This window comes from Polypterus senegalus, chromosome 3 (assembly GCF_016835505.1).
Source record: "Polypterus senegalus isolate Bchr_013 chromosome 3, ASM1683550v1, whole genome shotgun sequence".
NCBI lineage: Eukaryota > Metazoa > Chordata > Cladistia > Polypteriformes > Polypteridae > Polypterus > Polypterus senegalus.
Window position 1 is genome coordinate 232,723,733 of NC_053156.1, and position 212,419 is coordinate 232,936,151.

The 212,419-nt window shown below is 37.1% G+C and overlaps 1 protein-coding gene across 2 annotated transcripts; it reads right to left on the reverse strand.

Annotated features, from left to right (window-relative positions):
- Window positions 1-9,841: 9,841 nt before the first annotated feature.
- Window positions 9,842-178,153, reverse strand: tead3a (TEA domain family member 3 a). Of its 2 annotated transcripts, XM_039748751.1 has the most exons (15): window positions 178,077-178,153; window positions 138,623-138,749; window positions 100,640-100,886; window positions 60,172-60,236; window positions 55,742-55,804; window positions 55,562-55,624; window positions 52,062-52,073; window positions 46,529-46,663; window positions 29,234-29,277; window positions 23,728-23,789; window positions 22,813-22,949; window positions 18,798-18,971; window positions 17,691-17,831; window positions 16,552-16,704; window positions 9,842-12,920 (listed from the first exon to the last, which is right to left on the reverse strand). In XM_039748751.1, the coding sequence occupies exons 3-15, from the start codon at window positions 100,644-100,646 to the stop codon at window positions 12,807-12,809; spliced, it is 1,170 nt and encodes a 389-aa protein (XP_039604685.1). In that variant the 5' UTR covers window positions 100,647-100,886; window positions 138,623-138,749; window positions 178,077-178,153; the 3' UTR covers window positions 9,842-12,806. The 2 variants fall into 2 exon arrangements, with proteins under 2 accessions (XP_039604685.1, XP_039604684.1); XM_039748750.1 differs by lacking the exons at window positions 55,562-55,624; window positions 55,742-55,804; window positions 60,172-60,236; ... (1 more) ...; window positions 138,623-138,749; window positions 178,077-178,153 and having other exon boundaries at window positions 29,234-29,280; window positions 52,062-52,262.
- Window positions 178,154-212,419: the final 34,266 nt, after the last annotated feature.

The window sequence follows — 212,419 nt, forward strand, 5'->3', positions numbered from 1 at the left end:
GAAATTCAAGACCATTGTTACCCTCCCCAGGAATGGTCGACCAACAAAGATCACTCCAAGAGCAACGTGTGTAATAGTCGGCGAGGTCACAAAGGACCCCAGGGTAACTTCTAAGCAACTGAAGGCCTCTCTCACATTGGCTAATGTTCATGTTCATGAGTCCACCATCAGGAGAACACTGAACAACAATGGCAGGGCTGCAAGGAGAAAGCCACTGCTCTCCAAAAAAAAACACATTGCTGTTCGTCTGCAGTTTGCTAAAGATCACGTGGACAAACCAGAAGGCTATTGGAAGAATGTTTTGTGGATGGATGAGACCAGAATATAACTTTTTGGTTTAAATGAAAAGTGTTATGTTTGGAGAAAGGAAAACACTGCACTCCAGCATAAGAACCTTATCCCATCTGTGAAACATGGTGGTGGTAGTATCATGGTTTGGGCCTGTTTTGCTGCATCTGGGCCAGGACGGCTTGCCTTCATTGATGGAACAATGAATTCTGAATTATATCAGAGAATTAATTCTAAAGGAAAATTTCAGGACATCTGTCCATGAACTGAATCTCAAGAGAAGGTGGGTAATGCACCAAGACAATAACCCTAAGCACACAAGTCGTTCTACCAAAGAATGGTTAATGAAGAATAAAGTTAATGTTTTGGAATGGCCAAAGTCCTGACCTTAATCCAATCGAAATGTTGTGGAAAGACCTGAAGTGAGCAGTTCATGTGAGGAAACCCACCAACATCCCAGAGTTGAAGCTGTTCTGTATGGAGGAATGGGCTAAAATTCCTCCAAGCCGGTGTGCAGGAATGAGCAAAAGTTACCGGAAACGTTTAGTTGCAGTTATTGCTGCAAAGGGGGGTCACACCAGATACTGAAAGCAAAGGTTCACATACTTTTGCCACTGACAAATATGTAATATTCAATCATTTTCCTTAATAAGTAAATGACCAAGTATAATATTTTTGTCTCATTTGTTTAACTAGTTTCTCTTTAGCTACTTTTAGGACTTGAGTGAAAATCTGATGATGTTTTAGGTCACATTTATGCACAAATATAGAAAATTCTAAAGGGCTCACAATCTTTCAGTACAACTGTGTATTGCAAATCCATATTTATCATTGCTATATATTAAATCTATTGGATGTATTCCATAGGATCTCTAGGTTTAAAATTAGTTTGAATAAGAGCATAATTTTCTCAGTGGAATATTCTAGCAAGTCAGACTAAAGCAGATCAATTTTTGCAGATTGCCTCAAATGTCACAAATAAATTTAGAGAGATCCTCAAATTTAATTTCTGCAATATGTTGGAAAGCATCAACCAATTGTCAATAGTTGACCATCTCTTTGTCTTGGGAGAATTCCTATAAAGTGTATATCCTTCCAAAGCTCTTTTATGTTTTCCATAGTATTCTTATATACAGTGGATACAGACACTATTCAGATCCCTTCACTTTTTTCACATTTTATGTTGCAGCTTTATGATAAAATCATTTTTTTTTTTTCTCTCATCAAGCAACACTCAGATGTGCAGAATGACAGAACAAAAACAGGAGTTTAGAATTTTGGGTCATTAATTAAAAATAAAAAAAACTGACACAGGTATTCAAGACCGTGACTCAGTGCTCAGTCAAGGAACCTTTGGCAGCGATTACAACCTGAAGGGTTCTGGAGTATGTTGTGAGAAGCTTTGATAACTAGGTTTGGTGATTTTTTTGCCATTCTTCTCTGCAGAGCCTCTCAATCTCCGTGAGGTTGGATGGAGACCATCAGTGGATAACTATTTTCAGGTCCCTCTGGAGATGTCTGATTAGGTTCAAGTCCAAACTGTAGCTGGGCATCTCAAAGACACTCCTTTATGGTCTTTGCATGTGCTTAGGGTCATTGTCAGAAGTTCTGAGGTCCATAGCACTCTAGAGTGGGTTTTCATTAAGGGTTTCTCTGTACTTTGTTCTGCTCAGTTTTTCTCCAACCCTGTCTGGTCTTCCAATCACTGCCACTGAAAAACAACCCCACACCATGCTGCTGCCACCACCATCCTTCACCACTGGTGTTAAGTGGTGCTTGGCTTCCTCCAGACATGATGTTGATCTTGGTTTTCATCAGAACAGAGAATCTGGTTTCTTACAGTCCGAAAGTCCTTTAGGGTCTTTTATACAAAATCTGAGCAGGCTTCCATGTGACCTTTACTAAGAGGAGGCTTCTATCTGGCCACTCAATCATTAACGCACGAGGAGTGGAGTGCTGGTTGTCTTTCTGAAAGTTTCTCTCATCTCCATACAGGTTCTCAATGACCACTGAGTTCTTGGTCACCTCTCTTACCATGGAAATTCTCCCAAAATTGTTCAGTTTGGCCAGGCAGGCAGTTTTAGGAAGAATTTAGGTTATTCCAGACTTCTTCCATTTAAAAATTAAGGAGGCCACTATGCTCTTGGAAACCAGGAATGTTTTGTAGCCTTCCCTGTATCAGTCCTGCCTGTAAGCTATGTAGACAACTCCTACAACCTCATGGCTTGGTTTTTGCTTTGAAACGCATTGTCAGCTATAGGACCTTATAAAGATAGGGGTGTACCTTTCCTAACCTTCCATGTCCAGTCAATTGAACTGAGCCGAGGTGAACTACAAGCAAGGTCTAAAAACATGTCAGTGGTAATCAAAAGAAATGAATGCACCTGAGCCAGATTTCAAGTGTCATAGCAAAGGGTCTGAATACTTGTGTCAATGTGATAGTTCACTTTTTTATTTTAATAAATTCATCAAAAATTTTAAAATCCTGTTTTTGCTTTGTTGTTCTGGGGTCTTGAGTGTTACTTGATGTGGTGAAAATAAACTGATAATTTTAGCTTAAAAATATTTTTAAAAAGTGAAGGGTTCTGAATCCACTGAATATATTAACAAATTATTTAAAAAACTAGGGGGCTTTGCCCCTTGCTTGCTTCGCTTGCCAACTCCCGGGCGGGCGCTCTGCCACTCACGTATGGGGAAGCAGATCTACAATTTAATCAGATTGTTATTTACATGGGAATTGTTACATATGCATAATAGAACTATTTTACATTACAGTGAGTAATTAACCATAGTAAAAAATAATAAATTGAAAGAAAATTATGGTTCATGTTACATTAGAGGTATTTGTTGCGTTATACGTTTTTGTTCTGTTTGGCTTTGAAATTAACACGCAAATACTTTTTAAACTTACACTCTTACTGTAAAATTTCAGAAAAAACAATTTTTTTAATTAACTTTTCATCAATATCACATTGAATTTTGATTTTGTGTTTGGACTTACATCGTAACAACGCAACATATAACTGTCCGTGAGTGAATATCATTTCTTTCGCTGTAATAAATAAACCTACTCTTTCGAATGTTTGTTCCTGTGATTTGTTAATTGTCACAGCAAAAGCTATTCTCACGGGAAACTAACGTTTTAATATGAATGGCATATCAAGATCTCCTTTGGTGTCTAATGTTATCCGCAGAAGATGTACAACATTACCTTTCTTGTCGTCTGTTAAAATTTTACATGTCAGAATTATTCGACAGCATAGTCCATTGATATGCATTTAACCAATTTGCCGTGTAACTTATCGACAATTTTCGCGTTAATTCATTTGACTTCATTATTCCTCAGTGCTAGAAATGCCCATGTTCTCATTTTTTCTGTTGATAACCCGTCGGGATGAAATTCATCAATAAGATTTGGACATAATAAGTCTTCTTTTATTGGGGACTTAAAGTGAGGAAAATGTAAAAATTTATAGGAGCTAAAAGCGCAGGAACTGTGTCTGACAAAAGCATTCACACGAAGGAGAAGTAAATGGACTGTAGCCGTGGTTGAAAATGGTTGAGAGGAGGGCGGGACTTGAAAATATCTCTTGGCAATAGTCTCATCTCAAGATTTTCTTTTATAATAGAGAGATAAGAATTAAAGCAATTTTTAGGTTTCAGTTTTGGAACACAAAAATCCCACTTGTTAGGACAAGTCTGTAAAGATCTAAAGGGACACTACCTAAGGCCCCATGCACACTACTACTTTTCATTCAAATATACAAACATTAAGACTACATTTTTGCCCACATTGCCCTGGTGTTATCAACCCCCATAAACATCAACTTTTGGAAACGCTCCGCAGAGCCATACAGTTTTAAGAACGCATCAGGGATGGACGAAAATGCGGACTCTAATTTGCTTATGCTTATTACGTGGCCCATCCCTGACTGGATCCTGCTCATTACAGAATCTCATTCTCTGATCGGACACAAAGGAGCCACGGCACTTGTCCAGTTACTTACCTGTATGTATGTGAATGCCATTTTGAACAGCGTGAATGCAGTATACATGTGCAAAAGGTAAATAATTTACTGGTCGCTACAGTATTGAGATAAATCCCATGGGCTGGCGGCCATATCTTAGAGTCCAAACACAAAATTTATGTATGTTTCATATGCACCTTATACAGTAAACATAGCATGTAGGTAATTTTATACAATATTTGCAATATTTTTTTTCTGTTGCTGTTTTGATAAACAGGTTACTGTGAATAAGCTAAAAACAATGGTAGCAAGGCATGCAGATCTGGCAGTGACGATGGTCGATAAACTGCCGCCAACAGACCATCAGAGCCCATGTTCCTTCTAAGCTATATGTGTGTGTGATTGCACACCTCATTTGAACTGCTGCACAGGTGGTATTGTGCAGCTCACTCCCCCCTCATCCTAGACGGTGGTTTGGAGATGATGCAAAACTGAAATCTCAGATAACTAAAAGAGGGCTGCCATCAACAAGATAAAGTCTTCTTCAATCTCTGAAAAGCATGGTGGAATTTAGGTGAAAATTAAACAAAAAATAAAAATCCACCTAAAACAAGATCCAAACCATGAAAAACATCAAACCTCACTGGTGAAATGTTTTCGGAATGATACAAGAATTGCATCATTTTGCTGCTCTGTATGTTGGATTTACAATCATTGCCAACCTTTCATAAGAGCACAAAATTCCTTGGTGTACATCTGGCAGCTGACTTTAGTTGGTCAATTAATGGCATCTGCATAGTCAAGAAGGCACAGCAGAGTCTCCACTTTCATCGATGACTGAAGAATGCATGTCTACCTCCGCCTGTTCTTACCACATCCTACAGGAGCACCATTGAAAGTGTTCTGACCAGCTGCATCTCAGTCTGGTTTGGGAAGTGCAGTGTCTCTGACTGTAAGGTCCTACAACAGATGGTGCACACCACAGAAAAGATCATTGGGACCTCACTGCCCTTCAATACAGACAACTTTATAAAGTTTTGCATTCACAAAGTCTATAGCATTGTGAAGGTGGGCGCTCATGGTCTCTTGTATCTGTCAGAAGATACTGTAGCATCTGAATGAGTTCTGCCCCTTAGCTGCCCATACTCTGAAGTCTGTGCCGCTCCCCTCACCCACTGGTTTGCTCCTAATAAATTATTTATATGCAGTATATGTGTTACACTTATTACTACTGTTGTTTTTTTATTAGTTGTTATTTATATATTTATTACTATATGTTTCAAAATATTAGTATATATTCACCTATTAATTATTTATACAAAAGTATAGCTTTTCACCTGTCTTGCACTTGTCCCATGTTTATGTACATGTTGCACCTCCGTCCTGGAGATCACTATTTTGTGCCACTGCATGCTGCGATATTGTGTATGGATGGTAAGACAATAAAGCCACTTGACTTCATAACATTATTATATATAACCAGATGGAATAATGTTATGCAATGAAATCTCTATTGCAATATCAACACTACATTGCTCCTGTGTTGACTTATTTAACTCAAAAATCCAGACCCAACATATCAAAATTATAAAGAACACAAACAAACAAATAAATAAAATTAGAGCTACTTCAAGATGAACAGCCTGAAGCATTTGCGGAATTGGGAAAGGATCCATTTATGCCGTGGCGCTGCTCCAGGTTGTTAAAGTCTCCATATACATGAGGATCACCTCGTATTGGGCAGTCTATTCCTGCAGCTCTCTGAATTGAGTGAGTCAAAGTTTGAATTCATCTAACAACAAACACAAGGGTCTGGAATGTGGTGTTGACTGTATTCTGACTGGACTGTTTTTTAAATAGAGTAATGTTTAACACGGTTTACATAAAGGTAATCCACCTTTTAGTCCCATTCATTTCCTGAATTCAGCTCTTCCCATCTAGCTGGAGGTGTAGGCCAAATTCTGGCCAAGCACTAAACAGGAAGCAGCTGCAAATGAGACAGATGGACGGCACAAGACCACCCTCCCTCATATAAGCCTATCTCAGAGTTACAGATTAACTTAACCTTCACTTCGGTGGGCTGTGGGGGAGTGACAAGTATGGGGAGAATGTGTACACGAACACAGAGTGTGACCAGGCTCAAAGCTGCACTTGGGCTCCTAGTCAGATACCAACGTTAAACAATCCACCCAAGTGTCACTATTACAGAACTTGGTGGCTCGAACTATGCAGCTCTTCCTATTGAGAGTATACAAGATTGCTTTCTCTACCATGAACGTTGGGATATTGCTCATTAATAAAGCAAACACAATAAATGATTATGGCTGTCACATATTTGCAGCTATTAAAATTATATTTTTAAGACTACAAACAAAACGTTCTCCAGTGCTTCTTGTCTATACTTCTTTAGTATCAGCAGCTGCTCTAACCTCCAACTACATTGTCCTCTTGAGATCAATAAATCCCCCATCCACCCATCTTTGGTCTCTATGTATATTCAGTAAGCAATGTTACTTAATATGGATGCCAATCCAGTTTGTGACTCTGGTTAAAGAGAGGGTGAAATATTTGAAATCTTTGCATTATCTTCTTCACTTATGTTCAGCACATGAATATTTGCCATGAGAAGCAGTAAAACCTTCATGGATTCATTTAAAAAAGGGAGAACAACTAAAAGGAAACTCAAATATCCGTGAGCACCAACAGCTCATTTATTCTCCAATGATAATAATGTGGTACTGCCAAGACATCAAGTCCAGGCCATCCATCTAAAATTGAACCGCTGGGGGTCACCAAAACTAAGTACAGAGGAAAGTTGGACTGTTGAACAATTTTAATTTTACTCAGCAAACATGACCTGTATTTTGAGGGATGGAGGAGGAACATGAGGGAAGTCCTTGCTGAAGAAACAGCATGCACTGTGACACGCACAGAAGTTTGCAGTAAGTCTACACGAGAATGTTACAGGGGTGACCGTGCAAATGCCTTTTTAACGTAGAATTTGTGTGGACATGGACCCTTACGGCCAATGACAAATGGTCTCAGTATGTCTCATGCACTTGACTTTGCTCCCATGTAGCATGCTGTCAGCTTCTGAGATGAGGATTAAGTTTAGTGGAAGATTAAACTGTCCATTAATTATGGATTTAATCAAATATGTTTTTTGAAATGTGACAAAAATAGTTTCAAATGGTCTATTTTTGTTTAAAAAAATTAAATTTCATGAGAGAGGGCAAAAGGTAGTATGGGACTAAATGGAGGCTTAAATGAAGCCAACACATTAGTTAAGACAGCAGATTCTTAGCAGCCGTCCTCTGCCATGATCTGAATAAATACCAGTCGAACATCTCAGGGTATCAACATTGGCTTTTGTTCAGTTGCATGACATTTAATTTGATGAAATTCATACAAGCATAAAAACAATGGTAATCACTGGCCAACATACAGGACCACTTCTTAGTCTTTTGTACTAAAGAATATTAACACATGAGATGAAAGCTCATTATCAGCTATAAAAATACCCGAGGTTGACATTTCTCTGAAAATTAGCTAATTTGGCCTTTAGTTTTTGGTTTTCATTTTGAGCTTATCTTGCTTGTGTTACGAGGCATTTGGTTTCAATAAAAATGTGTTGGCCTTGCTTATATTTGTTGGTAACGTGTTTGTTTAGCCGACAGCCTACGAAGTTCTTGTTAATTTAGTGACCCTTAAAGGAAGGCAACCATCAGAGACGATGATGGCAAATAAAAACACACAAAACAAAAACAGTACGAGTACTATACATATTTGTCTGGGCTCTACACATACGGACAAAGTAATTGGCACTTGGATTAAAAGGCATATTGGTTGTTTCATTTTAGAAATCAAAGTCAGAATTTCTAGTTCTTTTATTAAACCACAGTATCTGCTACAGCAACAGGTAAAATAACCACAAGACCTTATGAGGACTTGCATGTTTTAGATACGAGTTCTGTTTGGCTGGCAACAGTTCAAAATAAAACTTAAGTGTAATCTCAGTTTGCATTTGGTGTAATATTAAAATTGGGCCATTTCTCCACATATGCACTCACTACTTTATATTATACTGTAATGAACTTTGAGTGTCTCATATCAGTATAGTGAACAGACTTTCACTTTTAAATGTGTTTTTAACACAAATACAATTGTAGTTCATTGTAGGCGGACCATTATTTTTTGTATAAAACTCAAAGAGCTTACAGAAATTTAGTAACAAATCTATAGAACCATGCAGCCTTTACATGTGCATGTTTGCTTAAATGTACATTTATAGAGTAACTAAAAGTCTATATGCCTTATTTCAACTTTCCATAACATCAATTTAGTAAATGAAACAAAGCGTTTCATTAAAGATAAAACCATAATGGCAGAAGATCCATTTCAGAGTACTCCGATTTCCTCCTAAATATGAACAATGCAAATGCCCGACTGATCACCATTTATCAGGCTCTGTCCTGACCTGAAGAGAAGCCTTCCTTCCCAGAGCATGATGGTGCCACCACCTCTGTTACCCTGCTTGACAATAGACACTGTTATGCCAGGGCAGTTGTTCCAAAATCTGTCCTTGGGACCAAATGTGGCTGCAGGTTTTTATTTCAACCAACTGTTGGTTTTTGGGCTACATGTCTTATTTTTCTGAGAAATTGTATCTGTCTTCACAGCTTTGGCTCCTGGTGAATATGTAATTATGTAGCCAGCTATTGCCATACATTTTTAACTCTAAACTATGTCAAATTTGCTGTCTGAAGCCTCCTGATGAGCTTTCTCCTCGTACTACCATCATTTCTAAAAGGGTCCTTTCTTACTTGCACATGGTGATGTGTAGCTTGTTGTTTAGCAAATACAAATAAGAATTTAACTGTACTCTGTACATGTGACAATAATGACCCTAAAATGCCACGAAATACATCGCCCTTCTCCAGCGCCATGATTAGTGACGATGACCACCTTACCTCAAAACTTCAGCCTCCCTTTTCTGAAAAATCTCAAAGAACATTTATCATTAACAAACATTAACAAATAAAAACTTGCTAATTATACTATTCAACTTTACAATGATTGTGTGCTTCAAAATCCACAATGCATTTTGAAAATCAAACTGATGTTTAATCTATAAAAATTAAAATACAGAAATATCTAGTTGTAATCTTCTAACTGTGCCATACTGTATTCAGTTTTCAATGATAATCTTTAAAATATTCCAAGATTTATATGACTTGGAAGTTGTTTTATGTCTCTGACCTGATCGGCTCATCTTAACACTAATATCTCCCAGTTCCTTGTGGAGCTCAGCTATCTCTGTATATGCAGCCTAGAAGTCTTCAGGCCATTTGTTTCTACTCAGACACTTTTAATACTCACGGTCATTCCGAACAATGGCTGTTCTGCCAACCTCTCACTGGTCCCCACTTCATGGCAGAAGGAAACCTCATCTCCCTCTTGATGAATTGCTGTCCTCTAATTTGGCTTACCTGAATTAAGTGCGCCATGTTGGAATCCTTCAGTATTCTTTTCAAAACTGCACACAACTAACAAATATAATTTAATAATCACTGGGCACACTTGAGTTTGAGAAACAAATGGCTCCATAAGCACCATGCTTTTTATTTGAAGGTTATACACAATACATCGATTATATGATACAACCCCTCACATCTTAGACAACACAATATACAAGAATTCAATGCAAATGTAGGAACCACAGCCAGATAATACCAGCCAACAGAACGCCCACCCTCCCCTCCCACTTCAAACAAAACACACCTTACCTTGCAAACAAAATGGGTATAAACTGTGGCAGACTGAATCTCACACTCAAAAAAATTTAAAGTTAATGATTCTTGTCTGGGTGACAAGCGGCTGCCTACAGCAAGAACAAAAAAACAAAACAAAAAAAAAAACACAAAGCAAAAGAGCCGGGGGCAACAGCTCTTTTTAGTCACTTGCAGTGCTGTCCATAATCTGATCCAGCATTTTCATTCTTGCAGATACCTGCTGGTTAGAATTGCCCATTTCGATGCCCTCACAACTAACAGTACACAGCAGGGGAACACAATTTAATGCTAGATCAAGGTCGAGGCCAGGTAACAAGGCGGCAAAAGAGTTTAACGAGCATTAATGTTTCTACAAAAAGCAAAACTTTGGCCTTTTCACTAAATGTTGAGGACAGTGATTGTTTTCCCTCCAGCTTAATGTACCTCCATGCATCCTGTTTAATAAAAACATCTTAAAACATTAATTTTGTTTAAACAAGACTGGCATACTAAAAAGAAAAGAATGGGAAACAAGTGGTGGAGTGAATCAGGAGTATTTCTGGAGTTCCCTGTATACATTTTCACTTGTGGAAAAACACTTCTGAAATATTCAACTTTTCTATACTTGAGTTAGAACATCATTTCCAACATATGCATACATTAATTCACAACCAGTATTTTCTCACTTTACCAAGTATCTAATACCATTCAGTGATAGTGCTTTAGGAGAGGAGCAACCAGAAGGTTTAACGAAATAATAAAAATCAAACATGATCTGAACCGCTGTATCTAGATAGCAGATTTATCCCTTCTTTCCAAGAGGAAGCAGGGGCCACCATTAGAGGTTTCCACATAAAACACCCCAGTCAATAGCAATGCAAAACAGTAAAGGCAGCAACAGGGAAATGCAAGGCCATGATAGAAATATCAATAGGGACCAGTCGTCTACTGTTGGGCCACTGAACTAAACAAAAATCAAAGCTTTCAAGAGACTGCATCTCCTGTCATGTGTGAGGCCATCAGACAGCTGGCCAGAACAGAGTAAGCAACACCACATACCAGCCTGACAAGTATCAACCACTAGGGAGCACTGCAGCACAAGTGATACAAACCACTGAGCTGAGCCGGAGGCTCTCCAAGACTAGCAGTGATGTTTATCAGCATCCGCCTTTCAAATAGAAAAACTCCAAACAGCTTTATTAAACATACCAATATTTAATTCACGTTTTAGGAGGAAAATCGTGACCCAAGTGCGGAACAAAATTGTTTTCTGTTCTGACAGACTGGTGCCCTGTTTAAGATGACTTCCTACTCTTCACACACTACTGCTGCTCCTCTGTAACTCTTGACTGCGGTAAAGCTGGGTCAGAAATTTGATTGCAGTGGCTGTGAAAAAAAATGTAAATCTGAGGAATGACGTCTGGACTACACAATTTATATCCCAATTACTATTGCTAAAATCCTTTGATAAAAGCTATCCTCAAATAATTAAAAAATATATATATATATATTTAAAAACCATCCACAGTATGTTCTAAATTGAATAATTTAACATGGCTGCATTGCTGCCTTTCCTTCTTTAGGTCAAAGTTCAAGTTAATGTAGGAAGTATGTACTCAAAATGCCACTGGCACACCATGACGACACACTGCCACAGACTGACTTTTTTTTTTTAAACTGCATCTGTTTATTAAAAAAACAAAAACAAAAAACAACTGGTCGACTGCAATAAAGACTTAGTCAACTGTCAAATACGTTGAATATATTGGCCCACTAAGGGCTTTGGAGGTAAGATTACATCATTAGATCACAGCAGTCTGGAGCTCTGTGCAAAAGGAAAGCCAAGACCTAGAAGTGGAGTTTTGTATTTCAGTTTAAAAGAGATTTGAGTCATTTTTTTATCAGGTTTTAGCCTGCCAATGATTTACAGTCGAAGAGTATTCTAGAGATCAAGTTTTACAAATTTGCAAAGTGAGGAGAACTTATGAGCAAGTAAGTATATCATCATCATCATCATTTTCAATAAGTTAAGTAACAGAATATCCTGCCTGGTGTTGTTAAAAAATAAAACACTGAATGTCTTTGGGGACACCTGATAAAACTCCCCCTCAAAAAGTTTCAAAATCATATAAGCTGCAAGTTGGAAAACATAATTATGTGAACAAAATTTAAAATGTGGGGGAAACATGAATTTACTGCTTTGTGACACGATCTCTGCTACTAGATACACCACTGCTTTTGCTGAACACCACACGTAAAATGGGGTATCAACATCTTACGCTGCCTCGTTAGAAATCCTCCCTGCAGCTTCCTTCCAGTTCAATAAAAGCTGCCCAGCCAGTCACACACTTTTGAGCCGGCCTGTGAAATGAGGAGCACAGACACACGTCTAATAGCTTCACTCTTTCACTTTCCATTTCTCTCTCTCTTTTTTTTTTTTTTTTACATTTCCTAAACTTTCTTCCACACATTCAATTTTCCTCAATACAAAAACAAAAGTTATCCCTGAAAAAATGAAATAACAAAAGAAAAAACATTGCAAGGAACATTACCAAGACAGCCTATTTTATCATTCTTTTAACATTTAAATACAAAAAGACTTGTTCTTACACAAAATAGTGCATAGTTTTTAAACTTCATACATTTCCTATTTTACAAAACTGTAACTGAAGTAGAAAATACCCACTGTCCTATAAAACCTCTTTGTTTGGCTTTTTTTTTTTTTGGTTTTAGAAATTGTCAGGCAGCATTTTAAGGCAGGTTGTCTTCCAGGACTCTCCTAGTCCTTGACAAGCCGGTAGACATGATACTGGGCACCGTGTTCACTCGTTGAAACTTCAAACACAAAAGCTATGCATAGTAGAGTCTCCTGGGTATCACGGTTTGTCACCACCTGAGGAAAAGAACACAAAATAAATAAAGAAAGAAAATGACAAGTAAAGCAGCCACTTTGGGAAAGGGAGTCAAGGAATGGAGGAGCACCCCTTGATGTTTCTAGTAGCACTTTGGAAAAACATCTTCCTTCGACAACACGTGTCTTACAGAAGAGCTGACTCTGCAGCAACTGGGACTCCCCATTATGTCTGATATCAGTACCACTAATTTGGTTAATATGAAGAAAACGTTCAAGATACACAAGGAATTTTACCATATGCAATAGTTACTAAACTTCACATTAATGAGCAATTATGTTTTCACTCAATATACTTATTTAATGTTTGAATATAACAAAAAAAGTTAAGTTAATCTAATTTTCAGTTTTTAGAAGATTTAATATATTTTGCATGGCTGTAAAATAGAGCCCACTGACAACTACCCAAGAGAAGATATTTCAAGTGTTAATAATAATAATAATAATAATACATTTTATTTATGCAAAGTGCCTTTCTAAGCACTCAAGTGACACCAAACAAACAATAAATAAAAAACACTTTATAAGCAAAACACAGAAAATATAAAAATGTAAAAAGTGTTTAATAAAATCAAAAAGAAATTCCACAAAAAATTTGAATTACTATGTGATACACATTAACATTATTTATATTTATAAACTTTGAAGGTGAACTTTAACTGAGCAGTTAGAAGTAGAAAAAATATCAGCTGAAGAAGAAACTTTTTAGTAAAATAAATTAATGTGTTCATAATACAGTATATCTTCTTGTTGAGCTACTGTACTTATTAACTATTAAACAGCCTAATTAATGAAGGTGTTTTAATTCTCCACTACAGGTTTCAATACCAATTGCTAAAATGAAATATATAATACAAGGGGCGATAAGGGGGCTCATTAATCACGTAGTAAACACTTGTCAGGACACTGTCTGCTTTTACAGATTTCTGATCAACCCCAATGATTTTGCTTACGACTTTAAATATGCATTCCAATTTAACTATAGTAAGCAGGCATGTTTCTAAAACACATTCTATCAACGTATAAAACAACACAAAACAGATGCTTAGGCTATTTGCAAAGCATAATTAAATGTAGGAAATAGAAGCTTGATTGACATTTCTTAACTCTAAATGATCATTCTCAGTCATTTGTAGGATAGGACTTATGGAGGTGGGACCGCTGTGTTTTTTTCTTCTAAAGTTTAAGAGCATCCCTTTCATTTATTTGACATTTCTCTTAAAAAAAAGTTATCAGTGCACATTAAGTAAGATTCTGCAAAAAGAACGGCATGCACCTTGAGCTTACAAGCAGTACTTGTTTGAATTCCCTGTAAAGAATTATTATTATTATGAAATTTTAACCCGTCTTTGTATAACCTTAACATTTCACTTTAACATAAAAGAAAAAGCTGCTTACCTTGTAATTGTATATAATGTATATTTCTGAAAAGTCAAATTCTTTAAAAGTAGTCTAATTTAAGATCAGTCAATGATGTTGAAAATTATTCATATTTTATTCTATAAAAATGTCTGCTGAAGCACCATCTTAAAAAAATGACTGTGTGATTTATGGGATTAAATATAGAAAAGACAGAATTCTACCCGCTATTAACTGTAAATCATGATGGTGGTAATGTCATGGTATGCATCAGAGCCTGAACAGCTCACCATCACAGAATTCACTACGAATTCCTCACTGTACCAGAGACTACTTGAGGGTAATGTCAGTTTGTCTATCAGTAGATAAAAGCCTTGCACAGGATAATCCACCAAGGAATGGCTGGAAAGGAAGAAATAAAGGCCTCTGGAATACAGAAGTCAAAGCCCAGATCTGAATCCAATCGAGCTGCTGCGGGGAAGAGTTGAAATGTACTGCGCATGAAAGACACCACTCAGACATCACACAGATGAAGGACATCTGCTTGGAGGAGTAGGAAAAGCCTTCTCCCAGTCAAAGCCAGAGACAGCTAGTCAGTTATAGGAAGCCACTACCCCAGTTGTCATTACCATCTATTATTGTATTTATTATATATCTATTAACAAATATGCCATTCCATCAGTGGAAAAATTAGTTTCTGTTGAATAAATTTATGTAAAGTCATTTTTAAGTATATCACCATTATTTATAGATACTTTTTAAGTGAAGATCAAATCTTGGTATGTCTACCTGTGTTACAAATGATAGTATCATTTCATTGGTTGTATTTGCTTTTTTCATGACTGTATGTTTGGGTGAAATTTCAAATGAAATCAGCAATATGATAAAATGAAGCATCAGAGATTTGATTAACAAAAGTACATTACTGAAAGCCTAAGAATGCAAGCTAGAGTAATTCTTTTCAGGTATGTCAAACACAAGTGACAAAACATAGTCTTGATAAACAAATGAAATGTGTATTTTGGAGAGTCTTAGAACAGGCCAACTACCATGTAAACACACACACACACACACACACACACACACACACACACACACACTAACTGCGTGAGACACCATTTAATGTGCTCTACTCACGTCAACTTAGGGACACTATTGCATCCGCATTAAATTTTTAACCACATAAACAAGAAGAATACAAAGTAAAGAGTAAGAAGCTTCATTTAGCCAAACTATGGACGTACATATTCAACTAATGTTTTGCTTGGAGATATGCAAGTGGAAATAAAAAAAAAACAATATTAATTGCGGTAATGTTTAAAATTTATTGCAGGCAGGAGTTTTTTGACTAATGGGAACAAGAGTACAATTTCTCAAATGGGAACTTTTCAAGACTGATTTTATCTTTTGCCACAGTTACTACATATAAAAGTTTTTATCAATAGTGAAATTGGCGTGCTATGGTGTAGAGCCTCAAATACTAGGAGAGTTTTGTTCTATACTCCTGAATATGCATGTTATGTAAAAATAATGAATACTTTTTAAGCATGAGTGGTAAACAGAAATATAAAATGACACTTTCTTATATTTAATATCATTAACACCAGACAAGCTTAGTTTGTGATGTATAAGCTAAGAGAAGGCAATGATGTGAGTAAAATTATTTAAATTACTTTCAAATGATACTAAGTTGCTTAGTTAGTAAACTAAATTTCTATTTACTCCACTCCACCCTTTTTAAATAGCACTATGCTTAGCAAATTTGTAAAAATAATTTGGGAGCTTTTTTGGAGAATAGTGCTTCTGCAGTCAATGGCTATAAACAGCAGGTAAGGAAAACTTTGAACTAGTTTCTCTTTTATACTTAATCATAACACAGAAAAAGGAGAAAAAATCAAGGAGACTGGGAACTAAGGAAATGAATTGATGGGGCTCGAGTTGCTAAATTGTACTATACAGCTAGAATTGTGTAGAGAAACAGAGAACTGCACATAAAAGCACTCCAGAGCATTTATCAGATGTAATATACATTTTTTGTTATTAAGAAGGCAGACTAGAAACACTTAATTTTTTTTTTATTTGAACTATTTTTACTTGTTTTTAAAGTACTACAGTTTTAGTTGGTACTCTTAAGTGGAGCACTTTATTTTTTTTACAACTTGATTTTTTTGCATGTACTTAAATCAAATACTGCAATGCAAATCTACTCATTCTGTACTATTTTAACTGGAGATCACATAACCTCGAGAGTCACCTGTAAAATGGTGAAGTTTTCAAGCACACTGTTCATCATATACTTCTCTGGCAGATGTTTGAGTTTGTGGATAAAGTTGATCATGTATTCACACATGGGTGAACGATGAATTCTGTACACAAAGCGACCACCTTCCATCCGGGCATATTCTGTCTGTGAAGAAACATTGAAGTTATGGAGTCAGAATACATGCGGCATTCAGGGACTTATCATAGCAGAGGATAGCTGCATCAAGTCTGATGTGAAGTAATCTAATGAATTTAGGATACTGAACCAACAGACACGTTTAAATTGCCTACAAGAGACTTGCACAGTTAAAATAATTTTGTTCCTTGACACTTTAAAACCTATGGGTTGATTTTTTTTTTCAACAAATTATTCCAATCTTAGCAGCTGTGGGTGTAAACAGAGTCCTTACCCTGCATAAGAGTACACATGCAGGCATAACCTTATCCTGACAGTATTGGGTATAAAAATGAAATTTAGAGGAGGAAGGGAAAAACAAAACAAAAAAAAAAACACATGCATCCCTGGATTTATCCCATAAAGCTGTACCAAACACTACATTAATGAGTTATTAATGACTAACTTCCAAATTCTAATCTGTAATCACAGCTCTAGTTGGTTTAGAAGTCTGCTACAAGAGTTCTTACACAAACCAACAGAAGTGAGCAAATAACACCCATCCATCTCATCCTTTACTGGTTTCCCTGCATCTTAATATTCTATTTTGGCCCAAAACGACCTGCGCTCCATAGCGCCTGACTGTGGCACAACCTCCCTAAATTAATGAGATTAGCTGACTCAATAAATTCTTTCGAAAAAACAACTTAAAGCTCATTTGTTCAAGAAGGCTTTTTAATTTGCCCTCACTTTCTGAACTTTCTTTCAGATTTCCATCTCTGTTCGGATTTCCAGGAAGATATACAGTATGTTAGTATCATAAATGATCTTGTTTGTTTGTTAGGATATTCTTTTCTTGTAGTATTCCTATTTTGGATTAATATTGGTTTTTTTTTGGCTTTTATGCTATTTCAATGCTTTTTACATCCTTATTATTTTTATTTATTTATTATTGTTAAAAATGTAAAAGTGTTTCCAAGCTAAAGTAGGCCTCTAATTAAATGTAAATCTCTTACCTCGACTTTCTCAACAACCTGCTTCCCAAATGAGCAGACCTTTGTGGACACTGTAATTGTCATGTTTTCACTGCTGCTGTACTGACTGCTCACTCCGTAGAAGGAACCAGGTCCATCCTGCACACTGCTATTAAGATCCGCCTGCATGTTGAGGACAAACGTTAGTGATACTCTTAACATGTCAAACAAGACAGTAAACAAAAAAAAAATGCGTGGATTGACAGAACTCTTTTGCTGGAATCTGCCTGTTTTCCCAGCAACAAATACTGAAGCAGAAATTCATAAATAATACAGGTGATGTACAAAAATTCCCATTCTCCTCCCCCTCCTAAATTATTACTATAGTTGAATTAACTTAGCTGGAATGTACTTGCCAATAAATACATAAATTTAAACCCCAATCACATTACATAATTTTTCAAAAGATTTTCAGTCATATCCTACACATACATAACCTTAGTGAGGACAGTCACTTGACAGCAGTTTGACATCTCCAGTAACTCTGTCAAACTGGTCTGTACCTTGCCCTGACAAAATTGGACTTTACCTTAAGTTATAGGGAGAGGGTCTTCTTATACGTGAGAGCATTCAAGTACAGAACATACAAGTATTGTCCCACAAGGGAAGAGGTATAGTGGGCATTTTTGGCTGTGTACACAGAACAGAAGCCCCTCTCTCACATTTGTAGTACCACAAAAAATAAACATACAAGGGCTGAGACTTTGGCCAACTTGTCATACTTGGAAAGCCATTGTATGGATGCCAGTTGTTGCTAGGCCACACATTATTGGATGCTGAAAAATGTGCATGGAGTCATGTAATTTGGTATCCCCTTAGATTCCTAGCTGTGTAATCGGACATTCTCAAGGTAAAGAGATCCAACAACTGCTGTTGTTAAGTTTGACATCCCCTACAACTAGAAGCTGTGTAATGTGCTGCAAGGTTTTAGGTAAAAGCTATCTAATGGACTCCAAGAACTGTTAAAGCATACTTGATTGAAGGCATAACCCTGCTGAGTAGCAGAAACATCAAAGCTTTAATTCCATAGTACAAGTGCTTCTGTTAGGATTATATTACCATTTGTTAATCAAACTAAAACTAACTTACCCAAAACTTGACTAGAAAGAAGGCATTTTGAGGGCCTTTTTCATATAACTCCTTCAGCCCTCCTTTCTTCTCAGGGAACTTGTCATAGATCTGCCTGATATCCACTGCTTCCAGCAAGGGGTCACTATATGAGGGGTTTGTCTGTCCAATGTGGACAAACAAGTGTTTGCTGAACTGTAAAAAAAAAGCACAAACGCAGATGTGGTAAGAATACATTTGGCTAATGAGCAAGAAGTTCATAGAATATGTAAGCACAAGTATGTAGCTCACTAAGACACTTTTAACTGAATATCATGTCAGCAAATTTTGTTTTACATGGAGATCTGTTTTTTGAACAACTCATCAAGTATGGACATATTCTTCTATTTGTGTGTCAGGGTCACCAAACAGCAGGGTTGGGATTTAATCTGGTATCCTTTAAACAAAAAATGCTGAAAAGAGAATTCGCATATCTGACTTTAGATAACAGTGTGTTTATGCTCCAACAAGTTTCGTTTGTAAGCAGTGCTACAGATAAATATATTGTGTATACTTTACTGCAAAAAAAAAAAACCCACAATGCCTTTTTGAAAATTAAATGAGATGCATTCATTCATAACCATTTTGCAAACAAAGCCACTTAGGAATTGCAGCTTAAGGTTTTATGTAAAAATTCAGGATTGGATGATCTTTAAAAAAAATTCTAGGGAATTTGATACAATGTCTATAGCAGTGAGTGTGGCAAATTAAGATCAGTAAAGATCAGGGTAACTTTGAATGGAGGGGATGTGCTAAGATTTATTATCTTCAAGGTTTCTGCGATACTTAATAGTCAGTCCTATGAAACAAGACCACGAATTCTGACCACGAATCAACAACAGTGTGCATACATACAGTTTGACAAAACTTGTTCTGCTATTGCAAACTACATATTATTATTAAGACCTCTGGATCAAACATTTGCTGAATCAAAAAATGCTCATGTACAGGCAGACAGAGGGTGTCTGATTGATTCATATTTCAGATGACTTCACCACAATGTATTTTATAATACACTAGCCAACCCGCGTACCATACGCTGCATAATCAGGCCGGTTTTTTAATGATTTTTAAGCACAGGGAGAAAATTAACATTTGAAAAATTGGTAATAAATCAGCAAGAAAAGCAACATTGCAACAATGCACGGAACGAACCAACACACAATCGTCCGTGACTGAAAACTGGCGGACCGCCATCGCTCATGTGCCCACCTCCAACTTGTCACTTGAGTCGTTGTCGTCTTTGCACAGTCCAGATGCACCTGTGACTCACGTAGACTTTTCGTGTTCCTGCTGGAGAATCTAAGACGACGCATGTTTGTTGTGGATGCGAATTGCTGTATGTAGCGTGTAAAACAGTTTGTTATGGTGCACGCGGTCGTGCATCGTAACCGAAAACTCGGTTTTTAAAGACTGCTTACTTCATTCTGTTTTAACCTCAGTTGTAAAGGATTGTTTTAAGGATCCCATGGGATACCCCTCGCAAACCGTTTTACACACCGCATATGACGATTCATCTCCGGCGTGGCTCATTCCTGCGTGCGCCATAGGTGTCTTACTTGTCAGCGGCTTAGTGAATTCACACCCCCTTCCGGCGTGCTTTCCATGGTTGTCTTGCTTTAGTGAATTATATATATAGATTTGCAAAATTCACCACACAAAATTCCCACTGTTTAATATAAAGCTGATGTTAACAACATAAGAGGGCAATATGTTAATTAAAATTCAAAATTATTTAGCACATTGAACAGTCTTCACAGCTTTTTTTTATGCTACTTTATGTTTCATCTACTGTACATACACTCACCTAAAGGATTATTAGGAACACCTGTTCAATTTCTCATTAATGCAATTATCTAATCAACCAATCACATGGCAGTTGCTTCAATGCATTTAAGGGTGTGGTCCTGGTCAAGACAATCTCCTGAACTCCAAACTGAATGTCAGAATGGGAAAGAAAGGTGATTTAAGCAATTTTGAGCGTGGCATGGTTGTTGGTGCCAGACGGGCCGGTCTGAGTATTTCACAATCTGCTCAGTTACTAGGATTTTCACGCACAACCATTTCTAGGGTTTACAAAGAATGGTGTGAAAAGGGAAAAACATCCAGTATGCGGCAGTCTTGTGGGCGAAAATGCCTTGTTGATTCTAGAGGTCAGAGGAGAATGGGCCGACTGATTCAAGCTGATAGAAGAGCAACTTTGACTGAAATGACCACTCGTTACAACCGAGGTATGCAGCAAAGCATTTGTGAAACCACAACACGCACAACCATGAGGCTACAACATGGGCTACAACAGCAGAAGACCCCACCAGGTACCACTCATCTCCACTACAAATAGGAAAAAGAGGCTACAATTTGCACGAGCTCACCAAAATTGGACAGTTGAGGACTGGAAAAATGCTGCCTGGTCTGATGAGTCTCAATTTCTGTTGAGACATTCAAATGGTAGAGTCAGAATTTGGCGTAAACAGAATGAGAACATGGATCCATTATGTCTTGTTACCACTGTGCAGGCTGGTGGTGGTGGTGTAATGGTGTGGGGGATGTTTTCTTGGCACACTTTAGGCCCCTTAGTGCCAATTGGGCATCGTTTAAATGCCACGGGTTACCTGAGCATTGTTTCTGACCATGTCCATCCCTTCATGACCACCATGTACCCATCCTCTGATGGCTACTTCCAGCAGGATAATGCACCATGTCACAAAGCTCGAATCATTTCAAATTGGTTTCTTGAACATGACAGTGAGTTCACTGTACTAAAATGGCCCCCACAGTCACCAGATCTCAACCCAATAGAGCATCTTTGGGATGTGGTGGAACGGGAGCTTCGTGCCCTGGATGTGCATCCCAAAAATCTCCATCAACTGCAAGATGCTATCCTATCAATATGGGCCAACATTTCTAAAGAATGCTTTCAGCACCTTGTTGAATCAATGCCACGAAGAATTAAGGCAGTTCTGAAGGCGAAAGGGGGTCAAACACCGTATTAGTATGGTGTTCCTAATAATCCTTTAGGTGAGTGTATCTCTTGAACAGTTGCAAGTTACATCTTTAACTCACTGAAATTAAAAATAAAATATTTTTTATAAATGCAAAACTTTGTAAAAATAACCCTAAGGGCAGCAACATTTTGAATGCTTATACTATTAAAGATATCGGATGGCATTTGTTGCTACTCTTATGAAACCAGTTAACTTTCAAGCTCCAATAAGAAAGAAAAAAAAAAAACTGTACATTTTCTTTACATTTCTTAACCCACCTTTCCATTTCTCAGTCGTAATACATTTTGAATTTAACACAAGACAGGAAACAGTGTTAGACACGATGCAATTTCTAACAGGGCAAACCCACATAAACATGACTGTTCGCTCACTTGGCCAAGTTAAAAAATGTACAGTTAAATGACACTCTTAAACTGGCTTAATTCAATTCAAGGTTGCCGGATCCAACCTTACTGAAGGGTGCCGGTTCACTGTAGGGAAGGCCGACTCGCATTCAAAAGAGACAGATTTAGATTTACCAATTAACATTGTATGCATGTTTATGGCATGTGGGTGGAAAACTTGTTTGTGAAAAATTCCCACTTGCTTTCATGCAGTTTTTGAAAGAGCACTGTATACAACGAAAGGCAGTAGAGCGACTTTAAGTCAGAATTATGATGTGTATACAATTATAAAAAATCATTTCCTTTTTTAATAAAATGAAACAGATTTGCTTACAAGGTGGTATTTTAAAGATGGTTTGAGTCCTATGGGCTGAGGTATCATATCTCTACTGAAAACAAATAACAGAAAACTTTCCATATTCGCAATTTAACAATACTTACTTTAAAAGTAAGAGAGAAAATTATAGCTTAGATAGCAAGACAGACTGAGTGTCGTATAAGATCTGTATAGTTTACAAATACGTGCAGTTGATTTGATCAGTTGTTTATAACTAATATCTGTACAACAGCAAGGAGTAGACTAATTACTTACTAAGACTTCTTACTTACTGTGTCAGGATCCCGCTGAACTTCCATAAAGGCAGAGTACTCAAGCATTCGTAGCTTAGAGGAGGCAATGGTACGATCCTGCCACACTGGCACAGCAGTAGCTACAGGCGGAAGAGGGGCAGCAAGAGGCTCATAACCTATAAGATGCACATAAGGTATCAGTAAACTGAGGATTAGTGAAATTATCATTGTGATGATCATAACATCTGAAAACCTGTCACAGATGCTGTTTCTAATAAGCAAGCAGATACTATATGGCTAAGACAGAACCAAGATAGAAATGTTGTCTTTGATAGCATTTGCTTTAAAGTCTCAGACAGACTAGAGAAATAATAAATGCTAAGCTAATATTGGTTTCATGCTTTGTCTAACTTTGACAGCATCTGCTCCACTATTTTTTAGGTAGACTTATTTATATTTTTCTAGCTGTAAAACTGGAAATAACTGTAAATCTGGCACAAAGCAACAAATACACCATTCAGAAATTAGTGGGTCCCGGTGGTCCAAGTTAAAAAATAATTTTTTATCTGAAACTTACTCATTCTTGTTTATAATGATGTCCACGAAAAAAAATGAATTTCATGTTTTTTTGGATACCAGAGATCACAAAATGTATGAAACAACTGGCTTTGATGAGGACCAGCAGTGGTCCAATAATGAACAACAGCACACAATAGTGAAACATCCATTAAATAGAACAACTTTGGGTGGAGTATTCCTTTAAACTTTTTTTCTATAATTTTCCTTGGGCAAAATTCTGCTATATGGTAACGTTTTACAAGTGGTGTTATGAAGTGTGGCAAACATAAAACTAAAACAAAATAATCAAGAATGATGGCACCACATGTCACAAATTCTAAATAAGAAACAAAACTCAAGTGGAGCACCAAGTGGGTACGCCAGTTATGTCCTTACCAGGTATCTGAGGCGGAACTGGGCCTTGCATGGCATAGCCTTGTTGTGCAAATGGCTTGATGCTGTAAAATATACAAACAAACAAATAAATACATAAATATGGAGTCCAAAAAAAAAAAAAAAAACAAATAAATACAAGCATTAATGGAGAGTCCAAAAACATTTAGCTTATATAATAATAGCTCACAAGTCTTGTTAAGGGATACTATAACATTACTCAATCTTGTATGTTATCCATCAGGGTTGAAAAATTAGAAGGGTAGACAAAAGTGTTGAAAAAGTTAGGTAACATAACAATGCATATCACACACTGAAAGAAATTATTAGCATTGTAAATAGAATGTAATAGTTCTTTATTAAACACTGCTGATTTTTGGAAATTAACACAAACAGGAGGATTTGACTAATGAGCACTAACTGAGCAGTCAAAACACACACTACTTTCATATTTTAGCTAATTTATAAAGTGACCACTGTTGTATTGTATCTAATATTCAATTAACAAATATTTTCAGATTTGAATGTAATAATGCATCTTTCATTTTAAACCATCAATAATGAAGAACTAAAACAAGAAAAGGGTGATGAACTAAAGTGCCAATTGCATTTTATTCCACACACCATCTTAACAGGACAAATTTTACATGATAAATTGTCATCTGTAATCACTGTTAAAATTACGCAGGTACAGTGAGAGACAAGATACAGTGGAACCTCGGTTCACGAACGTCTCGGAACACGTACAAATCGGTTTACGACCAAAAAGTTCGCCAAACTTTTGCATCTGTTCATGACCACAGACTCGGTATACGAACAAGCCAGTTTCCCTTTCGGTTTGTGTGCGCTGATGATTTCCGCACGTGTTCAGTCTCTCCCTGTGCAGAGAGAGAGAGAGAGACACAGACGCACGCGCACAAGAAAGACACACACAGACGCACGTGCGCGAGAAAGACACAAAGACACACACACACAGACGTGCGCAAGAGACACACACAGACGCACGCGCACGAGAGAGACACGCACACACAGACGCGTGCGAGATGAGAGAGAAACGGATGGATGCATAAGGCCGAGAAGGTAGTTAAAGAATGCACCAGGGCTTGTTTTTAAAGAGACAGATTAGAGCATTGTTTTAGCCTCGCTGTATTTAATGAATTACAGTGATCGGTTCATAGTGTGCATTGTTGCAATGTTACTTTTCTTGGTGTTTTATTAAATTACGAATTTTTCAAATGATCATTTGTTTCCCTGTACCTAAAACTCATTTAAAAAAAAAGTGTTTTTAGTGAGCGGTTCATAATGCTATAGCGCAAACTCTTAGTGTTAGTTTTCTCTGTTATTCAATGTTTTTACATTTAGTTTACTATTACGCTGTGCATTCTATGGTATAGTTAACTATATTTGTGCTTACAAATCTTTTAAAAAATATATTTACATACAGTTCGGACGGTCTGCAACGGATTAATTGTATTTACATACAATCCTATGGGGGAAATTACTTTGGTTCAAGACCAAATTATGGAACAAATTATGGTCGTGAACCGAGGTTCCACTGTATATGCATTATAGGAGCACACAAACTGTACTAGTGTTTTGTTTTCCTGATTGTCGTAAAACGTATACATGCAAGTTATTTATGAATTACGTTGTATTCAGATATCTAAACTTGGCACTTCAAGGTTACCTGAATAGTTAAAAACTTTATAAGATGATTTTAAAATTTGCTGAAAGGTTGAGGCCTACTGCTTTTCTAACTAGTGGCAGAGGACTAATCATGCTAATTCACAAAACAAAGCCAGTGCACACTGCTCAAATCATAGCTGTTTCCAAGTCACTTAGATGTTAGTAAGAACTGTCTAATTGCGACTTTTGGACAAGAAGAGACAGGAATATCCCTCAGTGGATTATCCAATAGAATTATGTGACAGCTAAACCACCTGCATGACTATCCAAATGTTTATTTATTGTACTGGTTTTTGTAAGACCACACAAAAGCAAAATATATGGGAGCATGTCAGAGTAAAAGCATTGTCAACGTAGTAGTGAGTTTTGCAATGCTATTTACAGGGACATTCCTGCTTATATTACTGCGAAGCAGAAAAGATCACAGCTTTTTAAAGTGATTTTCTTGTGCTGTGTTTCCCCGAAAATAAGAGCAGGTCTTATATTAATTTTTGCTCCAAAATATGCACTAGGGCTCATTTTCACGGGATGTCTTATATTTATTCATGTACAACAATATACATTTATCCAAATACAGTCATGTCATCTCTTCTGGAATATCGTCATAACTCTCCACGTTCAAACCCTGAATTTCTTGCTGCTCCAGCCGCTTTTAGGATCCTCCAGGATCGTTGTGCATTTGATAAATGGTTCGATGTGGTGAAGCAAAATGCTGACATACAAATGCATTCATGGTGCTTTTATATTCAAGAGTCGCATATTCCCCAAAGTCTGCGGTGGGTTGGCACCCTGCCCAGGATTGGTTCCTGCCTTGTGCCCTGTGCTGGCTGGGATTGGCTCCAACAGACCCCCATGACCCTGTATTCGGATTCAGCGGGTTAGCAAATGGATGGATGGATATTCCCCAAAGTAATGACACATTGATGCATTTTTAAAAGTCTCACATACCATCTTCTGTGCCATCTTTTTTTTTTTTTGCGCCTTTACAATATAGCATCAGAATGTACGGCGGCTTATTTGAGCCACAGAGAAAAAAAAATAAGGACATAATGAAAATGTCTATTTTGTGATTAAAGTGAAAATTTTGGCTTTAACCTTGTGGTTTACTTTATCATTAAAGCAGACTGTCGTAAATGTCATCTTAAAACCGACCCAGTTGTTAAATCGCTATGTGCTTCTAAGGATTCCTCCTGAACTGACAGCAGCATCGCCCCACAGAACACATTACATTTATGATATTCCAGCTCTCTAAACATTTAGAATTCTTAGATTTATACTTGATATCGCTTTCATGATGAAATGCATTAAAATATTTGTTATATTTTACAGATAAATTGTTAACTTTGTTTAAATAATGAATACTGCTAATAGTTACATATATGGGGTGGCAAGGTTGCAGAGTGGTAGCACTGCTGTCTCGCAGGGAGTCACGTCACTTGTGTTCCCTGCCTGGAGTTTGGAGGTTTCCACCGTGTGCTCAGTTTTCCATCCAAAGACATGAAGGTATAGGGATTTGGTGAAGCTACAATGATGGCAAGTGTATGAGTGTGCTTGTGTTCACCTTCCAATGAGTTGAAGCCACATCCAGGGATTTTATTTCTGTGTTGCGCCGATGCTGCTGGAATGGGCGCATCCCCGATTTGATGGGTGTAATCATTAAACATCTTTTTCAGAGATATTTTGGCAAGGTGTCCTCGGAATTTAACGGAATTTAACCCGGCCTTAGACGCCTTACTTTTCAGCTGATGATCTTGACTAGGGCTTATTTTCGGGGAAACAAGGTATGTATAAAAGACTGGCTGCTTTCACATTTTGTTATTGCAAATCATTACAAACGATCACATAAAAAAAGTCTTCTTTAGAATTAACTTGTTATAATTTGACTACAGTTACTTTCATACTTTCTATTTTTTACATATGCATTTTTCAATGAGATTGTAAAGTAATGAAATGGAAAGAAAATTTCCACCTTCTGTCGTTACCTTACAGTCATAATATCTGCACTTGCCAGAAAGAGACTTACTGAGCATTAACCTATTTGGTAGTAAACCAAATGCATCAGGTGTGTGTACCATTTCCCATTTCTAATTCAGGCCAATCATTTTTAACTTTGTAAAATTGTTTCTATGCTGTCAAACACTTTTGAACTAAAGACAAAAAATAAGAGAAATCTCTCATAAATCTTTGTGTAAACATTAACCTACTTTAACCACTAAAACCATAAAAAATCCACAACCGTATTGTTTCATTTACCTACTTGACAGATAACAAAAATCACATTTGATTAAAATATCCACATTACGTGAAAGTTTTAATGTTTATTAATGTAGGACTGGGAAAGTTACACTAATTTTTGTGATTAATGTGGCCAGTTTAATGCATTAAAAAATGTTGTCACATCTAGATCAGGCAACAATGAGCTTGCCTCATACATACTGGTGTTCATTTTCTTGATTTATACATACCGATATAAATGCAGGGGAGTGGGAGGAAAGGGGGTTGGGGATTATGGCAGTCCTGGTGCAATTGCAAAGAGAAAAATTGCACACTTTTTTTTTTTTGTCATTTTACGTTTCTGTAAGAAGATTGAATCAATATCATACCACCTAAGTGCAAAATAAGTTATCTTTGTGTGGCACTAAAACCAAAATAAGTCTCCAGTATCTTTAAATTTAACTCACATGTCTGTCAGGTTGCTTGCAGTGCTGACTGCCCTAATACAATGACAAAATTCTACAATGATTATCCCTACCCATTATTCCAGTCACAGCTAATGGGCTACAGCAGCAGGAGACCACACCAGGTGCCACTCCTGTCAGCTAAGAATAGGCAACTCAGGCTACAATTCACATGGGCTCAATAAAACTGGACAATAGAAGATTGGAAAAACATTGTCTAGTATGATGAGTTTCGATTTCTGCTGTGACATTTGAATGATAGGGTCAGAATTTGGCATCGACAACATGAAAGCATGGATCCATCCTGCCTTGTATCAACGGTTCAGGCTGGTGGAGTACTGGTAAAGGGGATATTTTCTTGGCACACTTTGGGCCCCTCAGTACCAACTGAACATTGTTTAAACGCCACATTCTTTTATGACCACAGTGATGGCTATTTCCAGTGGGGTAATGCGCAATGTAATAAAGCTAAAATCATCTCACATTGGTTTCTTGAACATGACAATGAGTTCACTGTACTGAAATGGCCTCCACAGTCACCAGATCTCAATCCAATGGAACACTTTTGGAATGTTGTGGAATGGGAGATTTGCATCATGGATATGCTGCCGACAAATCTGCAGCAACTGCATAATGCTATCATGTCAATATGGACCAAAATCCCTGAAGAATGTTTCCAGCACTTTGTTGAATCTATGCCACGAAGAATTACAGCAGTTCTGAATGCAAAAGGGGGTCCAACCTGGTACCATCAAAGTGTACTAATAAAGTGGCTGGAGAGTGTATATTTCTATCTTAATGTGCATAAAGAAGAGTTTTCATTAACCATTTTTATATGCTTGTGTTTTACCTCAAATTAAACTGAACTATTCAGGAAATCAAATGGAAGTGGTCTCAGCTCTGCGAACTGACATTATGGAAAACTTGACTGGATATCAGAAAAAATTCTAGCGTAAAAGTACTCCATTTTGCTCTGATCATTGAGGGGAAGGTGTTGAACAGTCATTTATTTAGCTAATACATCAAAACAATATTTGTTTTTCACTTCAAGTTAAAAAGTCTAAAAGGCTTTTACAAAAGCATCAAAGACAGTAAAACACTGAACACTTCCAAATCTTGCAATATTCATTTCTGACATTACTTACTCCTGAGATGTTCCAGGTTGTCCTGGGATGGGGCCAGTCCAGAACTGCTGGGGAAGCAAAACACATATGTAAACAAAACTGAAACATAAGAAGGAACCTAATATAATACAAAAAGTTTAGTCTGCAACATCAGATGTTGCAAAGATCAGTCATAAAACTGTGTAACCTCTCCTCAATTTCTGAGCAAAAGGTGGTCCCTGGCAAATTAATGAGATTTAGCAGCTCATATAATACTAGATTTTTTTTTTACTCCAAGCCCAAGGTGCTCAAATTCAGGAGAACTCATCACATACTTTGATTAAATGTTGCAAATCAGCACCTTTACTAGTCTTGGAGGGAACACCTGTAGAACATTTCTGGACATAAACTCTTTTTGGCTCTGTGCCATTCTATATCAGTCACTGACTACTTGTATGGGCCACAGGACACTATTTAGTGAATGTATTTATCCATGTCATGATGCATGCGTTGCCAACAATGTAGGTTCTGCATAATACTGTATGTAACTCTATACTTTTTTTCTGGTTTTAGAACACTCTGATATGTTTATCCAAGGGTTATTTTTCCCAGATCTCCTCGGTTTCACATAGAGAACTACAAGTAGGTACAGAACTGGCATCATAAGGGTGTCTTAGTCCAGTGTCTTAACCAATACACCACACTAAGCGCTATGGATTGTCTTGCTACTCAGTCACTACCCTTTAAATAGCTTGCTTATGCAAACAATGCATTAGTGGTATTCCATGTCGTCGTTTAAATTGAGGCCCTGGGCTTAACCGAGTCAGTTTTGGCTTCACCAAAAAGAGGATTAGGGCAGGTCATGCTTGGTCATTAAGGCAACTAGGTGCTAGCTCTTAGCCTGTCTTGTACCAGGCTTCGGATGAAGCTTAGACTAATGTTAAGAATTGAGAGTTCATGAAATTCCCACCCAATAAGAAACAAAACCTTGGAGAAAGTTTCCGGGTTTTTATTTTTTTTTTTTAGCTCATCTAATGTTGCCTAATTCTCATTTAAATTAATCTCATTACAAAATGGTTAAACATTAAACTAAACAATCTATTGAAAATAAACCACACTTATTATTATGCATTTCATTATCCCCTTTTAGCATACCTAATTTTGCTGCATTCTTAGTTACATTATCATTTAAATTAATCTGATATTCCATAAAAAGTGGTAAAACATGAAACTACTTTCTATTTAAAAATATGATACATTATTTATTGTTGTCATTTAATTTACTACACTATTCATTCCCATTGCTCTTTTTGTCAAAAGGAAAATAGTAATAAAAAATAAGCTAAAAAAGACATGTTGCATAATGTTAAAATCATCAGTGATAAAAAATACCAATTTCAAATCAGCAAACCTCTAACATTAAGTTGTACAGAGATGTTCATGGTAAGAAAAAACGCAGCACTTTAAGACCGTCTAGGATCAACCATGGTGTGCGACTGTATTTCTGTCCTATGTAGAGCTTCTAAACTACCAACACAAATAATACATACTGTATGTTATGACAATATTTGTATGTATCAAGGTTATTATAGTTTTGCCTTTATTTCTATATTTTTTCTGACCTTACTTGGAAATTCAGTTTAGTTTTAGTTTTCCTTCATCGTGCATTTTTAGTTTTAGTTTGGTTTTTATATTACAAAGACATTTCTATTTTATATATATATACTAGCAAAATACCCGCACTTCGCAGCGGGGAAGTAGTGTGTTAAAGAAGGTATGAAAAAGAAAAGGAAAATTTTTAAAAATAAACATGATTGTTAATGTAATTGTTTTGTCATTGATATGAGTGTTGTTCTCATATCTATTTCTATATATATATATATATATCTATATCTATAGATATCTATCTATATAGATATCTATAGATATCTATAGATATCTATCTATATCTATATATATCTATATATATATATATAGATATCTATATCTATATATAGATATCTATATATATATATATATATATATATATATATATATATATATATATATATATATATATCTATATATATATATATACACTCACCTAAAGGATTATTAGGAACACCTGTTTAATTTCTCATTAATGCAATTATCTAATCAACCAATCGCATGGCAGTTGCTTCAATGCATTTAAGGGTGTGGTCCTGGTCAAGAGAATCTCCTGAACTCCAAACTGAATGTCAGAATGGGAAAGAAAGGTGATTTAAGCAATTTTGAGCGTGGCATGGTTGCTGGTGCCAGACGGGCCGGTCTGAGTATTTCATAATCTGCTCAGTTACTGGGATTTTCACGCACAACCATTTCTACGGTTTACAAAGAATGGTGTGAAAAGGGAAAAACATCCAGTATGCGGCAGTCCTGTGGGCGAAAATGCCTTGTTGATGCTAGAGGTCAGAGGAGAATGGGCCGACTGATTCAAGCTGATTGAAGAGCAACTTTGACTGAAATAACCACTCGTTACAACCGAGGTATGCAGCAAAGCATTTGTGAAGCCACTACACGCACAACCTTGAGGCTACAACATGGGCTACAACAGCAGAAGACCCCACCAGGTACCACTCATCTCCACTACAAATAGGAAAAAGAGGCTACAATTTGCACGAGCTCACCAAAATTGGACAGTTGAGGACTGGAAAAATGCTGCCTGGTCTGATGAGTCTCAATTTCTGTTGAGACATTCAAATGGTAGAGTCAGAATTTGGCGTAAACAGAATGAGAACATGGATCCATTATGTCTTGTTACCACTGTGCAGGCTGGTGGTGGTGGTGTAATGGTGTGGGGGATGTTTTCTTGGCACACTTTAGGCCCCTTAGTGCCAATTGGGCATCGTTTAAATGCCACGGGTTACCTGAGCATTGTTTCTGACCATGTCCATCCCTTCATGACCACCATGTACCCATCCTCTGATGGCTACTTCCAGCAGGATAATGCACCATGTCACAAAGCTCGAATCTTTTGAAATTGGTTTCTTGAGCATGACAATGAGTTCACTGTACTAAAATGACCCCCACAGTCACCAGTTCCCAACCCAATAGAGCATCTTTGGGATGTGGTGGAACGGGAGCTTCGTGCCCTGGATGTGCATACCACAAATCTCCATCAACTGCAAGATGCTATCCTATCAATATGGGCCAACATTTCTAAAGAATGCTTTCAGCACCTTGTTGAATCAATGCCACGTAGAATTAAGGCAGTTCTGCAGCCGAAAGGGGGTCAAACACCATATTAGTATGGTGTTCCTAATAATCCTTTAGGTGAGTGTATATATATATATATATATATATATATATATATATATATATATATATATAGCAAAATACCTGTGCTTGGCAGCGGAGAAGTAGTGTGTTAAAGAAGGAAAGAGAAACAAAAGGAAACATTTTGAAAATAACGTAACATGATTGTCAATGTAATTGTTTTGTCACTGTTATGAGTGTCACTGTGATATATATATATATAGCAAAATACCCGTGCTTCGCAGCGATGTCATGTGCTAAAGAAGTTTTGAAAAAGAAAAGGAAACATTTTAAAAATAATGTAACATGATTGTCAAAGTAATTGTTTTGTGTATTTGGCAGCAGCGTCACAAAGTTGTTTTCGTCTAGCTGCATCAGAAAATGTACCACGACGTCTGATACGCCTCCTTTTTACTGTTTTCTCATAGCTTGGATTGCTGCTGTCATAATGGGTTTGAGTCTACATATACATATATATATACACATACATATCTTCATATCTATATACATATATATATACAGTAATCCCTCGCTATATCGCGCTTCGACTTTCGCGGTTTCACTCTAACGCGGATTTTAAATGTAAGTACATCTAAATATATATCACAGATTTTTCGCTGGTTCGCGGATTTCTACAGACAATGGGTCTTTTAATGTATGCTACACGCTTCCTCAGTTTGTTTGCCCTGTTGATTTCATACAAGGGACGCTATTGGCGGATGGCTTAGAAGCTACCCAATCAGAGCATGTATTACATATTAGCATCCCGCGTGGAGCTTGATTGTTTGCTTGTCTCTGCCTCTCTCTAACCCTCTCCGACTTTCTCTGCGCCTGACGGAGGGGCTGTTTGCTTAAAAGATACTGACGCTCCTCTAAAAAAATGCCGCTTTATTGCAGTGCTCGGCATATTTAAAAGCACACATATTGATTTTTTGATTGTTGCTTTAATCTCGCTCTCTCTCTCTGACGTTCTCTGCACCTGACGGAGGAGATGTGAGCAGAGGGGCAGTTTGCACAGAGGCTGTTTGCTTAGAAGATACTAACTCTCCTCTAAAAAATGCCGCGGCAAACTTAAAAGCACAAGTATTGATTTTTTGATTGTTTGCTTTTCTTTGCAGCTCTCTCTCTCTCTCCCTCTGAAATTCTCTGCTCCTGAAGAGAAGAAGATCTATTTGCATTCTTTTAATTGTGAGAAAGAACTGTCATCTCTATCTTGTCATGGAGGACAGTTTAAACTTTTGACTAAAGGGTGTTATTTCATGTCTAGAGGGCTCTAATAATCTTAACAGTGTGGGAGAGTTTATAAGGGCTTAAAATATATAAAAATAACTACACAAACATATGGTTTCTACTTCACGGATTTTCGTCTATCGCGGGGGGTTCTGGAACGAGGGGGGATTACTGTATATACACATACCTATCTACATCATATATACACAAACATACATACATACACACACAAATTAAATATATATATATGTGTGTGTGTGTGTGTGTGTATATATATATATATATATATATATATATATATATATATATACATATATATAAACTGCTCAAAAGAATTAAAGGAACACTTTGAAAACACATCAGAGTATAGCATAAAGTCAATGAAACTTATGGGATATTAATCTGGTCAGTTAAGTAGCAGAGGGGTTGTTAATCAGTTTCAGCTGCTGTGGTGTTAATGAAATTAACAACAGATGCACTAGAGGGGCAACAATGAGATGACCCCAAAACAGGAATGGTTTAACAGGTGGAGGCCACTGACATTTTCCCTCCTCATCTTTTCTGACTGTTTCTTCACTAGTTTTGCATTTGGCTACAGTCAGTGTCACTACTGGTAGCATGAGGCGATACCTGGACCCTACAGAGGTTGCACAGGTAGTCCAACTTCTCCAGGATGGCACATCAATACGTGTCATTGCCAGAAGGTTTGCTGTGTCTCCCTGCACAGTCTCAAGGGCATGGAGGAGATTCTAGGAGACAAGCAGTTACTCTAGGAGAGCTGGAGAGGGCCATAGAAGGTCCATAACCCATCAGCAGGACCAGTATCTGCTCCTTTGGGCAAGGAGGAACAGGATGAGCACTGCCAGAGCCCTACAAAATGACCTCCAGCAGGCCACTGGTGTGAATGTCTCTGACCAAACAACCAGAAAGACTTCATGAGGGTGACCCAAGGGCCCCATGTCCTCTAATGGGCCCTGAGCTCACTGCCCAGCAGCATGCAGCTCGATTGGCATTCGCCATAGAATACCAGAATTGGCAGATGCACCACTGGTGCCCTGTGCTTTTACAGATGAGAGCAGGTTCACCCTGAGCACGTGACAGAAGTGAAAGGGTCTGGAGAAGCCATGGAGAACATTATGCTGCCTGTAACATCATTCAGCATGAGCAGTTTGGTGGTGGGTTAATGATTGTCTGGGGAGGCATATCCATGGAGGGTCACACAGACCGCTACAGGCTTGACAAAGGCACCTTGGCTGCCATTAGGTATCAGGATGAAATCCTTGGACCCATTGTCAGACCCTATGCTGGTACAGTGGCTCCTGGAGCACGACAATTCCTGGCCTCGTGGTGAGAGTATGCAGGCAGTTCCTGGAGGATGAAGGAATTGATACCATTGACTGGCCACCACACTTTCCTGACCTAAATCCAATAGAACACCTCTGGGACATTATGTTTTGGTCCATCCAATGCCACTAGGTTGCACCTCAGACTGTCCAGGAGCTCAGTGATGCCCTGGTCCAGATCTGGGAGGAGATCCCCCACAACACCATCTGTCATCTCATTAGAAGCATGCACCGATGTTGTCAGGCATGTATACAAGAACACAGGGACCATACAAAGTGCTGCGTACAATTTTGAGTTGCTGCAATTAAATTTTGGCAAAATGGACTAGCCTGCCACATAATTTTTCACTCTGATTTTTGGGGCGTCTTTGAATTCAGGGCTCTGTAGGTTGATCATTTTCATTTCCATCAAACGATGTGGCATCCTTTCGTTCCTAACACATTACCCAGTCTATATCAGTATAGATATCCAGGAGGATTTCTTTTCCCATTGAGATCTGATGTGTTTTCAAAGTGTTCCTTTAATTTTTTTGAGCAGTTTATATATATATATACACACATACATACAAACATACACACAGGTATATATATGTATGTGTCTAAATGTGTGTGTATAGCTTTGGTCACTGAGTGCAAGTGAAAAATAATAAAATATAGTCTATAAGTTATTAAACAGTAAAACATTAACGTTTTAAGAAGTACAGGAACATTGAGCACTACTGGAGTGTTTGCGGGTAAACTACATTTTAAAGACTGTGTAACACAACAGGTAAGTAACTAACATCAGCTAAAATGTATATGGATCATCTCTCGGTAGTAGATCCCTTTTGAAAGGCGCTACACGACGGCTGTGGTATAGAAATTACATTTTCTATGTGAACGTTCAAATTTCTGCCTCTAGTAATGTGCCTTATCGGCATTTAAAGAAAATTAGTTTTTTGTCCTCTGCAGTGTTAAGAGAGAAAGGCTTTGGTTTGGGATAAAAGGAAAAAAGGTGTAAAGAAAGGAAAGTTGCCTTTTCTTTTATATAGTATAGAGATGTGTTCGCTGACGTTATGATCGACTTTTGGGGACAGTCGCGGTGGGTCTTGTGTAGACTGGTGAGACGTCCCCGCCATTAATCGGCTGTGATGGCACTGTGAGTCCTCCACTCCTGTGCGTGTGTTCATAATCCGAGCTGAGGACCTCATAATCGTATACGTGCAAAAGAAAGTGTGAATCGCCTTAATATTATTTTGCCGTGGTGTAGAAAAGGGGTTCCGTGTTTGCACTTGTCTGGGCTATAGCTCAGGGGGAGGATGAAAAAAAATGAAAAGTGCTCACTTTGACTTAAGGCAGAAGCGCAGTCAGCGTCTCAAAGGCCGGCACAGCTATGCGCTACATGCGCCGGCTGCTCGACTTTTGCTGGGCAGGAGACACCAGTTTTGCAGACACGTTCACGATATCAAAAGTCTCAGCTCTTTGGAGGTCATTCATATATATATATATAGCAAAATACCCGCGCCTCACAGCGGAGAAGTAGCGTGTTAAAGAAGTAATGAAAAAAAAAAAGGAAACATTTTAATAACAACGTAACATAATTGACATTGTCATGAGTGTTGCTGTCAAATATATGCCTGCCTAAGTAAATCACCCTCGCTTCGCTCTTACTTTTTTACCGTTCATTTATTCATGGTTAGTGGCGGAAAAATTATAAAATGGAAGGAGGATTACACTGAGTATGGCTTTACCAAAACAATTATTGATGGCGAATCGATTATTCATAAAGCTTGAATTGGTGATCTGTTAGCCGCGGAGCTCAGAGCGAAATGAGGTAAATGGGAGGGGAGATGATGACGTGACTCCACCACCCGCCTTAACTGTCAATCCCCCACAAACACAGTCTCTCGGAATTTGCATAAGCACACCCCTTCACCTGCAATTTTAACTGAGTTACAAAGTGATCAAAACTCTCGTTTATATCCTGCGCCCTCTCATTAAACTTGTATCCCGCATTACCCATGGGCATGAGAAACGCCAGCGGCAGCCTGTCTATAAACTTAATTTAAAGTTTAGGTTTACACCTTGCCTTCTTTCCAAAGTAGCAGCACTCATGAATGTGGTTGTATATGTCACTCGCTCACTTCTTATTATTTCGCTGCCTTCTCAATTATATAATGCATGTTTTCTTCAGCGCTTTTTGGAGGTCTTCCTGGTTTTCTACGCACTGCATTGACAGTCAGTTCACGTGATTACGTGGGAGGCGTGATGATGTCACACGAAACTCCGCACCCACGGCTTTCGAGCTCAACTCCATTACAGTAAATGGAGAAAAATACCTTCCAGTTATGACCATTACACGTAGAATTTCGAAATGAAAACTGCCCAACTTTTGTAAATAAGCTGTAAGGAATGAGCCTGCCAAATTTCAGCCTTCTACCTACACGGGAACTTGGAGAATTAGTGATGAGTGAGTGAGTGAGTGAGTCAGTGAGTGAGTGAATGAGTGAGTGAGTGAGTGAGTGAGTGAGTGAGGGCTTTGCCTTTTATTAGTATAGTTTCAGTTTTAGTTTTAGTAATTATATTATGGTTAAAGTGCTACTATGGAGTTTAGTTTTTGTGTCACAATGAGACAGAACTGTAGACTTAACGGGTTTGGATATAATATGAGTTTAATGTTAGTGGAAGCTTACTACACTACGCAACACAGTTTACTATTTGGTTTTGTTTTTGTCTGATAAAACAAAAAATCAAAACCAGATACTGAATATGAACAATTTCACACAATTTTATAATTTTTTAAATATTTTCTATGTCATTTGTGCTGAACAAATTTGCGCTGATTGTTGGCACTTTTTTCTTTTCCTTTTATTGCCCAGAATGGGCCAATCTGTAATGAAATGTAGGTGAATTTTAAGGAGTGAGGGTTTTTTATTCTAAATGTCTACAGCACACAACATATCCTGCTCCAGCAACAAAGTGCTTATAATGAATGCCTTCAGTATTGCATTCAAAATAACTCAGATACTGGGCTTTGTTGTTTTCTATCAGCCATATTGATCTCTGATTCCATCTCAGGCACAAACAATTCACAGACAGAATTTTGCCACCTGCAGGCCTGAAAAATATGAAAAATCAGAAAACAGAATCTACTGTGTTCTGACAGGTGTGATCATGAAAATCACAGGGGCTTAGGAAGAACAAGGCTCTTAGGCTTGAATCAGTGTGCAGACCCCGCCTAGCTGTATTGAGGGAAACAAAGAAAAACAAACATGTAGTGTCAAGGTTAGGGGCCATGAGACTTGAATAGCCCATCATAAGAACAGTAAACCCTTAATAAGCAGAGCAAGAGCAGGTAATAAGAGTATGGACGAGCACAAAATGACAGAGACAGCATCTGAGATTATGAACAATATATATATTATCTAAATCTGTTTATTCAGAGCAGGATCACAGGAACCTGGAGCCTACCCAAGCAGGTTTGGATGCAAAGCAGGAAAAATGCCTGGTATGCAATATCTATACTAATAACAGGCAAAACCCTCACTAACTCACTGATCACTAATTCTCCAACTTCCCGTGTAGGTAGAAGGCTCATTCCTTACAGGTTACTTACAAAAGTTAAGCAGTTTTCATTTCGAAACTCTACGCAAAACGGTCATAACTGAATCCTACTTACATACATATATACGTCCATAGCCTGCAGCTCGGTCACCGTGTGAGGTGGAGTTGCATCCCCCATCCCCACGCCTCCCACGTAATTGGCTGCCTGCCCATATAAGGCTGTCCGTTGTTCCGGTCTCTTCATTCCCTTCCTTGTTTTGCCACGGTATTCATGTCTCCTTGCTGATAACTGCAGCCTTTTTATTTAATCCACGGCTTCTCCGCTGTTTTATTGTAAGTTTATTACACTTATTACACAGTTATTGTGTAGGTATTTTAGATTTAGTTTACATTGTTCAGGTACCCATTTCACTGTTCCAACCGTACCCCCATTAACATGTCTAACGAGGTGATCACCATCGATTAAAGAACTGTCACTTACCGAGTGGTTTCCATGCCTGGAGATGGCGCCTGCCTTTTCCATTCTCTGTCTTACATATTGCACGGCCATATCAGGCTCACTCTTGATATCCGTATGAACATTGTGTCTTATGTATTGAATGACTGGGACAGGTTCAAGGTGTGGACTGATGACGGTACAGGAGATACAGTAATTATACTACACAGGGGCACTATAAGAATGAAATGCTTAAGCCCTTCACCTATGCTTCTGCATGCTAGTTGATGGCTATAGCTGAATTTCTTGGTTGTCGCTTTCAAGTGTACCGAAATGGCCAAATATTTTACACCTTTGGAGAACCGCCAATGCCTTTTACACATCTTAGATTCACAGGTGACGATTTGAGTAGTGGACACTTTGATGGTTATGAATGCTTCAACTCTCAAAAGCTGGATGCGAAGTTATCGATGAAGCCAGTTGTATGCTTACAACGCTTGACAGATGCCGAATGTCACTTCAGCACAAGTCCTGCAAATACTGTCGTAATTGAAACAAACCATGAAACTCAAACCAAATTCAAATTATGACAGCAGCAATCCAAGCTGTGAGAAAACAGTAAAAAGGAGGCGTGTCAGACGTCGTGGTACATTTTCTGATGCAGCTAGACGTAAACAACTTTGTGACGCTGCCACCAAATACTTGCAGAAAAATCCACAAGTTCATAGATACGCTGTCACTAAATTACTCGCAGGCAAATCCACAAGTTCATAGACACGCTGTCGCTAAATACTCGCAGGCAAATCCACAAGTTCATAGAGACGCTTTCACTAAATATTCGCAGGCAAATCCCCAACTTAATACCAGGAATGCCTGTTAAACATCTTAGATTCACGAGTACCGATTTAGGTAGTGAACACTTCGATGAATGAAACCTGTTATCTTTACAACGGTTGAGAAACACAAAATGTAACTTGAGCACAACACGTCCTCCAAATACAAACCTGATTGAGAGAAATAATGATAATCAAATCCTTGATGACAGAAACACTCATAACAGTCACAAAACAATTACATTGACAATCATGTTACGTTATTTTTAAAATGTTTCCTTTTCTTTTTCATAACTTCTTTAACACACTACTTCTCCGCTGCGAAGTGCTGGTATTTTGCTAGTGTATGATATGGCTGATGTTAAGAACAAAAAGAATATGATTTTTCAACTATCTATTTTGAGAAAGAGAGAAACATTGAAAAAATGGGGACAAATATTTACAAACATAATTCTGCTATTGGATTCTTTTCACAATATCTGCTATTAATAATGAATATTAACTAAAAAATAAATTAATAAATATAGCATAAATACAAAAACACATTACTATGTTTAGCTTTTCATCACTTGGCAGACTCTCTTTGCCTACCTACCTAGTTCAGTAGAGACATTGCCAACTCAGGAATTTTACAAGATTTGCATCTCTTTGTTGTTAAATGACATTTTTAAAGCTAAAGTGATTGGTTAGCAACAGCCTGCTGATCATGCATTACGACCTAGTCAGTCTCTAGATCAGTGATGTTTTATTTTCAAAAACCGAGAGGGGTCTCCCCTTGACTTTTAGTGCACTCAGATATGAGGATGGATATTTGAGGAGTAAACTGCAAGACAATGATTATATTATGTAAATTAAAGAACCATCAACAACAAATCAAATTAATAATATATTGAATAATTATTATAAAAGTATTGTTGATTAAATTGGACTCTGCAGCTGTATGAATAATAAAGAAAAAAATCGAGTATGTGTTCAGGTAAAGTACCACTTCCAGTTGATGGATTTGGCCCAAAAGTTAATAGAGATCTACAATTTTGGTGTAACGGCCACATGCCAAATTTCATCCATCTATCTAGTTGCGTTTTTGAGTTACCGTGTTTACACACAGACATAATTCCGAAAAAGTGTATTTTCGGACCTGGGGAGGTCTAAAACATCAAGATTCATCAAAATCTCAAGGTCGAATTTTATGATTATACTTTCTCTATACTTCATATGCAAAGAGGCAGGTGAATTACTGTCAACAAAAAGCAGGCACCTGACAAATAAACTGAAATGTTACTCACTCATGATTTTTCTGTTCATATGGTAAAGTTTTTGTTGACCAGCACATTCCAGTTTCAGGCGTTTGAATTACATCTTGATATACAACAAGTGCAAAGAAAGGCAGTACGTACTGTAAATCACTTTCTATTAGACACACTTTACCCGCATATTCAGTTGCTCAGTCACCGGAAATGCTGTGTGAACAGCCGCCCTCCTTCACCAGCCGCCGTTCACTGGATGAATATATGCGGGTGGCTTATGGTGGATGACTTTCAGTTTTAGAGTTTAAAAGTTATAAGGGTTAAAAACTAACAGTAAGAATATTCATTCAAAAACAAAAACTAAAATTATTATAGTAAATTATTTTATTTCATTTAGTCTTTCCAGCTACTTTAATAGTTTTGTTTAGTTTTAGTTTTTAATTTTGGTTTTGTTAATTATTTTATTTCAGTTTACTAAAATGTTTTTTTAATAATAGTTTCAGTTTTGATTTTAGTTTTCGTTAACTATAATAACCTTGGCATGTACATTGTAAAATAATTAAGAGCAACATACAGTACGTTAAGCTGATTCAGTTGCACACGTCAATAATTCAATTCATTTGACCTATTTATTATTTAATAGCCACCTTGGTATTTGAGTAAATTTAAAAATATCTGATATCCCTTATTCTATATGTACCTTCAGCGCCTTTCCTCCCAATCTCATGCATGTCTGAACCTTTCTTGACTGTCGTTCCCTCTACTGAGTGTGGTAAAGCATGCAATGTAATAATTAAAAAATAAAGTACAGTATTTTCATTTCAGGGGTACATTAGATGACCATAATGAGATTATCATCAGTACTGCTACTGGACATGTAACACTGATCCCCGCAGTGCAGCATGGCTAATTAGCATGCATAATTAGCCATGTGCTCAGCTGCAATATCAAAACAAGCCTTAAAGGAGCAATCTCTTTATCTCCCTGAAAAAGAAAAAACCATGTGAAACAATAATAACAAATTTGTAACTGTTTACATGGTGTTTCTACCGTCTTCATGGAAGAAAAAAGGGCCTGAGCAAAGCATCCACATAAATGGCTTGGGCAAAACATCCACATAGAGATCAGAAACAAAAAAAAAAGACTTGTAGCTGCATCTGGTGCTGCTAATGTGTGGCCCAAGAGTGCAATGATCACTTCCTACTTCTTCATTTAATTTAAAGCATTTTGTGGTTTCAAGCAAAGTTCACAAACATTTCCATGATAATTTTCCATGATAACTCGTGACAAAGTAAACTCTGCAGGGTTTGTTCATTGTTGTATTAAAGCATGATTGTATAGTAATATACCCCAGTTTATACTCCATGTTTGATATATTTTTTTACCTCTTGTACCTGGTAATTTGCCTATGCTGTAGACTGAAAGTGTGCCACCCCATGATATTCAATGGTCCCGTTTGTTCACACCACTAAAAATCTTTTGGAGTTGCTCCTGATCAGAGCACAGGTCAGTTGTTTTATATGATACTGATGTGTATGACCAATCACATTGTGCAATTAGACAAATAGATGAGGTGAACCTCCTGCAGCAGGAGTCACATCGGGGTATCACACCAGTGACAGAAACTGAAACAAAAACTCATCTCAATTTCTGGAAGCATTTTTTCAGGTGACAGTTTCAGCTTTTTTGAATGCTAAAAGTGCATTAAATATCCTAGTATTCTAGTAATTCTGAAGTATGTTTTTATATATTATTTTCTATTGCTCCTAAATGTGCTGTGCATATTGTTACTGAATACTTACTTGTCTTAAACAGTAATTTTAGTATTTAGTAAGTCATCAGTTATTTCTTTACAATTACGGTATACATTAAAATGCCACATAAAACTGCAAAGCAAAGCTTTTTTTAGAATAAATGTAAAAAACTGTATCTGTTCTAGCACCTTACAATGAAGCTCTATAAATTCCCAATTTTAAAGTCTAATGACTTAAACACCCACTTTGAAGCAGCAAAGGTTTCCATTTAAGAAAACATGCCTTCCGCATTAATGAGGCATTCTTGCGACAACAGGAGGAAACTAGAAAGTTTACTTAGACCATGGCAAGTGGTAGCATTGTGAAAAGAGCACGCGAGTTTCATTCTACTTTGTACACGTAACAATATATCTGAAGAGCAAATTGACACACCACAAACCCATTATCAACACTGTTTTAAATGCATGATGAGCCACAATGGCTGATGATATAGTAATAAGGGAACTTGGCACAATGTTATTGAGTGAATAAATTCATTGACCCTGAAGCTAATCAATCTGTAAATGCATGCAGACTTATGATAAAGCAGGTCCAAGGCTCCAAACAAATGGCCAGTTTTTAATCAATAATCTGTTTGGCTGTGTCTGTCTCCGTGGGCATGCTCGCAAAACCGGGTGGGGAGTTAAAGAGATAGTTGGGGTGAGACGGCCCTGAATGTAAAGGTGCGATCATTTTCAATTGCGCCCACTGAGCCATATAAGTACGGGCTGGCACAAGAGATCAGGAAGGAAGAAACAATGACGGAGGGAGGAGAGCCCTGGAAGAGTGTGTGACCGACACTTGGAGTGGATAGAATGGTTCGCTCCAGCTGAGCATTTCAGAGGAGCAGGAGTGACTGGGATTATGGACGGCTCTCCGTGGAAGGCAGCGGTGGTCAAGGAGGGCTGGGAGGAAGCGCTCCAGCTTGAGTGCCCTGGCCAATGGGGACCCAATTTTCAGTTCGGCGAGGGAGCCTGTATGTAGCCAGGGGTCGGAAGGCTGCCGGACCAGTTGTAGGTCAGCTGCACCTGCGGATAGGGTGAATCCCCTGTTGCAAGGCCCGTATGGGATAAACAGGGGAGCCGCCAGTTAAAAGGGTAAAAGGGAGAAGGCAACTTTTTTTTTTTTTTTTTAAAAGGACAATTTCAAGCCAGTATTTTATCCTTGTTTTACAGGATTTACTAGGGATTTTAACCTACATTTGTCACTTGTTTTTTAAGGATTATTTATTTATGAACTGTTTTTTTCTACACTGCACTTTATTGGGGAACATTTGTTTTGATTTTTTTATTAATAAAAGCATGGGGCACTTTTACACCATCCCCTTGCTACAAGTATGATTTGTCCTTATTTGTCAGCTCATTCAATTACGTCATCAACGGTGACAGGTTCAAGTGGCTCTCAAATCTGGAAGCTGGAGCAGGACCTGCACTGTCAAAAGACTCCAAGCACAACCAGCTTCTGAAAGGCAGGAATGACAGCCCACTCTGCCTATGTTAAAACATCTTTATGCTGAGCTTACCAAAACTTCAACGTGATTAAACTTACTTGAATTGACATTGCTAAGCTGGCCCTAAATTGTGTGTGGGGATTCGCTCTACGATAGACTGGCACCCTTTCTGTGGATTGTTTCTACCTTTTGTCCAATGCTTTCTGGGAGAGGGTCAGGCTGGACCAGCACCCTATCCTGGGTAAGCAGATTACAAAGATGGATGGATATACATAGGGCTTGAACTGGGACAGTATGTACCAATACGACATACCGACTTTCTCACGTTCAAACACTGGATGATTGCATGTAATGTCTGCTCAGTTCTCCTCACTTCATTGCCTGCCATGCAATCTCAATTTTCTCTCACTGAAGCACACATCTGCTTTATCAATCTAGCCTGGGCAGGCAGTATCTTTCCTATAATGAAAGAATCTATGCAATCATAAATGTGATTATTTTACATTATTATGTCTAGCTGTCCACAGAGCAGATTCATTAAGGATAATCCAAAGTAAGACAAACAAGGAAGTTGGCGAAGATGAGAGGCTCACAGACAGCCTTCTTTTAAAATGGCAGAATCTCACAACAATGGCTTTCTTTTTGCCCTTTTCATTCAATAAATGACATAGATACCCTGTTTTGCAACATGCGTGAAATCTCAAGACACAATCAATACTTGCTAACATTTTTGACTTGTAAAACTACAAGAAAACAACATTTTTAAAATGGTCTAAAAAACACAACTTTAGAACACAGTTTTATGTGACACATTAATATATCCCATGATCACTTCAAAAATACCAAACTTATTTAAGTGTTTCAAGTATAAGGTTCACCAACTAATATGTTTACATCCAAACTGGGCAATTTATAGGAAACTTTTTAAAATTTGAACAGTGTCATTAATATTTTATCATGCAATGCACACATTCATAACCATAATGTATTTAGGCATCAGTCTACTATGGATTGTCACGCAGCCTCTCTGTTTCTTAAAAGTGGACGGTATTTCCTTTTTCATGTTATTAAAAATTAGATCCGAGTATTACTTTTTGATCAATAGCTGAAAAGACCTACACTTCCTCTGTTACATGTTATTCTATTTTATGACAATTAAATAATAATATGCCAAAATACATCATACATTGCATCTGTTTCACGCTCAAAGACATAGTTACTTAATCAGTAGATATTCCACTCTCCTTTTTCTGCTTTTTGAGATCTTGATAGACTATATTGGTGATTGGTTCTTGGAGCTGTCTAAATATCACAAGTGCACACATAATCGCGGATTGCCTAAGCCTGTCTTGAGTTAACAAGTAGTAAGGCTTACTCAGCTATGTCTCGATTTCATAAGTGCTCTTTGCGGAATGCCATACAGGTTTCCTTATGAAATAATTGGATAAACTGTTATTGTTGCTCCAAGCTATAAGCTAAAATGATAACATTTAGTGGAATCCCCAAACGGCACCTAATTTGCTATCTGCATTTCACTGTTAAACTACACTAAGTTTATAGTAAATGATTTAAAGGTTAATACTGGCAAAAAGAGCTCATTCTATCTGGTGTCTGTGAGTGCTCCCGATTTCCTAGATCCTATTTACAAATAAAGGTATTGGTATCCTGCCCTTTACAGTTCATTGCAAGCTGACACCGGATTCACCGAGGACACCCTTGTGTAAAAGTTTAAGGAAGATTCTGTCACTTTCTGCCACTTTAGTACCTGGCTTTTAGAGAAACCAACAAAATGAAAAATACCAGTTTACTTGTGCAACTTCATTGACTAGTATACATTTCTCCTTTAAAGGAAAGATCCTGCCAGGCCCTTCAATTTGTGGATTAGATATGTGGTCTGTTGGCTCTCATTAACTCCTTACCAACCAAAAAAACAGGTTAAAAAACACAATGTGAAGAATTACCCAAATTAACAATGTGTAAAGTAAAACAACTTGATACGCTTTTCTCAGATTCTTCTGGAAGGAAGAAAGAAACTAAAACCAATGCTTCTATAGACAACAAAACATACAAGAAAAGATGTGTAATGCGAATATTGATGCCAAAAACTTAAAAACATTTAATCCAAACCGACCCACAACCTGACTCCCACTTTCAGGTACATGGGCCTCCAAACCCAATGTGCTCACCCTGGCTGGCGGAGCGTATGGAGGTTGGGCAAGCGAAGGGATCCCTAGTTTGGTTTGTACCACACTGGCAGAGACGATCTGTGCCGATGACAGAGCAGCCATGTTCTGGAGGGCCTTGTCTTTTGAAGCTTGATCCTTAAAAAGAGAAAAGGAATAATGCTTCCATCTTTGCACAAAAGTTCACAATCTGCACCCACCATTTTTCACTAGGAATTTAATTAATGCAGCTAAGTAAGTCACTCTGTATGGTTTTAATACTTAGTGTAATTCAGTCCAACTCACTGCAGGATACTGTAAAGAACTGCAGTAACCAATCCTACAAAGCAGCTGTCTTCAATGAGGAAAAATTGACTGACGAATACAGAAAATAAATGTGTTTAGGCTGCAACTTACCTAGGCTTGCTTTGACAAATGATTAGATGAGGTGGTGTACTGTAACTGTGTGTGTGTATCTGTGGTAATGGACAATGTATTTTTATCTGGGGTACAGAATACTTTTATTTCAGTGAGGAAGTGCTTGTACCTGGATTTATTTGACTATCTAGTTTAGCAGGGTCTGGAGGACTGAAGTTCTAGCAAATGTCTCATAGTAAATAACTGCAGTGTGTGTTGTGCTGCATCCCTATTGTAAATATCTTGCTCTGCCAAAGGCAAGGCCCACCCACAGTCAGTAATCTAATTTCAAATTTCACATTTAGAAATTCAACTTAACATTAACGGAATATGTATTACTTTTACTTTACTTTTTAGTATTTAGCAGCACCAGCCACCTGCAGATAAAGCAAAGAAAAGACAATGCCATAGACAAGAGAGTGAATAGCACAGGAAAAAAGAAAGAGGGGCAAAAGCTGCAGACAGAGAAGTGAGGGGCTATAGTCTTGTAAAGCTTCATTTGTGCTTGGGCTTCGATTCTCAAAGGTTTTTAAGAAAAGTAAAGGTTAAAATCTTAGCATCTGCCTACAATTTTGAACACTTCTCTCTTATTGACAGCATTAAGGTTTCAGTCTTAATCAGCATGAATGCCCTTTTGGGCTGTACAAGAGTCTCCTGTCCACAACCAATACTTATTAGGCTCCAGTATGCAGTTCATAGTAAGTACTGCACTTTACACATGGAAAGAATTTTGAGAATAGCTGCCCACCACTGGCACAGATAATCAATCACTCATAGGCTTATTTAATTCAGAAAATGACAAGAAAAGAAAACCGACTCTAACATCAAGGGCCATTCTCCTGCAGCCACCAAAGGTTTGCTTCATAGCTGCCTAATACAAGATTTGAGATATTGAAACTCTCAGCAGCATGCAAACAGAATTGTGATAGGAAGGTGGAAGAGGCGCCTATCAAGTGCTGCTCAGTTGCATCTTCTACCATTTTATTCAACAACTGGGCTTTTTGGAAAAATACAGCAAGATGGTGAAGCCCATCTAACAGGGAGCATAACCAGCTATTACAATAATTGTAAATTTAATTAGAAACTCAGTCCTTTATAAGACCTCACCTAATGACAACTAAGCTGAATCACCTGTTTGCCACATCACTAAGAGTATTTTTTCCTTGGGGGGAAAAAAACTATTGCAGCAAGAACCAAGTATTTTCACCCGTCAAAGCCCTACTTAATGCAAAAAGCTTTGCAGCAAAGACTTGTAAATGTTCTTTATGAAACTGCTCCCATAATCTGGGCCAAAATGAAATGATAAGTACACATCATTCCTGCTTAAGCCAAGACTGAGTCTTTATCAATTTTCTAATGATATATTTAGTATTTCAGTAATCAGCAACCCATATATATTCTGAAGTTCTTTTCAGAATGTTCAATTTCCAAACAGTATGTTTTTACCAATAAAGTTGTATTCTTGCACGGTTTTGCAGGTATGGTTTTTGTCACACTGTGTAAGTTTTAATACTAAAAATTTTAGCTATTACAAAGTGTGAACAAAATATGTATTCATTCATTATCAAAGCAAAGTTATCTAAATTTGAGTAAGGAAAAGCCACAGCACGTGACAGAAGTAATAAGTACAAGACACAAACTTACCATAAACTAAACGTCAATTGCTAGGGAAAAAACACATTTAAAAAACTCAAAGTAGGATCATTTAAAAGTGCCAATCAGTCTAATAAAAAGAAAACTCACAAGGCCACAAACAGAATGTGCATGCTCCTCACCAGGAAAGTCAAATCGGACATTAAGCACCGGAAAGTTTTCAACATTTTTTCTCAAAACCATATTCTCAGTATCTTCAAATGCATCAAGAAGTTCATTTCTACTGTTGAAAAGCCTTCCAAACTTCTAAAATGCAACAGTCATCAACCCAAAATTCACCTAAAAGATAAAGAGTGCCGAGCCCACTATGCTTCAGCTGTTCTGGACTTAATGTAATCTCATATAATTAACCAGTGTGGTTTTACATCTCAATATTGTTCAACTAGTAAAACGTTACAAAACGGGACAATATTTGTTCATAAACCACCATACCCAAGATTTAAAGCTCTCTCAAGGCTGGAATTTCCCGTCACTGGCTGATTTCTGTGGAAGCAACTGTCCACTAAACATAAAACATTTTTGCTTTCAATAAAAGGTCAAAGGTCATGACAGTAGAGACAACTTCCAAGTATGAAACATTGAAATTAAAATCATATCTGGTATACAGTTGCAAAAAATGTTTGCAAACTCTTTGTAATTGCCTCAAATTCTCCATTGTTGCTATAAAAATGACTTAATTTTCAACTAAATCACAATAACAGACAAACACAATCTGCTTAAACAAGCAAAATACAAACAAGTGTACTTCTTCATGTCAATACTGAATACACTGTTTAAACATTCACAGTCCAGGCTGGAAACACCTCTGGGCTAATGCCTTCTTCAAAAGCTTAGCAGTTTATGAGATGAAACTGAGGTGTGTGTAGCTTAAAGAAAAAAAAAGAAAAAAAAAAAGCTAACAAAATTTAGAGATTCTGCTGTTCTTAAGAAAGAAGCTTTCATGTGAAACATGTGCTGGTCAACATAAATATCAAAGACACTTAGAGAGACGTGTAAACTTGGAAGAAGCTATAAAAGCACTTCTAAAAGCTTTATTGTTCACCAACCCCATTAAGATGAATTATATACAAATGGAGGTGAACAGATAAAATTAACATTAAAGATGACAGATAACATTAAAGAAGCTGCAGAAATTTCTAAAACAGAGACTTTGACAAGTTCATGTGTCCAATATGAGAAGAATACTGAAAAAGCATGGTGTTCATGGTAGGATATCATAAGGAAAATCAATTCTCTCAAAAACTAACACAGTTGCACGTTTAAGTCTGTAGAACTCCATCTGGATGATCCAAAATGAAAGTCGTAAATTCTCCAAACCATTGTGCAACTCTGATCTCCACCCACAGGAAACATTCAGTAGAGGATATTGCTGCTAAAGGGGGTTGTACCAACTAATTTTTATATATATATATATATATATATATATATATACACACACACACACAAATAGTCCCCAGGTTACGGACATCCAACCTACGACTTACGAATGGGGCAGCAGGTGCGACGCATGCGCCTCAGTAACTGCCGCTCCGTCATCTTCGGCCTGGGGACGCTGCAAGCGGTGGCTGGACGGAGGCTGGAGGGGGGCGATTTTGCTGCTCATGCAGTGTAGTGTCCCTCGGGCGGCAAGCGGTTTCACTGCCCACCCACCACACACGGCTGCCCCGTTTGTTCTCATTGGGCGGCTGGTAATGCTGCAAGCAGTGACCCAGTTGTGGCTGAACGGAGGAGGCGGGGGGTAGCATTGTGGTGTGCATTGGATGGCTGCCTATTGAATGGTGGAGATTCACTACCCGCATTTGTTCGTTCTCAGTGAGCGGACGCTGCAGGCAGCATACTGTAGTGGAGGTGACTGTGAGGTGGGCTGGTGATGAACCGCCCCTCAATGCCCCCATTCATTCTCAATAGCAAACCTGCTTGTACTGTTCTGCACAGAGCAAGAAGTTGTCTCTTGTCAGTACATCAGACGTGTTGACGACTGGTGCCTTCCTGCTGTGATAGCGTGTACAGTGCTGTACAGAAGATCTCATCTTAATCTTTTGTCTTCACCCTTCAAGAACGTCTCTGAAACACAAATCTGATGCAAGTGCTGGTGATACAGTAAAGAAGAGAAAAACCACTACCACTGAAAATAAAGTAGAAATAATAAAAAAGTCAGAGAGAGGTGAAACTCCATCATTCATTGGCAGAGCACTTTGTTACAGTCGGTCAACAACTGCATTTATTAAATTTCTGCACCTTTTCCGACTTACATACAAATTCAACTTAAGTACAAACCTACAGTCCCTATCTCGTATGTAACCCGGGGACTGCTTGTATATACTGTATATAAAAGTTCATATACTTTGTCCAGCCTGGATTGTGAATGTTTAAATAATACAGTATATTCCTTACCAATACAGACCACAATTGTTTTTGAGTTATTAGTTTAAGGAGATTATGACTTAGTTGAAGATCAGGCCAAATTCTTAGGTGTAATCAAAGCTGAAATCCTTGTAATCCCAAAGTGTTCACAGCTATTGAAATTTATACAAGGCTCAAGGACAGGCAAAGTCTAATTGAAAACAATGTTTATTTTGGGGAAAAATAACTGCATGGTTATTTGTTTTGTTCCTGCCTTGCACCTTTGTTGGCTGGGATTGGCTCCAGCAGACCCCCGTGACCCTGTGTTAGGATATAGCAGGTTGGAGACTGACTGACTGACTGAATAACTGCATGCTAATGGGGGATCTTGTCAGGTTCCTTTTCTCATGGTGGAAAGACTACTGTATTTTCTGGCACTCGCTCTCTTTTCCTGTAACTACATAAGGCGAATTCAAATCTGCTGCTTCTACTGTCCCAACAGTTAACTCTAATGGCCAAAAAAAGTGGAATGCAGGAGTCATTCATTTGCAAGATGACTTACCAACAAACACAAGAAATGATAAATGACTCTCTTCCCACAAATTACTATTGCACATCACAGATGGTTCATATAAAAAGGTGTAAGACTTTTGTGAATCGAGCCCTTAAATAGCAAAAGTGGCATTATTAGCAGAATGGAGGCGGGGACAATTTGCAGTAGCATGCTGCAGTAAGGCAGGTCTCAGTATAGAGTGCCATATTAAAGAAAGCTTTGCTGGTTCATCTCAGCTAAATGGCAGGCTGTTGGGTAAGCTCTCAGAAATTATTATAGGCAGTGACAGCAGCCTTACTGTCCTGCATGGCATGCCTTATCTATGAGCGATTACTAAAAATGCTTGCTCTTGCCGTCTTGCTTTGCAGCCCTGGAAACCCCCCATAGTCCCACTCCATATTTGCCTAGTGGACCCACGCATGCAAAGTGAGAAATGTCTTTCAGCACTGCTCCATTCCAAGCATGAGCAGCTTTTGGATGCTTGTGGAGAAGTTAGAAGGGCGTTTAATTGCACTGAGGTTGTGCCAATGCAGTTTAAGCAGCTGAGCGGGACATGGATATGTGCGGTAGAAAGGCAAAGAAAACACTTACCAAATTCATGGCCTGGATCAAGAAAAAGAGAAACGGTTAGTGTACTGGACAGAAGAAGAGTGGAATATGAAATCCACCCCACTGGATGCCACATCACAGATGAGGCGTGAATGAAATGTGCAGGGCAGCCCCCTTCCACTGGCACACCTGAGAAAAGCCCTTGTTGTGCTAGCAAGTCAATTACAGGAATTTCTTTTTTTTTTTTTTATAAACTCACAATAGCTGCCACAAGTCACATATGATGTGGCATGGTGCAGCAGGCCCTCACAACTATACGTTGTTCTTCCTGCAGATTGTAGTTCTGAATTCAATTATGCAATGGCTTACTAAGCTGTGGAAGTAGCTGCTTGTACTCCCTTGCCAAGTAATCCCCCCTGTAAAACTGTATGTCATGTAGCATGGGCCTGTCTAGGAAAGACAGTGCAAAGCAGGCCTTTTGCTGTTGCCTGAAAATGGCTTTGAGGTATTAACAAAAAAAAAAGTGTGTTTCTTTGTTTGGCTCAGGTCTGCCACTGGAGAAGTGCCACTCAAGCACAGGAACTGCTCTGTATTTACATTGTGCAGGTGGCACTATCCAAAACCACCCTATTTCTAATTTTTTGTTCTGACAAGATGGGATTGGTAGAAATACTGATTTTTGGACACAACACAATGTAAACGCAGTGCACGTGGACCTTTTCCTCACAATCAACTTAATGTTTCATTTAGCATTTTGTTTACCCAGTCTAAAAGGCAGGACTCTCAGCCTGTGAAACTGGTGACTGAAACATATGGGTATAATTTAAAAAGCAGATAAGAGTGGGCAACAGGAAAAAATAATCAAAAATATAAAGAGAGAGTAAGAGGAAAAGGGCATTTCAGACTGGCACAAATGCTCCATGAGTTAGTGTGTGAGACTACATTACATTCTAAAATTGTACTTTCTACACAATGCATACCTGAATGTCAAATGTGCCAAAATGTCTTGCTTGCATATGGCTAAAATGCGGATTTATTTGCAAACAAAACACCACAAGAACATGTAAACAATGAGCTACATGATTACTGACTGTGTTCTACCCTTGCTGCCAATTTGATCCACAATTGTGAATTTTAGGGACAGCAATACGTGCTTAATAATTCAGTGCCAGCATTCAATGACTCAGTTTCACTGCAGTGGCAATGCCAGTGTTTTTCCTCCCTGTTAGAAGGTATATGAAGGAGTGTACTCCACACTCATATATTGGTGGTTGTGGAATATTTTAAATTACTGGACACTGATTACACACGGTAACTAACAGTAGAAAGGACATAAAGATGTTTCCTATAATTATATTTAGTGGAACCTAATGTTAATCTGTGCTTCTTATTTTACTCTAAAACGTGTGACTTCCTGAAAGTGGCAACAAAGAGGTCAGAAATTGCAAGAGTTGACATGTTCATACATACAGTAACATGACAAGTGGGATGAAATAGCAACAGATGAAAAGTAATTTTATGTATCCAGCAGTATTTCTAGCAAAGTCTAGGCCATGCAGATGGAAAGTTAAAAGTATATTTTGCACAAATGTTAGAAAAATTTTCCTTACAAAGAACTACAGACACTACAGGCACATGGAATATATTACCAAGTACTGTGGTGGACAGTAGTACTCTGGGGACCTTCACACCTTAAACTGATGTTATTTTAAAGAAATTAGGTGAATAGGATTGATGCATTTTTTTGGGTTGAATGCCCTTATCTCATGAAAATTGCTCCAATGTTCTCATGCTGCTCTCTAATGATATTTCACATCTACACATTCTATAATGTAACGAGTTAAGGCAGAGGCAAACATTTCATAAACACTAGAGGTTTTACTGAAGCAACATCTACAGGTTATTTTGTGATGATGTTCTCATCAACACAAGTATGCAAAGTCACATCATTTGAACCTTACTCAACAGAGGTATGAAAACAAGGCTGTGCAATTTGTGGAGGAAAACATTAATCTCTCCAAAACATACTGACAACACAATATTACCTGTAAAACTGTAAAAAAAACACTTTGCTATCAAGACTGTTCATCAGACAAAAATATCTCAGATATCTTGTGGATACAAAAATTTGAACAGTATGCAATAATACTTTGCAGAAAAAGTCAGATTGTAAGAGAATGAATGAATCAATAATAGGCAAAGAGATGAAGAAATGATACACACATCAGCATAAAGAAGGAAACCAAATACATACAAGATGCAGTCTAACAAATTATTTTTCTCAAGTGATTCCCAACTCCAAAGTCGATGGGCATTTATCTAGTAGCATGTCAGTGTTTCCGCTTTTGTGTAAAGCACACAAATGTAATGCTTAGACTTCTTTTTCTGGATTAGTACACCACACTCAACACTCCTAGGCATTTTCTTTCATTAACAGAAACAACCAGCACTGGCTGCGAAAATGAACATTGTGGAGCATGTTATTTAGTGTCAATGTTATTATACTGTACAGTGCAGAAGAGTGGCAAGAATGTCCAAAAATATACTGCTATATTATACCAAACCTACTAAATAGTTCCATTAAACAGATCACCAAGGTTGTAGGTTCTACTTTTTGTGTGTACCCATCCCATTTCAGTCACCAGTTTGAATGGACAGAGCAAAAATTCATCAACAACCCACCAGAGAAAAAGAAGGAAAGTTAAGGGCAGAACGCAGAAAAGAGTTGGCAATGAAGCACCAGAATGTTAGCAATGGAAACAGCTGCAGCGTGCTCAAATAAAGCAAAAGCAAACACAGCCTCTAACCTCGCTCAACCCTCCTATTTGTTTCTGTGCTGACTGTAAATTCTGAACAAATTTACATCACTGGCAACTATAAACATGAAGAACGGCAGACTGCAACAATTAATGCTTCTGAAACAGAATATTCCTTTCCTGTTCACTAACAGATAATGCTGACTATGCTAGAAAAAAACAGATGTGTTACAATGCCGAATTCTAAGATCAAAAAACTGTTCCAAAAAGTAAAAATTCCAAAGGAATTATGTATATTACATATACATAATGTACTATTTATCCTGAATTCTGTAAGTCCTTTTCCTTCAGTAGAAAGAGCAAACGGGGACAATGAAAAACAAAATATCTCTAGAAGCTTACCACTTTTTGTTCTCAAATTCTGCAAATGTTTATGTATATACTGTAATACAAAATGATGCAAGAAGAAAAATGCAATTTCTTAAGTGTATAAATCATAGAGTAGTTTAAAGCTACACAGGTTCTCTTGTATGTCTTGATCAGACAATAATGGAGAAGCTGCTACAGGTATGCAGATGCCTTATTTTTGCCACTCCAAGTACAACAAAAAATAAGCTTAACATTCTAAATTGTGATCTACCACAGTTAAAGGTTTCTGCTGCTACAGCAAAAAAAAAAAAGCTGTCTTCACCAAATTCTATTGGATGGGATAGATTTGCTGCTAATACTGTGCAAGCCCCACCTCCTCCCATTTCCCACCATTAGGCCCTGCAGAGAAGCGCATACCTTCAGCTTTGACTGTATCTCGCGAGATTTTCTCCGGGCAAGAACCTGCAAATGGCTAGAAACCTGCAGAAAGAACAGCAGAAGGGAAGAAAAAGAAGAGAGGAAAAAAAAGAAAAGCCGTAACCAAGGAGGAAGAAGACGCCCAAACAAGAGGCCTCTGTTTCCAGAGGCAGCACCTACCTTGATTCCGGCCTGGTATTCCCGTACTTTCTTCCGTGCTAACACCTGTATGTGACTAGATACCTAAAGGGTGCGAAACAGTTTTAAAGAAACACTCTCACACAGGAAAACACAGTGCTTCCAGTACCAGTTCTTACGATAGAAAAAATGACCACTAATTTAAAATTTCAAAAGACTTGAAATAAGAAGTCATTTATTTGTAAACAAATTGAAAAGTAGATGTTTATTCTTATTGAATTATCTAAAGTTTTACACATTTCATATAACACAAGTTCAAGATACCATAAAATATGACACAGCTGTGTTTGTGCTGCTATGTCTGAGTTAAACTAAAACAGACTAAGACAGCGGTCTCTCTGCAAGACAGGGATTTTTAGGAAGGGATTGCAGTATTCAGCCATTCAGAAAAGAGACTCCAACCTGTGTCCATGTATAACTGGAAAGAATAAATCTTTTCCAGTTGTGCATTTAAAAACAATTCTCTCTCAAAACTCTCTCTTGAAACTTGTTTGTATATTAGCTGGCCACAGATATAATACTGTATTTTCCCTGCCATCTCAGTCATACTACATATGAACTAAAAAGAAATTTAAATACACAGCTACTCCTGTTAAGAGTACAGTGGATTGTAAGTGTGAGCTAATAGCAGAAAATAAAAAAAACCTTAAAAACTTAGCATGGCCCATCATTTCCATCACCTTCTGGCCCGGTCCCAATACCTTAATTACTGTGTGTAATATGAGGAAACCCCTAAAACAACAAGCAAAAATAAGATACTGCCTATGAGCCACTGTACTTTTGTATTCATACAAGACAATGACTATTGAAAACTCCCCAGTAAATACCTCAGGTTTTTGTTTTTTAACATTACTATTACAAAGCGGAGATGCACAAATTAGAAATTTCATGGCAACAGTCAACCTATATTTACTTTGCTTCTCATATGTAATGCTGTCATTCATTGGGGATGGTAAACTTCAATATTTTATGCAAAGGTTTACCACTTTACATTTGAAATTGCACTGTATTTAAAATAAAAATACACCTGGTACAGTATATTGGTTCAAGTGGTGGAATAAAAAAAACTATTGTCTTTTTCTAGAGTAATTCTTTTCTGCATTTCCATGTATGGGATAATAAGTGGGCATAAAAATCCCCAAAGGTTTTTCACTGTCAAATTTCTACATGCCACTGACACATATGAGATAACTTAACATGCATTAGTAATCCTGACTCCCACCTTTTAAAACGTAAGAAAAGCTTACTGTTACCACAGACATGTTTCATTCTTGGCAGCAGCCAAATCACAACTGTGAGATAAGAATTGGCTCTAAAGGCTGAATTAGGTAGGCAGGTTTATTAATATAGTCAGCATTGTGAACAATTATGCATATTACTGACTGCAGCAACAGAAGCGAGTGCAGTAAGGCTGAGAGGCTGCTACATAAAAGGCATCCTTGTAGTTAGAAGCCCCCATCCAGTCACCTAAAGTTGTCTGCGGTTAGTTTTGCTGGCAGAAGGAGCTATTCTGTAACCCAAACGTCCATCTGTTTGAGTCACCCCACTGCTGTGTCAGAGAGGACAACTAGAGGAGAGACCAATGTTGTTTTGAAGAAATTCCTCAGCAGACACATGTCACACTGCAATAACTTGACTTACTTATGCAGGCGGTTTCACATCAATGGCTCAGGTTAAAGTGTAGTTTCTTTAAGACACCTTTCTATTAAATATTCTTGAATACTGATCACAGCACATTAATATATTCCTATTTCATTTAAAAAGCAAGTGATATTTACACATATTATATTTCCATAGTTGGCACAATGAATGCTAGTTAAGTACTGTATGTTTAAGTTTCGACCACTAATGACAAATAAATGTACATATCTTTATTTGGGTTTAGTACAGAAAAAGTCTACCAGCTTTATTAACATTACATATACAACTTCTGTATACTAGTAAATCTTAATTTAACTTGTTTTCTTCTTCAGTTGCTTGAAAATGTTACACACTCTCACATTCTGTTTAAACACTAATACTGCTATAAATGTGATATAAGTGCAGATTATCATTAATACTTCTGACTACTGGAACAGCATTAATGCAACTCTATTTTACTGTACTTTTGGACAATCTATAGACCTTAAAGCTGGACTTAAGCCTAACGTGCTCATGTTATTATGTTAGTAATGCAGCCCACTGCTTTAGGTTTTGGCGTTTGATATCCTACAGTAATGCGACTGTGCATAGGCATAAACTTTACATCATATAATCTATATTGAATCACAAATAAGTGAACAAGTCAACCTGACTACAAGGTTTATTATGGTGTTTAATTATTTAAAGACAAGATGAAAAACAGATATCAAGTAAAAGTATGTTGGCATACAGTCAACATCTGCTGGCAGAGTCAGCGATTATGCTAGAATTTTGTAAGTATGTAAAGAAAAGCCAAGCAAAATGACACCTTTTATTGGCTAACTAAAAAGATTACAATATGCAAGCTTTCGAGGCAACTCAGGCCCCTTCTTCAGGCAAGATGTAACAAAATCAGATTATGAAGAAGCAATCTATATTATTTACCTTGATTTTGAACAAACTACTGACAAGGTACCCCAGTGAAGACTCATCATCATACCACAAGATGGAAGGTTTCTGAAGGTAGAATGCAGATGTGTGTAGACAAGTCAAGAACTCAGGACAAGGATTTTTTTTTTTTCCAGAATTGAAAGTGTGTGTGTTTTTTTTTTAATTTGTGGCGGACGGCCAGGGTCAGTATATGTTCAGGGGGAGCAGCCATGGACTTTGCAATACCTCCCCCTGGATGCTAGATGGCCACCCCACCTGGGTTGGGGCAGTGCCTCAGTTTCCCGCATGGCTCCATGGGAATTGGAGTTGGGTGCAGCCCTGTTGGGTCCTGCAGGCACCACCAGGGGGTGCTGCAGCTGGAACTCCTGAGCCCTTATGGGCAGTGCATTCGCCTCACCCTGAAGTGCAGCCGGAACTTGGCAGTCAACCACCTGCAGCACCATGAAAGGGGCCAGCAGCCACCACTCAAGAGGCCAGCGTCGGGAGGCTTGACAGAGAGGAGTGGTGGTTAAGAGTGTGCTGCTTTGGGACTGTGTTGTGCCTGTGGGACATGGAAAAGACGTGCCCCACAGGTGAAGAAAAATAAAAATGTACCTGTTTTTATATGTGCCTCTGGTGTAAGCCAATATACCGCCTTTGTTACAAATTATAGAAATAATTTAGATACCATCTAAAAGGGTTAATTTGTGTACAAGAATGCATTAAGTGATTAGTGGTATCTTTGACTTGGCAAAAAAATAACCCTGTGAACTGATCTGGAAAAAAAATCAAATATAAGCAGTTATGTGGCAAATGAGGTCCAAATCAAAAATTGTGAATTTTTAGGAATAGTAAAATATTCTATATAACTGCTCAATGGAAATACAATTGAGGACAATTTAATGGGGTATTGGATGTATAAATACCTATATAAAATATAAATCAGGAAACAGTATGCTTAGACTGTATTATGCACTTGTAAGGCCAAAGCTACAATACTGTAAGCAATCTTTTTTTTCCCCCATATTATATGAGTAATATAAGCATGCAAGAAGTCATGGGAAGAGCTATTAGATTACATTAATTCCAGGATTCTGGTATATAAACTGAAGCACTGTAATTTAGGTGGGTTAAAATTGTTAATTTAAATTCAACAATACCCTTTCACATCTTTTTAAAACTATGGCCTTGTGGTGACTCCACAAGGATAAGGATAAATGCACAAAATGTTACTGAACTCTAATTTTTAAAAAGATAAACTATACAGTTGTAAGACCCCTTGATCAGCATATGCAATAATTGAAAGCAATATTAATAAGTTGCATATTGTATTATTTAGGGGTGATCACACTTTAGCATATTCAGTTACTTTACAGTTTTCAAAATGATCATCCTTTTTTTCCAACATTTTAGTTATGTGGAGGCTATTAGCGTACAGCTGATTACAAGCCAACGTCTATCAGTGTACAGTAATGGTTTTCATTCCTCCTGAGATCATCTCTGATTATTATTATTTTTTTTTTTTTTACAAATAACTAAACACGACAGGCTTCTGTGATATTTTCTCAGTATGACTTACTGTAAGACAACATATCAGAGGCCATGTCAATGTGGACCAGAGATACAGTTTTAAATGTCAGGATAAGATTCTCAGAAGTACTCATTTATACTAAATGGTTACAAAGATGAACAAGCTGCTTTTTTAAAACTTCTGATGTACAAATCTTAATGAAATGAAAGCTTTTACTGTGTTATTACTATAGATGTGCCCAAATAACAGCTACTTTAAGTTTATGTAGACATTCACTACTAAAACTGCCGGCGATAAGTCCATATGAATAAAAGCTTTAATTTATATTTACCTGTTTCCTTGTCCGGGTTTTCCCTGTGCGCAACTTTATGTATCGGGCTATCAACTCATTGCGGCCTGAAAAAAAGGAGGAGGAAAAAAAAAAGAAAATCACATGCTAGTTTACAGTTTTGAGAAAATCCTGCAATATATTGTCTTGTAAAAATTCAAACTGAGCAATAATTCACTTGAAATATCAAGCTGAGGATGAAGACGCTAGAGCTGGGATTTGATACAGTACTGAAACAGCTTTTTGAATCAATATATCATCAGTATAGACATCTTCATTCTCACCAAACCAGGTTCAATTTTTGGTGGCGTTGGAATAAAATTTAAGAGGGATGGAGAGAATGCGGACTAGTAGACTTTATTGCTGTGGTTGTGAGCGGGAGGTTACTATTATAATTTATCACTGATGTTGTAATCAATACGGTTGCACTATAGACTGTAAAAGAGTAAGAGTAAAAAATGTGGAGGTGTCTTTTGTCTTTTTTTTCGACACTGGGTAAGACAGATACGCAATATTATTACTGGTTGGGGTACTGTAAAGCCCTTTGTACAGTATATGCATCGACTTACCTTTAAATGGACTGGTTCAACAGCATGTTTGGTTGCGATGCAGTTGATTTGTATCTTACCTGGTGCTTTTTTGAATAGCACATTTTTAATTTTTGTCCAAGCAGCACAGAGGCCAAAGAAGGCTTATCTACCTATTTATTAGTGTGATCAGATTTTGTTTTTCAAACAACACAATCAGGGGTAGGGATATAAACAAAACTTGACACTAACCTTCATATTCATTGGTTCTTTGATTAGAAAAATTAATAAATCATTTTAAATGTGTTAGTTTACTTTTTATTCAGCTCCTTAGTAACTTTTTAAGGACTTTCAGGGTTACTTCTCTTGCATAACAGCAAGAATGGATAAACACAAAAACATGCTACTTTAATATTAATGTTTTTAGTATATCAGACATGTTAACATCTGAAGTAGAAGTGAAGGCAGCTATATCTATAACTTATGAGAAGTTCTCAATAACTTTAGAAATGATCAGTTTTAATGGAACATTTTAAAATAATGAAACTAGCCTCCAAATAGTCTAACACTTCTGCTAATGAGGTCTCTCCCGTATCAAAGGTTTGGTGATTTTTCAGAGTGAAGATTAGGTTTAAATTGCACATGCCAGCGGTACTGATCATACATTTGCCTTCCCATTCACTATGTCCTGCTTGAAAACACAGGTATCAATTATTTATTTATTTTACTTGTCTGTACATGTACTTTTTTGGGCAATTTTGTACTTATAAGTAGATGCTGAATAGCAATTTAGCTCTACCCAATCCTCCTAGGCTGTCAACTGACTCATGTCATGTGTGCTTTTCTTTGAACAAACCCTATGTTGCATGCGAGTTCAAAACATATACGGGGTGCACATGGACGGTACAAAATATGCACGTTTGCTGTTTGTTTACACAGTCTAAGTAGCTATCAAGACTACATATTAGATAATTTTAGGAAATTTATAAATAAAGTCACAAAAAAGAGGATGCCTGGTCTCCCTTTAGCTAATCAGCTATTATTTTTTGAAAAGGATATCAACAGACTAACTCTGATTCTATTGTGAAAACAAATTTACTCAGATCTGTTATTTACACAGTTCAAGTATTGACTTCAATATTATTTAAATTCTTACCTGAAAAAAATATACCTTCAAAGTTTCAAAATGAGTAGATGACAAAACAGCCAGCATCAACAAATGCCAATAATAAAAATGTGTGTGCAGTGATCTTATTTCTCATAATGGGAATCTCAAAAAGAAAAATGAAAGAGTTTTTGAAATTAAATGAACATTTCCTTAAACTTTTGCGAATTGCAAGTTAAATTAACAATTGAGTAAATGGAGTAGCTATGGCGAAATAAAAGGGAGTTGTAAAACTGATGAAAGATACAAGTGACTGACTTATGGTCAACTGTCATTGTGTAAACCTATCGACGGGCTCTCGCCTAAACAACTGCTGAAAGTACTTATTCAGTGAAGTGTAATGAGATTTTAAGACAATTGTTTTCTTCTTGCAAAATACCACTACAATATGACTGGTTTAACACAAACACACAAAATATACAGAATATTCCTCATATTAAACTTAAAGTAGCTAATGAGACTAAGTTGTTTTCTTATAACTTTGCATTGTAGTAAAAGTGTTTTGCCTGCACTCAAAAAGGAGGCCACAAAACAAAACGATAGAACAGATGAAGGTTTGCTTAGATATACTAAAACACATAATTTTGTTTCATCATTGATGCTTTTAGATGTGTTGCCCTTATTGTCCAATGTGGTTTTGGGCATGGGCTAAGGGAAGGCAGTAAGTTAAGCCACCACACTATTCATCTTAAAATGGAAAAATAATCCCAGCAGACATTTTCAAAATATTTATCAGCCTCTTGCTGGTGAAAGGTCAAACCTTCAAATGAATTATTTCACATAATAATATTACATATTCAGGATTCGAATATATGATAAAAACTTAGGCACAATTGTTAACCACCTAAAAATAAAATTTACTGATGGGTCAACTTTTCAGTACAGAAAGTTATAACCAAAATGAGTCTGCGGAGACTAATTTGATTATTATTTTGAAAACAGAAGTTGTGTAGCTTAAATCTATGACTGTATTAAACGAGGAAGGACAGCTGCTAAATGATGAAAGGACAGTTGAATAATATAAATTAAAAAAATACTGTACTAATATCTCAACTTAAGAAATATTTTCCACATTTAGCAAAACTAGCTGTACACAGCAAAATAGAAGAGGGGATTTCTTGCTCCAAAACGAATAAAAAACCTGTCTGAAAAATCACACAAATTAAATTATAACACTCTAAACAATGTGATGCTTGCTTCTTGCAAGGGACCACATCCCATCATGTTCAATTATTAAAAAGGCATAGACAATCTGACTGTAAGAAAAAGATAATAATTAACCTATAAAATTGTGTCTTTAATCACTATGAATACTTAAAGGTTTTATTTTATTAATGACTTTATAATACTGCACAGTTACCTTTTATTTGTTTCTAAAAACTATCTTGTACCTCCTTCACCATTCCAGCTGAAAAAAAAAGTCTTGGGAAAACCCTAGATATCTACTTTTTAGAGGGTATCATATTTTGACACAATGGTTGACAAAATGCAGTGGCCTCACAGTTCCAGCTCCCTGATTTTAAATTCCACACCTAGAATATTGTCCATGTGCAGTTTGCACTTTCTCCCTGTGTCCTGTGGCAACTGAAGTTTTCCTCCCCCATTTCAAAAGACATTCATGTTAGGTTAACAGATGATTTCAATTTGGACCCTGTGTCCTGCAATGAACTGTCCAGAGCTGTTTCCTGCCTTGGACCTGATGTTGCTGAGCACAGGTACCACCTTACTTTGAGCCTCAAATGGATTAAGTGAGACGTTTTCTGCAGCAGTCTGACAATATGGCAATTTAGTGGTGCAATAACCGCCATTACATTAAAAAAACATTTTATCTTACTGCAAATTGACTCAGACATTAAAAGAAGAAACACAACTGCTTGAACAAGAGATTAATTTTACAAAGAATAACTTCCTCTCAAATGGACACAGAGCAGTATTTCTGATTACACTGTACATACTGGGGAGACTTCAGTGCACATTATTGTGCAGAGATCATGTTTGCTAAAGACGCTAGATGGCGTCTTCCGTGCAGCATGGAGGTGCCCTGGATTCCTGCAGGGCACAATGGGAGATGGAGTTCGGCTTCACAGCCCTGCTGGGTACCGTGGGTGCCATCGTGGGACAATGCAGGGATTTTTATTTTCCCTGTAGCCTGGAAGTACTCCCAAATCACGGGGACAGAAGAACAGAAGTACTTCCGGGCTGAAGAAAAAATATAAGTCTTCATCTGACCCGGAAGTGCTATGGAATCACATGAACAGAAGGTCAGGAACACTTCCGGATCAAGGACTATAGGAAACCCAGCAAGCTGAGCTGGAGTTGGGAGGTAATGTGATGATGGAGCTCCTGGGAGTGGAGGATTGATTTATTGTATTGTTATTGATTATTGTATGTATTATGTATTGTGGTGGTGGAGGTGCTTGAAAAGCACATTATATTCAAAGAGAAGAAATTAAAATATTTCCAGTATCAGAACGTTTTGTCTGTGGGTTTGAGGAGTGACAGCACCCTCTAGTGTCACTATATATATATATATATATATATATATATATATATATATATATATATATATATATATATATATATATATATATATATATATATATATATATATATATATATATATATATATATATATATATATACACACACACACACACACAAGGTAAATAATTCTCAGCTTAACAGATCTGTCTCAATATAATCTGTGTGCTTGGGTAAAAAAATGTGCGTGTGATGTCATGCAAAAGCTGCAAACCCAATCATCAGCACTTCAACCACACAGAGCTAACAAAAAGAAAAGGTAAAATCAAACAGAAATTAAACCTCTGTATTGTTGTAAGAGAAACTAAAAGCCTCTGAACAAACCTAGAACAACCAAGTCTGTGTTAGGCTTGTTTGTTTAGCTGTCCTTGTATTGATTAATGAATTACTTACTATACTCTGCCATATGCCACATGTTTCACTCCAGTTTTCCTGATGATTACGAAACCTGCTACCAGAGCACTACATACATAAATAAGTATGAACAAAAATATTAAACAGGACCATGATACTTTAGTAAGATGGCATGCAACAACTTTCCTATTTAAAAAAGGTCAGTGTAAAGTTAACAATTTGGTACATGGTATACCTTGCTACAGTAGCTGTAGGTCTGATTTTAATGTGTTGTATATCAAGAGCTATTAGCCATACAGTAGGTTGATAGCCAAAGCTTTAACAGACCATGAAATTAAATGCAATCAATCAAGTTGATTCACATTTTACATAGAGCTAGAGATTACTTAAGTATGTAATTATGTTGTAAACACTGAAACAACAACAAAGAAAAAATGTTAATTTTTTTGGGTGCAGCTTATATAGCAAGAGCTAGGCCAAGGAATGAAAAAGACAGACCATCAGAAAAATCTGGCATATGACCAATTTACAGGAAATGTAATAATTATGTTGATCTCAAATTGGTAAAATGTGGACGTTTTCTCTTCTTGATTGACAAGACTAGCACACTGTCAACTGTGGACTCATCCAGCAGAAACCCTTTCAATATAACAGCATATTCCTTACTGTAAGTGATACTACTTTACATTTCATACAAATTAAAAAAGATAATATTGAATCAGAGAAGCCAACAACCACCACCACACATCTACTACAAATCAAGCAACACTATTAAAAACAGTCACAATTCATTTTTATTATGAAATAAAAATAAATTCAACTTAAACTACAAAGCTAATCAGATACCATGAAAAATTCTGACAATAAATCAAAGCAGATACTTTTAGTGGACAGAAAAAAAAACATGACACACAAAGAAAAAAAATTCTTCAATAAAAGTGTGCACTTAAGAAGTTTTAGTAAATGTATTAAGATTTTTAAATAAATGTAATATTATACTACAAATGGCGGCTTAACCAGCTCTATGGAAAACAGAATTTGTATTGAGACACATGTCCAAATTAATTTTAAGATCAGAAATGTGAATGATCCCCTCTTCAGCTCAAGATATCTGAAAAGAATTTCAAGATGTTTTAAAATAACTTCCTGTGCATTTTGAAATATCTAATTGGCTCTCAGGAAAACTTCCTGAGTTTTCAATAGCTTCCTGCTGTCACTTTAAGGATACCTTGAAATGTATTTTAAGATATGTTGCAATCCACAGAAACTTATTTTAAGATATCACAGAATGCATGGTTAAAATAATTTTAAAGGATTCAATGAATGAGGGAGAAAGGTGGATCTTCAATGCAAATATACAGTTTTGTGGGAATGATGTCTTTTCAGATGATCTTCAGTTTTCAGGTAGTAACAGTAACACATTAACAAAAATGCACACATTTTGACTATACGAATGGGTAATGGATATACGACACGACTTTACATGACATTTTTTCTTTCTTTTATCTATGGCTGTTGTTCACATTGCTTGCCACTGGACAGTTTTTTGTGTTTTCTGTCCTCCCGGCCATCTGACCTTACCTTTTTCTTTGTTACTTACACTTTAATATTATTGCCTAATCTTGTTTTTCTTTTCTTGTAACTTTCTCTTTGACATCTTGTAAGCCACTTTGGGCTACATTGTTTTTTTTATGAAAATGTGCTATATAAATTAATATTGTTGATTGTCCAGAACTGGTCACCACAGGGTTCCATTAAATAGGAATAAATAAGTAAATTTTCCATGGAAACATGAGATTAACATTGTTACGTGTTATAGTGCTAATGTTATAGTCAAACTATCTTTGAGGCAATGCTGGATTTTGTTGCTAATTTGATAAATGTTTACTGATAATAGGCAATTTGACAATGTGTATAATACTGAGTAGTCACATCTCATATCTTTATAGTCTTATCTTTTCTTCCAGACAAGAGAGACACCGGTGACATTTAGGCATATGTTAGATTTCAAGGTTTTAATTTTTTTTTGTTTGTTTGAGCATAAATTCCCATCAGTAGCAGCCCTTCTAAATCTCAACACTTTATACTGGTTACTTTATACAGATTCAGTAACATCACATGCAATTCCCTAGGTGAATATAAGTAATAACAGTTTACAAACAATGACAATTATAAGCCAACATTGTATGTTTACTGTATATTTCATACAGGCATTTAATTTATACTTGGGTTAGGCAGACTATTATTTATTTGTTTGCAACTGAAGAGTACAAAAACATAAGACATTGTTACACAAACACAAGAAAATAAGCAAGAACACAACAGTTAACAACCAGTGTTATCATAAGCACATATACTCAAGATTAGTATAAACATTAGTAAATAAAGTAAAACCATGAATATCCATTCCTCGATTAATCGTCAGTCTTAATTAACCGTTAGGGCAAAAAAAAAAAAAAACAGCACTACAGTTTCAGTTACATACCTTCGGTTTTAATAGCGTTTTATAACTTTTCTCTTTTGTTATAATTAATCTACTATACATTGTTATGGCTGATAAACATATGCGTGTGGTGTTGGAATTGTCACAAAAATTGAAATTTTTAAACATTTATGAAACTGTGAGAGTGTTTCAAGTATTGCTTCAATTTACTGAGTAGGAAGAACAGTGAACGATATAAAGCATGAAGCTGACAAAACGGAAAAAATGTGTTGAAAATGGAAACCAATGATGGTTATGTTATTCTGTTTAATGCTAATGTTCTTCTGTAATGTAATTTTCTTTTTAAATTCTGTTTTGTTAATGTATTGTGATGTGCAGGCAGCTTCTGATGTACTGTAAAGAAGCAGAAAGTTTGGAATGAATACTGCAAGTGATGGGACTGGCTGAAGGGCTTCTGTTCTGTAAGGGGCTGACACGCCTCTTAGGAGGTGCAGTGTAAGGAAGTTTTGAGTAGGGAGTCAGGAGACAATAAGCAGGAGTGTTTGCTATATAGAGAAAAAAAGAATGTAAGTGGAAGAAGATAAACTGACTGGTAGGAAAAGCTTTCTTTTATTGTTTTGTAGGTGTGCGCTGTAACCCAGATAATGGTGCATAAGACAGGGCACCATTTGTTATGGAACTCCAAAGAGTTTTTATTTGGAAGACTCCAAATAAAACAGAAAACTCCAGTACCTCTGAGCTCAATTTGTTTATTATGCCGGTTGTTACAATATTATATGAAGTAATTAATTCTGTTTAAACTATATTATATTTTGTTAACATAGTTTTGTTTTGTAAATAAATACGACTATTCAATAAACTAATCTGTTGTATATCATTTTTAAAATAGCTGTTCTGTTATTTGTCTTTTCTCTTATTCATCATAGCCACGGTCCCGACTCCTGAAGAATAATTGAGGCTTTACTGTACTTTTAACATTACACTAAAAAATAATTCAGAATTTAGCATCATCCCCACAAGTAACAAAATTAGAAATGCTCATAACTCTGGGAACAAAACAGCTCTTAAATATTTTGCCCTTTACCATTAGAAACTTAAATCTGAAGCTTCATGGCCAAAAGCTAAAATTTACACATTATAGAGGATTGCTATTGTCTGACATAACTGAGTCAGCCTTTTTGTAACCGGTTTCTAAAACAGCTCAGCGAGAGAGGTCTGCTGCAAACCAATAATTTTATTGTTAGTTTTTACAATGTTATTAAGATGGTTTATATTCTTACTTCTGAGGTTGCCAAATAAACAAATAAAAACAAATGTGACAACAGTTTCAATAAAAGACCACTTGAAAGTGTCATTATGGTTTTGTCCACTTTAAAACAATTGAGTTTTCTAAGAAAGAAAAGCAGCATCTGCCCCTTCTTAGAAATGTGTTGTGTTAAGATTCAAATTTGTGGTTAAATGTTTTTAAAAAATAAGAATAATTAGCATATAGGTTGATAAATATTTTGTACATCTTTATTTGTAAAATTAGCTTTATACATGTACAGTATAATGTTTTAAGAGTAAGGAAGCCGGACAAACCAGTTTTTTCTACCCCCAGGGCTTTGTTGATAATAATTGACCAGAGAGGGACAGTTTTATGGCTCAAATGCATCCTTTCTTCATTTTTGCTGGAAGCAAGTATAAATATAGGCTTGAGGTGGGGGACCGTACCCAAGCTGTTTTACTGGTGAATGACCCAGGAGATAGGTGTTTGTATGAGTGTCAGGACCTGTAGAGAGACAATAAAGAGAGAGGCTTGCTAAGGCATGTTCACTCTCTGCCATTTTCCATCATGATGAGAGCAGACCAAATTGATGATCTGAAGAAAGCGGACAAGAAAGAAGTTTAGGTGACACCTGAAACTAAACATCTAGCAATATCAGGTTGCATTAGTTTGGTTTATAAAGCCACAATCTGTTTGCTTGATACGGCACTAGTTACAATAAAACATTATCTATAATACATAATTAAATGTGAAGCTCTTTCTCCTGTCTGCCCTTTCACTCTGTGAAGTTGCCTGGGGTTATATATATAACTGGGATGCTGTAGTACTGAACTACAGTACCTGACATTATGGTAAGAGTATGGGATTTAAGACATTTTGTTAAGGTCTACGGTCCTCCCTGCGTGGAGTTTGCATGTTCTCCCAGTGTCTGCATGGGTTTCCTCCCACAGTCCAAAGACGTGCAGGTTAGATGCATTGGCGTTTCTAAATTGTCCCTAGTGTGTGTGTGCACCCTGCCCGGGGTTTGTTTCCTGCCTTGCGCCCTGTGTTGGCTGAGAGTGGCTCCAGCAGACCCCCGTGACCCTGTAGTAAGGATATGGTGGGCTGCATAATGGAGAGGTGAAGGTCTACACAAAAAAAAAAAAGGGGGATAAGACAAAACACTACTACATATAGAATTACCTAGTTAATTCAATTTTCATTGCAAGCACACAGTAATGAGAAAAAATATGCAGCATAAAAGCAATTTATAGCGTACTGTACATCAAAATGTTTGATCGACAGAAGTGTCTGATTATTGAAAGTATTTTTGCTATAAAATTACTTTAAGTAAAAAAATGCAGGTCCTTCAAGCAATAATTGTTTGCAGTAATAGGTGTAACTGTATTGTAAGCGTAAAAATTGGAAGAAACCAAACAATACATATATAAAAAAAAACTTAAACTTAGGTGAGCACACTAGTGGAATTCTTTAGAAAAATGTCAACTGATTATCTACAGAACCAAAAAAGCTTCCACAAAATTTCAAAACGAGAAAAATACTAAAAATTACAAAAGTAACAAAAAAATTTAATCCAAGACACCTAGCTTTGTGAAGAGACACTCATAAAGATGACTGGCTGAGTGCCCATTCCTAGAAAAAAACAATTGTAGAGATCTTATAGTTAAGGAGACAGAAATGTAGGGTTTACACAAGTGACACACTGTCTTGTAGGGCATGCTGACTGCCCTGGATAGGTTGATAAGCTCTTGGACAAAAGCTAAGGTTGATCTAGTTATTATGTATCTCAAAACAATAACACAAGTAATATTGTGCTACCTGTTCTGTAAAAACATTTTAAAGAGCTAGATGGAAAAACAATATTGGACCAGAAAAAGTGATACTTTTTGTAGCTATGTTTGTGCCACTTGTTAGTTCTTTTAAGGCTGAGATGATGATAAGGTTTAATGCACAGTTCCTAAAGTATGCTGATAAATAATAGATGAGCAAAGGATAATGGGATATTGGGAAGCAATTTTAAACAAATGGCATCTGGATCACCCTGAGTGGTGTGTATTTTAACTAGGGAGACACTGATGTCAGTAAAGAAGGTATTTAGGTAGAGACGAATACCTATAAGGCAGTTAGCCTTAGTTTTCATAGTGTTTTCGCAAAAAAGATAACATGGTTCAACAATACAGGCATTTTATAACGATGCAAGTATTTCATTATAAAGGACCATGTCAATATTATTCCAATTTATCATTTTCATCCTCCTCCTCTACCCACTTATGCTGACAAGGGTTGCGATGGCAACAAGACATGCTGGGACATCTGAGCCATACCCTGTACCTAGGAACTTACTCCAGCTCCTTCTGGTGAATTCCAAGATGCTTCTAGGCCAGCCATGAATTATAATCCCTCCAGCCCATGGGTCTTTTCTTAGTGCACCATGCCTTATACACCGGATGCACCCGTAATACAAGCCAAAACCACCTCATCTGATCCCTTTGATCAAGAGAAGCTGTAATTTTATTCCAAGGTTAAACTGCACAGCTATGCTCATCACCCTATCAAGGAGAGCAAGTCTCCCGGTCCTTCACTGGAGCCTCACTTTGGTCACTTGTACTTGCATTTTCATTCGGTCACTACTCAGGTCTCATGAGCAGATGTTAGGATATATGATCCTTCTTCACTGTCACTATCAGGTACAGTAGTACTCTAAATGCTAGCAATTACACCAACAGCAGAACACTGGACAATTGTCAAGGTGCATACAGCATCATGCTCTGGCCCATGTTTTATATGAAACAGCAACTATATTAATGTAAGGTTCATTGAGATTAAATTAGAAGATGGCAAAGTCCATGTTAGACTAATGAATGCACAATGATGCTTAACCTGTCAAAGTTGTGTAGCACCTTTATGCTCATTTGTTGGTCTCACTGAATTTCAGGTTTGCTACTTACCACTCCTGCGACCCTTTTCATTCTTGAAATTCCACAGAGCTGCAGTAACGTGTGGCAGCAGCTGCTACATAACTCTGCACACAAAGCTCTCACTATCCCTTCATCACTGTTTTAAGTAAAGCAGAGCTGCTCTCCACACCTGTTATAAGCCAAGCAAATGCTCCCAAATGAGCGGGAAACAGCCAGCCAGCTGTAAATGTGGGTTCCACATAGGTCTCATCTGTAAAATGTAATTGTGTTTTTTAAACCATACAAAAAATGAGCTGTGAAAAAAGAGGTCCTGTATTGAGAGAATTGAAATAAAATTCTATGTGATAATACAATTTGCATAAAACATTTATGAAAGCTACACTTGAGGAAGTTCATTTAGAACTTTTTCAAAGAGAAGGAAGGAAAAGGTGGATTCTATATAATCAACACTTCAGTTCTGAGACCTTCAATGGGATTTTGAAGTCTCTTGATGGGGAGAATGTTGTTCAGATGGTTTCACTAATGATGAAAAATGTTAAAATTAACTGACCAGAAATTTTTTTAACAACAACTGGATTTATTAACAAAAGGTGAAAGGAACAATTGGATGAAAGGTCCGTTTTGTAGCAAAGATCACCCACAAGATTAAGACTTTAGCCTTAGCTCCTTCCCCTTCTTATATCCTCTCCCAAATCAAACAAACCAAGATTTCAATATACCTTCCTTGTCAAAATGTATGTAGCAATATGTATATGCATGTGATCCTGCATTGGCACCAATTACAACACAGGCTTTGAAGCAACAGTGAGGTTATAGTCGAGCAGCAAGGAATCAAAGTAGACTGAATGTGTATTTAGTGAGAATGGGATGTTGTAGTGCGTAAAAGGAGTGTCCAAACCTGCTTAGATTTAAGTCCCAATATGGAAAGTACAATAAATAATGTTTATCATAAATAACAGTTTATGATGTGAGTGAGCTCTTGCTGCTTTAACCATTATAAGCATTGATGTTGTTACTTGCAGCTTGGCTGTCTTTTCTGCTTACAAGTACACTGGTAGGCTTGTAGTGTAATCTTTTAGTTTTTGTAAAAGAAAATTATGCAATTAATTGGTGTACTCTTACACTTTTCTCTTTCATTGATTCTGCCAGAGCTGTAATGGGGTTATATCTCTCTAACTGTAAGCGTCCAGGAGCCCCCGCAAGTTCTTTTTGTAAAGTATTAGTACTTTAAGTTCTTTGAACAGAACAATATCAATGTGCACCTTCATACTCTCTTTAATGTGACTACAATCAAGATCTCTGCATTCTTTTCTAGGTACTAAGATTCTTGTGGTTTTAAAGCCTTTATGTAGCATTTATCAGTGTAATTTCATTTCAGAGTATGCTCTGCAGTATGCAGCATTCCTCAACAAAAAAAAAAAAAAGTACCAAGAGCTCTTACCAAAAATGTAATTTCTCTTCTTTTTTCAAAAATTTTGTGTAGGGTCAAAGAGGGAATCTGTGTTATCCTCTTTAAACAAAACTTTAGGACACTAAAGAGGAGAAGGAAATTATCTTACTAAAGAAAAAGGCTTTGCTCATGTTTTGCCACATGGTGCCCCTTTATTTACGGTTTTCTGACTTTTGTGTATTTACTTTTAATGAGTGTGTTTGTTCAAATATTAAATAAGCATATCTCGCTTTTGGGAACTGGGTTTTCCTCCTCCTCTCCTGATTACAGATCACTCATAGTTGAAATTCCTTTTAACTTTATTGTCTTTTACAAACCTGAAATGAGTCTGAAGGGCTAAAACCCAAACACCCAGAGAGAAACAACAACATATACCAAGTAGCTTTACAGCCCCCTTTGAGTTTGTCATGTGAGAGTGTATGGCTAGAATAAAAATATGAAAAGGGTATCCTAACAGCAAACAGAAAAACACATACTAAATATCTGAAGCCAAACCTCCCAATGTTTAGGCAGCAAACAACTACATTATATAAGCAAAAGCATGGAATAATCAACTTCCCTAGCAGACTGTTTGCTAGCAGACATTACAAAGACACAGAGTGGTTCATAACACCTTCCAGAGCTCAGCAGAATATGAACAAATATTCTAAAAACTAAATCTGACATCAGGTTAAACTTACAGAAATGGGCGGCTATTGTTGGGGTGTTTTTTGTAAACAAATACCACCAATATTTTTTGAAAGGTGCCTGAAGACTGTTGGACTGCGGAGGTGGCCTGTTATTTAACAAAGGGAGAAGGAAGTGTATCCCATTTAATAGCCATGGAACAAATCGACCAACACTTTGTACTTGCACAGACGTTTGAGGGGAAATGGGAATTTGTCAACACAGTCTGCTCATAATTGTAGTCTATGCTGTTGGGTTGCCAAGAGTCACCTAAGAGTCTATATATAATTACAAACATATTTAAGTTTTCCTTTATTTGGGATGAGTATGTGACATACTTAGTTCAATACAGTGACTCAAGCTTTATATTCTAAAATGTTTTGCCATTGGTATGTGCATACAAAATACACTATAGTTTAAAACAAAAGAATGCTTATGTGCTAATATGGTAAAATTATAGTCCAATTCACCTGCAGAATATTCACATTATGGCAGAAGATACCGAACCAAGAATGTTATGAATTAACACTTGTTCCATTAACATATTTTTAACAAGCATTCTTACTGATAAAATTATTTAATTTCTTCCCCAGAAGAAAGGAATAGATGCCTTCTTTAAAAAGGAAAATGGTAAAAATGGCAGTGTTTCAAGTGAAGTGGTGACAAAATGTACAATACAGATAAATCTCACTTTCCGAGCACCTGAATTCACGAAATTCTTTACAAGAATTTTTTGTGGCAAAACTAAAAATTCAATATTTCTTAATTTTTCATAGACTTGCACATAATTCAACACAAGTGGCCCAAAACCATTGTCCAAATGAGCCGAGCTAAAGGCTAAGTTACACTGGTGAGAGGTGGCAGTTCCCACCGCTCCCTCACCTGGTACACCACGGCCGCACTTGCTGCAGTTCAATGTTCTGCGCGCCATCTCACTATCAGAAAGAAAACATTAAAAGCTATTTTTGACTACTTTCCATCTCTGTTCATTTGTCTTTTCTTTTGAAATTTTTACACAATTTTTTCAACATACCAAAAAGACACAAAGATACACTGACTGAGACTTCAAACAAGAAACAACAGAGAGCCAAAAGTATAAAAGTATAAAATCAGACAATTATAACATCAAGCTAGAAATACTGTTAAAGACATTTGTGATAGATATTCTTTGAGCTTTTCAACCGTCTGTACAATTTTACGAGAAACAGAAATAAATGACTGGAGCTAAGAATGCACACTCCATGCAATCTACATGGCTATAAACAAAAGAGCATAGCATAATTCCCCAAATGGAGAAGATTTTAACAACATGGGTCAGTGATCAGACACAGATTAAACGTGCCCGTTATCCATGCCACGATTTGCACATAAGCACTGTCCATTTTTGCAATGCTCAAGGTCAAAAAGAAGACTGCAAAGAAACTTTTGCTGCAAGCTGTGGATGGCTTAAGCGCTACACAAAGAGAGAAGGCTGGCACAATGTTAACCTATTGTGTTACAAGGTGAAGCAGCTAGTGCAGATAAATAATGAAGCAGAAAAATCTTTTCCACAAAAATTAGAACTGATAATTGAAGAAGAAATTACATGTCCTCTCAAATTTTCAATGTGGGTGAGATGGGATTAGTTTGGAAAAAAAATGCCATCAAGGAACTATATTGCAAGAGAAGAATCATCAATGTCTGGATTTAAAGCTGCAAAAAATTCAATGTTTGGTGGCAAGTGGTGACTGCAAATTCATGCCACTGCTCACTTATAGGTCAGAAAACCCAAAAGTACAAAAAAAAAAAAAACGTAATCTTCAAGTCATATGGAAATCAAATAAAAAGGCTTGGGCCACTGCCTCACTTTTTGAAGACTGATTTTCCTCATCATTTCATCCCTGAGGTAAAACAATATTGCAAGATCAAAAAAAAATTCCCTTCCATGTCTGTCAAATTTTGGATAATGCCCCTGGGCAGAACCACCATCCAAATGTTCAGCCTATGGACCAAGGTTTTCTTGTAACTTTTAAAGCATATTAATTGCACAAAACGTTTGAAACTCTCTTTAAAGCCATGGATACATAAGAAGGTCCTACTCTTAAAGAATTTTGTAAAAACTTTAATGTTTTAGATGCAATCAACATAATGAAGCAAGCTTGGAGCAGAATTTCAGAGAAAACTATTAGCAGTGCTTGGCAAAAACTTTGCCCCAGCTTAACTGCTGATTTTAAAAGATTTGAAGAATCTGAGGATGTCATACAGCATGAAAATGAGGAAATTGTCCAAATTGTTGAAAAGTGTTGGAGCTTTTACACGCGACATAACAGATCTGATTGAAGCACACTATCACCAGCTAACTAATGAAGAGTTAGCTAGTGAAAATTTAAAGTAAGAGGAAGAAGAAGAAATTCCCGCACCCAACTTTACACTCAAAGGACTCAAAGAAGCTTTTGAAGACATTGTAAAAAGGCATTAAACCTTTTGCCTCACAAAATCCAAATGATGAGCGAAACAGAAAAGTAACAGCAAATTTTAAAAATTCTTTTGCTTGTTATTGGCAAATTTACAAAGAAAAAAAAGCAGTGTGGCATATAGACAATTCTGGAAGCATTCCTGAAGAAATAAAAACACCCCATGTGCTGAAAATCAAAGTGACTCAAAATTAAATGTTACAATTTTAGCAAAGAAATGTTCATTTACCTTCAGGATTATTTTTTGTTTAAATGTGCATTTAGATTTGATGAAATGTTAATTCTACATTTGTTTTTCCTTTGTTTATTAGGCAAAAAGTTATGATAAAATATTTTGGCTGGGACCAAAGTCATCATTTTTGTAACATTTCTTTGCAAAAATAACTCCTGCTTTATATGTTCTCAATTAACTCAAGTCAAGAACTACCTGTATATTCTGTTGAAATACAAAAGTTGTACATCTACAATGTAATATACAAATCAATTAGCAAAGTCTATTTTCATTACTATAGTATCTTCTACCCAGAACTTTAAAGATTAGGCTAAATTTCCAGCCTCTTTGTTGCACATAAACCTGCTATTTTTACATTTCACATGACCCTGTGGTTAGGATATAGCGAGTTGGATAATGGATGGACCGATGGATGACATTTTACTTTGAACCTGCTCTCTTCTTTTCTGATAATCAGCCCTGCTGGCTTGGCCTCTCTATTCTTCAGAACAGATGTTATCCCTTTTTTAAGCACGTTGTGAACCGAAAATGTTTCTATATCAAAAAATACTCACTGGGCCCTTATCTTCAAAAAGTAAAGACAACTGAATGTAGAAACTACAAAACCATTCCAGTCAACATAAGATAAACAGCAGAAGCAGTAGACCATTGACAATAAAAGCATACATATGCTGTTAAGACAAGCTAGGCAAACCTTGTTTAAAAATTAAGAAAGCGCCAGTACCGTTTTTAAATCTACCAATCATGTACTGTATGCCAGTGAAATAAAGAAGCTGCAATAATGTCAGATATTCTTGAATTCAACTAAATGTTTGCCTTGTTTTACATAAAGTCTGTGTTGCTGATTTGAAGTATAAACCTGTGTAATGACAGGCATGGGCTTGCCTCGCCTGTAACCTGTCAAACAAGAATGACTTTTATTTCCTATACATGTTCTAGATGTATGTCACATTAACCAAGATGAAATTACAAGCATCAGGTGAATGAGTAAGTCAGGTATGAATTCAGAAAGCAATTTGACAGGCACATGAAGGTAACAAAAGAGCAGAATCTTTTTTTTTTTTAGGTTATGAGCACAGGTTCCACATGATGGAAAAGAAAGACAAGGGTGAAGTTTGCTTCCGAAGGGTGCCAAATGGAGTGAAAGGCTACTTAATTCAGTTATAGATAGATATTAAAAGTGAACCTAAACACAAGGAACTGCACATAAACATGAACTTCACAGCTAGCAAACTGATCCTGCTACTGTGCTATGCACATCCTCACCCAGTATGACTTTGCTGGCCATTGTTTGGACACTCCCCATCAGTTAGAACAAGAAGATATTTTTCACTCTACTACTAGGGCTAAACATCTTAATTCACACAGGTGATAAGGTCTTTGTTTCTCAAGGGAAAAGGCAATACTTCACCCACAATGTTGATGACTTGCAGTCTGACATGGCTACCATTTGCCCTATTCTGAAACCACTATAGACGAGCACAAAGATCAACTATACCAGCTATTAAATGTGAAACATCATTGGGGTTTTCTCCAGTGTTTTCATGATTAAATCAATTCTTTGGCAAGGCTGGATTTTTCTGTGCCTTAAGGCCATGTGATCAATTCATTACTGAAAAAAGTTTTTCCTTAGGTTGTTTGAAAATAGGCAAGCATTTCTTGTCATTCAGTCGATCAAATAGGGAAATGTAATTTTATACAGTATATGAGCACGTTCAGGTACCTGTCCACTTGAGTACTGGGGCAATCTTTGTCCCACATCCTTACATGGAATAGTCACCAGTTATTAATGGATACTAGAGAATGCAAATTTACAATAAATTATTTTTAGGCATTTCACTTGTACTATAGTTTTCATAATATTTTTTATTAAGTATTAAATATAATTTGCTCAGCATGTCATCAAACAAAAAGTTACATCTTCAGAAACTGAAGTAAGATTATACAGTGGGTAATGCTGAATAAAATTATTGGAGTTAAGACCTGGCAATAAAAAGAGCAGGTGTTTGGTTATCTGCAAACAACAGGAGCATCTCTTCTACTAAAATGCAATGGCCTGAGGCAACTCTGATTGAGGTGTGATGTTGTGTGAACACGCAGGTACTGAAGGAGGCAGATGAGAATGTGTGGAACTGCATAAGGGCTATGGAATATCAGGACAGTGGCAGTGGTGTTGGAAGGCAGCAGGGAAAGGAAAAGGCAGATTGGACCACGTCCATTTTTACATACATATATACACACACACACACACACACACACACATAGTGTATATACATATATAGACATACACACACACACAGAGCATTATGCGCCAATTTATATTTGACCGAGTTGAAGTCATTCATACTTATGGCCAAGACCCTTAGGAAAACAATTGGGTAATAATTGCTAAAACCAGCTGTTACAGGCCACAAAGGCTGTACGTCTTTTATTTATCACGTACTTGTGGCCGCATTGCCAGCCAAAGCAGTAAGAGAAGCGGTGCTACAGCTACACAGGCAGCACTGTTTTGGCCGTCATCCGGCCTGTACCAATGCTGCAACCAACAAAATCCCACAAACTAGCAATAAGTAAAAACGGGGGAAAAAAATCATTGTGCTCACAGAGCTGCAACATTTGAAGTTGCACTACATGCAGCTGGCACATCTATTTTTTCCCAATCTGTGCAGATGGTTCACATTTTTTTCCCCCCATGAAGAAGATTGAAACATTTATTACTATTTACAAGGTGTTTCTTTGATATTATAATAACAGGATCTAACTAAGTTTTGGTTTGATCGGCACTGCTCCATGTACCTAATTCTTATGCATTACTAAATTTGATATGATGAGTAAATATGAGACTAAACAAAGTATACCATCTCATTTGACTGCGTGAAAAGGCTATTTCAGTCCACTTTGAAGTTCACTCATTTGTAATCAGCTCTAAATTATCAGAAATGTTATCTCAGAATTAACACCTTGGGTAGAATAATGTGACAGGTAAATGAAGATATACATCTAGTTATCCACTGATGCCTTACTTCAAGGAGAACACATTTAATTACAGTCTTTAAAACTTATTTTAAACTTGTGTTTTGCCAGTACAGATTCCAAGTATACTGTGGTCGCAACCCGATTTGGTCGTGACTCAAAGTAATTTCCCCCATAGTATTGTATGTAAATACAATTAATCCGTTCCAGACCGTACGAGCTGTATGTAAATATATATTTTTTTAAAAAAGATTTTTAAGCACAAAAATAGTTAACTACAGTATACCATAGAATGCACAGTGTAATAGTAAACTGAAGTGAATAGTCCGAGAAATTCGTGACCCGAGGTTCCACTGACTGACTGTCTGTCTGTATATATATATATATATATATATATATATATATATATATATAGGCAGGTAAATGTTAGAAGGACCGAGATCTGTGCATCATGTCTGTCATATTTTGGTTTTCTTGCTACTACAGCAAAATGTGATAGAGAAGCAAAAAAATGGCAGAACACATGCAAAGCAAAACAACTTGCAAACATGCTTTCTCAGTGTATGTGTAAATGGAATGCAACTGAATTACTGGCAAGTCATTTAACTAATCACTGGTATCTTCTTCAAACATAAAATAAAAAATTGAAAAGATCCCTTTAGATAGTGTACACTTTGGTCGCTTAAAGAAGCTGCCTGTGTGCCTGACAAAATCATTCCCAATTCTGACATATTCAAAAACATATTAGCAAAGTCACAGGAAATCTCTCTAAATGATCTGCCCAAATAACATCTGTATGTTGTATTCCTCTAGGACAAAGCTCAAAAAACAAAAATAATAAGGAACAACTTAAATACATTTATGCTAGGTACAATATCCAATGGGGATTGGGCAGTCTTTTGGCCTTGGAACCTCTGGATTTTGTTATTTAATCCACCTTATCCTGAGCTTTTTTTGTTTTTTATGTCCCCCAACCATTTGACCTTATCATTGTATTCATCTTTAGAAACTTAACGATACCACTGTATATACAAGGACACTACTTTTCTAATATTTATCTCAACCATTCAAATATCTTTACACCACAAGACGTTAAACAGCCCCATACAACAGTAATTCAACTGGTCATACTGTGAGACCGGCATGGTGCGTTATTTAAAATGGATGGCCTCTTTTTGATCACTGGCAGGTAGATGAGGGCTTACTGCCCACACTTTCTTCAGTTCTGAGATTCTAGCAATGAACAAAAAAACAATTTGTAATATTTGAATGGAAGAAGTAATGTTTTACTTATTGATTTACTACCTATTGACAGTATCAGCAAAATATGGCGAACATAGCTCCATGTACATACAATCACACTTTCCCAATAGGGGGCTATACTAAAAGTATGTGTGGGAAGTTTGGCTGTATTAGGAAAAAAAAGTAAAAAATCTGCATTCAACAGTTGCTAGAATTCATGTTCTCCACCATTCATCAATTTAATGAGCACATCTAATTGTGAACTATTATAAAAAGGTTTTTAAGTGAAGTGAGCAATGTAGTCAAGTAGATTATATGACTTATCTGCAGTCCCTCAAGGAGCAAGCTGTGCCATTTTATCTAGGCAAATTCCATTTTTGTTAATCCACCTCTTTTGCTTCTTGTATCAAATGTGGTAAAAAGATAAATAACCAAATTCATTCCAAGCATTGTTGCCTGAATGACAAAGTATGACTTCAACTACCCTTATTTTAGTTTGAGCCTTGCCAGAAAATTATATTTTATTAAAGGCCGTTAGGATAAGCAGGTCATCCAGCACCACTTGTGGCTGTGCTAATTGTTAAAACACACAAGACTTCTGCCAAGTTTGGCAGTTCAAGGTCTGCCAAAAGCCAATAATACAGATGCAGAACTCTATGGTGGGAATAAATGTTTCTGTCAATATCTAGAATATTTAAGTACATTCTTCACCCTCTAGAAGATCTTATTCAACTAATAAAAAAGAAAAAAAAATTATTTTTCTTTCATATAATGTATACAGTGAACTATACTGAGAATTCAACATAATATACATTAATGGGCCACTGCAGATGCCCATTATTAAGAAAGGGAAAGGCTATCAGGAAGACACTGTACTTCTCTGACATCTCCAAAAATTTGCATTCATCGCAGCTATACTTTAACAACAGACTTTTTTCACTTTGCACTGTAAAAGGGCTGGCAATAAAAAAAACAAACAAAAAAAAAAAACAAAAACATAATACCATTAAGGATTGTGGTATTAAGTGACTCCAAGGAATGTTCATTCAATTGCGACTTATTCAGAAAGACACGAAAATCCCTCATGTATAACAACTGCTCACTTTAAACACTAAGCAAAAGGTAGGAGGAATATGCTTCCAAAAGGCTGATTATGTATAATTGTTCTGGAGCATATTTATAGTTTTTACTAACTCTACTAATTCCTGCAATCACACTTCTTGCAATAATTAAAAAAAGGGAAATGTACTGCTATAGAGCAGTGTGGTAATCCATATACAGTACATACACATTTCCCCTTACAGTACCTATCAATAAGCTGCTCATCAGATGGGTCCTTATACATTGTTTTTTTTTTCCAGTGTTTCACCCTGTTCCGTCAAGCTAAGTAATATGTAAGCAAGTTGCAATAATAAGCGAGTAGGGATGGGAAAAAATGCTTGAGTATCCTAAAGTGCACTTGCATACTAAAAAGTGTACCCAAGTACTCCGTGGTGAAAGCGGAGTTATATTAGAATATTTGTACACTGAAATTGAACCTCCTATTAATACATGCCAGATGACCATGTTGCACACAGCAACACAGCACAATACATTTTTAATTTGGCAAATCACAATTCAGTAAAATTTGGGCAAGGTTCTATGTAGTTATTTTTCTTATTTGTTAGGAAGTCAGGAGGACAGTAGTATATTTTAACTTCCCAAACCAGCTGCACCACAATCAGATGCACATTAGCTTTTTAAGTGGAGACAATGAACTCGAAAAGACGTGAATAATGCAGACACTTTGAACAGCTTGACCAAAGCACTGTTTAGTAGAGGCTGTGTCAACTAAAAAACTTTGATATTATAATGTGACAAGCACAATAAACCACCTTACTTTTAGATATAAAATGTCAATGGATGCTGATATGTCTAAGCCTACGACTAGCCAAAGCAGCATTACTTCAATCACTAATATTAAACAAAAGTGTGACACTAGTAGAGCAGTAGAGTGTTGTACCTGTTAGCCACAGATTGATACAGGAGAAAGTAGGGTGAAATGACACCTTTTATTGGCTAACTAAATAGATTACAAATGCAAGCTTTTGAGGCAGCTAAGGCGCCTTCATCAGGCAAGGTGTAGAGCAGAAAGAATTATGTAGCTAATAGCTCAAATGGTTGCTAAAGAAATTCTATCACTTAGCTTTTTAGATTGAATTGGCTTTAAGGAACTCATGCATCACACTGAACCCCAATACCGTGTATCATGCGAAAGACTATAGCTGCCAGAATAGATGAGCTTTATGAAAAGATCATACCCTGCCTTAAAGCTAGACTTTCAAAGACTCACTGACTCGTAAGTTACAATGAAATAGTCATTTTATCAATGATGCACGGTCCATTCAGAATACAGTACTAGAAAAATACAACTTTGAAGAAAGACACACAGCAAAGAACACTGCTAATTACCTGAAAGAGGCATGAGAAAACCATTTGTCACCATCTGAGAATATGGTAGCTTGTGTTAATGGTAATGTGAGTAACATGGTTTGAGCAAACCAAGGTCTGTGAGAGTAGGTACCAATGCTTAGCCTTTATACTCCAGCTTATCATTAAAGATAGCTTCAAATTTTCTACTGTGAACAGTGTGGCAGTTGCCTTCCCCACAGTGCAAACAAGACAAACAAGTACAGTACAAGAAAATGTACTTATTCAGTATCATCACATGCGCCGGAACTCTATTTTGGTGTCAAATGTTATTTTAAATGAGAATGTCACTAATTTATCAGATGCAAGAACTCTGGAACCCTAAACACTGAGATCATTATGCTTTACATTATAATTTAAATCATTAAAAAAGAACGAGAGTTGCAGCAATGCATTCGTTTTCGGACACTTGGGGATCACTTCTACCTAAAGGCAGGGTCAGGTTTACGGCACATCTCAAAACAAGTGAACATGCATTGAAGGCATGTCGCAGTAATATACTGCAGGCGCGAAGATCTCCTCACTCTTCAGTCAATGCAATGGTAAATAAAAGTGAGTTATAATGCGTGGTTAATTAAATGATCATTTCAGAGTTTTTACAATGATTCCAAAAACATACATCTCATTATTCTCATGGTGCAAAGTAGATTTGATTTTGGCAGCCATTCAACATATAGATCATCAGAATATGAACAGGAACACTGTCCAAAAGTACACAAGAAACACAGACAACTCGTTCACACTACATTCCTTTCAAAACTCACAACAACTTAATGAGGCAAAATGAACTAACTTTAGATTGGATGCTGCAATGTATTCACCCCAAGAGTTGTGAGGGTAGCATATATATTGGGTAACCTACCTATTAACATAAATGGTAGTGGAAACCATGATACTATGGAATTTTAATCTATGAATGATAAAATCCAGGCCTAAATGGAAACTTCTCTCTACTTATTTCCATTTTATTTTCACCTATGATCAGTAGAAAAAAACTTTACACAGCTCAACACATTATGTATGTAACTGGGTCTCATACTAAACTAAATTGTTAGGACTTCCAAAATAGAAATAACAGTATGTTCTATCAGCAACTTCCAAAATTTTGATATACTTTGATATGCAAAGACACACCTCTTCAGAAGCTACAATGAACAGGCAAGGCAACAGAACACATTCTCCACTGTTGCTCTCAGATTGTTGAAAAACTGGTTCTTTGGCAATGAAGCAATGTTTCATCAGCAATAAAGTCTTCTTTTATATTTTCAGCTAACTGAAGTTGGAAGTAATGAAAGAACTAACCCCAGCAGCCATTGCTATCGCATTATATAATCTAAAGCACTGTATAAGGAACAAGCTACAATGCCCACAAAGCCCCAGTAAAGAACAGACACCAAGTTATTAGACGATCTACTTTGACAGTATTTAACAGAAAACACAAACTTTTAAGACAGGGCATACTGAACATGAAATAAACTTGTGTGTGTCATCACCACAACTTATTGGCTAAACTGAGAAGTTTGGTGGCCAGCTTTTTAGTGAGTGATATAATCTGTTCTTGTATTTTTCCTTGTAATTTGTACCATTGTACTGTATTCCTGAAGTGGCAATGAGACGTTTGGCCATCTTGCTCTGTGAAGAAGAGGATTACTTGTGTTCTGTTTTATATATGGTATTTACCCCATTTTTGACACCTACTGCACACCCACTCTGCTTGGAAAAAGGTCTCTCTCTGAATTGCCTTTCCCAAGATTTTTCCATTGTTTTCCTTACAAGTTTTCCTTTTTCTTATTAAAAACAGGGCCTGTTAAAGCCCATTGCAGCATTCATTATGTGATTTTGGGCTACACAAGAAATAAATTGTTGTTGCTGATGTTGTTGACAGTGCAAAAACAGGATTCTGGCATAATAGTTTTTATTACTCAAATGTATGATGGTAATGGAGTGCAAGAGATATGCCATCCTTTGTGAACTGGTTTAAACAATATGCAAACAGGAGCAATGATGACTACTTGGAATAATCTGTTTAAAGTGTCTCAGGGCTAGTCTATCAAAGCACTCCATCACAATTGGAATGAGGGCCACTGGGCTGTAGTCATTCAGATAGTTCACTTTTGTTTTCTTAGACATAAAGATAACTGTTGCACCTTTAAAGCAAGCATTGATGACAGATTCCATCCATCCATCCATCCATTTTCCAACCCGCTGAATCCGAACACTGGGTCACGGGGGTCTGCTGGAGACAATCCCAGCCAACACAGGGCACAAGGCAGGAACCAATCATGGGCAGGGTGCCAACCCACCACAGGACACACACAAACACACCAAGCAGACACTAGGGCCAATTTAGAATCGCCAATCCACCTAACCTGCATGTCTTTGGACTGTGGGAGGAAACCGGAGCGCCCGGAGGAAACCCACGCAGACACGGGGAGAACATGCAAACTCCACGCAGGGAGGACCTGGGAAGCGAACCCAGGTCTCCTAACTGCGAGGCAGCAGCACTACCACTGCGCCACCATGCTGCCCCCATGACATATTCTCTTAGCAAAATATTAGTTAAAGAGATCATCAAATTAGTCATTACAGGTTTTTAAAACAAGCCCTGCAATTCTGTCCTAATCTAATGCCTTATAGACATCAACTTGTTTAAAAATTCTCTTTACATAATGTAAACACAAAGAAATATGGATAAATCAAGTGGTGCTGCTAGCATCTGAAGGGTGGGCTGTGTGTTACTGGGATCAAAATGGGCATATAAAGCAATAGGTTCATCAGGATGGAAAAATGCAGGTTTAATTTCTACTTCTTCTTCTTATTATTATTAAACACCAGTTCACCATTCTGCTTCAGGGGAATATATATATCATCTCAATATACTTGATGTGTGCACATTGGCTTACCCATTTCAAAACCCTGACTTCTATTTTTCTTTCCCAATTCAATGTCACTACATTTAATGTTGTGTCAAAGATCACTACCATTCTGTATGAAACAATTTTGGAGAACCTTTGGTTGTAAGACAAAGTGAATTTTTTTTTTCCTATAGAATAATCTGGTATAAAAAAAAGTTCATGAATTCAGACAGTGCATGGCATCCAAGTCAAAGCCCTCTGGTTGCAAATTAACTTCAAATCATCATCTATCCGTTTGTATTTGGCAGTCGGTGTTAGGTTCTTGTTGTGATAATGGTGTGTTTGCTTTTCATGAAACATAGCATTGTATATAATAACCAAATAATTCCATATTGGCCTGCTCTCGAAACAGTATTGTTTTGTACATATAGGATTGCAAATGATACAAAGCTGCACACCTAAGCTGAGCTAACAATTTATTTCTAGATAGAAATTACACTCTCTTGGCTAGCCTGTAATAAAAGCCATACTTGTTCATTCTCTGATGGCAGAGTCATTATCTCCAACATTTATTATACTGAAAGATACTTGTGGATATCTGAAGGTAACTTCTGAGTTCTTTGCAATTTTGCAGTCCATCATTTGGTCTGATCATTGGGTAAATTTACTGGGATTCACTCTTGGGAAAACTGGCAACTGTCTTGAAGGGTTACCATTTATCAAAACATCCTGTCTTTCGAATGAAGGAGTTCAAATTTCTTGGAAAAAGCATACAACTCCTTCCAGATTGATAAGCAGTAACAGTTGCTTCACTAAGATCTCCAATTCTCTGAGATGTGTCTCATCTTTGGAATAGTGTTACCACAAATCTGAGCATACAAGCTAAACTATCGAAGAGTCTGCTTTTATGTAGAAGTGACTTGATTTTACTTCAGCTAATAAAGTGTTCTTAAATTGCTGCACCATCCTACAATTATCATATTAATTAATATATAAGCAATTACGATGTACTTATTTTTCACATACTGTTGCTACACACGTATGCTTATTTTTTGTTAAATAAGGACAAAATGAAACTAGGCATGTTTTGTTTGTCTTCTGAAGTTAGATTTACTAGGTGATGATCAATAGTTATCAAAGGATATGCAATACCATACAATTCAAAGAGGAAGTACTAATTTTTCACATCACTGTATATGTACAGTAATTATATAAGATCCCTTAGTGTACTTTGAGGGCAGGACCATAAATGTTTCAAGGAGATGGAGGAAAAGGAGCTGGTTAAACCTGCAACAAGGGAGGTGTTCTGCGGCTGTGCACATATCTGCAAATTTGTATGCTTCTTTGCTGATCGCTGTAGGGCTCAACATGGGGGAAACTAACGGGGACAGTCCCTAGGAAAAGCATGCTGTTCTCTACTTCCACAAAAGGAGAAAATGCCTGGCTGTTGAAACAAACCTTCTCTTTCTGTCACACCAGGATTATATTTCCTGTCACAGAGCTGTAAGCTGGGCCAAAGCCGCTAAGGAATGCCTGTCCCTCAGAGGCAGGAGAAAAATGATTGGAATGCAGGCTTCTTTCCAGGCAAATTCTACAGGATCAGGCAAGGGTCATAATTCCCTCCACCCCCAAGCACTCCAGCAGTGGCATTTTCAATCCCACAACTCCAGAAGAGTAGAGACGCATCCCAATTAGGAATTCGCAGTCTCTTCCCAGCGTCACTGGCTAATCAAGGGCTTTCTTTGTTGAAACTTAATGGAAGCATTTAGGAGTCTCTCTATGCTCTCTCTAGGGGTTTCTGAGAATGCCAAAACAAAAAGCCTTTGCTCCAAATGGAAATAAGCCACAGAAGCATTACAGATGTAAAAGATTTGAACACCACAGACCAATATGAGAAAGAGGCTGCTTACTAATGCAGAAGAGCAAATAATTACAAAAGGGAAGACTATTACACATTTATGTTACAAAATATCTGTAACAGTCTGAGAATGTTCAATTACATTGCTGCTCTAAGGTATACAAGTTTCTCGGAATGGGCACCATCCATATTTGTTCCATGCTTTGTGCTTCAAGAAGTGGGGGAGACGAAAAACACAGACTCCCTGACTGAGCATGGCTTGTAGCAAACGCCAGCAGAAAGCATCTGGCAGACCAGTTCTATGAGACACACTTATGTGAAAATGTGATGCCCTGCCAAAGGATCAGAAGGTTTTCTGATACAATTCTAATTTCACAAGAAAGGCTGTGCTTATCTTTGATTGCTCAATATAAAACAGTGAAAAATGCAGCATGTGTTTTTGAACAAAAGCATTACTACAGTAATAGAGACAATAACCATAAACATGTTTTTGAACATAAGCTTAATACCACAACTATATAGAAACATATATCCAAACAGAAGTTGTATAAAAACTATATCAATAGTAAAATACTATTATTTCCAAAAAAACAAATAATGCTTTTTGCTTTAACATCTGAGTAGGGGATACCAAAGAAACATTAAAGCCTACTTCACACCTTTAATGTCAGAAATAACATTTCACTGAAATTCAGGCACTGCTTTGATAACACCATTTCACTCTACCAATGAGTTGCAAATACTTATATTTGATAAAAGGCTATATAAAAAAAAGATAACATGCTTTTCTTATCACAGACATGGTAACAACCGTTTAAATTGCAGAAATATGTTGGAGTTTACAATAAAGTAAAATATTAATGTTAATTTTATGATATCGAATTCTAAAATACAAAATACTGTCAATATGAAATTCGGCCTTATTCGGCATATTTTATGACATTACCATTTTACTGAAATTACACACAAAGGCAAGCAAAATCATCTTCCCTCAAAAGCAGGAAATTTTAAAATCAGACTGCAAAACAAGAAAACATGTATAAAGTAGCAGTAAAGTTATTCACTATGTGCAATGATGTGCACGCAACAGAGTGCTTACTTTAAAAGAAAGTGGGCTGGATGGATGGGCTGGGACTGCATCCATATTTCTATATACACTTACTTTAGTGACACAAATCATCGGACAATAAACATACAACTATATGCACAAGACTGTTTTCAAACTGAACTCTACTGAGACCAGCGAAACACAAAGTTATTATAAAACTGGAACAGTTTTCATGACATATTCAAATGGAAGTGGTTGTGAAAACAAGAGCTTGCAATATCAACACACCTTACACTGACACTGGTCAGAAATAATTGCAGAATAAAACAAGGAGGTATTATACAGTAGCAAATCTTGCATTGTTCCCAACAGAAGTGCTTTAGCATAGTTGAAGGAGAAAACAGACACATTTCCCATGCTTGGTTTTCTGGTCAACTCACACTTTACTCACCCAGTGAAGTGAGTGTTTTCAACAGCAGGGGTTACTGTCATAGCAGAAACGTCTCAGCTTCAAGCTGAGAGTGGACATTCTCATTTTTCTTAAAAGTAAATAACACATCATAAGTCATTCATAGATCTAGACCGTACACACAACTAATGGGTTAATAAGGTATTGAAGCAGGAAACAAAAGGACAGCACCTGTAATCAAAATTCAGCTTTGTACCAAAATGCAACTCGCTACAGTATGTTCTAATGAGTAACCTACAGGAAACCTGTTATCCAGGGTTGATCCGATTTATTTATTTATTTACAGACAGTAGGGTTTGTGCATTCCCATGTAATTTAAAATGGATGGTTTTACAGAGATTCTGTATGTTTTTGTTGCATTACATCTACTTGCAGTCATGCAATGGTGTGACCCTGAGGCAGGCAGGTTTGCATATTTGACAGTCACAGTTTCTGTTATTCACAAGTTGGCCGTGAAGAATTAAATGGGAATATTTTTTGAGCTTGCTGAAATATCGCAGAAACCTGGACAAGATATTTAAGCCAAAAATATATAAACAAGACAGAAATGAATGTGTTACATAAAAATCATAAAGTACACTAACATATTAAGCAACACAAATATTTATATAAGTGCATAGCATATTGCAATTATTAACCACTGTGGCAGATTGCCAGGGTCATTACCTGGCCGGGATGCCTGGAGGGACCAGAAAAGGACATTAATAGCTTCCGGGTCACGAGGGGGCAACCGACCTGGACAAAAAGAGGACCGCGGGAAAGGGACAAAGAGGATCTGGCCTGTTGGGAACTGTGGCCACCGACGGGGGCACCTTAAGCCTCGTTGGACCCGGGAACTGTCACTTCAAAGGAGAATAGAGGCGGCTAAGAACTGAGAGAAAGAACAGTTCATTGTGGGAGATTATTGCTGTGTGCTTTGATGCAGTGTTTGGGACTTAAACCTGTGCTTATCAGTGCTAAATAAACGTGTGCTTTTGATAAAAGATGTGGTTTCCGACTAGTGATGTCCGGGTGAGTCTCACACCACAAAAATATCACCACACCACATTTAGACACAGCTAAAGTATTATTTACAAATTTTCACATTCTTGGAGGTCTTCAGCTACTAACCCTGAAAATAATTTTATACGAGTATTTTGGAAAATCACACCATCCATCCATTTTCCAACCCGCTGAATCCGAACTCAGGGTCACGGGGGTCTGCTGGAGCCAATCCCAGCCAACACAGGGCACAAGGCAGGAACCAATCCCAGGCAGGGTGCCAACCCATCGCAGGACACACACAAACACACACTAGGGCCAATTTAGAATCGCCAATCCACCTAACCGGCATGTCCTTGGACTGTGGGAGGAAACCGGAGTGCCCGGAGGAAACCCACGCAGACACGGGGAGAACATGCAAACTCCATGTTTGAATAATATATAACAGCGGAGCAACAAGAAAGGGTCAGAAATCAATGTAGTGTACAGTATTTCAATCAACCAACATGTGTATGTTTGTCTCTTTATAAAACCTGTCACAAAAATATGTTAACTCTTACCTAGTTATGACTTTAACCAGTTTTGAAATGACAGCATGTTCAACAAAATAACTGTTGCGGGGATCTAGAATATAGATTTAATTTCTTTGATGTTTGTAAAGATTTCATATAACAAACATTTTTAAACATAATCTCATCTGGTATAGTACTATAAAGGTTTAACAGCATCAATTTTAAAGAACAATAATTCTTTAATTTTAGCATTTATAATTATTTTCTTTTTCACATATAAATCCTGCTCTGTTGGTCTGGTATTTAAATGTTGCTGTATGCTGTCACTAGTTTGTGATGTTTCTACTAGAAGACAGTATAAATGAAAGACTGTGTGTTCCACCATAGTTAAACCTCTTAGTCAAGCATTTCTCATCAAAAAATCATGTGACTTTCTTCTTGGGGTTCCAATTTTGTCCCATTGTTAAGAATGAGAACCCGATTGATGGGTGTCTATCAAGTTCATGTCACAGTTGACAATTTATCCAGCTATTTTCAGTTGTATCCTTCATTTACATAATCTTAAGCGAGTCAGAGGAAGTCAGCTGCATGCTCATGTGAAGACCAGCTACATACTGTGACATGCCCAGCAACTCACTCTAATAAGGCCATGCTATACCCCGACAAAATCAAACAGGTATGAATTTGTCTTTAGTTGTAGGGGCGGGTGCTGTGTGCATGAGAACTGACAAGCAATGAATACTCATCCAGAAGTACAGTGAATATAATGCAGTGACAAGGAATACTAAACACAGGTATTTTGGACCTTGCAAACAGATGAGTTGCTTATCTGTATGATGCCTTATATTTTACATACCACTACAGAAAAAAAGCAATGATTGAGGCTGAACTTGCCATAGCTCTTCTCCCTTTGCACACGACCAGCTCTGTCAGACATCGTATTGTTGGCTATCAAAATAAGGTCACAAAAATGGACATGCCCTGCAATTTTGAGTTGTGTACACTGGCATAGTGTGATGACAAGATTAACAAGTGAAGTCCACAAGACTGACATGCCCAATGACTAGAGGTTGCATAATGTGACATTGGCTTATGTTGTCCCAATGTAAATACATTTGTCCTAAAAGAGAACTGCAAACCATCCACAGTTGATTCATGCCTTACAACAGATGGTCCATGTCCCTGAAACAATGTATTAATAAAGCAGATAAAAAAAAAGATACTTTGAAGGTTAACAGTGATAAAAGTACATTTTCAAGAAATTATTGAAGCACAAGCAACAAAGCTGCATAGGATTACTTTGCTTTTGAAATTAGGTTCAGGTTATTTGGGTTCACCAATTCTTTTTAAAAGCACAATGAAATGCATTAGGCATATCATTTGAATGTGACACTAACAGCAATTTACTACAGATAATGTGATATTTGCAGATGAACGAAGTTCAAGTTTTATATCACTACTAAGGTAAATATAAACATAAAATGACACTGCACTTCTAGCTTTAGCGTAATGCAGACAGATGTAGCATTGAAGGAAGAACACTGCAATTTTTTTTCCTCCACACTGCAATATTCATTTTAAAAGGCTTTAATTTCTAACAGGATACTTCACTCTAAAATATTTTTGTGCTACATACCTACTGGATGATCAGTGTTCATGTGTTCAGAAAAACCTGTCATCTCTCTTCACAAGTATAGTTGATATGCTATCAGCTCACTGACAAAATATAAAACTACCTACAGTATGCAGAATGTGCTTCATGCAACTGGACTCAAGGACAATGCAAGTAGTAATGTGATCCAGATCTTTATGGGTATGCTGGTGTCTGCTCTAGAGGTTTCTTTTTTGCTGTGCATTTCCATTCAGCACTTATGGCCACTGTAGCCCTAAGATTTATTTATTTTTGCAAATATCCTTATGCACATACATAGTGTTAAAAAGAAAATCTGTATTTTGCAAAACAGTGCAATTTCTCTGTATTACGTGGCTGAGTACCACTGTGTTTGAATCATAAACATATCTTAAAGGGTTAAATGCGTGATCATAAACCGGGGTGAAATTCAGGCTGCAATTATGAGAGGAAGTTAGTTTTAGACAGTTAATGGTTTCCATTAAAGAGTAAAGGTTTTTTTTTTAAATATCTGTATCAAATACTGAAATTGCAGTATTATATTTCACAGGTAATTATTTCAATTTCAATTCTTTATTGTTATGTGTACAAGTACCATGTACAATGAGATGCTTGCTTGCATGTGCTCCTGCAGACAGTGAACATAGATGAAAAAAAAGGAAAAGAAACACAATAAATTAATATAAATAAATAAATAAATAAAACCAGAATCCTAGGAATAAATGCAGTGGCAAAAGTATATGTGCAGGTAGCAGTGGAGGTGACACAAGGTTACTGATTGTTCATGAGTCTGATTGCAGTTGGGTACAAACTGTTCCTGAACCTGGAGGTGCGCATCCGAATGGACTTTAGTCGCTTCCAAGATGGGAGGTGGGTGAAAAGTGACGGTGTTGGGTGGCTGGGGTCCTGCCTGATGCTTGTTTTCCCTTACATATTTCTGACAACAGTTAAAGTGTCCTGCATTTTCTGTGTCTCCCATAGGCAAGTCATGTGGGGGAACACATATAACAAAGCTATATATAAAAAAAAAATCCATCCTCCTCAGATTTTAGCTGGGCTATGGATTTTTGGAATTTAGGAAGGTAATTTAACAAGATGAAGTCAAAGCTTTGCACTTGGTTTAAATCAAAATATAACAGATAGGGCATATTAACCCCAAATATACCAATGAAAAAACAACATATGAACAACATGGTTTAGTCAAAGTCATACAGTAAAAAACGTAGGTAAAAAAGTGGGCCATTAAAATAAAAGGAAAAGAAAAATCAACAAAACAAGCAAACATCTTTCTGTTCAGTGATTAAATGGAAGTTACAGTAAGAGATTTATTGAATAAGCTGCTAAACTGAATTCATGTTTTACTCATGAAAACTGCCAGAGCATGAGTAAAGTACTATTATAATAGTAAAGAGGCATTAGTTCTACCAGGTATTTCTCTCCTTGAGTAATAGTACTTTTAAAAATAATCTTTCATCTTTTAACGCTGAAACCACCTTCCTGGCATCTTTTGCACACTCAGAATTTCAATGAGTCTAAAAGGTAATGCTTTTCTGTTTTCTCAGTCCTAGAAATCAAACCAAAATACTTTTTAACAAAATGTAAACCATCTTTCAAAACTTTAGCACCAAGCAATCCGAATAACCAGATGAGATGTCCTTAAGAATGCAAGGGCAACATTCAAAGATATCCAGAATCCATCGGGATAGTAGATAAGAGAAACATTAATCTAATCATTTGTTGATAGCTCAGATGGATTGTAGACTTCAAAAATGAAAAAGTGGGGACACATTGTAAAACTCAGCTATTCAAATGCAGTGGCACCGATGCTGAAACCAAACAATTTTTTCATTCTTTTTTGTCATTAAGGTCTGTGGGAGGGGATAAAATAGTGAGATAATGGTTACATTTTGCATTGGTATTCACTAGGAATTTTGAATTAATTATACATAAAATGCTGCTTGGAAAAGAATGTACACAGTGACATCATCTCATGCCTGTAATTCACTCTTTTTTCTTGCTAAAACATCAGGTGTAATGGGGTCACTGGTGCTAAGGCTTTCAATATTTCTTGTACGAGTTTTTGTAGCACCTGTGACATTGAACAATGGAAAACAAACATTATATGATTCAAGCCTCCTGGTTTTCTCTGTGATCAGATTTAACACAACACTCATTCCATATTATTTCTGATGTGGGACTGAGGTTGTAGAATTCTCAACTCTGATGGAGGCAACTAAAGTAACAACCATTAACAACTTTGGGTATGACAATGCATATGTTGCTTTTGCTGACCAGTCATATTTGTTTTGATCAACATTAGCACGGTGTCATTTTTAATTTCACGGTTTAGCATCTTTGAGTGGAAGGTCTTTTAGAGGACAAAAAATTCTAGGATATCAGATGTGAATTCATATGTTAAAGAGGTGCCATGCTCTTTGTTGGAGGTTTACACGTTTAGGATTTTATTTGTCCCAGGAAAGGTTGTATTGATTGAGTGGTATTCAACATGGCTATACTGCTACCATCTCTGTAATTTATAGAGATTAGAACTGTTTGATCCAATCCATGCAATTGTCATTTGCACATGTCTATCTTGTTGCTTTTCATCGTGTGATGGGTGCGGCAATGTGTTGTATCAGTGCATACTCCCAATCCTCTTCCTCCTGTCTTGTTACACCTTAATTCTAATTTTAAAAATGTCTTAAAAATTTTTTATTTTGTATTTTGTTTTTATGTAGCAGTAAATTTATGCCAGTTTATTTAGTATTCCTGATACATATGTGAGGGAAACATTTTGCATTAGGCACTATTGCCATTTATGTTTCAGATGAAGGCATAGAGCCCAAGATAGCATGCATGTTTGGTGGTTGAATTCTTTTACAATGCTATGGTGTTGTTTGTCTCCATCTGGGGAGGTTTCTGTCTCACTACTTCATAAGAAAGATGTATGTTTGCTGAAGACTGTCTAAACTTACAGTATGAAACCACTTGATGGATGTATGTATGTATACTTAATGTATGGGGTCATCTGTAATTTATTGTCATATGAAAAATTAACCAAATTGTTTGTTTTTAATATCTTAATCTAAATCATTGATAAAAATTTGAAAAATAAGTGTCCCAAACAGTAATCAATAAAAGACTCCAAAGTAACATTACAATTTGTTGCTTCTACCTACATACCATGCCTTGAAAACCATCTGCTTGTATCCTTAATATCTTTTCAATTATGAGAAATCTTATTAAAAGATTTTTATGTTGAGATATATGATACACTCCCTAAATCCTCCATCATATCTCCTCTGCCTAAACCTTTTGAAAACGAATGTTTTGTAATGAATTTTGAAATATGGTTGTTAATAGTTGTTTAACGTTTGTACATATTTGGATGTATATCAAATTGCTAACATTTGGTGTTTGGACAATTAATTTAGTATTAGCTACCTACATTTCTGTAGTACTTCACTTTCTGTAGTCTCTCAGCAGCTCAATGGTACTTTTCCTACCTTTTTAACTAGCACAGCTTTTATGTTTATTCTGCTCACAGTAACTAAGTAAACAAAAAAAATTTGAAAAAAAATTGTTTCATGGAAGCACACAATGCAGATTTACGGGTGTTACATGATTTTAAAGCATGGACCAACCTCTCTAAAAGCTTTATACTCACACTGATCTATAAACTGTAGCACATGTGCTAAGCAATGGTGTTTCCTGTTTTTTCAGGGACAGATGAGAAAAAAATTACTACAGCACTATTGACAAACCATATTATATAGCTAAATATAAGTCACTTTTATGAGTAAGTGAGGATAAAGAAAGCTGGACTAATCAGGAAAAAACGAAATTTAAATTTTAATTCAGTTTGATAAACAAAATAATAGGGTTGCAACAACTAATTGACAAAAACTGTTAAGTTCAATTTTTAAATTTGTTGCCAACAATATTCAAAGTTGAACAGTTGGATTGGTGATGTCAAATGCATAACATTATGTCACGTTTGGCAGCACTGCATTTTAACATGGCGGAGACGGAGGGAGACAGAATTCCAAAACTGTGACTTAAAATGTGTAAAGTATGGGGAACACCTTGTGTTAAGGTCTTCCAAAAAAACGGCTGCTTGTAAACTATACAATGCAGAATTGTCATGGCATGGAAGTATGACTGTCATGCATGAGCACATCCAGAGGAAACACATGGGAATGAGTGAAGATGTGCCTTTAGCATGATAACCAAACATCCCACTGTATTAGGGCTGGCTTAAAATGTTCATTCATTGAGCCGATGAACTGATGAAGCCACGCAATGTGTGCACTCTAAAGCAGGCATGTCAAACTCACTACCATTGGTGGGCCGCTTCAACTGCCATATGTGCGTCATCGGGCCGCACTGTAACAAATACTATTATTCTATTATACAAAGGAGATTTCTTTCCAATACTAAAAACTTTAAAAAAAATGTAACACTTAAAGTTTAAAGAAAAGCAATTTATTTCCATACACTCTCCATACAACAGCGTACAATTAGAGTCTTAGCCTCTTAGCTAGGTCCTAATATTATTATATTATATTCATTGCTTATATAGGAGTCTTACAGTGTGAGATCTATTTCTTTTGTCCCGATACTTGGCATCTCTTGTTCGTCAATATCAGGCTTGAAATCTTGCGCAGTTGCAACTTTTATGAAGGATGAAAGCTGCTCGGCAGTAAGTCTTGAGTGATGTGGGGTTTTGGTAGCTTTCATTAACGAAAACAATTGCTCACAAAGGTAAGTGCTCCCGAACATAGACAGTACTCTTGATGCCAACTTACAGATCTGCAAATACGAGGGTGGCAGGTAAGCATATAAGCCTGGCACACCAACTTCATTGTATTTTGCCTTCAGAATAGAATCTGACTGCAGTTCAATCAATTCCACTTGGATATTCTCAGGCGCATTCTCAACATTGGAACAGAACAGCCAAACTGCTGTTCGTTTGAACTGAAATCACGAAAATGCTCACTGAATTCATTGCTCAGTAATTCAAGTTGGAAACCAAATCCTCTAAAAATCTAATTTTACTTTACTAAATTTACTTCAAAGTTTATATTGCAAAATAAGTCGATACGCAAAAAGCATTTTACAAAGTCAAAATCACAAAAATATGTTAATAAACAACTCACCAACTTCTCGCGTCCACTTCAGATCTTCAGCTGTAGTCTGCACTAACTGTTCGTTACAATACTAGCACAAAATTACATAAAACTAGAGCAAAAAAAACATGAAAATATGCGGGCTATTACTACTCGTGATGGTCAGTCTCAGCAGCCCAGCCAGTAGTATAGCCTAGCAGGGGCAGCTCTGGGCAGAGAAAGAATCGGTGGCCCCTTCGTCCGCCAATGTCAATATGGTATCTTATGCACGGTGGATGGCCACGTCCGTTGCGGAAACTGCATAGCCGCCTCGTGCTCATGACACGCTTCTATATGCACGTGTCCATAATTTGAAAACCAAGTGGTGGCCCATGATATTCTCATTACGGCAGAACGTTATTGCTTACTGCTCCGACTCTAGCGACACTGGTAAATACAGCGTACTAATTAACAAGAAACACAATGTTTTTCGGCCACATTGCCATCAGCTGTATTGTTATTTTCTCTTTCTGTTTTATATTCAATATATATTGGCGTGGCGGCCCCTGGATTTGGCGGCCCTGTGCAGGTGCACAGTTTGCACATGCCTAAGCCCGCCTCTGCTGCCCACTGCTGCATTCTAGCACTTCAGTTGTGACATTGCGGCTCATTAACTTTGGTCAAGGCTCGTGGCTATACTAGCAGATGACGTTTCCGGTACCGTAATGCCATGGGAAAACGCGCTTTTGTCAGAAGGCAGAAGTAAGAAAAGTCAATACGTAATGCCGAAGATGCAGAATGATTCAATCACAACCGATAGTAATCATTTTGTAAAAGTTCAGTGCTAACTAGGATCTGTCATGCGGGCCGCGTGTTTGACATGCCTGCTCTAAAGTGTACATGACATAAATTTGTCATCAGTTCCTTCTTGCGGACCCTCATGTCAGCGACCACCCTGCCTCCAGAACTAAGTAACCATGCTGCCCTGTGAGCATCAACTGAACACGTGCTAGATATGAAACCATTCAATCTTTGAAGGAGCATTTCTCTGATGTGTCGCCCTTTGCACCTACATAATTCAACATTTAAAAACACACAATGGTAGCGACTTGTGCACAAATTCATAGTAAATAAATGGACAAGTGTGGCAACTGCTTTGGTGTAACAAGTTATTTTATTGGAGAAGACTGAAACATGAAGTCAATCTGCCTTACTACCATGCCACTGGAGCAGAGACATACAGCATCTAACAAAATTGACTGGAGGAGGCTGTATGCAGATTTAAAATTCCTCCTAGCAAAACTGTTCCTATTGTGAATGATAACGGTTCCAATATTGTGGCTGCAGCAAACATCTTAAAAGAGAAACATGGATGGTCTTCTAACTGCTGCACTGGGCACACCTTGCAGTTTTGAATTAATTCTGGATTAAAAAATCCTGGCCTTTCAAAAGCTACTGGACCAGCACACTGCCTTGTGAAGCATTTTAAAAAAAGTGAGTCAGCCTTCACCAAGCTGAAAGAAAAATAGGTACAGACAGGAATACATAAGTACAAACTTGTAAAGGATGTAAGCACAAGATGAAGCAGTACATTCTACATGACTAGTTAATTGGTTGAACAAAGGTGGCCCATAACTGCATACTGTCTGACCCTACTATCACACAAAGAGACAAGATGCATCTTGTCACTGAACAATGGAGCCTGCTTGAAGAGCTTTCCACTGCTCTTAAACCTTTTGAATGTCCAACTGTGTTTCTAAGTAGGGAGAAATATCCTTTTTTCAATAATCCTACTTCGAACATAGCTCATGAAATCCACAACGAATAAGGAGTCAAGTGCAGTGCAGGGTTTCCAAATAACTGTTATGCAGCCGCTTCAGCAATGATGGAGGAAGGAGGCCAAACGCAGCAGTTCATGTTAATGCACTAGACCCAAGATTTAGAAAACTCAAGTTTCTGACACCTGAGCTAGTGTTCCTTGTGCATACTAAAGTACAAACACAGACACTTGAAGTGAATAAGGAAATGGATCACCAGCAACGTCAAGAAGTCAAATTCTGTGCTGCCAGTACCTCCACCAGTAATACTGCTGCTGGATCTACAAGTGTTGTCGCTGTCACTTTATTTGACTCACTCCTTGGCTTGGGATACAGCAGAAGATAACAGAGATGTGAAAGCTGACGACATCTATGACCAGATTTTAAGGAATAAGATCCTGACATACTTTAGAGAGAAACAAGCTGCCAAGGAAGAAAATCCATTACATTGGTGGATGACTAAAGAGGCTAGATAACCCACCCTGGCCAGGCTTGCACAAACCTAACTATGTATCCCTGCTACCTCAACACCATATGAGCATCTCTTTTCGATTACAGACAACATTAACTTCCAAGAAAAGAGCCAGCCGTAGCCAAGAGCATGTCAACATGCTAACATTTTTGCTTTGCAACTCAAAACTCCTGTAGAACCATTTTACATCCCTGGTGACACTGGTGAAGCAATTTAGGAGTTTATTTTAAAAGCTACTGATGTAGCAGTTTCAGCTATAGTTTGATTTTTAAACCACTGTTGGGGCAATTTAAGTAACATAACTAAGTTGGATATGTTTCACTGCAAAAACAATTAAGTTTACTGCCCTTTAAAGTGTTTTTTTCACACTTTGCATATTTTTACTCTTTTGTTATACAGTGTATTGTAATTAGAAGAATTATACTATTAACTCTCAAATTACAGGAAAATATTAAAACATTTAAATAGAATTTTGTTAATAAAATTAATTTTTTTATTCCGATTAATCAAAAAAATAAAAAAAACTTAAAATTGTTAGTTACAGCCCAATAAAATAATGACAATAACCGTTTTCCATCAAATATAATGGAGTACAGTTGAGTTGATCAAAAGTTATACAGTACTTTGCAATTCCCTGATACTGTCTTTAATCAAAAAATATGAACCTGTGCCACTGAATTGAAAAGACTATTTCCACCAAGTGCTCTGATTCAACAGCTGTGAGAGATCTTAAAATTAAAAGAATGCTTTGTCCATCAGTGCTTCCAAGACTGATTTACTAAATGTGGACAAAATCCCCAAAAACTCTACTAGCATTTACAAAGTATTCCACTTCTAAATGTTTGCACACACTGCTCATATTGGCATCTATTTTCCAATCATATTTACTATTATTTTATGTAAGCCTTAATGCTGATTATTAGATATAGTAAGGGCTACCAATAAAGTGGTATTTTTCAGATAGCAGTTTAAAAGTATAATCAGAAAATACATACGTTTGTAAGACCCAGCATATACTCACCATACATTTTGCCCTCATCTGATAATATAATTTTGCGCCGGCCACATGGTGGGTAGATGGCCAAAGCCTCCTGGAAGCTCTGTTCAATGTCCGGACTCCACACCCCTTCTGCATCACCATCCACAGTTTTGTCCAGCCCCTCAGCACCATCGTCCCGCCCCTCCTCTGGGCTGCCGTTCGCGCTCCACTCGTTTGACGCAATTGTGGCGGCTCCTCTAGGGCTCTTTGGGGAGCCCTGACTTGAGGACTGTAATAGAAAAAAAATAGGAAATTAGTGAAGCAGACAGGGATAAATACACCAAGATTCTGAGCAACACATTGTAGGTAAAGATGACAGAGAGAAAGCTCCGTTTAGCATAATACGAAGAGCTACACGAGGGGTCCTCAAGTTTAATCTTGGAGAGCTCTAGGTTTTTTCCAACTCGGTTATTTATTTGGAATCCAATCCTTGTTAATAACAGAACTTCCTATTTAATATTACGGCTCATTAGTTTGTTCATTCTTCAAAGTCATTCTTATATTATTGATTTTCCTTTTCAATGACTATCATTCAAATTATTTAAAATAATCTAATCTGCTCCAGTCCATAGTTCTTAATTTTTTTCTTCCTTATATCTCTTCCTTTACTTTTGATATATTTTATTAAAAAATATACATCATGACAAACACAGGTGTGCTGTAAGTGGGAGCAAGTTAAATGGTGAGCTCTGGTTCCTTTGTCATTTATATCTTATTAACTGGCAACTGGTTAAGAAAATAAGAGGCAACCAAAACAATGAAAGTAGTTGTTCAAGACTAAAAAAAAAAAAAATAAGGCTTCAGAATCTTAACAAGTGAGATAACTAATATCAGGCCCAAACACAATGCTTTAACAATATTTCCATCCATCCATTTTCCAACCCGCTGAATCCGAACACAGGGTCACGGTGGTCTGCTGGAGCCAATCCCAGCCAACACAAGGCACAAGGCAGGAACCAATCCCGGGCAGGGTGCCAACCCACCACAGGACACACACAAACACACCAAGCACACACTAGGGCCAATTTAGAATCTGCATGTCTTTGGACAGTGGGAGGAAACCGGAGTGTCCAGAGGAAACCCACGCAGACACGGGGAGAATATGCAAACTCCATGCAAGGAGGACCCGGGAAGCGAACCCGGGTCTCCGAACTGCGAGGCGGCAGCGCTACCACTGCGCCACCGTGCCGCCCGCTTTAACAATATTTGACTTATAAATAAGAACTAACGTTGGAACAAAAACATATATATCCACTTTCAGCCCTGCACGACTGAACCTGAGGACCCCTCTGTTATTCTTCCTGTTATTTTGAAAGCATATGGATTATGGGTTGGTGTATAAATGTATACAGTCACCATTGTTTAAATTTCCACAATTTCATGCTTCATGCAATCACATAATATGAACTTTAAACTTTATATTATATTACAGTTTAGTTATCATTAGATAATAATCTGGATTTGTTTGGCTTATAACACTTACAAAATGGAGTAGTATGTGCACCCAACACCAAATGCACGATCTGAACGAAGGCAAACAATACCGACACTGGCTTACAGTATGTGAGAACATGCACATATTCATTTTATGAACCCACTTATTTCAACAGAGGGTAATATGGGACTCGACACTATTATATCCAAAACTTGCAAAAATCCACACTGGGCCAAAGCAAGGAACATAACCTCATGTGTTAGATAAAATCTGTACTTAAATAAGACATTTTAATACCAGGATTACAAAAATGTAAAAAGCAGTTAGAAAGATGAAGCCAACAGTTTCTGGGACCATAATGTTTAAAAATAATAAAAGAAATATAGTATATTCAACAGAAACAAAAAAGCCACCATAAAATCTTTTACTTTCAACCTTACCGCTGTGTTCATTATTGTTTTATATTCTCCATATTGATATTGAAAGAATAAAATGTCCATGAAAATAGTAAACTAAACTAACTGAAAACACAATTATAAAAATACAAGTCCTTGAATAATATTTCAAATTTGAATAATAGATTTAAAAAACATTTTAGCTTTGGGTTGACATTTCTTCTGAAATGCTTTCAATAAATTGAAAATGCTGTTGCAAGAATCATTGTAAGGACTAGAAAATATAACCACATAACTCCAGTTCTTAAATCTTTACACTAGTTTCCAGTTAAGTTTAGAGCCTATTACAAAATCCTCCTCTTAATAAATTAAGCTTTAAATGGCCAAATCCCTGCTTACCTCTTTGAAATTATAATTACTTACTGACCAGAGTGTGCATTAAGATCTCAAGATACCAGCCTACTAAAGTTACCATGGATAAATAAAACAGCAGTAGGAGGTCATGCTTTAAGCCACAGGGACACAAAGCTGAAGAGTGATCTGTTTGCATATATAAGAGATGCCCCTTCAACCTCCGCTTCTTTTAAATCCAGGATGAAGACATTGCTTTAGGCTAGCATACTCTGATTAGGGCTGCTGATTAGCTGTATATATTGAATCTCTGTCTGTTAATCGTTTGTACTAAAATATAATACCAATAATTATGAGCCGATGCTAATCCTTTTCTGTTATGTTTCTCTTCTCAGTATCATGCTGTGGCACGTGTTGCCACTGCTCTATGTTCCAGCTGTTTTCTTACCCTGAAAGTAATCTTAGATACTGGGATCATTGGAATTAACAGATTCTGTTGTCAAATTAGATGGCTCAGCACAGGCTCTACTTTAGAATGCCCAGGAGGTGGTAGGTGAGAAGCTGGCCTAGGTCTACAGGACTTTGACTGTGTCTGGCGAATTTGATTTGTCTTTTATAATTGACAGTTGTCCCTGCAGAGGTTTATTTTTCTTTAGGGTTGCTGCTGACTGGAATTTTTGTTTTCATCTCCTCTGGTGTCAACTTGTTATATCTTAAGCATTAATTAATGGACCAATTTTTCTGGACAATGATACATTTTGATCATTTTTGAACTTCTTTGTTTTAATCTCTGTTTAAACAAACCTGCATCTTTATGTGTACTTTTTATAGAATTGATTTAATTTGTAAAGTTTGCATTTGCATTTACCTGTGAAATTGTCACAGCACTCTGGGCCTGCACAAGTGAAAAATGCTACACAAAAATAAACTAAATTAAAATGCTTGCGTGACCCAAAATAGGACCAATGCTGTTGCAAAGAGCAAAATAGCTTACAAATGTCAATCTGATTGAGTTTTCTTTTCAGAATTCACTGTCAAGTATTGTGAAACCAAAGAGGTTCATCAATATGAAATATTTTTGGTTGCTTAGGGCACTGATGATTTAACTCGGTTAATAGTAGATCAATATGCACATTTTTTCAGAGAAACAGCTGTCATCACAAAAGGTAGTTTAGGAAAATATTAAGGATACCCAATCAAGCATGTTACAGAAGGGCTTAGTTTCCCTCAACTATTCACACTAGAATTACCAGAGCCTACAAAAAAACTTGTAGATCCGGCCCACCTTCAATCCGTTCGCTCCTATCTGTCAGCGTCTTTTGTCCTTGCCGATAAAGACAAGCAGAAAGCAGCCTGCTGTCCCATCCCCCCACCGCCGCAGAACATGCACAAAGTTTTCCCAGCTTATGCTTTGATTGATTATCTTAGAGTTAGCGGCTGTCTTGATGCTGTTCGTTTTCAAATAATATTGCATTAGTACGATGATGTTTTCTGATTGGTACTATTCAGGTCATAAAATGATTTCTTCAAAATGTCACATATATTGTCTCTTTCTTTCAGGCAGTCGGGATCGAACCGGGGACTCTTGATTACAAGTCAGCAAATCTTACCGCTATGCCACGGAAGCTGTTGTATCGTCCTTGAACCTTTTGTGAAAGTGTTTATTTGATCTTTGGACTTCAAGCTTCACACATTATATAGTTTATGCCAACATTTTGTCATTTACTACTAAAATATGAGAAACATTTCTGTTTTAACAATGTGTTGACACGGATTATTGTATGAAATGGAACACACATGAAATGCATGTGCTCCAAATAACAATCTATTATTTCCACTCTAAAACTCCAGCACTTCACTCCAGATAATCAATCAAGGCATGTTCTGCGGCTGTGGGGGGATGGAATAGTAGGCTGCTTGTCTTTATCAGCACAATTACATGACAAAAGACGCTGACGGAAAGGTGCGATGGGATTTAAGGCGGGCTGGATCTACAAGTTTTTTTGTAGGCTCTGGTAATTCTAGTGTTAAACAGCATGTGGTTATTCTTGAACTAGGTGTTCATTTTTTTTTATATAGGTTTAAATTTAAACAGCGTCTTCAATTTGATGAACCATACACACTTTTTGCTGTTCTTTACTGTAAAGAAACTACATTTTTTCTGAAATGTTAAACAACAATTTTAAATACCACATCATTTTCAAACCCACTTAATTCAAATTTGGGTAACTGGATCAGTGGGTATCCAAGCAGCAATGGCAGCAAAGGAGGCATAGCCCTGAACAGAGTACCAGTCCTTTGCTGAGCCCAATTACACACACTGGAGCCATTAAGTATCTTTAACTTAATTTGCATGTCTATGGGGAGGTAAACAACAGTATCAGAAGAAAACCATTAGAGACATTTGGAGAACCTTTTGATATGACAGTCATGCCTATCTCAAGATTCAGCCAGGTTCCATTTATATGTCGCTACATATACCACTAGTGGATTTTTGTTTTGGTACATTCAAATGTGTTTAAATATAGAACTATCATCAATTCTATTTATATAAATTACATTTACACTGATCAGCCAAAACATTAAAATCACTTGCCTAATATTGTTTATGTTCCCCTTAGGCCACCAATAACAGCTCTAACTCCTCGAGGCATGAACTCCATAAGACTTCTGAAGGTGTCCTGTACTATCTGGCACTAATGCTTTAGTAGCAGATCCTTTAAGTCCTAGTTCTTAGGTGGAGCCTCCATGCATTGGATTTGTTTTTGCAGCACATCCCACAGACACTTGATGGGATTGAGATCTGAGGGAATTCGGAAGTCGAGTCAACACCTTGGACTCTTTTGTCATGTTCTTGAAACCATTCTTGAACTATTTTTGCAGTGTGGCAGGGCACATTATCTTGTTGAAAGAGACTACGATCATCAGGAACCAATATTGTGGCAAAGAGGTGAACATGGTAGGCAAAAATAAGTGGTGATAAGTGGTACGTGTCAAAATAGCATTCACATGAATGCCAAGTCCCAAGGTTTTCTAGAGCCTCACACTGCCTCTGCCAGCTTCAAATAGTGCATTAACTGCTGCCATCTCTTCCCCAGGTAAATGACATATGTGCACCCAACCATCCATATGAACTAAAAGAAAAAATGCTTAATGGTCCAGTTCGGACACTCATGTGCCCACAGTGGACAGAGACAGCATGGACACTCTTACTGGTCTGCGTCTATGCAGCAGTGTTCTGACACCTTTCTCTCATGGACAGTATCAAGTTTTTCAGCAATCTGTGCTACAGTAGCTCTTCTGTGAGACTGGACCACATGGGCTAGTTATCGCTCCCCACACGTGCATCAATCAGCTTTGATTGCTTATAAACCTGTGGCCGGTTTACCAGTTGTCCTTATTTAAGGCACTTTTGGTAGGTACTAACCAGTGTACACAAAGAACACCCCATAAGACCTGCCATTTTAGAGATGTATTGACCCAGTCATCTAGCCATCACAATTTGGGCCTTGTTAAAAAGTTGCTCAGATTCATACGCTTGCCCATTTTTTCTGCTTCTAACAAATCACCTTCAAGATCTGACTGTTCACTTGCTGCCTAATATATGCCACCCCTAGAAAGATTACACTGTAATAACAAAATCAATGTTATTCACTTCAATTGTCAGTGATTTTAATATTGTAGCTTATCTGTGTATATGAATAATACATCCCATTTTTAACTTGTAATACTTACTAGCCAACCCGCGGCGTACCATACGCCGCATAATCAGGCCGGTTTTTTAATGATTTTTAAGCACAGGGAGAAAATTAACATTTGAAAAATCGGTAATGTAATAAAGGAGCAAAAAAAGAAACATTGTAACAATGCACGGAACGAACCAACACACAATTGTCCGTGACTGAAAACTGGCGCAACATCCTCGAGCCTTCTCCTGCCAGACGGAGGGATGTGGGTGCACGGCGCGGCGTGTGGAACGGGAGGAGAGAAGGACATTCATTCAGCTCCGTCCGTCATGCTAAGTCTGCTGATTTCTCGTTCAGTATGCACTGCCCACTCATGTGCACACCTCCAACTTGTCCAACAGTAGTAGCGAGGTGGGAGGGGGGTGTGTACAAAGTGCAGGAGCATCTAAGACGACGCATGTTTGTCGCGACGCAACCAGTGGGAGCGTATGAGTCGCACTTAGTGGGAATTCCACGGTTTGCAGTCCGAATGGGGTTCAACGGCTTACCCACGCAGGAAAGACACATGCTCAATGTCATGCATAATTATTTATTGAATGCTAAACACTTCTGGAAAGACACGGTTGTCTAAAACAGGTTGGTGTGAGAATACAACAGTAAGCGAATGAAAAGATGGAACTCTGGAGAGAGCAAAATACAACACAATAGTGAACCCGGGGCATAACAAATGCCGCATAATTATTTATTGATGGTTGAACACTTCTGGAAAGACACAGTTGTCTAAAAAGGGAGGGTTTGAGGATACAACAGAAAGTGAATGAAAAGATGGAACTCTAGACTTTTCATTGCTCTGTGCGGTTTTGGCTGCCTCTCTATATCCACCAAGACACCTGACCACAGTAGTAGCGAGGTGGGAGGGGGGTGTGAACAAAGTGCAGGAGCATCTAAGAAGACGCATGTTTGTTGTGGATGCAAATTGCTGTATGTAGCGTGTAAAACAGTTTGCTATGTTGCACGCGGTCGTGCATCATACCCGAAAACTCGGTTTTTAAAGACTGCCTACTTCATTGTGCTTTAACTTCAGTTGTAAAGGATTGTTTTAAGGATTCCATGGGATACCCCTCGCAAACCGTTTCCCACGCTGCATATGGCGATTTACCTCCGCGAGAAACATGCCTCTATGAACAGTCAACGTAGCTCGGAGGTACATGACATTAACCTGACCTGCACTGCATGTGGCCTCTATGATCGACGAATATAAATGACGCCATTTTTTCTGTGTCCGAGTTGGTGGGCGTGGCCCTGCGAGTTGTCGTCGTATCCAATGGTCTTGGAGATGGTGGGCGTGGCTCCTTCCGACGTGCGCCATAGGTGTCTCACTTGTCGGTGGCTTAGTGAATCCACGCCCCTTCCGACGTGCTTTTCATGGTTGTCTTGTCTTAGTGAATTATATATATATATATATATATATATATATATATATATATATATATATATATATATATATATATATAGATAGTTGGTGGCACAGTGGTAGCACTACTGCCTCACACTAAGGTAACCGGGGTTCAAGTCCCAGGTGCTTCCTGCATGGAGTTTTGATGTTCTTCAAGTGTCTGTGTGGGTTTCCTCCTATAGTCTAAAAACAGGTTAGATGGACTGACTAAATTGGCCCTAATGTGTGTTTGAGTGTGTTCACCCTATGATGGGCTATCGCACTGTGTAGGTGTTGTTCCTGCTTTGCATCCAATGTTGGATACCCTACCTTGGATAAGTGGGTTAAGAAGATGGATGGATTGATGCTGTATACTTATGGTCCCTAGAGCGTAGTAATACAAAAACTTCTATTAAGCAAATACTAAAAGAATGTTGCAGCACTTTCAGGAAATGGACCTGACACAACATGTCTTTCAACTAAACAAATAAGAGTGTTGTTCATTTTTTGTGCAAACAATGTATGGCTATGTACGAGCAACCTTAGACAACCATTTCCAAAATCTTTATATTTAAAGAAAAAGAAGAGCTACTCTGACAATCCGCAAAAACACACAAACACATGTTGCCAATTTTTAAAACTTTGTTACCTTTTCTCCTATAGTAATGTAGGATGTGTGTGATTTTGTTAATTTGGAGACAGCAATAAAACAGAGGTGTTTCTCATGCCTGATCAATAGAAAGGACATACGGAATAATGGCCATCCATTATTTTAAAAAATTTCATATGCCATTGCAACAATGCCACAAGTACACAAATTTGTAATTATAGCAAATGCTTTAATTTATAATTATTCCATCTATTATAGTTCCAGTTATTAACCTTGCACTTATTTTGAAGATGATTTGTTTATTGAAGAAAAACTGCCAGCTAACTAAAAATAAAGAAAGGCACCTAGCAGAATTTCATAGATGTGACATGGGGTAAGGTAAGATTTTGAAACCATTTTGACAACATTCAAAAGAGATTAAAATTGGATAAGATGCTTTACTGGAATACCTTTTCATTCTAAACTTTTCCAAATCAGTTATAGTATGTTCACTGCTTTCCCTGGCTAAGCATTCTAAGCACAAAATATTAATTTAACTTAAACTACTACATTCATTCAATATCTTGCCAGCTGTGTCCTACAGTAGTCATGGTGTTGGACTGTAACGAAGAAGTATGCCCCCAATTTACTATTAATGCTTTGGCATTCAGATAATTTCCTAGGTTTTGGATATTTGGTGGGGGGGGGGCAGCTTCAGAGAGGAGTTCATGTTATGCAATACTCATCCCACTAAATATATATGCAATAGTAAGGAATCTGGTGCGTCAGTGACTTTTATAATTAAATGCGCAACTAGTAGTCATTAGGATCTAATCAAGCAGGGCACCTATAAAAGGGCCTCATATTAGTTATATCAAATATTTTGGAAGGGTTGGAGTGGAAAAAAAAAAGTTTTATTTATAGCGTGCACATGATACAGATCATTTACATACACCTTTTATGATTCAGTAGTACTTATAGTCAACTGGATTTTCTCCTCCTCATTTCTCCAACAATATTCCTGTTCTCCAACTGTATAAAATAAATATAAACATATAAAAATTGTCCTGATTTTATAAGGAACTTTAGGCAAAGGTGTCAACCAAATGTAAAGTAAAAGTAACAGTCATCTGCAGTACTTGACTTATGGTGTCCTGCATGTTGGAAATAGGTGGGAATGGTATTGAGATTTTTTTTTTTTTTTTTAATTTGGATCACTTATATACTTCTGCCAAGTCTGTGGCTCATGGGCATAGTACTTACATTCATTTCTAAAAGTTTTTACTTCAGTTTACTTATGGTAACAGCAATGTGTGTCAGAATCAAGGATACTGAATTTCAGAAACAAAGTGTTAACTGGTAATCTGTTTTTAAAAGAACAGATAATCAGTGCACTGCTGCGTTTTTTTCAGCCTACCATTCCTCTGTAAAATCTATTTAAAAATCCAGCTAAAAAGAATTGCAAATATGACAAGCAAAACAGAACATATTTAAGGAGGGAATACATAAAGGTACCTATTAGGTATAGAAAAGATAAAAGCTAACAGAACAGTATGCACAAATGAAGCTTGTTTGGAGAACACTAAGTTCCTCCCCCTCAAAAAAAAAAAAAAAAATCACTTTTATCTAGGGTTAACAGTGTATCACCCTAATCTGAAATACGTGACAATGGCTTTAGACAAAAAAAGGATTTACTTTGGCATGGCTGAAAAACATATGGCTAGGACATCACTATTATGAAGGCTGAAGCATCATGCAGAGACCATAAAAGTGGATTTAATGAGATAGCAAAACAGAGGATTAGATGTCTACCTTTACTACAGCAGAACAGTAGTAACAGATGCAGTGGGGTTGCGGATGGACAAACAAATGTAACATTTTATAGCTATATTACTGCTTCTCTGCATCTTGCCTGAACTGAAAACATGTAATTTCACCTCCAAATTTCCCTTTCATATAAGGTGTAGTAATCTGTGTGTGTTACACAAATGGAGCAATTAAAAGTACTAAGTTAACTAGACATGCATCCTACAAGCAACACTGCACTGAATACTACTTGCATATATTAGGGTTTGACCGGACATGGCAGCAATTTTCTCTGTTTGAAGGAACATGTTCATGAGCCTAGAAATGATACATTTTTTAAAAATTTCTAAATTTTACCAGATAATAAATAGCCTTTTCTAATATGCAATTATGCATCCCACCATTTTCATCCAATCAGAAAAAAATCTTGCCTGGTGTTTGTCTGCAACAATGTATTATGTCTTTGTTTTAACAGTAGATAGGAGCTGTCAGCTTTCTGGTAATGCTTGAAAATACAGGTAGTCCCCAACTTACGGACATCTGACCTACGACTTACGAATCGGGCTGCAGCTGCGACTCATGCGCCTCAGTAACTGCCGCTCCGTCATCTTCGGTCTGGGGACACTGCAAGTGTTGGCTGGACAGAGGCTGGAGGGGGGCAATTTCACTGCTCACGCAGTGTAGTGTCCCTCGGGAGGCTCCCAGCGGTGACCTGTGGTCCATAGTCACCGGGGCCACGGCTATCCCTCGTGTGCAGGACGGTGGCTTGATGGGGTGGGTCGCTGCCTGCCCACCACGCCGCCGCAGGTACTGCTCCTGACTGGATGAAGGCTAGATGGAGCGGACAGGGGCATTTCACTAGCTAGTGATACAGTAAAGAAAAGAAAAACCATAACCACTGAAAATAAGTACAAATAATTAAAAGGGGACTGCCTATACTCTTGCCTATAAAAAATACTACCAGACATGCTCTTCAGTGTGATATATGTACTATTAAGGAATTTGGATATTTTGTTTTACTATTTTGCTCTAGGTATTGAGCTTTTAACATATATTAATACAAGCAGTTATATTAAAGCTAGTGTTTACATCACTTAGATCAAAGGTGATCAACATCAGTCCTAGAGGTCTACAGTGGCTGCAGGGTTTTGTTCTAACCCACTTACCTAATTAAAAAAAAAAATCCTTGTCCATAAAAGATCTTATTTAGTATCATGACTTGTTAGTGTTTTAACTCTTCATTGTCAGGTCATTCTTAAATCATAGATCTATTTGAAGCCTAAATAGGTTCATGGAGGAGCAATTCTCAATTCTTCACTTTTTCTTCAGTTTCATTCTGAGTACTTTATTAAACCAAATAGTGCATCATGAATACAAACAGGTGTAAATGAACTTTAGCTATAAAGGAGAACTGCTGGCTCCTTTGTCTTAAAGGGCAATTAAAACAGTGACTTCAGCTGTTTAAGACTAAAATAAGCAACAAAGTGTTCTAAATCCTAACAAGCGAGACAACTAAAATGAAGCAGAAAATGTCATTTGAGCAATTAGGGTTTTATTATTAATAAATGACTTCTCATGAAGCAACTGGGTTGGAACAAAAGCCTGCAGACACTACAGCCCTCCAAGACTGGCACTGCTCACCCCTGATTTAAAGGGGCTGAGGACTCCTATAGAAAATCAACTAAATGAAGTTAATTAGCAACAAAAACTGGTCACTGATTAAGAAAATGGTTAGAATGAAATCCGATAGCCCTCAAAGATTGGAGTTGGGCACTCCGGATTTAGATGAACATTTTTGGCTCAACAAATAAATTTAGATCTTTACATGTTAGTTAAAATCAGATGGTGTTTAGTTGTCCTGTTAATTCTAATTAATCGTTCAGGTTATTTCTGAAATACAGATAAATGTGTCATTTGCCATTGTGATTGTTTTAACTTCTGTCTAAAAATCAATGCATAGTGTTTAAATTTCGTAAAGTGAAATACGTTTTGCTTTAAATGACCCGAATAGTCTAAAAGGGTTAAAATATAGAACAATTTCAGAGGTCAGTGACTCATCGTCCAACCTGCTATATCTTAACGCAGGGTCATGGGGGTCTGCCGGAGCCAATCCCAGCCAGCACTGGGCGCAAGGCAGGAACAAATCCCGGGTAGGGTGCCAGCCCACTGCAGAATTTCAGAGGTTGGGTTCTTAAATCTAAATATGATACTGTTAGTAGTTGCACTTCTATACATAAAACAAACAAAGTTTATGTTCTGCTGCTCACATAAATACATAAAACTAATCTATATCATCATAATTGCAAATTTAATTGTGTCCCTGCTATAACTCAAAGTATCTCTCTGATCTTCAAGCTTCTCTATATTAAAACAGATAACTTTTACAAATAATTACTTTCATCAAATACAGACAGGAAAGCTGTAAAACATTTACACTGTTTTGCCAAATCACTGAGCCTTATTTCATAGCTGTAAATACGTTTTCTCTTGCTTAAGGCTGACTGCACATACAGCAGATTACCTCAAGCAAGTCAATAACTTGCTTGAGCAGTGAGGGTCACTTTGGACTCCAAGGAAAGTAAGTCAAAATAAAGTGTGATGAGCTACTTGAAAATACCAACATAAACTGAGTTATAAAAGCAAAAACATAAGCATGCAAACTTCATACTGACCTACATATATATCTTGTACAAAGAAATCTTTTTCCAGGAATGTAACAACAGTAACCATGCAGGAGAAAAACTGAACCAAATTAAAATTTATAACACCAATGTATCTATTTATCTTTACTTTATGTAATACCATGAATAAGAGGACTGTTTGCATCTAGTGACAGAGCTCTGCCACAGTGGATATCATGTGGTTATCAAGGTATGTTGTACATGGTATCCAATTACCTTTTAAACTGGAATAATCTATATCATCTTAAACTATTGAAAACTGACAGTGGTTACAAGTCTTGATACATCTGCATTGGTGAACTTCTATTATCTGCGCAATACATTATCACAGACACATATTAAGCCCCAAGGCTAACACTCATCGTGATACCTGATTTTCAGCTAAGGTGGTTCTTTAGATGTTAACAGTAAAAACTGCAAAAAACAATTTTGAAATAATAATTGCAGAAAATGCATCATCTGAAATATCACCTGGAGAAAGATTTTTGGAGTGAAGCAACTTCTGAAAAAACCGGCACAACCAGTTTGTCTGAAGCAAACTACATTTAGAAACACTAATTTCCTCATTCCACTGTTCTCTTAAATAATTTATCACTCTCTAGTTTCCCTAAGAATATATAGTCATCCTCCTTCTCCTTCACTCCAACAACAATAAAGAGGGTAGACTTTGAGTAAAGTAAAAGAAGAAGAAAATGAGAAAAATTGAAAGGTAAACTGATGACAAAACTGTACACAAATTACAGTCAAGTATGGCATCATCCATAAAGCCATTCAGTTCCATTCTTTAATTTACCTAATCCATTCTTAACACAAATAATCACACCTTCCATCTTAAAAGGCAGATTTCAAGTACTGCTAATGACTGCTCCAAACCGATGATTGACAACATGGAATTTATGAGGCTGGCTCTGTCATGCAATTTCATCATCATCATGGTACTTGTAGAACACAACCTTTTAAGTTTGCATTATCATTTTAAATTTGAACAGAAATGTCAGAGAAAGAAACTATGAACATATATTCTTGGTACAAGCTGCACCTTGATGCGGGACTTCTGCCAACAGGAAGCAATTTTAAAAAGAAGCCTTGTTTAACACTTCTTCCTCATGAGACATTGCACCTCATAGTCCTCAGAAAGCCTCACCATACCAGACTGACTGCACCAGCAAGTGCCAGCGGGTTTTCAAGCTTACATCAGTCAACATTCATAGGTGTGGTTGCAACACTGATGCAAATGTCAGAGAATCCACCTGTGACCAACTTAAATAGGTTGAAAGTGGACTAGCTATGAAAAATTGAGCATTCAACAAAGAGGTACTCTTCAACAGTAATAAATATAAATTCAGACATACATCCTTCAATTAGCTGACTCTTCTGATAGCACTGCCAGGTATTGTTAACACTTAGCTCATGATTCTCTTCTTCTGATCACCTCATCTTGCCAAACAACTGCACCCAACAATGTAAGTTACAGACTAGATCAAATGTGTTTCTGAATATTTTTCAACCAAAACATGTAAACATCTGTTTAAGGTGAGTAAGAATAGGTGAGTATAATATTCTCATAAGTGAGTAGCCTACATGATGAACAGATGCACTATAAATATTTCTGCATGTCTTCCATGTGCCATGACCCGTTCATTCATATTCAGCCCTTAGTTCATCTTTCTGGCGCCCATATGTCCAGCTTTTCCTTGAAATTCATCACAGCGTGCAGTGATACCCCACTAAGCGGCTCTCGTATCCAGCAATGACTGGTCAAGTACTAACCAGTCTTACCACACACACCCACTAGTGAGCAATACAGCGAAATTGTGAAATAACTCTGTAAAGCAAGCAAGAGAAACAATAAGGTTACCTGTTAAGCAACTAGGGGAGAAGTTAACTGTATCTTCTCGTGGTTTAACGCTTTATAAACAAGGTAATAACTCATACTTTGTTATTAGTTTATAGAAGAAAAAAGAGAGAGAAAGAGTGTGAGAGAGAGGACAAGATCAACTGTTACATTACCCTTTAAAAGCAGTTACACATAAAGGAATCATAATTACATGCAGGCATGATGACAACAATAAGTGGAAAATAACTTTTCAAATACTGGAAGAGCTTTTTCAGCTGATTAAATACCGAAGACATTCTGCAATCCAACGACGAATGCTGTACTGTGCAGAGAACATCAGGAAACCACATATAAAAGTGATCCTTTGTTTTCAGGGAAAACTAACTTTCTGATTGAAAAGGTGAGAAAAAACAATAACATTAAGACTGCTTGCTACACTAGTCAGACTGCAACATCTAGAAAATGCTGATGAAACATAAATGTACACTGATGCTGCAAATAACTCTTTTCAACTAACAGGGCTTGCCACCTCTGAGAAAATGACCTTAAATATTCAGGTTAGCATGTGATAACCTGAATGTCCATACAAAGATCCTGTCACTGATTTTCAATGTTTAGCCTTAAACCTTGGACATTAACCTTTCGAAATCGGAGGGCCATACTCCATTAAAAACAAATTTTGCCTGATGAAGTCACACAAAGGGCACAAAAGGAATATCATAAGTAATAAGATACTCATCACTAACAGCTATGTATGTTGGACTTTCCATTAGAATAAAACTGCAGGGTGAACATTCTTTTTCAGGCCTAAACCTTATCTTTACTAATATAAGGACCAGCTTAATGGTCCAAATGTGACCAAATTTCATGCAGCTATACACGCAGAAAACTGACTGCACTCAACTAAACGTGTATGACTCTGTAAAAATATATAACACTTCAGAACAACCCTGAAGGTCAAATTGATGATGATTTTGACAGTGATCAGAGAAACAACGTGACAATTTTTAAAAAAATAGTCTCTTCTATGATGTTGATTGTGTTTATATTCTGGTAGAAGAGCTCTATGCACTCAATTACAGCAAAACTTTACAAAAAAACATTGTTGTAAGAAGTTGCAGGAAAAGATACCCTAAATATTAAGCTTAGCTGCTACAAAATGTACCTGGACTACCAAGTTTGCAAAGCTGGTTGCCTAGCAGACTATCAAATCCATTTACAATGTGTCCACCCCTGATCTGGCATCTTTTGATTTTTTTCGTCTTACCTAGAATCACTTAGTAAAAAATCCTTAACAAAGCCAGCAGCAGAAAAATAATGAACAAAGTTGCAGAGGTACAAAAATTTAATTTAAGGATAAATAATAAAGTGGGGAAGTGATTGTGAATGAAGACACTGAACCTCAGGCCAACAGTTTCAGAAACACTCTCTTTAAAACCTAGTTATCTTATCCCTGAAAGACAGAACACAGAAATGAAAAAATAAATAAAGACTACAAAATAAGTAAAAAAATGTACGCATGGCATAACATTCAGGTGCGTTTGCAGATTTAGTTAATGGATTGGAAACATTTTACATTTTTTCAGTTACTTCAAAGAGTTAGCTATCACATTTTTTATTAAATATTTTGTAACAATGAGATTTACTAAAAAAAGAAAAACACAGAAAATAGAATGCAATTACATGCATTGGTAGACTGCATTAACTACACACTCTTTAACAGCACTTTACAAACTTGTGTAATTAAAAACACGGCTCAAAAGGCTTGTGGTGATTTAATAGCTTTCACAGACAGAGCATTTCAATTTAAGTGATGTAAAAATGGCATTGATTGATGTCACGTTAGTTGTTAGTTGCATTGAACGGTTATGGAGACCAGGTCTAGAGCTCTAAATTAGTGTCAATGATGAATCATTATAATATTTAGATAATGCAGCCATGAGGCTGCCTTTTTGTGTACAGTAAATAGAGTACTGTTGGATTGATACTAAAATGAAGACTTCCAATACCAATACCAACTTTCACACCACATACAGAAGCAAATAAAGAATAGCTCAAACCCAAAATGGTGTGTTAAGGCAGTGAGGAGTGTATTTTTCTTTTTAAGTTGCTTCACAGCCACCCTGTACAATCTGTCTCATCAATGTCAAAGCCCAGAAACTGCAGCTCCTTTCCTCTCTTTTTCTTCTTTTGAAATCCACACGTGCTGCCACCACACACCGCACTGTTCTGCTCCTGTTGCACCTATATTGCAGTCCAGCTCATTCTTAATCTCTCTGTCAATAGCCTTCCTACTACTCTTACCCTTCATTCACCTTCTACCAATGGCCCACAGGCTCTCAAGTAAAATATTAGTAATAATAAAATAATACGTCCTAGTCAAAAACATGGGTAACTAGTAGGAAGCCTAACATGTGATCAGGAGAGCTGGTATGTTTGACTTAAAGTTCACGTTCACTATGAAAAGCACAAAACTGATTTAACAAATAGAGCTCATCACAAAAAGTGACAGGCTACTTGGTGAGACTTGCTTCATTAGACTTTAAAACGTTCCTAAATAAATAAATTAAAAAATGAAGATAATTTTTAAAATCAATGAAGACTTCTAGAAGTCAGTCAGTATGAGGGAAAAAAAGTGTGTTTTGGTGTTTTTTTTTTGTTATTCTGTAAAGGAAATAGCAAATGCAAGTCCTTAAAACATTTACTAAGTCGCTCAACATAAACTGACATCTAAAATGATCAACTAGTTTGATTACAAAACTTAATTAAGACACATTTAATACAAAGGTGAATATCACGCTTCAAGTATGTCACTGCCCTGGTACTCTTTGAAAAATAAAATCTAGTCACCCCAATAGATACAAATATACAGATAGATACATCTGCCCGCTTAGCTGTACATGCCACAAGACACGCACTTAGAATACTTGCTATTTGCACACACACACACACACCAGGAAAAAGGTGAAGCAACCACAACATAGCAGAAATGCCTTAAAATATGCTATGCATAAGCACCACAATGCCTTGAATGATTCATTTGAAAACTCAGGATTCTGGCTCTATAGGCTTTTACCCTGATGCCATACTGACTATATCTTTGATGGGTTGGGTATCCCTAATCTGAAATTCCAAAATTTTCAAGTTTTATAAAATTTCGCTTAAATTTGAGCATGAAAATATGTACATCAAAAAATGTAATTTATAAACCTGGTGTGCATACATTTCCATATATTTTACCTTTATAAATCTCCCTTATCATGTAAATGTGTTCCCTGCGAATTTAGACACGTGATTGATAATCCAGGAGTTGAGGTATCCCGTGAAGCATTGAGCATTTTAAGTAAACAGCACACGATCAACATTAGGGGGGTTTGGGGACCCTCGTGAAGCATATGGTGCCATTATGTAATGAAACACAGTTAACGAGGTTTGTCACCCATGAACTGTCACGATAAAACCTGCACGGGAAATTTCTGCGCTTGCATGCAAATGAACAGTTTAGAGGGAACATATATTGTAGCTCCTCTTCTCTGTATTCTGGGGATTAACAGAATGTCTCTGTTTACGGTTAACAAAAACAGCTTCACAGTTTGCCCTTAAAACAGACTTTTTATGTTGGCACAAAACAATGTCATGTTTTATGTATGTACACCCACACCAGAAGAAAAGTGAATGTAGTGATTTGGTCTATTGGTTAATGGCTTCTAGCACAGTGGGCTTATTCGAGTGAAGGGATAGTGACCACCTGGGTGAACATCATGACTAAGACCAGACAGAGAAAGAGTCTCAGTTCTAGTTCACCATCTATAAATGGTTCTTCCAACAAACACAAGCCAATTCAGCTTGGTAAAGGCATTCCCCATAATCAGAGCAGCTTAGTTCACGGTTTCTTCAGAACCAATTCTATTTCTCACCATCCTTTCCTCCCTCTTGAACCACGCACCCTAAGATAATGATCTTTCATTATTATTTTTTTTTAAACTGCATTTTCAGGATCCTTTCTTCCTTGCTAGTAACGGCTTGGTGATATGAATTATAATACGCATGAGTCGCCGTTGGTTTGGCTGCATTTCCAAATCTGATCAACGGTGTTCCCACAATATTTAATTATATACAAGCAAATATTTCAATTTCTGAAAATATGGGAAATCTGAAATTATTTCTGATCCCTGTCATTTCAGATTAGGGATGCTCAACCTGTAGTAAAATAGCTTTTTTTATATTTTATATACATTTTTTTCAAGAATTTTCTCAGACATTCATCAATACTCGGACTAAATAATGTCTACTTGTCCGCATCTGCTTATTACTATTAAATTGCAGTCTCGCACCACAAATACTTGAGTCAGGTCCCACAGGATTCCCAAACAGGTAATGTAATATAAATAGGTTTAGTTTTTTTATTTGCCTTACAATCAAACTATTGCCAAATCTCTTTTACTATTAAGTAATATGATTCCATGGAATAAAAAGCTTTGCTACTCATCCAAAAAAACACCTAAACTCAAGCTTTCCAACTTTCATGATTTGATAATTTCCTTATATCAACAATTATAAGGAAAAAAGTCCATTGACCATAAGGGATGCTCCGATCAAGTTTTTTAAAAGTCAATACAAATTACCGATTTCATATTACTCGATCAGCCAATTACAATACCAATTTTGTATCCTTTTTATCCTTTTAGAAATTTTACACTAAGCTCCTGCATAACCAGACACATAGAAGCCTTATGTCCTATATTATAGTCTATTTTTGTAATTAAACTATAGATCACAGAGAAAGAAGAAAATGATATTCTGTAGGCTTATTTTTTAGTGACCATAAAAATACATACTTTAACAAAATATGTACAAAAATATATATCCATAATACATATGTCAAAGTAAAATGCTTCTCATAATTACAAGCTGTCGTATTGTTAATTTTCTTCTGTAATGTACCTATCTGAAACAAGGCATAATTGAAAAAGTACTTTTCACCATTCCTCAAAAAAAAAAAAAAAAAACCACACACATTATATATACACACCCATATACATACATATATATCCATATTCACATACACACTGCTTAAATGTAAAAATACATGCACTTATAGGTTTTAATCATTTTAAATCATTAAGTGCACCACAGCTTTTTTGCTGTTAAAATATACATTTACTATATTTATCTCCCACTATACCAGCTAGAGATTCGTAATTCTCAAGGTGTAATTATAAATACAGATTACACCATTTTAATTATGTAGTAATTGTTTCTTATCAAAACTAATGCTGTATGAAACATAGCAACAAATAATAAACATGGTACAAATCTTTAAAAAAACAGCTATTGTTTACTAAGCAGCTATGTCAAATTTGTCTTTCTTTTCTTTCTCCAATTAAAAACATAAGCCGCTGCATGTAAAACAAGTTTGCTGTCAAATTCAAACGGTCAAAGTTTTAATTAAAAGACAAAAATAAAAAGGTCAGAATTCATTAAAGCAGCTTTTCTTGTCATTTGTCTAATTGCGCAACAAGATTCCCTTTCCTGTTTATTACTCCACTTTCTTTAACATAAAGGCTAATATTCCAATTGCCTCTGACTTTCTGTTGAAACAAGCCTTGACTTGCAGCTCTCCGTATCACTGCAGGAGGTTTGCTGCAAACAAAAAAGAGATGTGCATAAAGGAGCAATGCAATTAAATTACCATAAAGCTTAGAAAAGCAGGGGCTGAAAAGAACTGCTTTTGTGATCTGCCAATTTGCTGATATTTTTCGGCAAACCACTAGTGCGGTGATGTCACCAAAACTAAGCTGCACCATGTACACTTAAGATTGGTATCACAAATCAGTTCAGTGACTTGTCCTGATTAACATCTTTATGCTTACTGGATTCATCTTACATCAATTGTACCCTCAAAACGCAGCTTTTAACAAGATATGGTGTATCTGTATTGTATGTCTATACTAGTGATTAATAAGTCTGAAAGATGCAAAAGACAACTAATATGATAGGAATCATATTAATGATTACTGACAAAAGATACAAAAAACTAATTTAGACTTAGGATATCTGTTTAATATAACAACACACACACTACAGCTACTCTCATATTACTTTCACAAATAAATAATTAAGTACATTGTGAAAAAGTCCAACAACCGTATCAATCTGCAATATCCTGTTTTAAGAACTTAATACCTACTTACGTCAATTACTTTTTTCTGCTTTTAAGGAGTGTGGTGGTATTCTCTGTGCTCTTTACTCTGCAGACCCACGACTGTGTACCAATCTACAGCTCCAATCACATTGTCAGGTTTACGGACAATACAACTGCGGTTGGCCTCATCACCAATAATGACGAAGCCAACTATAGAAACGAGGTGAGCCAGTTGGTCCAGTGGTGTGAAGACAACAATCATCTTTTTCTGAACATGGGTAATACCAAAGAGATTGTGGTCAATTTCAGCAGAGGTTATCCACAGCACCCCTCACTGACCATCGATGGTGTAGCTGTGGAAAGGGTGAGTAGCACAGAGTTCCTGGGGACGTACATCTCCGAGGACCTCTCCTAGTCAGATAACACCACATCACTGGCCAAGAATGCTCAAACCTCACCCCATCATGTGCTCTTTCTACCGGGGCACAATCAAGAGCATCCTCACTAGCTGCATCCCTGTATGGTATGGAGGCTGCACTGCCTCCTGTAGGAAGTCCCTGCAACGCATGGTGGATGCGGCCAGTAAGATCACTGGTGCCCCACTGCCCTGCCCTCCCCTCAAGGACATTTTCCACACCCACCTCACCCGTAGAGCCATTAGCATTGCTGGTGACTCTTCCCACCCCTTACATTCCCTTTTCAGCCTCATCCCCTCAGGGAAAAGGTACCGGAGCCTCCAGGCCCGCTCCACAAGATTGTCAAATAGCTTCATCCACCAAGCTGTCAGGATGTTGAACTGATCTGGCATTATATAAAGACTCAATATTACATCTGTTGCTAACTGTCTGTCTTTTTGTACATCTCATAAGCTACCCCATAATGCACCTTCTCACTTTTTACTGTAAGTGGCTTTTGCACTACTGATTATTGGTCATTGTACTTAGGTTTACTTTACAAGTTCTAATTTTATTTCTTATATGTTATACTTATATACTTTTTTTTTATATATTTTATATTTTATTGTACTACGAAGATGAGAGAAACAGTATTTTGATTCTTCTGTATGTTCTGTACATATAGTGAATTTGTTAAAGGTGCCGTACACAATAAAGAGCAATGCAATAACCTATTAAAATCTCTTACAAAGATTTTATATTGTAAGACCTGTTCAAACCCAGCTTACAGAGGAATCAAAGTATTATGCACATCCAAATCTGTTCCTTGCAGTCAGGGAAAGTAATTGAACGGTTCTTAGGATGACAAGGCAGTTGGGCTGGCTACTTTGAGCAGCTGTTTAAAGCTGATCCTCTGGTTAGGACGTTGGAAATCTCTGGATCCACAGTTCTTGACGCTGATCCTCCAATTAGCTGGTCTCACTGAGATTGCATGGGTGGTGAACCAGCTGAGGGTTAGGGAAGGCTGCAGGGATCTGTAGCATCTGGGATGAACTCCAGGCTGGTGGTAAGGCCTGTCCTAGCTGCATTGCAAGCAATCTTTGGTTCCATTTGGGAGACGGGCTCATCTTAACTGACTGGAAAGCGGAACATGTCGTCCCTATCTGGAAAGGGAAGTGCGATTGCCTGTAGTGGGGAAACTACAGGGGGATAAAACTGCTCTCAGTGCCAGGTAAGGTCCTTGCTAGGGTCATCCTCCATAGGATCTGTGATCACTTGCTAACCTAACAGTGACCGGAACAGTCTGGTTTTATGCCTAAGAAGTCTACCATTGACCGCATCCTGGCACGGAGGGTGCTCATCGAGTGGAAATGCGAATATTGGCAGTTTCTTTGTAGCCTTTGTCGATTCTCGTAAAGCGTTCAACTAAGTCGATCAAGCTGTCCTGTGGGACATTCTGAGACTTTGCAGGATCCCCCCTAAAGTTTCTGAATATCATATCCGGTCTGTTCACTGGTACTGTGAGTACTGTGCAGAGTGGAGGCAGAATCTCTGTGTTTTTCCCAGTTGATTCTGGGGTTCGTCAGGGGTATGTTCTTGCTTCAATCAATGAAGGCTCTGATCAGGGCTCTCGAGAGAGACGGAGTTGAGGAGTCTGAATGTCTGGGCTTGCGAATGTCCTGGATAAAAACCAAGATCCAGGTCTTTATTGACGTTTTGGGCACTAGCCATCAGCAATATGTCAGTCTGCAGAGAGAGTGTCGACCTTATTGTGAGGTTTACTTCCCTTGGCAGTGACATTCATGTCTCTGGTGGCTCTTCCTATGATGTCAGTAGACGGACTGGGAAAGCATGGGGGCCATGAGGTTGGTGAAAAGGGATGTGTGGTGCTCCCAATATCTTTGCAGAAGGATGAAGGTCCAAGTCTTTAGAGCCCTGGTGCTTCCTGTTTTGCTATATGGTTGCAAGACATGGACGCTATCCAGTGACCTGAGACAAAGACTGGACTCCTTCGGTACTGTATCTCTTTGGAGAATCCTTGGGGTACTGCTGGCTTTACTTTTGTGTCCCGAATAAGGCATTGTGAGGGAGTGTCAGTTGCGGCACTATGGCCATGTGGTATGATTCCCCAAGGCTGATCTGACTCACAGGATCCTCATTGTTGGAGGGCCTGAGCGCCTGGACCAGGCCAAGGGGACACCAATGTAACAGTTTAGTTTAAGTAAAGTTTTGACAGAGATAAACATATAAACCTTGCATAAATAATAGCATATGTTCCTTTGACAATACTTTTAAATTCTTATAAATGCTTTTTATTTTAATCATCAAAAATTATGTATTGTACAGTAACTTGTTTAATATTAAACTGATTTATACCTCTTACAATGCATAGTCCCAAATCAACATTTAACTTTTCTATATCGTTGTCTTTTTCTACATTGGGAGAGTTGATATTGAATAAATACAAAACAAGTTGACATTTATCAAACAAATACTGAACTAATAAGGCCAGACTGAGGAAAAAAAAAAGAAAAGCAGAAAAGAATGTGCATCTCAGAAGCAGAACAGCAAGATTAAAAAGTGTGTCACTAATGCCAAATGTCAACATACTGTGAAAAGCAACTCAAATAAATGAGTATGGCCAGTACACTGTTACTCTAAAGCTCTTTCTTCAGAATGATGCCTACCCACTCAATGCCCATTATTTTACAATGTCATTGAAAAACGGAGATACCTAAAATTTACTTACTCCACCACTCAGAAATGTGACAAAGAACATCTCTTATGTGAACAATCCAATAAAATTAAGCCTGCTGACTGATTAATGTTGGTTTTATCCTAGCACCGGGAACTAAGTAGAGCAATCCTAAACCTGATTTTTATTTTTTTTTTCTATTGTTTATTGTCATGAAACCAACCAACTTAGGACAGTTTGTGAGTAATGTAGTTTATGCTCTGTATGCTGAACTCTGCCTGCCTGTAAATGTTTAATTGAGGCCATTATGTTGTTGTCACAGACTAGCTTTTGTTGTCTGACAAAATCTAGGACCTGTACTTATCCAAAGTAAAAATAAATGCAAAGCTTTACAATTGTAATATTACATATCTTCATATTATATGATTTAGGAACATAATTAATGTAATACTCTAAACCAATGAAACTGTCAAGTTGGTTATTGTCTACTGAGGATGCTACAACGTAGAACATTTTAGAGATCATTAATGGGCTGTGGACAACATTTACTACTAGTTAACAGTAACAGACTCTTAATGTTCTCCCATTAATACATTCTACAGACTACTCAAGTGCAGTCAGGAGTACTAGTCAAATGACAAGCTAATTTTGTACCCAGATTTCTGGTATCTTTGGTACTCTGTCATTCTCATCCTTACTTGGGACCCTGAAAGTAATTCCAGTGAGAAATCCAGAAGAATGGTGTATTAGTTAAAAGGCAAACCTTTTGCTAGTTCAGTTTGTTGGAAGATGATTGTTGACAAGGGATCAAATTGCAGGGAGGAAGGAGAAAAAGCCACAGTACTGAAGAGTGGTGGTTTGTGATACAGGAAGTAAAGAGGATTATTTATATATGAGTAGTCAGGGACTACGTGTGCTTAGGTAGTCGCTGAGGACATAGTTGCTATAAGTTGGCATCCCATGCTGTAATTATAACTTTTGTTTGTTATCCATAATAATAAAAAGTATTATTATTACTACTACTACTTGGGGCATACGAGTTCAATTTTTGGGTTCAAGGTCTCTCTTGAGCTCCCCCTCAGTCCACAACATTCAAGTACGATTTTCAATGTACTTTGTGTATTAAACAATGAACAAAACCCCCTAAGATACAGAAGAACCTCCTCTGGAAATGAGAACTAGATTCTGTTTACTCAAGGACCCAGAGATCTGAGCTAACTTACAAACAACTTGTGGTGCTTAGATGAGATCTCAGCATCTCTCTTTTCCTCAATGTCCACAGCATACACCTCAGTGTATTGAGATTTTTCAGAGAAGTAAGACAGAAGCTTTGAGGTAATGTAGTTATAGCTAATAATCATGGTGACATGTTACATGTTGATAAGAGCAGTCAAGTATGAATTTCACTGTAGTCTGTAGACATGAAAACAATGATCCAATAAACCTTTTAAAATGACAATAAATATTGTGTTAACTTAAACTGGGGGTTAATGTTAGAATTTATTTATTACCTTTAGTGTCTTTTCCCATGATGCAGGATTTAAGTATTTTTTTGATACAAGTTAAACTAGGTCTGTCCTAAAAACCTTAGCACACAGACTCTGAAGAGAAGCACTGAAACAATCCATCCAAAAGAATGTGGACAGACAGAACGATGATGGTTGTATATTTAAACAACAAAAGGAACTTGACACCCACCACTGCTCATGATCCCAAACAAGCTACCAAGCTGTAATTACAATAGTTCTCAAATTGTGGTCCATAGACAACCTGTAGTCTCTGTAAGCAAGTGGTCTGAAAGATGACAGTCCTTGAATCATACGAATGTGACACTTAAATCACTTAGATCCGTTAGCTAGTTAAGTATTTATTCAATTTTAAACTTACACATGCCTACCACACTACTAACTTACAGTAGCTAATTTACATGAGCTACTGTTTGCTTAAATATCATTTCACAACAACTTTAAAAGGAAGCACAATTATTTTGGTTCTGTTTTTATATATAATATTTGTTTTGAATTCTACTTAAATCTCTGTAAAACAGGTTAATGGGTACCAACATAAAAGTAGAGACAGCACATTGATATTTTAAGCCTTTCCATTTCTGAATGCGTTTTCTGTTTAATTAAAATCACAATGTTCCCCAGCCTCCAAATTCCTATTTAAACTTGCCCACTGTTATAGCTACAGAGTATTTTTCTAAAACAAATATACAAACAGGTTTCTATAGTTTTTCTGGATAAAGATATCTTCTGACAGTCACTACAGAAGCAAGGTCACAATCAATGCCATTCCTCATGAAGATTCTGCATTGTATGTAATCCAAATTTTAGGATTAATGAAAGAAACTGATTTGTTTAGTGTATTTTACAGTAAACTGTCTGACCAAGCAAAATTTATCAAGATGGGTGGCCAAAACTTTGACACTGAAAAAAATGGTTTATAATTATGTACTATCCAAAAATAAGTCAATGTCTTATATTATAAAATGATTACACAACATCACATACTACTGCTTGAGTTCTCAGCACCACAGCAAAACTGGTAAAAAGGGATTGTTAAATAGAATACTTTCTTTTACTCTTATTAAAACCGTTTTATTAACATTCTTAGACAAAATACTTTCATGAACCATAAGGTAAATTTCTCTTGGGACAAAAAGTATTATCTACCTATCCATCGATAGTTACTAGTTTTCCCAGACTTCACTCAATCAACTGGTTAGAAAGAATATATATATCCACTGCAAATAAAGGGAAGCTTTTTTACATGCTACATGACCAAAGCTAACTCCAACAGGGGAGAGGATTTGCCTTTTTTTAATATATAAATAATTGCTACATTTTGGAAAGAACAAGATGGCAAACTAGAAACATCTTTTGTGTGCTATATATTCTAAAACAGGTCTGAGCCATGGCAGTGCTAGATTAGGCACTGCTAGCAGCTGCCCCTGTAATTAATGCCTCTGAGTGTAGCCTGCTCTTGGCTAATAACTGTTTTGTTTAAGATCATTACACAAATGCTGCCACTTGCTTCTGTTACAACTTTTGAGTATTATTAAACCTGTATAAAATCCTTTTAATGCAGCTTATCTGGAGACAGGAGGTTTCCTTTCATCCACTCGTGTCCTCCTGCACAGATCATATGCTGGAAGATGAGAAGTGATCTGTTCAAAGTATGTATAATACACACTGTAATAAAGGGGGTTTCCTATTTTTTTAAATATCTGAAACATGTATTATTATAGTGATAGTTCAAATGGAATACCATTACAGGTGACAAAAATCAGAAGAAAACATCAACACAACACAAATATATTTTTCAAGTTTAACTAACTAAGCTCAATTTCTCACATACGCACAGAAGTACAGAATCAATCAGTTATACCTTGGCACTAGAACCTTCAAAACTGTAAATCTCCTTTTAGATTATTCAAATATTTCATGTGCATCTTTTAGGGTTGTTTCTGATACAGTTTTACAATTGGGTACATGATTCCAGTACAGTTTTCAAACAAGTACACATCGTGAAAGGAAGTCTATTCTAACCATATAGACTATAACATAGATCAAAATATTTTGTTAGCTACAATTTGTTCACAAATTAATACTGACTTTCATGCTTCTTATTTTGAACCCATTAGTTGCTGCCTTCTTTATATCTTGTTTGAACCTGCACCATCAGTAGAAGACATATGTACTGGAAACTTCATTTACTGCTCAAAAACTCTAAGACTAAGGACTAGATGATAAAAAGGCAAAACTCTAGCTCTCAAGAGCGCACTCTATAAACTACAAATTCTACTTTGGTAAACCATTAATGTCAAACATACAATTCCCCTGCAAATTTACAAGTAAGTGCACTCTGTTCAATACACCCAGTATGTCTTCTGAAAATGGGTGGAAACGGGAATACGCCAGGGAAAACTCACAAGAATAGAGCGAGAATGTAAAATCTCCACACACAAGCTGGAATTTGAACCAAGGACTCTCATTGTGTGGTGTGTGCGGCAACGCTAGCACTCTGAATGTATGAAAAAACAGCAATAATAACTATGAGAGCAATCCATTTATATACAGTATTTGCAGTATTACTGAATTTTCATCTGTCTGTTTTTTAGAAGCATTTCATCCAGTTCATGGTGTGGAAGAGCCAGTGCCAATGGCCACTCTTGAGAGGTGTAAGGGTCTCACTCCCAGTGCAGACAGAATGCAAGTTCATTACTGAACACAACCACACACATACTTACTCAAAAGCAATTACAGAGTTGCCTACATTCATGAAGGAATACAATGAACTAGCAAAGAAAATAAAATATTTTTGTCAGGACAAAACATTGAAGCATAGCAACTTACAAACCCCACACAAAATGCATCCTTGGCCCATAACCAAGCATGTGAATATGGTTATGGAGCTCACAGTGGGTACATTTTGAAACAATCAATTACAATTGTAGGCAAGGTCAACTCTTATCTCAACTACACCATGCAATGCAATCCATTAATGCAGTTACTTAATACAGTAACTATAAATCTAAATGGTTTTATATTTGATATATATTAATTCACTGATAATTGACCCTTTTAAAGAGAGCAATAGAGATACACAGCCCCATCAACAATGGTTCTTTATGAAGAATATGGCAGTAAATAAGATAAAAACGTTCAGCACAGGGCTGGCATGTTTACTTACTTTACTTGAAAAATATAGAACTTATCCTTAAATGAGTTCTTACCAAGTTCTAAAAAAAATTTCTGACCTGATTTTTCTAAACAGAATTAGACTTTTTCAATTTGAGATAATATTGCCCTGGGTAGATTTTAAACAATTTTAGATGAGATATACGTGAAAGACGAAGTCTGGTATTTTGCTTTAATAAATCTGCTGAGTTGGATATTTTAAAACGTAGCATTTTGATGGAAGACTTTATTTAGAACATAATAGTTCAAAAGATGCAAGTACATTATTATTATAAAAATCTCTAAATGTCACGAAACTTCTCTTAAATCCCAAATAAAACATTTCTTAGCCAGGTTTACCAGACTGGATTTTACTGATGAGAGAAAGTGGCGCCAAAGCACCCGAGATGCTACCCTTGATGTTTAATTGATGCCAAAGTAGGGTTGGGCAATAAGGACTTGAACTGATATTGCAATTATTTTGAACACAACTGCGATAATCAATATATTCTCAAAACACTTTAAAGATTAAAAATAAGCATTGTATATACCATAAGCCTGGTTATGCTGTGTATATTGGGAGAAGGATGTTAAGGATGGAGCTGGTGAGAGACTTGACTTGCTTTTGTATTACTAAAAAATGGACACAATGCTTCAAAAGAGGGGGACAAACAGTATAACTTTGCAATGATATGGGATTTGACATTCAAACTGGTAAAATGACAGCTTACAGATTAGGGCACAAAAGAAAACGGATTTTAGGGTTATGCATAAAGGTTCTTGATTATGTATTGTAAAATTCAGTTTTTTGGAGAGAAATTCCTAAAGCATCAAATATTTGTGTTTTATTTAGTTTATATTTTTGTAAACTAAGTTTTTTAATAATAAAAATTTATTTTAAAACTTTGAAGTGTTGTACTCTTCCAAAATTTGCATCGTGTTTTATAACATAAACTAGAGTAATAGCTGTTTATTATTTGGGTATGTAATTTAGGAACAAGTATGCTAAAAACCCCTTACTGCCTAAGGATTTAAAGTGAAATGCTGCTCAATTATGATTGCGAGTTATCTGATCAATGCACCATATCTATAAAAAATTGCAATGTAGAAGTTCCACTGTTTTAGGATTGTGCAGTATACCGGTACAATGTGATGCGGGAAGAAATTTGTCAGCCGGCAGTAATTTTCTTGTAGTATTTGTATTTTTTTTATTATTATGGTTTATTGTCTGTTATTCTATCACAAAGCTTTGTGTTTCCTGTATTTATTATTAGTGTTTTATGATGATAATATTTTATATCCAATATTGTATAAATTAACTTTTTCCTGCTTTTTCCCAGTTAATTTTGAAATTCTGTGAAGCTCTTTAAGAACTGTAAAAGCACTATATAAATAAAATATATAGTTCTTGTTACTTCTAGAACTAATTAAAATGGTCCTTGTGAAAAGAAATATCACAGTATAACTATTTTTCTCTATTGTACTCTCTTTATTTCTCTTGTTGCACTGAACATGCCAATGACATAAGAATTTCCCTCGGGATGAATAAAGTTCTTATCTTATTTTATAACTATCCACTGAAATTGGGCCAACAGAGAAAATGCTAAACTGGATTCATTCTGAAAAGTATATGCACATAGATTGTAATATGATACACACAACACAACATATAGTAACATACTCACACTCAATCCACTCCCAAGTTGCTCTCCAAGCAGTGCCTGGTGCATGACAGGAACCAGACAGGGCTTATCACAGAGTTGGCTCAAAGACAACAATTAAAACCCAGGACACTGGATCTACACGGGAGCAGCACTAACCACTGAAATGCCTTTCGGGCCATTTACTATTAAAATTTCTTATGCTTGATATTTTGCTATTTTATTGTCATTCTGATAATTATTTGAAAAAAGTGTAGCATTACAATTGTAACAGAAATGAAGATTATCTATGAAGTTTAATCTACAGCAATATGCAGTACTATTACCTGGACAACCAATGTAATTCAGATTACAGTCACCATTAGGAATTGAAGCTACTAGATTTATTAGCATTTTAAAATGGTTTCATAATTTAAGCATGGTATACTCCATACAGTTTCCCTCCTAGCGTACTGCTCATTTTTCAAAACATGTGGCTCGCATTGCAGACAGTAAATAAAATTATAATGTATATAAACAGAACAATGGAAGACACATTTTCAACTTTTTTGGTAGGATATTAAAAAACAAACATTTTTAAAAGTTTTAAGGAAAAAGACATACTTTATTACAGCTGTCCAAACTCATTAGGTAATATTACATGCCAAAAAGGATTTAATTGGAGAAAAAAAAAAAAAAGAGATTATAAAAGACAAAAATACAAGGGATAAAAGAAAAAAAAAGGACAACAGACAAATGACCTTCATAGAGCTAACACTGCACTGCCAAAACAGCACATCTGAAGTGAACTGGATAAACTCTTACTTCCTCTGGTCATCAAATGACTAAAACACAAAAACACTGAAATAACTGAATGAAAGTATAGATTACTTTGCAATGCTGACTTTTTATAAAGTTAAACAATGCCAGACCTATGAGAAGAAATCTGCCTTGAATGACACTTATAAAACAGACTGCCAACCAAATGGCAACACTTAGTACTCAGAAATGATCTACAAGCAAAGAGCACCAAGCATTTCTCTTGAAGCTTCTAACAGGAAATTGAGAGAAAAAAAAAAAAAGAAAAGGACACAAAAACAGGCTTTTTTGAGAAAGCCTTGGCGCAAGCGTACACACATGCATAAGCTGGTCATTCAAATCAGCAGAGCTTCCAATGAGGCTCAAATTCCAGACATGTCCTTATTAAGAAGCTGTAAAGTGAGCTGGGCTTTCGGAAGAGGCTGCCTAAGAGCAGTATAATGTCACTCAGACAAAACTCAGTCTCTGCCCAAATATGGGCAATACAGCCTTGACAGAGGATAGAACAGGAAAGATAGAGGAGAGAAGCACCTCTGGACTCAATTAAGAAAACACAGAGAGACAGAGAGAGAAACATGTATTTGTCGAGCGTGACATTAAGCGCATTCAAAGAAAACGTCTGCACCAATGAAGGCGGCTTAAAATATTGAAAATGCTCATTCACACGTCTGCGTTTAATAGGAATAAGGAGTGTGTTCTACTTAGCCAGGAAGCCAGAAACAAAATGTAACAGAAAAGCAAATAGCAAAATCAGTCTTGATCATTATACAGGTGCTACAGATTCAACTTCAGTAATGCTTTAAATTAAGCATTTTTTTTACCTGCTACTGCATCTCACTTGGAAAAGGGAGAATCTAGAGCACAATTATATATTATTATCATGCTTTTGAATGCTGTAACACACAAGCAAAGCATTTCTCAGAGATGACTGACAAATTGTGACCAAAACCAAACTGCACAAGGAGAAATGCAGGAGACAAAAAATAGATGCACTGTCTGCTTTCTGCCAAAATTCAACAGAATGAGGGCGAATTACTCTCAAAATTCACAACGAAGGATAGGCTGTCACTCTTTCTTATGAGGTCAATACATGGGCAAAGTATGTTAAAACATGAGCAACCTAAAGGACAGAAGAGAGTGACAATTGAAAAGAATAAAAGAAACAAGAAAAGGGATCATATGGATACGTTTGTGTACATTGTTAATACCAAATGTGAAGCATTTTGTATTATTTTTACATTACCTACACAGATAAAAACACACGCGTGTCACATTGTAGGTAATTTAATGCTAATAAAACATCTATAAAAAAGACCATCTGAACTTCATTGGATCAAAAGATACTTTGGCTTAAGATGTGCCACATTCATAAAAGTTTGGGAATATTACTGGCAAGGTGAAATTATTTGTATTTTTCAAAATTAAAACATTTTCTTTGTACACTATGGTAGGTAAATTAGGATTACTTCATTTGCTCCAGTTGGACAAGATGAGAAGGCATGTTATGGTATCACAATGTAAGATTCATTAAGCAGTAACAATTCTTTAAAAAAGCTCCAAATAAAACTGTTAAAAGTACTGAGGGATTATTGTGATCCCAAAGTTGTCTACTGGAATAAAATCTTGAACCATATATTAAAGTTTAAGCAGAACAGTCATTATAATACAGTATCTGACCCAATAAACAAGTGCTTGAGTATTTCTCACAAATAGCATCTCCTCCTATGAACATACTGTGACACTCTAAGTGTGCAATGTACAGTTTTGAACTTAGTTTCTCAACAGTTAACACAAACTTCAGAAAAAATGTACGGTAATTACATTCCCATACTTTGACCACAATTCTAACTGAAGGTCATATACGCAATGGTTTCTCATGTCTAACACTACTTTGCTTTGAAAACACTGGTGTAGACATACAGGTTAGTATGACTGGCATTACTAAACTGGCATACGTGCAAGTGTGTGCTCATCATGCATTGTATACTTAAATAATGGAGGAAATAGGATTACCTTGTAAGTTTACAAATGACAGTAACAACTAAGCTTTATGCGTCTCTTAAACTATTACCATATTCAAAGAGTGTGTTGAACTACCAGTTTATTACTGCTTAAACTACTATAAAAGTTGCTCTGACTTAATCTGCAGAAAGACAGACATGACAGCTTTGCTTCTTTACATTAAAATGTTTCAAAATGTTTAAAAATATACCATGGCTACTCATATTTTTATTAGGCTCTGAAGCTACTGAGAGTCTCAAATGTTTGTTTTGGAACAAATTTTTGCTTTTCTTGATAATTATTGGTTGTTACAACATACTGTATGATGGCACTAATGGTAACATTTTCTTCTGAAACAGGCCGTATCTGCTTGATCAACAAATTGGCAGCATTTTCATTCTTCTTGTGTTCTCCATGTAAGGGTGAGCCCAATGAAATTCAATTGGCTTAAAGTGTTTGCTCGTTTTGCTTTAGTGCTTGCCAAGGAACAGCTTTCCAGGGTGATTCTCGAGCCTTTTCTACTGCTGCTCTTTAGATGCTTGGCGCCTTCATCTTTAAATTGATACATGTTTCTTTGATAGTCTTTTCATGCACTCCTGTAGATTATAGGCTTACACTGCAATTTATTTTGGAGTAATGTTTACTTTTTCTCCCATTCCCTGTCATTCACTTTACTGAGATTTTTAAAATACTTTATTTAATATTTTCTTAATGCAAATAGTTTCATCTTTGAAATCTGTAGTGTATGCATTTGGCTTTGGGCAAGGATTATAACACCAAACGTTTTCTCCTCTTGACTAATAGATTCTGTTCTACTGTTATGTGCATTCAATTGTGGTTTGAAAAATATGCTCATCTTATATTGTTTTATAAAGCAGTTTATAATGCTCATCATTAGGAAAGGTAGGATATAAAAAATAAATGAAATCTCTCCTTAACTGAACTGATTTAAAAGACACTATTAAAAACCCTTCAAAGGATTTTTTTTCTTATTGCGCAATGAAAGACTGCATTAGATAAACCAGCCTGTTATAGATGTACATTTGTGCATTACACCAATAAAGTAGGTCTTCATCAGGTACCACAAATCTCATACAGGGAAGATTTTTCCCTTCATTGAGGACATTGAGAGAAAAAATGTCACCAGTCATAGCAAATTTTAATTCCAAGTTCACTGTCTGAGAAAGAAACATATGACATTACTTTCTGTCATAAACAGTAACAATTAATAATAATAATACAGAATAAGTTTCATATGACCACAGGATAGATGACTGCATTATGAAATGGGCAGATAAAAATGTTCAGTTTCCTTAAAGAACTAATCATGATGTGTAATTCTGAACAAACACAAACAAAACAATAGATATAAACAATATGAATTCCAAAATAAAAATAAAGACATTGTATTTTTCTAACCTGTCTAAACGTACTCGGGGTACACATTATTTACAGCTTTTGATTGAAGATGTGAGAGGTACTGCTTTGACTTAATAAAACATATCTATGTAAATATCCTAAATAATGAACTGTCCATTGTCACTACTAGACAACTGCCCTTACAATTAAAAATAGAAACAATTTTAATAATCATAGTAGAGTTCAAAAAAATGTGTAAATAATTGAATGCCATGTGTTATTTCATGTGTTACTTCATTTAATGCACTGGTTTGATTTTTAAATCCAGTGTATAATGAATAAATGCTCCAAATGAATTGAAAAACAGTAGTGTACTTTTTTTTTTTTTTTTTTAAATAAAAATCACACCCAGCTCCTTAATCTAAGAAAAGCTACAATACATAAACTAATGGTGTCAAATTAACATTTACAATATGCATATAGCATGTTTAAACACATGTACAATTAAAGTGTAACTTAAACCAGCAACTTTAATGTGTACCAAGACCAAGGAGGCCAATCACCTTTAATCTGAATTTATAAAACTCTCAATTAGAAAAACTCTAACCATATCCTAAATAAGTGATTGTGATGGTGTGCCGTTTGCATTGGTCAGTGTAAAGATATTCTAGTCTATTTCTTTTTAAGCCATCCACTGTATATAAATAATAAAAAAGATAATTATGTATCAGTTTTAAAACCATTATTACATTTCACTCTTAGTATTCAAAATATGGAGTTCTAAGTGTTAATAATAAATGGACAATGGGATGCTACCATCAGCAGTGTGATCCTGATGAACCTTTGGGCAATTCAAGTCTGTTTGTAAGCATATGGGCAAATGACATTGTTAAAATAAATATGCCCTTTCAATGTCTTCATAATGAAATGTAAAACAAGAAAATAAAATCTGCAGCAAGTTTAAAAAAAAAAAGTAGGCAGTGGATCAAATTAGAAAAGGCATGAAAAATGATGTTATAATAATGAGAGTATCTCAAAAATGAAAGCCAGATGAAAATCATTCATTCCAAATGACTTCAAAGCTTTGCACATTAGGATTTAAGGAACTTAAGCGAACCCGGGTCTCCTAACTGTGAGGCAGCAGCACTACCCACTGCGCCACCGTGCCGCCTGTGCAGGTTGTAATTTAGCATATCATTTTCATGCAAGTAGTCTTTTATTTTATTTCTTACTGTATTTATAAAATTGATAGAAGAAAGTTCTACAGGTTTATACATCCTAGAATCTTTTGTGTCTCATTCTGGTAGTTTTCATCACAATGGCAATTTTGTAGTCATCAGATACTTATCCCATGTGAAGAAATTGCCAGAAAAGTCTTTTAACATATTATAAATAATAACATTTATTTCTTTCAATACTAAAATTCCATCAGGCCTGGAGATTTATTCCTCAATGCAGCAAGAGTCTGATGCACATCTGACTCTCCTCTTTTAAAATCTGTAAACTCTGAGCTTATTTCTTCTTCTGCCCGAGGTATTCCATTAATTTTGTATACAATACTAAATTGTTTTTTGTTCGTCTAATTTTTTATAGTACTTCTTTATTTCTGTGTCTTTATTAAGCTTTAAATAGACTTTCTTGTATTCCTCCACTTCTGAATTTTTTGTTTTTTTCATGTTTTTAACAATATCTTTATTAATGTATTCAGGTTACTTTTATTGTTTCTTTTTATGCAACAACTAATCATGCATGCTGCATGTATATACTGTAAGATCAGTTGTTTAATATAAATATACAGTGGAACCTCGGGTCAGGGCCGTAATTCATTCCAAAACTCTGGTCGCAACCCGATTTGGTCGTGACCCGAAGTAATTTCCCCCATAGGATTGTATGTAAATACAATTCATCCGTTCCGGACTGTACAAGCTGTATGTAAATATATATTTTTTAAAGATTTCTAAGCACAAAAATAGTTAATTATACCATAGCATGCACTGTGTAATAGTAAACTAAATGTAAAAACATTGACTAACACAGGGTGGCATGGTGCCGCAGTGGTAGCGCTGCTGCCTTGCAGTTAGGAGACTCGGGTTCACTTCCCAGGTCCTCCCTGCGTGGAGTTTGCATGTTCTCCCCGTGTCTGTGTGGCTTCCTTCTGGGTGCTCCGGTTTCCTCCCACAATTCAAAGACATGCAGGTTAGGTGCATTGATGATTCTAAATCATGTACTCTTCCAGCTACATTATACAAAGTTAAGGTTTATTGTTATTCATGTCATATTTCATTTATGATTTACCTTATACTTTCATACAAAACTTATTAGTACCAAAACTTTTGATTGTTTTTTTTTTTTTATATCTCCTGTTTGTGGAAGTGTAACCGCATAGCTCTTACCAGCATCAGAAGGTAAAGCAAATCATTCTCTCTGTGCTCTTAGGAATGTAAACTGAAAAATATCTTTGTTTGGGAATCACTGTTTCTAGGAAATACCTTAAGATAACCTTTTTCCTCCTCTAAGATTTACCTGTATTAGCATTAATATGATTCATCTTGTAAAAAACAAAATGTAAGGAAAAGTTTCAGAAAAGTAACATAACAATTTAGATTTTCAGCAAGTTGCAGCAATCACTTCTGCCAATACTACAAGTGCAGGTGTCCATAAAAGCGCTAAAAATAAAAAGATGAAATCCTTGCAGTTTCCAAAATGAAAAATCACTCCAAAACCTTCTGTATGTACTGAAGTGCACATTTTGTATTAGAAATAGATGACATTATACTACTGCAAACACAGCCAGCAAGCATGATGAAGTTACAAAGAGGTACATAAGCCTTCAGTCTTGTGTGTTCCAGCTATGCGCCTCACCCACTTAGCTACTCTGCAAAAGCACATAAAAATAGAAATGCACTTGCAAGACTAGACACGACAGTCAGATATGCCATTTGTTTCTGTGTGTGTGTGTGTAAGAGATGGTGTGATATATCCCTGAAGGCTTGGAAATGATTAAATAATTTCATAATTAGCTGTAATTATTTTTTCAAACTTAAAATGTTTAAAAGGACTTTGAACATTTCCATAATATTCAGCATCTGTGTTATTGCTGTCTACATTTACTTTCCTCCCTGCGATTTTTTTCATTTGCTTTTTTTTTTTTTTTTTGGCCAATTCAAAAATAAAAATGAACACTAATATCCCAATAGCTAACTGTGCTCTAACAAAACACCAATGTTTCTCAGCAGTGATTTCTTGAAATTCTAGACTGAGGATTTATGTTTACTCTAACCTACCATACACAAGTACTTTGGTTTCATAGTATGAAAGCAAACTATGAAACAAGATAATCACTCGAAAGTTGTTATCATTATTAGAAACTGTTTTGATGAGAAGCGGATTAGAAGTGCTTTCCATGGTAAGCATTTAGCATAAAAGAAACTTTAGACTTCATTTATGTAACTTCATCCAAATAGATAAAAAAAGTGCTTGCATATGCTGCCATACTGCAAGTCAGTATGTCTTTTGATCGATAGTATATAAATCACACACACTGAGCTGTATGTGATGTCTCTGCACTTCATTTTTCTTTCAGCCTAAGAATAATTAATTGTAAGAAAATAGATTATGCTACCAAAAAATGAATAACTAAAGCTGTTGTGAATCGGCACTTAAAGGTCTGGGTATTGCAGAGCTAACGTCAAAGCTAGACTAAGCAAAAATCTACAAGATCCAGCCAACATTGTTTAAATTAGCCTGCATCAGACTCCTTAACTCCGAGCAGCCTGAACTTGGCTCTAATAAATTTTCTCGAACTCTCCCAATAACTTCCTCCAACTTCCGCTCTGGCATGGCTCTCAGGAAACAATCAAAGTTTGAGAACTGCCTGCCAGGCAGCTGCAGAGCAGTCTCTGACTGAAACAGGAAAACATGTTTCACACTAACACAAAGAAGAAAGGCCCAGAGAGACATAAAAAAAGATCTGTCTATAGTGACATTTATTTAATATTCCTCTAAGCATCTTACCGGTATAAATATGTAGAAATAACAATGGTGCAGAAAAATGAAGAAGCATGGAGGTGCTGGTTTCAAAGACTGGATGTGTTGCTTTCTCAGTAAGGCCACAACATTTCGGAAATCTGACTGCAACAAACTGCAAAAAACAGAGATGTGAGGTATTAAAACTTCACACACAGTAACTTGCAGTTTGCAGATGTTAAATGTGCTCCTTCACAATGACTTTTAACCATCTCCATAACCATAGCTGACTTTTAACCATCTCCTTTGGCACATAATAATATTTAGAACAGTTGGAATTACAAAGTCAGAAACAGATACTAAATTGTTCAAAACACACACAATCACATATAAAGTAGTGAATCGCTATGCAGCTTATGTATGTGTGTGTGTATATATATATATATATATATATATATATATATATACACACACACACACATACATACACACACACACACACACACACATACATACATGAAACTATATACTATTTGAAAAAGAAAACCATATAAATAAAAATAAAGTATGCTACAGTATACTAATAATATTTAATAACTGTATTAAAACATGTACTGTTGAAATAGTCAATATAATAACAAAAATAACAATTCCGTGAAAGCCAGAAAACACTAGTATCTAAGCTCATAGGAATTGGCTTCTTATAAATTTTGCTTTGTTAAATATTTTCATGCACATTACATTTGCAAATAAGACAAATTAATCAAATATTCTTGGAATGTAGCAATGATATATTGTATAATCTTCAAAAATAAACACGTGAAGTACAAACTACAAAAGTTCCACAAGGGAATAAGTACAGCATATCAAAGGGAGGTTTATGAACAAAAGTTCACTGATTCACTGAAAAGCTGAAGTTCAACAATTTGCTGAAGAGTTTCAAAACTACTGGGTTTTCAGGTGAAAGGGCCCCCTGGGTGTGCGCATTAGTTCCTGGACAGAGCTTGGTTGGATGCAGTGGCCACTGTTCATGTCAACAACTAAGGATAGTCTGCCAGTTCTGAAGAATTAATTTAAAAAGCTACTAGTGGAAGCTAAGAGTTGGGGCTCACAGAGTAGTCAGATCAAAAATGTTAAAAATTCATATGATAAGTAAGTCTTAAGAAGTGTGAAGAGTCAACAAGAGGCTGAAATCTTAATGCTGGAAAGAGGGGAAAAAGTTGAAATAGTGACTGCAGCCCCCTCTGGAAAAAGCAGGACCTACACCTGAAGGGTTACATTTAAACCAAGGTGTACTGTATTATTAAGGTGAACAGTGTATGTGTTTAGTAAAGGACTGTTAAAATAGATAACTAAGGAAGGCAGTTTAGGAGTGCGCCTTTTAAAAATGTGCATGATGAACTGTATCATGTAATGGACTGTAACACTGATAAAAACAGAACTTTCAAATTACTTACATTAAAAAGGAAGAAAAAAGCATTAGGCAATACCCAGAAGTAAAATATATAATAAAATAATAATTACTAACCTTAATGCTACAGAGTGTAGGAAACTTCCCTGGACAACAATATCATGAAGCTGGTGTCACAATGTGCAGTATGTGGTGAAAGTCAATAGATTATAACTTAATATTCCCCTTTTATTAGGGTGAAAAAAAGTTGCAATGCTATCCCAAGTGGCAATAATGCTCCATGGGTGATTACTATGCAATATTTTATATACAGGCAGGACTTGGGTTTTTGCAGCCTCAACTTGCTTCCTTTCAACTTAATTCATTTTTATTTATTGATTTCCACTTTTTTACCCAAGAATGAAGCAGTAAACTAGTTTGGATACAAACAATTACGGTACAATACAGTACATATTTTGTCAAAATTATCAATAATTTTCTGCTTTCATACGGACAGACATGTCATCAAATATAACTGGGCACAATAATCAATTTCTCAGCAGCACAGAGTCATCAGTTAGTGGTGGGCTGTTGTGCCACCCTTAGGTTTTTCACAAATACATGAGATGCTGATATACTGTATATCATCATTTAAAAACTACAGAATGTTTAAACAATGTCAACAAGTGGAACGTGCTATGGGTTAAATGTTAAACTTTAAATGCTTTGTGATTTAAAGGTACAGTAATATTGTTCTTTGACATTTTATTAATAGGGTTTAACATTTTTCTGTAAATAAGTAATGCACTATTATGCATTTTTGCCAATATCCCATTAATTAACATACTTCAGTATAAGTTCTAACTTGCATACAAAGTTTAAGACATGAATAAAAAGTAACATTATTCATTGCATATATAGGATAACCCATTATAAATATATACCGTAATTACTTTTTGCTTCTTGTCTGCTTAAATAGCAGAGAGGAACCATCTATGGACCAAAAGTGAATTCATTGTTCTTAAAGCTTTTTAATTGTGAAATACAATTCAGATTTATCGACTCTCTCTACAATAAGACTGACAATACTCAATTACTGTTAACAACACACAAAACTAGGCTTTGTTGTGAGATTAACTTTTGTTTAAAGTACTCCCTAAATATTTGATTGTCACTATGACAATGGGTCCTAATTTTAAACTACATAGCAAGCTCTTTCTTTGGTCAAACATTAAGAAATGTTACCCAAACATTAGACTTGAAAGTTGTCAAACTTTTACTTTTTTAAATTCATTGTATACATTATTTTACCAAGGAATAATTGCATTTTTCAGTGATGTATAAAAAAAGGCCAGTACTTTTGGTTTAAAATCTCATCTGCTGGGTGTCAGTCTAAGAAAGCACAATAAATACAGCATCATACCAATAACAGCAACAGATTAATAACAACTATTAGTGTTAGGTCGGATGTCAGGCCTGTTTCCAAAAAATAAAAATGAATCAAGCAGCTCAGTAAACATCAGCTCTGTGGTAATTGTACTACAAAAACATGTAAAACAACTTCTGTCTTAGTTCTGATATAGATACATGCGTGATACATAATGATTTGTAATACTGTTTTTCTGCAGGGCTCCTGTGTCTTCAGCTTACTTTATAAATGAAACTATTTTCTATTCATTATAGTAAAAAATGCATTAAATGAAGTAGTAATAAAACATGAAAAAAATCTCAAATAAAAATCAAATTATGTTTGCATTCAATTTGCAATTTGTATATGCTCAGTATTATATAAAATCTCATTCCGCATCTAATTACTATAAAACCCATGCTTGTATTTTCAAAGGTACAGATGTCACAAAAGATCAGGTAAAAGGTAAACATATAAAAGGTCTTCAAAAATCATTCGCATTTATATTTTTTTTCAAATGTGTGCCGTTACAAGACAATGTAACTAAAAATAGATAAAACGATTGCAATATTTAACTATTGCATACTGTATGAATTCATCAACATCTGATGTTAAGAAGTAGGTTTTGATTAAACGGCTAAATTAAAATGAATCTTTTGAAGCAATACTCCAATCTGGAAACTGAATTTTTTTTTAACCAAACGGTACAGTTAAACAGTCAAATAAACACCTTAGTTTAATTAGCTTATCATGTGTGTATAGTAAAAAGATATAATGATCCGGCCAAAAATCTCCAAACAGCAGGGTGCATGAAGAGCCAAGACCTTAAAGGAGGCATGCAAACAAGGCTGCTTAGATCACCACAAATTGGGGACATGTACAGAAGACCTGCATCAGCCTGCTCACAATGCAAAACAGCAACTGAGATGCTGAGGAGTGGGGAATGGGGATGAAAACAGGGCATCAAGGGAAACTGTTTGGATGATGATGGTGCCATAAGCTAGGTTGTGTGCAGAACAGTGAATCTGTCTGCCCTGGTGAAACTGAACAGAGCGCGGGGGATAGTGACACATCAAGCTCCCCAAAGACTGCCAAAACTTCGAAACAGGAGGCTGCAATTGCTAGTCGCTTAAAAATGAATAAATAAATAAAAAGGAGAAAAAGGACCCAAGTGATGGTGTTCTCATGGCCTTAACAACAGGAGATTTGTAAATATTTACTGATTTAATTGTTTCTTTGAATGTTTTTGTTGATAGAAATAAACATGCTTGATTTCTGCACAGCAAACTGTCAGTACGGTTTTGTTCCTCAAGTCCAGGAATAGGCATTACAATATTAATACAATGAATATGATGAGCAGAACTTCTCTTATGAATGCTCTAGTTCCAAAGAAAGGCTGTAATGTTAAGTCAGTTGTCTGGAATTGGTTCAGATATGAAAGGTCAAATGTTGAACAAACTAAAGTAAAATGCAAATTTTGCAAAAAAAAAAAAAAAAAGCAATAGCAGTAAAAAGTGGCAGTACATCCAGGTTACTTCAGCACTTAAAAACAGAAACAGCAGAATGAAACCGGTGTGAGAAAGAACAGAACAAAGTTAAAGCCCTTCCCCAAACCACCTCTTCTGAGTATTCTTCACTCTGCTTCAGCATGGAATGCACAAGATGCGTTCCTTGTTACAAATCCCACAAGAAAGCATTATTATGATGTTAGAAGTACAGCGTGCCTTGTCTGGGGCCAGGGGAAAAAAAACACAGCTCTGGAGCTGTCTATAATACCTTCTTACCCTGCAACAGTGGCTAGGGTACGAGAGGGTGAAGAACAAGCAGGCTGTCTGTAATGGGTGGTCATTGGGTTAGCAGGAAGGAAGAGATTTCTCTATAGATGGCTCACGCTGAAGACTGGTAGTTATAGTAGAAGGAAGAAGCTGATTGTTGTGCTCTACAAGCTAAACTGCTTAAAAAAAGTCATCTTTGGTAAGTATTAGATACAGGGAAGAGCAGTGATTGCTGCTGCAAAAAAAAGTTGCATAGAACACTGCAGAAAATTAAAGGAAATGCTCTTGCATGATGTGAAAGAATGAGGGCTGCAAATATAAAACAAATTACAAAAAAAATACTGAAAAGTATGCAGAAATCGACTTTTTTTTTTTTTTTTTTTGGCAACTTTTCTCACTGACAAAAAGAAAAAAGTTTTTGTATTTACAGGAATGATGCAGTAGGGGTGATGCGGCACACCCAGTGGTTACAATGGACATTGGTGATGGATTTTGATGACAGATGTAAATGTAATCTTTCTAAACTATACACAGATACAACATATGAAACACACTTTAAAGAGACTTTTGAGAAAACTAACATGTATGTATGTATGTAGCATGAAGTGAATATTGATGAAGAGGCCACTTTAAAAAAAAATCCCAGGGCAGGATCTGGCCTATGGACCTTAAGTTTGACACCTGTGTTGTAGCTTGATTTTTAGAGATTTAAGTACTTTTGTATTATTTTACAATTATTTTCTGTCATCTTGCAGTGAGATTTTAATCTACCTAAAGACACCTACTCTATCTGTTAAAATTAGCCCGTGAACAAAATTTACCTACTATTCAAACTGATTATTGCTTTAGTTGCTTAATTGCAACAAAATACATTTTAAAGATTAAAAAAAAGAAAAAAATAATGCTTTAAAGTTACAAATATGAAAACTTTAAAGACACAGGGGATGACTGCAATTTTCTAGGGTCTAATTCACAAACATTTTAGAAGCACTTTTTATCCTCCAGGCTCAATCCAAATTGAGAAGGTCCACATACTGCTGCACTGTAGAGCAAAGAGAACACAGTCTTCAAACGAGATGTCTCTAAAAATACTAAAATGAGACCAATACTATACTTTATTCTAAGTGCTTTATAGAAAAACTGTAGATGACTTTCAATGGCATTCTCTAAGTGTCTCATGAAATGACTCAAACCAAGGGCACTACTTTAACACCTATGTGCTGTGTTGACACCAGAGCAGAATGAGTTAGACTCACTGACTGTAAGAATTTAACACAACAGAGAAAAAAACACCAGAAACCAATAAAGGGAATTCTGCCTTTGCAAAACTGATGCTCAGTAGTACAGATAGACAACTTGCAAACTATCTTATCTGGTGACAAATGTGAAGAAACAAGACAAAAAATGTTATGAATTTTAAATAGATTTTTTTTTTTTTTTTAATGGAACATTCAACATCAACTCTTTGATGCTGATGAAACATGTCTACATATCTGGCAAATCCACATGCTCCCCATTTAAATAAAATTGCCACTATCCTGTTTTGATACCACACTTCTCTACAATAGAAGATGTCCAAACCTACTTGACTTGACAGTTAACATTTTTTTCGCCTTGGGTTAAAAAAGCAATAGCTACATTTATATTTTATATGCACAAATTATCCTATAACTTTGCAAAAAAAAAGAAAAAAGCCTAATCTTAATCATGAAGGAAAAAGTATGCAAGTTTAGAATATGAAGCAGAAAGACACTGCTCATGTCTGTTTCAACTCATGTTTAAATTATGACCATGTATTTGAATAGTCTTAGTATCCAACATTGAACTAATAATATTGAATGTCTCCAGTCACTGTAGCATTAAATCAAATTAAACTACAACATTGTGTTTTTTAAACAGTGCCTCGAAAAAAAAAAATAATCCACCACCTTAACTAGTTTTACATTTTATGGTTGGTGCTTAAACAAGACTATATTAATGCATTAAGTTTTCCAGCTGATATATTGTACAAAACAGCATATACTATGAAAAAATCTAAAGAAACAAACTGAAAATGTTTCAACAATTTACTAAAAAGAAATGTCAAATAGTGAGATTTAAAAGGTATTTATAACCTTTCTAAATATAAAAAAGCTAACTGCTCAGAAGTGGTATTTTTCCTTACCAACTTAATTTCTTAAGGGTCTCCATCTTGTAGATTACCTGTCCTCCATTACTTTAGGAGGACAAATACACCCTCTCTTACTAAGATCTAACAATATGCCAGAGATTTTCCACAAAGCAAACCAAACTACAGAGAAAAATAAAGCATTCAAAAGTCTGGGATATAAATATAGGCAAGCACAGTTCTAGGGGAAGGTTACAAGACCATCTCAAAGGCAATAAAGACACCAACATATGAAAATGGAAACATTATAAAACTAGAGCCACATTGCCACGTTAGGCTGCCCCTCTAAACTTAGTTATCAAACAAGAACAGCACTGATCAGAGAGGGTACTGTGACTCCGATTGAATGCGATGTGACTCTGGATGAATTGCAGAAGTCAGTGATTGTGACTGGAGAGGATGTTCACAGCCTAAGACATTGCACAAAATAGAATCTTTAATAGAAAACACACATCGTCAATAAAGAATCTGTAAAACATTACTTCTAAGATACTGCAAAAATGTTGCAGAAAGTCTTGTGATCTGATGAGACTAAAGTGTATTTTTTTGGTTTAAAGACTAAACAGCACGTGTGGTGTAAATACATCCAGGTAACACTATCCTCAAAGTAAAATGTGGTGGTATCAGCATCATGTTGTGGGGATGCTTTTCAGCAGCAGAGGCTGACAGTCTAACCAGGACTGATGAGAAGAAGAATCCTGCACAATGCAGAGCCTGCTTCCTTCTGCCTGAACCCTTTAACTGGGGAGAAAGATTGTCTTTTAACAGGACAAATCACAATACCAGAAGAACAACAGTGCCTCTTAAAATTAAGAATACCAAACTCCTTGAGAGGTTCAGTCAGAGTCATAATCTTAAACATCTCCTGTGGGACCTAATAATTGCTGTCCAACTTGGCAATAGTACTAACTTGCAAGATCTTGTTTTACAAGGAGCAATGGGTAAATCACGCTCTACCATATTGTGCAAAATTAACAAAGACTTATTAAATAAAAAAAAAAACAACTTGCTATAATAGCAGTAAGAAGTGGTTCAACCAAGAGTACTGAACATGGGGATAAGCGGACACTTCAGTTTTAGAATTTATTTTTTATAGGTTTATAATTATATTTTTTGGGCAAGACTATAAAAAATGTGTGCCTGATTTACAAGTAACCAGTCTAATTGGTCAAATCAAAGGTTGTAATATTTATTTATGTGAAAAAGAGGGTTGAGAGTTTGAATACTTTTTCAAGCCACTGTACATCAATCTACATAAAATAATTTTGTGAAAAAGTCAACGAATATAAGGAACAAAATTATAAAGCAAATCATAAGCCTGAATGAAAACTAGTGGGTAAATAAATATAAAAGTGGAGAACCACCATGGAAACCATAAGGTATTTGGTGAAGAAGTGTTTGCAAGATGCACTAGAAATAATTGTCTGTGAGCTGCCCTGTTCACACAATTCTTTCAAGCAATGTCACGCAAACCACAAGCATTTCACACTTCATGAGTAGAGTGGTCAGCAGTGCACAGACTATTTAGTCTCAGCTGAAAGAGCTGTCTACAACCCAAAACATGTTACAAATAAAAGTTGTAAAAATGGGAGAAGGAATTTTTTTAAGTGAATTTGCACATTTTACTTGTTTAACACTACAATAATTTTGCCATTTTCCTCATTTCTTTTACCTGGCAAAGCCAGGGTTTCATTTCAGGTAAAGATGGCAAGCTGAAATTTGTGCTTTTCATGTACCACTAACCCCTTTCCTTAAGGAAGGAAAAATATTTCTTTATGGACAGCCAAGATAATTGACCTCTTGTTTTATACGAACAGATGTCAACACCTACTGTTGCTTTATCAGGAATGAGAAAGTACCAAGATAAGTTGACACTCTTGCTTGGATCCCACAAACTGTTCCTAGCCTTGCCATGAGGAAGAATAGGCATAGCCTCACCTTTCAAGTCCTAATGGTCACACATGTGTGCCAGTTATCATCTGTGCATACGACGACTAAATAAGAAATGTTATGTCCTCTATTTATAAAGGACTACAATCCCAACTACCCCATCCCCAGTTGCCTTGCTCTCTAGCTGGAACTGAGGCTTACCTTATCAATAACCCCCTTCATATGTATTTTAATTTATCTAAAGGAGGGTCACTGTGTGAAACATCAAGAGATTGTAACTGAAGCACAGGCAAACAATATATATTGCAACAACAAATACAGAGTTGAACAACTGAACAAAATGTACACTTTCTTCAAAGTTTACCAGTGAAATTCCTCTTTAGGACCTGTTAAGGACAAAGTATCAACCGTAGCACTTGAAAAGGTTGAAGAAGACAAACCATCATTTTGCTTTGTACTACTGTTTCAAAGTCTAATACTGACTTTAGCTGCACATTTAGAATAAAAGCAAGCAAATACGTTAACATGTTTTTCCCTAGTAGTTTGTTACTTAAGGTTAAAGCAGTAACCTACATGTGTCAGGTAGCTTTTCAGTTTTTAATCCCCATATTTTAAAATTAAAACTTCTCCTTTAATTACAATGGATGGTGCCATACAGCATTTTGAACTGCCTCAATCTGAAAATATACAACAGCACTAACTCAAGAGTCAGAAAGATGGCCACTGAATATATCCCAAAAAAAAAAAAAAATACTAGCTAACAGACAAAAGATCTCACAAGATTGAGTCTTTTTTACTGTGTATAAAAGAAATAGAGAAAGACATTCAGGTCACCCAGATTTTATGTTGGGGTGATTTGCTTATTGTTCATTGCATTTTTACAAATGCATATTCTGGTCTTCTGTAATTTTGTGTTTTCCCAGAATTACATGGGACAGACAGAATAGAAGAAACTCCACAGAAAAATGAAGTTCCCTTATGAAGCAACTAAAGCACAATTGCAAATGAAGGTGCAAACCCCAGTCACATCAGGCTTATTATCAAGTAACAGTATATGGTAGCTATAAAAGAGATCTAGCAGTCTGCAATTTGCTGTGTAAGTTTTCAAATGTATACAAGGAAACTGACAGAATAGTCGGTGCCTTACTACTGGTGCACTGTTCACAACAAATAAATTGTGTGTGTCAAGGGGAACAGTTTCAAAAATAATGTCAGTATATGTGAAATATGGAAAACAACATCTGTAATCACAAGTGTCACTTAATCTTAAAAAGAAGCATAAATTCAGACATTGGAATTACCAATCCATATTAAAATGCATTTAAATGAGTACATATTTTCAATATTAAACACTAATATCAATTATTACCATAAAATGTATTTGAAATGTTAAATATGAATCTCTTGAGCAGACAGGAACAGATACTGGTGATCTGAATACTGCACCTAAATACTGTACCTTAGAATGTGATCAGGCATAGGGCAGCACCCTGTTTACTGCTCATACTTAAAAAAAGGAAACGTAAAAGACAGACACCCTAAATCAGGTCACTGGTGCACTTTCATTATTATAATTCAGTTTTACCAAATAATCAGTTGCAACCATACACTCAGAATATCTACTCTAGAATGAGCATGACCAGCTTTGTCAGCTTGAAGAATCTCTCCCTTTATCACATCTGACAGTGATGAAAAAGTGATTTTTCCAGTTTAACAACGTTAGTAAAATCATTTTAATATGTGGTAAAATTTAAATAAATGACTATGTGAAATTCAGTCATGCACCACAAAAAAGCATTACCCCATATGATAATCTGATCCTCACTCCCATCACACTTCAGATATTTTCTTTATTTATTGCTTAATGCTTACGGCTTTCCTCCAAGAAAGTCAAACTTGACTTAACAGTGCATAAACCTCCTTTGTTTTTCTCTCTCTCTTTTTTTTGATGTGCTTAATTAGAGACTACTGTTTGGATTTAACATGAAACATTCTTGGGGGTGCCCGATCCCCACTGCTGAGAAAATTATAAAGTCTGTCCAGAAAATGCCTTTCTTTTGTCTTCGACTCCACTGATGATATGTTCTCTATTTAATTGCCTTGTGATTGGCCAGCTTCCCAACTTAAAATAACATAGCTTTGTGACCAGCTGTTCGCTAGAAAAAACAACCAATACACATTGTATATAGTGCCTTTCATGGTGAGCATCAATACGGACTATTGAACATAGCCAATAGCAGAAACAGTTTCTGAGGTACAGGCAAACATGGTCGAAGCATGCAGCTAAAATTGCTAAGGATGGTAGACCTTGAAAGACAGAAGGCTCAACTTTCCATCCAAAATAATTTTAGCACCTTTTAGAAGTTGCTCCACTTATTTCCTTATGATTGCAATACAGAAATATGTAGTTCTACACATTACAAAACATTTTAAATTATTTGGGGATGGGGCTCACAACAGAATGCATAACACAAAAATGTTGTTTTGTTGTATTATGATAACCAACACATCATAAATAAGTTCCTTTGCACAGATGTGGCCAACTGACATAAGAGGAATATTTAAATAAAATAACTTGACTTTCTATCAATTATTCATCTTTTTTAACTTAAGTGAAAAAGCTAGATATAATTTTTGCCCCTTCTGTTTAAAAGGTTACTGAATATCTTAGCATTAATTTCCCAGATGAAATGCTATTAATGTGGTTATTATTCCACTGTTTTCTTTTCAATGGAACTTGCAATTAAGAATTATAATGCTCCTGTGGTCTTTCAGAATAAGCTTAACTTAAACTTCTTTTTAGCTTGACTCAGTTTCTGCATTTTTTTAAATCATCAAAATAAAACGCATCTTACATATATGCTGCCAAGCTTGAATATCAACATATTCTTAAAAACAAGCCAGTAACAACTTTCAGTTTAAAAAAAAACTCATCTGGCAGCAACAGAAGCCAGACTTGTAGCTATTGTGAAATCTTGCTGCACTGTCTATAAAGCTCACCATTTGCAATTTTCAGCTTTACCACCCCACATACATTTACTACATTTCTGTTTATGTGGAAAGCTTCACTTTATTCCACATTATTGTAATAGTAGTAATATTGCACTGTTGATCTTGAATGCTATTTTCAATATAAATAAATGTATTCTTTACTGTAAGTTCACCTGCCTTTTTTGACATTAACTTTTTTGGTACTCGCCATATTTGATTTTTACAGCTTTAGTTAAAAAAAAAAAAACCTTATTGTTAAAATGTCCTCCTGGCATCATTGACCATTTGAGTATTTGGTCGTTTTGCCTTTGATCAATATAATAAAAATAATCCATTCTACTTTGTAATCTTGTTTGCTTAAATTAAAAAGCAGATAAGTGAATGAAAAAAATTGCAAATACAGTAAATGGAAAGGGTTTAAGCATGAAAGGTGCACTAGAGCCTCAGCGCCATCAGTTTTAAAAGTTTATGCATTGTGGTATAGCATATCTGAAATTGAGGAAACTTATCTAAGTTAACTACTGCAACAATTTTAGGATTGTGAGTTAAGTGCCTTTCTTTAAATTGTCAGATTTTTACTTTCTCATATACAAATTATAGGGAAAGTATTGGAATCGTCCAAAGGTTCAATGTCGGGTTTTATGATGAGTCTCAACATTTTAGACCTCCCTGACTTTCTTGTATACATAGTATAAGGAAAGTATTGGAATCGTCTAAAAATTCCATTTTGAGATTTTGATGAATCGACGTTTTAGACCTCCCTGAGTCCGAAAATACTATTTTAATGTGTGTGTGTGTGTGTGTGTGTATAAAACACAATAAGCTGAGTACGCTTTCACTTAGGTCAACCAAATTTTGCTACAAGTATTTGGTATAAAACATAGATTTCTACCAACTTTTTGGCCATTTCCATTAACTGGAAGTGGTACTTTACCCGTTATTCATGCAGCTGCAGAGTCTGAGTTATTCAACTTTACTTTTATAATAATTGTTCAATATATTATTAATTTGATTTGATTTTTGTTAATGGTTCTTTAATGTACAGAATATAAAAATATAATCATTGTCTTGCGGTTTACTCCTCAAATATCCATCCCCATATCTGAGTGTACGAGAAAAGTCTAGGGGAGACCACTCCCGATTTTTTCCAGTAGAGATGCTCCAATCAGTTTTTTTGAGGCCAATAAAAGTCACTGATTTCATGTTACTTGATCGGCCAATTCCAATACCAATTCTGTTTTGTTTTTTTTTCCCTTTATCCCCTTTAAAAACTTTTTATACTAAGCTCCTGCATAACCAGATGTGTAGAAGCCTTATGTCCTATATTAAAGTGTATTTTTATAATTACACTTTAAACCACAGGTGTTAACTGTCATTTTTTATTAAGAAAATTAAATTCTGTAAATTCTTATTGTTCAGTGACCATAAAAGTACTGAAATAAAATGTCCCTAAATTACATACTTTAATAAAATATACACAAAACTATGTATCAATAACATATAGGGCCTACAAGAAAATAAAACACTTCTCTAGATTACAAGCTGTTATATTGCTTAATTGCTTTCTGTAATGTTATCCGATACAATTTAATTTAAAAAAGGTCATTTTCACCGTTTCTCTCACAAAAAAATATAAAAATATATATATATATATATACACACACAGACACACACACACATACATACATACACACCAATCAAGCCTTTTCTTTATTTTAAAAATGAAAATCGACTGATGTCAATCGGTGGCCGATTGACTTGGGCATACCTACATTTAACTAATAAAACATGTATACAAAAAATGTATATATGAACATAAAAGAAAATAAATGTTTGTCATAACTGCAACAGAGAACTGTAATAAAATAAAATGTTCTTAAAGATGCTTGTCAATAAAGTACAAAGACTAACATGATTAAAAGATAACTTAGATATTTTGCAAGTCAATGTATGTATTCCAAAAAACTATGTATTATTTACTTTGTACCAGTGCATGCTCCCCAGCCTGACCTGCTACAATTCCAGGTACCTCACACCCAGATAAACAGACAAGCCGGGAAAACTTCAGCTGTGTCAGTGGAAAGGATGGGAAAGCAGGCTGCTTGCTGCTTGTGCTGATTGACACATTTGCAAAACAAAGACGCTGATGTGGAGGTGTGAATGAATTTAAGGTGGCCCGGCATTACAACTTTTTTCATAGGCTCCTGGGATTCAAGTGTTAAACCGATATGGTGCACTGCTGCAGGCTTTTTGACAAAATGATTTTACGAATGAATGTATTAAAATGATTTATTTGCATTTTTTCACTTGCATAACAAAATGCATTACTTTTAAACTATCTTGGACAACGCACTGAACTTTTTTCTGCCACCTTTTAGGAATTAAACTAGTCTATGAACAATATTTTCATTACCAGGTATGGCTGCAGAGATTCTCATACAAAATACTCTATCCAAGTTTATGCTGTATATTTGGGTTCCTTTTGGTTTTTACAGTATTACAGTAAATAAACAACAACATGATATTAAAAAAGTAATTTGCTTATATTTTACATGAAAAATCAGGCACAGTGGTTGGTACACCACAACCTAGGGCTGCATTTCAGTTTTTAAGTTTAATTTTAAATGTTTCCAATCAAAATCATTTATTTATGGCTCAGCCACGTATAGTGCCCTGGCTGAAGTTTATTTTTAATTTGTTTGATATTTGTGTTGTTTGTAACCTATTTGTCATGTTATTATTTAATTGTTGTTAATATTGGGTTATTTAAATATTACTGAATTATGGCTTGTGCATTTCATTTTAAATGTGTCTATGTTTGTTACATTCTGCGGGTGGAACCCCAAGAGATGGGGACACCATAAAATCACTTTAAGGGACCACTGTTCACTTTCATATTATTTTGGAGGCAACGGATTCCCTGGGAATATTACTGAACGTTTGATTTTAAAAGTATTTTTTGTTTGCTTTCCTGATTTATTGTAGATTTTTTTGCTTCTGTTCTTGGATGTACTGTAGCATTGGGACATGTTTGCTCTGGATTGCATTTTTCAGGCAAATCTCTTTTGCCTCCTTTTTATCTATTTCAAACAAATTTCAGCACTTATAAATATTCTTATTTGAACTGTCTGTCAAGCCAGAGGTTTTAAAGGTTCCTCCCCTTTTTGTGAAACGTAAAGGAAGAATGTGCTTGATAGGTGAACAGCGTTGGACAGTGGCAAACATTGTGAAAAACATCCACACAAAAAAACAAAAAGTCTCATATTAGCATAATCCACGTCTTTTTTTTTTTTTTTACAGGAGTGAAGTTTTAATTTGAAGATCCTTTTCCATCATTAATTAGTCAATAATGTTGTCTTCAATTCAAAATGGCACACCTGCTAGTCTTTGAGTTTATGGTTAACATATGTATTAAGAATTCATGAAGTACCTATTTAGTAAAATTTTTGCAAAAATTACTAGTTTTGTGCCAGCATCTGTGTAAAATTATTCAACTGTATAAGATTATGCAACATTATTATTTGTTTTTTACATGGCTGTCTTTCACAGTGCCTGCCACTATTTAGTGTTGGTCACCACCTATTGATCCCATTCTATGAGAATCCCCCTTGTACTTTCTTAAAGAAAACACAAGATTAAATTTTTCTCCTCAGCTACTACTACAAAGTACCTAAGTTAAGGAACATATTTATATAAAAAAAAAAAAACAACACACAACATCATTTTTAGGTGGAGTATTTGGGGTTCAGGCTAATTGGGGTGAAGCTTACCCTAGAATTAAGATAGTGACAGATGGCGGATGGGTGCTTTCAAAACCTGAAAAGGTTATTTTTGGACATAATAGACATAATCCAGTCAGAAAACTGACACAAACTACTTTAGCTTTTTTGTCCCTAAGCCTAAATTTGCAACACAGGAGTCACTCTCCACCTGTTTTGCGGATAAAGACTATTATGAGAATTGATTAAAACTTCCTGGCTATTCAAAACATGTAAAGTATCTACAGTATTGAAGCTATGACTGTACATATCAGAAACACATATGCTGAATATCACTGAACTCTAATTCTACTCCGCCTCTACCAAAAATGAGTATCATTGCCAAACAAACTGCAAATTAAATAATATTACAAATATACTTAATAAGGATAATAAAAAGAGAGGGAAAAATTGATGTGTGTTGTGTGAACTAGGAATCCAGCACTACAGGCAAATCCACCTTTATTCATTAAAAAAAAAAAAAAAACACCGGTACTGAGTCATACAGCAGTTAAGGTACTTCAGAACAAACAAAAGGAGGGAAGTAGCTATTCTGCCCAAGCAGGTTCTCCCACACAGATTCAAGTGAAAGAGGCAGCGGGAAAGGCTTTTTTGAAATAATGGGTGAGCCATCAAGAAAATTCCATTAAAACACAGAAAAAGTAAGCACGAAAGAGCTATACATTTGAACTTAACATTATTACTTTATACTAATTCAGCATCAAAAGTATACCAATGAATATAGAAAGGATTTGCCTCAGCCTGTTCATTCTGTTGTGCAATATCAATATTAATCATCAATGTAACATACAATATATTCTGTAAATAATAACAACAAAAATAAACAAATTCTCAAACACTCATGCTTAATCAAAAAAGTTTATTAATATAGTAGTATATTAATATATAATAAATCAAATGGTGCTTTTCATTAAAACACGTTTTGATATATAAATGTTGTGTTAGATTCTGGCTATTTCTATAAATTATTAAACCTTAAAGAAATGCAAAGGCAATAATGCTCCAAGGGTTTTCTGAATGTGTTAATATTTTAGCAAAAAAAAAAAAAAAGCATACATTTGCCATGTTGTGAGCATACTAAAGAATAACACATGAGGATTTTCTTCTTTTGACCACTTTGTTTGCCATTGTCCTAGGTAGGTCACTTTTGGGTTTCATTATATTAGAATCTTCTATTTTATATTTTCTACGAAAACATGAAATTAAACCACTACTACAAATATGTGGGATTAATAACATATTTAAAAAAATACACATACATACATACAGTGGTGTGAAAAACTATTTGCCCCCTTCCTGATTTCTTATTCTTTTGCATGTTTGTCACACAACATGTTTCTGATCATCAAACACATTTAACCATTAGTCAAATATAAACACAAGTAAACACAAAATGCAGTTTTTAAATGATGGGTTTTTATTATTTAGGGAGAAAAAACCTACATGGCCCTGTGTGAAAAAGTAATTGCCCCCTTGTTAAAAAATCACCTAACTGTGGTGTATCACACCTGCGTTCAATTTCCGTAGCCACCCTCAGGCCTGATTACTGCCACACCTGTTTCAATCAAGAAATCACTTAAATAGGAGCTGCCTGACACAGAGAAGTAGACCCAAAAGCACCTCAAAAGCTAGACATCATGCCAAGATCCAAAGAAATTCAAGAACAAATGAGAACAGAAGTAATTGAGATCTATCAGTCTGGTAAAGGTTATAAAGCCATTTCTAAAGCTTTGGGACTCCAGCGAACCACAGTGAGAGCCATTATCCACAAATGGCAAAAACATGGAACAATGGTGAACCTTCCCAGGAGTGGCCGGCCGACCAAAATTACCCCAAGAGCACAGAGACGACTCATCCGAGAGGTCACAAAAGACCCCAGGACAGCGTCTAAAGAAATGCAGGCCTCACTTGCCTCAATTAAGGTCAGTGTTCACGACTCCACCATAAGAAAGAGACTGGGCAAAAACGGCCTGCATGGCAGATTTCCAAGACGAAAACCACTGATAAGCAAAAGAACATTAGGGCTTGTCTCAATTTTGCTAAGAAACATCTCAATGATTGCCAAGACTTTTGGGAAAAGACCTTGTGGACTGATGAGACAAAAGTTGAACTTTTTGGAAGGCAAATGTCCCGTTACATCTGGCGTAAAAGGAACACAGCATTTCAGAAAAAGAACATCATACCAACGGTAAAATATGGTGGTGGTAGTGTGATGGTCTGGGGTTGTTTTGCTGCTTCAAGACCTGGAAGGCTTGCTGTGATAGATGGAACCATGAATTCTACTGTCTACCAAAAAATCCTGAAGGAGAATGTCCGCCATCTGTTCGTCAACTCAAGCTGAAGCGATCTTGGGTGCTGCAACAGGACAATGACCCAAAACACACCAGCAAATCCACCTCTGAATGGCTGAAGAAAAACAAAATGAAGACTTTGGAGTGGTCTAGTCAGTCCTGACCTGAATCCAATTGAGATGCTATGGCATGACCTTAAAAAGGCGGTTCATGCTAGAAAACCCTCAAATAAAGCTGAATTACAACAATTCTGCAAAGATGAGTGGGCCAAAATTCCTCCAGAGCGCTGTAAAATACTCATTGCAAGTTATCGCAAACGCTTGATTGCAGTTATTGCTGCTAAGGGTGGCCCAACCAGGGTTAGGTTCAGGGGCAATTACTTTTCACACGGGCCATGTAGGTTTGGATTTTTTTCTCCTAAATAATAAAACCACCATTTAAAAACTGCATTTTGTGTTTACTTGTGTTATATTTGACTAATGGTTAAATGTGTTTGATGATCAGAAACATTTTGTGTGACAAACATGCAAAAGAATAAGAAATCAGGAAGGGGGCAAATAGTTTTTCACACCACTGTACGTACATACATACATACATACATACACACATACATATATATATATATATATATATATATATATATATACACACATATACATACTGTATACATATATATATATATATATATAACACTAGCAAAATACCCGCGCTTCGCAGCGACGAAGTACTGCCTTAATTTTTATTAAGAAGAAAATTGAACCTTTTTAAACTGAGGGAAAATATACCAATAATTATTTGTTAAGGATCTCTTTGTATACCACATTGTGAGTTCGGCCCCTCCGGTTGTAATATGACCAAGCTGTGCACTGAGCTTACTCTTAAGCATGCAACGTACAGTTGGCCATGTGAACAGTAATCTTGTTTCAAATCTCACATCTTGGATTGCTGCTGTCATAATCGGTTTGAGTTTCATGGTTTGTTTCAATTACGACAGTATTTGCAGGACTTGTGCTGAAGTGACATTCGGCATCTGTCAAGCGTTGTAAGTATACAACTGGTTTCATCGATAACTTCACATCCAGCTTTTGAGAGTTTAAACATTTATAAACATCAAAGTGTCCACTACTGAAATCGTCACCTGTCAATCTAAGATGTTTCAGAGGCATTGGCGGTTGTCGAAAGGTGTAAAATATTTGGCCATTTCGGTACACTTGAAAGCGACAACCGAACAATTCAGCGGCAGCTATCAACTCACATGCAGATGCATAGGTGAAGGGCTTAAGCATTTCACTCTTCTAGTGCTCCTGTGTAGTATAATTATCTCCTGTACCGTCATCAGTCCACACCTTGAACCTGTCCCAGTCATTCAATACATAAGACACAATGTTCCTCCGGATATCAAGAGTGAGCCTGATATGGCCGTGCAATATGTAACAAAGAGAATGGAAAAGGTAGGTGCCATCTCCGGGCATGGAAACCACTCGGTAATGACAGTTTTTTGATCGATGGTGATCACCTCGATAGACATGTTAATGGGGCTACGGTTGGAATGATAAAGGAAATGGGTACCTGAACAATGTAAAGTATGTCTAAAATACCTACACAATAACTATAATCGTAATAAATGAACAATAAAACAGCGGAGAAGCCGTGGATTAAATAAAAAGGCTGCAGTTATCAGCAGGGAGATGTGAATCCCGTGGCGAAGCAAGGAAGGGAATGTAGAGACTGGAGCGACGGACGGCCTTATATAGGCAGGCAGCCAACAACGTGGAAGGCGTTGGGATGGGGGATCCAACGCCGCCTCACACGGTGACTGAGCTGCAGGCTATGAAAGTATATATGTACGTAAGTAGGATTCAGTTAGCGTTGGGAACCCGCGTACCAAATTTCTTGAAGATGGGCCCATAAGTAACAAAGACAGATGGCATCATACCACCAAAACAGTACCAAATTTCAGCCTTCTACCTACACGGGACGTTGGAGAATTAGTGACGTTGGAAAGTTCAATATGGCGGCTGACAGTGGCGTCATACCACCAAAATAAGTACGTACATTGGTTTCGGTTAGCGCAGGGAAGCCGCCTACCAAATTTCGTGAAGATGGGGCCATGAATAAGAAAGTTCAACATGGCGGACGTTGTTGACCGTTATGACCGTTACACGTAGAATTTCGAAATGAAACCTGCTTAACTTTTGTAAGTAAGCTGTAAGGAATGAGCCTGCCAAATTTCAGCCTTCTACCTACACGGGAACTTGGAGAATTAGTGATGAGTCAGTGAGGGCTTTGCCTTTTATTAGTATAGATATATATATACATACTGTATATATATACACACACACACATATACTTTTTTTGGTGGAGTATTTCTTTAATATGCAATGGCTATTAACTAGAGACCATCTTAAAATTAATTTCCATTTAATGCACAAAAATACTTTAGATTTTTATTTTTGATCATGTTTTAGAGAAATAACCATTGAAAACCTTTGTTTCTTTTCACCTCATAGCCAAAATATAACAGAGAGATGCTGAACATAATTTAATACGCTACCCAATGCACCAGCAACCTCAATATTATATAAAAGCAATGAATACTTATATGCTAAGCTAATTTCCTCAGTCTGGACCTTGCCGTGCTGCTGCAACTACCTTAGTAACTCAGTAAAATAGAAGTCTATCTTCACTTAATCCCATTTCATTTTCACAAACTTCTGCACAGTAATGGAAAGTTACAGAAATGTGAACCCTAAATATGCTGTAAAACCAAACATTTTCAGACAGACTTTAAAATTCAGCCTTAGGTTGAGATGCAATGTATTCATTTATGTTGTGGTTACTGATAATTCTTAAATCACCTATATTACCCAGAAAAACAGAACTACATTTAACAACATTTAAAAATTAATTATATTGGACACATTTATTCTTTATTTGTTTAATATATACAATGTGTTTACACCAGGTGTCAGTCTTTCCAGATACATGAACACCTCTAATCTTTTTATTAGTCTGTCATTGATTACTTAAACACTGTATTGGATAGGACAGACTCAGAAAATAATTTTGTGTTGTTTACAGATTATGGTCATCGTTCGGAACGTGGCATAGCGGGAAACTGTTTAAGGGGGGACCTTTTTCACTGCTGCACCACTAAAACACACATACAACGGAGCACATGCATTAGTGGAGGTATTGAACAGTGAAAATAGACAGAACATTCCGGAACTGAAGCTGTAGCAGACAATAAAGTTGAACATGATGACACAGAAGAACTTTTGCTGAAAAAAGGAGCCGTGTCTGTTGTCTGGAGATACTTTGGTTTTAAAGGGTCAGATGTGGACCATTATGTTCAAATGTGTGAATACTGTTTCTATACTACAGGTTAATACTGCAAGCCAAGTTGTACTTGTTTTATTTTTTTTTTTTCCAACACTCTGTAATGTACCTGGGTACTGTGTAATAGTATGACATTTCCACTTTAATCTCGATGCTTGTGATGAGAATAAAGTCGACATGTTGACTTTATTCTCAACATTTCTACTTCATTCTCGCCATTTATGTTGAGACTAAAGTCGACACGTTGACTTTATTCTTGTAATTTGTCATTAGTAGAACATCGTAAACTAAACTTCATCTTAAAATGAATATTTAATTTACTAGATTTTCTCAAACTCTGTCACAAGTTATGTACCACATTAAATGCTTTGTGTTAAGTGTTCCCCGAGCCATATTAATTGCCACGTGCTTCTTAAACTGACTTTCTATTGCACTAAAAGAAGGTGCAGGCAGCAATCACCACACATTAATTTCATGGTATTTCTGCTCCCTGATCATTTAGAATGCTAAGATAAATATTTGATATCATTTTCATGGTGAAATGTATTAAAGCATGTATTAATCATGTGGGGGCACGGTGGCATGGAGGTTGCACTGCTGCCTTGCAGCACGGGGGTTCCAGGTGTTCCCTGCCTTGAATTTGCATGTTTTTCTGGTGGGCTTACTCTGCGTGCTTCAGTTTCCTTGCAATGTCATGTAGGAGGTGGGGTTTTGTTATGCTATATTGACCTTGCTAGTGTATGTATTGCTCGTCTTCACCCTATGATGAGCTGGCACCCCTTCCTGCCTCGCACACAATGATTGCTGGGATGGGTGCAACCCTGAATGGATGGTATGTAATTAAATATGTATAATGCAGATTTTTTTTTAAAGTTCTGAACACTCTGTGGTCTAAGTTTATAACTAGTTTTAATTTCACAAAGACTTTAATCGTGTGGTGATTGGTTATGTGGAGAAAGAAAAAGGAAGGATAGGAACTGGGGGTTTGGTACATCAGACAGAGATAGCACGCATGCAATAAAGAAAGCCCGCTCAAAAGAACATCCACTGAATTCTGTGTTCGTGCCTCCAACCACCAGATCACTAACCCAACATTTACACAATACTGTATTTACTGTAAGTTTAATCTGTGCGATACCCATTCATACATCCAGTTTTTGGAGCCTCGTCACACCTGCCATAACGTACACCTGGGGACCCCTCACCGCGAGGGAGCAGCACTACTGCCACTCTGCCGTACCCCCCCTCTTCATGTCTGTGTGGCACAGTTTCTACTAAACATGATGCTAACGGAGATAAAATGAATATGAACATGTAATACTCACAGATCTTTGTTGCATTTATACAAAATAACTCATTTTCAATAAATTGGAGCACTTTTCATATCTTTATGGCAAAAACATTGCAAAGGGTTAAAGACATTGTGACATCCAATCCTGAATGTGATCTGAATTAATTTGACTGTGAATTTTTTAAGGGGGCACACTGTAACAGAGCAGTATATGGTTTTTATTTACTTTCACACAATACCAATGTTTTTATTTTGACATTCTTCATATCAACTCTTCGCCAAAACGCCCCTAACCTTGCAGTACACAAGCAATGCAATATGAGGCATGGAATCAATATGAAAATTTGAAAGCAGCTCATTTAAAATAATAGCCCCAGCAACACTGTAGTGAGGAGATTTCAGCAACTACAGTCCTTACATATAACATGCCTTCCATATAAAACTCATTGCGAGTTGTTTCAAGACATAACTCTGACACTGAATTTAAGCAAAAACATGATCTTTACCCTGCGGTGGGTTGGCACCCTGCCCAGGATTGGTTCCTGCCTTGTGCCCTGTGTTGGCTGGGATTGGCTCCAGCAGACCCCCGTGACCCTGTATTCGGATTCAGCGGGTTAGAAAATGGATGGATGGATGGATGATCTTTACCTCGTCCTGAAAGCAAACGTGTTCCTACAGTTCTTATTCACTAATAAAACTGTTTAAACAGATGGTTAATATCAATTATTTGAAATCACTGTGTGCCATAGGGTTTCTTTTAAAAAAAGTCTAATAGGTACAGGTCTTATATTTTAGTTGGGGAAATCACATAAGAACACATTTCACTTAACGTAAACTGGGTCAACTCTGCTGTTCTTTTAAACTTTATATAATAAAAAAAAAAAAAAACACTAGATGAACGGCTAATGTGAGAATTATATCCATGTGATAATACTAGATTAGAAGTACAGACATGTTTCACATGTTGTTTAAGAGAACGTTCATATAACCAAAAATCAGCTGCAAATGGTAACCATTTTATCTTTCTCCTTAATAATGGTTTAGAAATTTGAGATGTCAAGCTCTATCACTGGCTGGGAAACACAATAAAAGAGATCACATAAGGAAATAGATTTTATGATCAGCCACTAAATACAGTGATTATATCATTCTGGCAAGTACAAAATTGAGACAAATTTCCAGCCAAAAGGTTGTGTTTGTATCTATGTATAACTTACAATGGTAATGAAATAAGATGTAAAGTTCATTTCAAAATAAATTCTGGAAGTCAGGGCCTCAGAACTTCCTTACTGTCAAGAAAGCTGTCCGTCTCAGCTCATGACACTGTTTACAAACAGAACTACAAAAAAAGGTCTGGTCTAATAATGCCGTTACATACTAACGAGCCACATATGGAGTTACGAGAAGAACATGACTTAAGGGTGAAACTGATATAAAGACTTTTATTGCAAGCTGGATAATATTTCATAACCAATAGTAGCGATGGGTATTGAAAATCTGTGTTAATTTGGTACCGGTTATGGACTGGTCGGTACCAAAATATCAGTAAGATGGAAAAATGGTGCTGCTAATGGTACTTTTGTAATATTTATTCATTCTAACATTAGCAGCATTTTTAAATTCCTAACTCTCCCCTAATGATGACAACACTGCATGTATCAGGTAGTCACGTTTTATTCGAGTAACTGAGTGTTTACATTCGGTCCTGCCCAATCATGTTCAATAATGTGGGCTCATTTTAGTATATGTAATGATAATGCAACTAAATGCATGTGTTAGACAGATGCATGCAAAGGAATAACACTGGCAACCTCATGAAACACCTACAAGTACAAGATTATACAAATGAGAAGCAGTGCAGCATGTTTGACTGCTTCAAGAAAGCAGATGCTGAAACATACTCTGTTCAGCCTCTCAGCTCCAATGCTGCTGAAATCAGCCAAACTGAAAATGCAACTGTCTTGTCATCGTCAAGTCAAGGTAACACTCATTATCGCTATAAAAGGAAGTCTGCAGTTATTCACTCAGGTCATACAAAGTAAGCATCAAATTTAATTTGCGCTCAAACAATGTCAGTCATGCAGCAGCTGCAGCTTCATCAGTGGATATTAGAATTCAGACACCCAAGTACACCCCATTCTCCATCGCTCAACGAGGAAAAATGACGAAGGAAAAACAGTAGAATGTCACAGGTCTGTTGCGAAGTTTATGGTCAAAGATTTACAGCCCTTCGTCACAGTAGAGTCAAGTTGGTTTAGGTATGCTTAGCATAGCACAATGGTTCCCAAATGCAGTCCTGCGGATCCCCTGAGGATGCTGGTTTCTGCTTCAACAAACCTCTGATTTTAATTGGACTCCTAGCCTAATTAAGGGAGCTGTTATTTCCCAGTTTCCATGTTTTGGGGTCAATGAAGAAATTAAAAAAGTGTGTTAATACATAAAAATTAACCATTTATACGTGGATTTTTTTTTTTTTTAACTTTATGTTCATCCTGATTTCCATTCTACCTTTCCACTATTGACTAATTAGTGGGTCGGATGCTGAAGCAGTTGCAGCCTTTCATCATTTAGTGTTGTTTGCCCGGGTGTCTGTTTTGCTTGTTTTTAAATTGTCATTCTTAGGATAAAATGAAGGAGAATATACAGAATAACGGAAAACTGATAGGGAAAAAAAGAATGACACATTTAAAGCTATAGCAAAGAATACCTAAATACCTAGATATCTTATAATGTAAAAGTCACACTGCTGTGCTTTTCTGAATGCATAATAAGAGGGGAAAAAAAACAACCACCTAACTAAATGAGATCATTTATTATGAATTATTATCACTTATTATGAATCTGGTTATAAGAAAAAAGAACCTGCAGGCACTGGGGGTCTCCAGGACTGAGTCTGGGAACTACAGGCATAGAATAAGTAATTAACTGCTAAGTACTTACCTTAAGTTTGAACTGAACTCTCCTGACAACCAGGGATAAGTTAATTTACAAAAATATTAAGCAATGTAAAAAATTGACATAATTAGTTATCTCAATTGTCAAAAAGTTTTAATTTTTTTCAACTGTAGGGAGATGATGACAGCCCTTAACCTCAGTTTCCACGCCCCGTTAAGAGATACATTCTCGAACACCTTCATACCCACTTGCTATGAGGTTGAGAAGAGAAAACATCATCAATGAGCTTGCCAGTATGTTAAAAGTTGCCATAACCACTGAAGAGAATCACCTCACATCATGTCTTTATTTTTTGCACCACATTATGGAGAGTATTATCGATAAGAGTATCAGTATAGATAAAATCCTAATCATACCTATAAGAGCCATTTGCTAGTTATTAGTGCATAGTCTATGGGAGATTCTTACAACCCCCACAAGTTGATTTGAATTGGTATATTCTAACTGTTTCTTGCCTCTATGATTATAGATTGCCAAGTCTAAGTAATGGAGGGCACACGGTTTTAAACCGTGCCTTATGTGTCCAGCAGTATGAAGGACTACGTGTTCTATTAAATGTGCAGTGCCACACATTTAGAGTATACTGAAGATGAAGTAAAGCATCGTTAAGTATAGAAACAACTAAAGTTTGACAAGAAAAGCTAAATTTAGAGAGGATACATTTTTTCCAATATTTTTTGCCTTTTAATCTACATGTGTAACTACCTTTTTTCATGCTTTTGTGGACTATTTGCTTTGAATTTTCACTAAATCTTTTAAAACGAACTTTTGGATTGAGAGATTTCTTTTGGCACACGTTTGACTTGTGCTTGATCCTGCCTTCCACACCAGCAGCTACAATACCCATCCCTAATCAATGGTCAACTCCCTTGGACCATTACATAAATGTTAATTGGAAAGAGATGCATTATTTAATGACAAGGAAAATAACTATGTATTATTTTATGTATCATTTTAATATTGTAGAAGATGTCTATTCTGCACATAGTCTTATCTGATGTTTATGCTTTAATACAGCCATCATTCTATATTAGATATCAATGCAATGTATCAAGGCAATTGGGGTCTGTAAAGCAAACTTAAATGAAACCTATCATCAATCGAATTTTAAACTGCTTAATCATAACAGGAGATAGCTGAAAAAAAACATCCCCTGGTCATGTAATAAAAGCGGCTTTATAGAGCTGTTGTAAATGAGAATATCCTAAATATTCTCAGTGCTTACTAGTTTGTGAAGCATTGACATTGATTATTAGGCATTATTTAAATCTACTATGTGCACATGTTAAGATACATTTAGCATTGTATTATGACTATATACTATTGTAAACTCCTCACTGTAATACGCTCATTGTCTCTAAAATCTTGTCCATTTGCTGTTTAATTTCATAGTTGAGAGGTCTAGTCCTCCTCCACAGTGAAATTCAGGTCCTATAGTACATCTAGTTTAGGTATTGGACGGTGTCCATCTTTCTAGAAAAAAATAATGCAGTACAAATAATCAGTCTCCCTCCACTCTGATAATTTCCTAACATTTACTAGGAAATAAAAAAGGAGCAGATTAGGTTTCAAAATCTGACTGACAAATGTTCCCCAGTCTACGCAGATAATATGCAGTACAACTCATCAACTCACACATAAAACTGTATTTCCTTCTGTTAAGTACATGCCTACACAAAGAATGTGACCTGACAGGACAATCTTGTGACAGTTTGTGTTTCACTATTACCAGTGCAGAAAATAAAACACACATAAAAGTGACCTTGAGCAAGAAGTGGCATAAATGCATTTGAAATGCATTTAATTCATATTTTAATTATATTCTATTACTTTAATACTTAAAATGCATTCAGCATACTGTATTTTTCAAAAGTAATAATATATGATGTGTCAAATGTTATTGAGCAAATCAAGCTCACCTAAAGAATTCTAATGACAAACCTGTAACCATATTAGCAAACTCTCACCAAAACTCTCAATGCTCTTATCTGTAAACTAAATGCAGGTAATACTATCCTGAAGTATAGGTTTCCTTTTTTAAAGGACTACAAACAAATACAAGTTGAGGGGAAAATAAAGCTAAGTTTTTCTTGGTATAAACAGTACCACAAACTACCGTAAAAGCACAAAACTTGCTGGCAAATCACTACATTCAGAGATGAATCCCAATGGAAGCAAACCTGTAATCTACACCAGCTACTGAATTCTCACTTTGGAGGAACACTTTGCAGAGAACAATGATTAACAAAAAAAGAAGATTCTAATTGCTGATTTTGTTTTCATATTTGTACCTCCACGTTATTACATAAAAAGTCAGAATGCAGAGAACAAAAACCAAAATTCTAAAATCTAAAAAAATCCAATTAAGCATTTCCCCAAATTTTAAATAGTTTAGTATTTTAACAGTTGAGTAAAACTAGATTCACTGCTGAAGGAGGGAGTGCCATCCAAGATAAACACTAACATAGTAATAAACGGAAGAAAATCTGAGAAACCAAGGGCAAAACAAAAAGTACACAGATTAGCATATGAATTGTAAAAAAAGAATGTGGCCAAAGGAGGCTGCATCTATCATTATGGTACAGCCTATAATACTCATGGGCTTAGTTTAGATATTCGAAAAATATCTTATTAGAAAAAAACATTTAATTTTAAAAATGAATCAATGTATAGTGCAGATTAATCAAATGTGAAGGTAAATTCAAAATCCCTCTCCAAATATTTATGGGCAAGATGCATTGCAAGCACAGGTTCTAATTCAAGATTACTATTTTAAAAGAGTTCTGTTACAAGATTAAATTAGATAAACTTTATTAATCCCACGGGGAAATTCAGGTGCATACAGCAGCAGAATCATTAAAGAAAAAGAAGAAGAAGAAAAAAAAAACACATAAGGGTACAGACTGACAGGACAGATAACACAACAAATCAATCAATCAATAAAATAAACAAACCTAACAGTTACATTGGGTGGAAGCATTGAATTAGCTGATAGCAGTGGACAGAAAGGACAGAAAATACCGAGGTAGTTATCAGCACATCATGGTAGAAGGAGTCTGTAGCTAAAATTGCTAAGACAGCATCTCCTGGAGTGGATAAAGGGGATTTTTCATGATGGCAACCAATTTTGCCATCATCCTGTTTTCCACAACAGCATCCAGTGTGTCCAGGGTTGACCCGGTGATAGAGCAGGCTTTTCTAATAAGTTTGATCAGGCATTGTGCTTCTTTTCAGCTCAGGTTGCTTTCCCAGACAACTGCAGCATATAACACCCACTGGCTACTACAGACTCGTAGACCATTTCCAGCAGCTTGTCTCCATAACAGACAAAGGGGATAGCTTTATAAATGGAGGTTACATTACATTTACAAACAGTAGTGTTTACAATATAATTATGCAGCAGATACCTCACTTCAAAATTGGACGTAATTAGCTTTGCTTCCATACTGTTAAATGTATATATTTCACACACCACTAATGTCTACCTCTTCCTTTTTACAATGAGAGAAGAGTTCTACGGTTTTGAAGCTAAATTTTAAAATAAAAAAACCCACAAACTTGTTTTACTGGGACTTTTTTAAATCTGGAAAAAGCTAATCAAATATACAGTATATTACACAATATTACATTAAATGGTGTTATGGTTAATATGCAATTTTGACAAATGGACATATTTTTGAAGTATACATTACTTAGACATTTTTCAGTCCTATTATCTAATACATACAGCTTAAAATCTATTTATTTGTGTATACAAGTCCAGTATACAAATCCACACCATTGGGACATTCTCTGGAAAAATTTGCACAGCTCCCTCATTTCATCAGGTGAAAACTGTAAAAGACGCGCCAGCCCAAATTTCTGACCCAACATTGCAATATTTCAGGGTAAAAACTGTACCTATGCTAGCATTCTTTGACTGTAATACTTTTAATGCAAGTAGTAAATACATACACACATATAGCCGTGAATAGATGTTATATATAATTGAGAAACACGTATGGAGAAATGACCAACTGCATCTGTGGATTACAAGGATATTAACTTGTAGTGTTGTTGTTAACTGAATTATTTTATTTAAATTTTAATTTTAAATTAAAAGCAGGAAAAATGTATTTGCAGAATTACAAACAGGTTTCAAGTGGTTTATATTTACATGCGCCTCTGCTTAAACTGAATATATATACATACCCATGCACATTTGCCTCTTTAAATTGAGACCACATACAAGTGATGACAAACATCAAAACAAAACACTTGCATAAAAGGAATAAAAGAAAATACAAATCCTGCACATCTCATAATACTCAACTTTCACATTAGTCTTGCTGTTTACACATTAAAATTGAAAAAATATACAGTTTCCTGAAATCTGTGTTTGCAATGACCATTAACAAAAGCAAAGCCACTAGAAAAAGCAAAAACTTCTCTAATACTCATGCACAATTGAATATACCATAATCAAGAGTAAGCGCTTCCAGTGACCTATCAATACTTGACATCTTCATCCAAGGAAACTTACAACATTTTCAACAAAGTGTCAGCAGCAGGATATGAACCCACAACCTCAGGGTTTGAAGTTTGAACTCCAGAGCCTTAACCACTACACCATACTGCACTCCAGTAATATTTGACCTTTGGTGAAAAAATTAACTACAAATATCGTGTATATATACAAGTACTTGGATACATAGTACTTCTGAAATATCAAAGCCATTGACGGCACTATAACCTAGGCCCTTTCTCTTAAGAAACACGTTAAGTGAATTATAAACATTAAGGACAACAAAAGAGAACAATCTGGTATAGGAAATGCATTTGTATCAGTATCTACCAACTCATTAGAAGTATGGCAATATTAGGCATTACCTTTTAGCCTGTCACACAGAGGTAGTGAATCATGTCACTGAGAGGCAACTAATAAACATACATTTGACTGTTGGCAACTCTTTACATTTGCCTTTTGATTTTTAAGAGAACAATTACTTGCCCAGTTACATTTTTCTGTAATATTATGTTATACATCAATTTTGGCATGTGCTTAGCATGCATAGTTCAATCCATTGATAACCATGTTTCTCTTGATTGATGATCTTGAATCCATGGCATTTTTAGTTCTTCTTCAGTTCACAGGGGCAGCAGTATAAATGACCTTTGGTTGGAGACCCTATTTTAGTTAATTGAAATTAATATAAATTTTAAATAATTATGCTCAACCCTTTCAGCTAAACAGTGCTGTATATTCTCTATGACCCACTAGAAGACCCTGAAGTAAAATGTCCCAGCCACAAAGCAAGATTCAAGAAATCATAACATTCTAACTCTGTAATGATTGAATGTTGATTTATGTAATAGTTGTCTAGATGAATAAATATCAGTAAGTAAACATCAAGGATACAAAACTTGCACCTTGCTGCAACTTGATATAATGTTAATTGACATTTTTAAAAGTATTTTGGCTTTCATAATCTGCCTCTGTCATTGCTCAAAATATTACACTTTTATTAAAAGAAATGGTGTTTTAAAGCTTTACAGTCTATGCCTAATTTCGCCATATTCACAATTGGGAAGTGTCCTGAAATAAGCAAGAGAAAGCAAATTTGCAGATTTTGGAATAAGCCTTGAAAATCCCAAAAGCACACTCCCTGCTTCTGCAGCTAGATATTCTTGGAGATTAGGTGATAAAATGGGGACTTCATAAGCAAATCAGAGCAATATAATTCACACACAACTACTGAACAATGGCTCAAACAAGTAACTGGAGTGCAATGCAAAGGTGAAAAATGAGCCACACTGCAGCCTGTGCTTATGACTTTATCACCCATACCCTTCACAAGCAGATGTCCTTGAACTTGCTACAGCTAAATGTCCCTGGTTTGTGCATTTGAGTTTTATCAAAATCAGGAATGGAAGTGCTTTTTTTTAACATAATACTGCGTTTACAGAATGCTAGGCTTTGGTTACACTTTAACACAAACATTTGACTCCTTACTTAAATATTAAGGGCTGCAAAAATATTATGATGAATATTGCTAAAGTCTTTCAGTAAAACAATGCAACCTGAATGCATGTTAAGATTGACTAGAAGCTGAACTGGCATCACATATCAAAAAGGCCCAATGTCAGGGAGGATTAACAGCTTGTTACAGAAATAAACATTTCTTAAGCAAACCACCAGTTGATGATGAATATGCATTTTGCAAAATGTGAAAGCAGCAGATGGGTTAATGTTACAAGACAAAAAAAAGAAAGAAATCAGTAATGCAAGTGACCCAGGAACTTTCTCATTGCTTTATTTTTCGGCCATTGTCTTTTCTCATTATACCACCATCTACACCCAGCAAATAGTACAGGAAGATCAATTTGTTTAAAACTGCTTATTAAAGACAAAGAAACAGAATAAAACTACAATAACACAGGTATATGCTTTCTTCCACTGATGTTTTTATTTGAGGAATCCTGCTCTGATTCAGCAATCCATGCCAAGCATTTGCAAATAGCTTGAAAGTGGATCTGGACTATTGACATGAGCTGGGTACGTCAGGTAATTATATCCCAGCTATTTATGGCACAATATGCCACAAACATAATGACATACATCTTGGAACCTTCAAATAACCAGAGGGTTGCCCTTCCATTTATATCTTAGAAGGGTGAGACACTGTTCATCTACAATGTGATTTATACTTTCAAAACATCTAAGAAATTAATTTCACTCCTTCAAAAAAATCCACCACTGAAGAGAGAGGAAAGAAGTGCTGGTTTACGACTAATACCAAGCATTTCCTCATTTTGACAAAACAACTCTCCCAAGTTTCATAAACTATTTTCACTGATTCAAATCCCACAGAGATAGGTAAGTTCACAAATCAATGAAAGTTGACAAATATGAAATTTTAGAAATGGGTTTAAATCCTGCTCTTGGTCACTGTACATGCAGAGTTTGCATGGTCTCCTTGTGTCTCCATGGGTTTTCCTCTCAAAGGCGACCAGATTAAGCCAAATTGACCCTGTGTGAGAGTGAAGAGGGCCCTGTATTATACTGGCACCCTGCCCAGGAATATTTCCTGTCTCTGTGGTCAGAGCTGCGAGATAGGATAAAGTACGTTTGAGAATGTTATTGTAAATGCAGTGAAAAGACATATGCAGTTTGTTCCAAGTCTCTCAATACTTTCTCCCAGTACAGTTTATCCTCCACTCTTTAATAATGGATCATACTGCTAACCTACTGTTAACATATTGTTAACAAATTTGCTATGTGAAATGCGTTGTAATAGCCCGAGTGATAAATAAACTAGACTGACTGAATGAATGAAGCAGTAGAAAATGCCCTGTCAAGAAATGAAAGAACAATGGAAATAAAGGGGGCTTTAACACAGAGCCCTTCTGAACAGCTAACACCACAAAAACCAATGGAGCACAAGTGATGAACAGAGATCCAAGGATTAGCTGTCAAGTTGAGAAGCTGTTGGAGGAACACAACCCGTAACCATCATTACGATCTTGTAAACTGCTGCTGCACACACTGAAGCTGGGTGAAGCTAAATATCCTACACTTGTTAGCGTGCTGCTGCATACCAGGATGAGGCAGGGGGTATGAACCAAGTTGGAAAGAGGATTAAGTTAAAAGGTCACACTTGAATTTTATGGAATGAAAGTGCACATATTTTTTTAAGTAGCACCCCTGTAGTGACAATGGTGAGTGAATATACTTTGGATTCCAACTGCACAGTGTTTTGTGTGTGCATCAATAGATAACCCATAAAAAACACAACGTCAGAAATAAATGCATGATGGAACAGCTATGGTCTATTTATATTTTCTTTGAGTCTTTTTAAATGTACTGTAGACTCTCTCATAACACACCATCTCACAAAAAAACATGACACATTGATAAAAAAATGGTCTCAATTTTCTTTATTTTAAAAAATTTCCAAGGAAGAATTTTCATTTTTAAATAGACATTTACATAGCTCTAAAGACTCAAGTAAACGTTTCCACAAATTGGCTGTAAACTTAATGTCTAAAAAGAATTAAAACAACAACTTTTAAGGACAAATTTACTCCTCAAAATATTTATAAACTAAATCAGTGGACAAGCAAACAAATTTTAAAGTAATTGTCTGCATTTACAGAAGATATATAACAAAAGGCAACAATCTGGAATGGCGAGTTAGAGAACAGGCTGAAGCAAAGATGTGAGAAGGAAAACAAGTACTCTATACTGTATATGCGTTAAGCACAGAAAAGGCACTATATAAATATTTATGTTATGCTATTAAAAATACAGTAAAAACTTACTGTTTAAAAGGGATTTTTTTTAAATGCTTGATATTAAAAATGAAGTTTATTCGTTTGAATTTTGCAGAAATGATGGTGGTTATGGTTTACTGACAGACTGTTGAAATGGTTTATATTTCTACTCCACAATTCAAAACATAACAAGGATCATAACCGCAGCTAGCCACTATGGCCATATAATATCAATTCTTCAATCAGTACGCTGGCTTCAAGATAAATTTAGAGTATACTCTTCAACTTATTGAACCTAACAATGCCCATTATTAAGTGTGAAGACTATGATCACAAGATGCAAATTTCAATTCCCAGTACATATAAAAGTAGACTAAGCAGCAGAGACTTCAGCTGTATGGAGTATAAACTCTGAATTTAGCTACCTACCTAATGTATATGAGATGTGAACCAGTGCACTATTTAATCATTTTAGAATAGTCTATCATTTTCTAGAGACCGTGCAGAGAATGCTCGTATTGATTTTTAATTATTGTAGTTACTGTTTTGAGTAACTAACTCTTTGCTATTCCTTTTCCATTTGGTGTCTTGCAGGGGCAGCTGGTGTAAATTTTATTTTGATCATAGTAATGTCCCTGGTTTTGGTATGAGACTTTAAAGTGCATCTCCCATTACTAAAGATGGACTCTGCATTTTGCCAGACTTTGTGATGCTTGCCTGCTTTACTTTGTACTGTAGTGTATACATAACAAACCGTGGAAGCTGAATGATCCTAGAGAACTGAAACCAGAACTCAGAATTTTGTTTTTCTCTTTCCCAGTGTTATTTGGGCTTATAAAGAATCCTCATTCATTTATTAATGAACCTGCTTAGCCAAGCTCATGTTTGTGGAAGGGCATAGTTCTATCGTGAGGAATTTTATTACTCAAATCTTCTTAAAACCTAATTAAAACAGCAAATGTGTGTGTATGTAACTTTAATATTTCCATACTTCTAATAATGCACAGAACGCTGGACTTGCATACAGATGCCTGGATAAAATTTGCAACACAAAGTTATTCAACAAGTAGTCATTCTCATGAAAAGATCATAACAGTAATCCTATTACTATGTAGAAAGCCAGTCTAGGTGTCAAACGTGCAACATGTAAATACTTTGAGCTCTTTGCTGCCTAAAAAATGGCAGCATTCTGTAATCAAAAGAAATAATTAATACATGTAAACATTAAGTGATTAAAAAACAAGGTGGTGCCCTTTCCATGTTTTACTTTTCTAAGAGACACAAAAGCTGCTCTCTTGTTAAAGTGGCTTTCCTAAATATCGAGGTGTTGACGCTTTCTGTAGGTGGCAAAATGCTTAACAAGAAACAAGGTTTATTTGTAGAGTTATTTTAAATACAATAAACCTAGTTTCACCTTTACCGGATCAAATGACTCATTCTCTAAGATAGGAATGGAACATGAACTTGCTTCATCAAGGTTAGTCATACAAGTAATCTACCCAGCTCTGCTCAAGGAGGAAAATGTGTTTAGCTCTTGCAGTTAGAATCAAAGTTGTGAGCCAACAATGCACCACAAAAGCCTCAAATACTCAACATAATTAAAATATTACGCAGACAAACTGCTGGCAATATTGGATTCAAATAGGAAGTAGCACTGCAGAGAATCAAGAGTGTAGAAGTATAAGAGAGCAAGTTTAGTCCCATCACTGACTCTCTTCAAGTAATTTCAAATGCTCAAGTTTCATTTCCAGAAATATATAAACACAAGCATTGAACAGAGATTGTGCTCACTTTGGGAAACAGATTTGAAAAATTAAAGTTTGTACATTTCTAAGAAATGAGAATATCAACTTCAACATAACTAATTAACACATTATTCTATTTATTCCTAAGTTATTATGGTTCCACCAATGTTTTTCCATGTCATTGTGCAGAATTTAAAGTAGTACAAAACAATTTGCGGCTGAGAGAATAGATGTTATCAGTTATGTAATCATGTTCGAAAGCAGTTTTACAGTCTGACTTCTAATTAGAGGAAATGAGAAACCCAAAATGCCGGGGACTATAATTCATTCATTTTCAAAACCTGCTAATTCCAATTCATGGTTGCAGGGGACTGTGGCCCCTCCAGGCAGTGGTGGTTACAAGGCAGAAAAAAAAACAAAATAAAAACCAAGGAGTTCAACAAAGGTCTTGACTGCTCACATTGGACTAAGTTACCTTCTTCAGAAGATATAAACCTAATACTCTGGATCTGTGAAGCAACATTACTTAACAGTACACCATCGTGCCACTGGGCATTTAAATTGTTTTAGTTTATTGAAACAGTAGTGCAAGGCAAAAAAATGAAATGTTTAACAAATAAATATAAATTTGTGAAAATAAAAATTAACAGGTAAAGAAAAAATTCTCTTTCATCATTCATCCACATTTTTGCCTTACTGCACTGTACCATGATGTATAACCAGGTATACAACCATAGTTCATCTTCAGATAGCTTAGCATTACTTCCAGACAGTGTATCAAATCCATTCCATCACCTGCACTGCCTGGTTTACATTGTCTTGCTCACAGATAACAGTCTATGGCAGGGATAACCGTGGTTCTGCTGGGCCACGGTGTGCAGGTTTTGGTTACAGCTCTTCTGAGTACCTGGGGCCAGTTGACAGAATCTTTTATCTAATAATGCTATTTCAAAAACCTCCACATATGTATTATTTCTGAAATCACAGGATTGTTTTTACTGTGCTCAGTCTGAATGACAGGTATCAAATAATACTTTCTTATTCACATCAAGGTCAGCTTATATGAAACATAGTGCGGTACTTGTGTACTAAACGGACGGCAGTTCCTGCCCATTCCAGTGTTGGGCTCTGTGGGGGAGGCACCCGGTTGCTTAATTTTTGGAGTTTAAAATTATTAGACTGACCCACCCCAACCACAAATACTAACCTTAAAGTTAGTGGAGGTGGAGCATAGTTGCCTATAGGTCCCTAATGTTAATGTCCCCTTTGGGTGCCTAATGTTAAAAACGAAAATCCGATTTGCATCACGATAATAGAAAAGGGCATTAGCCGTCCATTTAGTACACAAGTACCCATAGTGCTTGATGAGAAAAGTTTGTTCTGAAAGCAAAAGTAGTAAAAGAGACGTGATTTGAACAAGTGTGTGCTAATTACAAAGTGGTACCTTTATAGACTCTCATTTACAAAATTTGCTGAAATGAATATCTGCCACCACTGTGGCCACTACCCTCTAGATTTCTGGTTCTCTCTCTTCTGGTCTACACTGCGATTCTCTGTGTTACACACACGTCTGCAAATTAACACCATAAACACTGTTGAAGTCCTCTATCACAAACAAACATTACCACAGACACTGCACTAATTGTGCCAAATATGTCTTAAATTTACGAACACTTCCTATTTATAAAAAATAAACTCTATAAAGTACAATCAGGGCATCTATCATTTGCAAGTACAATTTACAAAATATTAAACATGTTAATGTATTACTCAACAACAACATTAATTTCTACAGCACATTTTCATACACAGGATGTAGCTCAAAGTGCTTTACAAGATGATAAAGAAAATGTTATAAGAAACAAAAAACAAATCAGAAATAGCTAAAATGAATAAATGATCAACGAAAAATAGGAATAAACAATTACATAACACACATAGTTAATAGAAAAAGTTGGGTCCATACACACAGATCCGTTTTCAAGTCCAATGATATGTTGGATGGAAGGGAGGACAGAAAAAAAGAAAACGAAAAAAAAAACCTCTAAGGTTGAGATGCTGGAGAAAAAACAACCTTTGTAGGGGTGCCACAGCCGAAAGACCTTCTACCAAACATCCATCCATTATCCAACCCGCTATATCCTACCAAACATAAATGTACTTAAGAAGTTCTGCTTTCTTTTCAGTCTTCTTCCTAGGAAATCTAATGCAGACAGTCTCGACAATATTGCATATTGTTTTTAACCAGTCAGTACCATGGTGACTACACCTGGATTTGATTCTGTAATAAGTGCCCCCCTAGAGTTTTGGGCAGAGTGACAATTATGGTGGATCAAAGTGGGGGCTCCCTCATGGAGTTCAAAGTAGCACAATACTCTAGCTGACTCTTGAATTATCTGTGGGTGTCCCCAAAGAGTTTCGTGCGGGATGATCCACCCGCTGTTATGTTTGTGTTAGGTGTGTTTTCGGTATTTGGATGTGCAAGATACACGCTGGCAGGCTTAAAAACACTGCCCATACCCAATTGCCAAAGTTAGGAATTAATTGTACTTCCACGTTAAGCCATAAATCTCAAGTCAGTGTGAAGTCAGCATGTTCTCCCAGGTTCACGTTGCATTCAATTCACACGTTAGTCAATGAGTGTATAAAAGCGACTACAGTACTTATGGAGAATGCTTAGAACTAGGGCCCAGTCTGTTACCCTCCAATGAATAAAACACCGAGGTAGTAAGTCGGCATAATGCATAGGAAAATAAATACATAATAATCTAGTAACGAGAACTTTGCACAAAATAACGGAGCAGTACTAGAAAATATAGTGATAATAAAATTAAAATTCACTATCCACAAAAATCCGAATCAACCATTACCAAAATCACTCATACCCTTGCATAAAGTGATCCAGAACAAATACGTTCGAAAATCTACTGCGAAAGGCCGATAATTAAACATTTTAAATAACCGCCCTCGTTGAGTTAAACAAAAAAGCCTAAATTTACGACCGAACCTGGGGCGGCGCGCAGGCGCACTCAAAGGCAAGTCCACAGACGCTGGCGCGCGGGACAACAGGAGTGCGATTCTCGCGCGAGGATATGCGGCCCAAAAAAAAAAACCAACATGCGTAAGAAGAGTAATCGCAGTGGCACCCGTTGCGTTTCGTTCCTCGCAGAAATCCCCCCACCCCCCTACCAAAAAAAAAAAAGAAATCACTGCTCTGCTCATCAAACAAAGGCAGCCATCGTTTGTCAAATCTCGGCGAACTCGGTAACATTTCTTGAGTGTATCGGCTCGAGTCGCTGACACGTGTGGCGCTCGTATCCACACCTTAGTCAAGTTAATAAAGTGGGTCGGGTGAAGGTGGTCTCGCTGCCTGTTGTGAGCGCACGCGCGAATCTAGGTGTAGAATATCACCCGACGCTTGTCAAAGTGTTCGATTTACAAGGAAACAACTTTAAAGAGGAGGACTATATAACAACAGAAGAAACAAGTCGGCTTAACCTGAAGTTCCAATTATTTATTACAGAAATCGAAGCTGCCCACTTATTTAACTAGCCGGTTAGGTTTTCAGTTTCGACGCCCGCGGTTATTTCTGTTTTCGCGTGTGGAAACACACTTTTAAAGACAAAACACAAAGGCGCAGTCAAAAAAAAAAAATCCGCGTCCAGAGAGAACAAAGTCATGTATTTCAAAAGCCTGCGATCAATAAAATTGTGAACGTACCCGTAAAGACGTGAAGGTTCGTTAAAAATCGAAGGCGGACACTTCTAAGTGTAATTTTCTTCACCTCTTCTACTCTTCAGCCAAGGTCCGCGTGTACAGGGAAAATCCAGGTCCCCATCAACTTGTGGGAGGTTTGCTCGAAGGGCGCAAGTCGCGACAGCTGCGCGCACAAACAATTGCGTCCCGCACAGACACGCCATCCCGTCCTGCTCGGGAAAGTTTAAAGGCACAAGCAAGTCCTATCTCCGCTGATCAGCCTCCCTTCAAATCTGCTTCGTTTATTTTAGCATCAAGAAGATCTAAGTGATTTTCCAGCAGCTGGGTTGTGTGCCTTCCCTCCCAAGTTCGGGGAGTTCCACTAAAAAATGCCAAAAATGACAAAGATCCGAAAACTTCCACACGGCGAGCAGGAACTGCAGAGTGAAAAGATTCTTTTCTCTCTCTCTGTCTCCCTCTCTCTCCGAGAAAGAACCCACAAGACAAAGAAAAGGGGATTAAATTCACTTACCTTTCAGAAGCTGCGCTTTTGCCGAGGCCGCAGTCACTTCCAAATTTGCGCACTTTTGAATACTTAGGCCGCTTTATTTATCTTATTTTCACTGAATATTTTGGAGAGTTTTGACAGTAAAGGTGGAATGTAAAGTATGACTTTGGTATGAAATCAACGCAACACACTGAAAACCGAAGGCAGGGAGGAAAAAAAAGTTTGGGGAGGAGGAGCGAGCCCGCGGGCGTCAATCACGAAGAAAGTGGCCGCCAAAGCCCGCCCCCGCTGCGCTGAGCCACGCCGGCCCGCGACTCGGGTTACACGGCCGGGGAATTCGATTGAAGGGAAGGGCGCACGAAAGCTTCGGAGAAGGAGACCTGGCCTCTCCGGGCCTAACTTGGGTGGGCCAAGAAGGTGCCCGCTGGGCTGAAGGCAGCTGAAAACGGCGCACAGCAAAGATCGCCCCACTTTGGCTTCAGTCAATCGAGGGGGGAAGAAAGCAGAAGCTGAAGGCAGTTGTCAAATGGTGCATCTGTTTCAGGACGTCTGTCACTTGGAGAATGGATCTGAGAGCCACCCCCAGCCCCCCATGGTTTTGTTCTTGAGAGAAAAGCTAACTGGTGAAACCAGTTATTAATGGCAGCCCGGCTCAGGAAGCCATAAGTAAATGTAAAGTTTCAGAAAATGGAGAGCTTGATACGAATCAGGTACAGGACCCCTTTATATGTTGAAACCACATGTTACCAGCAATAAATAATGTCATCCCAGTTCTGAAAAAAACAGGGATTTGTGCCATTCAGGTACTATGCCATTAGTAAGAAGTAAATATCTAAAGTTAGCAAAGGTCATGAACCTATAAGTAGCGTTGAACTAATGCATGGCCTCACCTAGTGTCAACCAGGCCAATAAAACAGTATGCAGAGTTAACTGTAGTTAGGAAACTCCTCATAATGTCACTGAATCTGCAGCTTGAAAACAAAGTTATGGGGTTGTGTGCCAGCTATCTGATACAGGAATAGAAATAGTAAAGAACGCTGCACCAATGTAACACACATGTCTAATGCTGTCCTGGCACAAAAGCTAGTATCAATTGTCAACCGGAAACCAGTGTTTAATTCCAAGACAAATGGGCACTAGGGCAATTGCACAAAAGTAACTGTACCCGGGCAGTAGTAACTAACGCCAACCCGGGACACAATCCAGTAACTGGTATCTTAACTAGTGTGGTGTATTGGCTTAGGCACTGGACTAAAAACTGTAAGGTATTACATTCTCAGCAAGCCTAGCCTGTGCTCCACCTGTACAAAATGTATGTTAAACGTTGTGCTACATCCTGCCCTATTAAGTTGCATTGGATGAAGATGTCGGCCAAATATACTGGTTGATTCAAAACGAATTGAACTGTTTAAAAAATGTCAGTATCAAAATATCATACAAACACAAATTCTAAACCTTTTATTTAAGCTAGCAGAATGTAAGGTTCCAGAATATCGACAGCTTCATGAAAACCACGTGCAGGACCCCTTTATCTGACAAATCCAAGTTGTTGGTAGCAGTAAATAATATCATCCTAGATTTAAAAAAAAAAAGATTTATGCCATGCAGGTACTGGAACTGGTACGCAGGAAATATCTAAAATTAACAAAGTTCAGGAATCTCAGAGCTGTGCTGCACTAACATACAACCTACACCCAGTGTCAACCAAGCACAAAAAATGGTAACCAGCAATAACTATACATAGGAAACAGTTTGTAATGGTGCAGAATCTGCATCTTGAAAACATAGTTAACTATACACTAATGTCAAAGTTGGCACAGGAATAGAAATAGTAAGGAATGCTGCACCAGTGTAACTCAGGTATCTAATGCTGTTGAGGTACAAATTTTAGTATCAATTGTGAAATGGAAACCAGTGTTTAATTCTAAGACAAATAGGCACTGTGCCAAGTGAATATGAGTTAAGTGTACCTGGGCAGTATTAACTAATGCCAACCTAGGCAGAATCCAGTGCCTGGTATGCTATTGCAGTATATTGTTCCCGGCAATGGACTTAAAACAGCAAAGTTTCTTAAGAACATAAGAAATCTGACAAATGAGAGTAGACAATTGTGTCCATCAGACTTGTTTTCTTAGCTATTAGCTAAGCTGTCCCAAGATCTCATACAGATACGCTCAATAGGTTGTCAAGGCTTTGACTTCATCTATATATATTGGTAGTTTGTTCCAGAATCCCACAACACTTTGCATAAAGAGGTGAATCCTGGCTTCAGTCCCAAATGCACTTTCCTTTAAATTCCACTGGTGTCCTCAAGATCTGCTGGATCCACTTTATCGATCCCTTTGAGAATTTTGAAGACCCAGATTAAGTCCACACACAGTGTCCTCTTCTTGAGACTAAATAGGTTTAACGTTCTGAGTCTGGCAGAGCTGGATATTTCATGAAGTCCTGGGATGCTCCTGATTGTTGTTTTCTGCACAGCCTCAAGTGCTGCTATGTCTTTCTCAAAGCAGGTTCATCAGCACTGCATACAGTATTCTAGATAGGACACACTAGTGCATTATGTCATCTGAACATAACGTCCCTTGAATTATATTTAACGGTTTTTACAATATAACCTAACATTTTATTTGCCTTTTAATAGCTTCTGGCCATTGCTTACATGTTAATAAATGTTGTCAACATAAAACCTCTAAATCCTTTTCAGAGATTGCTTCCTGTTGTACAGTGTCACCCTTCTTGTCATTTCTTTTGTCCACATGTAGAACTTTCTATATTAAACTGCATTTCCCCAATTCTAAAGTTTATTCAAGTCTTCTTGATTTGTTTTTGCCTCCTTCACAGTGTCTGCCATTGCCCCAATTTTAGTGTCATCTCCAAAACATACAAGCTTACAAACTATATCACAATCTGTATCATTAATATAAATCAGAACAAGTAACGGTCCAAGGATAGATACCTGAGGGACTCCATTAATGACCTCACTTCACATGTAGAATTCTCCTCTTATCTGTCTTATCCTGAGCAAGCCAGTTATACATTTTTGAAACTGTTTAATAAAAATAATTTACCACGAAATTAGTAGGAGAAGGTAGACAATCATGTAAAATAGTGAGCAATATATCCAGAAACCAGTATCTAATATCAGCTAGGAACAGAAACCAGTAAAATAAAATTCACTGACTACTGGCACATCCAAGTACTTGTACCTGTAAGAGCTGTGGCGCTAATATAAAGAGATGGGCATGCTTGGTCCTGGAAGGAGACAGTAGCCACAAGCTTTTGTTTTTGTTTAATTTCAGTCTTGATGGTAATTAAATTCTATGATTCTGTACATTTTTAATGTTTTTTGCTTCATTATAATTACCTTGCTTGTCAGAAATGTGGGTTTTTTTTATAATTTTTTTTACAAACCACAACACGCTGAAGCATGAGTTGCAAATAAGGATGTAGAAGACCACCAATCAGTAACCTGCTCCATTTTCACCCATATGTGTGTTCATCATTAAGAAGCTGTTTTTAGTGAAGTAAAAATTATGAGAGAAAAAATAGTTGAACGATCAAGGGTTTGTAATCCTCCTGAGGCAATTTTGTTGTTTTTACCAGAAAAGTAAAATATAGGCTGGAAAAAATCTCGTAACACCAGCAGAGCAATAATGAGTAGAAGGTAGCAGAGTATCTAATTAAATGTAACATTCCATTAACCAAAAGTATTGCTATCTAATTAAGAACTTGTTTGTAATGAAAACTATGCTTGTGTAGTACTATAGGATCAGAATTATCCAGACCTATTGTAGCATCTAAGGCAAATCAAATACAGAAGGAACCTTTGAGTGCAAGTCCTTTCATAAAACAAAATCAGTAAAAAAACAGTTTGTTATTCCACCGAGAAACTGTACTTAATATTGAAGGGCAGCTAAAGCCAAACAAGAAGAACGTACCTAATAATGGTAGGAACAGGAGTAGTAGTATTGTGACACTGACAGGCAAAGTAGACACTTTTCAATTCAACCTAAAATCAGTATATAACACTAATCAAGCGTGGGAATTATTCCTGTAATGTAACATAACTTTCTCAAACCTGCTTTATCAATTCATGATTGCGGGATGCCCGTATCAGCAGCCCCACACAGGGCACCAGTTTATTGAAGGGCCCACTCCCACACACAAACAATATATGTCCAAAAGTATGTGGGCACCCCTCCAAATTAATGTGTTCAGGTGTTTCACCAACACCCATTGTTAACGGGTGCATAAAGTCGAGCACGTAGCATGCAATCGACATTGACAGTAGAATGGGTTGTACTGAAGGGCTCAGTGACTTTAAATGTGGCACTGTCATAGGATTCCGGCTTTGCCACAAGTCAGTACATGAAATTTCTTCTTTGTTAGATCTGCCCCGCTCAACTATAAGTGATTTTATCGTGAAGTGGAAGCATCTAGGAGCAACACAGCTCAGTGATGACGTGGTAGATCATGCAAACCCAGAGCGAGGCCAACGAGTGCTGAAGTGCATAGCGTAAAAGTCGTCTGTCCTTTATTGCATTGATCACATGCTTCTGGAAGCAACATCAGCAAAAGAACTGTGCATCAGGAGCTTCATGAAATGGGTTTCCATGGCCAAGCAGCTGCACACAAAGTTAAGATAACTATGTATAATGCCAGGTGTTGGCTGGAGTGGTGTAAAGCATGCTGAGATTAGATTCTGGAGCAGTAGAAATGGTTTTTCTGGAGTGATGAGTCATACTATCTAGCAGTCTGACTGAAAAATTTGGGTTTGGCGGATGTAAAAAGAATGCTACTTTCTGAACTGCATATTGCCTGCTGACAAGTTTGATGGAGGACTGATAATGGTCTGGAGCTGTTTTTTAGAATTTGGGGTACTAGGGTGTTGTGCCATGTTAGCCAGTATGAATGCAGTGAGAAGTCAAGCAAAATTACACCTTTTATTGGCTAACTAAAAACATTACAATATGCAAGCTTTTGAGGCAACTCCAAAATCTTGTAGCAGTCTTTCCTGAAGAGTGCAGTATGTTATAGGCACAAAACCGGTGCCAACTCCATATCCCCATGCTTTTGGAATGGAAAGTCCAACAAGTTTTATATAAGTGCGATGGTCAAATGTCCGCAAACATTTGGCCATATAGTGTAGGAACAATGGGTCAATATTTGGAAATGTGGGAGGAGATATGGGAAGAAGGCCTGCATGGACACATGGAAGAATGTGAAATTCAAATTTAGGATGATAGATCACGAGACAAAGGTTCTTACAATTGTGCCTCTGTGCTTCTCAGTATTGCTTACTGTGTTAAACCAGCATAACAAATAGTACCCAGTTGTAGTTTAGTTCGAGCCGTATCTATCAACCAAGATCAAAATACTAAGATGAGCCAAGTGTGTGATGTACTTGTAAAGCACATAGATTACAATAAACAGGTGAATGAGACAGTAGGTCCTGGGGCAATATGTTAAGAAAACAGAATTGCGTGAATCCTCTTTTTGTCACTAAGGTTTGTACTTGGGGAGACACTGGTGTTTGTTAGTTTTTCACATTAATTTGCCGTGGCCTTTTCACCAGTACCATTTTACACTTCCTCCACAGATAGCAACAATGTTGGGAACACCACAGAAGTGAGATTCAAGCTAAAGTGCAGTTTCAAGATGAAGAAGAGAAAGCAGAAGCAGCAAGTGTCACATGTAAGGAGCTAGATTTGTTGACGAGAGCCATGAATTGCAGGGTGCTGAGTAATGCAAAGAGTGGGGGACCACAAATGTGATCTGAGAGCCGTTATACATGCCTACATGGATAGAGAGGGAGTGTTAGGTCAAGTGATGTTAGAGGGTATTGCAGAAGGGAAATCTCTGGGCACAAAAGCTTGAGAGAGAGAAATGTACTCTGGGAACTCCTGGAGAAGACAGTGGGCTGGCTGTTCTGGGCTGCTGTGACATTTTGTTATAAAAGGCTTATCTCTTCTAGTGTATAATTGAGTCTGGAAGCATGAGGAGACTCTGGGGCAAATGGCAACTGACAGAGAAACAGAGAAGAAAAAAAGAGAGAAAACAAATGGAAGGTAGAACATAAAAGAATTTTTGGGCATGGAACTACGGAGAAGATTCTGCACTTTATAGTTTGAGCAAAATCGTGATGTCAGACCCAGTAAAGTTGTGTTTTTTTCCCCTGTTTATTTTTTCTATATCTGTTAACATTTGTTCTCCCATGGTTCGCTTTTTCTGAGTGCATCTGGTTTCATACAGCATGCATTTTAGGTATTGGTGTATTTTTCTTACCATAGCATTTATTGGGAAGCACTTCTTCATTACACTGTAATAGTGTCAGGGTGCCCATCCCTGACTAACATATAAAAAGGTCAGAAACAGTAATGTTTTATACCTTGACCAGCCAAAAAAAGATGCCAATGGACATGTACTTACTGTTGTTGGCATTTTACAGCTGAATAGATCTACCAACATCATCTGTTCTCTTACTGATAGTTCCTCTGCCATTGACATAGCCATCCTCTATGACCTTGCCATTGCCGGGACTGCCCTCAGGTGCTTTGAGTCCTACCTGTTGGCAGATCCTACAGTTTGTCCTGGTGTGGAGATATATCAAGGGTGCACAAGGCAAACACAGTGGTGCCCCACAGATCAGTGCTTGGTCTCCTCCTCTTTCCTGTATACTCCTCATCAGTGCTATTCTGATGATACACAGCTGTACCTGTCAATCCCTCTACAAGACCCGATGATATCAGATAGATATTGCAATTTGGATCAATGCACACCATTTCCAAATTAACCTGACAAAGACAGACCTTTTTGTTATCTCTGCTTGTTCGCCTATTCAGAACACCAGCTTTGATCAGCTCAGCTCATTATTGCCGAAACCAGCCAACTCTGTATGCAACCCTGGGGTAGTGACCGATGACCTTGTGTCATTCACTGATCAAGTTGCAACAATTTTTTGGTTTTTCATGTTAACTCTATAAAACATCTGCAAGATAATTCCATATCTGACAAAGTATGCAAAACAACTCCTGGTCCAGGTTTGGTCTTGTCACATCTATACCACTGCAACTCTCTGCTGGCGGGAGTACCAGCATGTGTCACTGCAGAAGATGTTCAACCATCTGAGGCAGACATGTGTTACTCCTAATGTAAGATCACTGCATTGCCTCCCTGTAACAGCACATACTGTATTACAGTCTGGACCTATGCTCCAACGCGACTACTCGTGTATGCTATGGAATGGTGTTTAGAGATGTCACCTCTACATGGCATTAAATCTCAATTCATGTGTAGCTCCAAGCTGGTGAAATGAGCTGCCTATCTCAATTTGAAATCCTGACTCCCTAAATGTATTTAAGAAATGCTTGAAGACTCTTGTGCTTGGTGAGTTTCTGTCTTAATTATTATGGTTTTGATCGGTTATTGTAACTAAAGAGTGTAACCAGCTCACATTTTGTTCTGAGCTCTTCTCTTGTGATGATCGACTTTGTAACCTTGTCCTCTAACACTTGTTCAAAAACACTCCCCAAGACTGACATTTACTTGATTATGTTGACCACTTTTGTAAATCACTTTGTATAAAAGCCTGCGGTGGGCTGGCACCCTGCCTTGCACCCTGTGTTGGCTGGGTTTGGCACCAGCAGACCCCCGTGACCCTGTAGTTAGGATATAGCGGGTTGGATAATGGATGAATGGATGGATACAAGCATCTAACAAGCAAATAAATGTAAATGCAAAATGCAGGAGACATCATCTGACTTCACAGTTGTGATTGTCGTACATCAAATACTTGGTGATAGTATATGAAAATCTGTTATCAAAACAGTGAGTGAAAATGAGTCTTTTCAGGAAGTTTTTTTTTCGGAAAACTAACAGGGTTGTTTATTATGGTACTAGCAAAATACCTGCACTTCACAGCGGAGAAGTAGTGTGTTGAAGAAGTAATGAAAAAGAGAAGGAAATATTTTAAAAATAACGTAACATGATTGTCAATGTAATTGTTTTGTCACTGTTATGAGTGTTGCTGTCATATATATACACACACACACACACATATAAATACATATACACATATATATACACTACATACGTATCTACATATATACAAACATACATATACACACACATACATACACACATATATATACACACACATACATATATATAAACATATATATACATATACACATATACATATACATACATATCTACATATATACACACATACATATACAGACATATATGCGTGTGTGTATATATATGTGTGTATGTGTGTGTGTGTGTATATATATATATATATATATATACTGTATATATTGAAATAGTTTTACTGTCAACTAATGCAAAGAGTACGTGACACGTGTTTCGCCCTAATTCTGGGCTCATCAGGCGTACACACTCACTGCACCCCTCTCAGGAATCGTACTTTGGACGTCAGCAGCGAAGCCTCTTGCGTTGCGCCACAGCATGTGGTTCGTTTATTTGACAGTATGTAGATCGGGGTAATTACATTCAAAGCATTCGTAGTCTGACTCACAATCTGACTGTATGGGTGGTTACCTACCAGGTAACGCTTGTGGTTGGTCAGCAAGTCGGCTAATGGTGCCCTCTTTCAGTTGCGAGAAGCAGATCATCGAATGGTTGAAATAGTTTTACTGTCAAATAATGCAAAGAGTACGCAACACGTGTTTCACCCTAATTCTGGGCTCATCAGGCGTACACACTCACCTCTTGCAAACCTCTTGCCTTGCGCCACGGTGTGTGGTTCGTTTATTTGACAATATGTAGATCGGGGTATATATATATATATATATATATATATATATATATATATATATATATATATATATATATATATATACTGCTCAAAAGAATTAAAGGAACACTTTTTAATCAGAGTATAGCATAAAGTCAATGAAACTTATGGGATATTAATCTGGTCAGTTAAGTAGCAGAGGGGGTCGTTAATTAGTTTCAGCTGCTGTGGTGTTAATGAAATTAACAACAGATGCACTAGAGGGGCAACAATGAGATGACCCCGAAAACAGGAATGGTTTAACAGGTGGAGGCCACTGACATTTTTCCCTCCTCATCTTTTCTGACTGTTTCTTCACTAGTTTTGCATTTGGCTACAGTCAGTGTCACTACTGGTAGCATGAGGCGATACCTGGACCCTACAGAGGTTGCACAGGTAGTCCAACTTCTCCAGGATGGCACATCAATACGTGTCATTGCCAGAAGGTTTGCTGTGTCTCCCTGCACAGTCTCAAGGGCATGGAGGAGATTCTAGGAGACAAGCAGTTACTCTAGGAGAGCTGGAGAGGGCCATAGAAGGTCCATAACCCATCAGCAGGACCTGTATCTGCTCCTTTGGGCAAGGAGGAACAGGATGAGCACTGCCAGAGCCCTACAAAATGACCTCCAGCAGGCCACTGGTGTGAATGTCTCTGACCAAACAACCAGAAAGACTTCATGAGGGTGACCCAAGGGCCCCATGTCCTCTAATGGGCCCTGAGCTCACTGCCCAGCATCATGCAGCTCGATTGGCATTCGCCATAGAATACCAGAATTGGCAGATGCACCACTGGTGCCCTGTGCTTTTTACAGATGAGAGCAGGTTCACCCTGAGCACGTGACAGAAGTGAAAGGGTCTGGAGAAGCCATGGAGAACATTATGCTGCCTGTAACATCATTCAGCATGAGCAGTTTGGTGGTGGGTTAATGATTGTCTGGGGAGGCATATCCATGGAGGGTCACACAGACCGCTACAGGCTTGACAAAGGCACCTTGGCTGCCATTAGGTATCAGGATGAAATCCTTGGACCCATTGTCAGACCCTATGCTGGTACAGTGGCTCCTGGTGCATGACAATTCCTGGCCTAATATGGTTAGAGTATGCAGGCAGTTCCTGGAGGATGAAGGAATTGATACCATTGACTGGCGACCACACTTTCCTGACCTTAATCCAATAGAACACCTCTGGGACATTATGTTTTGGTCCATCCAATGCCACCAGGTTGCACCTCAGACTGTCCAGGAGCTCAGTGATGCCCTGGTCCAGATCTGGGAGGAGATCCCCCACAACACCATCTGTCATCTCATTAGAAGCATGCACCGATGTTGTCAGGCATGTATACAAGAACACAGGGGCCATACAAAGTGCTCTGTACAATTTTGAGTTGCTGCAATTAAATTTTGACAAAATGGACTAGCCTGCCACATAATTTTTTCACTCTGATTTTTGGGGCGTCTTTGAATTCAGGGCTCTGTAGGTTGATCATTTTCATTTCCATCAAACGATGTGGCATCCTTTCGTTCCTAACACATTACCCAGTCTATATCAGTATAGATTTCCCATTGAGATCTGATGTGTTTTCAAAGGGTTCCTTTAATTTTTTTGAGCAGTTTTATATATATATATATATATATTCGTCTTCTCATTAAACTTGTATCTCACGAATATCGTATTCGTCGTAGGCATGACAAACGCCAGCAACAGCGTGTCTATAAACTTAATTTAAAGTTACGGTTTACACCGTGCTTTGTTTCCGCAGTAGCTGCATTAATGAATATGCTTGTATGCATCACTCGCTTCATATTCTTCTGCTGCCTTCTCAATTTTGTAATGCGTTTTTTGTTCAGCGCTCTTTAGAGCTCTTCCTTGTTCTCTGCGTACTGCGTTCACAATCAGTTCATGTGAGCCGCTCGGAGTACATGCATCGAAGGTTCTCAGCTGTGCTTGTGCTATTTCGTGCGTTGTCCACGGCTTTATTTAATGTTAGCTAAGATCCGGCACTTAAAGTTTCTCTCATAGTTTGTGCCAAACACCACCCTGACCATCTCATTTTCATTTGCATAAGCACAGTTCTTCACCCACGAATATTTAGCAGCAGAGTGTTTCTATTGGATTGCCGCTGACGGACGGCCTTATATGGGCAGGCACTCAAATTACATGGGAATTGTTACGATGCGGGACACAACTCCGCCTCATATGGCGACCGAGCTGCAGGCTATGGCCGGTATATATGTACAAAAGCAGGTTCCAGTTATGACCGTTACCCGTAGAATTTCGAAATGAAACCTGCCTAACTTTTGTATGTAAGCTGTAAGGAATGAGCCTGCCAAATTTCAGCCTTCTACCTACTTGGGAAGTTGGAAAATTAGTGATGAGTGAGTGAGTCAGTGAGTGAGTGAGTCAGTCAGTCAGTGATGGCTTTGCCTTTTATTAGTATAGATAAGACAGTTGTGTAAAATGTGTTCCAGTTTGGTGTTTCATTTAATGCCAAATTTAAACAATAAGGGTAGGACTGTGACTTTGGTATGAGAAAAATACTTGTGCCCTTCAATCACTCTTATGCTGCTGTGACTTTTGTGTTCTTGGTAGAACTACCTGTGGCCAGGCATTCAGAAGTTAAAAATATACATGTTAGTTCTCAATGTATTTAATTGAGAATCATCCAGAATTGGGTAGAGAGATGCTTGGTAGTTTTGTTAAGCAGTGGGCAGTTAGTGACTGGGTGAACTACAGAATTAAAGAGCCTGATTGGATTCAGCCCCGTCATTACAAAAGGTGTGGTGTGAGTGTTTTTTATTGGTCATAAAGGCAATGCCAGTGAAATGACATATACTGTATGTGTGAGAGATTCAGATGTAATAGACTCAATTGCAACTTGGGTAGCTCCCAAAAAGGTGCACCATGTTGCCACAGTGGACAAACCAAGGCAAGCAGATAGAAAGTAAGAGCGCCCATGAAAATTCAACAAATTTATAAATGCAATTTTTCCCACATTTGACAGTCCTTGTTGTGGTATAATGATTTTTTTTTATTATGTATGCCCTTTTCATCTAATAATTATTTTCTTTTTAAAGAACATTATGGATAGAATAGCAATTATGAATTATGCTTTGTCCAAAACTTCTAGCTGTAGGTAGACATTTACTACATAGATGAAATGACCATCTGTGTACAAAATTAGGTATATAGATTCTTTAGGATTCTTTAGGTAAAATCTGCATAATGTGGAATATGAAAGGCAAATGATACACATTTTGAGACTTAAAGGTAATCATGGAAATAGAGCATAAAGACTATGTAGGACAAAACTGATTGCATTTGTTTGGGAATGTGTGTTGAGTGACTGATATATAGAAAAAAGTGTAACTGGCGGCCTGTGAGAACTTTGTGCAAGTTTCATTTATATCAGTAAGAAGGTCAAAGGCAAAGAATAGTTGAACGTAAAAGTTGCTAGAGTAAGGTAAAGGTTGATTGCTGCCTGTTTTTTTTTTCTATTTATTTTTTAAATAATAGAAAGTATCACAATATATTGTCTAGAGAACATGAAGTTTCTAAAATTTTAATTTGTTATGAACTAGGGGGCTTTGCCCCCTACTCGCTATATAATAGATAGACATAAGTCCATACAACTATGGAGGCTGCTACATGTTCTCATAGAAGTAAAGTCTAGTAGAGAGAGGCAATAAGTTTCCAAAGCCTGAGGTGTGGTAAAGTTTAATCTTATGTAGAAGAACCTGCCTAGAGGAAGATATACATGGGTTTTATTAAAAAAGGAAAACAATGCATTTTCTCGAAGAAGAAAAAAAAAAAGAAGCCAGTGCAATGTCAGTTATGATAGACATTCAAGGAGACCAAATTTGTGAGTGGTGTCAGCTTCTCCAGCACCTCAGTGTTCACTTGAAAAGGGAAATTGTTAGCCTGCAATACAAAACAGAACTGAAGAAATTCATCTAAATGTTCAAAAGGGAAACAATATGAGGCCCAAAAATTGCACTAGAAGAGACTCCAGTACAGAGAGGTACAGACAGTTTGTTCAATGTGGAACTGATAGCTAAGCAGGAGGCACCGGCTGTCCATAGACATAGTTGTCCAACTACTTCCATATCTTTGTAGGGCTTGATGGGGACCCTGATACACATGGGAGTGGTAGGCAGAAGTAGCAGAGACACATCTAAAACTGTATTAAAAAAGAAGGAAATTGTCTGCAGCATCTTTAGACTAGGAAATACATCATCATGTGTCACGTTTTCTGATATGATGTCATTAACAAGGTTGCATTTGCTGTTTTTGCAGTGTCCCTTGGATACAGGAGTTGAGTCAAGACTGGTGGGAATATGTTCCATGGCAAAGAATGTAAGGTAATTTTTTTAAAGATAAGCACACATCACTGTTGGTATCTTCCTTCATAATCAGGTTTAACAGGTATGCCAGCCTTTCAACTCCCAGTGTTCAGTTGCCTTCAACATTTTTGGCAGGATTCCAAGTAGGCTTGTTGCGTTCCTTCTTTGTTTTTCTAGAACTTTCCAGCTCCAAAGAAACTACATTATCATATTCATAATTATAATTCAAAAACTCATCGTACTTCTGTTCATGTTCAAGCATTTCCTCTCTTTCTTTTACCATCTGGTTTACAACCCTGAGCACAATCCGCTATTCATTTTTGTTCTGCAGCTCAGCAGAAAAACGGCTCCTAGCATCTACTTCAGTTGCCATTGCATTTTGGTGGCTAACTTGTATTCTTCACTTTAATTTTTGCAAATAATTACAGAACTTTCACTTCTTCTCAACTGCACTTGCTATAACAGCATTAAAGCCAGAGCTGAGTATGTTTTCCAAAGATAATAATCCGTTACAAATTACTTATTACTTCTCTCAAATTGTAACAGGATTACTTTACTAATAACACTCTGGAAATATTAATCTCATTAGTAATTACCTTACTTTTATGTTACTTTCTATACCCAGGCAAATATGTACCAATTCAAAAGTACAAGGATAACACCCAAATGTCCTTTCAGTATCTTAATTAGGAAGACTAGAGTGTTGTACCGTGTTAGCCATTATGAATGTTGAGGAAAGCCAAGCAAAATGACACCTTTTATTGGCTAACTAAAAAGATTACAATATGCAAGCTTTCAAGGCAACTCAGGCCCCTTCTTCAGACTTGCCTCGATGAATAGATGAATATAGTCCTCTTATAAATTATGTTTTGTGTGTCTGGTACAGGGTAGAGAAGCACCTTAGCTCCATTCCCTTACAACACTATTTCACACAGCACACTAAACATTGGTGGGCAACCTATCTGTTATCTAATTTGGGCTTCACAAAGTATCAGCAAACACTGTAAATTGTTTGATCGAACCTGGCTCACCTCCTTCCAGCTTCTTAAAGACAAATTTACAATCCTTTCTTCCTCTTTGTTTTTCAATTTCAGATTAGATTTGCTCTCAGGACTTGAGCATTATATTTCAACCAGGGTTCTTTCCCTGGCTGGGGTGCAAATCCTTGTTTTATGCCCTATTTGATAATGCTTAACTCACTTATTTATGTTAATGTTTTGTTTGTTTATTAAATGCATTGTATACAATGCCTTAGTTATGTTCCATGTGTTTTGTGGGTGGTCCCCAAGAGGCAGGACCACCCATCTATCGGTGCCAGAATCTTCCCTCATCCCTACAAATCTGGATGATCTCCTATAGTTCCTGGTGGTTCATTTTGAATGTACTCTGGGGGTTTGTTGAGTTCTTGAGTTTTTTGTACTATATGCTTTGGTATTTATTGCTATTTTGGTTTTCTTGCTCTGTTGTTTGACTGCATTTCTGGATCATTGTATTAGGACCTTGTGTGCATTGGATTGCTTTCAGTGTTTTTTGGTAATTCTTTTGCTTCTTGGGCTCCACTGAGCTTCGTTGTATTGAAGAACATTTGTCAAGTACATCTCATATTTTTTTAATGATCCTGCAGGCCATTTGTATTTAGCCGGGGATTTTGAAACAAATGAGCATTATTGGAAATATTTTTTGGGACTTTTTGGCTTTGGAACTCCAAGTTCACAACTGTCACTGTCTCTGTTCCCAACCATCTATTATATGACTTTGTTTCTTTTCTTAACCTCTCCACCAAAGAAATGTCCTCTGTGTATGCCCACCTTTGAGATTCAATTATTATATCTATGCTGACTCACTTACCTATCCCTGTCAACCCCGTTGTGTTGGAACACAATTTTCAAAAATATCCAAATATTTTTTTTTTTTCTGAACTTATGTACCTATTTAAGTATTTATTTATGTATTTAAAGATCTTCTGTAAAAAGCGCAATTTCCCCCAGGAGGACAAATAAAGTTCTATCTATCACACTTGGAGGTGTGTGAAGCTTCCAGGGAGGCTCAACCATGTCAGCAAAACTGATAGGAGGATGCAGAAGGTTGTTGGAGGAAGCTACTGGCAGTACAGAATTGGACATGGGTGACTTGCCTTTTAAAAATACTCATTCCCTTAAGTACATGGCCAACACATTACATTTTGGCATAATGGAGTTTAATGTAGACAAGGTGAGATTATGGTTGTTATGGGGGAAAAAAGGTCTTTAGCGGAAAGGAATGAACGATGACCAGTCTGATCTATTTCTCATACATTGACTTTCACATCCATCCATCCATCCATCTATCTATCTAAAGTTATCCAAAGAGCTTGTCACTATCCTAGAAAGAGTTTCCCGATGGGTTTAGCTCCTGACCCAATCTGTCAATAGAGTTTCCTTAATGATCTGGCCATATTGTTTCACACATTCTGGAAATTTCTCACTACTGCAGTTCTCTGGGCCTCTGTTACTCTTTCTCTCTTCTATTTTTTCTGTATCTACTCCTTACTCTCCTATCATTCTGCTCTTTTTAGATATCTATCTGTCTTAGCATCAACACGCAAGCAACTTTCAGTGTAATGGTTCTTCATACAACAAAATTAACCTTAAATATACACTGCAACACTGATGCAAACGCAGAAGAAGGTATCCCATAATAACATGAAGTGAAATAACTTAAATTTATATATTCAAACACTTCAAAATAATCAAACTATAAATGCATCAATTTCCTGCTCATTGTATTGTGAGACAAAGTCCTTGTCGCCTCATAAAAGTACAAGAGAAATTAGATAGCATTTACATCCAGAAAGGCAGATTGATGCTGTACACCCACCCCTTTTTTTAAACAAATTAGAAAACTAGACTTTTTAACAGTTATCCTTTGCTATACCCTTCCTTTTTTTTTGAACTCAAATGAAAAAATGATCTGAAAAAAAAATTAAACTTACCCAACCACCCAAAAACTTGCCAACAGGGAATCAGTTAAAAGTAAAATAATTTCTAGGCCAGCCAACAAGACCACTTATTGACCAGTTGGTGCCAGCTACCTGCAGTGTTTATTATATAACATAACACATATGCCCGTGACTCTCGAAGTCTTGATGTTCTTTACATGATTAAAAAGGCAGGTGGCGAATTTACCTTCTGGAATCTTACATTCACTGGCAATGAAGGTAAAGAATCAGTTACCTTACTTTTACACAGACTTTTTTTTCAGGAACTTTAAAAGAGATGTGTTAGAAAAGTCTCAATACATGTTAATATATGAGTCTGCATTTTTATGAGACATTATGCTTATAGTGGTCTCATCTGATTGGATATCAAATACTTTTGTGTTCACAAGAATTACTTACAAATATTTTAAAATCATTCTTTTTTCCTGAAATACTGGTACAAGAAAACCTCGACCCACGATATGTTGTTTGATGAATCTTGATAGTTATACAATTTTTGGCCCTCTACACCTGAAAAACACTCATTTTCAAGCCATTTTCAACCATATTTTGTGAAGGAAATTACACCCTTATGATAAAGAGTCAAGCAATATATGTCTTCATGGAAAATAATCAGGAGAACATGGAAATAGTCAGGAGTTCACCCCTTAATAGGTTAAAAGGGGTCAAAGTTACCCATATTCACAAAATGAAAAAATAGGGACCAGTATTACAGGCATGTGGAGTGTCACTCTGTGTTCTTTTGAGGTTACTAATCACGAGTATGATAATATTTTTGATTCTTTACCAGTGATCCTAGCACTCCCAGCAGGTTAAAACAGACACATTTCAAATATAAGCATGTAAGGGTATCATTTTAGTCTATTTCAAGGCCAGTGATTACGAATATAATGTTATTTTTGATTTTTGATCCTTTACTGGGAATCTAGCCCTCTGTGTACCTTTACCAGAAGGTAAAAAATGACACATTTCTGTTGTCTTTGAGAATATTTAGACTTTAAACATTTAAATTGAAGCACACATTTTAATATTTTTAAATACTGTATTTGACACAACTATTTCTTGTTTATTAAGTATTTGTAACTCATGAAGTAAATCATTACATTTCTTATGAAAATCCCAAATTACTGCAGCTTATGCTAATTCAGATTTTTTTTCCCTTCTTATAAACAAGATGCTCTACATCACAATGAACCCAAATATTAATGTAGCCATTATATGTTTAGTTATAAAAGTTCCTGGACACACGCCATGGTTTGCTTCTATATGTGTCCCTTAAATAAATTCTATCCTTAATCACATTCATTCAATGTGCATTATCTTTCAAAGTAAAACCCAAAGTTGTGATGTGTTAATAAAGACAAAATCAACCTCACTATGATCCTGAACGAACACAAACCATCATATGATGTCATAAAATGGCACACATCTCTGGTACAGATATGACAGTATAATAAAACTCAGTGCACTCTAAGTTTGCATGAAAGTAATGCTCATGTGCAGTACAAATTGTGCAGTTGACACAGACCAGAAGGCCACACTTGCCTCTGTGAATAATATGTGAACTGGAACGGCTCCTCTGTTAATTGCTTAGAGACGCATACAGTATGTAACACAAACAGTGAGAACCTAAATCAATAAATGTAATGAGGTTATAATTTTAACATGTTACACTACTTTGTTACTAAAACATTTAATAAAGTTAGCATAATGTGTCACTTTGTAGTACCATGTTATCTCCTCTGAATATAGCACCATGCTACATCTCACACTAGATGCCAGTCAGCTACTTAGCTCCTTACTCTTTCTTGCCCCCAAAACCTCAACAAAAATTCTTCTCACACTCTCTTCATTCATCTTTCTGTACTTTAGCCTTAACAAATTGTCTCTTTTATTTTTCTTAAGGACTTTTAAAAAATATTGACTTCTATCAGTCAGGGCCGACACCGGGATTGAGGCAATGAGGCTTTTGCCTGAGACACCTTTTTAATCAGGACAACATTTTCATGTAACCTTTTTTTTAATATTATGAAATAAAAACACACAAAAAAGTTACGTATGAACTGTAAGAATTACTCACACCTTCAGTGCCTTATTTATACAGACCCTTTAAAAATGTGGAAATATTTAAATTTTAAGTTTCAAATTAGGCATAACATAGCACCTTGCAAGTGACTGAAAATCAAAACAGCACACGCTCATCTCAAAGCCACGTGCCAGTCCATTGTTTAGGCGTTATTTTCTGATGACTGTCCTGATAATCTGCAAAATTAATTTACGTTTTACATTTACGTATTTGGCTGATGCCTTTATCCAAGGTGACTTACTACATTTATGGGACAATTGGTTACATTTCTTTTGGTTGTCCAATTGCAGCATAGGCAGGTCAAGTGACTTGTTCAGGGTCACATAATGCCAGTAGTGGGATTCAAACCCACAACCTCAGGGTTTGAGGTCCAAAGCCTTTACCACTACGCCACACTGCCTGCCATACAAAATAATTAATCAGAGAGATGTGATCTTATAAAGATGTACAACAGCTACATACTGGATTGAAATTCTTAACAGCCCAGGACATCTGCTAACTGGTCAGCACACCATCGCTAGTGCTCAAAGATGCTTTCAACAGAATCATCTCTGTGAAATGTGTTTCTCAGAAAATTACATATTTGAGGTGTGCCATTTTGTAAAACTTGTAGGGTCTGTTTTTAAGTATTTCACATTTCTGTAAAAACTATTAAGTTTATGTCAAGAGTAAAATCCATATTATATCCAATCGATATTATAATTCAGACATTGATAATAGTGGCCATCTCAATATTTAAACTGCCAGCATACAAGGTGCTTTACAATAATGGTAACAGAACCATTATAATTTTTTTTCACTTTGAAGACCCATAAACTGTAGCCATGTAAATTGTATATATGCTCTTGAACTAAACTGACCAGCTAATATCATCAAAAATCCAATGGTATTGAAGTATAATGACTATTTCTTACATAATGCGATGTTATTATCCAATGAATGCACAATGTCTGTTTTTCTACTTATGGAGAAATTTTTTAGCATGTCAGGAGCAGCAGTGAATGTGAAGAGTACAATGATCAAGACATTGATGGTGCTGAAGAAAGGAACATGATTTGCGGAGCTTTAACGCAAATTTTAATGTAAGTCCATTTGAGAAATATTTATACTTTGAATTAAAGCCAACTTTAGCAATACATTTAATGTCTAGAGTTGCAGTTCTGTTTAATTTGACTTTGTCATGTCTGTGTCTCCTATCCAATGCCAGTTTAAGGATTATTATTTCATTATTGCTGGATATTTATCTACATATTTTTAAACTATAATTTTTGCTGTCCTCCCCTCAATATTTATGACAGATCAGTGCACATGTTTATTGGTTTGCATTGAACAAAGGTGTTTGTTTAGACAAGTATGTGGAACGAGTTTCACAGTAAATATCTGAATTGTTTTTAATGCCTATTTTGCATTTTATTGTTTTAAAGCTAATTGCCCTTTATTGTTTTATATTTTTTACAAAAGTATCCAGTTGTTCAGAGAATGCACTGTATTGTGAAGCCTGTATATACAGTACATAATGCATGTGAATTGAAAGTATTGTCTCATGCCTAGTATGGACACATCTCAAATGCAAGGGTTGGTAGTTAAAGGGCAGTAAAAATTGCCTCAGGTGACATTATTCCAGGCGCCAGCCCTGCTACTAACCAATGCTGTGATAGGTTCATTTCTTTATACATAACCTTTACATTTTTTGTTATGCCTTAGGTTGCTTCTACTTACCATTCTTTCTCAGTATAAGAATGGCTTTAAAAATTCTTCTTCAGTGTCATTTAAGCTACTTGCAATATACTGCCCAAATTGCCAAAGCTGGAGATATCCTTCCAGCACAAATCTGACTACTGATTTTGATGTTCTAACACAGTGATTAACAGGTAGGGAGGTCCCTAGAAAGTATTTAAAAATTAGCATGGGTATGCCACCCACTGACATTTTTAATAAAATATTTGAAGCCATCCCTCATTATCAAGGGGTGGTGTGAGGTCAAGGAAGAATATCCAGCCACAGCTTGTAACCCAAGGCATTGAAAATGGGCTGCAAAGTGAAATTACATAATCATGTCCAATTGCCCCAGGGAAGACCCCTCATGTCAAATAGTGGCATCCACAACTCAAAAGTAATGTAAGCAAGTTGCTTTAAGGAGAAAATGTTTAAGATACTAGTACCACTTTGGATGGGTGGTTAAGAGCCTGATAAAACAGCATTCATGATATTTGTGCATGTGTAGGAGATTTAGGAGAAATCTGTATAACTAATTTCTGACATTATACGAGTTCCTAGATCAGGATATTGTTTTTAAAAAAGTGCTCAGTGCCTGTTACTTACATTTATTTTCCCCAGCTGGGTGGCTGTATCTTCAGTTTGACTCCTACTGTTACGCTTCAGCCTGCTGTTCTGGATTCCCGAACAACTGCACACTGCCCACTCTGTGCACACAGTGGAGACGTTGTTAATGAGCATGATTCCTAGACAGATGGTGGGAATCATCAAAAATACAGTAATGAGCACATTTAAGAGGCCCTGTTCTGGGAGGACAGAGAGCTTATCGGCAGCAGGTGCCGAAAGGGTAGAAATGTCTCAACTAGCACAGTCAAACTATACATTTTGACATTCTTTTTATTGATAAACATAGTCAACACATGGAATTCCCAAATAACAATATCATTATGTATATGCAAAAAATCAAACTTGCATGTATATGAATATATGGATCACATGTTAATTGACTTTAATTTGGATTCAGTATGATCAGTGTACTCAGCTCCTGTCCTGGAGGGCCGCAGTGGCTGCAGGTTTTCACTTTAACCAATTTATAAACTTATAAAGAACAGTTTTTTTGGGGGGGGGGGCTAGTTTTAGTTAACTTGCTTGTTAGATTTCAGAATGTTTAATTGCATATTTTAATTAACAGCTGCACTTAGGTTCTAATTGGTGCATGTTTTCTTAACCAGCTGTCAAGTTAATAATGAGGTACAAATGAATAAGAAACCAACAGCTCTCTCTACAGCTAACATGCTTCCATTTCAACCTGTGTATATGCATCATGAAGTATCTGCGTTAATAAAATGTTTTGAAATAAATAAGAGAGAAGGGAAGGGCCACAAAACATATGGATAAAACCCCCAAAATGAGCTGAACAACAAGAACAGAAATATAAAGCCTCAGCAATAGTACTGTGGAATCTAATATAGAACTGAGGGCAGTCCCACAACCTCAACATCTGGGGGAACTGCTCTCTTAGGTTCATCAATAAAAGACAAGGAACACTACAAAATAATAATACAACAATACTCATTAAAAATAATATCCAAAAGAAGGAAAATAAAAGCCTGTTTAATAACATAAATCACAAAAAAAGTTTCAAAAGACAATAAAATAAAGACTACGGTGGGCTGGTGCCCTGCCCGGGGTTTGTTCCTGCCTTGCACCCTGTGTTGGCTAGGATTGGCTCCAGCAGACCCCCGTGACCAAAGCCTGGGAGGAAACTGCATAACATGATAGGTCCAAAATGAAACCAAAAGTAAAAATAAGAATACACATGATCAAACAATATGACAAAACCATAATATTTTAACACAAATGGCCGAAAGGAGCAAAAACATGTATCCAAAGCTGCTAAGAATGTTTAAAGAATAAAAGTGGCAAAAAAGGGCCAGGGGATAGCATCACAACAGTGCTCTTCCAGGTCCAAGAACCTGATGTTACTTACCTTTCACCCACCTTCACAAATCCTGTTGGTGAGCTGGCAATGGATTGTGTTTATTCTACTTCACTACTTTCATTATTAAGAATATTTACATTTACATTACATTTATGTAAATGTAAGAAGTATTGTTGAAAAGCACTACACAACAAAAGAATCAAAACTGGACAAAGGCTATAAAATTAGGTGAAGTCATTCCTTTGCAAGTACCAAGGTAAGTTTGCAAAATTTCTTACGCCAGCATGCAAAAAGTTTCAGCTAACCTGTTTTTTGATCTTTAATGTCAGCTCACTTCCTTTTGACAGATGTCAATATACAGTATTGTCATATAGAATAAACAATTAGCTGTAATCTGATTAAATAACCTTATGTTTACCTAGCAACAATTTATCTTTCATCTTCAAAAGTTTTTCATTTTTCTTGTATGTGAGTTAACAGATCCTGGCATGAAATTTATAGACATACAGCATTTAATCTTATAATACATATTGTTAGTCAGATAATAATTAATGTAATCACATTGCAGTTATGTTAAGTTGTATATACTGGCCAGGAGCAGGTGCCATTGCAAAGTTGTACTTCTTCAAGAAGGGACTTGCTGTGCTGTTTTCCATTAGTGCAGACTCTCACACACTTGCCCTTTCAGAAGCTGAATCCCATGTCAGAAGGACACCCAAGCTGTTTCAGTTATAAAGGCACAGCATCAATCTGAAGGCAGTGTGTAAACGTTATGTATGTGTGAGATTTATAGTGCTGGCTGCAAAGAAATTTGGCCATGGCATATAATAAATGTGGTCCTTTATCTTTTTTAATTGCTTAGATCAATTTCTTTCTCTCTGTTTCACGGGTGGGAAAGTTGTAGAAACTTGGGTAAAGATGTTTTTGTTTAGAATTTGAATTCAGAGGGACAGTATGGGAATTCTTCATTTCAGATTCTGCTATTGTTTAGGATAACTGGAAGAGGGTTTTATCTGTTTATGATGCCCCTTGGAAGAAAAAATACAGAAGTATGAAAAGGGCTCATTTTCAAGATCATTTATATTGTGAAGTGTCTTCTGTATAGAAAATCATTAAAGATTTAGCCTGACACTGCAGCAGTAATAAGCAATAGTGTTGATCAGTGAAAGAGTTCATTGCAGTGAATTTGCTGGGTTTGCCAGTGACCTTTTTTGCCATATATTTTCTTGAAAAATTCACTATGCTGCTGACTTAGAGGAACTTCTTTTTCACAGTGCCCCATGATCCTTTGTGAGGCCAGAGTGGCATCACTGAGCTTTTCAAGCCAATGTTGAACTGGACATCACCCCGCACCCAAACCCAAGTATATAACGCTGATCCTAGTAGTAGGTGGTGTGCTGGATCAGCCACTATACTGGATGAAATTCTTCTTCCGGTATGGATTTAATAAAAAAAATTACCTGAAAACACGCCAATACATTTAAACACAAAACATGTACGCAGAAGGAAACTGGAAATGTGTTTGATGTATTCCTGTCTTAAAGGTAATGTTTTTTTATATGGACTGGTATGTAACCAGTGTGTAATACATGAGGCTAGCCCTCCAATAGTAGTACCGAGAGTGTTGTGCAGTTGAAGCAAACTGGAAGGAATGAAAAATCCACATGCTTTAGTGTTGCATTTTTTTTGGCTGCAGTGAACAGGTAAAATAAAGAATAAAAAAACTTGCGCTTTTTGTTGAAAGAGAGGTGAGTATCTGCTATGGAATCTGTTAGGGGGCAAGCCTTAATGAATTCATACTCCTGCTTCAGTTGCCAATGTCTGCAGGGAGTTTTGCTGTTCTGATACTTAGTTTGCTCACAACTAGTGAGCATCCTCTTGGAGAAATGCTACAGACAAAAGGAAATTATAATGATGTGAAATTACATTTAAAGCCATGAACAGAAGCCTGATTTAGCTGAGAAATGAAATACAAACTCTTAACACATCACAAGGAGCTTCAGCAATTGCACTTAAAGTCACCTGTACATCAACTTGAGGAAGAAATAACACCAAATAATCCTGACATTGAAGTGTTATTGATGGAAGACACCATAGCATTTAATAAGAAGGTGAAGAAGGGCATCATTTTTACTAAACAGAAGAAATTCATATAGAAAAGAAAGCCAAAATTATGGTGATTTTCTACAAAACACAGTATGAAGTCAAGGTTCAAGAGCATTGTACTTTACAGAGTTTCAGAGGAGTTTTTCTTCCTGTTAAAGAGGAAGTATTTGATAGCCAAAATACAGGCCTAGTCAAGCGGAAAACTCTTTTGTATAAACCATTTTGGAGGGCTGATTTTAGATCAAGAAATTTAAAATAACTGTTATGAGTGCCAAAATGAAAGAACTCTTAGGAGAATTGCAGCATTACATAAACATTTTGCATGGAAAAGGTAAAATTCTATACTTACTCAATGTAGATGTTTATACATATTCACTGGTTAATGTCAAATCTGACTGCTTTCTCCATTGTGGCGGAGGAGGTGGTTGGCTGCATATGGCCTTCTCAAAACACACTTTTGGATAATTGACACCACTAAGAATCTAGAAAGTCAAAATCTTTTACTCCTTCAAATGTGTTTAAATATTTAATGTCAGCACCACGTAATTCATCTAAAACCAAATTAGGCCAAGGACTAGAATAGTGATTTAAGCTGTTACCTGATTTAAAAAAACTAGAAAAATCCACCACAATTAAATAACCAAAACAATGAATGTTGAATGGAGTATGAATGTTGGCTTTCGCTACTAAAGGAGTAGGTATCTCAGTCTCTATGGTAAAATGAGTGAGCTTAAAGCCTGCAGGAGCTGAAGGAGTAACAATACTAACCTCTGGAGAAGCACGGATAGTGCCCAGAGTGTCATAAACAGGCTTAATAGCCGCAGGAATAAAAACAGGCTTCGTGTACTCCTCATAACCGGATTCACCAGCAGCACAAAGAGAAGAAAACATTCAAGGCTATAAACAAATCTCCAAAAGAATCGTTTCTTGCTAGACCGGTATCAGGGGCAGGTTGCTCCACCTCTGCGAAATCATAAGCTCACTTCAATTTAAAGAGAATACTTCTGTGTAATGATTTGTTAAAATCTCCCTGTATTTCTTTTTTTTTTCTTTTTTATTATTTTATTAATTTTATTGGAATCCATACAAAGCAATCAAGTTTTTACAAAAAGAAAAGTTGAGTTAAGAATAGATCGATCCCCACCCCTGAGAGAGACAGCAAGCTAAACGGCATAAAATTTAAGGCTTGTAAACATACCTAAATTAATAAATTCTCTGTGCTTCATGAACTTATTTTTAAAATATTACTGATAAGATCCTGCCATGTTTTGAAAAAAGTCTGTACAGATCCTCTAACTGAGTATTTGATTTTTTCCAATTTCAAATAATATAACACATCGGTTTCCCACTGACTTAAAAGAGGAGAGTTTGGGTTCTTACAGTTTATCAGAATGAGTCTGCGTGCCAAAAGTGTAGTGAATGCAATCACAATTTGTTTGTCTTTCTCCACTTTAAGCCCCTCTGGAAGAACCCCAAACACAGCTGTTAATGGGTTAGGGGGGATTTCTAATATCGGGTGTCCACAGCCCTATGGATTATCTTCTTTTGCCTGAATAATTACTTCACATTTCTGATGTTAGGTGAGATAAATAGTCTTGACTGATCATAGAGCTTATCGGGGTATGGCAGCAAAATACACATGAACTGTGATTGGTGGCCCAGGTAAACACAGGTGCAGCAATCACCATCAAAGGAGGCAAGCAGGCATTTATAATTCAAATGGCATATGAGAAGCGGGTCAAGAGGGTGGAACCAAACCCACACTGGTTTTCTGGTTAACTCAAAATCTGAAGATCACTTCTGGGGATGGCACTATCAGTCTTAGCCCATAACTAGAGACATAGTCATTGCCACAGATCAATCCAACTCCTCACTGTTCTGCCAATGCTGAAAAAATGGTAAAAAAAAAATGGACCAAGAAATGAAATGAGAAAAATCTTTGTTAAAAAAAGCTTAGGTCATTGCCACAAACTGAAAAATCGAAATGTCAGAATCTAATATGTAACCCAAAAATCTCTGTTGAAATAACCCAACACCACTAACCAACACTGCAAAAGATTCTCCACAATATCCAAAATCTTGTATGTCAGGAAGTCTTAGAGGCTTAACTTTATAATGTCCTGGTGAAGATGTCAAGTGTCGCAACTTACAATTGTCACACAGTAGTAATTGTGGGTTGTTGCTAAAAACATCAATCTTTTCTAACCACAAAATGTCAGCACATGCATTAAAATATTTAAGTGTTTCAAAATGACATCAAAAGGCCAAAGTTAGTATAGAACCATGTTCATCCATCCATCCATCCATCCATCCTCTTCCGCTTATCCGAGGTCGGGTCGCGGGGGCAGCAGCTTAAGCAGAGAGGCCCAGACTTCCCTCTCCCCGGCCACTTCTTCCAGCTCTTCGGGAGAATCCCAAAGGCGTTCCCAGGCCAGCCGGGAGACATAGTCCCTCCAGCGTGTCCTGGGTCTTCCCCGGGCCTCCTCCCGGTTGGGCGTGCCCGAACACCTCACCAGGGAGGCGTCCAGGAGGCATCCTGATCAGATGCCCGAGCCACCTCATCTGACTCCTCTCGATGCGGAGGAGCAGCGGCTCTACTCTGAGCCCCTCCCGGATGACTGAGCTTCTCACCCTATCTTTAAGGGAAAGCCCAGACACCCTGCGGAGGAAACTCATTTCAGCCGCTTGTATTCGCGATCTCGTTCTTTCGGTCACTACCCATAGCTCATGACCATAGGTGAGGGTAGGAGCGTAGATCGACTGGTAAATTGAGAGCTTTGCCTTACGGCTCAGCTCCTTTTTCACCACGACAGACCGATGCAGAGCCCGCATCACTGCGGATGCCGCACCGATCCGCCTGTCGATCTCACGCTCCATTCTTCCCTCACTCGTGAACAAGACCCCAGATACTTGAACTCCTCCACTTGGGGCAGGATCTCTCCTCCAACCCTGAGAGGGCACTCCACCCTTTTCCGCTGAGGACCATGCTCGGATTTGGAGGTGCTGATTCTCATCCCAGCCGCTTCACACTCAGCTGCGAACCGATCCAGAGAGAGCTGAAGATCACGGCCTGATGAAGCAAACAGGACAACATCATCTGCAAAAGCAGTGACCCAATCCTGAGTCCACCAAACCGACCCCTTCAACACCCTGGCTGCGCCTAGAAATTCTGTCCATAAAAGTTATGAACAGAATCGGTGACAAAGGGCAGCCCTGGCGGAGTCCAACTCTCACTGGAAACGGGCTCGACTTACTGCCGGCAATGCGGACCAAGCTCTGACACCGGTTGTACAGAGACCGAACAGCTCTTATCAGGGGTCCGTACCCCATACTCCCGAGCACCCCCACAGGATTCCCGAGGGACACGGTCGAATGCCTTTTCCAAGTCCACAAAACACATGTAGACCGGTCGGGCAAACTCCCATGCACCCTCCAGGACTCTGCTAAGGGTGAAGAGCTGGTCCACTGTTCGCGACCAGGACTAAAACCACACTGTTCCTCCTGAATCCGAGGTTCACTATCCGACGGACCCTCCTCTCCAGAACCCCGAATAGACTTTTCCAGGGAGGCTGAGGAGTGTGATCCCTCTATAGTTGGAACACACCCTCCGTCCCCTTTTAAAGAGGGGACCACCACCCCGGTCTGCCAATCCAGAGGCACTGTCCCGATGTCCATGCGATGTTGCAGAGGCGTGTCAACCAAGACAGTCCTACAACATCCAGAGCCTTAAGGAACTCCGGGTATCTCATCCACCCGGGGCCCTGCCACCAAGGAGTTTTTGACCACCTCGGTGACTTCAGTCCCAGAGATGGGAGAGCCCACCTCAGAGTCCCCAGGCTCTGCTTCCTCATTGGAAGGCATGTTAGTGGGATTGAGGAGGTCTTGAAGTACTCCTCCCACCGACCCATAACGTCGAAGTCGAGGTCAGCAGCGCACCATCCCCACCATATACGGTGTTGACACTGCACTGCTTCCCCTCCTGAGACGCGGACGGTGGACCAGAATCTCCTCGAAGCCGTCCAAAGTCGCTCTCCATGGCCTCTCCAAACTCCTCCCATGCCCGAAGTTTTGCCTCAGCAACAACGAAGCCGCGTTCGCTTGGCCTGCGGTACCTATCAGCTGCCTCCAGAGACCCACAGGACAAAAAGTCCTATAGGACTCCTTCTTCAGCTTGACGGCATCCCTCACGCCGGTGTCCACCAACGGGTTGGGGATTGCCGCCACGACAGGCACCGACCACCTTGCGGCCACAGCTCCGGTCAGCCGCCTCAACAATAGAGGCACGGAACATGGCCCATTGGACTCAATGTCCCCACCTCCCTCGGGGCGTGGTTGAAGTTCTGCGGAGGTGGGAGTTGAAGCTACTTCTGACAGGGGACTCTGCCAGCCGTTCCCAGCAGACCCTCACAACACGTTTGGGCCTACCAGGTCTGACCGGCATCTTCCCCCACCATCGAAGCCAACTCACCACCAGGTGGTGATCAGTTGACAGCTCCGCCCCTCTCTTCACCCGAGTGTCCAAGACATATGGCCGCAAGTCCGACGACACGACCACAAAGTCGATCATCGACCTGAGGCCTAGGGTGTCCTGGTGCCAAGTGCACATATGAACACCCTTATGCTTGAACATGGTGTTCGTTATGGACAATCCGTGGCGAGCACAGAAGTCCAATAACAAAACACCGCTCGGGTTCAGATCGGGGGGCCATTCCTCCCAATCACGCCCTTCCAGGTCTCACTGTCATTGCCCGTGAGCATTGAAGTCTCCCAGCAAAACGAGGGAATCCCAGAAGGTATGCCCTCTAGCAACCCCTCCAGAGACTCCAAAAGGGTGGATACTCCAAACTGCTGTTCGGGCGATACGCACAAACAACAGTCAGGACCCTTCCCCACCCGAAGGGGAGGGAGGCCACCCTCGTCCACGGGGTAAACCCCAATGCACAGGCTCCAGTGGGGGCAATAAGTATGCCCACACCTGCTCGGCCTCTCACGGGGCAACTCCAGAGTGGTAGAGAGTCCAGCCCCTCTCAAGGAGATTGGTTCCAGAGTCCAAGCTGTGCGTCGAGGTGAGTCCGACTATATCTAGCCGGAACCTCTCGACCTCGCGCACTAGCTCAGGCTCCTTCCCTTCAGAGAGGTGACATTCCACGTCCCAAGAGCCAGTTTCTGTAGCCGAGGATCAGACCGCCAAGGTCCCGCCTTCGGCCACCACCCAACTCACACTGCACCCAACCTCCTTGACCCCTCCCATAGGTGGTGAGCCCATGGGGAGGAGGACCCACGCTACCTCTTGGGCTGTGCCCGGCCGAGCCCATGGGTGCAGGCCCGCCACCAGGCGCTCGCCATCGAGCCCCACCTCCAGGCCTGGCTCCAAAGAGGGGCCCCGGTGACCAGCGTCCGGGCAAGGGAAAACGTCGTCCAAGTTTTATTTTCATTGGAGGTTTATTGAACCGCTCTTTGTCTCATCCCTCACCTAGGACCAGTTTGCCTTGGGTGGCCCTACCAGGGGCATAAAGCCCCGGACAACATAGCTCCTAGGATCATTGGGACACGCAAACCCCTCCACCACGATAAGGTGACGGTTCAAGGAGGAGTATAGAACCATGTTATGCACCTTTAAAAAACCCTAGATTGTGGTAATCATGATGCCCAGACTGGGAGCACAGAGAAATCCCAGACAAGAGGGTGGTAAGTTCTTGATACCCCAAAGATTGTTGCCCTTTGTTCTCAGGTGGGGACCTGAAACTCATAAATACTGGCCATGCTCAACAGAGACAAATTAGAACAGCGACACAAGACATGCCCAGTAAGATCCACAGCAGGAATGACACAACCAACCATTTTTAGTCCCCTTTAAAACAAGAGATAAAGGGGGAAACCAGAAGCTGATGCAATGATAAGGTCCTGTGACGTTCTTATAAGCTCCCTTCTTGTCCTGTTCAATAAATACACTTATTTTATTTTAACCATGAAATGACTATGGTATGGCTAACATGAAACAATCCATGGCATCATGAAAAACAAAAATGTATTAAAATACATAACAGCATTTTATTCAATAGAAAACACAAACCTCCCTACCTGATGATGTATTTCTTAATCCTATTGTCATACCTCTTGTTCAGTTATAGGTTCCGTTTCTGAAAACCCCTATGAAAAACTCCTATTATAGATAGATAGATAGATAGATAGATAGATAGATAGATAGATAGATAGATAGATAGATAGATAGATAGATAGATAGTGAAAATTAATGTTTATTCCTTTCTGCTAAAGACCTTTTTCTCCCCATAACAACCATAATCTCACCTTGTGTACATTAAACTCCATTATGCCAAAATGCAATGTGGTGGCCATGTGCTTAAGGGAATGAGTGTTTTTAAAAGGCAAGTCACTGAAGTCCAATTCTGTACTACCAGTAGTTTCCTCCGACAACCTTCTGCATCCTCCTATCAGTTTTGCAGACATGGTTGAGCCTCCCTGGAAGCTACACACACTTCCAACTGGTCACTGGCCCAAACACTGAGGACAACAGTATACATGGAGCTGTAGCTTCCATCAGCATTCCCATCAGGTCACATAATGGGTATCTGCCTTGAAGAACATCCTCTTGAGGCTCCCTAGTACTCTGGTCAGTTACTAGGGATCTCATTGATGGCCATTTGTGTCTGTGCTGCAGGCTGAAAGTTCACTTCTTGCATTCTGATCAGCTTCCATAGATAAATCATTCCTTAATAAAACTATGAGGAAGAATTTGTAAAGCTTCATGCAGGTCCATTCTGCAATGGTTTATGACAGTCTTTCTGAAAATTGTCTAAATGTCAAATGGAGACCTGAGGACTTCAGTTACTAATCTAAATCTATATCTCCTGTAACCTTGATGTGCTTGCATCTGTCACTATCTACTATTATGTTCATGAAGTGCGTATTTCTCCTTAGATTGAAATTGTGATATTTGCTAAGGAGGCTAACTTGCAAAATTACCAATAACAAATAGCAGTTTCTAAAATATATTATCACTGTCACTGTTTTGTGGAGGTAAGAAACTAACAGTTTCATTGTGCTAAGTACACTTTACAATAAACTTATATTGAACTAGATATTTGGTTGACACCTTTTTTCAAAGAAATATACACGACATGGACAGATCACAATGACTGTATTTACCGTGTCAGACATGTGCTACTAGGGAATATTTTCAGGGTTCTGCCGAGACTGTTATGCATGCTTTCACTTGAGAGGGGGCACAACTACTGACTCCTTTCATTTCTACCCATAGACTTGACCAGGAAAAGTCAGTAGAGTAGTGACGTTGATTCCTCTGTGATGCCTGCCTCTTCTTCTCTTGCCACCACATTGCAGCAGATGATCCTAGAAGTCAGAGTTCAGCTGAGAACACATTTCTGTATGAGACATTACTCCTCGGTAGAAGCAACCCTTAGAATTGATGGACCCTGTTGGCCCACCTTACCAACTTTGGATTCAACCAGTTTGATCACTTTCCTTTTAGTTTTTAAATGGGATAGTCATGGAGAGCCCCCAAATCTTTATCTTGTCCCTCATCTTGTTTTACACCAGGTATTGTATACAGTTGGAGGTTAAGTGACACAGTTGGGGTCATACAGTGAGTCAAAGGTGGTAGTTGAACCAGCAACCTTGGTATTTAAGGTCCAGTACTTTATCCATACTGAAAAGAAATGCAGAAATAGTTGCTGCTAACTTATAAAATAATGATATAAGAAATTCTAGCTTGCCCCTAAACTGGAGGAAACCACTGTGAAGTTAGTTTAACAAATAAACGTTTGACATATTTATATAAGATAAAATCTTTATTCATTCCACTCGTAAATACTCTAGTGTGCTAACAAACTATTTAGGTCATTTTACAATTGCATGCTGCTTTCTTATTTAAAACTTTTTATAATTTTTATTATTTTCTGTGAAATATAAAATACATTTATAACTTTAGGTCCCAACCACACTTTTTGGGTTGTCACCCTCTGCTGGCCAGTCATCCTGACCATAAAGTAGATTACTAAACAAAACATTTAATGGAACATCTCCCTGTCTACTTTTCAGAAAAAAACTTCAGAATTTTTGATTCTCTCATTTTAAATGAAAAGTCACAAATGAACATATTCTGAATAAATACACCACAGAAAATGCATACAACAGATGGTTGTCATAGGTGTAAATGTCACCTTAATATGCATTTTCTCATCAAACCCCAAAAAGAATAACCTATGAGGCTCCATTGAACTCCCAGACTTGGGTTAAACAACTTTATTGAGTATTAGTGTGACAGGACCTTAGCTGCCTGTTTAAGAAGCAAACTTTACTGACTGCTGGTATTGTAAACTCATTCAGAATGGATAAACTGTGCATAACATTTGAGCAGAAAATTCCTCCAATTTTATTTTATCATGGCAAAATACATTTCGGATGAGAATAAATTCACCTTTTCACCTTCTAGCATTCATCTACCACCTGGTGCTTGTGTTCTAAGGCAGATCACAAAGGTGATACATAAGGTACCTAACCAAACAAGATCAAGATGAATGTCTGGAACTCATTGCAGATGACATTGTTATGTGCTGCCATTACAATTTAAAAGACAGGGACATTGAACGCTGTTTACTTTTTAGTTGACTCCCCTATAATCGCATACAGCACCATTCACCAGATCTCCCTGTTGTTGATGACATTTTACTTTCCTTTGGTGATATCCCATCAGACCTGCCACATATTCTAAATCTCTTTTATTTCTTTTAGGATATTGAACTGAATATAGAATAATGTGTCCATATCTGCCCTGGTATTCCTTGAACTGTCTATGATGACAGACCACTCTCCTCTCATCTATACTTTAGTGACCTTGTTTAAATATCTGAGTATTCAGATTTTTGATTAGGTTGATAACAATTCTATATTTAATTACCACTGTGTTTTGAAGGGTCATAAGAATTGTTTAATCCTGGAACTCCACTCGTGTTTAGAAATTATTCAAACAAAAAATCTTCCCGCTTTCATTTTGTTAGTGCTATGTCTCTCCTTTCACATTCCCCTTAAATTTTTGAGCAAAGTGTGGGTTTTACTTTCCCATTGTATTTGTAATTAAAAAAAAACCAATCATTAAAAACCTCTACTGTGCTTCAAACAAGACAGAAGCAGGGATGTCACTTCTGGACCTGAAGCATTACCACTGGACATTTACTCTTTATCCATTATACTGCTGCTTCACTTTGCCCTCTAACTCCCAGTCTTGGGTACTTGTCAAATCTAATCTTGTGTGACCTAGCCCCTCATTCACTTTTTCCCTCTCTGGTTTTGTAAGCTTGATAGCCTAATTTCTTATATTCTCAGAACATGGTGCCAAGTGGACGGACACCTTGGGTCTACACCTAGACCCCTATTTTTTTCAATAAGCACTTCAGAATTGCTTGTGATTTCCCTTGTGGATACATCAAAACACATGGCTGCTAGGTGATATTTTTAACAACTGTAAGCTCTTAACATTCCAGTCTTTATACTCCAAATTTTACATTCCCTCAACCTTTTTCTTCTTTGCATGTCCTAAAGACACATTTAGTTTCACTGTCCCCCCCCCTTTTCCTCTTCCCCCCTTGTATGCTTTGTTCAGCTCCTTAATTCTTGTCAAAAAGTCAGTCTCCATTCTTTATACCATACTAAGTAAAGCGTTTATCCAACCCTTCCCATTCTCCTCCTCCATTGCCTTAATATACTATCTTTAAGAAATGCTTTGGCCCCTAGAAACACCGGTCATCAACACATACTGTTTAAATGTATTCACTGCTTATATGTTACCCCACAAAGGCTTTTCGGCTTGGGACTTGCATTCAAAGCTTTGTGTCATCTGTGTTCCTGGCACTTTTTTCCATAGGTTTTGGGAGTTACCTCCGTTGTCTCCTACTGGTCTTTTATTATTAACTCTCTCTTTAAGACCCATCTGTACTGCACATCTTGCCCTGTCTCTTACTTCTTTTTAACATAGACTTCTCATGAAGCACGATTGTTTCCCATTTGACTTTAGTGTCCCAATGGAAGGACCCTTATTCTCCCTTATTCACTTCTCCCTAACTCACTTTTTATAATATTTTTTGTTAGAACTTTCTGTGCCCTGTAGTAACAGGTCATCCAATTACCCTAAAAACAAGTAGACATCGGCCACTCACCTTGTAGGGGACAGCATCACTGTGGTACAGAGAATCTAGCCCTCTCTATCTCTGCCTTTTTCTGCTTTCTTTGGGTTTACATGGCTACTCCCTATAGCAGAATTCCTGGCACTTTTCTGGGGTGGGTGGTCATTGTAGAAATGGGGTTCCTTTTATTATTTTTCTTCTAACACATTTCTGTTGAAATATTAATACGAGTCTTTTATT

What these genes read in the sequence shown, in the direction of transcription:
- tead3a (XM_039748751.1), bottom strand. An exon ending in CATACGCTCCGCCAGCCAGG is followed by an intron (nt 29,278 to 46,528) that starts GTGAGCACATTG and finishes CTTCCCCAGCAG; the next exon opens with TTCTGGACTGGCCCCATCCC. An exon ending in TTCAGCGGGATCCTGACACA is followed by an intron (nt 18,972 to 22,812) that starts GTAAGTAAGAAG and finishes TTTTTTTTACAG; the next exon opens with TTCAGCAAACACTTGTTTGT.